Source organism: Nothobranchius furzeri, chromosome 18 (assembly GCF_043380555.1).
Source record: "Nothobranchius furzeri strain GRZ-AD chromosome 18, NfurGRZ-RIMD1, whole genome shotgun sequence".
NCBI lineage: Eukaryota > Metazoa > Chordata > Actinopteri > Cyprinodontiformes > Nothobranchiidae > Nothobranchius > Nothobranchius furzeri.
The window spans coordinates 16,405,774-16,653,303 of NC_091758.1; the positions used below are offsets into that span (position 1 = coordinate 16,405,774).

Genomic DNA, 247,530 nt, shown 5'->3' on the forward strand with positions numbered 1-247,530 from the left:
TATTCACTGGAGAAAACGTAACTTCTATGAGCAAAATTAAAACAAAGAGTTGATTAGCCAGGATCCTCTGGAAGTGTCTTCCTGTTAAAAGGGAGTTTTCCTCTCCACTGTCGCTGCATGCTATGAGGACTGCTGTAAAGACTCTGACACTAGTCAGTGACTTGATGCAATCTGCTGGGTTCCTTATATAGGAAACTTTTTTACTGATTGCCTTAATGAACTGACCTGTATTGGAATGTTTACTTTGTGAAGTGCCCGGGAACCGGTGATGGTGTACCCCTTGTGCAGCAATACCGGGACCAGAGTGAATAGGGTGTGTATGGGGAGCATGAGTGGGTGTCTAGCGCTCATTTTTGTAAGTCTTAGGTTGCATGTGTCTGTGTGAGCATAAGGGAGGGAGTGTGTGACTGTGTCAGTGTATGACTGTGTATGTGAGATGGGATCTTGGACTCCTCCCCTCTCCTGGGACTTCTAGTGCTGCTACACATCTTCGCCTCCCCTCCCCTGCCACATTTGGTGTGGAGTGTGGTGCCTTTAGTCTGCCTGAGTGTTCGTGGCTCCCGGGTCAGGGGGGTTTAAGATTTTTGGCGTCTGCCTGATCGATCCCGGTGGCTGCCTGGTGGGATCTGAGTCCCTGGGCTCTGCTGGGTCCCCGGCGGGGCTGCATTCAGACATCAATTCTGTTTTGTCTCTCTTGTTGTGATTTGGCGCTATATAAAAAAACTGAATGAAATAAATCAGGAAAGCAGTAAGAATTGTTATTTCTGTTTTCACATTTTTCAATTCCTTTCATGCCATTTATTTACAATTTTTTTCCAGTGAAAGGCAACTCTGTGCATACTCAACCTATTTAATCTGGATTCCTTGTGTATGCATACTCACGGCATGATTGGATCATTTCATTTAGTGTCCATGTAAACAGAGATTTGGGATTTCTGATCAACCAAGATTGGAATTGGATTGGGGAAATTTGGCGCATATAAACGTAGCTATTGATATTTTTAGGCAGAAAATTTATATTTTGAATAAGATGCACTAAAACGCCAAAATAATGACTACATGACACATGTCTACATCACTAATAGGCACTACTTTTTACATTTTATCAACAAAAAGTTGATTTGGGGTGACTTGCACTTGAATAAAAAAACTGATCAGAATCAGACGTTTTTATTGCCATATGTGTGCCAAGTCACAACATTAGGAAATTGCTGCGGTATTTTGGTGCAGAAGGTAAGATAGAATAAAAAATCAATTAAGAGATAAGCAAATATAAGAACTAATAAAACACTCATGATAAAATTATTTATGTAAAAAGTGGCAAGAATTAGAGAAGCAGCTATCTACTCTGTGTAGGTATTAATCTGAGTATTTGTTGAATGGTTCAAGCGCAGCATCAGGTCACGTGACTGGGACCAATCGATTTGAGTGAGCTGCCCTAGGATTTTCGTTCAAAAGTCCAACTGCAGAGGGGAAGAAACTGTTTTTGTGGCGAGAGGTTCTGGTCCGAATGGATCTGAGCCTTCTGCCAGATGGGAGCGAGTCGAAGAGACTGTGTCCAGGGTGAGACGAGTCAGCTATTATCCGACCTGCACGCCTCAATGTCCTAGAGGTGTACAGATCTTGAATGGAGGGGAGTTTGCAGCCAATGACCTTCTCTGCAGAGCGCACGGCACGCTGCAGCCTCTTCTTGTCCCTGGTGGTAGCTCCAGCGTACCACACGGTGATGGAGGAGGTGAGGGTGGACTCGATGATAGCGGTGTAGAACTGTCTCATCGACTGTGGTGATAGGTTGAATTTCTTCAACTGCCTCAGGAAGTACATCCTCTGCTGGGCCTTTTTTCTGATGGTGGTGATGGTGGGCTCCCATGTGAGGTCCTGGGTGATGGTGGTGCCCAGGAAGCGACATGAGTCCACCATCGTGATGGGAGTGTCAGACAGATTTAAGGGGGCGATGGGGGGTGTGTGTTTCCTAAAGTCCACAACAACCTCCGCTGTCTTCTGGGTGTTTAGCACCAGGTTGTTGTGGCTGCACCAGGACACCAGACGTTCAGCCTCCATCCCCATTAGAGATGAGTCCGATGCAAACTTAATTAGTTTGACAGACTCATGTTTGGAGGTGCATCTGTTGGTGTACAGGGAGAAGAGCAGAGGGGAAAGAACACAGCCCTGTGGTGAGCCGGTGCTGATGGTCCGTTGGTCCGAGACATTCTTCCCCAGCCTGACTTGTTGTTTCCTGTCTGTCAGGAAGTCAGTGATCCACCTGCAGATGGGGTCAGGCACGTTCATCTGGGACATTTTGTCTTGGAGGAGGTCTGGCAGGATTGTGTTGAATGCAGAGCTGAAGTCCACGAACAATATCCTGGCATAGGTACCTGGTACCTGATATTGTTAAAGGGACATTTTTTTCATATTTTAAAATCATTTTATTGAGCCAGTATCTGCTAATATCGCACTTGCAACTTCAGAGTGCCGGTTCGGTCTGTTGGACTTGGCACTCTCCTTCCAGCAGGTTTCTTGCATGTTTTAGGTCATGAACACAGCTGATTTGTTTTATTTGGTGATGAATCATCACCAACATCTACATCTACCGAAGACAAATTCCTTGTAAATGTACTTTTACTTGGCCAATAAATCTGAAATCTGAAATATGAAATCTGAATCGCTCCTGTAGACACTAATGAAGGCTGGGGAGACATTTCAACTGTTAGATTAAAGTGTTAAAAGACAAAAGCACAGCAAGGAGATAGGGTTTTGTTTTCAGTTTTACTAATCGGGCACTAGGGGGTGCTAAAAGCAAACCAAACTGCCTAGTATCCCTTTATTCATTTCTGGGATGTTTCTGCAGCCTAATCAAAGTCCACATGTGGTAAATTAAGTTAACTGGACATGGTTGGAAAAAGCACGCACCTGTCTAAATGCACACCACCACCAGCAACCGTGTCTCAGCCATAGACATATACATATTTCTGTGCCAGCAGGTATAAACAGCCACTTTAAAAATTGCAAACGGGAACAAATCCCTCTAAAACTTGATGTCCCCCAGTGCCCTCAGGACATGGCCAAAGCTCAGACTGAGGTAGGAGTCGAAGACCATTTAGACAGATTCTTCCACCAGGCATTTCCAGCAGACATGGTGTTTGTGACATCTTTCCCTGCTGTGTGCTGTAAAGCCGCTTGGGGGGTAGTACCCTAGAAGGCCCTATATCAAATACATGCCATTTACCATGCGCTTTATTTCACCTCCAGATGGTGATCGGTTGACAGTTTTCTCTTGTTTTCAGTCGAGTGTCCAAATCAGACGTTAGTACGTTGGATGATGCAACTGCAAGACCAGTCATCAACCTGCAACCTAGGCTTCCCTGGTACCCCCGTACGAATGCAATGGCATCAGTTTGTTATTAATGTTGCTGGGGACAATAACCATGAAATAGAGTGTGGCTTGAGGATTGCTGGGGACAATTATTAATAATTATTTATATATAAGTAATCATTACTTACCCTCCCTCCCCCTCCCCATAACTCTGTCTGACTCTCCCATCACGATGTCGCTACCTGGTCACCACCATCACCCAAAGCCTCAAGTGGGAGCCCACCATCACCTCCATCGTAACAAAGGCCCAGCAGAGGATGAACTTCCTGAGGCAGTCATCAAGTCCATCCTCACCTCTTCAATCACAGTATGGTATGCTGGAGCCACCATCAAGGACATGAAAAGACTGCAGTATGTCATGCATTCTGCTGAGAAGGTCATTGGCTGCAAACTCCCCTCCATACAATACCTGTACACCTCCAGGAGTTGAGGCGTGCAAGTCGCATCACAGCAGACCCGTCTCACCTTGGACACAGTCTTTTTAACTTGCTCCAATCTGGCAGGAGGATCCGATCCACTCAGACCAGAACCTCTCACCACAAAAACTGTTTCTTCCCCCCTGTGGTCGGAGTCCTGAATGACAATTGTAGACCTGTCCTCTCGAGCTGCTTTGGACCAGTCACATGACCCTGTGTTATGTTTGCACCTGAACTGATCCGCTCTGACCAGTATCTACACTGACTACGTTTACATGCAGCCAATATCCGGGTTATGATCGGGTTAAGGTCGGTATTCGGGCTTCTGAGTTGATCAGAATAACCCGTTTACAAGCATAAATAGACAGAGTTACCCCTAACTTGCATAACCCAATTTAAATGCGGACATTGGGGTAGCGTCAGGACGTATGGACTACGTCCAGACGCACAATGCGTCATTTCCGGTTCTTCTTGTTCTGGTATCCGTGAAAACAACAACATGTTTCCCAGTTCGGAAGAGATAGCGACCTCGTTACTCAAAGTGTGGTGCTGTGCCGCGACTCGCCATGTTGCTCCCAACTTGTTGTTTACTTCCGGTGTTCTGGCGCATACAAGACGTCTCGCTACTCAAAAGACCAAGATTCCTTGCGAACAGAGCATGCGCAGGACACATACTTTGATGGGGATATCCCGATATGCGTTTACACGTCCAAACATTCGGGTTAGAAGAGGGTTACCCCAGGTGTAGTAACCGGGTTTTTAAAAACCCGGTTATGAGCATATCCGGGTTTTTGGCGGTGTTTACATGGACCTGCGGAACCGGGTTATTGTGAATATTCAGGTTTTAAAAGGGTTACTGGCTGCATGTAAACACACTGACTGACTTATATGAAGTAGCTGCTTCTCTAATTATTGCCTCTGTATATTATTATTGTTTCATTATGTTTATTTCTTAATTCAAATTTTTGCTCATCATTTATTTTTTCTTGCACCAAGTCCTGCAGCAATTTCTTAATGATGTGATCCTCACACATATGACAATAAAACCCTTCTGATTCTGATTTGTTTGATATTTAATTACAATATGCACTGCAGCATGTTGACAGGTGTTTAAAATCCTAGAAATCTAGACAAGAGCCGAAGCAAAGCTATTTGGCCCTGCATGTCAGTCTAACCACGCTCCAGCAGCCTCGGCAGGTCCACCATTGGCCTGAGCAGTTTTGTGTTATGTCAATCACAGCATTTTATCGGTTTGGTGGGTAGGAAGATGCAACAGAGTTAACATCTAAGATGGTGTTGGCTTGTTTGAAACGACTTTAGCATCAACTTTGGACTGTTTAGGCACCCATAGAGCCTGCCCCATGACTGAGCTCTGGGTCATGACCAGGCTATAGCTGGACCCTATAACTGGAACCTTCTCGCTCCTCCTGCAGGTGTTGGCTCCACAGGTTGATGAGCCCATGTGAGATGTTCAGGTTGGGCCCCCTGAGTAAATGCCAGGCCAACAGACTCTCACACATGGTCCCCAACGTCAGGGCAGAACTCTGGTGACCCTTCATGCCAGGTTTTCTGCTACAAACTTGACTTATCCATCTTCTGAACTGCTCTTTGTCTGACTCCTCATCTAGGATCAGTAAGCCACGACGCCGGGAGAAAATTGCCTCTGACAACAGAGCTAGGGCATTCAACTCCTTCCTCGTGGAGAGGTGGTGGTTAGGGAGGAGGATTTCTGCTCTTTGTCTCACTAAAATCTGTTCATGCCTGAAGTTTTTAAAGAAATCAGCTCATTAAGCCCTTCATAAGACCTACATCTATACAAAAGTGCAGCTGGTTATATTATGAACTGAAAGAACTGTAATGACATGTGTTTGTGTATATCGGGACAAAGAAGAAGCAAACTCTTGTAAGGAGGGAAACTTTCCTGTTCCTATCGATTTTAATAAAACGTGAACATCTACACTTTTTTATGGAAAATTAATAAGTATTCTACTTTGAAGTAAGAAAACATGTACTAGCTCCCTAATAAATCACCAGTGAGCTAAATTTAGTCCAGCTTGATGTTTGATTGTGAAAAACATTTTAAATAAATAAGTAGGATTTTTTTAAAAAGACATGTCTTTTACCCTCCCACTGTCTTTATGGGTGTGACCCCGAAAGGAAAGTGTACCATTGAGCAGGGTTGATGGTTTATCCCTTGAGGTCCACGTGGCAGGGGGGAGGTGGTGCTCACTCCTCCCCCCTGCCATGTGGACCCAAGGGATAAACCATCAACCCTTCTCAGTGGTCAACTTTCCTCGCGGGGTCACACCCACTAGGACAGTGGGAGGGTAAATTCAAACATTATCAGGAAAACTTTTTTGGAATTTCTTGTTTCAAACTTATAATTGTGATATGTCATACGATTATGTTTGAAGGTCCCTGTGGTTAAAACATAAACAATTTTAAATGAAAAGTAAAGAAAAACTAGACAGAATGATTAAACTATTCTAATTAAACAATAAAAAACCAACTAATAAAATAATAATAAATAAATAGAGCTAAAGTATATCACTGACAAATATTTAAATGTTGCTTATATGAACCTGTCAGGTATGGAAAACGGCTCTTTGTTCCCTTTGGCATTTTAATACTTGTGGTTTATTTCAAAACTGGTCTGGAAGTTGGAATAATTTAGGTAAAATATTTTAGCAAACCGATCCATAGGCTTCTTGTTAGATGTTGAGGATTTATTTAGCAGATTTACAGAAAACTGCTAAAACATTTCTTATATTGTAGTTATTACAGGATTCTCGTAGGTTGTAGAACCCAGATCTAGAAGGCCTTCTAGAGTTCTACGACCCCCCCAAGGCACTTTACAACACATTGCACACATTCATACACTGCTCTGGTGTCAGATGGTCACATTAAAAGAAAACATGAACCAGAATGTGACAAACTCCTATTTGCAGTAAAGAAAGACGAGTTTGATCCGGGTGTTGGTGACGTTTGGCATCATTTGGTTGTTCTACTGTGACTAACACGTCCATCTAACAGTTTGCGGATAATCTGTTGCATCTTTTCCTTTTTAGGCCAGCGTGGCAAAGGGAATTCTTAACAGAAATCACATGATGGGAGGAAAGAAAAATGAAGCCTGAAATAGAGAAGCCCTTTAATGAAGACATTTCTGAGACATGGGGTATTTATCTGGGTGGATTGAAAAAGGGGGTCGCTGCCTCCCACCAAAGGCTGGTTTCCATGGTGATGGCGGAACACTTGTGGTCGACTTGGGTGTCCTTGTCTTAATCCTGCAGTGGTTAATCTCCTTGTTCTGAAGAAAGACTCAGTTTGTTGGGGCTCCAACTTCTGACGCCACCTGGGGGCGTTGGTGTGTGTGACCATGTGTCTGCATGAGGTTGATCTTTCTGATCTCTTGCTGGCTGTGAAATCATATTCAGATTCTGAATATAGGAAAATTAAATCCACCACCACAGGGAATCCTGCCACCTGATTGGTTGTCTCCTAACTGCACAACCTCTCGCTGCCTTAATGGTGTCAGTCCCAGACCACCAACAGTTTATTGGACCAGGACCAACTCTGGGTTAGCCTCGCAGGTTTCAGTGATGTCACAGCACCTCAACTCCAGCTAAAGTATATTTGCCCCAACATTAGCTAAGATCTGGTTCAAATGTAGCTCATGGTAACTTCTGGTGTATGCTCAGTCATTAGCTATAATATTAGGCAGCTATTGCTATCTTAGGGTGCAGGGTTGCTGTTGCAGTGGTTGGGTGGAGTTGCTTGAATAAAGAGTTTGTTTACTGAGAAATCAATCTTTACTTATTAATTTTGGAAAGGATCATTAACCTGAGTTTGTCAGGCTGAACATGAAAACATTTCCTTTTTTCTGCTTTAGCTTCTGATAGAAAATTGATGGGGAAGCGCTAGGATTTGAAAAGCCTGACAGACGTCACACTGTCACTTAACATTCATGGACTCACCCATCTTGACTCATGACAAGGAAGACTGATGTTGGTTTAGCATCCAGGAAACAGCAGATAATGTCTTAACTAATAAAAGCTAACCATTAGCACTAGCAACTCCACCACACAGCAGAACTCCTCCAGGCTTGTGTTATTTGTGGAGATAAAACATCATTGTTGCAAAGTAAACAGAGTCAGTGGTAGAGTTGTGTTGCTGTTAGCCAGTCAGAGGAGAGATGTCCAAACATCCGCAGCCTGTCTGGACATCTGAAGCTACTTTCACCTCCAGCTGACTTTAATGTTCTCACACAAGCTTATCGAAACTTTTCCCCCAGAGAACGACTTACATACATTCATTCCTACAAGAAACCACTGCTAATACATTCAAATATGAGTAAAGGACTTATTGAAGGACATACTGGGCTTCACTGCTGCCCTCATGACCTGAACTCAGATAAGAGTTAAAAACGAGAACGAATAAGAGGTTAGCTCTGAAGTTGGTTCTCTCTTCAGCAATTCACGTGTTGATGCAATTCAGACTGATTCATATAATTCTCTTACAAAGAATCCTTGAAGTTACGTTGGAGTGCACACTGCTCAGTGACGATGACTTTCACAGCGATGACCTCATTACTTCACAACAACGGTTGTTGTGCTTAAACAAGGAGCAGCAGCCCACCATGACCTAACTAGAACGTCTCCACAAATGGAGTCTGATTTGAGTTTAAACAAGTATGTTTGATTGTTTACACTGTTTATAAAGGAATAATGTGATTCCAGCATAAAGGACTTGGAATATTTTATGAGGAACTCTCTAGACCAATCCAGCCACATTGACATGCCCCTATTTAAATATTTAAATAGATGCAAACTTGTCCTGCAGGTGAGTTTCTCCACTCTGTATGAACATCAATCACATTTGTAGCTGCAGTTATAATGATAAATTCTACCGAACTGAAGTTGGAGATACTAAACGAGGTAGGGGTGATATATGATGCTGTTGGAGCAGCTAAATGAAGAAGAGTTTCGTGAAAATTCTGAGATTTTAAACTCAGCAAGTAATTCCATGTTATCAAACTCTCATCTGTTAATGATCTGTAACAATCATTCAACCACTTTGGTGTTATGAATCATTGTAGAAGACGAGGAACAGTACATGTTTATTTATGTAACTATGGTTAACACAGAGACACATCGCTAGAATGCCCTCCAACTGATAGCTCTGGAGCCACAATGGCTCCTGAAGGTGTGGTTGACTGGAAAAGCATTTTTTATTTTTGTTTCTCCCGATTATAATCCCTCATTCTGAGTTTTTCATGCAGGCTGAACATGAAAACAGTCTTCTATACCAATCTCCTGCATTAGCTTCTGTTTGTAAATAGACGGTGAAATGCTAGGATTTGAAAATCCTCACATATCTATGTCACACTGTGAATTTGCATTTATGGCCTCGCCCATCTTGGCTCGCGCCCACCCACAGAAAGGCTTTTATAATTTTTTTTTGCAGCAAGGAGAGAGAGCAGAGGGTGTGTTGGTGATAGTGACTTTGCAACTTGGCTGAACACTTTCTGTGAGCCAATCAGAAGCAAGGTATAGGCATATCATTAATAATAATGTGTAATCCTGCTGTTTTCAGCCCACCTCTGAAAACCATCATAGAATCATAGGGAGCCAATTGCAGGTTAAATTTTTTTCAAATTCATAGAAAACGCTGTCCAAAAAATACTATTTGAAATGCTTATTGTGGATATTTTGTTTAAAATACATAACGGCACAGTTTTTTCAGTAAAAAGTGGCCTTTCAGCTTTGTGCAATAGGAAACTGAGCATCGACCAGAACTAACCAATATGTTTATGTTTATTCACTTAGCAGACGCTTTTACCCAAAGCGACTTACAATTTCTAACAAGTAGAGCATGTTGTGATCTGTGGGGGAAACCGGAGTACCCGGAGGAAACCCACGTATGCATGGGGAGAACACCCAACTCCACGCAGAAAGGCCGCAGCCGAGTTTCGAACCTGTGACCTTCGTGCTGCGGGGCAACAGTGCTAACCACTGCGCCACCATGCAGCCCAATAGTGTAAGACAACCACTTACTTTTTCAAATTTAAGGAATACCTTGGCTGATGCAGAGTTGATTAACTTTTCACGGCCAAGTAACTCTTTAAAATATAAATATATGGAAACATAGCATGACATGAGAATAATACTTGTAAAACAACGTGTTTTGGCTGTTTGTCGGCTACAGAAGCACATTAATAAACGTGAAAGGTGAAGTCGCCATCTTAAAAAAAACGTGTCGACAGACATTTTGTGTGATATGCTTGTCAGCCACTAGATGGTGCCATCGAATAAGAGAAATACTCCGGAAAGAGACTTTAACCTCTGACGTAACCAAATGGATGTCGAAGCTAGGCGCTGCCTCAGCTCAGTGTAGAGAGTGGGTAGTTTTAGGGTAGAGAGGCCATGTTATCGAGTCAGTGTGTGTGTTTACTAGTTTTGGATTGCGTTCATTTTGATAAACTATAGTATGTGAAGGCTGTACCAACTCCAGCCTGTCTGGACATCGAGTTCACGAGGGGTCTGTGAAGGTGAAAAGACGGGACTTCTGTAGCCCACATTGGTCAGTACCGAGCAAGGGAGGTCCATGCTGGGCTCTGGAGACCCATGGTGGGGTTTAAAAAATTACTTGTGGATTTCTGGAGCTCAGATCACTGTCACAACCAGGTCTGAACCGACCACCAGAAGAGACACGCGGCTCAGCTGGCCAGTAGAGCTGGTGTCTGGGTCAGAACCGCCACCTGGACCACCAGGAGAGGATCATGCGCAGCTTTTAAAAATACCAGATCAACTGGCTCGCTGGTGCCTGGGTCGGATCCAGCTCACTGAAGCCCGCATGAGCTCCAGAACTGGATGGCAGGTATCTCTCTCCCTCTCTAAACACTAAACTACATTAGGTGAACGGATATTAACGAGTATGAGACAGCTGACAGATGCTCATTAGAATTAATATTAAATTAACTGACCGATAATATTTTAATGTTCTGGTACATGATAGTAATCTGTACAATACTGTGATGTTAGCACACGACTTTAAGCTAGCATCGTTAACTCACAAGACAACTGCTGCTCCCCCGCTGCTTCTCTACAATATTTCTGCTTTGGCCGATCGTTTCTCCATCTGGTTTGTCTCTGCTCTCTGGGACGTGCAGCAACCTCATAACTTTATGGTTCTGGTCCATCAGAAGTAGAATTATAAACATTTAAAGTTTCCTCTGTGTCAGAGCCTGCATTAGAATCCATAGTTTTCTCTGGATTAAGCTAACAGGACTCCCTCAGCTGACGTCACTTGGTTAGGCAAAAAAAAAAATATTTCAAAAAAATTTTTCTAAATAATTTATGTACCATAAATCCTCTAAAATTGGCCTGTATTCAATTAACGGCCAGGTATCACATTTTGGCCGGTGTCGGAGTCAGCGGAGGTGAATAATGGCCAGTTTTTTTATTGTGGCCGGGTGGAATGTGGTAACAGGCAAGTACCACAGGGGGGGCGGTTGTGTCATCCGTCTCACTTTTGATTTGCCAGTGATAGACCACGAGGGTAACTTTAACCATGGCAGGTGCGGAGCCGAAGAGGAGACTAGAATTTGATATCAAGTTCAAAGAGAACGTGCTGATATATGCTGCAGAACACTCTGGGGAGTAAGCTGCTAAACGTTTTAACATCGACCCATCAAACTGGATGAGAATTAAACTGAATTGGATTACCGGTATTTTATTTTTTTTACTTTAAACTGGACAAAGATTGAACTGAATTTGATGGTTTTTATTTTATTTTTTACTACAACCCAAACGAGACGAAACAATTCAACTTTGAAGCGATAAGGTGGCTGTTGCCTTTTCTAATACTGGTATTTAATAACGTTTAAAATGCAGTACATGTATGTTTGTTATTGTTTTGTTACAATACAGTATTTCCCTACTGTAATTTAGCCTTGTTTTTAATGTTTTATATGCAAACGTTATGGTAACTGTACATTTTCAATAAATGAACCTAGTATTTTATAGGTTCAAATAGACACACCCCTTTTTATTCATTCTACTGGTTGTTCATTTTGCTCAAACAGAAATTGAGGCCTGCCTCCAATTCTGGCCTTCCTTCCAATAAAGGCCTGGAGCTTGATGAGCATAAGTAAAATACAGGCCCGGGCCTGTATTAGAGGATTTACAGTATGTGTAAAAACATATTTTATGTTTCTCTAAACATTGATTCATGGGAGTATCTAACTTGCAATCTGCTTTAAAAGCATGGGTCACAAAAGACAGAGGCCCTGCACCGCATCACCCCCGCACCGTCATTTTGTTCAGAGTGGCTGCACGGGGAGCAAAATGCCACCTCCCAGAAACGCCAGTCCACACGGAGGCGCTGAAGATAGGCACCAGTTCTATTTCAAGTGTGATGGCACAGCTGTTTACAACCTTGTGGAGTACTTTACAACAAACATTATGACGTAGAATGGCTCTATGGCACAACCCTAATTGCCAAAACATGGACAAGGAGCTTATAAATGCTACTTGATTACAGTGTTGATATCTTTAAAGTACTATTGATCTTAAAATATCTCAATAAATAGGGTGCTTACCCATTTTTAATTAATTAAATTGCAGTACAACATATGTGCGATCCAGATTAAACAAAAGATCTTAATAAACAAAATTGGAAGGAGGTATATGTCAGTGATGTCAACGCTGCATGCACATCCTTCATGAAAATACTGTTGAGGTCATATAATGATAACTGCAAATTAATCAAAGCTACAGGTAAAAGGGAAAATCAACCTTGGATGACTAAGAGATTAAAGAATGCGTGTGAAAAAAAAGAATAATTTATATAGGAGTTTTTTTTATTGCAAACAAGGGAAGCAGAAGATATATATAAAAAATATAAAAATAAATTGGTAACAATAATTAGGAAGCAAAAAAAAGATTATTATGGTAATCTACCGAATCAGAATAAAAATAACGCTAAAGCTACTTGGGGAAGAGAGAAAACAAAATCCAGTATTCCAAATCACTTTGTCAAGGACGAAAAAGATATTTATGATGATAAAGAAATCACTGATGAGTTTAATGATTTTTTTTATAAATGTAGGTAAGAGTTTGGTGGAGAACAAACCAATAACAGAAGATAAATTGACCACAATGATTAGTACTGTCAACAGTACTGTCCTTGACCAAGTAGATAAAGAAGAAATACAAAACATTGTGAAAAACTGTGGAAACAAATGATCAACCGATTATCAGGACGTGGACATGATAGCTGTTAAAACCATTGAAGCATGGAACCATTCACTTACATTTGTAATCTATCACTTTCTTTTGGAAATTTTCCTGACGCAATGAAAACAGCGAAAGTCATTCCTTTGTACAAGAGTGGTGATAAACATAGTTTCAATAACTACAGGCCGGTGTCGCTGCTTCCACAGTTTTCTAAAATATTGGAAAAAGTATTTGTATCAAGGTTGGATAAATTTGTCAAAAAAAAATATTTTAAACAATGAACAATATGGATTTAGAACTAAGCATTCCACAGCAATGGCAATAATGGAATAACGGATAAATATCAACAGCAATTGACAATAAAAATGACTTTGTTAGTGTTTTCATTGATTTGAAAAAAGCATTTGACGTCATTGATCACTCAAGGTTACTTCAAAAATTAAGTCAGTATGGAATAAGAGGTGTGGCTTATCAATGGGTTAAAACTTATTTAGAGAAAAGGAAACAGTTTGTTCAGATAAAGGACCATAAATCAAAACTATGTGACATTAACTGTGGAGTGCCACAAGGGTCGGTCCTCGGACCAAAACTGTTCATTTTGTTTATTAACGACTTGGTAAATGTATCTAAGACACTCTGTACCATTCTATTTGCAGATGATACAACACTGTTTTACTCAGGATCAAATATTGAGGAGGTGGCTAAAGTGATAAATGATTAACTGATTAAAATTAAAAACTGGTTTGATATAAATAGATTGACACTGAATCTTAATAAAACAAATTTTATACTGTTTAAGGATAAAAAGAACAGTGATGTGTCATTGGAAATAGATGGGATTGCAATTCAAAGAGTAAAAGAAACTAAATTTCTTGGAGTTCTTTTTGATGAAGACTTGACATGGAAATCCCATATAAGTTACATAAAAGCTAAAATTGCCAAATCCTTAGAAGTATTACATAGAGTCAAGTTTTTACTGACTAATTCTGGTTTGTTGGCATTATACAATTCACTGATTGTTCCATACTTGACTTATTGTGTAGAAATCTGGGGAGCAACATACAAAAACTATACACAACCCTTATTTATTTTACAGAAAAGAGCTCTGAGAATCATCAATTATAGTGGCTGTACAGATCCATCGAACCCATTGTTTATTAAATATAAATTACTGAAATTTCATGATTTAAAAGACTGGAAAATAATACAAACCATGTATAATCAATTTCCCTCTGGGATTAATAAAGTATTTTTGAATTGAATTGAACTGAATTGAATAAAGCCAATTTAGGTGCTCTGCCAACTAACATTCAGGGGATATTTGAAAAAAGAACTAGTAATTACATGCTGAAAGAAACTGATGTGTTTACAAAACCTATAGATTAAGAACAAAAATTAAGGAATGGATTATATCTGTAAATGGTGTTAAATTATGGAATAACCTTAAAAGGGAAATAAAAAAACTGTCATTTAATATATTCAAAAAATCTACCAAATTGAGTGTACTAAATAATTATGAAAATGTAAATTAAATCAATGATCACGATCGCACTGGAATTAAGAACAGGAAAAGGTTTAAAATGTGTGTCTGACAAATGGAAATTTTATATAAATAAATTATTTCTGCTGGAAAAGGGGGCAGAAATTATAAGGTGTTTTTCTTCATTCTGCTCCTTTTCGTTCAAATTTGATTTTTGTTACGTATGTTTTATTTGTTTTTATTTTGAATGAAATAAACGAAAAAAATTTTTGCAGTACAACATGTGTGTGATCCAGTGCGTAAGGCAAAGCGGATTAGAAAATAGTTCTTTTAGCCCGTTGACTTGCATTCATTTTTCATTTTTTCCGGGGACCCATGAGCCGACCGGAAAGGGAGGAGACTTGGCTCCCTACTGGATAATCGAGGTAACCACACCTTTAATGCATCTAGGTAAAAACTAATTCGCGTTTAAAACATACGAATCACAAACGCAGGTTTAAGCAGGGGGTCACATCCATTTCCTGCAAATGTCAACATCAGAGAAAAAAAATCCATACTCCTTTTGCAAAAATTTTATTTTGTTTTCTTATTTTAAACCTAACAAAATAAATATAATTGTGATTTTTTAAAATGACAACAAATGTCAGAGAAAAGATGTTTACAGAAAAGAAAAAAAGATTTCTGAATGTAATCTTAAAAAAAAGTCAGAATATGGATTCAGACTTTTTGTTGGGATTCTTGAGTTAATTTCAGGGAAGATATTTTTCAGTGGCCCTAACCCTCTTCCATAGAAAGTGGTAAGATATCTTGTTTCAAAAGGTTCTGTAACAGTTGCAACTCTAAGTAAGGCTTACTTTGGTGGACCTCTGGGATAAACCACTCTTTAGGTTGTGACGTCTGCAGCTCTAAACTGCAGTTTAACAGGCTAAAAGCAGGAAGTCACTCACCTGAGTCCCTGACTAATGATGCTGGGACAACAGGATGATGGTTGGGGGTAAACTTTCATATTTAACCAACTGGATTGCTTTAATCTAAGTTTTCATCTTCATGCTTTAGTTTATTGAAGCTAACCCACAAGAACAGGAGGGACTTCCAGCCAGGTGAGTAGATGGGGCGTCCTGCCCCTTGTCCAGGCTTTTCACACTCTGTCCATGGTTTCAAAAGGAGCCTTTTGTCCATTTTTAGTTATGTTGATGGTTCAAAGTCGTCTGAATGGAACTGGTGTGTTAAAATGTGGTTATTGACCTGCTGAAGCACCTGCAGAAATCGTTGGTCCAGGTTCTGACTGAAAAACCAGGGATCAGACACAACCCAACCCTAAAACTCATGAGACAGGTGGTGAGTGAGGATAGAAACAGGGACAGATGAGGACATCTAGAGGTGGAGACTATTAGAAGGAGACATAACAGAACCTAATGACCTAACAGACATGGGTCCAACACATACCAAACCAGGATGGATTCAAAGCACCACAACAAGCCACAACCTCATCCGACTGACCTGAATGTCTCTGACACCCTCCCCATCCCTCCCCCCACCCACCCAGGACCACCAACCTCCTGGCTGATCCATATTACCGCCACACAAAGCTCTAATAAACTTCCTTCGAATCATTTTAATGGAAAAGCTGCAGCTTTCTTTCTTCTCTTCTCTCTGATTCTAGAGGGGATTTCTTTGCTCTTTTCGTTGACCAAGCACAATTGTATTATTGGAGATAATTAATTCCAATCCCTATCAAAAGGCCTTAGTGGCCCTGGGGCCCCTGTTCTTGGCTTTCTAGTGGGGATATGAAAGACGGGGGGAAGAAAGAGGCTGAAGGCCGCCGTATTGTGGCCAACATGTTCTTCCATAAGGCGTTAGTGGAGAGAAAAGGGGCTGAAGCCTTTAGTGAAGCGATGCTCGGGCCCCCAGGCTGCCCCTGACACCGCTGACATGGCGTCCTGAGCAGCCTGGCTCGTCTCCACCAGGAACATATGGCTCGTATTACATCAGCAGACTGGGTGGCACACAGTGAATAACCCAAAAACATTCCCAGAAGATCTAAAACTTGGAGCCACAGAACACTGAAAAGTTGACTAAAACGCCGCTGATGTAAGTAAATAATGAAGCTGTCAGTTTTCACCTGAACCTGCATCAGGAGTCACAGGTAGGTCACACCTGAGCGCAGTCGCTCCTCCTGCAGAATAATTCACCCCAGAAAGGTGAGGTCTGGAAAACAAGCCTCATGTTTTTATTCATGTTCCTGAGTGTGTGTGTGTGTGTGTGCGTGCGTGCGTGCGTGTGTGTGTGTGTGTGTGTGTGTGTGTGTGTGTGTGTGTGTGTGTGTGTGTGTGTGTGCGTCAGGCAGATGCTAGACTGGATTTTCTTTTCTCATCTTGGTTTCTAGGAGCTGTAATTCTTCTCCATCCAGATCCAGTTCATTCTCTTAGATCTTCAACCAGCAGCATCCCATAATATGTTCTATGGCAGGAAGCTGTTAGTGAGTTTATTGTGTTTGATAGTGTGACCCGTTCAGACAGTTCCGGTTCAGTCGTTATTTTTGGTTTATGTGTCTGACTTATGGATAAATCCATAATAACAACAATAATAATAATAATAAGTATTATTATTGTTATTATTGTTATTGTTATTATTGTAACTATTATTAATACTAACATAACAACAACAATAATAATTACTGTTATTATTATTGTTGTTGTTGTTGTTATGTTAATATTAATCATATCTATAATGAAAATAAAATAGAAAATAATATTAATAATAATTATTATTATTATTTATTATTATAATAATTATACTAACATAACAACAACAATTATAATAATTACTGTTATTGTTGTTGTTGTTATGTTAATATTAACAATACCTATATTGATGATGATGATAATAATAATAATAATAATAATAATAATAATAATAATAATAATAATAATAATAATAATAATATGAATTCTTTTTATTTTAATGCCTGGTTAAAATCCGGAGCATTTATTTAATTACAAATCAAAACCTTCAGATCGGCTGCTTCTTTGTTTGTTTGTTGTTATTTGAGTTGTTTGTTTTGCTGTTATTTTGGAGTTAATCATCATCATCGGGGTGTTTTGGACTCGGTTCCGTTCCTTTTGTTCCGGTTCTTTCAGCGCTCCGCTACAGTTTCTGCGCCTAATGAGCGGATAATTCCGGGATCACCGGAGCCAAAACGCCTTAAAGTGCGCGTTTTCCGGTTCAGGATCACTGCGAGCTTGGCCGAATTTGAGACGGAACCGGGTCTCGTGACTTGAAAACATTCTCTTTTATTTTGTCCGCTGATTAAGAGAATATATTAGCCTATTTCCATTTGACTTTTATTATTATTATCTATATTTTATTCTGTCTCATATGAGCTGATGTCTTTATTTCAAAACTATTTAAAATTAGCCTCTGATTTCCTAACAGGAATGTTTCAACAATTCGTTAAAAAAATTAAAAAAATGTTAGTTAATTTGAATTAAAACCGGTCCGCCTGCGGCTCTCGGACCCCATTTTGGACAAGCAATGTTTTATTTTAGCACTAAAACCAAAATGACCTCTTCTTCAAACGAAACTTGATATCAGCTATTTGGTTCTGATGTGCGAACACACACAAACTGTTTACGTTTAATTTGTTTTGATCTAAATCGGGTGGAGAATGGTCACGCGCATGTTCTAAAGTCTGAACTCAGAAGAAAAGAAACAAACTTTATTGTTTCCGGTTTGTTTTATTTAAAAGTGACACATTAAGTTAAGAACATGCATCAGAGTCCAAAAGCAACACAGACCCGACTCAGCGGGAAACCTCTCCCCTCATTCATGCACACAACCAATATAAGACTGAATCACACACCATCAGAGCCTGGTTCTGGTTCTGGTTCTGCTGCTCAGATCTGGGCTCATCAGCTGGTTCCTTATAAATTAAATTAAGACAGGTGGAACTGGGTCTGCGGAACCGGGTCGGAGGACATTAAACCAGAGGGACAGGATGTTTAGGCTGATTCTGGGTCAGCTGTTTGGGTCGGTCCGGATCTCATGCTCAGTAAAAACAGATCAGCTGCGGTGCTTCTGGGTTTGGTCTGTGATGCGCTGGTTCTGGTTCTGTAGGGGTTCTGAATGTGTTGGGCTGAGCCACTTCCTCGTGCAGTCAGCAGATTTTTTATTGACTAAATAAAATGTATTTTTTGTTTTTCTTTCACTTTTTTAGTTTTAGAATTTCTTTTTTATCAAAGCTGTTTTACTGATTTTGACTCATTTAAATAAATGTTCTGGGTTGATTAAATTAGGAATAATTGGTTAATTAGAACTTTCTCGGGGTTAAACAGAACCAACGTTATTATGTGTGTTTTATATTTTCTCTCCCAGCAGCTGAACTTTAACTTTGAAGACACGATCAGAGATTCAAAAGTGTGTGTGTGTGTGTGTGTGGGGGGGGGGGGGGGGGGTCCAGCGATGGGATTGTCAAACTGGGGGTCATGACCCTTCAAGAGGTCAGCTGGGAGACAGACGAGGTCGTGGGAGATTTAGATCCTCGTCTTCCTGATGATTCTGTGATCCATCCCTGTAAACGTTTCCAGGACAACATCATCAGGTAAACAAACCTGACCGGGACAGAACCAGTTCTGGGTCAGGGTCAGAGATCTATAGTTCAGCTGGTCCGTTAAAGGTCCGATCACAGGATGAACCGGTTCTGCTGCCACCGACACATCCTGGATCTGGACCTGAAGCACTGACAGCAGAGCTGAGGGGACCTCTGATCTGGTCTCTATGGTCCAGTTCCTGGACCAAGTTCAGGTTCAAGGTTTTTACTTCAGGATCCAGAACTCAGATCTGCTGACAGAATCAAAACGTTCATCTCTGAACCCGACTTCAGACTCAGACCCAGGTCCAGGACCCTGATGCCAAACTGTCCTGACCAGATCAAGAAGAGGACCACAGAGTCCAGGTCAGACTGGTTGGGTCATCTGGTCCTCGTAGAAGAATCCAGACAAGAACCGCAGCATCAGCAGAGTTCTAAAACCAGGATTTCACCCGGGCATGACTGTTGGAGACAGAAAGACTTTACAGAACATACGAAAATGTTCTCCAGGGTTTGCTCTCATGAGTCTCAGGGTCTCACTGTCAAGAGGCTGGAATTTTGAACATATTCAATAGAGAATTTTCATATTCAAGACAAATTTTCTCTCACTGGGTCCAGCTCTGGGACCCATCTAGAACCTGTCTGGATCTGTCTCAGTTTGGTTTCCAGGAGTCAGAAAGCGTAGAAATGTGAAACGACTTTTGGAGGAGCTGGAGGACAGATGCTGAAAGAAACCGGACAAAATTCAGACACTTTCGGACAAATTTTCTGCTGAAAAATAACCCGATCGTTCTGTAACGAGATGATCAACGGAACCTGAGTCCAACAGGGACGCGTCTCCCAACAGTCATGGACCATGAGGTCTTGGTTTTAGGGGGACTCTGCTGTCAGGAATCGAATGTGACCTTTGACATTCCTTAAGACTGTTTACTTTTCCAGGATTCTAAATCCATTTCAGCAGTTTCTGTGTGTGAGGAGACCGCAGACCTGGGATCAGTGTTTATTGGCTCAGACTGAAACGTCAGCATGATAAAATGGTCACAGTGCAGGAGTCCCGTTCAGCTGCATGCAGAAGGTCTGGGCCGGGCAGCTACGACGAGCTGTTCAGCAGGGGTCTGGGATACATCCCCTGGTAGTACGAGGCCTCCAGCGTCTCCATGGTCCTCCCTGAGAGACCAGACATGCCCCCACTGCTGTAAGAAGAGTTCTGAAGGGCCTCGTAGGCCTTCAGGTCCAGTTTGTGCTGCTGCTCTGAGGACGACATGAGGTTGTTGATAGAAAACGGGTGGTTGAAGGAATAGTGGGGGTCTCCTTTGATGTGCAAAGGGGTCTCGTGGGCCAGGGAATGAGGGGGCAGGGACAATGAAGACAGTAACTGAGAGCTGGACACCTTCAGGTCTGAGACCCCTCCAACCCCCTCCCTGAGGTCCAGACCAGGGTGGGAGGACACTTGGCTGGAGGAGGCCACAGGAGAATCCAGAAGTCCACTGGGTTTGGTGGACTCCCCTGCATGAGAGGATCCCTGACCTCCACCAGAAACCATCTGGTCCTTCCTGACGTCTCCCTTCACCGACATCTTTTTCTCACACTTGAACCTCTTCTGCCGCCGCAGGTAGCAGCCGTTCTCAAACATGTTCCCAGAGTCGGGGTGCAGGGTCCAGTAGGAACCCTTCCCTGGTTTGTCCGGCGAGCGAGACACTTTGACAAAACAGTCGTTGAAGGAGAGCGAGTGTCGGATGGAGTTCTGCCAGCGCTGCTGGTTCTGCCGGTAGTATGGGAACAGGTCCATGATCCACTGGTAGATCTCACTCAGAGTCAGCATCTTACTGGGCGCCTGCTGGATCGCCATGGTGATGAGAGAAATGTAGGAGTAGGGCGGCTTGGCATGCGGGTAGCTCCTTCTGAACGTTTTCTGGTCCCGGGTCCGGTTCAGCCCACCTCCACTGAAGGCCATGCTGGAGCTCATGGTGGGACTCATGCCCCCATAGGGGTTCAGGCCCATGGAGGCCTGCTGAGCCGACACTGAGCCCACACCGGATGGACTCAAAGCCCCACCCATGGAAGCCATCCCGCCCCCCAGACTCGACATGGGTGCCGGAGCTGAGCCTCCTACCCCCCCTACTGAGGAAGGATTCAGACCAGTACCATTGTAGGACATGTTGAAGGAGCCAGATGTGGTCCCGTTGCTGGACATGTAGCCTGACATGGAAGCCATCCCGAGACCAGAACCCATCCCACTGCCTGCCATTGGAGAGTACACCTGCAACAAGACACAGCAGAGCTGGTGGGACCCAAGGAACAGAATCTGTCAGGGCTTATCAAGACCAGTCAGACACAGTAGAGGGTTAAAATGGTCTAGAACACACAGAACCAGATCAATCAGACAATTAAAATCACTTTAACCAGATCTGACCCATTTAAATCAGAACCATCTGAACATCCAGCATCAATCAGACAAGACTTAGTCTGAAATAAGTCGGAAGGTCCAGTGAGACCATAGCAGATCAAAGGTTTGTAAAAGCTCAAACCTGTTTGTTTATGGAGCTTTAAACATAAACTGCATTAGAACTAATCAGAAAGCTGTTTTCTGACTTCTCTTCTGCAGTCTCATTTTATCAAACTCCTCATGGATAAAAATAAATTCAGAACATTTTCAAAACGTGTTTAGAGTTCTGTTGGAAAATAAATAAAGTTTCATGATTAATGAGAAATATGTTGTTTTGGCCCTAGCCTGTGTTAAAATTTAATATAAAATATGTATATATATTTTTTTAATCAAAAACTTCAAATTAAATAATAATAATAATAATAATAATAATAATAATAATAATAATTAATACATAAATATTGTTCCTTTTTAAGCAGGTCACTGTTTTAAACTGATTAAATTTTATGTTTAATATTTTAATTAATGCTTTTACATCAGATCCGTTTTGTAACTGAATAAAGACATTTTTATATAATAAAAGTTTATTTAATTAATGGTTCATTATTAGTTTATTTTGATCATTTCAGAGCTTAAAGTAAAGTACATTTTTAAATCTCATTCAGGCTGAGGGCAACAATCAGCAGCTAATAAAAATAAAATTTCCAGGTGAAAAAATAAAACATGGAATAAATCATCCGAACCATCAGCAACATTTACTTTTTTGAAACTTTATAATTTTTTTCTCGTTTTCAGATTAATTTTATTCTGAAAACCCGAACAGCAGTTACTTGAATATCATTAAAAACAAACAGATTACATTATCATCAATAATCATAAATACTTTAGTGTTGTATATTTTAGCCACAGCAAACCCTGAAAAAACAAAAACAAACAATGTGAAAACAGGCCGTTTTTTACCAACAGAAAACACGTTTTGTTCACTGGTTTGATTTGTTTTTAATTGTTTTTGTTCCTCATAAATTTAGAGACAATTAAGGTTTAACCAGAGAATGTTTTTGGTTTAATTCGTTTTTATTTACTCGTTTTATCTGCCATGCTTTTTACCGTAAACTTGATGAAGCTACATGCTTTCTTCACTTTCCTTCACAAATCTGATTTAATAATTAAATCTCTAACTGATCTAACAAAAATCTTGGTGTTCAAACTCCGAACTTGTGATCTGGTTCTGGAACCAGGTTCGGTTTCGTGTTAAATTTACTTTAGAGGAGCTTTAGAAAATTTAACAAACTATTTCTGATCCTAACTCACTAATTGTGCTCGCGCAGGCACTTTTATTTTTACATTGCCTATTGTAATAAACCGTTTGTGTCAGACCGAACCGAGCCGGAACCGACCTCTTCGCTGTAGTATCCGCTCCAGTCCGGAGCTTCATGACCTTCCATCTTCACCGAGCCCAGCATCACGGTAGTCCTGGCCCGGAGCACGGATCCTGCTGACCCGCTTCGGTCCGACCGGTCCAGATGCGTCCCTGTTCAGGTGGAGGCGCGCGGGCAAGTGAGGGAGGAAGGGTGAGGAGGAGGAGGAGGAGGAGGAGATGATGATGGTGACCTGCGGTCTGAGGGTCTGATGTGATCCCTTTCCTCCAGGTCCAGCCCTCTGGACCCTCCCCCCCATCCACCCAAAACACACACACACACACACACACACACACACTCGCACGCACGCACGCGCACACACGCACACACACACTCGTGTTGCTGCTGTGTTGAAATCGAACCGAACCGAGCGGGTTCTGGATGTTTTGGAGATCAAACGAATGTGTAGAAATTAAAGATGTAAATCTAAAATATTTTCACTAAATCACCAAATTTCTGGAAATTGAAATTTTAAATAATTAAACAATAAAACTCTGATCCTGTGAAAGATCACGTCTGGAGCGTTTTGATTAAACTGACTAAGCCATCCATTTCACATTAACAACAAAAAAATAATAATAAGTGTGATTTACGTTTTCTTACACAAAATGTGTCTGACTGTCATGTTTTATTTTGAAGGAATAAACTAAATAAACCATAAATAATAAACCCAGAATATTAAAATCACTTCACAGACCCGATGGTCTGATTAAGATTAATCCTCTTTGTGAATAAAATCATTTTACAAACACTTAAACGAATAAAACTGACTTCCCATTTCAAAATAAAAGTTTGATAAGGATCAGACAAAAGACAGACAAAATTGATTATATCAGTCTGAATCTTTTGCATCTGAACATCAATTTTCTGTGTTTTCGACACAACCAAAGAATAATCTGGACAATAATGATGTGCAGAATAAGTTTAATTTAAATAAAATTTTAAAACATCAGTTTGGCGATAATATTCTTTAGTCAAAAATCAGGAGATAATTCAAAATGTCTGTTCTTTATTTATTATTAATAATAATAATAATACATTGTTCTTATTAGTTACAATAATAAAGGAAATAAAGGTCATTAGTTTGTTCTCTGAACTTTACATTATCCATTCATAATCTTTATTTTGTTTGATTTTCACGTTTTGTGACCTTAATGGTGTAACTGATGAGTTTGTGATCTGGTTTTCTGAGGACTGGTCCCAGTCTGGTGGTTTAAATCTGTTAATGAGGAAGTAACAGACTGGAACAACTGCTCACTGTTCACCATTATCTGACTGGATTAACTGGATGAGGCGCTGGATTATAGGACACTCACTAACGAAAGACTAAGAGGACACAAAGACCGAGGAGGGGGTTCGGGGGTTGGGGGGCAAATGAAGACTAGATTCCTCGATTCCTATTATTGTCATAACCAGAACAAAAGTTTGACTAACAAGAACCACCTCTGGAGGAAAACATTCAGCGTTTGAAAGGGGATCCAATTGTTTTTGGTTCTGATGGGGTCCACTGGTACCACAGATATGAAAAAATCCCTTCTATGAACTCAAAAAAGTTCTATTTACAGATCATATCGGGTTTGAGTGTTTCAGAAGATGTACGGTAACTCATTTGAGTTCTGGTCCTGGACCTGTGTCTAGAGAATCTATCTTTTGTAAACCAAGTCCAGATGGGTTTAGATCAGTTCAGTTCAGAGCTTTCACCCATATTGGTTTTAAGTCCACCACGGAAAATCACAGATGTCCTGAAGGACTCAGGTGTCTGAGAACCAAACCTGGTTGGATCTGAATCTGATCATGGTAGTTTGGATCTGGACCAATGGGCTCATCCTCTGCAGCACTTGTAGTCTTTAGACCAGAACTTGTGTAAGAACAAAGATCTGGATCCTGTCTGAGATTGATGTTCAGGTCAGTGCTGACTCACCTGTAGTCATGTTCTTCACCTGTAGAGTTAACATGTTCTTCACACACACACACACACACACACACACACACACACACACACACACACACACACACACACACACACACACACACACACACACACACACACACACGCACGCACGCACGCGCACGCACACACACACACACACACACACACACACACGCACACACGCACACACACACGCACACACACACGCACGCACGCGCACGCACACACACACACACACACACACACACACACACACACACACACACACACACACACACACACAGGAAGCCTAAGTCAGGCCCATCTACTTCCAGACCATGGGTCCACAGAAATAAGAAAATGTATTGCAAGTCAATGGGGCTGTTGAAGGTATCTTCACATCGCGTTTGATACGTGCCGTGGATTTCACGTATGATGTTCATGAATTTAAAACACATTTAGATGCCAAGATTTCCAACGGCGGCAAAAGTTATTTCAGGTTTTGTGTGAAAAGACACATCGGACTACAAATGCATCTCACCATGCTGACATCATCGACCAGCACAGAGAAGAAAATAGCTGTGAGTTTAGCGAGCTTTGAATCCTTCTTCCAGGATGACAGAAGGAGCAATAAACGTGGAAAAAACTGCTATAAATCTGGTCATGTGGTAAGTAGCAGTTACGCTAGGGGAGAAGAGATTACGCTGTGATGTCGTGTATGTGAAATCTCATTTGTAGTCATTTTAATCAGGAATTTTTACAAGCTAGCATATTTCAAAACACGAGGCAGACATAGTCAAAACACACACAATTATTTTCAGTTAAACTGAAGTACAACATATGTGTGATCCAGGGTGTAAAGCAAAGTGGAGTAGAAAGCAACTTTAATGGGAGCGCTAAGGTTCTGTCCATTTCTCCTTCAGGGCAGGCGATGACGTCAATGGGAGCTCTGAGCCCCCAGTTCCCAGGGCAAAAAGGCACCAGCCATAACACCCCTTCCCTTAAAAGAAAGAAAAAAATTAATACAAGAATCAACTCAAGGAATTTTTTTTCAAGCTCCATCCCACCAAATCTCAGCATTGCTGCTTCAAAGTCCTTCTAGCTAATTTTTGACAGCTTTGACTGACCTAACCTTGTCTTCATGTGGAAGATTAAACACAAAACCAGCGGAGTCGAGGAGTGGCGTGTATCTGAAGCCCCCCACCCCCACCCCCGCGCCACGGAGTGTTCCTGAGATGGCCACTTGTTTCTGTTAAATAGTGCCTTAGAAGCCCACATGAGCTGGGAACGTGTTGTGCATGACACTTAAAAAAACATATTCATCCATCCATTTATTAGTAGCCCCATTCACTTCCATTCCTGTTGTTGTTCTTCCGGAGACCCGTGAGCCAACCAGAAGAGGAGGAGACTGAGGCTTCCTACGTGGAGTTACAATGTTCTCCTCATGCATGTGCGGGTTTTCTCCCACAGACGAAAACCAGATAGTTCAGGCAGGTTCATTGGCGACTCTAAAAAAAGGGAGACCCAAGTGACTGTGTGACTGGTTGTGTGATGGACTGGAGGCCTGTCCAGGGTGTCCTCCACCCCTCACTTGGTGACTGCTGGAGTTCGACAGCTCCCTAATGGACATCCTAGTGGAGAAAAGCCGTTCAGAAGATAAGTGAGTGGGAGAAACATTTTGAAACAAATTATGATTTCTGCACTTCTCATGTAGAATCAATCAACCTAAGGGATGAGAACTGAAACATCCTCTGAAGTCAAAGAAGTCCAGGTCTCTTCATTAGAACCTCCTCAGGTCACCAGGATAACCAAACCTTCACCAGCAGCTTCTTTCCAAATATCTCTCAGAACCAGGTTCAGGTACATAAATGTGCTGATGTCGTCAGAACCCAAAGGTCCAACCACATGACATAAACACCTCACACCTCATGACATACCATACCAAGTTCATTTATAGAGAACAATCAAAACGGCACGACAGTTGACCAAAGTGCTGCACAAAAGGAACAAGGACACACCAACATAAAAAATGGCGGTACAGCAGCCATCAACGTGGATAGTGAAATGACTAAAACAGTGAATGAAACATGAAAATGTGTGAGCATAAGCAACAAGGGCAACAGCTCTAAAAAAGAAGAAGAATCCACAGTTTTCAGACCTAGTTCTGTGCGTAAGCAGGCTTCTTATAAGAGGCCCCCGTTCAGCAGCTCATCAAGCTCTGCTAAAGCCTGTTAATCACCTGCTGGATAGATTCAGGTTTGTTGAAGCACACGGACCTCCAGGGCCTGGATTGTGCACCACAGATGGCTGGCACTGTTTCATGCAGCAAGGAGGTCCCGGGTTCGAATCCTGTACCTGCATGGAGTTTGCATGTTCTCCCTGTGCTTATTGCGGGTTCTCTCCGGGTGTTCCGGCTTTCTCCCACACTCCCAAATTGTGACTGTTAGGTAGATTGGAATCTCTGAATTGTCCTTAGGAGTGATGTTGTGTGAGCATGGCTGTCCTGTGTGTCTCTGCAGTGGACTGGCAACCTGTTCAGGGTGTAAACCCCCCCCCCTCCCCCCCCCTATATTTGCCTGAAGAGGGCTGGAGATAGGCACCGGCACCCCACGATCCTGCATGAATGAGCGGGTATAGATAATGGATGGATGGTCCAAATGATCCACATGGTCTGCTCTTCTGTTCTGATTTTAGTTTTGATTCTAAGTAGTTATAACCCTCCTGTTGTCCTATGAGGGGACCCCTCCAGGACAGGTGACGGTTTAGCTGTGAGGATGGCTGATTCCTGCTCGGGGTCAGGGGTGAGATGGTGCTCACTCCTCAAAAATTGATAAAAACAGACAAGGTCCAAGGCCCCCATTAAGAACGCGGAGGGGAAGTTATTAACCTATTTAGCAGTTTTCTGGGGCAGGGTGGAACCAGACCAGAGGATGCAGTCTTCCTTCCAAACCACCTGCAGTGTAACACAGAACTGCATCACCCATAATGCACCCTGAGTGTTGTGACAGTCAGGTGCTGCCACCAGATGGAGGCAGATCCTAGGGTCCAGATCAAAGATCTCTCTTCTGGGGAGTGGACCTGGAGCTCCACCAGAATCGAAAAGAACTGATTGTGGACTACAAGAACCACAAGAACTGACTGAAAACCTCCCTGAACATCACAAGAAGTTCTGATTAGTTTTTCTTCTAATAAGAGATTTTAATGAGTGACTCTGCCTTTTAGCAAACCTTTTCTCAGGATGTGGGCTCACCTAAACCTCTAACTTTGATTGGTGAACACAAACCATCTGATCTGCACCAGAATTCACATGTTAAATCCGATATCAGTTCTGAACATACCTTAGCCACGCCCACTGAGAACAGGAAGTGTCACAATCTGCCCCGCTCACTAATCAGCTCACATAATGCACAGCAGTTGTTTAAAGTTTGTGTTTCAGGTGGGCGTGTCGGAGAGCCAGCTGCTCCTGATCTCCCTGATCAGAGGACCAGGGGTACTTAAGGAGCGGTGGGACACAACTCCAGTACCGGTTGATACTCGCATCTTGGGTAACACTAGTCTGTCTCAAGTTTAGTTTTTGATATTCTGTGTGTATTCTAGTCAGTCTGTTCCTGTCAGCCCTGGTCTTGTGTTCTGAACTCTACTCATCTTTTACTCAGGATTACTCACCACCGCCTGGAGTTGTTTACATCACGTCGCTCACCGTCCCTTGGTCTCCTTGCTCTCCGCCGCTCGCCGGTCACCCTACCCGTTCCCAGTCTGCCTACCAACCTCCTCCGGATCTACAGCAGTACCTGCCTCGCTATCTGCCACACAACCTGTTCACTCATCCCAGCCTGGATCCTCAGCCTCTGTGTCCTGTCTGTCCCCGCTTGGCTTCAACCACCCAGCCCAGCCTCACCAAAGATTTAAACGTTCCCAGTAAGAGAAACTCTCCAAACCATTCCTGTTCTGGTTCTCTGGTTCCAGGGTTTGTTTGTTGTGATTTTAATCCCAGCCTGTTCTTTCGTTCCAGATCTCGCTCCCTCCTGTTCTCGTTTGGAGCAGCGCTTTATTTTACTATTCGTTCTTTAATATTATCTGTAATTTTACTCACCCTCGTCTCCGCTTGTGATTCTTTCATGTCCTGGGTTAAACATATTGCCAACATGACAGGAAGCAGTGGTGTTCAATACTATTTTATTTTGTAAAAATGTATTAGTAAAATTTTAATATGGTGCAATAGTTCAGTAAGTCATCTTGAGAGCCCATCTAAAGGCTCAGGAGCCCTCTTCAGGTGTTCTGGAGTCATCAGCTGATTAGAGTGTGACACTTTGAGTCTAGAATATTGAACCTTTTCACAATATTCTGATTGACTGAGATGTGGGTTTTCATCAGCTGTAAGCCCACAATCATCACCATTATAACAGTTATAGATACTGAAGGCTTGACCGATCTGGCTTTGCATCGTTGTGTTTGATCATCAAAGCTGCACCGATTCATGAGCTCAAAGTCATCCTTTTTATTTACATGTACAGTGATGTGAACAATTTGCCCCGTCCTGATTTCTTCTTTTGCATGTTTGTCACACAATGTTTCTGATCATCAAACACATTTAACCATTAGTCAAAGATAACACAAGCAAATACAAAATGCAGTTTTGAAATGATGGTTTTTATTATTTAGGGAGAGAACAAAATCCAAACCTACATTGTCCTGTGTGAAAAAAGTAATTGCCCCCTTTTAAATAATCCAACAGTGGTCTTTCACACTGGAGTTCAATTTCTGTAGCCACCCACAAGCCTGATTGCTGCCACACCTGTTTCAATCAAGAAATCGCTTAAATATGAGCTGCCTGACACAGAAGTAGACCAAAAGCTAGACATGTCAAGATCCAAAGAAATTCAAGAACAAATGAGAACTAAAGTAATTGAGATCTATCAGTCTGGTAAAGGTTATAAAGCCATTTCTGGAGCTTTGGGACTCCAGTGAACCACAGTGAGAGCGATCATCCACAAATGACAACAACATGGAACAGTGGTGAACCTTCCCAGGAGTGGGCGGCCGACCAAAATTACCCCAAGAGCGCAGAGACAACTCATCCGAGAGGTCACAAAAGACCCCAGGACAACTTCTAAAGCGTTCACAACTCCACCATAAGAAAGAGACTGGGCAAAGATGGCCTGCATGGCAGATTTCCAAGACGCAAACCACTGTTAAGCAAAAAGAACATAAAGAGCTCGTCTCAGTTTTGCTAAGAAACATCTCAATGATTGCCAAGACTTTTGGGAAAATACCTTGCAGACTGATGAGATAAAAGTTGACCTGTTTGGCAGGCAAATGTCCCGTTACATCTGGTGTAGAAGTAACACAGCATTTCAGACAAGAACATCATACCAACAGTAAAATATGGTGGTGGTAGTGTGATGGTCTGGGGTTGTTTTGCTGCTTCAGGAACTGGAAGGCTTGCTGTGATTAATGGAACCATGAATTCTACTGTCTACCAAAACCTCCTGAAGGAGAATGTCTGGCCATCTGTTCGTCAACTAAAGCTGAAGCCATCTTGGGCGCTGCAGCAGGACAATGACCCAAAACACACCAGCAAATCCACCTCTGAATGGCTGAAGAACAACAAAATGAAGACTTTGGAGTGGCCTAGTCAAAGTCCTGACCTGAACCCTATTGAGATGCTATGGCATGACCTTAAAAAGGCGGTTCATGCTAGAAAACCCTCAAATAAAGCTGAATTACAACAATTCTGCAAAGATGAGTGGGCCAAAATTCCTCCAGAGCGCTGTAAAAGACTAGTAGCAAGTTATCGCAAACGCTTGATTGCAGTTATTGCTGCTAAGGGAGGCCCAACCAGTTATTAGGTTCAGGGGACAATGACTTTTTCACACAGGGCAATGTAGGTTTGGATTTTGTTCTCTCCCTAAATAATAAAAACCATCATTTCAAAACTGCATTTTGTGTTTACTTGTGTTATCTTTGACTAATGGTTAAATGTGTTTGATGATCAGAAACATTTTGTGTGACAAACATGCAAAAGAATAAGAAATCAGGAAGAGGGCAAATAATTTTTCACTCCACTGTATTGAACATTTGATCAAATTAAACAAACTATTTCAACCAAAACCATCCAGGTGCTGTTGGTCTGGAAGCTCTCCGAACACCTCTGGTCTCTTGTTTTGCTTCCTTCTGATTGGTCTGATGAAGGAAAACTGTTAGTGTGATTTCAGGTCTTCTCGATCCAGATCAAGAGTCAGTTCAGCATTTATGAAGTCACAGTTGGCACCAGCAGGTCTGTAGCAACAGGAAGAGAACCAGGAGGAGGATCATGGAGCTCTTCTCTTCAGTGCTTGCTGTGTTTTTGCAGGATGGGTCTTCATCAGAGTCTTCCTCACAGACACACCTGAAGGAACCTTTGGTGTTCAGGCAGGTTCTCCTGCAGGGCTTCCTGCTGACACACTCATCAATGTCAATGCAGTGTCCTGAAGCGTTTCTCTGAAAACCTTCCTCACAGTGACAGATGCTGCTGAAGTCTGCCTGAGATCCGTCCACCTGTCTCCAAACGACAGGACGACCTGTACAGAACAAGTGCAGTTTGAAGTCCAACCAGCAGTGTACATGGACCCAGGTTTGGTTATCAGGGTCCAGAAACAGGGAACGAATCTTGAACCTGTTTGTCTCAATTCCATCAAGACTCTGACAGGAATCTAGTTTTGTTCTAGATCCAGGGCTGGCATCAGTGTTTGGCTTTGGTGAAGCTGGGCCTGGTTCTGCTGTAGTTAGTTCAGGTTTGAATGTTGCAGCTGTTTCTGGTCTCAGTTCTGGTTCTAATGCAACAGATTTTGTAGTAGCTGGTTCCCTTCCTGGTGGTTCACCCTTCACCTTGCAGACATAACGGTATCTGGTTTTACAGGAGACAGGAAGAAGACCCAACTCGACTCCGGACCGGACTCCCTTCCATTTTAGAGCCGCGCACAGTGTCTCTGTACAGGTGAGTTTCGGCTCCTCCACCCAGGTGTGGATCTCTGACTCCTGTGTGATGTTCTCCACCCACTCAAACCCTTTCAGCGGCAGTGATGGATTGATGCATCCATCGTTTGTCTTCTTCAGTCCGATCCAGACTGTCACATCCTCCTGATATGTTACAGAATTGTTTAGAAGTTCATGCAGTTTTTGAACTTCTTCCTTGCTGCTTGTGGTTGTGAGAACTCCAGGAAAACAGCTAGCCATGGCCTGATCAAAGCTAGCCTCCAAATGGCTGAGGGTGTAGTAGGTTTGTGAGGCTGAGACTGCCTTCAGCAGGAAGACAACTGCCCAAAGAGAGTAAGAACCCTTCATCTCCTCTAACTCCACCCACTGTTGCAACGATAAGCTCCGCCTCCTTGTTGATGTCTCTGTCAAAAGGATATACTCTGTCAGTGAATAAATATTATTTTGTTTATGCATTTATTGTTATTTTGCTGTCCCACACAAGGGTGTTTTACTTTATTTTCAATAATAAAACCTGTCTGGATCTTTGACCTTTGGCCTGGAGAAATTTCTCTGGTTCTTTTAAATGACAATGATATAACTTCAGTCTCTGAGAAAATGGGACCAAAATGGATGTTTATCAGAAACTGCTGAAGACTTATCGTGTCTAATCGGGCTGATAATCAGGCTCCATCATACATCAGTGAACTGATTGTTCCATATGTTCCTAACAGAGCACTTCACTCTAAAACTGCAGGTTTACAGGTGGTTCCTAGAATATGCAAAACAAGGATGGGAGGCAGATCTTTTAGTTTTCAGGCTCCTGTCCTATGGAACCAGCGCACAGCTTTAGTAAGTGAGGCAGACACCTTGTGTACTTTTAAGACTAGGCTTAAAACATTTTTATTTGATAGGGCCTATGGTTAAAATCTGATGTTAGCCCAGATCTGGACAAGTGGGGGAGTAGAGGGAGGTGGAGTGTACAGTCGGTAAAGACGGCTCTCCCTTGCCCTGCCTCCAACATGCCTCCATCTAAATAGGATAGATTATCCAGAGTTATCTCTGTAGTTATGCTGCTATAGGCTTAGACTGCTGGAAGAAACACTGACCACTTTCCACACTTGACTACTTTCTTCTACCACGACTCTATATTTGCATTATTTCCTGCTATTTCAGCTGTTAACTGTGCATGTTGGTGTGTGTGACTCTGCTCTGTCTTCTTGATCCCTAGTTGTGGCGGATGGCTGCTTGTGCTGAGCCAGGATCCTCTGGAGGTTTCTTCCTGTTAAAGGGGAGTTTTCCTCTCCACTGTTGCTATATGCTTGCTTAGTATGAGGATTGCTGTAAAGACTCTGACACTAGTCAGTGACTCGATGTCATCTGTTGGGTTCTTTATAAAGGAAACTTTTTACTGATTGGCTTAATGAACTGACCTGTATTGGAATGTTTACTTTGTGAATAGCCTTTAATAACTTTAATAGAATTGTGATTTGGCGCTGTTTAAATAAACTGAACTGAATTAAACCGTCTACATTTAAAGAATCATTAGCAGAAGACTTCAAACTGAAGGTGACATCTTGTTGATAACGAGTCAATTTTATCTTTATGGTCTGTTGCTCCTTTAACGATGACAGTGATCAGTCAGAAGAGGCTGATTTATCCTACAGAGGAATAGTTAATCAGACTCACAGGTCCTTCCTTGTAATGCTAACTTAATTTTTTATTCTCTTTGGCCTTTCTTGGATTTTTTAAGGATACAGATCTTGAGGTAATGGGACTCTGTTGGCTGGCTGATTAATTTTTACTATTTCCGTCTCAGATATATGTTTAATGCAGATCCTTTCTCTGTTATTCCTTGATTCTTCTCCTGATGATAAGAAGGTCTATGATCGTAAACTGGATGCTGCTTCAGACACAAAACTAAATCAATATAAATTAATGTAGTTGAGTATTACATCATCACTGCTTTAGAGGTTGTCACTGAAACTGATGGCAGCTTCATCAAATAAAATGTACTGGTTGGGAGTTGTTGTCTTACCTCTATCTAAGTTTTCCTGCTTTTCTGATCTTTATCTTCCTCTGCCTTCTTTGTTCTTCTCTTTCTTGACTCTGTTTCTGCTCCTCGTCTCTCAGCTTTTCCAGCTTTTAAGTCATATTTTCTCTTCATTTGGTCTGAGAAGCTTTCTCTCTTGACTCCTCCGTCCAGGCGTCCCCTTTAGAGCTCATTCAGCAGGTTGTTACCCTCCCACCCCTCACCCTCCAAGACAGGAAGTCTGCTGTGTCTTGATATGGTGAGCTGACCTCACCATACGCGTGCGCGCACACACACACACACACACACACACACACACACACACACACACACACACACACACACACACATACACACACACAGTCAGCAGAGAAAATCTCAGTGTGAAATTCATAAATCAGTTTGAAGAAATGAGCCAAAAAATGAGAATTTTCTGAATAAAGACTTAAAAAGCATATAAACACGTAGAAGGTGTGTTACCAGTTACATTTCAACACCACAGCACTACTAGTTAATTATTGTGTACATCATTTTGTTTACATTGAACTAAATAAAAATACATTTGGTCATAGAAACAAATAACAACAGTATTTTTCTACAAAACTAAAACACTTTCCCAAAAAAATCGATGTTCTGAGAGGTTTTCTGAGAAGTTTGTGCCCCTTCTATACCTGATATCAATTGCTCCAATCGTTGGGGATTTGGTATTACACTGAGAACAACTCATTCTGACAGTTTAGCTGAATTTACTATCCAACGGACCACCTGGACAGGTGAAGGAGACCAAACTATGGACCAGCTGTTAATCATGAGAGGTCAGAAATGTTCTACATGTCCTCTTTGGGTTTCAGCTATAGCCCCATGTTTAGTTTTATCAGTTAACCCCTCTAAGCCGATGGACTCTCGGAAACAATTCCAGGACCAGAATCAGTCCAAGCTCCTAGTCTGGGAACACTCTCTGTGTTCCTGAACAAATGGTGGAAACATGCAGCGCTCAGACTCAGGCTGATAGCGACCAAGGCTCAGATGCTTCCTGTCTCCTGGAGGAAATAGACAAAAATAACAGGAAGTGTGATAGGAGAGGGTGGCGCAAGCTCTAGTGGATTGTCGTTCCCGTGGTAACTAGTAATTTGTGTGTGGTAACTCTTCATGGAAAGCACATCTTGGATGTGAAATGAACATGAAAGAGTCTTTCAGAACCAAGCATAAAAACATTTGATCACCACTGATGGCTTTATTTGTTGACACCTGAACAGCTGGTGATTCTGAGAAATGGACTTCACCACACCTACAGCCGACTGGGGTTTCCAAATAAAATCACTGAGAACAGGAAATGCTCAAACTCTGACGTCCTGTGACAGATGCTTGACATCAAAACAGTCTACACTGCCATCTGCTGAAAGGCTTTGGTATAAACCCAGCAGAAGATGTTGGCAACCACCTCATGAGCTGAGCTCATCTCCATGGAAACAGACCTGGAGGCTAGTTTGGGGCCATTAGTTTAGCAACAACCTTCTTGTGTGTTGACAGGTGAGGCCAAAAGAGTACAGAGTGACTCAGATACTATTCACTACAAAAACTTTAGGATGTCATTTGTTAAAAAATGGTGAAAAGAAAAAGTTTTAATATTGATCGAACACTTTTACTCAAAAAAATCTGTAAACAAATGTTGAGACTCGCGTGAGCCTTCTTCTTGTCTGGCCTTTTGTTTGAAACACCGTCAGAAAAATCTAACAACATCTGAGAAACAAAAAACCTTTTATTTTTTAAAGACAACAGTGAACAAAATACCCAATTTTTGCAGGAACCCATGTGGCTGAGCATAAATGTGTGCGACACCCAGGACTATGTGATTGTATAAAAAACACATTTGAAAGTGTGTTACTTGTGCTGTAATTGTTTCTTACTCATTCACATTTCCGTTACTAATTAATGATAATTTATGATGAATTTATGGTGTTTTTAACCTTAATTTAACCAGATGAGTAGACGGAGAACTCATTCTCATTTACAAGAGGCAGCAGCAACAGTTAGCTTTACATCAAATAAAAACAGGTAAGATAAAAACATACAAGAAAAAAAATAAAACAGACATAAAGACAAAAGGACTGTTTTCATATATAATATTTCCAAGGATTCAAACAGACTTAAAACAGTCTTTAAGGACTCAAACAGGCACATTGATCAGAAACTATTGATTGTAATGAATTATTGAAGGTAGATAATGGGATGTGTGTAGTGAGCTTCAGTGATTTTTGCAGCTTATTCCAGCTGTTGGGAGCAGCAAACTGGAATGAGGAGTGGCTAAAGGAGCTTTAGGAATAACCAACCATCCATTTTCTGAACCTGCTTGTCCACGTAGGGTCGCGGGGGGAGCTGGTGCCTATTTCCAGCGGTCAGTGGGCAATCAGGCGGGGTACACCCTGGACAGAGCGCCAGCCCATCGCAGGCTTTAGGAATAACCATAGAGATTAAGTTACTATAGTAAATTGTGCTTCTTGTTGGAAGTGATGAGTTTGTCCAGAAGTAATTATAGTCCACCTTAGTGTGGATGATTCTACAAAGTAAGCTAGCTTTAAACACAGACATGTTCAAGGATCTCTCACCCATTCCGTAGACTATCATCCTTCGGACACACCACCCTAAAATGGGAACCCACACCACCAAATGGGAGAGGCCTAGTTACCGTTTTGTAGATATTTTGTTGTCCGTGACATCTAAATGTGTTTTTCTTTTGGGACTCAGTTTGTCCTCAAGTTGGCAGCAGCCAACTGTTCCTGCTTCTCAGATTTATTGAGCTGTGAACCTCTCACACCAGTGTTCTGCTGCAAAACGCGAGAGTGCATAATGAGCGGAGGACCCAGGTAAATGCTGAAGTGTGGCCGTCCGGTGAGACAGGACCGTAGTAGAGAGAAATGAACATTAATTTCACAAGCAACAGTTCTGGTAGACAATCCTGCATTCCTTCGGTTAGCTCAGTTAGCTCGTAGCTAGGTGGGTGTCCTGGGTGGCACACATCCTCAGAGCAACGCTCTCAGCTCCACCTCTTTGCCCATTTTTGGACTGTCTGGCCCTGAGGAACCACCCATTGGGCTTCAATACAGCTCTTCAGAAAGCTAGGAGTGATGTCATGGAGGGTTTGTCCAGTACGTTAATGGTCTATGGGCTAAACTGAACTGCAAAGCTAATTAATTTTGCTTCTGTGCAGATTTCTAGGCCACTTTTGCTTGAGATTTTATAAATAACCGTTTTTATAAATTGTTGTTTCAGCGATTCATGTAATAGCACACAACTTTAACATTTAAAACTTAGAGCAATCTACTTTAGTAAGCAACATCTAACAAAGATGTAAAATCTCTGCAGAACAAAACTGAAACCAACACTGGTTGGTCTCTAAACATCTGGCCACAGCTGTAGTAAAACACCAACATGCCTCATCCTTCCATCCATTTCTTAACATTAAAGAAACACAAACAGCCATGCTCTCACAGCTTTAATAGAATCATACAACAGACAAAATAATGTTTAGTGTTTGTCAACAAAATCAAACTAAAGAGAAACAGGAAACGGAGCAAAGGGTTTTTATATCAGTCAGATAATTAAAATGTTTCCGATCAAAATTCTTCCTGGAAAACAACACAAACTGTGATAGTTCACTGCATTTCTGACTTTGCTGCTCAGATCCTCTATGGTTCCCATCATGAGAAGATTTATCAAGATGGTTGAATTAACACCTTAAAAACAGAGACAGATGACACTAAAGCTCCGCCTCCTGTTAACTTTTCCATCAGACGTGGAGTGCTTCTCTGTGAACACTTGGTTGTGTGTGCTGTCTGCTGCAGGCAGACAGGTGACGACAGACAGAATGCTTGTTCATGGAGCCTCAGGCAGGTCAAACAGGTAGACAGTATAGGAGGAGAGGGAGTTAAGCAGCGCTGGAGACAGCGAGCTTCTTCAGGTGATCCATAAACACCTGTAGGCTGACGTCATCAGTGAGGATGGGAGCTCCAGACTCCTGCAAGTGACACGTCACACATCAACCTTCCACCAGACTCGTTAGACCGATGGGGAGCTAGAACCGGAGGAGAGGACTCACCTGACCCCAGGCATACATGTTGTTGTGGGTCTGCGATGGGTTGACTTTGGAGAGCAAGAAGCGAGCCTGAAACATCACACAGCCGTCAGTCTGGGGTGTGTGTGTGTGTGTGTGTGTGTGTGTGTGTGTGTGTGTGTGTGTGTGTGTGTGTGTGTGTGAGAGAGAGAGAGAGTGAGTGAGTGAGTGAGTGTGAGTGAGTGAGTGAGTGAGTGAGTGAGTGAGTGAGAGAGAGAGAGAGAGAGAGAGAGAGAGAGAGAGAGAGAGAGAGAGAGAGAGAGAGAGAGAGAGAGAGAGAGAGAGGAGGGAGGGAGGGAGAGAGAGAGAGCGCCCCCACCTGGCTGCCGCCATGCTCCGTGTCAATATATCTCGGCATGGGGAAGCGAGTGTGCAGCAGCTCCTGGGCATCGTCCACTGGAGCCTGAAGGAGGTGCTTGAAGTTTTCGTACTCTGGCATGTCCTGGTACCCCGCCTTCCTCCACTGGGCCACCGTCTGACACGAAACACAACAGGTTAGACAGGTAACCTCCAACACCTGAGGGCTGTTCCACAAAGTGAGCTAATCCCATAAACCAGGCTAACTCCAATCCTGGCTCAATTTTCCCAAAGTTGGTTCCAAGTTAAGTTACTTTAATATCATCAACAATTTTCATAACGACGATGCCAAATATTTCCTTTCTTCTCATTTCTTTGACTTTCTCCCTCAGAATTCTTTGTTGTTTATCATTTTTGTGTTGGTGGTGGTCAGAGGGGCCGACGGCACCAAATGGCAGCCTCAGCTCTGTCAGACCGCCCCAGGGCGGCTGTGGCTACAAAGTAGCTTACCATCACTAGCAGTGTGTGAATGTGAGAGTGCATGCAAGCGACTTTGAGTGTCCTGAACAAGCGCTATATAAGTTCGATGCATTATTATTATTATTTATTTATTTTTCCTGATCTTCTTTTTTACACTTTCACTTCCCTGCTTGAGAAATGATTTTGGAGTGATCAACCCAACATCAAGATTTTTGCTCAGTTCTCTTTTCACTTCAGTTTCTGCAGTCAGCATTCAAACAGCATTTCTGTCTTTGTCTGGGATGGACCCGCTTAATCAACGTAGCGTCTTCTTTATGAATGTTAAAATAGCCTTAAAGTAGCTAACAACTGCCAACAATACATATGTTAAACACAAGGACTCAGCAGAGCTTCCACATCCTTAAATCATCTTTATGTTCATTCTGAGCTTCTTTCATGTGTTTCAGCCATTTTTAGATAAGAATAAGTAAAAAAAAAAAAAAAAAGGAACAAGTTTAAAACTTTAGTGTCACTTGTTCCCAGTTAGTTCCAATGGAATCAAATCGGTCCAGGTCCATTAAGTTCAGAGCGTACCTCTCCGTGGTAGATGACAATCTGGAAGAAGGTGTCCATCAGCAGGATTCGGTCTGGAAGGATGCTGCTACTGTCCAACAGCACCGGCTGAAACACAAACATAGCTGCAGGTTACACGATCAACACTTTGGCACACCAGCTCTGACTGGGAGTAAATACATTTTGATGCCATCTGGTTTCCTGAATACTAAAATGGTGAATGCAGGGGCAGCAGACCTCTGGGGGTCCATTGAAGGAGTATGCGTAGAGCACAGGCTGGATCATGATGAGAGCCTGCGTCAGGTCCTGCCGGTTGAAGTGGTGTCTGTAGTACGAGCTCTCATCAGGGCTGTTGTTGAACACCTGCAGGAACGGAGAGCGCCGCAGGTGGAACATGAACTGGAATCAGAACACAGGACATCGGATCAGCTTTGGAGGGAGGTTTGGATGTGTGTGTGTTTGTGTGTGGGATGCTTCACCTGAGGGTAGAGGGAGAAGGTCTCAGAGAATCGGAAGGAGTTTGGATCATCTTTGTGGTAATCTCCAAACTTCTGACACTGCAAAGGAAAACAAGTCCTTAAAGATCCAGGTCTGGTTTAGGGTTTAAATCATCCACAGGTAGCTCACCAGTCTGATCAGCTGTCTGTCCAGCCACCTGAGGACATCCGGTCCCTCTTCCGTCTCTGCTCGGTACACGGCCAACCTTGCCATCAGAATGGCTGCTGCCTCCTGGTCAAAAGACGCTGCAATAGTCTGGATCTGGGTCTGGGCATCGGCCCAACTGAGAGAGAGAGGGAGGGAGGGAGAGGTATTTAGGATGGTGCTAGTAAACTATTCCTAAATCTTGACAAAACCTTTATGATATTTTGTAAAGAGGAGTAAATATTGACATTCCACTGGCTGTAGCAGGGATTATTATTGATAGCGTGAAGGAAATTAGGATTTTGGGGGGTCATTACTGATAAGAGATTTCCTGAAAGCCACAATTTAGTATAAAAATAAAAACAGCAAAAGCAATGTCTTTCCTACATGAAGGAATAGAGCCAAAGTGTTGGAGTGATGTGTGTGTGTGTGTGTGTGTGTGTGTGTGTGTGTGTGTGTGTGTGTGTGTGTGTGTGTGTGTGTGTGTGTGTGTGTGTGTGTGTGTGTGTGTGTAACAATCAGGACTCAGAAATGAAATAAGGTAAATCCATTACAGTGTTTACAAACAGTTAAAACACCACGATGAGCAAATCTAAGGAATAATGTTGATTTGGTTTATTGTCTTTGGTTTCATGACGTTTTGCTCTGCAACAATCGTAGATGTTAAAAAAAAAGTAAATGAAGTATCTGCTCATGAAAAAAACTGGCATGTTGATCTGCAGTTGTCTTCAAGTTAAACTTTATTAGTAAAACATATTATTTTTTATTCATTTAACTACTAGTGTGAGTGGGGCAGATTAAAGATCTGCATCTTTTCATTCAAGTATTTGTAGGTTATGTTGCATTTGTTTTGTTACGGTTACTTTTTTGTAAGAAATAAACAAATAGTTAATAAATAAATAGAGAAAGAGTTTAGTTTGGAGAGATATTTTTGTCAATTTACACAATATGGGAGATTTACAGGATAAATACTAATAGAGGAGGAAGGGGAAAGGAGGGATTAAACACGGGAATTTATCAGCCTAATTTGGAGACTTTGACAGGTGTAGCAGATGTGACAGGTGTAGCAGATGTGACAGGTGTAGCATGTGTGACAGGTGTAGCAGGTGTGACAGATGTAGCGGGTGTGACAGGTGTAGCAGATGTGACAGGTGTAGCAGATGTGACAGGTGTAGCATGTGTGACAGGTGTAGCAGATGTTACAGGTGTGACAGGTGTAGCAGATGTGACAAGTGTGACAGGTGTAGCAGGTGTGAAAGATGGAGCAGGAGCATCAGTTGTAGCAGATGTGACAGGTGTAGCAGGTGTGACAGGAGTAGCAGGTGTGACAGGTGTAGCAGGTGTGACAGGAGTAGCAGGTGTGACAGGTGTAGCAGATGTGACAGGTGTGACAGGTGTAGCATGTGTGACAGGAGTAGCAGGTGTGACAGGTGTAGCAGGTGTGGCGGGTGTAGCAGGTGTGACAGATGTAGCAGGAGCATCAGTTGTAGCAGATGTGACAGATGTGACAGTTGTAGCAGATGTGACAGGTGTAGCAGGTGTGACAGGTGTAGCAGGAGCATCAGTTGTAGCAGATGTGACAGGTGTGGCATGTGTGACAGGAGTAGCAGGTGTGACAGGTGTAGCATGTGACAGGTGTAGCAGGTGTGACAGGTGAGGCATGTGACAGGTGTAGCAGGTGTGACAGGAGTAGCAGGTGTGACAGGTGTAGCATGTGACAGGTGTAGCAGGTGTGACAGGTGTAGCATGTGACAGGTGTAGCAGGTGTGACAGGAGTAGCAGGTGTGACAGGTGTAGCAGATGTGACAGGTGTAGCAGATGTGACAAGTGTGAAAGGTGTAGCAGGTATGACAGTTGTAGCAGGTGTGACAGGAGTAGCAGGTGTGACAGATGTAGCAGGAGCATCAGTTGTAGCAGATGTGACAGGTGTGGCGGTTGTAGCAGGTGTGACAGATGTAGCAGGAGCATCAGTTGTAGCAGATGTGACAGATGTAGCAGGTGTGACAGGTGTAGCAGATGTGACAGGTGTAGCAGATGTGACAAGTGTGAAAGGTGTAGCAGGTATGACAGTTGTAGCATGTGTGACAGGAGTAGCAGGTGTGACAGGTGTAGCAGATGTGACAGGTGTAGCAGATGTGACAGGTGTAGCAGATGTGACAGGTGTGGCGGTTGTAGCAGGTGTGACAGATGTAGCAGGAGCATCAGTTGTAGCAGATGTGACAGGAGTAGCAGGTGTGACAGGTGTAGCAGATGTGACAGGTGTAGCAGATGTGACAGGCAGTGTTGCCAACTGTTTTTGACTGAAAGTAGCTGAAGTTCCCCCCAAAAGTCACTAGATGTCGCCAGATGACGTCACGTGCTTATTTACATATTGATGACGTCATCACGCCACATTAGCGTTCGTTTTCTCTATGGCATCTAATATATATATATATATATATATATATATATATATATATATATATATATATATATATATATATATATATATAGGACTAAAAGGGAGGAAAATAAATACTATGTTATATGTTAAAGTTATTAATTAGTATGATTAAAATGGCCCAAATTGCTTTGATATGTACAATAAATTCCAAAACTACCAATAAAGTGGCATTAAAACAGATATGGTGTGGTGATCCAAACAGTTCTGTTGTAGGATATAACTCAGACCTCCTGCTCTCCTCATTCTCACAGACATTTTCCTAAAAAGCTGTTTTTTTACACCTCATAGTTTCTCAACTTCTCTGTTGTGTATTCTCTCCATCGTGATAATAACGGCGCACTGAGCAAAAGGGAGCGGGTGTCTCATAGTATAACCATCCCTGTGTCACTGAAGGAAATTCAGATGAGCCACAGAGCTGCGTGTGTAAACGGGACGGTAGTTGAAACTCCCGATGACTTTATTTGCCAAATGCAGGAAAAACCAAAGTGTCTGACGGCTGCAGAACCAGAGATGGCAGGTTGACGCCCGCGCCGTCTCTAGTAGAAGCGTGAGCCTGCAGCAATATGAAAGCAGCAGACGTAAATCGGCGGTCTCCAGCTCTGCAGCTTCAGCGAATCAGACCGGCCGAAAACGGTTTATGATTGGTCAGTCCTCGTGCACATGCGCAGATTATCGTTCTCTTTCCTTACTCCCGGAAGAACGGTTCAGAGTGCAAACGGTTTCTTTGTTGCTTATCTGTAGGGAATATCTACATGAAAGTTCTACAGAAAGTAGCAACGGGTCCTGAGAAATGTCGTTAAGTTTGTCGCTAGGCGCTTTTTGGAAAAAAAGTCGTTGAGGGGGGTCAAAAAGTCGTTAGGAACAGTGACAAAGTCGCCGAGTTGGCAACACTGGTGACAGGTGTGGCGGGTGTAGCAGGTGTGACAGATGTAGCAGGAGCATCAGTTGTAGCAGATGTGACAGGAGTAGCAGGAGTGGCAGGTGTAGCAGATGTGACAGGTGAGGCAGGTGTGACCGGTGTGACAGATGTAGCAGGAGCATCAGTTGTTGCAGATGTGACAGATGTGACAGGTGTAGCAGATGTGACAGGTGTAGCAGATGTGACAGGTGTAGCAGGAGTGCTGTCGTACTTCCTGGCAGTGGTGGTGACCCGGATGCGTCTCTGTCCTGATGAATGCTGGTACTGAGTGACAAACTGAATGGCTCCGCGACCGCCCTGAGGGATGGGAGCGTTGTGCTGCAGAGAAAACAAACAGGGTTAGGGTTATTATGTAGGTTCACTTTTTCAAACTCTGCTCCTGTCCTCAACCACTACTCTCCGATTGAATTAATTCAACCGTTAACTTTGTGTCTTCTCAAACCCCCAGTGAGTGGTGGCACATGGCTGCTCACACTGATCCAAGGTCTGTTGGAGGTTTCTTTCTGTTAAGAGTTTTCCTCTCCACTGTTGCTGCATGCTTGTTGAATATGGGGAATGGGTTGCTGTAAAGTCTCTGACACATATCAGTGACTTGATGCAATCTGCTGGATTTCCTCAGAAAGTAAACTTTTAACTTATTAGAATAATGAACTAAACTCAATGCACGTGATAAGTAGGTTCTATTGGAACGTTTGCTTTGTAACATGCCTTGAGATGATTCTTGTTGTGAATTGGTGTTATTTAAATAAACGGAACCAAATTTCAGTCCTGTTTTACAGTGACGTGCTCAATCACAATGAAGTTGTGCTAAATATGATGTTTATCTCTGAAGTAGTTTACATATCAATAAAAACATGAGGTTGAGTATCCGGTGTCTAGAAAAAGCTGTGGAAGACGCTGGATCACTTGTGTGTGTTTATCTTTCTGGATGGTTTGGGTAAATGACCTCACTCCTCACCTTCAGGTAAACAGAGCTTCATTATCGTTGGTCTGCATGACTTATTCGGAAGCTTCAGACTGACCTTTGACCCTGTTCAGACCTGGTGTTGTGATCTCATGTTACAGGTGTCTAGTGATGCGTTCTGGACACCTTAGGAGCAGGTCTCAGGGCCTGAGACTCCTAATATCCAAGTTCAGTTACCTGGTTCACAACTTCAAAGTAAAGAGCCAGAGTGGTGCTTGGATCCAAACCACAGATCTTCCACTGGCAGGTTCCTCCTGTCCCAATTTCCTGAAATGCAAAGTTATACTTAATATAAGTTTGATTTGAGACAGTTTCAAATGATTTTTCAGATTCCAGCAGGAAAATCACTCTGCAAACACTGATTAGACTGTCTGTATGATTAGAGACTACACAGAACAGCTTTAGCACTTCCTCTAATCACAGACAGCAGCCAACTATTGCAGCTTTAGTGCACAACTAGCAAAAGTATTGTTCTGTTTCGTTCCCTCCAGACTGCCAGTGGCAGTAACCAGAGTGGATGTATCTCCTCGCGCTCTGCGCAGGTCGAGTACTAATGTAAACAAAGTCACGCATGTGACACGTAGCGCACCTGGTCGCGAGTCTATAAATTACGCGCCGATAGCTACGTTCGGGTCTCCCGGGATCTTCTCGCCCGAGAAGTTCCGAGTGACCCCTGTGACAATCAGTCATCCAGGAACTCACAGAACCATAGTTACACCGTAACTTCCGTTATAAAGATGGCTGCCCAGAGATGTGTCACATTTGTGAAGGTGATTCTATTAACTTTTACCGTTACATCCTCAACTTCCTGCTTTGAGTACAAGTTAGCTACATCTGCTTCAGATGCCTTTATTACAACAAATGTTCTCTAAATAAACAGAGAGAAAACAGAGGCTGTTCTCTTTGATCAAAAACCTAATTTTATGTCTTCACTGTGTATTCATCTCAAGACACCAGCCTGGGGGTTAAACTGGACTCAGACCTCTCTATATACCTCTGAATTGTGTGTACTGAAACTCTAATTTCCCTCTGGGATTAATAAAGTATCTTTGATTTGATTTGATCAACTCAAATAAATGCCAGTGTCAAATCATGCTTCAGCGCATCGTATGTCTAAAACAAATACTTAAAATACCTCATCTAGAATTAGCTTTCATTACATCCAAACTGGACTGTGCCAACTTTCTTTTTCTTGGGTGTAAATACGTGCTCTCTGGACTGTCTGCAGAAAGTCTCAAATGCAGCAGCTCGTTTTCTCATAAACACAAATAGACGCTCGCACATCACCCATTTTAACAGATTTACACTGACTTCCTGTTTTTATAGGATTAGGTTTAGCACCCTCCTTTATAAAGTTGTTTTTTTTTTTATATGTTTTACATCCTGGTTATCTCTGTGTTTACTGGATTGTAGTTTTGCGTTCTTAACTCCTTTGTTCAGCACCTTGGTCAGCTGCCATGCTGTTGTGTCACTATGGTGCTTTATAAATAAACCTGATTTCCGGAACTGTGCTGCTCTGGGTGGCTGCATGCTGGAGTAGCTCTGTTGACTATCTTTTAGAGGATTTTACTGCAATTTTTTCACTTTTTCACATTTTGAGCATTTGTTGTGATGTGTAACCATGGTAACAAGCTGGTTTACAATCAGGGGCAGCTGATTAACATTAGAAAGGTTGAAATAATACCTCAACTGAGGCCACAAATCCCAAATGAGCTAAAACCATCTCATCGATCATAATGGGCAATGATAAATCAGGTGCTGGTCAGCATAAGAAGCAGGGACCTGAAAAGGCTCAACAGCCTAATAAAACCGGCTGGTTCTGTTCTGGGGACGACTGTGGAACCGCTGGAGGAGATCATGCAAAGAAGGATTCTCCAGAGAATCAAGAAAATGATGGACAACCCTGAGCATTCTCTTCACAAGACTGTCCGACAACAGAAGAGTGTCTTTAGTCAGAGGCTTCTTCAGTTTCGCTGCAACACTGACCGCTACTGGAGATCCTTCCTGCCAACAGCCATTGTAATATACAATAACTCTTTGATGACTTGATTATTATTATTATTATTCTGAGCTACTACAGCAATCAATTTCCCTCTGGGATTAATAAAGTATTTTTGAATTTAATTGATTTAAAGGTGTGGGTGACTGAAAAATCATTTTTAATGATTATTTCTGAATATAATTGGTCCCTCTGAGTTTGTCATGCAGGCTGAACACGAAAATAGTCTCCTACACCCATCTCCTGCATTAGCTTCTGATAGAAAACTCTAGGACTAGAAAATCCTGACAGATCTACATCACACTTTCATCTGCTGACTAAAGCGTAATTATTCTCTGGAATCAGGTGTGTTGGAGCAGTTGTTCAACACCAACTCTGTCAGTCTAAAATCCCTCAGGTGTGTAGATGTTAGTGTGTTGCAGAGTGGATGTGACCCCTACGTTCTCTGATACACAGGGCCCTTTGGTGCTCAGGGACACACAGGGACCAATCGCTCCACAGACTTTGATTTCCCTGGACGTCTGGAAAAAAAAAAAACAACAACAAGCAGGCTTCCTTAACAGCTGAGATGAAAGCAAGGCGTCATTTCCTGTGTGTCTCTTATTCCCACCTTGACCTCCAGTGTGGCAGCAAACGCCATCTTGAAGGAACCTTGTACATCTTTGGTGAAAACTCTTTGGAAGGTTTGCTTAAACAGAGATGTGTTGAAGGAGTCGGCCATCACCATGTACCCTCTACCAGACAGAGACACAAAAGTCCCGTCAGACCACAACATTAATACATTACACACCAAACAGAGACTTTAGTTCTGAATTCAAGCTGTTCAAATGCAGAGACGTTTGCTTCTTGGAAGCCTCACATCACGCCAGAACCCAGAACGTGTGTGTATCTGTGTACCCTGTGTAATTGGGGCAGCATTTCATCTCCAGGAGGCCCGTCTGATCGAGAGCACAGGCGTATATGTCGATGATGTGACCGTTTGTGGATGCTCTGTTGGCGAGAGCCTCAAAATGCTGCAACACAGATCAACACAGACAGTTATTCACGCTAAATCAGATCCCGAGGCTGGTTTTAGCCACTGGAGATGCACCACACAACCACACCATCAATGTGAATGTTCTCTCAAACGCACACAAGTCAAAGGTGGATTCACTGAGCTTCAAAGTCAAGCAGTAGAACAAAAGATGGTTTAACGTTGGGTTTTATACATATCTGCTCACCAACAGGCCGGTTTTGCCCTGATGGGTACAAAAAATCCTTAAAATCCCCAAAAAGTGGAAATAAATGAAAAATCAAGTACCAAAGCTTCTACAACAAGAGCGTTTGTCTAAAGACATATAATCCTTCACTTCTGCTTCATCTTCCCTTTGAAGCTTAAGCAACAAGTTTTTATTGGTGTCGTTTGACTCTTGGACTAGACGTTACCCCCACCCCACAGAAACAGCTGCAAAAAGCTCCTAAAGGTTCCCGAATCTTTATTGTTCTCACTTACTTTGGTAGCTTTCTTCATGAACTTGGCATTGTCTTTCTCAATGTCATGCCAGGACCTGATGGGGGTCTTCAACTCGTCCCCCACCACCATGCCTGGCCCTTGAGTTGCTGGGCCCCCAATGAAGGTCATAATGCGGGCACCGGTGTTGGAGAAGGTGCACTGTGGGTAAAACGTTTCAGTCAGACTCCATTTAGCGTTCTCATGCCGGGCAGTGATGCTTAAACCCTCACCTCCAGAAGTCCCACTGCGATGGACATGGCTACCCCCAGAGAGCGTAACGGCCTCTTGCCCTGCGTGACGGGCCAGGGGTCTCGCTGAAGCTCACTCAGAAGATCTGTGAGGTTCATGTCGATCTTCTGCACAGGCTGGAGAAACCTGGAGGGAAATTCATGACGAGGAACGTCAACGCTACAGAACACACCTACAGGTGGAGCTAGAAAAATGAAAATATGGTGCAAAAGTTCATTTATTTCAGTCATTTAACTTAAAAGGTGAAGCTCATTTACGAGACAGACTCATTTTTTGCAAATCCAGATATTTCAGCCTTTTCTTGTTATAACTGATGATTGTGGCTCACAGCTGAGGAAAACCCCACATTCAGAACCTCAAAGTGTCACACTGTGATCAGCCAACAAACTCAGAACACCTGAAGAGGGTTCCCGACCCTTTAGATGGTTTCTCAGTCTAAGGTGGATTACTACATAAACTTTCACACCAGATTCTCATTTCTCCAGTTTCACCTGTAGAAAACAATGTGTCCTCCTGAGATTACCTGTTGGACAGAGGCTGCTGAGGAGTCTGAGGGCCTCGTCCCTGAGCACCAGAAGATTTAGTAAGGCCGAGCATCTCCTGCAAAAAAACAACCCACCAAACCCTGATTATTACTGCTCCTATCCTCTGTGGAGGACAGTTGCTGAGAGACAGGACAGGTAAGAGGGACTCTGATTATTAGACACTCATCTACCTGCAGCTGTTTGGCATTCAAATCTTTGGTCCCCCGAAAGACGTAGCTTTTCGAAATTCCCTCGCAGCCCAGCTCATGGACCTGAACCATGCGTCCAAAGGTAATGAGTCCAACCAGAGCAGTTGGGGGCAAGAGAGACAAGGACATCTGCAGGGACTCCTTTAGAGCCTGCAGGTCCTCATCCTCCATGCATGTGTCCACTAAATACAGAAAGACCAGTGGCATCTGAGGGCCCCGCTGGTTAGGAAGAGGAGAGTGGGTTAGACCTCTAGGAACAAGGGGTCAACGTTACGGTCTTACCGTGTCCTAGTCTCACCTGGACAACATACTCAATAGTAGAAAAATGAGGCAGCAGCTCAGCGGGCTGGTTCACCTCCGATATCCCAGCGTAGGATGGAGGGAACTGGACAAGACAGATGGAGTTAGTGTGTCTGCAACATGGTCTCCCATCCAGCCAGTGGAGGACACGCCACTCACCTGGTTTCTCTGGTAGCAGAAGTTACATGCCCACAGCTTGGCTCTGTAGTCCACCTGGCTGAACCACAGAGGCAGACAGAAATAAGACCAACAGCTAGTGAACTGGTGGGAGCTGGACAACAACGAGAGGAGTGACGCCTACCAGAGCGGATTGAGAACTGCACGGCACGTGGCTCGGCTGCAGAGAACTGGTTCATACTGAATTGGGGGGAGGTCGGTTCTCTCCTTCAGCGGTGTGAGGAGAGAAGCCACTGGTACCACCATTCGGGTGGCCTCCAACCGGCTGGAAGGCCACACGTTCCAGCTGAACCGAACACCATCACGCTCCTCATTTTGGGCAATGTATTCTGAGAAGGTGGCCATGACAGAACAGGTGGGTGCGCCACAGGTGTCACTCTGTCAGGTGAAAGCTTTATGAGAGAGAGAGAGAGAGAGAGAGAGAGGAGAGGGGACGTCAGAGAGCAACAGAACAATAGCAAACACTAATCGTCTGGTAATGCCTGGACCACACCGCGTGCTTTCGGCTATCCTAGACAAGTCCCTCATCTTGAACAGACTAGCCTCCAACTGTCTCCAAGCAGTGTCTGAAGATCTATGACCCTGCTCTGTAATCGACCAATGAAAATACCCCCAGGGGACGACGCGAACAGCTGGTGATGAGAGGACAACACGAGTGAAATTAGCACCAGTGGAGGCTACACTCAGGAGCACGTGGACTTTTCTGGAGATCAGTTTAGAGTCTAATAAAAAGTGTTAACAGTGGTTCTGTTTTCTCTTTTCGTCGTTGTCTTGGGTCTCCATCAGCTTTTAGTGACAGACGCTTTCCGGCGAAGACGCTCGTTAGCGTGTTCTGCTACAGCGGTCCACCTCTCTAGAGTCCTCACAGTGTGACAAGAACCAGTCCTGTGCTACAGCTGAAAACACAGTGTGGTCCAGGCTAAGAGTGGTGATTCTTTACAGAGGAGAACCCATAAAGTCAAAATGTTAAATCACTCAAATGTTTGCTACACATTCCGTCAATCAAACTGAAGCATGATGTTTTTTTAACAAATCTAATAGAGCTCTTCACCCATCTGGCCAATTGGGTGGGTTCTCATAGGTCAGACGCCCGCCCCCGAGGCGGACGGCACTTCACTTTGATGGTTAGCAAACACCTGAGTTAGCTTTGTTCTGCTCTTTCTGCCGATTCTGCTTTTCCCGGGATTCACAGATTGCTTTTTCTTGTTCATTTTTTTTCCTTTCCTCGCATCTTTAGCTTTTTTCATTTTTAGGAATTTTTTGCCATTTTTTGAGTTACGTTTTTATTTATTGCAAGTAATATCGTCATCGCAGTATCAATCATCGTTATCGCAGGTTTTCCTAATATGGTGCAGCCCTAATGCAAAGGTGAGTAGGACGGTGAAGGGCAAAAGAAAGGAACCGTTAGAAGTGTGTGTGTGTGTGTGTGTCACTTAAAATAGGTGAATTAAGATTTGGCTGGATGGGGTGGTGTAAGGGGAGCACCAGTATCTCCTGATGTGGCTGACAACAAATGGAGCAGTAGGATTCATGACCAAGTGGAAGATGCAACAGCTGGAACTGGATTCCCAGTTGTTTCCTGCACACCTCCTGGTTTTTTCTCACCTCGACTCTGAGCTGTTTTAGTAAATTCCTCAATAACGCCCTTTTACTTCAGGTCAGCGGTGATCCAGGGTTCCTTACTGGGGAAGCACCTCGCTGATGACGTACATATAATCAGTCACACACTCACTGATGTCATCTCCATGTGGCTCATGGAGAACATCCCTGCAGCTCAAGGTGACCACCTCCTCACAGTCCTTCTGGCCCATGTTGGGCCGCCTTGACTGCTGCTTTTAGAACACTTGGTGGTGCTGATTAGATTAATGACGGAATAAACAACATTTAAATGTCTAATAAACCCAGTTTGTAATGAAAAACTCTTGAAACACAAATGAACCCGTTTCTGGTTTTGATGTTTCGTAACTGAAGTATAAAAACGATCATTAATGTTGTGGTTATAACTAAACTACAGTAAACAAATAAACAGCTACACAAAACCCGCTAGTTTACAGGAAGGAAACTAATCGTTTAGAGTGGCTGGTTAATCCAGTTGTTAGCTGCAGTCCGAGTCTGGGTGGTCCGGGGGGCTCTGGACCTGGTGGCAGGGTCCAGGTCTCCTCAGAGTCCAGGTCCAGGTCTCTACTGGACAGATGCTCACAGACACCTGGTCCTGTCTGGTGTCCAGTCTTACCTGGACGTGACCACAAGACTTCTCCTAGTGAGCCCACAGCCTTTAACGTGAGATGCAGCCATGCTGCGTCATGAAGACAAACTGTTGAACTTCTTTACGAACTGTACCGTCGCCACGTTTGTCTGGCTCTGCTTGTTTATCGCTAACTGTTCGCTCATGTTCCACGAACTAAACGCAGCTTCGCTAATGTCACGCAGGTCGTGACTCCAGAGCACACACCTGACATAGTCCAGGTGGAGCTGCGGGTCCGGCGGACACACCTGAGGATCATACAGGTAAATACTCACAGCCACTCCGAAGCTCCGAGCAGGGCGCAGCTCTGGTGACAACGAAGCAAAACAACATGGCGTCCGCCGGCGCCACGTCAAGACGTGAAGCAGGAAAAAGGCAGAGGTCTCACTCTGAGCGATAAACGAGAGCTCTTTTTGATCAACACCATCTTTGAACTGTTCAGGCACCATTCAATTTATCAGTAAAAAAATGCACCAGGCATGCTGGGAAGAGGATCTTTAAAATATGAACGTTCATTTAACTCTGAAGGAAGCTTTATTTGGCAAGGGCAAACGTGAAAAGGTAACACTGAGAGATAATCATGATGCAAAATCCTTGTTTCTCAGTGCAGTGGGTCTCAGTCTTTAAACCAGGGGTGTCAAACTCATTTTAGCTCAGGGGCCACATTGAGGGAAATCTAGTCCCAAGTGGGCCGGACCGGTAAATTAAAAACAACTTCAGATTGTTTTCTTTGTTTTAATACAATCAATATAAAACAAGGATGAAGCCTGAGGACAGTGTATCCAAAATAGTACAAGTACAACACCTGAAGTGTACTTGAAATTTTGAAGAAAAAAAATCAATAAATTAAAAAAACATTCCTTAGTGATTCAAAGAGCTTACAGATCACATGGCTAGATCAGTTTTATGCAGCACTTAAAGTATATTTGACTCATTTTACATTACATCTTTTAGCTTTCACCAGCACATCAATATCAGAAGTCACATGGCTACCACTCAGGAGTGGCAGCCAACTTCAGGTTGTGATTCAAGTTCTTGTGTGAGCCTTGAGCGCAGCTTTGTTTTATTTATACTCATTACAGAGAAAACTTGCTCACAAAGATGAGTTTATTTTCACTCTACATTGTAACGTATGAAAATAAAGTTTACACAACCATCTCACGGGCCGGATTTAACCCACTTGCGGGCTGGATCCGGCCCGTGGGCCGCATCTTTGACACCCCTGCTTTAAAGTAACCTTCTTTACCATCACCTGCTACTGGATAGACTGAGAGACTAGGTAGGCCTATCAGGATCTGCTCTGGAGTGGTTGTCCTCTTAACTGTCTGAGCATTTCTTCTCTGTGGTTCTCTCCAAGTTTCGGTCCTCCACCACCTCCCTCACTCATGGTGTCCCACAAGGCTCTGTGCTGGGGCCTCTACTCTTCCTCCTCTATCTGCTTCCTCTTCAGCACATTCTGGGCTCCTTTTAAGGAGTCTCCTACCATCTTTATGCAGATGACATCCAACTGCACATCTCCTTTAAGCTCCATGAGAGGTGTAAGCTGCAGCTGTTACACACCTGCTTAGACTCTATTAAAACCTGGATGGCTGGGAGCTTTCTACAGCTGAATGAAGATAAGACTGAGATCCTCATCTGTGCCCCAGACAAGCTGGTTCCCAAAGTCAGTCTCTTGATCAGCTTGCTTCTCACACCAAACCCTCTGTCAGGAATCTTGGTGTGACCTTTGACCCAGCCCTCACCCTGGATTCTCATGTCAGTTCTTTGTTCACTCTTCCTTCTTCCATCTCAGGAATATCCTCACGCTTAGACTATTGCAACTGGCTTTTCACTTATCTGAGCAAAACCTCCCTGAACCGTCTGCAGGTGGTTCAGAATACCTGTGCTAGGCTTCAAATTGTCAAAGTACACCCACATCACCCTGCAGGGTTCATTTCAAGATCCTGGTTTCTAGGGCCTTTCACGGACAAGCACCATCATACATTGGTGATCTTCTCAGTCCCCGCACCCTCACCATGTCCCTGAGGTCCAGTGATCAAAGTCTGCAGGTAACAGATCATTTGCTGCTGTGGCTGCCAGACTCTGGAACTCTCTCCCCGAGCCTGATCTGTGGACTCAGTGGTCTCTTTTAAAAAGTAGCTGAAAACCATGGACTGTATATACCAAAACTCTGAAAACTCATCTGTTCAGGCTGGCTTTGGTGTGACCTATTGATTCATCACTACCTTCTCTTCATTCAGCTCCTTCAACCAATTCTGCCCTTCATTTTCTTTTTCTCTTTCCTCACATTTTTATCAGTTTTTACTTTTCTAATTTTAAGATTTTTTTTTTTTTTTTTTGGAACTTTTTATTTTGATTTTGACATTGTACAACTTGGATTAACAACCCTGGCGTTGAGCAGGACAATCACAAAAGCAAAAAGAAACAAATAAGTAAATTAATTATTTTTAAACAAATAAATAAATAAAGGAGAAAAAAAAAATTCTATAAAGAATAGAAATACAATCATTTAGTTTCATCGTTAAGATTAAGTTTTCCACGTTGACATCAGAGTAGACAACAGGCAAAACAACAACCCAATACGTCACATTGCTAAGTATTGCTCGACACACTCCCATCTATCCCGGAACCGATCCACCTTCATTTGCAGTATAGATGTCATCTTTTCCATTATGTATATTTGTTTAATTCTCTCTTTCCATTCCTTTATAGTTGGGGAGTTCACCTCCTTCCATTTTACTGTTATAATTTTCTTTGCAGCCAATAATAGAATATGGGCAATATAACTTTGGTCTAAGTTTAATATTTTGTTTGATGTAGCCCCCAACAGATAGAACAAAGGATGTGAAGGTAGATCCTTTCCCAGGATTTTTTCCAACTCTTCCTTTATGTCTTTCCAATATTTAAGAATAACTGGGCAGTTCCAGAATATATGAGAGTGGTCCCCCACCTCCCCACAGTTCCTCCAGCAAAGTGGGGACAGGTCATCTTTTGCAAACCCTGATACAACTAAGGGGGTAAAAAAGTACCTAGTTTTTATCTGCCAATCAAATTCCTTCCACATTTGGCTGTTGATCCCCCTATGAGTTTGTCTACATACATCTTCCCACTGTTCATCTTCAATTAGTATATTTAATTCTAGTTCCCATTTCTCCTTTATATATTTCGTATTATGTGTAGAGCTAAGTAAGAAGCTTCTATATAGATTAGTAACATAGCCTTTTACTTGGGATTTTTTTCCTATGCGTGAAATAAAATATTGTTCTATTGCATTTGGCTGTTTATAAAGTCTTTCTTTCTCTCTATGATTCATGATATAATGCCTTATCTGAAAATATTTATACATGTCGTTCATGGGGAGGTCGAATTGTTCCCTAATTTGCGAGAATGTTTTAAGCTCTGTTTCTCCAAACAACTGGTCCAGAATTATAAGACCCTTATTCGCCCATTTTTTAAACCCCGAGTCTAATTTGGATGGGGGGAACCCGATGCTATCCAGTATTGGCATGGCCCGGGAAATAGAACCCTTGTCATTCAGCATTTTCTTTACTTCCCTCCAGACCCTCAAAGTATGTTTTATGATTATGTTGTCCACTTTTAATTTCTGGATATCTTTTGGGTTAAGGAATGGTAAAACTGTCAGTTCCGTACCTTTAATTTCGCCTTGTTCTATCTGGTTCCATATTAGGTCCCTATCTCCCTCCAGCCAGTGAACTATCGCTGTTAATTGGGCTGCCCAGTAATAATATTTCAAGTTAGGCACTGCTAGTCCCCCTTTCTCTTTTGGCAGCTGAAGTGTCTTAAGCCTTACCCTTGGTTTTTTATGTTGCCATATAAATTGAGAGATCATTTTGTTCAGAGTCTTAAATATTGGAGCGGGGATTCTTATAGGAAGGGATTGGAACAAAAAGAGAAAGCGTGGTAGAACATTCATCTTAATTGTCTCAATCCTGCCAAATAGAGATAGAGGGAGAATCGTCCATCGGGTCAGGTCCGCCTTGACCTGTTTGATTAGTCTGGTGTAATTTGCTTCAAACAGAGCTGTAGGTTGGGGTGTCAGCACTATCCCTAGGTATCTAAGCCCTTTATTAGTCCTATGAAAGCATACCGTTTTATTTAGTTCTTTTGGCCAGTCCCCCATAACCATCATTACTTCTGATTTATTTTGATTAATTTTATATCCTGAGATTTCTGCATAAGTATCTAGATTGTTAAGCAATGCTGGTACTGATGTTTTTGGATTTTTTATAAAAAGTAAGATATCATCTGCAAACAAAGCAATTTTGTGGACTGTCCCTTCTCCATCTCTTATTCCCTGAATCAGTTTGTTCTGGCGGATTATCTCTGCCAGTGGTTCAATACTCAAGGCAAAAAGTACAGGTGATAACGAATCTCCCTGCCTCACCCCTCTTTCTACCTTAAAAAATTTTGAACAATATCCATTTATTCTTACTGTTGATTTTGGGTTTTTATATAAAACATTGAACCAATCTACAAACTTTTTCCCAAAGCCCATTTCCAAAAGAGTATATTTTAGAAAGGTCCAGTCTACTCGGTCGAAGGCTTTCTCTGCATCTAAGCTCAGGAGCATGGATGTCTGCTTATCTTTCTTCATTATTGACTGTAGGTTTAAAGCTCTCCTCACATTATTTGTGCCTTGACGTCCTAGAATAAAACCTGTCTGATCTGGTTTAATTAATTTCTTTATATGTATCTGTATTCTAGATGCTAGTATTGATGTCAGTATTTTATAGTCTACACAGAGCAGGCTTATAGGGCGATAGCTGGGGCATTGGAGAGGGTCTTTCCCTTCCTTGTGCAGAACTGTAATAATCGCTTCTTTCCATGAATCGGGGGGATTCCCTGAGTCTAATACATAATTATATAGTTTACATAATATAGGGGTAAGCTCGGTAATAAAGGTTTTATAGTATTCCCCTGCAAAGCCATCCGTGCCTGGCGAGCTATTATTTTTAAGTTTATTAATACCATTTCTAACTTCAGTCTCTTTTATTGGTTCTGTTAAACTGACACTTTCTTCTTCTGACAATCTATCCAACTTAAGAGTTTTATAGAAATCTTTTATCCCGTCTAATTTAAAGGCCGAAGCTTGGCCTGTATATAATTTATGATAATATTCTGCAAAGGCCTCTGAAATCCCTTTTGGGGTCATTTCTACCTTATTCATATTTATTGAATTAATTTTAGGTATTATACGGCTGGCTTGGGTTTTTCTCAGCTGAAAAGATAGAAGTTTACTTGCTTTATTCCCCATTTCATAATATTTTCTTTTTATAAATCTTAGGGCTCCTTCTGCCTTATACGTTAGTAGACCGTCAAGCTGAGCTCTTATATCTTTCAAGTTATCCAGTGTTTCCTGTTGTCCATTTTGTTTATGCTCCTTTTCCAACTTTTTTATTTCTGTCTCTAATTCTATCCGTTTTCTCTCCCTTTCTCTCTTGATTCCAGAACCTATAGAGATGAGTTTACCTCTTATTGTAGCCTTTCCTGCATCCCATAGCACTGTTGGTGAAACCTCCCCATTATCATTTATGTCAAAATATTCTATTAGGGCTGATCTCACTTCCTCTCTTACATGCTTATCTGTTAGTAGGGATACGTTAATTCTCCAGTATCTACTCTGAGTTTCTGATCCTATGTCCAGCCTCATAATAACTGGACTATGATCGGAGATTGTAATTGGTTCAATTTTGCATTCTTTAATTCTAAATGTGTCTTTCTTAACTGTAAAGAAGTAATCTAATCTTGAGTAGCTTCCATGTACCTGTGAGTTGAAAGTAAAATCTTTTTCATTTGGGTGGAGATGGCGCCAGCAATCTATTAGCCCCAGCTCTTCAATCATGCTTGTTAGACTTTTAGATTTTCTGTTTTGTGGTTTCGAAGAGGTAGGTAATTTGTCTAACTTATAATTGACTACGCAATTAAGGTCACCCCCAATAAGAATCAAACCTTTCCCTCTCTCCGCAATTAATTCAGCCATTTTTTCGAAAAATTTTGGGCAATCTTCATTTGGTGCATAAATATTTAGTACCGTTAACTTAACCCCTGCAACTGATCCAACCACCATAACATATCTACCTTTTTTGTCCTCGATTACCTCTTCATTAGAATAATAAACATTTTTATTAAATAATATAGCTACTCCTCTTTTTTTTCCGTTGCCATATGAGGCACTGTATACTTGATCTACCCACTTTCTTTTTAATTTTTGGTGGTCTGTCTCTGATAAATGCGTTTCCTGTAGCAGAGCTATGGAGCATTGCATTTTTTTTAACTGGCCCAGGATCTTCTGCCTTTTAATTGGATTGTTGATCCCCTTTATATTATATGTAACTACTTTTAAGTAGTTCATTGCTATTTTGTTTAAGAAATTTATTACCTTTTGATTGCATGTGTCATGTACTGATATTTGATTTGTGACTATGTCTTAAGGGGAGGACTTTTGAACCGGATGTAAATGAGACCGGAAGTGGGGCGGGGGCATAAAGTGGCCTGGGAGAAAGAACACATGAAGGTTGTGTAATAAAGGATCCAAGAAAGACCGTGCTTCATGTCCTGATTTAATTCAGAGTGCTCCATCTAATTAAGTAGTAAGGTGGACACACAACAATGGCGACGAGGATGACACGAACAAGATTTTGTTTTTGGGAGAAGTAGACCCGGCGGCGGCACGAGGTTAGCGAAAACTTGTGGGCTAACATGGAAAAGTCAGGTGTTCAACCGTTCTCCTGCTACACTGATCCAGCAACGCTCGGACCGAGATGGACGCGGTGGTTAACATCCTTCGAGTTGTTTGCTGATGGGAAAGGTCTTATTTTGGCTGATGATGCTACGGACGCTGTCAAACAGCGGAGACGCGCTCTTCTACTGCACTTGGCTGGACAGGACGTACAGGACGTCTTCTCCACTCTACCTCGGACGGGAGGAGCGGCGGATTACGCCGCTGCGGTGACTGCACTTAACACTTATTTTGTTCCTCAGGTGAATGCGGCATATGCACGCCAAACTTTTCACAAATTATCCCAAACACCAGGAGAAACTGTGCAACAATTTTGTACACGTTTGAGGCGAGCTGCAAAAGACTGCGACTTTCAAGGTGACAATGATAACCAGATAAGGGACGCTATCCTGAATAAATGCACTTCTGAATATGTACGGAGAAAGCTGCTGGAGGAAGGTCCAGGCTTAACGCTGACTCGCGCGTTGGAGGTGGCTTCTCACTGCGAACGAGTGGAGGAGCAAATGGCGGCGATGAGCGGTACCGGGGAAAGGAAAGGAGAGAACACGGTCAGCCGGATTTTTACAGCAAAGAAAGAGAAGAACCACAGACCAAGAGGACAAATGAAAGATGATGCCAAGACAGACAGGCAGTGTTACAGGTGTGGTTATACTGACCACAGGGGCAAAGATCCCAAATGCCCAGCACGAGGACAAACATGCCACAAGTGTAATGGTAAGGACCACTTTTCGAAGATGTGTCGTACAAAGAGACAAAGGAAACAAAATGTGAATGCTGTTGAACAGGATGATTATGCATTTGTTGTAAATGATGATAATTCACCGGAGAAACTTACCTTTTCTGTTGGGGGAATAGAGTTGGAAATGTTAGTCGACTCGGGAGCTACAAGTAATGTGATGGGAGAAAACATATGGGAAAAGCTAAAAGCTAAAAAGATAAAGTGTCATTCATATGTACCCAAAGAGCAGAGGAATTTATATGCATATTCATCAGCACAGGCACTCTCGGTTAAAGGTGCATTCAAATGTGAAATCAAGATTGGTGACAGAACTGAAGAGGCTGAATTCATTGTGATTAGAGGTAATGGTGAACCACTCTTGGGGAAAAAGACTGCCATAAAGTTAGGAGTGTTGAAAATAGGTGAAAATGTGGCGGCTGTCACAGATTTAAAACATACTCTTAAAGAAAAGTATCCAAAAGTGTTCAAAGGAGTAGGGAAACTAAACACCAAACAGATCAGCCTGTACATTGATCCAAACGTGAAACCAGTAGCACAGCCACTGAGACGCATACCTTATCATTTGAGGGATGCAGTGGAGAAAAAGATCAATGAACTGATTGACATGGACATCATAGAACGTGTGGAAGGACCTACACCTTGGGTAAACCCTGTAGTGGTGCTTCCAAAGAAAGGTGACAAAGATATCAGAATGTGCTTAGACATGAGAAAAGCAAATGAGGCAATAATCAGGGAAAGATACCCCATACCCACGGTGGATGAAATCTTGCAAGGACTAAACGGATCTGCAATCTTCAGCAAACTCGATCTCAAGTGGGGATATCATCAACTAGAGCTTACCCCGGAGTCAAGAGAGATAACTACATTTGCAGTGCATAACGGGGTATACCGATACAAAAGGCTGATATTTGGAGTCTCATCAGCTAGTGAGCAATATCAGCATGAGATCGCCAATGCACTAGCTGGTATTGAAGGAGTTGAGAACATTTCAGATGATGTAATCATACATGCACCAGACCAGGAAGCCCATGACAAGCGCCTGCATGCTGTGATGAAGAGACTCTCTGACTGTGGCCTGACACTAAACGCAGAGAAATGTCAGTTCAACATGGACAGACTTGTGTTCATGGGAATACTGCTTACGCAGAAAGGCATCGGCCCAACTGAAGAAAGAGTGAGAGCTGTGGTGGAAGCCCGAGAACCAAAGAATGCTACTGAGGTGAGAAGCTCTAGCACTGGTATGGGCATGTGAGAGACTACATCCGTATGTATATGGCAGGAAGTTTGACCTCATCACAGACCACAAGCCCTTAGAGGTCATATACAGTCCGAGATCTAAACCTTGTGCACGCATAGAAAGATGGGTTCTACGACTGCAGCCATATGATTATAAAGTAGTACACATTGCGGGAAAACAAAACATTGCGGATTCATTGTCAAGACTGCTCTCTGATACCACGTCAAAAGAGGTACACAAGCATGAATCTGAGGAATATGTGAGATTTGTGGCAGTTAATGCTACTCCAAAAGCACTCACAACAAGAGAGGTTGAAGAAGTCTCTGCTACAGACTCAGAATTAACAGAAGTGCGAAGAGCTATTGACAATGGACACTTTGAAAAATGCAAAGCATACGCGCCCATTGCAAATGAACTCTGTGTCATTGGCTACATAGTCTTGCGGGGAACTCGCATTATATTGCCAGAAAACCTCAGAGCTCAAGCGCTGTCACTAGCTCATGAAGGACATTTAGGAATCGTTGGAACCAAGCAGCATCTCAGAACAAAAGTTTGGTGGCCAGGGATGGACAAAGCTGTAGAAAAATTCTGTAAAGCTTGTCACGGATGTCAAATAGTAGCCAGACCGGATCCACCGGAGCCACTGAGAAATACACTTTTACCGGATGGGCCCTGGCGAGATGTGGCGGTAGACTTACTGGGACCGCTACCTTCAAACCACTCGATACTCGTACTGGTGGATTACTACAGTCGATATTATGAGTATGAGGTGATGTCATCTACAACTGCTGAAAAGGTCATTGACTCTATTGACTGTATATTTAGCAGACATGGGCTACCAGTTACCATCAAATCTGATAACGGCCCACAGTTCAAATCTGAGCTGTTCGGGAAATATTGTGAGACTAATGGAATTAAACATATAAGAACTACACCAAAATGGGCTCAAGCAAATGGGGAAGTGGAACGCCAAAATGCATCACTGATGAAAAGAATCAGGATCGCACAAGCGGCAGGTCTTGACTGGAAGCGAGAGTTAAGAAAATATGTAACAGTGTATCGCAGCATTGAACATCCAACCACGGGCAAAAGCCCAGCAGAACTCCTGTTCAACCGCAAAATGAGAGGAAAGTTACCGAACATCAGTGAGGCGAAAACAGCGGAGTTGGACGTGCGTGATAGAGATGCGGAACAGAAAGGAAAATCAAAGATTTATGCCGATGAACGACGAGGGGCAGAGTATTCAAACGTTGACACGGGAGACACCGTGCTGGTTCAACAAGACAAAGTGGACAAGTTTACAACACCATTCAATACAACACCACACAAAGTTGTAAGCAGAACTGGAAACCAAGTCACTATTGAATCACCAACCGGAGCTCGTTATCAACGGAATACGACACACGTGAAGAAATATGAGACAAATGGGACCCGAGAAGGACACCACGAACAAAACACTATACCTAAAAAGGAAGAAGGTGAGACACCCACAACAACTGACACCTTCACTCCAACACAAGAGGGCCCACAGGGACCAGAGAGATCAAGGAGATCGCAGAGGATTAAAAAGATACCTGAGAGGTTTCGTGATTTTGTGGTGAAATAAATCATAATAGGTTAAGTTGAAGAGGTAACTTCAAGAGGGTTAAGGTTCAAGTTGCCAGTTTATATGTGTATGTGGACATGTAAACGAGGGGCGAGACAGTTAGAAAATATAAGTGTTAGAAAGTAAGATAAGAAAGAATGTTCAAAAAAAAAAAAAAAAAAAAAAAAAAAAAAAAAAAGAAAGGTTATTAAGACCAAAGTTTGAATCTAAGAAAAAGGGGGATGTCATGTACTGATATTTGATTTGTGACTATGTCTTAAGGGGAGGACTTTTGAACCGGATGTAAATGAGACCGGAAGTGGGGCGGGGGCATAAAGTGGCCTGGGAGAAAGAACACATGAAGGTTGTGTAATAAAGGATCCAAGAAAGACCGTGCTTCATGTCCTGATTTAATTCAGAGTGCTCCATCTAATTAAGTAGTAAGGTGGACACACAACAGCATGCAAACACAAATAACAACAAATAAACAAAAATCTAACTTCACATACACATACATATTATAATAAAGTTTAAACCTACTTGTCAGTACAACATCTTCCTTATAAATCTGAGCTTCCAAATTACTAGCCTGTCGCAGTGTTGTATCTAGAACTGCGTCTGGCTCCCGTTGGTAAGGGACCAGGGAGTGGTGACTTGATCTCCCTGTAGAAAACTGCACATAGTGTGCAATGCCGACCAATAATACATATTTATGTAAAAAAAAAGGTCGTAGTTGCGCATTCTTCATGCGAAAAAAAAAAACCCCAAAAGAAAACCCAATAGGGGATCACGGTTCTTCCCGTCAGACTTTTAACCTAAGAATATATAACAATGTCCTTGACAAATTTCCTATTAATTCCACTTGAATAATCAGCGTTTATATTTTTTACTTTATATAATTTAATTTTTACACTATAATTTTTTGACCGATAATCTCGACTAAAGCTTCATCTAATCATGCTATTTCAATACCTCTTTCTGTGTTTTTGTCCTCCTGTGTGATGAATTCCAGGTCAAGAGACTTTATCTTCCCCTCTTTTTTTTTTTTACTTCTAGTTGTCCAGTCCGTTGTCGGTTCCTTCTCTGTGTGCTCTTCCTCCCCTTCGTATATCTGGACACCCAAGCTGCTCAGCATTTCGGCCGCACTCGTCAGTGTAGTATATATCTTCTCTCCAGAGTCCAACTTCAGTTTAAGCCGTGCCGGGTACAGGCATTTTGCCCCGATACCTTTCTGGCGTAGTTGTTTAATTACTGCGCGTACCCTCGCTCGCTTTTTCTGCAGCTCTGGCGAGTAGTCTTGGTCGAAAAAAATCCTCTTGCCCTGGAAAAGCACTTGTCTTTGGCTCCATGCCTGCTTCAAAATGAGATCCTTCACAGCTGCATCCAGGAATCTCACCACAATAGATCGGGGTGTTGCCAGATGGTCTCTTGGTCGTACTTGAAGCGCACGGTGCGCTCTTTCTATCCTAATGTCCAAGTCTGAGGGGAGTGTCAGAACTTTATTTAATAAATCTTTAGTAAAGTCTATCAGGTTTCCCCCCTCGCTCTCTTCTGGAACTTGGAAAATCCTCATGTTGTTCCTCCTCAGTCTATTTTGGAGATCTTCACAGGTATTTGTCAGCTCCGTCTCCCGACGGAGAAGGTGGTTAAGCTCCCTTTCATGCCGCGTCTCCCTTTCTTCCAATGACGCCACCCTCTCCTCCAAACCCGTTAATCTCTCCTCTTGTTCTCCTATTTGGCTCCTTATATCCGCCACCGCCTGTTCCAATCGATCCAAGGAGGATTTTGTGAGGCTGTGTCCTTCTTTGTTTTCATCCCGCATTTGTTTGATCTCCTCCAAAAGTTTGTTCTCACTCATTATCGTGCAGCTGGTGGGTTGGGTGCTGGCTTCTGAAGGGTTGCCCAACTTTTGCTGTTTATCCTCCATATCCTTCGTATTTGCTTGCTTGTTGAGCACTTTTTGTCTTGTGGAGGAACTCATATCATCAAAATGGATATTCGCTGGTCTTAAAGTCTTTAGATTATATATTATATCAAGGAGTTTCTCAGTTCTTCTGACGGAGCTCCGTGTTCACGCTGCTGCTCCTATCATGACGTCACCGGAAGTCAGTCCAACCTTTATTTCTTCTCTTTAAGATATTTTTAATACATTTTGAATCTTTTGTATTCATTTTTAATTTTTTGTTCTTGTGAAGTGCCTCATGATTTTTATCTTGAGAGGCACTATATAAAAGATTGTTTCTTCTGGAGAGGGAGCAGAAAAAGGAGGAACAGTAGATGCCCCAGGACAGAACCTTGTGGTACACCACATGTTGTACAACATTGCTGTGTGAAAATGTGTGAATGAACAAAGATGACCATCAAATTATGACTTCACATCCAAACAATGCCAAACTGGTTGGCTAAGATTCTAATTTACTGAAATAAACAAACAAGTTTACAATGGTGCATACAAATGTTTATTATGATAAAAATACTGTCACTAATTAATGTCATCCCCATTTTAATAACCAGCTCATGTAGAACTGATGCTGCTGTTAAATTTTACACAAATAATTTACACAACAAAATTAATGAGGCCCATAAATCTTCACTACTGATAGTTTCAAGGATCGTTTCAGGAGCTTCTCTGATAGAGAACAGCATCTGAAGTGTTGAACTACTCCTTTAAATCCACTCTGTTTTCCTGTCATCTGTCTAATAAGAGAGAGATCGTAATTCGTTTGTTGGTGCAAAGCAGCAAAAACAGGATGCCTCAACTCTTTCACCTGCTGGAGGCAAAACCTTTTATTCATATTAAGGCAGCTGGTTGGCGGAGGGTCACATGTTGTTAAATCCCATCATGCCTTTCATGTTTCCTGCAGCTCCCTGCTGAAACTGACGCATCATTGACTGCAGACCTGCCATTCCTCCTGAAAACACAAACACAGATGATTGGCTAGAGGTTACAGAATCCATCCAACCTAAATGATGTTTCCAGCGTCTTGTTTAAACTTTTGGCGTTAAAACCTGCAGGGTAACAATAGGTCCCTGTAAGAATGTGTTTTTTCTGGAGATGCACAGTCTATCTGGTGATATCTAAGATCATTCACCAGTGGCATCAGCTGTTACGCATCTAGAGTATCCTGGTGGAATGACTGACAATTACATTTTTGAACCTGGTGATCACGGAGATCAGATCATTTCCAATCCAATCCAATCCAATTTTATTTATAAAGCGCATTCACAAGGCATTACAACCAAACAAGGCGCTGTACACTAAAAATGTTAGTTAATTAAACCGGCGTTATACAAACATGTCGAACACAGATAAAAGATAAGGAAATACAACAAAATTCCCAAAAATAACAGCTAAAAATCAATAAGACACAGGGTGAATAAAAAATTAGAAAAACATTTAAAAAAAAGAACCTCAATAGTACGGAAGTCGATAATTGTGGAGTCCATTTTTAAACAGATGTAAGTGCAGATGTAAGTGAGGTCCATAATTATGTGGTATAAGCTAGGTTGAAGTAGTGAGTTTTCAGGCGTGATTTAAAAATGCTAGCTGTTGGTGCTAGCCTCACTAGCAGTGGTAATGTGTTCCACAGCTTCGGTGCACAGACAGAGAAAGCCCTTTCTCCACGGCTTTTTAAACGTGCATTGGGAACAGCTAGGAGGAGCTTATCTTCAGACCTGAGAGCACGCGGCGGGTTGTAGTAATGGACCAGTTCACACAGATATGGAGGAGCTTGATGGTTCAAGGATTTGTAAGTGAGAAGCATAATTTTGAAGTTTATCCTGAACTGCACGGGCAACCAGTGGAGAGATTTCAGAATTGGAGAAATGTGTTGTCTTCTGTCAGCTCCAGTCAGCAACCTAGCTGCTGAATTCTGGACCAGCTGAAGTCTAGAAAGAGCTGCTTTACTGATGCCGTATAAGCAGGAGTTAGAGTAATCCAGCCTTGAGGTGATAAAAGTGTGGACCACCGATTTCAGAAGACGGACACTCAGGATGTGCTTTAGTTTCGAGATGCGTCTTAGGTGGTAAAAACATGATTTAACTGTGTTATTGACCTGGGCATCCATCTTCAGAGCCTGGTCCATTTTTACTCCAAGGTTAGAGATTACAGAGGATACATTAGGTGAGAGATAGCTGAGGTCAGGTTGATGAGTAGCCGTGGTACTGTAAGGACCGAAAACGATTAAGTCAGTTTTGGAGTCACTGAGATGGAGGAAGTTGTCAGCTAGCCATTGCTTGACCTCAAGGATACAATCAGACAGAACTTTCGTTGATTGAGTTGGCTTAAATGAAAAGTAGATTTGACAGTCGTCAGCGTAAAGATGGTATGAGACAGCGTGCGTTCTGAAAATGGCTCCTAAGGGCAGTAAATAGAGGTTGAACAGTAACGGGCCGAGAATTGAACCTTGTGGGACACCCCAACGTAGAGGCTGTGACTCGGATGAACAGCCATCCAACATGACTCTAGCAGACCTGTTACAAAAGTATGACCTAAACCAATCCAGGGCTGTGCCTGAAATGCCAGCCCAAGTGTGAAGTCTTGTGATCAAAATGTCATGATCGATCGTGTCGAATGCTGCAGATAGATCCAAAAGTACCAGAACCACATGGAAACCTGAATTTAAAGCCAGAAAAATGTCATTAAACACCCGAACGTGAGCAGTTTCAGTGCTGTGCTGTTGTCTAAAACCAGACTGACAGATGTCCATTACCTGATATTCATTTAGATGTTTCATCAACTGTGTATAGTCTATTTTCTCAAGGACCTTAGATAAAAACGGTAATTTGGAAATTGGTCGTAGATTAGAGTAATCGGTGGGATCAAGGCCGGGTTTTTTTCAAGATTGGTTGTAGAACCGCGTGTTTAAAGGCACGAGGAACTTCAGCCAATGTCAAAACAATTTAACAAAGTCAAAACATTTTCTTCCACAAAATTAATCTTTATCTGAAGGGTTTGTTTAGGCTTTTATGGGCCATTCCTATCTGTATCGGGTCGGCCCGGGCCGGGCCGGGTAGCATAGGTTGTTTACATATCTGGGTGGCCTGGTATTTTTCCGGGCCAACCAAGGCTCATTCTCAGCCCTCTTCTCGAGGGGGTCTGCTTCAGGCCGACCAGGGCCAACACACCCACTGCTGACAGCAAATTCACACCTTCCATTAGAGCAAGCCTCTGATTGGTGGGTAGAATCAGCCCACATGGGCTTAAGACAAGGATGTGTGGAATCAACCGGGCCAGGTTGGGGCCGACTGGGGCTACCCGGCCCGGGCCGACCCGGTACAGATGGGAATGGCCCATAAGTGACCATATAATACACAACTAGAGTGACTATATAAGGTGACAAACATCTGGTGACTGATCCAGTTTTTAAAAAATCTTCAATCATCCAACAGTTAATGAGAATTTCATCCTCCTGATGAGTGGACGGAACCATCTGATCTGTGTTTGGTACCAGAACCTGTTGCTGTCATCAACAAGAGAGAAAATCATGAAGTCAAAGACACATGAGACACGATGTTGAGCTGCTGACCAGCCGCTGCCTCATGAGTTCATGAACGTTTAGTCAGCGATAGGGCTGGGAGACATGGCCTAAAATCAATATCATGATATGAGGATTTCACCTCGATAACGATAAAGGGATGACAACTGCGGGTATGCGCAGAAACAAAAGTTGTCCACTAGATGGGGCTGTCACATGTGTTATGTTGAGTCACATTTTTACTTGACTCGAGGTGGTAAAGCTTCTTAACCCTTTAAGACCTGCCATAAAACAAGTTCGCCAGAACTTATATTTACATTTTTACATGCTGTTGTGTGATGTGTGTAGGACGTGTTTGTCTAAACGTACTATTGCAAAAAAGCACAAGAAAAAGCCGAAAGACTGGGACTACAAAGAACTACAATTCGTGGGAAAATGACGTCAAAGCAAGTGATTGGGTGAGTGATAATCATGTCAAAGTTCATGTTGACGATGTGATGACATATATTCTAGCGTGTGAAGCCCTGTGAGCTGCAGATCAGAACGAAACAGCGTCTGTGTCCGAATGAAAAGGCTTTTCTAATTTGCGCATTTTGGTTGTTTTTTGCAAACTCATTGGCAGAAATACGCAGCGCTCTGGGATATGTTCAGTGTGTGAGAGATAAGAGCAACTCCTCCGGTTTAATATGCAAAAAGAATGTTTGTTCCATCTTATATACACTCAAAAAAATATATAAACGCAACACCTTTGTTTCTGCTCTGGTTTTTCATGAGATGGACTTAAAAGATCTAAAATTCATTCCAGATACACAATATTACTAGCCCGGCAAGCCAGACTAAATAAATGTATTATTTATTTACAAACTTTGCAAAGCAAGAATTTGGTCTAGTTCACTAGGCTACAATATTACCATTTCTCTCAAACATTATTCACAAATCAGTCTAAATGTGTGATAGGGAGCACCTGTGCTTTGCTGAGATAATCCATCCCACCTCACAGGTGTGCCACATCAAGATGCTGATCTGACATCATGAGTAGTGCACAGGTGTACCTTATACTGCCCACAATAAAAGGCCACCCTGGAATGTGTTTTTTTTTTTTTTTGCTGTATTGGGGGTCTGGGGACTCAGAACCAGTCAGTATCTGGTGTGATCACCATTTGCCTCATGCAGTGCAACACATCTTCTTCGCATAGTTTATCAGATTGTCAATTGTGGTCTGTGGAATGTTGGTCCACTCCTCTTCAATGGCTGTGCAAAGTTGTTGGATATTAGTGGGAACTGGTACACACTGTCGTATATGCCGGTCAAGCACATCCCAAACATGCTCAACGGGTGACATGTCCGGTGGGTATGCTGGCCATGCAAGAACTGGGACATTTTCAGCTTTCAAGAATTGTGTACAGATCCTTGCAACATGGGGCCGTGCATTATCTTGCTGAAACATGAGGTGATGTTCATGGATGTACGGCACAACAATGGGCCTCAGGATCTCATCACGGTATCTCTGTGCATTCAAAATGCCATCAATAAAATGCACCTGTGTTCTTCGTCCATAACAGATGCCTGCCCACACCATAACCCCACCACCACCATGGGCCACTCGATCCACAACATTGACATCAGCAAAGCGCTCACCCACACATCGCCACACAAGCTGTCTGCCATCTGCCCTGAACAATGTAAACAGAGATTCATCCGTGAAGAGAACACCTCTCCAACGTGCCAGACACCACCGAATGTGAGCATTTGCCCACTCAAGTCTGTTACGGCGACGAGCTGGAGTCAGGTCAAGACCCCGATGAGGACGACGAGCATGCAGTTGAGTTTCCCTGAGAAGGTTTATGACAGTTTGTGCAGAAATTGTTTGGTTATGCAAACCAGTTGTTTCAGCAGCTGTCCGAGTGGCTGGTCTCAGACGATCTTGGAGGTGAACCTGCTGGATGTGGAGGTCCTGGGTTGGTGTGGTTACACGTCGTCTGCGGTTGTGAGGCCGGTTGGATGTACTGCCATATACTCTGAAACACCTTTGGAGATGGCTTATGGTGGAGAAATGAACATTCAATGCACGAGCAACAGATCTATTTGACATTCCTGCTGTCAGCATGCCAATTGCACGCTCCTTCAATGCTTGTGGCATCTGTGGCATTTTGCTGTGAGACAAAACTGCACATTCCAGGGTGGCCTTTTATTGTGGGCAGTATAAGGTACACCTGTGCACTACTCATGATGTCAGATCAGCATCTTCATGTGGCCCACCTGTGAGGTGGGATGGATTATCTCAGCAAAGCAGAAGTGCTCACTATCACACATTTAGACTGATTTGTGAACAGTGTTTGAGAGAAATGGTAATAGTGTGTATCTGGAATGAATTTTAGATCTTTAAGTCCATCTCATGAAAAATCGGAGCACAAACAAAGGTGTTGCGTTTATATTTTTGTTGAGTGTAGTTTCAGTTCTACAAGCATTTGAACACAGATATGCAAATTAGGGCCCAACCGATATATCAGCCGGCTAATATTATCGGCCGATATTGGGGTCATTAACACTATTGGTCATCAGCCAAAAAGACAGCCGATATGGCAGATATTGCGCTACCTATCCAGCAGATGGCGCCAGCTTTATTAACTCGTGTGGCTCCACTCCTCAGGGGGTGGAGCCACCGTCACAGCACACATGCAGCAGAGCAGCACGAGCAATTCAGTCAAGCAGAGACAATGGTGATGACGAAGTAGGAGGTAAGTCTTCAGTTTTAAGCATATTTATTGTGTCAGTGGTAAGTTGAACAGTAAAATAAGCAATGACAAAAGTGTTTCCCCTCAACATTCTTCCTAAGTTTATCGTGTGCCACGTAGCCTTGTACTGAAAAGTTACCTGGGAAAAAAAAAAAAAAACCTGCCACAGCATTATGCTCTATGCAGAGCTCACGCTGCTTCCCCTTTAAGCCTGATTTATGCTTCTCCGTCTGCGTCAGTGCGGAGACACGCAACGCCATTATCCGTCCTTGCGTAGGGATCCGGCAGGCACGCAACTATGTACGGAGTCGAGCCCACTTTTTTAAACATCCGTCGAACGAGACGGATTACGCAAGCTTGTGATTGGTCAGGACGCCGCTGTTGTTTACAGCGCCGCCATTGCAAAGAGAGCCGAGTTTAACTAGCGGCAGACACGGAGAAGCTTGAAGAATGCCTCACGAAAAAATTCTAAAAACATGAACGTTTAATTCTCCCCTGACTGGAGGAGTGAAAAGATGCGCAGCAAGCGTTTTATTTGTGGACGGAAATGACAGGAAACGTGGGTTTAGAGGTGGGGAGCGCATGAAGCGGTGGGAGAATGAGAGACAAATATGTCCATGTTAAAAGTCTCTTATATACACAAAAAACAATATAAACACACGATCGTGGACCGATACGACAGGATACCACAGAACAGCGCTACGCCCTCTGTGGTCCTGCCGGGCAATTGCTTTGCAACACTCTCCAGGAGACGGAGAAGTATGAGAGCAAAACGCTTCCGTCAATCCGTGCGTGTCTGTCCCTCGCGGAGCTGACGGAGAAGCATAAACCAGGCTTTAGTCATGCAGGGCAGTAAGTAAGTAACGATGGCCTTTTTCTGGTAGACATTCTTTTTGCGGATGATGTGGTCCTCCTAGCTTTGTCCAGCTCTGACCTTCAGCTCTTGCTGGGTAGGTTCGCTGCAGAGTATGAAGAGGCTGGGATGAGGATCAGCACCTCCAAATCTGAGACCATGGTTCTCGACCGGAAAAGGGTGGCTTGCCAAATCCGGGTCGAGAGAGAGGTCCTACCTCAAGAGGAGGAATTTAAGTATCCCTGGGTCTTGCTCACGAGTGAGGATAGGAGGGATCAGGAGATCGACAGGCGGATTGGTTCGGCGTCTGCAGTGATGCGGACGCTGAGCCGATCTGTCGTGGTGAAGAGGGAGCTGAGCCAGAAAGCCAGGCTCTCGATTTACCGGTCGATCTACGTCCCAATCCTCACCTATGGTCATGAGCTTTGGGTAATGACCGAAAGAACGAGATCGCGGATACAAGCGGCCGAAATGAGTTTCCTCCGTAGGGTGGCTGGGCTCAGGCTTAGAGATAGGGTGAGGAGCTCGGACATTCGGGAGGGACTCGGAGTAGAACCGCTGCTCCTCCGGATCGAAAGGAGCCAGTTGAGGTGGTTTGGGCATCTGGTCAGGATGCCTCCTGGACGCCTCCCTGGGGAGGTGTTTCGGGCATGTCCTGCCGACAGGAGGCTCCCGGGTCGACCCAGGACACGTTTACATCTCCAATCTGGTCCGGGAACGCCTTGGGGTCCTGCCGGAGGAGCTGGTGGAGATGGCCGGGGAGAGGACGGTCTGGAGCTCCCTAGTTAAGATGCTGCCCCCACAACCCGGACCCGGATAAGTGGAGGAAGACGACAATGACATTCTGGAATATTCTCAGACAATTTCATCCGCCCTTCTTCAGCAGACTTTTCAAACTCACACGACCGCTGTCGCTGCTGAGGATGGAGGGGGGGGGGGGGGGGGGGGGGGGCAACAAGGCAATGAAGTGCTGTGATAGCAGGGAGTCCCTCCTCCTCTCCCTAGCTGGGACTGAGTTTGTGTGTTCTGTTGTTTTTGAGATCTGCTAAATAAATCTTATTTGCATTACTTGGAAACCCTAATGAGTTATTGAGACAGTTCTTTGGTGTGTAATAGAGAAATAAGTTTGCATCAAAAAGGCAGAGAATGAAGGGTTTAAGCTTAAGAAAATTTTTATTTTTATTTCTTTTTTTTGTGAGGGAGATTTATCAGCCATTATATCGGCAATCGGCCTTTGTTAAAAGTTTTATTTCGGTATTGGTCCCAAAAAAAGCACATCGGTCGGGCCCTAATGCAAATGGGAGCGCCAGCGCTTCCGCTGGTCTTAAAGGGACATGAACGTTGCCAACCTACACACATCCTTTCATTTTTTTTTATCATCCAATCTATTGACATGGAAAACATTATCTAGAAGAGTCAGAAATTTCAATTATGATACATTTTCAACTTATTGCCCAGCCCTAGTCAGAGGGTGTTGCGAGTACTGAGAGAGACCAGGTCTTACCCATGTGGTGCAAGACTCGAGGGTCCATCATTTTGGCCATCTGCTGGTTCAGTTTGGCCATCTGAGATGGGTTCACGTTCTTGGACATGTCTCCTCCTGAAAACAACAAATATCTGAAACATCACCAACCTTTGATGTGTCCTTCCTTATCCTAAACTGCAACATGAACACATGCAACATGTTACACCTGTATGCTACGTCCTAAGTATTAGGAGTGCTACTCTCAGTTCCACAAGGTCGGCAATAAAAGGCACAACTGGACTTCTTTGTTCTTGAAGATGTTTCACTTCTGCTCCAAGGAGCTGTCCAAGTTCAAAACATCGAAATAGGGTTGTCACGGTAACCGGTGAAGCGGTAAACCCAGATAAAAAAGTTGACAATAATAACCATCTTGTTTTTTAAAAAATATATTATCTCAGTGGATTACCATGGCTGCGGTGTAGGCGCGGTGACCCTTACCAGCCGCCGTATCATCTGCTGAAGTTGCTGGCAGCACATGCGCACTTTGTTGTTTACAACCAAAACTTTCTTGAAGCTAAAGCTGAAATAATGGCCAAAGGAGGAGACGGCAGCGCTCAGGACATTTATTATCCCTCAAAGAAGACAAAGTGGGAAGTACGGGCATGTTTTGGATATTTGAAGAATGCCGAGGGACAGTTTATAGAAGACGGCTATCCTGTTTGCAGCACATGCAGAAAAAGTGTCTGTGAAAGGCAGCAACGCTTCAAATCTCATGACACATCTGCGTGACCATCACCCACAACTCTACAGTCAACGCAAGGCAAGCTAACGTTAGATTAGATTAGATTAGATATCCTTTATTGTCATTAAATGATTGCACATTCAACGAAATTTCCTAGAGCTCCACATTAGGCATCCGCTAAAAATACTAAGAAAAATAGTTAAAACAAGTACAATATGCACCATGCAATAAAAAACAAAAACATTACAAAATACAATAAATAATATCAATAGGGTTGATTTTTCTGTCCATTCAGGGTTCTAATAGCCCAGGGAAAGAAACTCTTCCTCAGTCTGTCAGTCCTGCAGCTGAGGGATCTGAACCTTTTCCCAGATGGCAGCATGGCAAAAAGGTAGTGGTTTGGGTGGTAAATGTCCCTGGAGATGGTCCTTGCTCTAGTGAGACACCTCTGCAGGGCGATAGTGTCCAAGGAGGGAAGGGTGCATCCAATCACCTTTTCCGCCACTCTAATGACCCTCTGGTATCTGTTTTTATCAGCTACTGTGCACCCCGCGTACCACACAGGGATAGCGTAAGTCATCACGCTCTCAATGACTGCTCGATAAAAAGACACCAAGAGGTTGGTCTGCAGCCTATTCCACTTCAGGACTCTCAAGAAGTGCAGCCGCTGTTGTGCTTTTTTGACCAAGGCAGTGGTATTGATTGTCCATGACAGATCCTCAGAGATGTAAATCCCGAGAAACTTAAAGGAGGGAACTCTCTCCACCTCAGCTCCTTTAATGCAGAGAGGGCGGGGGGCATCCTTACTCCTTCGGAAGTCAATAACCATCTCCTTGGTCTTCTTGATGTTAAGAGAGAGGTTATGATCATCACACCATTCTGATAAATGGCAAACCTCATCTCTGTATGCTGCGTCATCGTTGTTATGGATAAGACCTACAAGAGTGGTGTCATCTGCAAACTTAATGATCTTATTAGAGCGATGAATAGGAATGCAGTCATGGGTGTAGATGGTGAACAGCAGGGGGCTTAGCACACAGCCCTGAGGGGAACCAGTGCTGAGCATCAGAGTGGATGACCGCTTGTCACCAAACCTGACAGCCTGTGGGCGATTGGTGAGGAAATCTTTGATCCAGCCACAGGTGGTAGGGGGGAGGTTCAGGTTAATCAACTTGGCTACAAGGATGTTCGGGATTATGGTATTAAAAGCAGAGCTAAAATCAATAAAAAGCATTCTAACGGAGGTGCCGGGGTTCTCCAGATGTTGCAAAGAGGAGTGGAGAGCATTAGATATGGCATCCTCAGTAGACCTGTTTGCTTTATATGCAAACTGGCAGGGATCCATGCTGGGTGGGAGGAAGTCCTTGATATGTTTTTGCACCAGCTTCTCAAAGCACTTGGTCACCACCGGTGTGAGTGCTATGGGTCTGTAATCATTGAGACTGTTGATTGTAGTAGACTTGGGAAGTGGGACTATTGTTGTTGATTTCAAACAATATGGAACCGTAGCTTCAGACAAGGAGCGATTGAATAATTTGGTGAATACCATGGACAGCTGATCTGCACAGAACTTCAGCACCTTGCCAGGAACACCATCAGGACCAGCCGCTTTCCTCTGATGAACAGCCCTGAACACGGTTCGAACCTGTTGTTCTTGGAGTTTGAGTATTTGTGTATCTGATCCAAACTCAGCGGGTGATGTTATAGGACTGATGTTAGTTGTGGGGAAGCTGGTATTCTCAAAACGAGCAAAGAAGTAGTTGAGTTCTTCGGCTAATGAAGCTCCTATTTCAGTGCTAGATCTGTTGTCCTTGTATTTGGTAATATGTCTCAGTCCTTCCCAGACCCTCCTTGGGTTGCTGGCAGACAGATGTTGCGACAGCTTTTTGGTGTAGCTCACTTTAGCCTCCTTGATTCCCCTTTTAAGATCAGTCCTTGCCCGCCAGTACTTTGCCTGGTCTCCCGACGCGTATGCAGCATTCCGTGCCTTTAACAGTACCCTGACCTTACTCGTCATCCAGGGTTTACAGTTAGGGTAGATCCGAACCTGCTTGTGAATGATAACAGTGTCCATGCAATGTTTGATATAGCAGAGCACAGTATCTGTGTAAATTTGTAGATCCTCATTTTCAAAAATGCTCCATTCTGTGTGAGCAAAACAGTCCTGCAGTTGAGCCAAGGCTTCATCTGTAAGAGTGTTAATGGTTTTAATAATTGGCCTTGTTCTTTTTTTCAGTGGTATGTATGCAGGTAGGAGGAGCAGAGAGAGATGGTCTGACTTTAGCGTTTTAGCTAAAATGCGTGATCCGAGGATTTGGGTTGAGGGAGAACGCAACGAGTCGCTATAAAGCAGCTGCAGCGCCGCTACCTGCATATAAACCGTGTCACGGACACCCCCATGTTGAAATGACGCGATGCATTACGGGACTCCCAGGGGCAGATAAGAGTTGGTCTCTCTCCGAGAATAATTATGAATTTAACAACGATTACTGCCTGATGACATTTTCCCACATCTGCAAAGCTCACAGGAAGGACACAAACCGAGGACAATATTTTCCTGATATAGGGTTTATTACTCAAGTAAGGGTAAAACAGTAACTGATTAGAAGGCTACTTGAGTACTGAGTATCATCTGATCTAATATTTTTAAAATGATGACATCAAACAGACATAAAATAAGTTATGGGCAAATATTGCTATTTTAAAGACTAAAGGGGGAAAATGTAAACAAATAAACAACATAATTACAAAATAACATATTTTAGGCAAAATTTAGACACTAACTGAGGACTGTTCTCCTGGTATACAGGGTTTATTTAGTTGTCTGAAAACGTAACACGTTTAAAAAAATACCGCGATAATACCGAAAACCGTGATAATTTTGGTCACAATAACCGTGAGTTTACATTTTCACACCGTGACAACCCTACATCGAAAACAGCTATGTGAAAATCCAACAGTAAACAGAAGAGCTTCAACTATAATAACCAGGAAATTCTATATGGTTTGAACACTTGAAACTTTGCTTTTTTTGTTATGAACTGAAAAAGCTCCTCGGAACGAGAAGCTATTTATTTTTTTAGACAAGCAAATTCCTGTTTTAACTCGAGCCTCAACTCTTATGACCAAATAACAACCCATGGCTACCCCAGAAGTAAGTCCCAGTTATACCTTTAAATAGTCCTTTGATGCCTCCCATCTTTTTGACCATCTGAGCAAACTTTGTGTACTGAGTGAGAAGCTCCTGAACATCTCTGGTGGCGACCCCTGATCCACGGGCCACCCTCTGGATCCGGTTGGGCTGCTTGCTGAAGAGTTTGGCTCCGTCTTTACTGTCCAGTTCTGTAGAGGAAAACCGTGTAGATCTGAACAACTAAAGTGAGCCAGAGTTGTTCTTTTACAGAAAGCTGAAGGTCTACACCTCCAGCAGAAAAATAAAAAGTGTGAGAATTAGAAAGTGTGTGTGTTACCCTGGTCATTCATGCTGTCCATTATGGTCATCAGTTTTTTCAGTCTGGCCATTGACTCTTGTTCGTTTCCTTTACTCATGAAGTCTGTGCCGAAACCTGGAATCATACCCTGAACACACACACACACACATGAAGTTAAAACACACACACACACACACACACACACACACACACACACACACACACACACACACACACACACACACACACACACACAGCGAGATTCTGACACAGCAAGGGAAACCACAGCTCTGTTTTTTTCATGTCCAGAACCAGTTCCACCCACTGGAGCAGCAGGGTGTTAAACGCTGTAGTCTAGGGCTGGGCGATATGGCAAAAATAGAATATCACGATTTTTCCAATATTTTATCACGATTTCGATTTTATCACGATTTTTTTATCCATGAATAGCATAACTTCAATTGCGTATTAAAGAAGAGAAACATTGAATAAACAAACATTTATTCATATTAGGGATAATCAACACAGTGCTAACACACTTATATTTTAAACTCACACCAGAGATGATAAAAGCCCTGAGAAACAATTACAAAAATCAGTTTTTCTCATTTTTCAAGTAACTTAACATAAATTAAAATCGTAAACATATTTAAAGTGCAAACATGTCAATTGCAAACGTATTGTGCAAACATTAACTTGTTCAAATACTATGTAGCTCCCAGTTGCTCATGTAGTGGATAGTTAAGCTCAAATACGGCTCTGATGTGCGGCTGGACCAGAAATCGCTTGTGGTAGCAAAAAACTGCGCATTCTGAATATTTTCTGCAACTCTCACTTTGCATTCACCGTACATGCGTGGAATGGCAGTGTTCGAAAAATACTTGCGGCTGGAAACCTCGTAGCGCGGATCCAATGTTTTTATCATGTTCCTACTGTTCGCACGGGACACAAATCTTTAACCAAGTGGTACGTCACTGCTTCTGTCACGCTGTTCCATCGTCTGCTGTCTCTGCCGTAGGGAGTGAGTTTTGTGTTTCTGTTAGCGTTTGCTGCCAGGAAGAAGCACTAGCCGCTGCTGCTGCAGCCGCAGGCTTTTTAGCTTTAGCTGCCAGCTGGCTCTCATTGTATTGTTTGGGATGCCTTCTTTTCAAGTGATTAAACAAGTTTGTGGTGTTGCCATCACTTGCCTTGACGCTCTCCTTGTAAATGACGTTTCGCTGCTCTTTGTCGTCTGGTGAAAAACCAAACCAGTTCCATATAATGGACGAGACGTTCCTCTTCGGAACGAAAACCTCGTTGTCGCTCTCAGCCGCGGCCGAAGCCATGTTTGTTCACACACAGGTGAAAACAAGCGGGGCACTAATATATTACTATGACTCACTCTGATTGGTTAAGGGTCAAACAAAGGCGTGTCATTCGCCGGAGGTAAGTTCCCTTTTCATTCAGAGGCAGAATTTCAACAGCACAGCTGTGAATGGTGATAAAAAGGTCTTTCAGAAATGACAGACCGTCAGATGTGTAGATCGTAAAACGGCCTAAAATCGTCATATCGCCCAGCCCTACTGCAGTCCCAGACGAGAGCGAGGATTAAGCGTTCTTTCACCTCATGTTTAAGTGAGATTCAGGTTACCATTATCTGTCCAAAGGGTCCCATCTTCATGATGTTCTGGAACTGCTCGTACATGTCCCTGAGGGTGAACTGACCTGCAGGTCAGAGGTCTAAGGTCAGTCATCATGCCTGCTGTATGTTCAGGGTAGTGGTGGTGGTGGGGTCGTTTTCTCACCGTGTTTCAGTTTATCGATCAGCTCCTCGTTGTCGTCCAGCTTCAGCTCATTCACTCTGTCAATCAGTCCTTCGATGTCTCCCATTCCTAAAGACAGGAGGAGTTCCGGTTAATCTGGTTTTGTAGTCCGTCCCTCAGACAGAACCAGGTCACCAACAGGTTACATTTTCGTACCCAGCAGTTTGCTGATGAACGGCTGAGTCTTGAATGGCTCAAAGTCGTCGATGTGCTCTCCGGTCCCGATGAAGATTATAGGGCTTCTGGTGGCGGCCACACTGTCGGGAAACAGTAGAGCAGCATAAACAAACAACTTCAAATCAGACATGCTTTGTGACATCATCCAACAGAAGGTTGACGGTCTTACGCGCTGAGAGCTCCGCCTCCTTTGGCGTGTCCATCCAGCTTTGTAACGATCACTGATGCTACATCCACTTTGTCTTTGAAGGCCTTTGCTTGAGACTCGCAGGCCTGACCGATTGATGCATCCATCACATACACAATATTATCTGGTTGCTGTGGAAACGGGAGCAAAAAAAACAATTTGGAGGATTTTAAATCCACCTGGAGAAGCTACCTCCACAGGTCTGATCACACTTGCCTTCAGGAACCAATCACAGACCACTTCCAACAGTTTCAATCACCTGATTTCATCCTCACATCTGTTTATTATCTCCAGACAGAAGCCAAAGATCCAGGGCAGTGCATGTACTCACCACAGCATTAGAGACCTGTAGCATCTCCTCAAAGAGCGAGTCCTCCTGTTTGTGTCGTCCACTTGTGTCCACAATGATGATCTCAAAATTCTCAGCTTTGAACTTCTCCACCCCCTCAGCAGCGATTACAACAGGATCCATCTCTGTATAGCTGATCATAACAAACAGCAGGTTAGTCAGGAAGGGCGCTTGAACACAACAAACTGGATCAGAACCAGGGCCCATCACTCACCTGCCGTAAAAGGGAATTCTGGCTTTGGTAGCATTTTGTTTCAGCTGATCAAAGGCACCTTAGACAGAGAAGAGAACAACTCTCATTCCAATACAGCTAAATGGAGGTGTGGCTTCAACAGAGGGATAGAAGCTCAAGAAACACATACCTGCTCTGAAGGTGTCAGCACAGATCAGACAAGTCTTCCAGCCTTTCCTCTGGTAATAATAAGCAAGCTGGAAGCAGAACGAGTCACACATCAGACAAATCAGTGCAGAGAACCCAGAGAGAAGGCCATGAAGGGATAGTTTATGATGGAGCTCCTTCATCCCCACAATCTTTAGACCACGTGTCAGACACAAGGCTCGCAGGCCACATCTGGTCCACGGAGCATTTTTATGTGGCCCGCAAGATAAATATCAAAAATGTATTAAAACTGACCCGCTGGCCGATTTTAACGCAAAGACTACAACTCCCATGATGCTTTGCAGCGCTAGCACGGAGTTGAAGCGCCCCCTCCTTTGTGTTTTTTTTTAGCGTCTGCTGCCGGTGTCTGCAGCTCCGCTCTCTCAGACAAACTAAACACTCCTCTCACTCAGCGCCGAGTTCACTCAGCTGTTTTCCGACATTGAAGGCCAGAAACGGAGATTTTAACCGCTCAGTAATGTGTTCATGACTGAAAGAGAAAGTTCTCCAACTAACGTCCAGACAGAGCTGATATAACTCCAGTGAGCAGCGACACGCTCAAACCAGCATGACTCTGTGGCTGCTGTCGTTTTTATTTTTCCTCCCCGACACACAACAACGTGGTCAAACTGCTCAGACGCTCTCCATGTTCATCAGCACAAACCTATGTGAGCACCTGTTGTCATCTAATGTTGTCATTATTATGATGAAGATGAACAAAACAACAGGAGTCTCCTCCTCAGCTCAGATCAACCCCATGATGCAGGTATCTGGCTGGAACAGGTGAGCATCTCAGTAAATCAGTGGAACAAACTGAGCTTTAAATATGTTGGTTTTATGCTCTTTTTCTGCTCCAAAACATGAAAGTTAACAGGCGAGATGTTGCATTTTCATTTAAGATAAAATTATATTTTTATTTTGTTGTTGGCCCGTGAGAAAATATTTAGCCTACAGTAAACAGGAAGTGGAAAGGCTGCAGATAGATGAATAGAACAGAAAATCCCTTTATTGTTCCTCAGTGGGGAAAGCTACTTATTACAGGAGAAAAAAAAAAGAAATAATGAATAAACAAGAAAACATAAATCCTGAATAGATTTTAAAAATGCTGATTATACCACAAGTAATGAATACCACTGATGCCTTTTATTTAAAACGGACTTGCTCGTGTGTAATATGGTTATTCCACATTCAGTGTTAATGCAGAAATAAGTTTGTTTCCAAACTAAAAGGTTCAAAATTGCATACATGTTGATAAAGAAAATGTACAAATTTGCCGTCACTTTTTCAAAAAATATTAAGTTTGGCCCTCGACTCCGTCCCAGAGTTTCATTTTGGCCCCTTGTGAGTTTGAGTTTGACACCCCTGCTTTAGACCATCACACAGAAACGCTAAAGTAACCTAACAGACAGAAATAGACCGTGAATTCAATTTAAGTTTATTTATAAAGCGCCAAATCACGACAAGAGTCGTCTCAAGGCACTTCACATAGTAAACATTCCAATTCAGGTCAGTTCATTAAGCCAATCACTAAAAATTTCCTCTATAAGGAACCCAGCAAATCGCATCGAGTCACTGACTAGTGTCAGAGTCTTTACAGCAATCCTCATACTAAGCAAGCACTTAGCGACAGTGGAGAGGAAAACTCCCTTTTGACAGGAAGAAACCTCCAGAGGATCCTGGCTCAGTATGAGCAGCCATCCTCCACGACTCACTGGGGATGGAGAAGACAGAGCAGACACACACACCTCACTTCCTGTAAGAACTGAATTCTGGGAATGCATACACGCACGCATGCACACCAAGTAGTGTTTGTATGGTTACATTGTGATTTCTTAGTAAATATTCTATTTAGTAAGAGATGAACTTTGGCACCAAAGCATCAATAGAGTCACATGACTCCTAGCTTTCAAATGAGGTGTAACAAGTTCAAGTACGTACAGCGAGTCATGTTAAAAAGACCGATTTGACATGGAGGTTTTAAATGTTCCATTTGCCGGACTAATTTACAAACAGGAAGTATTTATCACTTGTAAAACAAATAAATAAACGATGGGCAAAGTGCTTGGACTATCGCCAATGGTCGAAAAGTTCATTCAACCACCAAACCTTAGTCTAGAGCCCCTTCCATGTCTATAGATATAAACCGAGTAGAGTTCAGCAGCTGGTAGAAAACACGATAGTGGTCTCACCTTGGAACAGGTGGTGGTTTTCCCGCTGCCCTGGAGACCAACAAACATGATGACATTGTTCTTGCCTTTAGTGGGAGTCCAGGCCTTCACACCTGGGTCGACCAGCTGGAACAACATGTCAGACATGACATATGTGTCACAGGTGACTGACGCTGTAAACTTCAGCCTGCTGATCTCACCTTCACCAGCTCCTTGAAGACAGCATGTTGAATCATCCTTCTCTTGTTCAGGCCTGAAGCCATCTCCTCCAGGTCAATGGCAGACCTGGAAAAAAAAGCAACAATAGAGGGAACTGGTCTGTCTTTGGGTCCAAACAAGACCTGGGATGAGACAGATGTGCATCTGACTCACTTGACATTCTCCCTCAGCTGTTTGACCAGTTTGATGTTAACATCTGCCTCCAGAAGAGCAGCACATACCTCCTTCAGCATGGCATTCAACACCTGGAAACAAACCCGGGCCGTTCAGCTAACTAGTCCAGAACCTTCACTCCAGCCTGCAGTCTGAGATCAGCGCAGAGGTCTTGGTGGCATGTGGATTAAACTTTTGTGATCACTTACTTCTTCATTGATGATTGTGGCATTGCTGAGTGACCTCAGCGCCGACGTGATCTTCCTCCCCAAGTCAGCAAGCACCATTTTGGCACTCTGAAGTGATCCTGAAAAGAAGCGCATGTGAATAACCTGCTAACAGATAGATCAGCTCCTACCACGTCAGCAGTAAACCCTGTGAGGGCCTACTCCTGCCGGTGCGACTGCAGCTGTGTCAAGTCTCACTAAAGATCTAATTCACAGCCTCTGTGGGTCTATTCTTTAATTTTTACACCATACATTCAGCTGATTACGACGTAAAAATATGTCACTTACTTTGTTGACGACTGTGTTCGGTGGAGAGAAACCCTCCAAATAAATGTCTTCAGTGATTCAGCTGACTAGAACGGATCTGTGCCACAATCGTCCTGTAGGAGAGGAGAAGAGACAGATTCAGGTGACCTTTGTGTGCTAAACAAGAATCAAAACAAAGACACAAACAGAACAAGATAAGAGAATGACTAGAACATTCATCTTCTATCCGGATTATAACTATATTTTATGCATTTCTATTACTTCTCTTCAGATTCATGTTAAAACGGTTCAAATTTGGTTGATCCAAGGAGAACGATTGCGTGCGACACTATTGCTCCTAAAATGTTTTTGACTGTTATTTTTTATCTTAATACACTTTTTTCCACATATTTTCCCACAGAGTAAATCTAACCATTCAGTGGCCTGTGCTTTTATGGTGCTTAATCAAGTCCAAGGACCCCAAAGCTAATGATGATGAGATACAATGTAGCCACATCTATCAAACGTGATGACGTGTAAGGCTGCCATAGAAGCTGTACCATAGGTCCAACCAGCATCAACAGCCAAGTAGGGTGAAGTGTCCTGCCCAAGGACACAACGGTTATCATGGACAGAGTGGGGCAGTGAACCAGTGACCTAAGGTTATCAGAAAAACTCCCAATGAGAACTCTGAACTTCTGAGCCACCATCATCTCATAAACTTGACAAACAAACCTAGGAAAATTCAACTGGGCACCAGACATGAGTAATAATTAATTAATTATTAATTTTAACAAAAAAAAAACACAAACAAAAGCAAGAATGAGTTCAACAGGCAGTCATCAATCATCTACAAATAAAAATAAGACACTTTCTTCTGTCACTTAAATTGTTTCACGTGCTTCAAATGCGTAAGACTGGAGAATGGTTTCAGACCTCACGGGTGCACACAAGGGCTGAACGATCTATTGTTTTTGTAGAGATGTCCCGATTCAATATTGATATTGGAAGCCGATGTCATAAAGGATTGATATCAGTATCAGTCAATACTGAAGGCTGCAATATCTGTATCGTATCGGAAGTGAAAGGGTTGTATCGGGACATCTCTAGTTTTTGGACCTTCAGTTTTTCTCCTTGCATTAATAGAGTAGAACAAACATCGTGATTCAATATTTTCCTAAAAATTTTCAGCCATACAGAAGAACAGACTTGAACCAGACTTGGATTAAAGAGGTCTGGAAGCAGGTCTTCCCAAACCTTTGATTTGTTTACAACAGCCCTTCTAACACAGGCAACATATTTCTCAGGTCAGATCTTCCTGCAGTGGTTCTGTCTCAGTTAGTTCTGGTAACTCTCCTCCATCCATCCATTTTCGGACTCTTATCCGGGGTCGGGTGGCTGGGGCAGCAGCCTAAGCAGGGAGGCCCAGACTTCCCTTTCCCCAGCCACTTGGACCAGCTCCTCTGGGGGAATCCTACGGCGTTCCCTGGCCAACCGAGAGACATAGTCCCTCCAGCGTTCTCCCGGTTGGACGTGCCTGGAATACCTCATCAGGAAGGCATGCAGGAGGCGTCCTGACCAGATGCCTGAGCCAACTCAACTGGCTCCTCTCGATGTGGAGGAGCAGCGACTCTACTTTGAGCCCCTCCAGGATGACCAAGCTTCTCACCCTATCTCTAAGGGAGAGCCCAGCCACCCTGCGGAGAAAACTCATTTTGGCCGCTTGAATCCTTGATTTTATTCTTTTGGTTACTACTCAAAGCTTGTGACCATAGGTGAGGGTAGGAACATAGATCGACCGGTTAATCGAGAGCTTTGCCTTCTGGCTCAGCTATCTCCACCACGACAGAGCGGTAAAACGCCCACATCACTGCAGACTCCGCACCAATCCGCCTATCGATCTCACGTTCCAGCTTTCCCTCACTCGTGAACAAGACCCTGAAATACCTAAACTCCTCCACTTGGGGCAGGACCTCATCCCTGACCTGGAGAAGGCATTCTACCCTTTTCCGACTCAAAACCATGGTCTCGGATTTAGAGGAACTGATTCTCTTTCCAGCTGCTTCACACTCTGTTGCGAACCGCTCCAGCAAAAGCCCAAGATCACGCTCTGATGAAGCCAACAGGACCATATCATCTAGCCTGGCAAGCCAGACTAAATAAATGTATTATTTAGTCTGGCCATGCTCCATTGACGGCTCTCGGTTGTGGGGCGGGTTCTACCGTTGTCTTTCAAATGATCTCCGCATTCCACTGGACAAAGAATGTGACATACTCTTGTTTCACTCTGTTGCATCATCCCACCCACCAGGCATATAGAGTGCCCTGATTGGCCCACAAAGCGGATAAAGCTCTGTGATTTGTTCACTAAGCAGATAGAGCACTATGATTGGCCCATCACAGCTCTTTATGTGTTTGAAACCCCTCTAGAGAGCTGTGATTGGCTAGCCAGAGTCCTGGTAGGAGCTGCTGAGGTTCCAATGGAGCATGCCTAGACCATTCTTTGCAAAGCAAGAATTTGGTCTAGTTCACTAGGCTACATATCATCTGCAAAAACCAGAATCAATTCTTAGACCACCAAAACGGATCGCCTGAACAACACCTTGGCTGTGCCTAGAAATCCAGAATAGGTGACAAAGAGCAGCCTTGGCGGAGTCCAACTCTCACCAGAAACAAGCACAACTTACTGCCGGCAATGCGGAAAGCAACTCTGGGCAAATCTCATCCACCCCGGAGCCTTGCCACTGAGAAGTTTTTTGACCACCTCAGTGACCATCATCAGAGATTGGAAAGTCCAACCCAAAGTCCCCAGACCCTGCTTCCTCACTGGAAGACGTGCCGATGGGATTGAGGAGGTCTTCGAAGTACTCCACCACCCACCGATTCACAACATCCCGAGTCGATATCATCAGCACACCATCCCCACTATAAACAGTGTTGGTAGCGCACTAATTTCCCCTCCTTAGGCGCCGGATGATAGACCAGAATCTCCTCAAAGCCGCATGGAAGTCTTGCTCCATGGTCTCACCGAACTCCCCCCACGCCCGGGTTTTTGCCTTGGTGACCAGTGACACACAGGCCACATTCCGCTTGGACTGCCGGTTCAGCTGTGTCTGGAGTCCCACAGGCCAAAAAGATTTTCTTCAGCTTGATGGCATCCCTAATCGCCAGAAGGTTCTGGGATTGCTACCATGACAGGCACCTACGACCCTGCGACCACCACTCCGACAATGGAAGCCTGGCACATGGCCCACTCGAACTCAATATTGTCCCCCGCCTCGCCTCTCCTGTTTTGCTTAAACAGCTTACATCACACAGAAGGGCCTGCAGCAACGATAATACGAAAGAAATTACTAGAGAGTAAGTCAATACCTTTGATATCCAGGTGATTTTTTATTTGTCTCCAGTATTTTACTTTACTATTTTAGACTATTTTATTTTAAGTTTTAAATTATCTTTTAGTACCCTTTGAATACTATCAGATTTTAATTATGATTGCCTCCGTTGTTTTCAGATTACCTGAGTTTACTGAGAACTAAACTCTAATGTGAATACTTTTTTGTTTATAAAGTTCCTCAATTGATTTATTATAATAATTATTACTATTATTCATAAGACTATTATCACTGCTGGTTTCAGAGCTGGTAGATTTTCTTTTTGCTGCTTCCAACTGAATTCTTCCCACCTGTTACGTGTTTAATCACCGTGCTACACCAGTTTGTATAAAGCATTGTGCAAAAAAACAGTCTGGTTGCTTAATGAAACTAGTTATTATTGCAATGAAAACTGCAAACAAACATTGGTAAACAATACACATCTTTACCCAGAACAACACAACGTCAGACGCATCGAAAAGCATGCTGTCGGTTCGTTTTTTCAGACAGCTGCTTCAAACACTTCAGATGTTTACAGCTGCGCTAACATTAGCAGTTAGCTGCAAGCACTAGCAGACATTCAGCCGTTACTCGTGAATTTAGACAGAAATGGTTGAAGCAACACATTTAAATATTCAAGCGGCTAGATGAATAAGGATTGTAAAATACCGCAACGGAGAATCAGACAGATAAATATGAAGTTTGGGAGTCTTACCGAGTGTCAAAGATTAACCAGACTCCACCAGAAAAGCGTCATCTAAAAATCTACTCAACCGGAAACACAGTGCCACGTGATCAGAGCACGTCATGACTTAAAAACTTTATTGAACACACGGAAGGATACAATTTGAGTGATAAATGAAAAAATGCCACCTCTTCAGGTCAAAGCTCTGCAGTCCACTTTCACCTGAAGGACAAGGGACACACCTTTGAAGATGACAAAGTCCACATTCTGGACAGAGAAGATAGATGATTTGAGAGAGGAGTAAAAGAAGCTATCGATGTAAAACATGGAAAACCCCACTTTAAATAGGGGCGGGGCTTAGGTTTCACCTTTCCAGTACGCAGCTTTGGATCTCATTCAATTTCAGTCTAGGTCACACCTTCCTGCATCTAATCAACACGATGACTCACCATCAATAGAGGCTAACGACTCATCAGGAGATGGAGAGGCGGGGTACTCAGAGTAGTTTCTGCTCTTTAAATAACAACGGACAGCTACAGTTTATAAGCTTGGCTCTCCCATATTCCAGTTAGAACTGACAAAGCTCCTCAGAGGAGAAGTGAAACGTTTTAAAGAAACCAAAGAAGTCCAGTTGCCTTTATTTGAACCCTTTGGAGTAATTGTCAATAATAAAAAATACATAATAAAGTAATGAAATGTATATATTTATGCTCACATTCACTTTTACCATCTCTTTGTGGGAGGTGGAAAATTTATCATGTTTAACCCTCTTATGACCATAAATATAACAGTTTATTTTGTTTTATGGCTTTAAAATTGTAACAAAAAGTGTAAAATGTTTGTAACTCTGCTCCTTTTTTCAGAACAACCTCAGCTTTCAGTGTCTGTTTGTATTTAGTGTTTATGTTTATTAAAGTCTGTAAAACTGCAGCTTAAATGAAAAAAAAAACAGAATTGAATTTTCTTTACATTTATTACTAAACAGGAACTTCAAAATGACTTGAGCAAACTATGTCAAAAGAACTACCGGTATTTAAACTCAGAACTGTGTTGCAAACACTCAGAAAAAAGTGTGACCCCTGACCTCACAATTACCAGTTTAATGACTGTCTGTGACCACAGGTCTATACTCTGGTCCAGAGAACGGGATACAGTAACATAAATACTAGGTATCATAAAATAACACTCATGGGCTACTTCACAGCTGTAGCTACATTTCTACCAGCATTATGAAGATCAATAAGCAGATAAAAGGTTAAATCTAAACATTTCATTACAAAAAGTCAACTAATAAAATTCTGCACTGATAACATTATATTTTCAGCTAAATAAATATTTATTGTACGTATAAATAATGCTGGAATGAAGCTGAATCATTTAGTAAACAGTTGAGTGTTCAAATAAAAACCAGTGTGACAGTAATCTGTCCCTCCTCATGTCACCATCTACAGAAACAGCCTTCTGGGACACCTGACCAACCAGGTGGATTTTATTTGCATAACTTTATAAAAGCTGCTGATGAAGATGATCAGACTGTCTCCTCCCTTTGGTTCTCTGCTCTCCCGTCGCGGTTCGCTCCGTTTCTTTCTGTGACGCTGCAAAGCTGGTTTCCTTCTGATAGCGATTTTTGGAGTAACATGAATTACATCATGTACCTCGTTGGAAAGCTCATTTTATGTACTTTTAGAAACCGTTTGAATTATTTTTATTCAATAAGTAATTCAGAACTTTTGACCCGGAGAATCTAGAGTGAGAAATATTAACATCTGTGATTCTTTGTTGTGAGTTTATTCAACACTTCAGAAGTCTCTCATGTCCCATTTTCTGTCCCAGACATGCAGCTACCTGACTCTGCTCCACACACAGAGAAAGGGTCTGGGAACTCTATTCAAATAACCCCACCCTGTGAGAATTGTAACCGAACCAATCAGAGCCGAGTAGCGTTCGTCACACACCATAACGCCGAGTTTGTCGAACATGGCGACTGAAGCGGAGTTTGCTGCGTCTATTTCCTCTGGTCTAAATGACTTGGACACGTCTTTAAAACAAGTAGAAGCGCGAAAAGCCTTGTTTCTAAAGGAAGATGTTTGCGCTGTCGCCAGACTCCATTTTTGATTACAGCGTCATGGACATCACACACACACAGCAACGCTCAGTTTCTCATAAACAACGAAGACAGCGGCGGAGTTCGCGGTGGCTCTTTCCTCTGTTCTAAATGACTCAAATGTCTTTAAAACCACAAGTAGAAGCGCGAAAAGCATTTCTTCTACAAAAAAAAATAAAAGATGTTTACACCGTTGCCAGATGCCTTTTTTTTATTTTTTACTACAGCTAGAAAACTGCATTTTCATCTTTTTTCTGATTGGTCACTTTTGAGCTGCCTAGTCCCGCCCTCAAGTGCCTTTGCTCTCTGCCTGCGAGTTACCGGACTCTTTCTCTGTGCAGAATTAAACAGATGACGAGTTTGGCAGGCCAGGCTACTTACAAAAGGCCTAAAACAATTTTAACACCAAGAACTCCACAGAAGTTATTTCATAAATATGTCCCATTCCTTTACTGTATTCAGGGAAAACATAATCTCAGAATTCTCTGTGAAACAATATGTAACATCTACTTTATGGTTATGTACATTTTTATAAAATATCTCCCATTACATTTGAAATGTCTAAGAGTGGTTTTAAGAAGGCAGAAACACGTTGGAAGAAGACCACAGCTCATCTGTCCAGTCAGAACTAATCTGTTTCCTGTTCTTAGAAACACTAAAAGATCTGAAATGTTCTTCTAGTCAGTTAATACAGGGTTCAAGACTTCCTGTTCCTGAGTGTTTACAACCGTTCAACTGATCCATGTAGATTAATATTTCTGTAAACACTGGATTATAATTCAGGTTGAGCAAAAACAACCTAATAATCTCAAACCAAAAAGCTTGATCAGGTTTCTTCTTCCAGATTATAAAACCTCTAACCTCAGACCCAATTCTGCCCCAGAACCAACCCGATAAAATCTACAGGTATACATGAATGCTGAGAAGAGGATGGTCTGGGTTACCCTCCTGGACCTGGTGCCTTTGAGACAAAATGCTGAAGGCATAACAAAAAATATATATATCAGGAAGCCTCCACATGAACAACACATTTTATTACATTCCTTAAAAAAGTGCAATCTAATATTTGTGCAACTTGGTGACATCACAGCAAGTTGTGTAAAGGGAGCGCTGATGAGCCTCTGACGCCTCCTGCTGGCTGCTACTCTTCCTCTTCTGCAGAATCTGCATAAACGCAGCCTCCACGTCTGCTGCTAAGGTCAACATAAGGGAGTGTGACGTTTCCTGATGCAGAGAGAGATCAATTAAGAAGAGAGGAGATCAAAAACAGCTGTATGCAAATAAGGTTAACTTAAAATACACCAAAACCCCTTAGAATGCTCTAAATTACCTGCAGTGATTAAAGGCATCACAAGCTTTCCTATACAGGTGGCAGTACTGGACTCGGATCAGCATTAGAAAGATTTAGTCAATGACCTCAAACTGGAACTTACCTGGACAGGAACGGATGTAAAACATTAAGTTATCTTTTAATTAAATGAAAACAAGTGATTAAAGCTGCTTCTGCCAGACTAATGGTGACTTTTTGCCTTTAAATGACTTTATTTTTTATTAAAACTTTAACACAGATTGTAAAAAATATAAAGTTTTGAGGATGTCTTTCAGATTTGTGAATAAGTCAATACATTTCCAGTCGTTCTGCAGATAGTTCCAAGCAAAGAGGGGTGCATGAGAAGTGAATACTGGATATTAACAAAAGCTTTCTGCAGGGTTTTAATGGCCCGAGAAAGTTTCTTCTCAAACCGTGCAGACAAAAGGGACAGAGAGCAACAGCTGATCACTAGATCTTCAGGAGTCGGAGTGTGATGAAAATGCACATGTAAGGAGGCAGTAACCCAAGCCTAGCCTTGTAAATAAATACAGGTGAAACTAAATCAACCAGAATATGGTGCAAAAGTTCATTTATGTCAGTAATTTCACTTAAAACATTAAACTAACATATGAGATGGTCTGATATTTGAAGCCTTTAGAGTAGTGACGATTGCGGCTCACAGCTTATGAAAACATTCAAAATCTCAAATAGAAAATTATGAAAATGTTCCAAGTGGCACACTCTAATTGCAGCTGACGAATCAAGAACACAGAGGGTTCCTGAGCCTTTAGATGGTCTCTCAGTCTAAGATTAAACACTGACACAAATATACTTTTGCACCATATTCTAATTATTTAAGTTTCACCTGTACATCGTAGTCCCTGCCTTCCAGAGGCCAATGACAACCATTCCACTCATGAGTACCAACCCCAGTGATGCGTCACGTGTCACCGTTCTCTAGTCAGTGATACACTTTAAAGAAGCATCATAAACTGAGTCCAACATTTGAAGACAAGAGTCTCGGCTCAGGTCAGGACAGAACTGGAAATTCTCCACAGTTCACCGTCCTGTGCTGTTGTAGAGCAGCTGAGACCACCTCAAGGAGTTTTGTTATTATGAAGAACCAGAAAATGATGGAATGTGGCATCAGAGACTTTTGAACTCTCTCCTGCATGTAAAAAAGTGGATTATTTTTACTAGAACTCTGATTATTACCTTAAACCAGCAAAGGAAAGACTGAACTGATGCTTTTAGCTTTGCTGAATTTGCATATATTGATAAATATTGAGCATGTTTTTTTGGAACAAGTTTGCTGATACTGGACTGTCGGTGTGACATAAGAATGGTGATTTGGCGTTCCCTGGTGGTGAAATGTGGAAAGCACATCTAAAAGCAGCCCAGTCATCCCAAACACAAATTTCAGACTTAACTATTAGAATTATGAGCGATGAGGCGATTTTTAATACATTCATAATGTTAACACTTTTCTAATCAATGTGTCTCCTGAAAACATTTTGTTTTTGACTAGAAATATGATGTAATAATGAACATTTACGTTTTTGACACGTTTTATTTAAACACATTAGAGACTAATGTTTAGTGTGTATTTTCATATAATTTTTTCTGCCTGCCTGAATTTTGCAGTTGGTTTAAAGAAACAGGAATGTGATTCAAAAAGACAAATAAAAAAATTTTTTTCAAATAAACTGTCATTTTTTTAATTTATCTGCCCATAGAGCATCATTGTGTAAGGAAGCAAATGGATAAGAAGCATGTTAAAAACTCTCTACTGTCCACTCCTTGTTCCCTCCTCTCCATGATTCATCATGCTGCCTCACTGCCACCTACGACTGACTGGAAATTGTTTGTTGTTGTTATTGTTGTTGTTAGCCTCAAGGGCAACATGCCGATTATAACTTGTAAGCCGCTTTGGAAAAATGTGTCCGCTAAATACATAAACATAAACATATTTATTAAAAAAATCTCATTATTTATATGCACCTTCCCATAACAAGTCATGCAAATCTCAGCTGGCATGCTCTTTTTGGCACACCACTTGTTAATTTGAGCCCTACCAAAAAATAAATTCACCAGCCGCCACCGATTCACATGAAAAAGGACCACGATAATCTGGCACAGAAAAAAAAGTTGCCGTGTCAAGGCTTTTTTTTTACTCCAAAATAAAAACAAAAAAAAAACATCATGGAAGGAAAAGCCTAACTTAAGTTTAAATTTCTTCACAAGTTTTCCTGCGTGTGCTTTAAAAGTGAGGGAGTCATCAGTTCCAAGGTACTTGTATTCATGAACCACCTTTATCAAGAGTGGTCCCTACTGGAGTAACGCTCTTGTTAGAAAAGAATATTAGCTTAGCCTCGTCCCCACTGAGGACTAGTTTTAACTGAAGTGAGTTTTCTGCAGGGTTTCTATGACCTGAGAAAGTGATAGTCCAAAAATGTAAATAACCATCATCAGCATAGAAGTGCATATTAGTATCAGAAACATCTTGAACCCGGACACTGATGTACAAAATAACTAGGATGGGTCTCAATACTGAGCCCTGTGGCACCCCTTTTGAACAGCAACAAATTCAGAACAAAGGCCCTCACATTTAATGTACCTGTTATTCAGGTAATCTGAGAAAAGTCTGCTTATGTAACTGACCAGCAGGGTGAGGCTGTCGGCGGTGGTGGTCTGGATCTGGGCTGACCTCAGCTTCTCCTCCAGACACGCCACGAAGTCCATCATCAGCTCCACGGATCTCACCATAAAACTGTAACCCAAACCAGACAACTTCATGTCAACAACGCCTCAGAGACTGGTCTCAGGTCAAGCTGTTGTGGAACCATTCTGACCTCTGCATGTGGGCCGGGACAGGCAGGTTGGTCCGAGCCAGCGGTCGCATCAGTCTCTGTCTCAGAGTCCTTTGCTCCCTCAGCAGATCAAGGAGATGACAAGCGAACAGCTGCAGCCTCTTGTTCTTCTGATCTGGAATCAGACAAGCTGCTGACCCAAATACAACCGCCCACTCGTTTCTTCATGTTTGATGGAATAACTTTTTTTTAACCAAATGTTTATCAGCAATGAAAGTAAAGGTGGTTATGGATGTTTCTGGTCGTCTCCACAGGGAGGACAGAAACTCATCAGTTGTTTAACTAAAGCGTTGTTGTTGTTGTTATAGATGTCTCAAAGGTTAAATAAAGTCACAAACAGCTTTTCTGACTTCCTTCCTGTTATTTCATTTATCTCTCCACCATACAGACAGAAAATACTATGTGTGTGTGTGTGTCTCACTCAAGGTTTAACAATGCCCCAAGGAGTTTTACCCATCAAGTCACTAGAATAAATCTAAAACAAAATTTGATGCGATCTGCTGTCTTCTTTCACTTTAACATTTAGAATGATTGAATTGACTATTTTTACTTTTGCATTCAGAACTGACTTGTGTTGAGATCGCTGCTAAATAAACCAAACAGATTCTAATTACCTTCAAAAAGAAAAAACAACATAATTTCTTTTCTTCCTTTTCTCCACGTGTAAAGTATGTGCTGCAGCAACGAGTGAATTTCCCTGCGGTGGGATTAATTAAGTCTATTCTGTTCTACTGAGAATGGGAGAAAGCCAGTTGAGGTTTAAACTCACCAAGATGGAAATCATGAGAGACATCAGCGCTCCGTTCTTCCATCTTCAGCAGCTCCAACTCCAGCTGCAACTGAATCAGAACCAACAAAAATGGTCAGGTTTTTACAGGAAACCTTTGATCCTGGACCAGACCTGTCATGAAGCTCTGGGTCTTGACATCCATCCATCCATCCATTTTATGAACCCGCTTGTCCATGTAGGGTCGCGGGGGGGGGGGGGGGGGGCTGCTGGTGCCTATCTCCAGCGGTTAATGGGCAACTAGGTGGGGTACACCCTGGACAGAGAGCCAGTCCATCGCAGGGCAACACAGAGACACACAGGACGAACAATCATGCACACACTCACTCACACCTAAGGACATTTTAGACAGACCAGTTAACCTAACAGTCATGTTTTTGGACTGTGGGAGGAAGCCGGAGTACCCGGAGAGAACCCACGCATGCACAGGGAGAACATGCAAACTCCATGCAGAAAGATCCCAGGCCGGGAAGCGAACCCAGAACCTTCTCGCTGCAAGGCAATAGCTCTAACCACTGCACCACTGCGCAGCACGGGTCTTGACATCAACTAATTCAATAGCTCTTCTCATCCTCCACTGAGCTGCATGACAATTTAAAATGAGCTGAAGTGAAGTTTTATTTCAGAGAAAAGTATCAGATTCCAGGGATAACGGCTGCAGAGATGTGTTCGTTCTGCACGTGGCAGCAGAACTAAAAGCTTTACGGGAGGTAAACCCATCTCCTCCTTACCAAACAGTGTATGCTGTTGTTTCCGACTGTTGAATGACAACATCTGTAGCTCACCTCATCCAGCTGTTTCTGGTTCCTGATCATCTCTTCTGTCTCCTGCAGGCGCGTGGAGAACACAGGGTTTGGGCTGGAGAAGGCAGCGTCGATTTCATCCTGAAAACACATCCACGCATAAAATCATCTCCAGACTGGACCCAGGTCAGTACCTGGGTCGTACCGGTTCAGGACCTGACCAAAATCAGCTTAACTAGTGAAAATATAATAAGATTAACGTGACAAACAACTATTTTCCATATAATGGACAGGTTTTGATTCTTCACTTTGCTGAAAAACAGCAACTGTGATAAAAGCAGATGTTTGGAGTTGATTTGGAGGTCCTAAATGTTTTGTGACCCGACCCACGGTGGAGCAACATGGCAGAGGCCTGACTCTGCTGAGACCGGCAGTCTGTTTATTTTCTGTTTGTGTTTGACCGATTCAGAAACACGTAGATAGGAGCTTTTTGCAGGAAATGACACACGATCTTCATCATATCAAACAAATGTCAGCCCACTACTCAGCTAATTCCCACTGCCAGAAACCCGGCATGTGCACCCCTGGCCCGGTTTACAACGGCTTGATTCTGCACCGCGACAATAAATAGCTGTTGGTCCGATTAGGACTGGATGTGCTGTTGTATGCAAGACAATTAATGCACCAATTAGTAATTTGAAGACATTCACAAGAACGTATTGGTCAGAGACGGTGGTGGGGGCAGGTTGTTTTTGAGTGAGTGTGATCAGAAGGGTCTACAAGTCTGTAAATGTTTTTACCATCTCATCGGCTGAGCCGCCAGCCTCCTCATCTGCAAGATGTGTCATATTTCTTTCTGCAAATCTCAAAGTTTATTTTGTTTTTTAGAAAGGTGTCGATTATCTATCCTTAGATTGGGTCACTAGTGATGATCGAGGCAACAAGGACACAAGTTGAGCCAAATATGAGACAAGAACAGGATGCATGGACCATCTCCCTAAAATGCGTTCAGAACAGCATCTCCTTCAAACCCTCAGGGTGGTGTGACTGGATTAGCTGCCTGTGGAGTCCTGACCTGAGACACAGCTCCTACTGAGACACATCTGGACAGCAAGCTGGCAGCTGGAGTGACGGAGAACAGCGATGGCTCCCACATCTGGAAAATAAAACTGAATAATCAGATTAAACAGACCATCTGTAACCCTGAGTAAGTCCTAAGAGACTTCTGCAGCGGTAAAATGCAGTCTGACGTAGAAAATGCAGAGTAGGTTTCATCTGGTTTAATTTTCTGTCTGAATATTTAGTCGTTTCCGGCGGCCTGCACGTTTTTCAGAATAAATCTAGCTAGCACTGGTATGGGGCTGCAGACCACAACAGTAAACAAAACGCTTGGATTAATGTTTAAACAAACATTAATCCAAATCCGTAACCAAAATTCTGACCTACACTCGTTAGCCGAACAGTCCGTAAACTCCAGATCCTGTTTGTGTTAATCCGTTACTCGTCGATCCTAAACACCATTCCCATTTCACAGTCGATAATTATGAGTTATTTGCGGTTCAGAGCGACTAAAAACCATCAGATACCCGCCAGGATCGTCACTTCCGCTTACTGTTCCGCGTTAGCGCCTCCCAGACTCTTTCTAAGCCTTTGGCGCCTCCTACAGGGCTGGAGGACAGGGACATAATCGGACCTGCTGATGCCAACTTTCATCAAAGGACTTTTGACAAGTTACTTATTTGTTTATATTATATTTTGTTTTGTTATTTTGTTTAGTCGAACTTTTCTTCACACATAAAGTCAGAATTTATTGACTCACAACTAAAGATTCGGATCGGAGGTAAGAACTCAACAAACCGATATAGCATGTCATGCTAACGCCTCTTTCAGAACCCGATGCTGCAGAGCTGTTTGGGTCTGTGACTTCGATTTGGTTGTCGACTGATCAGTGGCCATTAAAATATTTATTTATTCTTCATGAAGTAGTTTGTTTATTTCCGATTTTTCGTTTCCTGGTAAATAACATACTAATGTGAGCTTTTAGCCTTTAGCTTTACGCCCCTAACCATAATCCTGTCCTGTCCTTCAGATCCAGTCATAACTTTGTTTGTCTTTGACTGGAAACGTTTTAAACACGAAACGTCTTTATTAGTCTTCTCCAGGTGAGAAACAACTAAAGCTGGATCATCTGGTCCAACTAAACAGATAAACAACAACCATATTTGTCAAATGATCAAAGGCAAATAGTAAAACTAAAAATAGTAATAGGTCACCCAATAGAATGAATGGCCACTGATGTTGTTCTCTTTATTATTTTTGCAGCATTTGTAAAGATCACACATTTCACTGGTTTGTTGTCTTTTCAAATCATTTACTTTTGTAGCTTGTGTGGTGGGAACACCGATCCTTAGATGGAAATTCGTAACATTTTGTATATTTTATGTAAACATCTGAATCCGGCCAGTGTTTCCTACTCTTTCTCTGTTGAAACTCAGATAGAATCCATAATGAAGCTGCATTAAGATCACAAACCCACCAGCATCAAAAACAACTGAAGTCTGCTGTGTCAGCTCTACATCAGTGGTCTTTAAGGTGGAATCTGATAAACACACCCACTCCCAGATCAGATGATGCTGGTGGAGATGCTGCAGAACGTGGTGGAGTGTTTTTAACAACACAATAACACAAGGATCAGCCTCATTGATCACATCTGAGGTTCTCAACATGATATGCAGCAGCATGTGTTTCTAATGTTGTGCAGCTTTTTTAGAACGCATGCTTGAGTTTTTATTTTGCTGGAGCTTGTTTTATTTACACCTAAACATAAAACTGAAGGTCAGAAGCAACTAAGGACGTTCTGACCCTACATCCTTAAAGACAACACAAGATTAAATTGAGTCCAAAACCCTGTAGGAGGTCAGCTCTTTGGACTAATATCTGAATTAAATCTTTTACACATTTGTTATGAAGGTGTCAGATTGTCAGTTTGTGTCTCGAATCATCATAACCGAAGTTTAATGCACTCTGGGGCTGGTGGAAGTCCATGACTCTTGTTTTGTATGACGTTTGTAATGCTGTTTTGTGTGTGTGATCTAACTGCTGAGCCTGTAGTGTTTCATAAAGTTGATCCATTCCCACACACTGTAAAGAGCAGCTTCATTGACAAACCTTTTTTTTTCTTATTATTTTTTTTAAAATGATTAGGCACTCTGAGTTTAGCATGTACGCTGAACGAGGAAATAGTCTCCTACACCCATCTCTTGCATAGCTTCTGATAGAAAATGGACAGAAAAACACTTCAGAAAAGCCTGACAGATCTCTCTCTCCTCTCTCTCTCTCTCTCTCTCTCTCTCTCTCTCTCTCTCTCTCTCTCTCTCTCTCTCTCTCTCTCTCTCTCATATATATACATGTATACAGAAGGTCTGATAATGTTTGTGGATTGTGTTCTAGCAGGATTTTCTCCAGCTGATCTCATTAACTCCCCTGAGGAAGAAGAGATTGTCAGCTGATTGACTCTCTGGATATGAGCTCCACCCCTCTGGTCTAGACTAGGCTCAGGTGTTCTGGTGGAGGATAGGTCAGGATGGGGAACAGTGTGCTGAAGTCTCACCTGGAAACCTCCCAGAAGACGGGGGTGTTTCAGCTAATGGGTAAAGGTCTCCAGGAGGTGAGAGGAGTTCCGTTGGAGCTTTGATGTTTCTCTCTCATGGTACCAGAACTTGTCTTACTGCTAGGTGTCTCTGTCTGGTTTCAGTTCCCAGAAGAGCTCCAGAGACTCACTGCTAACCTGAGGACCGTAGATCTGTCAGGGAATAAGATCGAAAGTCTTCCTGCATCAATCGGGAACTTCCTGCTGCTCAGGAGTTTGACCCTGAACAACAACAGACTCCGTTAGTCCTGAATCTTGGATCCTGGATGAATGTCTGACTTTGGATGTTTGAAGTGGTGGTTCTTTTGTCCACAGATGAACTTCCTGCTGAGATTGGGAAGCTGAAGAAGCTTGAGACCCTGAGTCTGAATGGGAATCAGATTCAACAGCTGCCCCCCTCTCTTGGCCAGCTCAAAGCCCTGCGGACCCTGTCCCTGGCTGGGAACCAGATCTCCAAGTTCCCCTTAGGACTGGGATCCCTGAGGCAGCTGGACTTGCTGGACCTGTCCCAGAACCAGATTCAGAGTGTCCCTGCAGAGGTTGCTGAGCTGCAGGCCATTGAGATCAACCTGAACCAGAACCAGGTCTCATTGTCCTAAATATTCACTCGTTTCCTCAGAGCTGCTCTTGTAGAACTCAGGCTGGAACCAGGTTCCTAATAAATGGAACCTTCCTCAAACTCAATCAGGTAACCCAGTTCTCTCATCCCTGTACAGATCTCAGTGGTGTCAGCAGAAGTCTCTCACTGTCCCCGTCTAAAGGTTCTGCGTTTGGAGGAAAACTGTCTTGAGTTGTCCTCCATCCCCCAGTCCATCCTGGCCGAATCCCAGGTGTCCCTGTTCTCCGTGGAAGGGAACCTGTTTGAAGTCAAGAAGCTTCGAGACCTGGAGGGATACGACAAGGTTAGACCCCCGTCTGAGATTCTTGCTGGTCTACTGGTCTCTTCTAGTCTTTACTGGTCTCCTCTAGTCTCTACGGGTCTCTTCTAGTTTCTACTGGTCTCTTCTTGTCTCTACTGGTCTCTTCTCATCTCTACTGGTCTCCTCTACTGGTCTCTTCTAGTCTTTAGTGGTCTCCTCTAGTCTCTACTGGTCTCCTCTAGTCTCTACTGGTCTCTTCTAGTTTCTACTGGTCTATACTAGCATCTACTGGTCTCTTCTAGTTTCTACTGGTCTATACTAGCATCTACTGGTCTCTTCTCATCTCTACTGGTCTCTTCTTGTCTCTACTGGTCTCTTCTCATCTCTACTGGTCTCCTCTACTGGTCTCTTCTAGTCTTTAGTGGTCTCCTCTAGTCTCTACTGGTCTCCTCTAGTCTCTACTGGTCTCTTCTAGTTTCTACTGGTCTATACTAGCATCTACTGGTCTCTTCTCATCTCTACTGGTCTCTTCTTGTCTCTACTGGTCTATACTAGCATCTACTGGTCTCTTCTAGTTTCTACTGGTCTATACTAGCATCTACTGGTCTCTTCTCATCTCTACTGGTCTCTTCTAGTTTCTACTGGTCTATACTAGCATCTACTGGTCTCTTCTCATCTCTACTGGTCTCTTCTTGTCTCTACTGGTCTCTTCTCATCTCTACTGGTCTCCTCTACTGGACTCTTCTAGTCTTTAGTGGTCTCCTCTAGTCTCTACTGGTCTCCTCTAGTCTCTACTGGTCTCTTCTAGTTTCTACTGGTCTATACTAGCATCTACTGGTCTCTTCTCATCTCTACTGGTCTCTTCTTGTCTCTACTGGTCTCTTCTCATCTCTACTGGTCTCCTCTACTGGACTCTTCTAGTCTTTAGTGGTCTCCTCTAGTCTCTACTGGTCTCTTCTAGTTTCTACTGGTCTATACTAGCATCTACTGGTCTCTTCTCATCTCTACTGGTCTCTTCTAGTCTCTACTGGTCTCTTCTCATCTCTACTGGTCTCCTCTACTGGTCTCTTCTCGTATCAACTGGTCTATACTAGTATCTACTGGTCTCTTCTCATCTCTACTGGTCTCTTCTAATCTCTACTGGTCTCTTCTCATCTCTACTGGTCTCTTCTCGTATCTACTGGTCTATACTAGTATCTACTGGTCTCTTCTCATCTCTACTGGTCTCTTCTAATCTCTGCTGGTCTCTGCTAGTCTCTACAGGTCTCTACTAGTATCCACTGGTCTCCATTAGTATCTACTGGTCTTGGCTAGTCTCTACTGGTCTCTACTTGTATCCAGTGGTTTCTTCTAGTATCCACTGGTCTCTATTAGTATCTACTCATCTTGGCTGGTCTCTACAGGTCTCTACTAGTATCTACTGGTCTTGGCTAGTCTCTACTGGTCTCTACTTGTATCCACTGGTTTCTACTAGTATCCACTGGTCTCTATTAGTATCTACTGGTCTTGGCTAGTCTCTACTGGTCTCTGCTAGTCTCTACTGGTCTCTTTTGGCCTCTAATCGTCTCTACTTGTCTCTACTACTCTTTACTGGTCTTTACTGGTATCTGCTGGTCTCTAATGGTGTATGATGATCTTTATTGATCTCTCTAATGGTCTTTTATGGTCTCTGTTCTCTCTCCAGTACATGGAGCGCTTCACAGCCACTAAGAAGAAGTTTGCCTGAAGCTCTGATGATGGTAAAACCTGGACCTCCACTAGGTACAGAGTCGTCTCAGCTTTGGCCCAAGCTGCCCCTGCACCCCCCACAGCTGCTTATTCTCCAGGAGCTAAACCAAACCTGAGGAGGTGACGTGGTCCTCAAAAAGACCTAACCCTGCTGCCAGATGGGTCCTAACACACAAACTGCTACAATAGTAGAAGTATTTTATTTTCAGATGTAAAGCTTTAAAGCTTCATTCTTCACGATGGACATCAACTTCTACCACCAGCAGGTAAGGTGGAGGTCATGGACCACCTCCAGATGTTACAGAAGAAACCTGATCCAGAATGAGGATCTCTCAGAGGCCTGCAGCCAGAACATTCTCTTCTTCTGCTTCAGATGATTGTTGTTAACTTAACCCACAACTTGTCCACGATCCAACCCCTAACCAGGAGATTGCTGTAACGGCAGGAGGAGTAAACCGTCAGAGGAGCTGGTCTCAGAGTTCACATTCTCAGTCTATTGTCCTAACATCAAACACATCAGGGTTCCTGTATGAAAGGCCGAGTTCTTCTGGTTCGTGTCGGGACTCGGTTCTGGTGCTTGGGTTTTCACCCTCACAGAGCTGGTGCTGGACCTTGATCCTGACGCGTCTAATCATTAGTTCATCATGCTCACAAATGAAGGAAGGGAACATCTGCGGGTTTGGAGATGTTTCCTTTTTCACAACATTGCTTCTGTTTCAATGTTTTACCTTCTCAGAGCTGCAAGTTGAGTCTGAGGAACCTGACCTCCAGCTTCTGCTTGTCCAGGCTGTTCTTGATCATCATGACCAACCGTGGCATTCTAACTGTAACGCACTGCTGTCAATGATGTCATTGATTTGATCTTTTTAGAATTTAATGTCTTCAGTCGGTTCTGACCCGATTCACCTGGACCTACCTGTGTCTGCTGTCCAGGTGTTTTAACCCTTTTATTGTGAAACATTAAAGCTTCATGCCAGACTGATTGTTCCTGTTCCTGCTAACACACTAAACATGACATTTATTATTCACATAGTTTTATTTTTTTGTAGATTTATTATTTATTAAAACTCCTTTAAAATCTGAAACTGGGATTTGAACCTGAGGAATGGCTGAAGACTTTTTTTCTGGCAATATTAGTAAGATTTCTGCTAACCAGTCTGACTCGTTCTGTGTTTGGAGCTTTAGATTGGCTGGTGGAATGAAGGAACTCTTCTTATTGGTGGATTTTTGTGGTCTTGAATCTTTCCTCCTGCGTTTAAATAAAGCTTGTGTCAGAAAGCCAGTTTGTTGTTTCTATTTGAGATTGTTGAACATGTTTTGGGTTCAGGTGGTCCACTGGGCTCCAGGTCTGGTGGGTTCAAGTAAACCTGGTAAAGCTCAACACCAGGAACTTACAGACCTGGTGCCATAGTGTCTTGTTCACTTTTGATGAGTCATAACTACATGATCCTTAGGTTGGTATAACAGTATTTACATCTTTTAAATAAACTGATGTAAATTAAACATCCTTTATTTGAGCACTGGAGCTATACAATTCCGTTATTGTTCACTGAGTAATAGTCCAAGGAGTCTGAAATGTATGGATAACAAACCATGGATAAATAATGGAATGTGGATTAATAACATCACGGTGCTGAATAATATTTATGGATCAATCAAAATAAACTCTCATAAAATCTTCCAGTAAACCAAATGTACTCTGATGCAGCCTCTTCGTGTTGTTTCTACTCACAAGAAAAATGGTCTGATCAGAGTTAGCTAGCTCCACTGCTAACAGAGTTCTATGCAAGAAACCTCCTTATGTCCAAATGTATGGTTAAAGAAAGGTTTCACTGCTGTAAGATTAGAGACATTTTAATTAGCAAGGAACCAACTTTGGTCTTGGTCCTTCTACAGCTATTCATTAGCTCATCAATCCAGTCAGTACTGGTATCTCTTTCTCCAAACAAAAGTCATAAAAATAGCTATATAGGTTATTGTTCATATCTTTTCTATAGGAAACCACTTGACCTATCACTTTAAAGAATGGACTGTTGTCTCCATACTAGCTAACATACTGTTCTCTTGCTGCTATAAATACTCATCTCTGTAAAAAAAAAAAAAAAAACCTGAAGGGCTGATTTGTGTTCAATTTGGTGATCTAGTTTTTTCATCAGCGTGAGGGACTGAACACACATCCCTGAGGAGCTCTTCTTTTGTCAGCCTACACTCATGACTGAGAACATTTCTGTAATGTTTTGCTGATGTGGTATCATTTCTACTTCTTGGGGTTCTGCTGGTCACCTATAAAACAGCATGTAGAAACACTCATGAACTTCTCAGAGACACTGAACTCTGATTACCTCTATTTTGCAGATTTAGAAATGACAGAACGGGGAAAAGTCCTGGTCTCTGGCATGCAAATCCCCTCTTCCATAAATTACATGCTTTGACGGATTTTAGTTGTAAATAGTTAACCCATCACTATGGAGGATCCCTATTTATCCTTTCCCAGATTCCAAGCAGGAAATTCTCTTCAGTCCAAAAGGACAGGAAAAAGGCTAGTTCAATTTTGTATGGCCCTCTATTTTGCAGATTTAGAAATGACAGAACGGGGAAAAGTCCTGGTCTCTGGCATGCAAATCCCCTCTTCCATAAATTACATGCTTTGACGGATTTTAGTTGTAAATAGTTAACCCATCACTATGGAGGATCCCTATTTATCCTTTCCCAGATTCCAAGCAGGAAATTCTCTTCAGTCCAAAAGGACAGGAAAAAGGCTAGTTCAATTTTGTATGGCACACATGTGATGTTCTGCAGCACGTCAAGATCCTACACAGGGCTGAATGCAGAAATAAATTTATCCTGATTTAAGAGTTCAAGAAAGTTTATAAAAAACAAGACTGGTTCACATCCTGCAATAAATGATAAATTAAGAAGGTAGGAAGGAAAATCTGTACATTTCATATTTCCTTTCACCCCAGCTTTAATGCACAATGTTTTTTCCTTTTGTTATTTTGAGGAAAAGTTTCTAAAAAGTTTGAATACGTGTGCTAAATATTTGAGCAAAGATCCGACCAACAATACACAAATGCAAGAAACAAAGTAAAATTAATAAAATGCTGAATTTTATAAGTTTATCAGGGGAAGGAGCTGTGCAACAGGCTGACAAGACCGCTTTAACAGATTTTGATGTGCGTTAGAACATGCAGCATTACGGTATTTGGCCTGGAGTTGCTTTCAAAACAAAAGTGGAAAACTAGCTAATTCAGATTTACACTACTACACTGTGCAGTCGAAGGAAAACAACAAATTGTTGATTGTGTGCTGTTTATCACATTTAAAAATTATTACGTTTCTTTTTGTGCCTATTTATAAATAGTCTTTCAAATTCAATAAACTTTATTAATCCCAGAGGGAAATTAGAGTTTCAGTACACACAATTCTGAGATCAGACATACATACATAGGCATAAACACATGACAAGAATTGGTGACTGTGGTCATTCGCAACCCGAGTCACGCTACCTTAATAGAGATCAGAGGGGTTTACATGAGGATAGGGTCAGGTGGAGGGGAAAAAAAGGCACTTCAGAGTTACCCTCCACAGGGAGGGCAGCTTTGCTATGCAAAAAACACTTCAGACAGAAATGCAACAGATTTCAGACATTACACAACATAAGTGTCCACTAGGTGGGGCGGTAGGGTTGGGGACTGTCCACACATCAGTGCATGCAGCCACGATAAGCAGCGCTCATCACCTCCGTTTGGACAGGGGGAGGAGGTCGTTGGGTTTTAGAGAGCACAGTGACTCCTGGAATGATTCAACGGCCTTCGGTCGCAGTCCCGCCTAGGCTGGGATAGGGAGACTGAGTTGCCATGGCGACGGCAGCATTCCACATTTCTTCTGAGGGGGGAGTATTCGCTTCAGCCTCACAGGCTCAAGGGCACCAGATTCAGATAAGAAATTGTTTTGGGGCCAGACAGAGATAATTTCCTCTCTGTCCGTTGGTCCTCAACCCCTCTAAATCCAATGATGGCGTAAGTCAATCTATCCCAATCCATGCTGATTCGTCAACTCGCTCCTTGATGGAATCCACCTTCTGTGCCAGAGCCTGAATCTCAGCCAAAGTTCCAAGCTTATGACTCATCTCAACAATTATATGAGTTTGTGCATTCACAGCGTGGTGTAATCCATCTCTGAGCTCAGGGATTGAGCCAATATTCCTCGACAGCTCATTAATTTTCCGGTAAGCCAGATAACCTCTCAGGCCAAAAAGCAGGAAACCTGACACCAACACCACGAATATCCAGACGTCTTCAGAATCCTCTACTGTCATGGTCTGCGTCTTCCTTCATGTGTCTCCCTCTTTAGATTCCCTTCTGTGTCTCATAGCGCCCTCATGTGTCCTTTGTCTGCATCTCATTTATGTGTCTTCTGTTTGTAGGCCTTCATATCACTCCCTCAGGTTTGGTGTTCATTTAGTCATCCTCAGCCCCCTCCAGTTGTAGCTCCAGCCTCTTGTTCCCCAGCTCAGTATATGTGTGTGTGTGTGTGTGTGTGTGTGTGTGTGTGTGTGTGTGTGTGTGTGTGTGTGTGTGTGTGTGTGAGCCCTTCCCTCTGTCTTTAGGTTTAGGTTTATTTGCCCTCCTCTGTTTCTGTTTTCCCATTTAGATAATTATATTCACCTGTCTTCCCTCCAGCCCTCACTCCACACACCTGCTGCCATTTTTCCTAATTACCTCCCTCTGTGTTTATAAGCCTTGTCTTGTCTCTCTGGTTGTTGGTTCATTCTCTTGGTCAGCGTTGTTTTGTCTCCAGTCTTAAGGTCTCTGCTCAGAAGGTGAGCTTTTGGATTTTGGTCTTAATTTAGTTATTGGGTTTTTGCCTTCGCCCCTTGGATTTTTGGTTCTCCTCCTAAATAAAGGATTTTTACTTTTCAATCGCTCCTGCCTGCGTTCTGGATTTCCTGCACCTTCGGTCCAAACCTCCTGCTCTCAGCATGACATCTACAGACAGTTGGAATAAGCAGATCAAGTTCCACGGTTTCCAGGAGTCCATGATATGCCCAACTGGATCTGTCCCAGAGGGGCACCCAGGAGCCCCTTCTCCCGTTCTCATCGTTGAAAAAATGTTGTCAATCGCGTTGAGAGACCAACTGACCAGGTCCATTTTTAATAATTTCCAGTTTCCAGAAAAATGCAGAAGTGCCTTACATCCAAAGATAGATAAAGAGCTTTGGGATAAGATAGGGAGGAGGGGAGGAAAAAAGCATCTGTACTCTCCAAGAAGTCCTGAGAAATTGATTAAAAAGGAGATTTGACTGATTCTCAAAGATGTTACACTCACCGGAGAAGCCTCCTACGGTCAAGCTACCATGGTAGATTATCTCAGCAGATGTTAAACTTACTAGCACATTCTTGCATTGCTCTTTAATTAAGGATGTTCGAGTCACACATGAAAAGCTGGTTCTGAGTCTGAAGAGCTGGCTCTATTGTGCTGTTTATATAGTTATTGTTAGGTCACCCGTTCATAAATTTCTGAACGCTCCTAACTCAGCCACATACACAACTCCACGTTTGGCTGCTCTATTGTGTGGATGAACCTGTTGAATTATTCACTCTGTAGCTGTTTCTTGACAGTTTGGGTTTGAGCAAATCACAGCTGTTAGTTTTCTCAACACTTCTTTTTTCTGAACACAACTTAAGCAAATGTTGGCACTGAGAGTGGAGTCCGAATGCCCAACTCTCCAACAACCCAACCCTCCGATTTCTGAAATGTCTTTCTTCACATAATTATGAGGTTTGGGTTTTATCTTAAATACCTTCTTTTTACCTTTTTTGTCAGGTTTAAACCCCTAGACACCATACACAAAGAAGAAAAGAGACACAAAAGTCAGAATTCTGTTTTATGCTCGAGGAGACTGGAAATAAGATCAGACCAGCACAGTCTCCATTGCACTGGCAGGTCCTCAAACCACTCTGCCTTTGAAATCCAAGCATCCTCTATTAATTACAAGCTGGGAGGGTCCCTAGATACCTGGCTGAGAGCTGACACTGAAGGATGGGTGAAAATCACAGCTCTCAGTTTTTAGTAATTGTTACAAGTTTCACACAAAGAGCATTCAGTATTACATAATGAACATTCAGTTTTTCTAATCAGTGTCTAATCACACGGTGAGCTACACATAGTTGCACGAGTCAGCAGTTGTCCAAGTCAGCAGATGTCCTTGGGTCACATTAGGCCAGGACCAAGGCCCAGCATTCTTAAAGTCTCCTCATGAGACGTCAAACAGTACAGCACTGTTCAGCATAAATGGTAGAATCTTTAAATGTAATAAAAGCATGATAAAAGAAAACACATCTAATTATCTTAACATTTTTGTTGGTGGAAAAACCCATGAGCTGCTGTTAATGACGACACTATATTTCCTGGCCAACAGACAACTATCTGCTAAAAAATCTGCACTAAATTAAGATGTTTTTGTGTGACATTTAGATTATGTGACATATATGTTTTTATTATGAAGCTTCTTTTCATAAACCTAATTTAGGTTGTTTGTTGAATTTTTGGGACTTGAATTCAAACTGAATGAGGATAACAACTTGTAAATAACATTTGGTAGTGCCTTTATTTTATTGTTTGGGCTGGGTTTGTGTTCCAAAATAGGAATTTTGTTTTGTTAACAAATCTGAAGATAAACTACCCCATGTGTGAACGTAATTTTGAAAAACAGAGAGAAATATTGATCTTTATTCAACTGTGCAAAACTCCCTTTTATTTTGAAAGCATCGAACAAGCAAGTATACCGTAATAACTCGTGTAGACGCGCACATTAAAAACTTGTGCTGTTTGACCGTCTGGTAGGAATTTGAGGCTGCTTCCACCTCGCTGGCGGTTCCAGCCCAAACAAGCACTTCGGTCCACTGGAAAACCTGTTTGTCCTCTCTGTAAAAATCGTTAACGGAGCCTGAGACCGAATAGAACCGACTGTCGTGTTGTTCTCCCGAGTACTGGTCAGGACAGCCCACCGAAGGACGGAACCACCATGAGAAGATGAAGCTGCTGTTGTGGATATTGGGTTGTTTTCTCCAGAGTTTGGTGGGAACCTGCGGAAAAGGTAAGCGTTAGCTGGGAGCTAAGCTTAACCTAGTATACGGACCGAACCCCAGAGCCTGGAACTGTTTTAGTTAGTTAGTACTAACTTGTGATAACATGAACAACAGGTCAGTTAAACCACAGCGAGTCTCTAGCGCTGTTGTGGGAATACTAGCAATACAGTTCTGGTACTGGCGGGTTCCAGGCGACCTGAACAAAGTTACAAACAAGTTAAAAACCCTGCAGTTTTAATCTGAATCCGCCTGGAAGTTTTACATCGATGGGGCAGCGATTATGCATTCAAACTTCTAGACACCTTAATCACCTAATTATAAAAAATGTGTTTAAAAGTAACCTTTTTCACAGATGGTTAGAAAATAATCTCTGTTTGATTGTTTTACATAAATAATAATGCCAAATATGTAGAAGTTAAAACTAAATATCTAAATTCAAATCTAAACTAATGAAAGTTGCATCTAAGTGTTGAAATGTAAATATTCGTGTGTGGGTTTCAAACGTTGCAAAGTAAATATGTCGCAAAAATTGAAATTCAGAACATAGCTGTGTATCATAAATGCAGGTTGAGGAAATCCCCTAACCAAAAAGTCTAAGAGCATCTTTTGGATTTTGGATGAAGACACATCAGCTGGAAGGGCCGATCGAGCCTGTATATTTTTCCTGTCACCTTCCCCCTTCCCAGAAACTTCCCAGAACATTTATAGTGGAAACACATTAATGAGATCCAATTTCAGGAGCCTGGCTGAAAGCTCCTCCTTTTCACCAGGACGAAAGCCCCGCCCACTCATCTGCACCAGTCATAACTGATGTGAACTACATGGATACACAGATGTCAACACCTGGAAAAAGCATTCTATTTTCTAAAATAGGACAATGTCCAATCGGGAGCCTCACCCCAGTTTCACACCGAAAGCATCGGAGGTGCGGAACAGTAGCGGAATGTCACTGCTTCAAATATAATGAATTATAGTCTATGGAGGGCAAGGGCGTCAGTTTGTTTTCAGAATTGCTGGGGACAATAGCCATACACTTGAGTGGGGCTTAAAAATTGCTGGGGACAATAAAGTAGGCTAGCACAGGGGTCGGTAACCCGCGGCTCTGGAGCCGCATGCGGCTCTCGGTGCTTGTAAAATAATGAATGGATATTTAAATAAAATGCTTTATATTTTACTGCATTAATTTTACATCTGTATGCCAATTCTAAATGTAAAGATTGTCTGCGTAAACCTGAACAGGTCCAACCCGGTCTGTGAGACCGGGTTGACGCGTCACGCTTGTGCGTAATCATGCGCTTCTGAGCTGCTTTCCGACCTTCCCCACCTACAAAGTTTAATTACAACAATCAAACGTGACAGAGCCTGGATTTGTATTCTGAACAGTCTAAACATGTTTTAAAAAGAAACGTATGACAAAAGTGGCACCTGCTCAGTAAAACCACCAATAGGGTGAATATTGAAGGCAGAGACGGGCTACAGCTTCTGGATCCACTTTATTTAATCGTTTTATTGATTATCTTTTTATGAAAGATAACTTTGACGTACACGAGCGACCAGGCGCGTTGCAAGCTTTTCAAAAGTGTGGGGGATGTTGTCTGTGCCTAAAATAATTTCATGTTATTCATCCTGTTAGTTTGATTTCCATAATAGCGGAGCAGGTACGAATTTTAGACGCGTCACGCACGTCTCCGTTTTAAACATGTTTAAACTGTTCAGAATACAAATCCAGGCTCTGTCTCGTTAGATTGGTGTAACTAAAGTTTGTACTGAATGAAACTTTACATTAAACCATGTTGAAAAGAAAAGGATCCAATTAAATCGTTTCCCCCTCATTTACAGTCACGGAGTACAGCGCAGTGCGCGTGGCTCTGGGGTTAATCAAGTTTAGTTGTTTCTCTTTGCAACAATCTTCACAAGAAGGCAAAACAGTTAAATGACAGGTTACAGATATTTCCATTTGACTGTTCATTTTGACGGATAAACTCAAGGATGTTGGTTGATTTCCTCCCACTGAAGCGGTCTGGAAACCCGGTCTCTCTGAGGGATGTGTCACTTGGAAAAATGTTATTTTTATGAAATTATGAAAGTTTGGCTGAATAGCGCTTGTTCCCGTCTCTAATATGGAGACGCATTACGCATCCAGTCGCCTCTTCAGCTCAGAAAGCACCTGTAGAGACATTTGATCACGCACAAAGTTTATGTGGAGCAGAAGCGGTCGGGCTACGGCAGGTGGAATGTTCCTAGCCTACATGAAGTGAAACTGTTTAATTGTAACATTAATATGTTACTGGACACACTGGTCTGGTTGGTTAGACCAGTGTTGGAAGTGGAAAACACACACACACACACACCAATTAACATAATGCTGATAGCGTGGACTAGAAGACAGGTGATGGTTTACGTATTTAGATGATGATCAGGCTGCTGTAAAATGTAATCTCCATCCACATCCAGACACAATTATCCTTTATTCTTTCTCTAGTTGCTCTGCTCTTGTCTGGGCTGACAGCTGACGGTGCGCGCAGTGCGCCTAGTGGCTGTGATGCACATTTTACGCATTTGGAGAGGTGGGCTGGATGCTTTTCTTTTACTGGAAGATGGTCCACTTAACGCACGGGTGTAGACTACATATTAATGACAAATCAATGAAAATTAAATTGTGAGTTTTTACTTCATATTTTAGAAATTAAAATGATGGGGGAAAACATTTATGACGTCTTTTTAAACGAAATTTTCTAGCGCGACCTGCCTGCTTCACTAAGTCACTGCTTATTAAGGTCCGTCCAAAATTACCGTGGCCCACCCAAAAATGAAAACCTGGCGCCGCGCCTGTTATAAACCTCTGCAAATTGTTGTTCTTCACTTCATCAAACTCAGACTTTGTACAGCTAATGTCAAGATGTAAAATTATGAATTCAGTCGAGCTCTAAGTCCCTCCCTCTCCTGCTCTCCTGGAAACCCGACATCGGCTGTCAGAAGCGGAGGTGAAGAAGGAGATGAGGCAAACAGAGTGAGTGCGACATAAAGAAACCAGACTGGTGTGGAGGTGAGCAAAACAGAAGGAAAAGTGTGGGTGTTGAATCCCCCACGGGTGCGACGCCCATGCGAGCGACCAGTACCGGCTGCTGTCACCTGGTTGTGAGCAGCTCTCTGCTGTCTGAGGGTAGGCCCCGCCCACAACGCCGCGGCTACTGTGGTGTTTTCTTTACTGTGGGAAACGGGTAATAATGGCTCTTTGATGGGAACAGGTTGCCGACCCCTGGTATAAGATCTGAGCTGGTAAAACAAAAATCCTCATCAGCAGGCATTTTTGAAAGTGGGGGGGACACAGCTGCCAATCACAAATTTTGCCGGGGACATGTCCCCGGCGTCCCCGGTTAAAATGACGCCTATGATGGAGGGTTTCAAACCAGCAGCGACGCATCCAGGCGCGTCCCAGAAGCAGCATGCCGCACCGCAAAGATAGGATCAGGTTTTATTTTTGCAGCGTGCAGCTTCTGGGATTCGTCGATTTCTGCAGTTAACATGGGGCTAGACAGGAAATCGCACACAATTTCAGTGTAAAATCACTGGTAAATTTCAAAATAAAAGTTCTGCAGCAATGCAATTTCATATATATTAAGCTTACGTGGGACCCAGCGGCTTATTTACTTGGCATCGTTCCAGAAGTGCAGCTGTGGTTTTTTTCATGGCTTTATTCCTGGCAGTGGAGAGGAACAACATCACATACGACATCAAACAGCAATATCAAACGTGATTTTTTTCGTTTTGGTTTAATGGTGGATTGCATAGACAAACTGTGACCTGAAGTCTCGAGGGATCGTGTGATCTTGTGAGTCCAGCGGAGAGCACAGCGAGGAAGCCGTGCAGCTGCCAAGACTCTCCCGGTGTGAAAAGGACCGCGTTAAAGTTAACGTTCCGCTGCCGTTTCGTGCCGCTGATGCTTCCAGTGTGAAACCCTCCCTCCCTTTCCAGTTGGCTCATGGGTCCCGGAAGAACAAAAAATAAATGCAAGTCAACGGGGTTAAAAGAGCTCATTTCTAATCCGTTTTGCCTTATGCCCTGGATCGCACATATGTTGTACTGCAATTTAAATGAAAACTAATGATATGTTTCGACCACGCCAGAGATTTTTCAGCTTGTAAATGTTTGTAATTAGTATGACTACAAATTAGATATCGGCACCTCACATGTATGATGTCACCACAGAATCGCCTCTCCTCTAGCGTAGCTGCTAGTTACCACACGGCCAGATTTATGGTGTTTTGTTCCTCCTGAAGGACGGATTTGAAGTTCACAGAATTCACAGCCATTTTTCCTCATTTTTCTCTGTCTGGTTTGATGACGTCACTTTGGTGATGCGCATTTGTAGTCCTGGACTTATTTTCACACAAAACGTAAAATAACATTTCCGCCGGTTTGAAAATAGACGCGTTCTTGGTATCAAAATACGTCTTTAAAATTCACGGATATCATATGTGAAATCCACGGCACATTAACAGAATCAGAAAATAGCATTTTAGCCAATTGACTTGTATTCATTTTCCCGTTCTTCCGGGCGTAACTGAGCTCTCTATTTTTTTTTTAAAGTGAGGGGGCGGGACTTAACATATGTACTGGAACTAGTGTACAGTGTGGGCCATTTATATGGATACACTTTAATAAAATGGGAATGGTTGGTGATATTAATGTCCTGCTTGTGGCACATTAGTTATGTGAGGGGGCAAAATTTTCAAGATGGTGGTAATGCACATCTCGTATCTTCACACCATACACAATTGCCTTCAGATGACCCTAATCGGGAGACCTTGGGTGCCATTCAACTGGCCCATGATGACCACTCCACTTTCCAGGAAACTGTTCATCTAGGAATGCTTAGACCTGACACCCATAATGTGGTGGTCTACCATCTTGCTGGAAAAACTCAGGGAATGTGCCAGCTTCAGTGCATAAAGAGGGAAACACATCATCATGTAGCAATTTCAAATATCCAGTGGCCTTGATGTTTCCATTCATGAAGAATGGCCCCACTATCTTTGTACCCCATATACCACACCATACCATCACTTTTTTGTTCCAACAGTCTTGGAGGGATCTATCCAATGTGGGTTAGTGTCAGAGCAATAGCGGTAGTTTTGTTTGTTAACTTCACCATTCACATAAAAGTTTGCCTCATCCCTGAACAAAATCTTCTGCGTGAACTGAGGGCCCTGTTCCAATTTTTGTTTTGCCCATTCTGCAAATTCTGTGCGCCGATCTGGCTCATCCACATTGAGATGCTGCAGTAGCTGGAGTTTGTAAGGTTGCCATTTGTGATTAGCTAATATCCACCAAAGGGAAGTTTGACTAATGCCACTCTCCAGTGACATGCGGCAAGTGCTACGCTGTGGGCTCTTGCTGAATGAAGCTAGGACAGCCACTGATGTTTTTTCATTAGTTACAGTTTTCATGCGTCCACATTTTGGCAAATTCAACACTGAACCAGTTTCACAAAACTTAGCAAGCAGTTTGCTAACTGTAGCATGGGAGATGGGTGTTCTTATAGGGTGTCTTGCATTGAAATCTACTGCAAGGACCCGGTTACTGCATTCACCAGATATCAACACAATTTCGATCCGCTCCTCACGTGTTAACCTCTTCGACATGTCAATGGCTGTGAATAAAGAGAAACTTGTAAATAACTAATGAAAGAATAAAGTTATGTGCAAACCAAGCACACCATTGTTTTTCTTGTGAAATTACCAATAAGTTTGATGTGTCACATGACCCTCTTCCTATTGAAAAAAAAAAACAAAAGTTGGATCCAAGATGGCCAACTTCAAAATGGCCTCCATGCTCACCACCCATCTTGAAAAGTTTGGACCCTCACATATACTAATGAGCCGCAAACAGGACGTTTTTATCACCAACCATTCCCATTTTATTAAGGTGTATCTATATAAATGGCCCACCCTGTACTGTCATCACAACATTAAAACAGATCAGTGTTTTAGCGCTCCAGCCTTTATTGTAACCAGGTGTGGTCATGGAAGACCTTTTATGATGAATTATATAAATGGAAACCGTGTTCCCTCACCCGGACGTGGGTCACTGGGGCACCCCTCTGGAGCCAGGCCTGGAGGTGGGGCACGTTGGCGAGCACCTGGTGGCCAGGCTTTCACCCATGGAGCCCGGCCAGGCACAGCCCAAAGAGGGAACGTGGGTCCCCCTTCCCATGGACTCACCACTCGTGGGAGGGGCCAAAGGGGTCGGGTGCAGTGTGTGACGGGTGGTAGTCGAGGGCAGGGACCTTGGTGGTCTGATCCTCGGCTACAGAAGCCGGCCCTTGGCACATGGAATGTCATCTCTCTGGTGGGGAAGGAGCCTGAGTTGGTGTGTGAGGTTGAGAGGTTCCGACTAGATATAGTCGGACTCACCTCAACGCATGGCTCTGGCTCTGGAACCAGTTTCCTTGAGAGGGGTTGGACTTTCTACCACTCTGGAGTTGCTCCCACTGCTGGGAATGTCTGGCAGAGTCAATTCCCACCTCCAACAGAACTTCCAAAATGTTTCGGGGGAGGCGGGGGACATTGAGTCTGAATGGACCGTGTTCCATGCCTCCATTGTTGAGGCGGCTGACTGGAGCTGTGGACGCAGGATCGTCGCTGCCTGTCGTGGAGGCAACCTCCGAACCCGCTGGTGGACACCGGCGGCTAGGGAGGCTGTCAAGCTGAAGAAAGAGTCCTATCAGGTCTTTTTGGCCTGTGGCACTCCAGAGGCAGCTGAAGGGTACCGGCAGTCCAAGCGGAACGCGGCTCGGGTGGTCGCCATGGCAAAAACCCAGGCATGGGAGGAGTTTGGTGAGACCATGGAGCAAGACTTCCATACGGCTTCGAGGAGATTCTGGTTCACCATCCGACGCCTCATGGGGGAAAGCAGTGTGCTACCAACACTATCTATAGTGGGGACGGTGTGCTGCTGACCTCTACTCAAGACCTTGTGGATCGTTGGGCAGAATACTTCGAAGACCCCCTCAATCCCACCGACACGTCTTCCAGTGGGGAAGCAGAGTCTGGGGACTTTGGTTTGGCCACTCAAATCTCTGGTGCTGAGGTCACTGAGGTGGTTAAAAAGCTCTTCTGTGGCAAGGCTCCAGGGGTGGATGAGATCCGCCTGGAGTTCCTTAAGGCTCTGGATGTTGTGGGGCTGTGTTGGCTGAATCAGCTCTGCAATATCGCATGGACATCGGGGGCAGTCCCACTGGACTGGCAGACCGGGGTGGTGGTCCCCTTATTTAAAAAGGGGGACCGCAGGGGGATCCCACTCCTGAGCCTTCCTGGTAAGGTCTATTTAGGGGTTCTGGAGAGGAAGGTCCGTCAGATTGTTGAACCTCAGATTCAGGAGGAGCAATGTGGTTTTCGTCCTGGCCGTGGAACACTGGACCAGCTCTATGCCCTTAGGGGAATCCTGGAGGGTGCGTGGGAATTTGCCCAACCAGTCCACATATATTTTGGGGATTTGGAGAAGGCGTTTGACCACGTCCCTCGGGGGGTCCTGTGGGGGGTACTCCGGGAGTATGGGGTACCAGGCCCTCTAGTATGGGCTGTTAGGTCCCTGTATGACCGGTGTCAGAGCTTGGTCCGCATTGCCAGCAGTAAGTCAGGCTCGTTCCCAGTGAGAGTTGGACTCCGCCAAGGCTGCCCTTTGTCACCGATTCTGTTCATAACCTTTATGGACAGGATTTCTAGGTGCAGCCAAGGTGTGGAGGGCATCCGTTTTGGTGGCCTGAGGATCAGGTCTCTGCTTTTTGCAGATGATGTGGTCCTGTTGGCTTCATCAGAACGTGATCTTCAGCTTTCGCTGGAGTGGTTCGCAGCCGAGTGTGAAGCAGCTGGGATGAGAATCAGCTCCTCTAAATCTGAGACCATGGTCGTGATTCGAAAAAGGGTAGAATGCCTTCTCCGGGTCAGGGATGAGGTCCTACTCCAAGTGGAGGAGTTTAAGGATCTCGGGGTCTTGTTCACGAGTGAGGGAAAACTGGATTGTGAGATCGATAGGCGGATTGGTGCTGCATCTGCAGTAATGCAGGCGTTGTACCGGTCTGTCATGGTGAAGAGAGAGCTGAGTCAGAAGGCAAAGCTCTCGATTTACCGGTCGATCTACGTTCCTACCCTCACCTATGGTCATGAACTTTGGGTAGTGACCGAAAGAACGAGATTGCGGATACAAGCGGCCAAAATGAGTTTTCTTCGAAGAGTGGCTGGGTCATTTGGAAGGGGCTCAGAGTAGACCCGCTGCTCCTCCACATCGAGAGGAGCCAGTTGAGGTGGCTCGGGCATCTGGTCAGGACGCCTCCCTGGTGAGGTTTTCTGGGCACGTCCAACTGGGAGGAGACCTAAAGGTAGACCCAGGACCCAGGTGGAGGGACTATGGCTGTCACCTGGCCAGGGAACGCCTTGGGATTTCCCCGTAGGAGCTGGCCCAAGTGGCTTGGGAGAGGGAAGTCTGGGCCTCTCGCCTTAGGCTACTGCCTCCGCGACCCCACTCTGGATAAGCGGATGAAAATGGATGGATGGATGGATGGATGGGTGTGGTCATGGAGAGGGATAAGTAGCTTTTTACAGCACTTTGAGCTGACTTGATTCATACACAGTTAATTTCTAAATTAAATAAATTTAACTGAATCAGCTGAGGAGGACAGTAAACTACTCCTAACAACAAAATGACTTAAGTCCATTATTAATGTAAATACTTAATACTCTGGATGAAATTTGGGAAATCTTGAGCAAAAGAACACAGCCAAAATGAAATAAACAAGTATCAGATATATGCTCATAAAAATTTTGAGAGGATCAACCAGCTGGAGGGTTGGTAGTTCAATTCCAGCATCTTCCTAGTCACTCTGTTGTTGTGTCCTTGGGTAACACACATAACCTGCCATGCCTTTGGGTGACTGTTGGTGGTAGTCAGAGGGAGTGATGGTGCAGAATGACAGCCTGGCTTCTGTCAGACTGGCTCAGGATGGCTGTGGCTATGATGTAGTTCTCCATAACCAGAGAGTGAATGAATAATGAATCTCTGTAAAGTGCATGGGTCTTTGAGAAGCACTATTGAAATCTAATTCATTATCATTGTTGTTGAGCATCTGACTTGGGCCAGTGCCACTGTTGGTAGCATGAAGAGACACCTGGACTCTACAGCTAATGCACAGGCAGTCCTACTCCACCAAGATGATGCGTCTAAGAACTGCGGCCATCAGGATTTATATCCTAAACCCATTATTAGGCCCTTCTCTGGTCCACTGGGTCCTGAAGTTCTCCTGGTGCGTGGAGGACAGCTGTGGCTATAGCTCATCAACTGGTGTGTGAATGACTGATGTCTTGTAAAGTGCCTCAGGGGGTTGTAGGACTCTGGAAGGCACTATATAAATACAGAGGTTGATTCATCTAATCTCCATTACCTTTTCCATATCAGGATGGACATCCAACAGGAGGGTTTTCACTGTTGAAATCTCACTTGTTCTCAAAATGCTCTTTTAATTTTATACAGTGTGTGTTCACAACATAAAGGTATAAACTGGTTTAAAACAGCAGTACATTAATAGAGAAAATTTAAGGAGCATTTCCACTTTTCAACATGGCTTCCCTCAACTTGGCTTTGCGTTAACTCTGGCACTCTAACTCTGGACAGCTTGCTTCTCCGTTACGGGGGGTGGGGTGGGTTGTGTGTGTTAAATGTTCTGATCCAGATCAGCTGTTATGGTAAAATATGAGCACACACATTGCCTTATAACTAACTAACATAATGAGAACTTGTAAAAAAGAATACTTCATCAAAAAGTTAGAAGATAATAAAGATAGCATGAAAGGGATATGGAATGTATTGAATAGTATAATAAAAATGCACCAAGGACTAATGACTACCCTGGGTATTTTATGGAAGGGACAAATACTATTAGTAAAATGAACGAAGTAGTAGATGGATTTAATGATTTTTTTGTACATATAGGGCCAAAACTAGCCGCAGAAATAAAGGTTGATATGATAGAAAAGGAGACTGGAGGACACATTGAAAGGAATGCAAGTTCAATGTTTTTAAGAGCAGTGGAAGAGAAGGAGATATATGATATTGTCAGTGGACTTAAGAACAAAACAAGTACTGACTTCCATGATATTGATATGTTAACAGTAAAGAGAGTAATTGATGGTATTGTAAAACCGCTACAATATATTTTTAATTTGTCTTTCCAGGAAGGGGTTTTTCCACAAAAAATGAAAGTAGCAAAAATTATTCCCATTTATAAATCAGGTGAAAAGCATTGTTTTACAAATTATAGACCAGTGTCGGTACTCTGCCAGTTTTCTAAAATACTGGAAAAACTATTTCTAAAAAGACTTGATAACTTTGTGGAAAAGCATGATCTGTTGGCAAATTGCCAGTATGGGTTTAGAAATAACAGATCAACAGTTTTGGCACTGATGGATTTAATGGAAGAAATAACTGAATGTATGGATAACAAGAAGTATGCACTTGGAGTTTGTCTAGATCTAAAAAAAGCATTTGATACTGATGACCACAAAATTTTAATAATCAAACTGGAGAAATATGGGTTTAGGGGTGTGGTATTGGATTGGATAAAAAGCTATGTGATGAATCGACAGCAATATGTACAAATAAATGAGTTTAAATCTAAACTGATGGATATTGAATGTGGAGTACCTCAAGGATCAGTATTGAGACCAAAATTGTTTATAATGTATATAAATGATATTTGTAAAGTATCGAAGATCCTAAAGTTTGTAATTTTTGCAGATGATACCAATATACTTTGTTCAAGTGGGGAATTTCAACAGGTTGTGGAGGTGATCACACAGGAGTTAAAGATATTAAAGACGTGGTTTGATAGAAACAAATTGTCCTTAAATTTAAATAAAACAAAATTTATGTTATTCGGAAACCATAAGAAAGATATTAACATTGAAATTTGTGTTGATAATGTATATCTAGAAAGGGTTAATACCATAAAATTTCTTGGTGTGATCATTGATCATAAGGCCTGTTGGAAATCACACATCACTTATGTGAGGGGAAAGTTAGCACGGGGCATTGCTGTCTTGGGGAAAGTGAAATATTTTCTGGATAGGAAAACATTATATATGTTATATTGTGCTTTCATATTACCATACATGAGTTATTGTGTAGAAGTTTGGGGAAACACATATAAAAGTAATATTCAGACTATAATCATAATGCAGAAAAGGGCTATTAGACTAATAAATCAGGAGGGGTATAGGGCTCACACAAACGCACTCTTTATAAAGACGCAAGCTTTAAAATTCCAGGACCTGGTCAAGTTTAAAACTGTGCAAATAATATATAAGGTAAGGAAAGGGATGCTCCCAATTCAAATAAGTAAATGGTTCTTAGAAAGAGAAGGGAGGTATAATTTTAGAGGGAAGTGGAATTTAAAAGTACAAAGAGTAAGAACAACATTGAAAAGGATGTCTATTTCAATAGCGGGCGTTAAACTCTGGAATGAGTTAACAGAAGAAATAAAGGATAGTAGTAATGTAAACCAGTTTAAAATAAAACTCAAAAAAGAAATGTTAAATAAGTATAAGACTGAAGAAAATGCAATTAACCCAGGACGGCATGCAAACTGATGTTTAATCTCTTCTACAAATTAGAAAATCTAAATATAGTTCTAGTTGAACATGAGAATTTAATTTATTTATTATTATTGCTTTTTTTTTTTTTTTTTTTGAAGGCATTGTAACTGTTTTGTTGTTTACATTTTGATGATGAGGATGTAAACCTGAGGGGGTAGGGCTAAATAAGTATACACTTCTCCCTACTCCTTTTCAAACAATTGCGTGGAATGATTTTTATGAAATGTTGGTGAATGTATATGTTTGAAATAAAGTGAACTGTACTGAACTGAACTGAACTGAACTTATCAGAACATGCTGTACTGTACATGGTGTTGAAGTTTAGAACACGTCTGGAACATGTTTAGATTGTGTTAAGTCCTCTTGCAGGCGTGGTGTTCACCAAACAACCAGTGAACCAGACAGCGTCTCAGGGGAACAAAGTGAGGCTGGGCTGTGCCGTGGAGGGGATGAGTGAGCCGGACATCATCTGGATTAAAGATGGAGAGAAGCTCTACAGCACCGACCAGCTCTTCCTCACTCTGGGAGAACAGCACTGGGAGACCTCCTACAGGTACAACAACACCCACACTAAACCACCAGATCTTCAGCCAGGGTTTCACAACAGTTGGGTTCATGATCCAGGTTCCATCATATTCCACTCACAGCCATTACTGAGGCACGTTTTCCCACTGTAAATACTGAGGAGTTTTAAGGCTTCAAGATGAAGTAAACAAAAATAAAGGCTGTACAAGAATCCTCTTCTAGACCTGCAGAAAGAGACAAAAATACAATAGAACCAAGATATCACATAAGGATATATGACTGTAACATTTTTTTATTGAAAAGCACACAGTAATAATTCATGGTGTGTTTAGTGCCAACCACAGCCCAAGGTTGTGTCAAAAACACTCGAGTCACCATGTGAGCACCTGCGTGGGTACACACACTTGTATATGAAAGGTTTCTCTTTAGGAGTGTCCCATAGTTCGTGTGAGGGGCCACAGACCCCCTGGAAGAAGGAGGTGATCTAAACCCCAGGGAGACTGCTGCAGGAGCAGCCCGACCTTGGTCTGAGGCTCCTTCATCACATTTCTGATTTATTACATTTAGTGACAACCAAACATCACACCTGAACACCTCCCAGGAGGACAAGAGTGAGCTACAAGTGCGTTTTTGTTTATTTTTAAATAGTGAAGTTATCTGCACTGGTACTGATACCAGCACAGGGTATTGGTTCGATACCATGTCTGTGTACTCGTACTGGTGAATGTTTTCTGATGTCACTGAACTGATACCACTTTGTAGCAGAATATTCAGGAAACAACAACCAGCTCTGTAGCAGAGTTGCAGCAGTGTAGCGTGTAGTGTTGGTGAACCCTCACGGCGTCAGCATTGTGCTCGGGTAAAGCATACAGCAGGTAAATTAGTCAAAGCTGAAGCGTTAGCATGTTTAGCTGCATTTAGCTAACCGCTAGAATAAAAGACAACCAGAGGAACTGAACTCAGTATAATGAACAGCTGCTTTAGAACAAAATGGAGATGGTCCAACAACTTGGTTATAAATAGTTGTTAGCTTTCTGATGATCTGCTGCTGCACTGAGAAGCAACATGTTGTCATGGTTCACGAGCCGAAGTGAGTGCTCTTCCTCAATAAACCATCTTTGAGGTTCTTTTCCACAGGTGAGGAGCGGAGGGGACACCAGCTGAGCTGGATTCGCAATCAGAAGCTCTGGTATAAAAGGAGGATGGAGACACCACTTGACGCCAGATGATTGCTACAGTTTTGGTTAGCCCCTGCCACTCGTATTGGCCTGTTTGCTCGCTTGTGTATTCGTGATTGGATTATTTGGATCTCTGACCTTGGATTGTTTTTGGATTATGACTTTGGACTCGCCTCTGAACCCGTCTGCTTTGCCCTGTTTGGGAACCCACTGCCTTCGCTGCTAGAACCCCGGATCTTCAGGGCTATGTCCCATCCTCCTCCATGACTCCTGCCCTTTCCCTCTCTGCTTCCTCACCCACCTCACTCAACTGGACCCCCGTCCTTGCTCACCTCGGCTCACCACCTTTCCAGCTGTTTACGGAACTTGAACTCTAATAATTAAATACTTTATTTTTACTTACCCTGAGTTGTCATGTTGATTCTGCATGTCTTGGGTTTAGACACCTCCCGCAAGTCATGACAGAATCATCCGGCCAAAACACTAGCCCAGCAGAATCACTACTGGCCGACCTGGCTACCCGGATGTCCCAGCAGGAACAGACACTTCCCGTACTCATGGAACAGCTGGCAGTCGCCAATCAGCGTTAACAGCAATTGGAGGCGTTGGCCCAACAACTCCACGATCGATTATTGCCTCCAGCTCAGGTCCCGGAACCTACCTCGGAACCAACGCCACTCGCCCCTGGAATAATGGGTCAGCCCGGACCGGAAGTTCCGGGTCCTACGGAAGTCACCCACTTCCGCCTAGCTTTTCCTCCGCTATGTCCTATCTTCTCTGGTGAGTTCAAGGGCTGTTATGGATTTTTGTTACAGTGTCGCCTGGCTTTTGAGCACTCCCCAAGCGCCTTTGTTACAGACTCTAAGATTTCTTTTATTGTTGGACTGTTGAGAGGTAAAGCTCTTAGATGGGCTGAGGCTAAGAGTCGCAATGCCGAGTTTTTATCAGGTCCCTATGCAGAATTTTTGGACGATTTTAAACTGACCTTCTGCAGTTCTGAGATCACCACGGACATTCGTAAGAAACTGTTACACCTCTGCCAGTTACGGAGAACGGTGGCAGATATGTCACTAGAATTCAGGACTTTGGCAGCCATGACAACATGGAATAATGACGCCTTAAAAGCAGCTTTTATTGAAGCCCTGAACGACAAGGTGAAGAATCAGTTGGCTCTGTGTCCCGAGCCATCTACCCTGGAGGGTTTAATAACACTCTCCATCTCCATTGACAAGAGACATCGGGAGCTTCTGTGGACTTCGATGGATCCTTCTTCACCCCCATACACCGACAGCCCATCCCAAGATCTCCTCCTCCTTCAGAGCCTTCAGAGGAACCTTTGCAGCTGGGAAGGACTCACCTCACCCAGGAGGAACGACGTCATCGCATCAGTAAGGGTCTTTGCCTATACTGTGGACAACCAGGACACTATGTCCAGACGTGCCCAGTGTTGTTAAAAGGCAGAGCCCACCAGTAGAAACGGGAGTTCTGGTGGGTAGTAACACAGGAGGTACAACCTCCCAGTTCATCCTCTCCTGTTCAGTTATGTGGGACGGTCAACGCCACCAGGTCACAACTCTTGTGGACTCGGGATGTGAACTATCACTTATTGATCCCCGATTAGTCTGTGACTGGGGAGTCTCTACCGTTTCTCTCCCTGAACTCATGCTTGTTTCCTCACTCGACGGGAGAACGTTATCCACCATCACCCACAGGACTACGCCGCTCCAGCTCCAAGCCTCAGGTAACCACAATGAGACGATCTCACTCATTGTGTTCCCATCTCCTCAGAATCCGGTGGTACTAGGACATTCATGGCTTACACAACATAACCTGCACCTGGATTGGCGAGCCAACAGAGTCGAGGCCTGGAGCCCGGAGTGCTACCAGAAGTGCCTCAGCTCAGCACTTCCTGTTTCTAAAGAATTCGACATGGCTCCTGTTGAGCCTCCCGATCTCATTAAGGTACCCCAATCTACCATGATCTACAACAGGTTTTCAGCAAGGACCGAGCAGCCACGCTGCCCCCTCACCGCCCCTTCGACTGTGGTATCAACCTGCTACCCGGTACCTCGCTTCCGTCCAGCTGCCTCTACAGTCTCTCTAAACCGGAGAGGGACAGCATGGAGACCTACATCACAGAGGCCTTGGCCAACGGAACCATCAGACCCTCAACGTCTCCCTTGGGCGCCGGTTTCTTCTTTGTCGTCAAGAAGGACGGGTCTCTCCGCCCCTGCATCGATTATCCGGGTCTTAACCAGATCACCGTTAAAGACAAGTACCCTCTCCCACCACTGTCTTCCACGTTCGAGCCCATCCAGGATGCAACTGTCTTCACCCGATTGGGTCTTCGGAACGCCTACTATTTGGTTAGGGTCTGCCAAGGGGACGAATGGAAGACAGCCTTCAAGACACCGCTGGGGCATTTTGAATATTTAGTGATGCCTTTTGGACTGTGTTCCAAAGGCTGGTCAACTCTGTACTTGGTGACTATATCAATGACTTTGTAACTGTCTACCTAGACGACATTTAGATTTTTTCCAGGTCAGACCCAACACCAGAAGCACGTCAGAGCCGTTCTCCACCGCCTTTTGGAGAACAGACTGTATGTAAAGGCTGAGAAATGTGAGTTCCATGTTCCTGTTGTCAAGTTTTTAGCTTTCGTTCTGGAGAGTGGGCGGTTAAAGGCAGACCCTGACAAAGTTCAGGCCGTTACAGATTGGCCCACACCTACAACCCAGAAGCAGTTGCAACGATTCCTGGTTTTTGCCAATTTTTATCGGCGGTTCATCCGCAACTATAGCCAGACGGCCGCTCCACTAACATGTCTCACGTCTGTCGCTAAACCTTTTTCTTAGTCTCCAGAAGCTGAGGCTGTGTTCCGAGCCCTCAAGAGGAGTTTTACTGAGGCTCCAGTTCTCACCAGACCAGACCCAAAGCAGCAGTTCACCCTGGAAGTGGATGCTTCCGACACTGGGGTTGGAGCCGTTCTATCACAGGTATCCTCCTTGCACCATAAACTCCATTCCTGCGCCTTCTTTTCGCGACGGTTGACACCAACAGAGAGCAGGTACGATGTGGGGGATCGGGAGTTACTGGCAGTAAAGCTGGCCCTCGAAGGATGGAAGCACTGGCTGGAGGGGGCGGAACACCCATTTGTTATCTGGACTGACCATAAGAACTTGATTTACCTCAAAGAAGCCAAAAGATTAAACCCACGCCAATACCGCTGATCACTGTTTTTCTCTCGGTTTAACTTTGTAATCTCTTATCGGCCAGGATCCAAGAATACAAAGCCTGACGTGCAGTTCCACCAACTCTCTCCAGAGGACGAACCCGGCCCAACCACCATCCTGCGTAGTGGCAGGACTTACCTTGAAGATCAGAGACCAGGTTCTGGAGGCCCTCAAGGCCGACCCCGGTCCAGGTAACGGTCCTCCAAATAGACTTTTTGTTTCCCAGACTCTACGAGGAAAGGTCATTCATTGGGTTCATTCTGGGAGGTTCGCCATTCGCCCCGTTGTCGGATGGACTCTGAAGTTAATAAAGCACTCCTTCTGGTGGCCTTCAATCTACAGAGACATAAAAGAGTATGTCTCGGCATGCCATGTGTGTGCCCAACAAAAAGGTAGCAACCAATCACCTGCCGGATAACTATGTCCCCTTCCCGTTCCGTCTTGCCCTTGGTCACACATCGCCTTATACTTTGTTTGTGGTTTGCCTGTTTCTCCTGGGTTCAACACTATGCTAACCATAGTCGACAGGTTCTCCAAGGCTTGCCACCTACTTCCCCTAGAGGCTCTTCCTTTGCTATCACAGTCCAGCTCCTGATAAAGCTTGTGTTCCATCTTCATATTATTTCCCAGGGAGATCATCTCGGACTGCAGTCCCCAGTTAGTTTCCAGGGTCTGGAAGGAATTTGCCGCCGCTCTGGGGGCCCGTGTGTCGTTGACCTCAAGTTTCCACCTGCAGACGAACGGTCAATGCGAGCGCATGAATCAGGAGCTGGGTGCCATGCTACGCTGTGTGTGCACTACCAATCCCGCCTCCTAGAGTGACCACCTTGCCTGGGTGGAGTACGCCCACAACAGCCTCGTGTCCTCAGGTACAGGTCAGTCCCCCTTCGAGGCCTCCCTTGGTTACCAGCCCTCTTTGTTTCCTCTCCAGTCTGACCCAACCACCACCACTCCACAGTTTCTCCGCCGGGCCCGTCGTGCCTGGGCCGCCACTAGGGCCGCTCATCAGCATATTGCTGAGAAGAACCAGTGGTTGGTGGACCGGCATCATCGCCCAGCACCTGTCTGCACTCCTGGACATATGGTCTGGCTGTCGTCCAATGATGTGTCCCTCAAGGCCACATCTAGGAAGTTCATTCCTAGGTTCCTTGGCCCTTTTAAGGTTGCGGCCATCCCCAGTCCTGTGACCGTCCACCTGGACTTCCCGCGGTCCCTCAGGATCCATCCCACGTTCCATGCGTCCTTGGTCAAGCTCGTGGTCACCAGCTCTCTGTATCCGACCCTGGCCCTATAAAGGGGGCCTGGTCTACAAGGTTCAGCGGATTCTTGACTCACGTCCCCGGGGACGTGGGGTGCAATATCTGGTGGACTGGGAGGGGTAAGTTCTGGAGGAACGTTTGTGGATTCCTTGGTCATTCGTTGAAGACCCCTCCCTCGTCACTGACTTCGAGGCCTCCAGGTCCGCTGCTGGGACGCCGTGTGGCGTCCGTTGGGGGGGGGTCATGATTCACGGGCCGAGGTGAGAGCTCTTCCTCCATAAACCATCTTTGAGGTTCTTTTCCACAGGTGAGGAGCGGAGGGGACACCAGCTGAGCTGGATTCGCAATCAGAGGCTCTGGTATAAAGGGAGGATGGAGACACTACTCGATGCCGGATGATTGCTACAGTTTTGGTTAGCCCCTGCCACTCGTATTCGCCTGTTTGCTCGCTTGTGTATTCGTGATTGGATTATTTGGATCTCTGACCTTGGATTGTTGTAGGATTATGACTTTGGACTCGCCTCTGAACCCCTGTCTGCTTTGCCCTGTTTAGGAACCCACTACCGTGCCCACTACATTCGCCGCTAGAACCCCGGATCTTCAGGACTACGTCCCATCCTCCTCCACGGCTCCTGCCCTTCCCCTCTCCGCTTCCTCACCCACCTCACTCAACTGGACCCCTGTTCTTACTCACCTTGGCTCGCCACCTTCCCCGCTGTCTGCGGAATTTGAACTCTGGACTAACGCCTTATGGCACACTACTCACTGGTTTTACTAGTGCATCTTTAGTTCCTGTTTTCATAATAAAATACTTTATTTTTACTTACCCCGAGTTGTCGTGTTTATTCTGCATGTCTTGGGTTAGACACCTCCCGCAAGTCATGACACTTGTTTTGGTAAACTCTGTGACCCTTGACCTTCATACACAGGTGAACCCAGTTATGAGAGAGTATTTAAGGGGACCAATTGGCCTTAATAATCAGCTTTAGATATCGGCCATCTGCAACAAAATTTGTTAATCGGCATCTGCCTTAAAAAAACATATTGGTCGGCCTGTAGATTCCCCTCAATATCAGCAAATTCTGGAGACCAATGTCCAGGAATCGGTGACAAAGCTGAAGCTGCGCCGGGGGAGGATCTAAAAATTGAGTTCATTTCTATTTTTGTGGTGTCCAAATGTATGCAATGAAATATTTTATCATAACAACCAACGATTTAAACAGGAAAATCATGAAGATTAACACTGTAAATATGCAATAATTTTTCTGTCCACCCTGTCCGTGTGGTTTAGTCTGTCCCGGTTTTCTGAGGTTTTGTGTTGGGGTTCTAGTGTGAGGTCGGTCCAGCAGCAGGATGCGGGTCAGTACTGGTGCGAGGTAGAACTTCACAATCAGACTTTCTCCTCTGAACGAGCCTGGATCACAGTTGAAGGTGAGACCATGAATACGCCTGTTATTGTGGGTTTGCTGGGACCTTTGTCCTTGTTGGTCTCACTTGATCCTCCTCATTCCTGTTTTCTGTCTGTCGCTCTCTCAGGAGTCCCTCACTTCCTAGAGGAACCTCAGGATGTAGCAACATTCCCTAATGTTCCCTTCAACCTATCCTGCTCTGCTGTTGGTCCCCCAGAACCTGTGGAGGTATTGTGGTGGCTGGGAGGAGTCCAGGAGGGAGAACCCCAGGCCTCCCCCTCTGTCCTCTATGTCCCAGGTCAGTTAGAAGGCTGAGTTTAGGACCCAAATAGTTCATGGGCGTTTCTCAATGCCAAGGAACCTTGCCTAGATGTCTTGGCCCTGTCCTGGTTGCCTAGGAGATACGTCATCGGGAGCCCCAAGACGTGTTCCAATCGGTTCCACTGTTCATGTTCTACCGAGGCGTGTGTTCTCCTTTTGTTAGCGCTTAACTAGCTGAGCAAGGAAACACGGGAGGTGTCTTGTAGCCTAGCCTTGGTCAAAAATTACCCACAATACACAGCGGTATTTTCAAAAGGACGGCAGATCAGAAGCCGGCAGCTACTTCGGGGACAATTTTCAACTTTAAAAGTAAGTCAGCTAATTTAAAATGTTTTTTTTTAGATCCAAAGAAGTTATCTATTGTTGGTTAGTTGCTTAGTAGTTGCAGCTTCGATGGCTAGCGGGTAGTAACTCGCTTATGTTTTTAATTTAATAAACATTTACACGATTTAAAAAGTAAAAGGCTCTTTATATATTTATATTGAAACTAATACATATAAAATATAACGTCTCCCGTGTCCTGTGATGATATGTGACCGCCATGGAAGCCGTGGCCACATGATGCAAGTCTGTTCCATTTAACCATTTCCTTTGACCAAGGAAGGGCAGTGTCCTTGCAAGCAAGGCGTCTGGCCTCGCAATATATCGCCTCGCAAGGCCAGGTGCCTTGACATTGAGAAACAATCCATGTCTCATTGTGTTGCTTAGAATTGAAAGGTTTTTCAAAGTAAAAGAAACCCATTTGAAATTGAATTTTGCTCTTCAAAATGTTCAAAATGACGTTAATCAGGTCCAATCACAACCATTATGATTGATAACTGCTGCTCAGCACCACTCGTCACTCAGCTGGTTTCATAAACCCATAAACCTATACAACTGTATACTCGTGCTACTGTATACTTGCATACCTGTGGACCTGTGTACCTGCACAGAAAACAGATAAGGAAACATTGTATGAAAAGCAGACTGACAACCCGAGACAGAAACAGAGTGACTGACTGGTTTCTTCTTCACAAATATTTTTATTCCTTTAGGACTGTTTTAGTTTGAAGTAATGATGTCATCATTCAAACCAGATTTTTAGCCACACACTAATTTTCATCTGTTTTCTCTGAGAGGTTGGTGGTAAAAAATTAAAAATAACTGATAGAAGATTTTAGACCTTTCTGATGATTGTTGCACAGTTTTTATGTCAAAAACCAAGTCAGACGTGGTTCAGTTTCTGTGCTTGTTCCAGTATCGCTTTTTTTACTACATGCTGACACAAGTTCTAGCTCTGACTCAGACCCATGAGCACTGGATTTAATCCAAAGGTCACTTCTGCTTAGCAGAGTGTAGTGGGCAGGTCTCTGGGTGAAGGCTAAAATACCAATTATGGGACACACATGCACGGCGCACGCGCACGCACGCACGCACGCACACACACACACGCACACACACACACACACACACCAGTGTTAGTTGAAGTTGAAGAATATTGTTATACATCACCTAAAGCAAGTATGGCAGTATATTATTAGTCGTTACAGCTCCAGTAGCATGAGTTATAAGTAGAGGCTGACTGATATGGTTTTTTAAGGCCAATACCGGTAACAAATTTAGTTGCTGATGGCCGAAATCTAAAGCCAATTATCAATCAATCAAAGATACTTTATTAATCCCAGAGGGAAATTAGAGTTTCAGTACACACAATTCAGAGATCAGACATGCATGGGCAAGACACATGACAAGAATTGGTGACTGTGGTCATTCGCAGCCATGAGTCGCGCTACCTTAATAGAGATAAGAGGGGTTTACATGAGGATTGGTTCAGGTGGAGGGAAAAAAGCACTTTAGAGCTACCTTCCATAGGGAGGGCAGCTTTGCTCTGCAAAAAAAAAAAAAAAAAAACACCTCAAACATATATGCAACAGACTTCAGACATTCCACAACATAAGTGTCCACTAGGTGGGGTGGTGGGTTGGGACTATCCCCACTTCAGTTCCTGCAGCCACAAGTAGCGCATGTCACCTCAGTGTGGATAGGGGGAGGAGCATTGAGGGTTGGAGGGTTGCAGTGACCCTGGAACGTTTCAGCGGCCTTCCCGCAATCCCGCCCAGGCTGGGATAGGAGACAGAGTTGAGTTGCCATAGCGACGGCACATTCCACATATCTTCTGAGGGGGGAGTTTTCATTGTAGCCTTGCAGGCTCAAGGATGCTAGATTCCAATTAGAAATTGTTTTGGGGCCAGACAGAGATAATTTCCTCTCTGTCTTGCAGTTTGTTGGTCCTCAACCTCTCAAAATCCCAATAATGGACATGAAACTATCTCAATCCGTGCTGATTCGTCCACTCTATCCTTGATGGCATCCATCTTTGTGCCAATGCGTGAATCTCCGCCAAAGTCCCAAGCTTACGATTCATCTCGACACTTATGTGAGTCTGTGAATTCACAGCTCGGTGCAATCCATCTCTGAGCTCTGGGATCCGGCCAATATTCCTCGACACCTCGTTAATTTTCCGGTAAGCCAGGTAGCCTCCAATGCCGATCAGCAGGAAACCCAACACCAACACCACGAATCTCCACACATCTTCAGAGTCCTCCACAGACAGCTGGTCTGTCCCGGAGGGGCATCCGGGAGCCCCTTCTCCCGTTCTCATTGTTGAAAAAATTTTATCAACCGCGTTGAGTGACCAACTGACGAGATCCATTTTAGTGAATTTCAGTTTCCAGTTTCCAGAAAAAATGCAGAAGCAGCCGTGCACCAGCACACACAGACAGACAAAGGCCTTGAGCATAAGATATGGAGGAGAGAAGAGAAGCGTCAGCACCCTCCAAGAGCCAGAAGAAGAAGAATTATTAAGCCGATTATTAAGGCCTATATATATAATATACACATTTTAGCAGCACATTGATTGTGAAAGACAACAGAACATTCACTGTGTGCAATATAAAATAAGTCATTAAATCTCTTAACTCATTCACTGCCAGCCGTTTCCTGGTCAGAAAAGCCCTTCCCTGCTAGCGTTTTTCAGCGTTTTCACTGTTTTTTTAAAGAGTCACAGAACGTTGCGCTCTACGATGATGTCAACGCCAAAACTAACAAAACAAAGAGTAGACTCACGTCTTACATAAGGAAGAATCCGCGCGTTTCGAGCTTTATCCGTTCTTTTATAATCTGTTGTCGAATCATGATCAGCAGAAGCTTTTCCGGTTCGCACCTCACTTTTTTTTTTACAGCAGCGGCCCAAAACGGTCTCCTAACACATGGATTTACTGCTTCCTGATCATGTGATGTGTGACGATGCAGATGAAGATTGGCTTTAAACAGAGCTGAGATGTTTTTTCTCACGGTGCCGGGGCTCGTTCCGACGCCCACACAGTAAAAAAATGCAAATGATGACTTTAGTCATTTGCATTTTAGTCGTCATTGGCAGTGAACGGTTGGATTTAAAATGATGACTTTGGCAGTTAATGAGTTAATATTTATTTAACTTCAAACTCAAAACATTAAAAAAAACTGTGTGTTGGGGCCCTGCGGGTCCTTTCTTCAGTCTAGTAGTGGTGTCAGTTGGCCACACAGGTGCTTGATTAATTTATTTTTAATCAGCTAATAAAAATCATATGGCCGATATTGAAAAAATATGGAAGATATCGGCCCGATATATCGGTTGGCCTCTAGTTATAAGTGTATTTAAAGTAGTTTTCATATACAGTCTTGCAAACGTAATCACACCCTTTCAACTTTTACTCATTTTGACACCTTAAAGCCACAAACCTAAATGTTTTACTGAGATTTTCTGTGATAGACCAACACAAAGTAGCACATAATGGTGAAGATAAACTAAACTGATACGTGGTTTTCAACATTTTTAGCAAAAAATAAAAAATAAATTCAGAAAAGTGTGGCATGCATTTGCTAAATAAAATCCAGTGCAACCAATTGCCTTCAGAAGCCACCTAAATAGACAAAAGAGTTCACCTGCATGTAATTTAGTCTTATAAGTACACCTGTTCTGTGAAGGCCTCTGTGGTTTGTTAGAAAACATTATTGAACCATCAGGAAGTCCCCAGACAGGTCAGTGATAAAGTGGTGGATACATTTCAAAACATGGATAGGTTATAAAAATGGTATCCCAAGCTTTGAACATCTCAGGGAGCTTTCTGTTCAACTCATCATCCAAAAATGGAAAAAGTTTGCTACAACTGCAAGCTAGGCATGGATGATGTGGCCCAAAAATAATATCATGACATTTCTGAGTATTCTGATATAACAAAGTACAAAACATTTGTTATTCATTCATTATTTCTTTGGTGGCAATACTAGGGCCTGTGAAGTTTATTCCAATTTTTCCCAAATTCCACTTTTTCCACTTTCAGTTTTCTCAGTGCCACTTTTCCATTCTTTCCATATTTACTAACCTCAAAAGTGTGTAATTTCTTGTATTCGTTAAGTGAAGGAATATAAGAAGAAACTTTTTTATACAGCATCTCAAGAAAAAAATCATGAGGCGCTTCACAAAAAATAAAAGAATTCAAAATATATCATAATAAAAAATAGAAAAAAATGGTAGTTTTTATTATTATTAAAAAAATGTAAAGGAAGAAAAGGTAATACAGGATCCCGAGAAAGAAAGAATTGTAATAACTGCAGCATGAAGAGAAGCTAGTGAGGTGGGGATGAAGGTCACACCAAAGCCAGCCTTTCTGCTGCTTTTTAAAGGAGACCACTGAGTCCACTGATCTCAGGCTCAGGGGGAGAGAGTTCCAGAGTCTGGGGGCCACAGCAGCAGATGATCTGTCACCTTTGGTCTTAAGCCTGGTGCTGCACAACCAGTAGGCTTTGATCACTGGACCTCAGGGACCTGCTGGGGGTGTAGGGACTGAGAAGATCACCAATGTATGATGGTGCTTGTCCATGTTGGCACCAGAAGCACAGCACAGGCCTTCTGAACCACCTGTAGACAGTTCAGGGAGGTTTTGCTTTTTTGAAAGCTGTGGATGGGCTCCCTCATGAGTGGATCACCACTGCAGTGGGCAGTCAGTCTCACTGATGGTAGGCTCTGCCCTGTAGCCTTCCAGAGCTCTGTTGGGCCCCTCATCTTCCTCTGATTCAGAGTCTGATTTAAACAGCAGGAGGCTCCTCTTCCTTGCTGGCTCCTCTGTAGGTTCTGGAGTGGCTCTGTTTGGTTCTATTCGAAGCAGTGCCTCAATGCTGGTCCACACCCCTTCTCACTCTCCTCTTGGTAGACACTTCAGGTCCTTAGAAACAGAATCAGAGTTATTGTCATATCACAGATTTACAGAATAAAAAGATCTGTGAAATAAATTTTCATACATGGTTTCCATATAAAGAAAGAAGGGGGAGGGGGTCAAAATTAAGACAAAAGAAAATCCAAGAAGGCATTACACGTTACCTTAAAGCGTGGGTCGAGTGCTGTAGCTATGCTGAGCCATCCATGGTTAAGTGCTTCTATGTGTTGGGACAGGTCCTTTTTAAAGTCACCCTTGAACCTTGCCACATAGGTTGGGTCATCATCTGAGACCTCCGGAGAGTGGGACAGGTGACGGAGAGCAGGTTACACAAAAGAGCAGGAGACATAAGTCTCACCCCCAAGGAGTTCAGTCACATATCTGCAGAGGATAGTTTAGGAAAGTGATTATTATTGTGCCAATTAACAGATGATTAAAAATAGTACCAACTTTATACTATAGTCATAGTGATATTGATATTCAGTACAATAAAAAAAGGTGGGTATTTACCTGCATGGTTTCAGGAGAGTCTCGAGCCTCTGCAATCTGTCCCACTCAACTGTAGTTAGCATGTTGAGCTTGTGCTTCTGTTTGGCCAGAGTAACATTCACAGCCTCTTTGTTTGTCAGCAGTCGAGAGATCATAAACAGAGTTGAATTCCACCTTGTGGAAACGTCCTGCACGAGTGGCTCTCGGTCTTGTCCTAGTTGTGTTGCTCCTTGTGCAGTTCCTCTGTGTTTGAGGGGCTATGTTTAAAATGCCCCACTATTTTACGACATTTTGCCAATGTGGCTGTGAACCGACTGTTACCAAGGCAAACTGTGATGGTCCTCTGCATTATATGAGCAACACAAGGCATGTGCTGGAATGCGAGCTGTCTCATTGCAGCGATCATGGTTCGGGCACTGTCTGTTCCAATTGTGGTGACTTTTTGTGTGATTTCCCAGGCCTCTGCCACAGACTCAAAATCTTCTGCCACGTTTTCAGCAAACTGCCTTGTGGTGGTCTTCTGCATAGTTAAGGCAAGTGAGTGAAGACGCCACTTGACGTCAGTTAAGTGTCCCGTCACACCGAGGTAATTTGAATAGCTTACCGACGTCCAATGATCTCCAGTCAAGGCAACATACTCTGCTTTCTTCAATACATTCTCTTTATCTTGCCTTTCATTGTCATAAAGCTGCTGGACTCTTTTTGTCACTGTCTTTTTGCATGGCAGCTCAAATGTTGTGTCGGACGACGCAATCTGTAGCACATTTTGCAGGCCCGTATCTTCTACAACTTCAAGTGGTCGACAGTCGAGTGCAATCCAGTGAGCCAGGCCGTAGGTTATTTTTTCAGACGTGGACTTATTACCTTGGTCCTTAAACCAGTCACCTGGTGGAATGTGGGTTGGGTGAGGGTACTTGTATTCGGAGTCGGGAGAACGTCCACGCTAGCTGCTATATGTTTAGCATTGAGGTGATACTTCAGGCTCGATGTGCTGCGGTGATATACAAATTCCTTGCTGCATAGCTTGCACACAACTGTGCTCTTATCGACGCTTCCATCCAGTCGTTTTTATAACAAAAGTTCCCATCCAAAGGGCCAACCAAAGTGGTCGCATCTTCATTCATGTTCACTGTGGTTTGTTGTCTGAAATGAACAATGAACGCTGGTTGGTGCTCCAGTATAATCGGTCCGCTGAAACTCGTGAGAGACGTTCCCCAGTGCTTAAATAAGTGCGATGAAATGCGTAAATTTTTTAACGCATCATTTTTTTTCTAATTAATCAATTAACGCAATAAAGTCACAACCCTAATTAATATTAGTCATTTGTTAGGCTAAAGCAGTGGTCCTCAATAGGCAGCCACATGGCCCTCGGGCCCCCTCTATGTGACCCCCGAACCATGTGTGCACCCCCCACCCCGGTGGGACAACGGGCGAATGGGAGGTGTGCCGTCACATTGAGGGCTGGTGTCATGAACAGCCAGCAGCAAAGCAGAACAAACAGACTTGAAATCTGCTGCTTACCGACTCTCCATCTAACCTGGGTGAGCTTGAGCTGCTTTGCTGTGAGGAACAGGCAAACATTTCTGACACTGTGTGGGTGAAGCTGGTTGAGACGTACCCCAACGACTTGCAGATGTAATTACAGTGAAAGGTGGCTCTACAGTATTGATGTAAAAAAAAAAACATGCCCACATTTCAGAGTTTTATGTGATTAAAATGTTGAAAATCATGTATCCATTTCATTTCACTTCCCAACTATGTGCTACTTTGTGTTGGTCCGTCACAGAAAGTCTCAATCAAAACATTTAGGTTTATGGTTACAAGGTCTCACAATGTGTAAACATTTGAGAGATAATATTACTTTAGCAAGACACTGTATGTGTACATGAATTAATGCTCATAAATAATGTGTGTGTGTGTGTGTGTGTGTGTGGTGTGTGTGTGTGTGTGTGGTGTGTGTGTGTGTGTGTGTGTGTGTGTGTGTGTGTGTGTGTGTGTGTGTGTGTGTGTGTGTGTGTGTGTGTGTGCATACACCCAGGTGTGAACAGCAGCATTAAGTTCTACTGTGAGGCAAAGAACACCAGAGGAATCTCTGTATCTAGAACTGGAACAGCTCACATAAAAGGTGAGTCCTCCAATTGGATCCTGCAGATCCTTGAGGCTCCTGGGCTCTGATTGGCCCATCTATGTGCCCAGTGCTGCCAGCAGCTCCAGTCAGCCTGCAGATTCTCAGGATGTCTGACAACATCACGTTGTCATGGATACCAGGATTCACAGGTCACTCTGAGCTTTCCACCTGCATCATTCAGGTAACACACACACACACACACACACACACACACACACACACACACACACACACACACACACACACACACACACCACACACACACACACACACACCACACACACACACACACACACACACACACACACACACGTTTTTTGAGCAATACTGCACCTCTTTAGGTGGTGAGGCTCCGGAAGGGACCTCTCTCTAAACACGAAGTGCAGGTACCTCCTCACCTCCACGTTCTCACTGGTCTGAGCAGCTACTCCAACTACAGTGTGAGGGTTTCCTGTTCCAACGAGGTGGGACCGTCACCTTTCTCCTCATTGCTGCACTTCGTCACACCTGAGTCAGGTGAGGAGGTTTGTGGTGTTTATTTAGATGTTCTCTGATGACAGAAGTGGTTCTGTTGGACTCCTGCTCTGCTTCCATTGAGAGTAGTTTGTCAGGTTGGAGCAGGCGAATGGGTCATCAGCTGATTTCAGTGTTTCATCAGTAAACAGAAGAGCTGCTGGACCCTGCCTCCCGCTGAGCTTTAATAGTGTGAGTGTGTGAGAGTGCCAGTCAAGTTGGACCAGGTCCAGTAGATTCCAGGCCCCTCTGTACAATGAGCTTTTGTTAGTGGCTTCAATCCATCTGGCAGGAAGTCAGCCATATCTTCAGCACCACCTGCAGGAACCCTGAACTACGACTGTTAGCTGGTTCTGACCCACTTTCAGTTCTAGCTGACATAAAAGATGGTCCGAAGCTGAAAGTGGGTCAGAACCATTCAGCATGTCAGCAGAACCCCTGAAAAAAATAAAATACTAATTCCAATACTAAAATCAACTAAATAAAATAACTAGAGATGTTTTTTTTTACTGATGATGTAATTATGTGATCTAATCCTGATTACAGTGCCCTCTGTTGCCCCCAAGAACCTGACCTTTGACCTCTCAGAGCAACAGCTGTCTGTGCAGTGGGCACAGCTTCAGGAGGAGGAACTTCAGGGAAAACTTCTGGCCTACAAACTGCAGTGGACTCTGGGAGGTGAAACACAGGTGAAGCTGTGTTACGGTTCTGTACACACTCAGGTTATGGTCACATGACAGAATCAGCTGACCTTTTATGCTTGAACTTTTACCTGAAGCAGCTCTAAATGATGAATGATGATAAACATTCCCTTCCCTCCCACATAAAAGCTAGCTGTTAGCTTTTCCAGTTTGTCAGCAGTAAAGAAAAAGCCCAAGAAGAAGAAATTAGCTTTTTTTTAATTGGCATCAGGTGGAGCCTGGAAGTCAAAGTAAGAAAATAATGCCTTTGGAGGCGAAGAAAAGAGTTAAAACCAGAGGGAACATCGTCGGGGCCTACACTCATTTGAGGGAGCTGAAGGAGGCTATTAGCCTGGAAAGCCATCTTATATATGTGGACATATAGCCTGGCCATGGTCCATTGACGGCTCTGTCGAGGGGCAGTCTTTCAAACTCTCCGCATGGTTTTGGATAACAAACAGCATGTGGTTCTCACCGCAATGGACGTCATTCAACAAGGCAGCCCACCATACTTAGTCAAAGAAGATGCAAATACATACTTTTTCTAAATATACTGAAGTACCTCTATCTGCACTTGACTAAAAAAAAAGTTATTACCAAAGCAATTTCTAACGAGCAGTCACCATCTTTGTTTTTTCAGTAACATCCCACCCACCAACAAAGTGCTGTGATTGACCCACCAAACAATTAGAGGGCAGTGGTTTTTTTCTGCTATGGATGTCGGCCAATGGGGCAGTCCGTCATTACATTGTGGAAGAACTACATAAAACATTAAAAAACACAGTTTTTCTAAATAAATGTACTGTGATTGACCAGCCACAATACTGGCTGGGGCTGTGAGGTTCTAATGGAGCATTGCTAGACCATCAATTTTGCTTTGGCAAATGATGGTCTAAATTTAAAGCTCAGAGGCTATGAAATCTCAGACTGATGGTGACCTGGCTTTGTTGCTCCAGGACTTAAAGGGATATCCCACCCAAAATTGAAATTTTGTCTGTTGACATATTTCCCAGAGTTAGATAAGTGGGAAAAAACAATTTTTAACCAGCACAGTCATTTTCCTGACCTGGCTTTAGTCCTTTAGCTTTAGCTTAGCATAAAGCACAGTAAGTGAACGGATCCAACTAGCATTGTGAGTAAAAGAAGTCCTTAAAAATCACTCAATAGTGATCCCAATTCTGCTTGGTGGCCTAAATAATCATGCAGACTGCAAGTGAAAATATTACGTAACATAAAGGAATCACAGGCGTCGTTTTAGACTAGGGTCGACTTTGACAAAGGATAGCTTTAAGCTTCCTCTAAAAGGTGGAAAGGCAACCCCAAAAACACCTGCTTTTGCAACCACAGATGTACATGTTTGATTGTTTTCATAATGTCTCTTATCACCTATATGCAGATGACATTCAGCTGTACTATTCCTTTAAGGAGTTCTATAAACTGTCTGAATTACTGCAGTGTCTATCAGCTATCACCAGATGGCTAGAAGATAACTTCCTTCAGTTAAACTCTGAAAAGACTGAATGTCTGATAATTTCCCCTGAGAGCATGTTTTCTCTGATTAGTCAACAACTTGGTCATTTATCTTCTGCCTTCAAGTCAAACTTGAGAAATTTGGGTGTTGTTTTTGACCAATCAATGTCTCTTTAAGGTCACTCAAAAACAATGGTCCAAAACTGCTTTCATCATTTAAGAAATATCTCCAAACTGCAAAGGTTGGTGTCAAAACATGGACTTGAAATGGTTATCCATGCCTTTATCTCCTCCCGTCTAGATTACTGTAACACACCTTTCACGTTTTAACAAAAAAGTCATTGACCACCTTCAGTTGGTCCAGAACTCTGCAGTGAGGCTCCTAACTGGAGCAAACAGAAGAGCACACATCACTCCTATTCTAATGTCTCTGCACTGGTTACCCATTAACTTTAGAGTTCATTTTAGAATCCTGACTATAACCTTCAGGGCCCTATATGGTCAAGCTCCTCTCTATATTACTGAACTGTTAAAGCCTTATGCACCAAACTGAGCCCTCAGGTCCACACACCAGAACCTTCTAGAAATTCCAAAGACCAGATATAAAAGTTGAGGTGATCGCTCCTTCCAGACTGCTGCAACCCAAGTTTTGAATGAACTTCCTTTATCCTTATGTAGCATTGACAGTCTGGATGCTTTTTAAAAAACAGCTGAAGACCCTTTTATTTAAAGCTGCTTTTACTTAAATATTTTATCTTCTTATTTTTTACCTCAAATTTGTAATCATCTTTCATTTGCTTTATGGTATTTCATAATTTAATTACTGAATGTTTCTGATTTTAATCTATTTCTGTTTTAAGATCATTATGATTTGTTTTGCTTTGATCTATGTGAAGCACTTTGTGATTTTCTCTTTGTGATAAGTGCTATATTAATAAAATTTACTTACTACTTTCTTACTTAAGTTTGCGAACCAGCATGAAATCCACCGAATGCCCGTACTTCCCTGGGTCCTCCATTGTGTTAAAGAACACCACTGGTGTGAGGTTCTCCTCTCAGTGTTGTCATCCATCCATCCATTCATTCATTTTGGCTTCTTATCCATTGTCGGTCGGTGGGGCAGTAGCCTAGGAGGCCCAGACTTCCCTTTCCCCAGCCACTTGGGCTAGCTCCTCTGGCAGAATCCCAAGGCGTTCCCTGGCCAGCCGAGAGATATAGTCCCTCCAGCGTGTCTGGGTCTTCCTTTAGGCCTTCTCCTGGTTGGATGTGCTTGGAAAACCTCACGAGGGAGGCATCCAGGAGGCATCCTAATTAGATACCAGAGCCACCTCAACTGGCTCCCCTCGATGGGAAGGAGCAGCGGGTCTACTTCGAGCCCCTCCCAGATGACTGAGCTTCTCACCCTGTCTCTAAGGGAGAGCCCAGCCACCCTGCGGAGAAAACACATTTCGGCCGCTTGTATCTTCTTTCGTTCACTACCCAAAGCTCGTGAACATAGGTGGGGGTAGGAACGTAGCGATCTATGTTCCTTCCCTGGCCAGCTACGAGACATTGTCCCTCCAGCGGGTCTTCCTTTAGGTCTTCTCCCGGTTGGACGTGCCCAGAAAACCTCACCAGGGATACTTGTAGGAGGCCCGAAGCTCATGACCATAGGTGAGAGTAGGTACGTAGATCGACCGGTAAATCGAGAGCTTTGCCTTCTGGCTCAGTTTTCTCTTGACCACGACAGCTTGGTACAATGCCCACATTATTGCAGACACAGCACAAATCCGCCTATCAATCTCGTGCTTTATTCAATTCAATTCAATTCAATTTTATTTATATAGCGCCAAATCACGACGAGTAATCTCAAGGCACTTCACATAGTAAACATTCCAATCCAGGTCAGTTCATTAAGCCAATCAGAAAAAATGTTTCCTATATAAGGAACCCAGCAAATTGCATCAACAATTTACAGCAATCCTCATACTAAGCAAGCATTTAGCGACAGTGGAGAGGAAAACTCCCTTTTAACAGGAAGAAACCTCCAGAGGATCCTGGCAGAGTATAAGCAGCCATCCGCCACGACTCACTGGGGATCAAGAAGACAGAGCACGCACGCACGCACGCACGCACGCACACACACACACACACACACACACACACACACACCAAGCAATGTGTCTATGGTAACATTGTGATTTCTTAGTAATATTCTATTTGGCGAGAGATAAACTTTATTGTATTTATCCCAGTGAATCTATAATTAAACTGGTAAACTAGCAGTAGCACATCCAACATCAAGGAAAGCAAAAAGTTATTATCAGGAAAGGGAGAATGTTTGTGATTAGCAGCAGTGTGCTAGACGATGGCCCCCTCCGTGAGGCCACCACAGCTCAGCAGAACATCATTGTAGCTTCTTCTGGGGAGAAAAACACAGAGAAAAAATAAAGTTAACAGCTGAAATTGCAGAAAATAATGCAGTTAAAGAGCAGATTGTAGAAGAAAGTAGTCGAGTGTGAAAAGTGGTCAGTGTATCCTCCAGCAGTCTAAGCCTATAGCAGCATAACTAAAGAGATAATTCTGGATAACCTAGCCTTTTTAGATGGAGGCATGTTGGAGGCAGGGCAAGTGAGAGCCGTCTTTACAGACTACACTTCACCTCCCTCTACTCTCCCACTTGTCTAGATCTAGGCTAACATCAGATTGTCAAAATTATCAAATAAAAAGGTTTTAAGCCTATTCTTAAAAGTAGACAAGGTGTCTGCCTCACGGACTAAATCTGGGAGCTGGTTCCACAGGAGAGGAGCCTGATAGCTAAAAGATCTGCCTCCCATCCGATTTTTAGATATTCTGGGAACCACCAGTAAACCTGCAGTTTGAGAGCGAAGTGCTCGGTTAGGAACGTATGGAACAATCAGATCACTGATGTATGATGGAGCTTGATTATTAAGAGCTTTATATGTGAGAAGGAGGATCTTAAAATCTATTCTGAATTTAACAGGTAGCCAATGTAGGGAAGCTAAGACTAGAGAGATATGATTTCTCTTTTTAATTCTCATCAGAACTCTATCTGCAGCATTTTGGACAAGCTGAAGACTTTTAACTACATTCTGTGGAGAGAAATGAATTACAGTAATCCAGTCTTGATGTAATAAATGCATGAACTAGTTTTTCAGCATCACTCCTGGAAAGGATGCTTCTTATCTTAGCAATATTGCGAAGGTGGAAAAAGGAAATCCTACAAACCTGTTTAACTTGGGATTTGAATGACATGTCCTGGTCGAAGATAACACCAAGGTTCCTTACTTTGTTCTCGGAGATTAATGTAATGCGATTCAGGTCAGGTGACTGGCTAAACAATTTCATTTTCTGTATTTCTGGTCCAAAAATGAGAGCTTCAGCCTTGTCTTGATTTAAAAGCAAAAAGTTTAGAGTCATCCAATTTTTTATGTCCTCAAGACAAGCCTGTAATCTACCCAACCGATTAGGTTCATCAGGGTTAATGGATAAATAAAACTGAGTATTGTAAGCATAACAGTGGAAGTTTATCCCATGCTGTCTAATGATTTTACCAATTGGGAGCATACAGTATATATAGTAAAAAGAATTGGTCCAAGCACTGAACCCTGTGGTACCCCACAAGTAACCCTGGAGTATGAAGATTTGTCATGTACATTTACAAAATTAAGTCTATCCGACAGGTAGGATTTAAACCAGCCTAGCGCTGTTCCTTTGATCCCTAGAACATGTTCAAGTCTTTCTAAAAGAACATTGTGATCAACTGTGTCAAAGGCAGCACTGAGATCTAACAAGACTAGAACAGACACAAGATTCTTATCTGAGGCCATGAGAATATCATTTGTAACTCTCACTAATGCAGTTTCAGTGCTGTGATACTCTCTAAAACCAGACTGAAATTCCTCAAACAGAGCATTAGTGTTTAAATGCTCACATACTTGGATGGCCACTATTTTCTCCAGGACTTTGGATAAAAATGGAAGGCTAGATATTGGTCTATAATTCAGTGGGTCATCTGGATCCAGAGAAGGCTTCTTAAGTGAAGGTTTGATTACAGCAACCATAAAATCCTGTGGTACATATCCATTTAATAAGGATAGATTGATTATATCTAGAATGGGGGCAGCAACCAAAGGAAATGCATCTTTAAATAATTTGGTTGGGATTGGATCTGAAATGCAAGTTGAAGGTTTAGATGAAGCTAATATTTTTGATAACTCTGAAAGCTCAACTGGATCAAAACGGTTCAAACACAGATGAGGTTCTACAGTTACCTCTGATGCTGCCTCACTTACTGAGGAAGAAGAAATCGCATTGGGGAGGATGCAAATAATTTTGTTTCTATTAGAATTAATTGTACTTGTGAAAAATCCCATAAAGTAGTTGCTGCTGAGGGCTAAGGGAATAGATAGTTCAGAGCTATGATTCTGTGTAAGTTTGGCAACCCATGTTTCCTCCTCGGGCAGTGGGCGGCCGGGCTCCATGGGTGAAAGCCCAGCCATCAGGTGCTCGTCGATATGCCCTACCTCCAGGCCTGGCTCCAGAGGGGGGCCCCTGTGACCCACGTCCGGGCGAGGGAACACTGTTTTTATTTGAGGTAATCATCATAAGGGGTGTTTGGCCTGTACTTTGTCTGATCCCTCACCTAGGACCTGTTTGCCATGGGTCACCAGAGACTTGAAGCCTCAGACAACTTAGCTTCTAGGATCATTGCGACACACAAACCCCTCCACCACGGTAAGGTGGTAGCCCAGGGAAGGGTAATAATATCAGAGAAAGAAAAACTGCTGGCTGTTACCACTTCAACTTTAGGACAAACTACCCAAGTCTCAAACAGAAAAACACAGTTGGACCTAGAAAACAATGACTGATGTTTAGCATTATCTTGTTTCCTCTTGAAATGCGGGTGTTCGTCTCTGTCAGAAGTGTCTCAGGGAAGATACCCAAGAGGAGGTAGGGGGGGGAAGGGGGTGACTGCTGTGATGCAGTCTGAAGGAGTACGAGAAAAAAAAAATAGCTAAATGTTCAATATTGAATAAACATTAATAACAAGACACTGATAAAAAAATAAGATCAAATAAATAAACTAAATTAGATGGAAATGAATAAAAATTCGCTTTTAAATTTTACTGTGGACAGCTGAAATTTCCTAGTTCTACGACTTTACCTGAGTCCTCAGCGTACTGATAATCATTCCTCAAACTGTTCTGATAATCAGGGGTTTAGTCAGTGTGACTTGTCCCTGGTAACCATAGTGATGTTTCCTGGGTTTTTAGGAACCGCTGCTGTTTAAAGAGAACTGGGCTCGTCTCTCAGGCGGAGGCCGTTTCTTTAACGCCTCCTTCCAGGTATCCGCCTGCACCTCAGTGGGTTGTGGACCCTGGAGCCCCCCCGTTCTGGTGCTGCCCGCCTCAGGTAAGCTCCGAGTGTCTTTTTGGTTCAGTTGAACAGAAGTCACCTGTCCACTGTCTCCAGTCAGACAGTGGGAGCTGCTGGACTCCTTGATGAATGACGGTGGAGCAGCTGGAACTTTTTTTCTGTTGTTTTAACATGGAAGCAATGTTTCGAGCAGTTCAGCCTAAAACAGACTGATCCAAGAAGAGTTCTCATCTGATTTCTGGCTGTTTTAGATGGATGCTAATGTTCTCTGACTGATGATTGCCTGTCTGCTGGTCCCTCAGCACAGATCCAGGTGGGCCGGAGCCACATGTGGGTCGGCCTCCTGCTTGGCCTTCTGGTGGCCACTGTGGTCGGCTTGTTGCTGACATTTGTGGCACAGCGCCGAGGGAAGGAGACACAGTTTGGGTAGGAAGACCTAGAATACGTATAAAGGTAAACACCTTAAGATACATGTAGGGCAAGAGACTAAACCTGTAAAATTCTTTGTATTTTCAGTTCAGCCTTTAAAAGTCCTGGTGCTGAAAGTTCAGTCTTCTTCACAGCAGCTCAGTCGTTCAGCAGAAACATGACAGACCTGCAGGAATCTACCTGTGAGTGTGAGACCTCCTATGTCAGCAGCAAATGCTGACAGTTACCTCCACATGGAGGATGTGGGTGCTTCAGGTTAAGAGGAGAAACAGTCTTACTTACATTCTGGCTCGGCTTCTTCCTGCTGGTGCATCAGTAATGTTTTCATTGGTTTTACTTCATATGGTCTGATACAGATTAAACAGCTTGTTTCTGCATCATACAAACTAGTTTCTACCTGTAGTTCTAGACCTCGACAGCTGGTTTTCGTGGATCATTTAGATTTAACACCGGGTTCTTGGTAACTCAGTTTCAGTTCAGCTGTAGTTCCTCACCGTGGCTGTAGAATAGAACAGAAAGCAGCGATCACATTTAAAACAAGAGAAAAGAAGAATAAGGAATAAAAAGTTGTACGTGAGAAAGTAAACATAATAGCAGGAAATCCTTTAAAAAGCTTAAATAGAATTTTCCACGTTTCAAAAGATTATTTTATTTCAGGGTGAAGGACTAACAAACCTGCATGCTGCTGAGGCCTCAGAGCTACACAGAGCTGCAAAATATTTTAGATATATTTACTTTCCCAGTTTGATCATTTTAAATTTCAACTCGGGGAAACTTGCATCGGTTCTGTGGTGTTTTAATGCTTCTCTTCTGCTGAAGAAGAGGAAGCTGATGAAGATGTTTTCAGAACAGTTTTAGCCAGAAGAGAGATGATCTTTGTTTATTGTTTCCAGGGAAAGTTTTTGAACGTGACCAGCTTTCCTGGTTCAGGTCATTCACAGTCACTGTCACAGATGGAAGAACTTGAAGATGTATTTGGTTTTTGCTGTTAGTGTATAAAACACACACATCTGCTCACAGACACATACACAGAGGAGAAAAGAGAGAAATAACAGAACGTCTTAACTGTGTGTGGGTTCAGGCCTGTGTGGGTAATCATCAACAATCTGTAGAAACATGTATTGATCCTGAAACACCACGAGAAGCTGAAAGACTCTCCTCCTGACTCACCTTCTAGTGGACGCTCTCTGCATCAACAACGAGCTGAAGGACAAGCTGCAGGACGTCCTGATCCCAGAACGTCTTCTGACCCTGGGACGCACGCTGGGGAAAGGTAACACAACAGCTTTTGCCTTGTTATCCATGTTATTATTATTATTATTTTTTCAAACATGCACTTTAATGTTAACATTTTATTTTGAAAGGACCTTGACAAATGAGCAGCATGTGATAACACTTCTAACTTCCTGCAAGACATGTGGCTCGGCATTATTATTCATAATTGAATCATAAAGGAGTTTTATCTGTTGTCAACAACAAAGATTCACAGGATTCACTTTTTGCATCAAATTAGGAACAATACTGCTAACAATATAGAACAATGATATAGGATGTGCTCATGAACACAGACCTTCAAAAGGTCAGTCTTGACTTCTGAGGCCTAGTAACACAATATCCCACTCCAAAGTAGCTACATAAAGCAAGAAGCAACTAAATGAAGAAAGACTAACACACACACATGCACACAAACTATCGTTGGATACTATTTCATGATTTATCTAGAATGTCTAATAAACATGTTAAAATGTTTTATAGGTCAGAAACAAACCTCTTAATGTTCAGAATTTTTCTTTCATGAGCTCCCAGCATGTGTTAAACAGTCAGAGTTTAGAAATATAAACAAATGACCCAGAAATGAAGGCATTACAGTCTGCTGCTGTGTGTTTACCTGGACAGGTGAGTTTGGCTCAGTGCGTGAGGCTATCCTGAAGACGGAGGACTCTTCTCTACAGAAGGTGGCTGTCAAAGTTCTAAAATGTGAGTCAAAGGATCTGAAAATTCTCCTTATCAGGTTCCAGAAGACTGCTCTTGCTGCCAGAACCCTGGAGGTCTAAATATCACATGATATACACCTTTCTGAACTCATGAACACATCGTGGAGGTTACACAACAAGGGTCTCCAACTTATTTACAATTTACAATCCACAGAGACATTTTCCCCCTCAGTCAACTGAAATAAAACATGATCACAGCTGCAGCTCTCATGGGACCTCATGTAAAGGATCAATTTATCTTTTTTATTATACGTTTAAAAACACGAGTACGTTTTTAAAACAATCATTTTTAGTCAAAGCTCTTTAGAGCCATTATGGACGGTCCAAAGAACCACTTGAGTCAACAGCCACAGGTTGTACACCTATACAACATCTCATTCATTCATTAATTCCTTCAATCATCCTGTGTTAATCGTTCATCCCACACCTACAAAGCACCAACTGAAAATTGTTCAAGTTTGATAAACATTTAAAGTTAAAATATGTAGGAATTCTTCAGTAAAATGATCACAAAACATTCTAGTGTCTCAGTCATGTTGGAAGGAAAGTTACTTTGAAACAGATTTCCTTCTCAGTCAACTGGGTTGTCAGTTTTTCTCCTACAAAGAGGGACATAGTCACTGGGTGTTTCTCAATGTCAAGGTGCCTTGCCTTGCGAGGCGATGTCTTGCAAGGCCAGGCACCTTACTTACGAGTATCCTGTCCTTTCTTGGTCAAAGAAAACGGTTAAATGGAACAGACTTGCATCACATGACCACGGCTTCCACGGCGGTCACGTAACGTCACGTGACACGGGAGATGATGTTATATTTTATATGTATTAGTTTCATTATAAATATATAACAAGACTTTTACTTTTTACATTGTGTATATGTTTATTAAATTAAAAATATAAGCAAGTTACTACCTGCTAGCCACCAAAGCTGCAACTACTAAGCAACTAACCAACAATAGATAACTTCTTTGGATCTAAAAAAAAAACATTTTAAATTAGCTGACTTTAAACTTGAAAATTGTACCCAAAGTAGCTGCTGGCTTCTGATCCGCAGTCTTTTTGAAAATACCACAGTGTATTGTGGTTAATTTTTGACCAAGGCTAGGCTACAAGACACCTCCCGTGTATCCTTGCTCAGCTAGCTAAACGGCTAACAAACGGAGAACACATGCCTCGGTAGAACATGAACATTGGAACCGATTGGAACACGTCTTGGTGGCTCCCAATGACGTATCTCCTAGGCAACCGGGGCGGGGCCAAGACATCAAGGCAAGGTTCCTTGGCATTGAGAAACACCCACAGTTTACAATCTGTGAGTCTGCAGGGTTGCAGAGTCTGCGCCAAGCTAATGCTGCAGCATGCTACATTTGTAATTTGACACCAGCAAGTAGCAGTATTTTATTAAGATTCTAAGCTAGTAAACAGGAGTGACCCAGAAGTTATTTCTTGTAATCCAAGGAAGCCATGGCCTTTTTTAATTTTACTCTAATATCGAAGGCTAGAGGCTAATATTAAGCTAACAATTCTAACTGTGAGTTAGGAACAAATAGCCTGCTCTAAAAATATCTCAACCTACGATGAAATGTATTTAACTACTTATCAACTTACTGTGTATGACTCGTCTTATGTATAGAATTGTTGTCTAAGTATTCTAACCCCAGAATTTATGAGTATAGCATAGCCTTTTAAACTAATGCCTATTGGATTAATCTCCATTCCCTTATCCTATTGTGAAGAGCTTTTTGTGAATGCACCCACTAGGCAGGTCCTGGCCCTATAAAGGGGCCAGTGGGGCCAGGATGCCTAAAAGGCTACTCTATACTCAGAATCTGGGGTTAAAAGACATAACCAACGTTCTGTCACATAGTTCTGCCCTTTAAGTTAACACTTATTGGATTAAAGGTGGAGCCCGATGTAAACGCCACACTGGTTCGGAACCAACCCAGAACGGACTACAAAGCTTCCACCTTACCGGGTCTTAAAACAGCTGTCGGCGTGCGTAAGACATGTTTGTGCAGCTGGAAAAACTTGATGACAAGCATATGAATCTGCAGCATATAGCGGGTGAGAAATAGCCCCAGAGGTTGCTTAAAAACAGACAAAAGTGGGGAAGGTTGTCATTGTGAGGAAAAACACCACATCATGATGAAATGGCAAAAGCATGACCAATGCAGGTGCTTTGTGTACATTTAAGGATTAAACTGAGAATGAAAACTTTAAGTTACTGTCGTAACCCCAGTTCTCTGAGTAACACGAGAGATGTCTCACTATGGGATACGTCCCTCTGCGGATACGTCTTGGATTGCTGAGGACCCTACAATCAGAATTGTGTGGGTCATAGGAGGAGCTGAGACGTCAAACTTATAAAAACATGCAAATACAAGTGGAGAAGCCCAACTTGCTGCAGCACAGATCTCTTGGACAGACAGCCCTCAAAAAAGTACCCAAGATGCAGACAGGCCCCTAGTAGAATGGGCCCTGAGCCCTACAGGTGCCTGAATGCACTGGCAGGAGTAAGCCAGAGAAATGGCCTCCACAATACAGTAGGAAAGCCACTGCTTCGTGATAGTTTCCCCTTACAAGGTCCTCCCCATGACATAAAGAGCTGGTTGCTCCTGCAAAAGCTCACCGTCTGATTAACGTACTCCTTGAGTGTGTGAACTGGACACAGTTTTTGCAACCACTCCTCAGGAGAAGGTGGCGGTAGAATGCTGTGAGGAGAATAGGAGAAAAGGAGCCCACTACCTCAGGCACAAAGGCAGGGTGGGGCTTCTGCGATGCCCTCTAATCACTTGGTGCAAACTGAGTGCAGGCCAGTGTTCCCCAGAGCTCTCTGCTCCACACACCCCTCACAGGAGGCCCCTAACCTGACAGGCTCGCATCTGTTGTGACTACTTTTCATACGAGAACAATGCCCAAAGGCACCCCCTGTGTCAAGAGTGAGGGAGGATGCCAGCAGCGAAGCGCCATGATGCACGCTGCGGAAAGCATCACCCAGTGCGCTCTGTGGCGCACTGGAGAAAGTCCCAGAACAGCCACCCAGCACTGAAAATCTGTTTATTCTGAAACCCAGACCACACAAGTGATGGATCACGATCAGCATGTGACGTGGCCTCCTCCCTGGACCGTGCCAGCAGGAGCCAGTCCTCCAAATAAGTGGCCAGTCGAATGCCCCTCTCTCTCAGTGGGGCGATCGCCACCTTCATGCACCTGACAAATACCCTCGGACTTCGAGAGAGACCAAAGGGAAGCACAGTGATTTCATAACACACTCCCTAAAAAGCAGAGGTGGAAAGATTACTAAAATTTCCTACTTAACTCATTCACTGCCAATGACGACTAAAGTCGTCATTTGCATTTTTTTACTGTTTGAGCATCGGAACGAGCCACCGCGCTGAGAGAACAAACATCTCAGCCCTGAAGCCGATCTTCATCCGCATACGTCACAGATCACATGATCAGGAAGCAGACCATCCATGTGTTTGGAGATCGTTTTGGGCCGTTCCTGTAAAAAAAAGTGAGGCGCGAACCGGAGAAGCGTCTGCCGATCACAATTCGACAACGGATTATGAAAGAACGGATAACGCTCGAAACACACGGCTTCTTCCTGATGTAAGAGGTGAGTCTCCTCTTTGTTTAGGTTGTTTTGGCATTGACATCATGCTAGCGGGCAACGTTCTGTGACTCTTAAAAAAACAGTAAAAACGGTGAGAAACGCTGGCAGCGAAGGCCTTTAGTGATCAGGAAACAGCTGGCAGTGAATGAGTTAATTACGAGTACCAATACTTTGATAATTTTTTACTCAAGTACAAGTACTTGGCTAAATTTTTACTCAAGTAAAAGTAAAAAGTATCGTAAATAAAATGTACTCAAAGTAAAACTTACTTAGTTACATTTTTGACGGCATAAAGATGGCTACATCAGTGCAAAATCACAACACCATTTCACAACACGCTCGGCGCGCACACACACACACACACACACACACACTCACACACACGCACACGCACACAGTTTGATGGAGGGATTTCTATCCAGTCTGAGAACAGGACGTGCACATTGATTGGACGAGGTTTTCTAGGCTTGTATGCTTCAATTGGGATTAAAATTATTATTTATTTTGACAAAAGAAAAGTTCATTTTTAGATGCCATCAGTGTGTGAGGTATCTCAATATTTTCATGAAAAACTTTAACATGAGTCTGTGCTCTAACCTGTCACATAACAAGCTAAATGAAAGTCAAACATTTCAGATGGACCGTATGACAGCTGCTAACGTTGGCCCTGCCCTACTTTACCTCTACATTACAGTTCCTTTATCCATGTCCATCCTAGAGCTCCTCTCTGACCTTCATGCTTATTTTGAGCAGCTGATTTTTAAAGTTGGCAGAGTTCATCCTTGGTAGTGGGTTCACTCACTCATTTAACCCTTCACCACTGAAATCAGTTTGTTCATTCCAATCCTCCTAAATAATCCTCCAATCATCCAACTGGAATCCTTAAGGGTCCCGTAACATCCATCCTGTCAAAACAGGCCTTGGGAGCCCAGGTGTTACTAGAACTAACGGTGTCTCCTCACCAGCGTGAGCCTCCAAACTGTGAAGGTTGGTCTCCAAACATGAACTTTAAATTCATGCATTTATCTCCTCTTGTAACACTTTAACATGTTTTAAAAGGCTTGTATCATGATAAGTTACACCTCCCAGACCAAAGATAAGATAAAATATTATCATAAACACTGCAGAGACGTCATTATTTATGAAATATAAGTTATTTTCCTGAACCGTTACTTCAGCCAAGATATAGGATGCATGGATTTGATGAAACCATGCAGTCCTATATGTGTAACACACACACACACGCACGCACACACACACACACACACACATCATGACTAATTTAACTACACTGAACTGCTTTAGTAATAATTGAATCTCTTATTCTGGAGTAAAATAAAGAAACGAGCTAAACCATCACATATCTGTGGCATCAAGAAGCATCTTCTGAGTTCAAACACAGGGATGGAGCACAATGTTTACAACTGAACAGTATCAGGATGTTTTAACTCACAGAGGCCTGCAGGTCTTCTGTTTTATGAGCAAAGCGCTGATATTCTGCTTGTTATGAGCGCTAAACGTTATTTAGCTGCTTCCGTGCAGAGCAGTAGGGAAACGCATTTCAAACATGGAACCGAGTCTGGTCTGGTCTCTACGTTGCAGTCTGTTTGCCTCGGGTTTCGGTTTCAAGCAGCAGCAGGAGAGGGAGGGAGGGAAGAGTCCAAGGGCTTCCAGGGGCTCTTCCCTCCCTCCCTCTCCTGCTGCTCTGACACAACCGGCTTTCAACCAATCGATTTGCTTCCCGCCTGTTTGGTCATTGTCCAGCATTCAGCTTGTTGTGGTGAAAATACACCGGGTATGCACCTACAGAGAAAGGGCTTACACATATTTTATCTTAATATTTTAGCAGATATTACACCCCCCCACCCCCCCACCCCAAAAGAAAAAAACATTTCCTCAGTCATATTATGATCCATGTCAAAATCAACCTTTTATTTACCTATTTCTCACTCAGTATAACAAAGATGCAGAAAATGAAAAGGCAGGAGAGGATTGAGCGTCACACCCGTGGGGGATGTGTGGGATTCAACACCCACACTTTTCTTATTGAGATCGTTCAACACCCACACTTTTCCAGCTGTTTTGCTCACCTCCACACCAGTCTGGTTTCTTTACGTCGCACTCCCTCTGTTTGCCTCATCTCCTTCTTCACCTCCCGCTTCTGACAGCCGATGTCGGGTTTCCAGGAGAGCAGGAGAGGGAGGGATGGAAGAGCTCGACTGAATTCATAATTTTACATCTTGACATTAGCTGTACAAACTCTTGAGTTTGATAACGTGAAGAACAACAATTTGCAGAGGTTTATAACAGGCGCGGCGCTAGGTTTTCATTTTTGGGTGGGCCACGGTAATTTTGGACAGACCTTAATAAGCAGTGACTTAAGTGAAGCAGGCAGGTCGCGCTAGAAAATTTAGTTTAAAAAGACGTCATAAATGTGTTCCCCCGTCATTTTAATTTCTAAAATATGAAGTAAAAACTCCCAGTTTAATTTTCATTCATTTGTCATTATAATGTAGTCTACACCCGTGCGTTAAGTGGACCATCTTCCAGTAAAAGCAAAGCATCCAGCCCACCTCTCCAAATGCGTAAAATGTGCATCAGCCGCTAGTTAGGCGCGCCGCTCGCACCGTCAGCTACGTCAGCCCAGACAAGAGCAGAGCAAATAGAGAAAAAATAGAGGATAATTGTGTCTGGATGTGGATGGAGATTACATTTTACAGCAGCCTGATCATCATTTAAATACGTAAACCATCACCTGTCTTCTAGTCCATGCTATCAGCATTATTTTAATTGGTGTGTGTGTGTGTGTGTGTGTGTTTTCCACTTTAAACACTGGTCTAACCAACCAGACCAGCGTGTCCAGTAACATATTAATGTTACAATTAAACAGTTTCACTTCATGTAGGCTAGGAACATTCCACCTGCCGTGGCCCGACTGCTTCTGCTCCAAATAAACTTTGTGCGTGATCAAATGTCTCTAGAGGTGCTTTCTGAGCTGAAGAGGCGACTGGATGCATCATGCGTCTCCATATTAGAGACGGGAACAAGCACTGTTCACCCAAAGTTTCATAACCAGAGAACATTTTTCCGAGTGACACATCCCTCAGAGAGACCGGCTTTCCAGACTGCTTCAGTGGGAGGAAATCTTATCGCATGCGCTGTGGTTCTGCACTGCAAACCCCTCTACAGATCTTCAGCCCACTGTCCACCGTGTGCGCTCCGATCCACGCTGAACACAGTGTCCAGTATAAAGCTCTGATGTTCTGATGGGAATCATTTCTTGATTGATTTAGTTACCTCCGCGATGTGCGTAACGATTAAAATGTCAGCTCATCTGTGTGCGCATCAGTGTGCGTCGGGGTAATTCTTTCAAAACAACCAACATCCTTGAGTTTATCCGTCAAAAGAAACAGTCAAATGGAAATATCTGTAACCTGCCATTTAACTGTTTTGCCTTCTTGTGAAGATTGTTGCAAGGAGAAACAACTAAACTTGATTAACCCCAGAGCCATGCACACTGCACTGTACTGACTGTAAATGAGGGGGAAACGATTTCATCGGATCCATTTCTTTTCAACATGGTTTAATGTAAAGTTTCATTCAGTACAAACTTTAGTTGCACTAATCTAACGAGACAGAGCCTGGATTTGTATTCTGAACAGTTTAAACATGTTTAAAACGGAGACATGCGTGACACGTCTAAAATTCCCACCTGCTCCGCTATTATGGAAATTAAACTAACAAGATGAATAACATGAAATTATTTTAGGCACAGAAAACATCTCCCACACTTTTGAAAAGCTTGCAACGCGCCTGAGCAGCGAGACCCAAAAAAGTAAAAACATCTGAAGTTTGGGAGCATTTTCAGTTAAATCAGGCGAAGACATTCGTTACCTGCAACGTTTGTAGGTCAGACTTAGCATGGCACGGGAGTACTACGGTGATGATGCAGCATCTTAAACGCAAGCATGTCAGAATCATCAGCGAGGAGGGAGAGAGCTCGGTGTCCGGGTAAGTTAAAAACTTTTCAAAAGTGATTCACACAAGCCCCAGATTATTACACAGGCTAGACATGCGCTAAGCTAATAAAAAAAAAAGTCTACAAAATCGTAAGTGCGACGCTTATTAGATAAACGGGGTTGGGGGTGGGGGGTGTCTTCCCGTAGACTTGTGCTGCTGCAAACCGGTTCCGCCATCACATTCCTGCAGAAACTGGTTGATCACACCAGGGCCAGACTACTAACATGTGGCTTTACAACCACAATGTCTTCGGAAGCTAAAACACTTTTAAAAGGGAGGGGGTGAGGGAGGGGGGTGTCCTAACTGTTGCTGCAGGCGTGTTGTGTGAGAGTGCAGTTATATACTGGTTAATGTATTTTTGGGTTCAGTTGCTTTCATGTGGCCTAATGTGAGTCCTTTTAAAATGTTAAGTTGTTTGGTGATGTTTTGGAAATGGAATTTGGGATCATTGGAATGATCAGCAGCATTTCTTGATGTGACTTTATGGCGATTTCCCAAGGCATCATCACAAGGAGGGCGGCATCCATTTATTTATTTTTTTGTTTTATTTGGTATTTTTTCAGTCATTTTTGGAAATAGTGATTAATCTTCATTAATTCACAGCCTATGTTTAATTACATTTAAAAATTAGTCGTTTGACACCCCCAATTATAATAAATGTCTACAGATGAGATCAAACAAGACAGATGAGAATTGCCTGAAGCTGTTTATTTTAATCAGTCAATTTCCCTCTGGGATTAATAAAGTATTTTTGAATTGAATTGAATAACTTGGACCAAGCATTTTAGGTCACAGATAGGTGTAGCTTAGGGTCTCTGTCTATACACCTTATCCTCCCTTGCCCACCCCCTTCTTAAGTATTCTGAAGGCTTCATTTCTGGATTTTCAGTTTTTGGAAAATGAGGCAGAAAGAGGTGTTGTCTGGCGAACCGCATGGTACACATGGAAGGGGCTGGGTGGAGTCAGCACTTTCTTACTTGCTATGCTAAAAGTTCATGTTGTGTCATAATAGGCTGACTTTATTCTTTATGATCTCCAGGGCAAAACAACAAACACTGAGCAGCTTATTATTGTCAAGCAAATCATGCACACCTCAACAAGCAGCAGTCATCACAAAAAGCAGCTGTAAGACATTTTAGGTGATAGCATGTTGTTTTTCTGCTATTGAACTATTTTCTAATAACGTTGTCTTTAATAAAGTGAAGGAAGGAGAGAAAAATCGTTTCCCTAGCATTTTTTAAACATTTCCCCATGTAATCCGATTAATCGTGTCGAGACCCCATCCGATTCATCGATTATCCAAATAATCATTTGTTGCAGCCCCTACGTTCAACACGTCTTAAGGCTATAGTGGGCACTTAATGCACTGTGATTTATTATCGTGTGATTGTTCAGTTGAACAATGCTGATTATATATTTCTTCATCAAGTTGACGCAGTGATAATTGGATCTTGTTGTATTGTTATTGTGTCCCATTTTTTTGTATTTTTTTCTTCTCTCTTTCTGCAGGTCTAGAAGCAGACTCTTGTTCATTAGTTTATTTTTGTGCCCCCCCCCCCCCCCCCCCCCCGCCCCCTCTTCCCCCCACCTTTTGTCTCTTCCTTTCTCTTTCACCTCTGTCTCCATGTCTGGTCGTAATTACAAAGCATTGAAAAACAATAACAATAAAGTTTTAAGTATCAGGCATGACATTAAAAGCAGACGCTTTGATGCTCCACCTGAGAGTAAATCTGTAAGGCTTGTTACCAGCATTCAGATATTAATTCTGTTTGCTTCACAGCCAGACAGGACACACACACACACACAAAAAAAGGAACATATGAAACAATCAGGTCACTGATGTATGATGGAGCAGAAAGCTCTTCACGATTGGATAAGGTAATTGAAATTAATCCAATAGGCATTAGCTTAAAGGGCGGAGCTATACGACATATAACTTCTGGTGCTGATCTATAGCTGGCAACAATCATGAAACTCAAAAAATGGCAGTGAGAGAGTCACTTGTGTGTTTAGAAAATGGGCTGCAGTACCCAAGTTTGACCACAGAGTGTCATTCTTACTTCATTCTTACATAATGCACCTTTAACCACATCTGGCCTAAAATAATGATGTTGAAAATAAACTCCTTGAGTCAAATCTAAATACATAGCGTTTGATCTGATTGATGACATCTGTATATAAATGTGGTAGTTTTAACTACATATTTTGCAAACAGACAAATGTGATACAAAATTAATCAGGGGCTAAGAAATCTTTGGCTCAAGGTGTCTGATGCATCTTTTCTACCAAGCAGGTTTCAGTTCTGCCTTAGGGCCAGAGCCTGACCAAGCACAGGTTCTCTGGCTTTCCGCCTCGAAAGCACACTCATTTCTTGATTCCAAACCAGTGCTTAACCTTAGCACCTAGCCGGAGCTTGCGAAGAATTGTCTTCTCCCCCACCTGCATGACAACTCAACTAAGGTAAAGGGTCAGGATTACAAAGCTAAATCATTATTCAACAAAGTTTCATATTTACCTTTCTCTGCAAATGTACCATAATTTCCGGACTATAGAGCGCACCTCAATATAAGCCGCGCCGTGCTAAAAGCCGCAGATATCTACTGAATTGAAAGCGTAGTTCAACTGAACGTAACTGAACTGATCAGTATCAAACAAAACAGAAAAGTTATTGATTAGATTATTCATCGTCCTCCTGCGCACTGAAACCACTGAAGTCCTCTTCTTCAGTGTTGGAGTTGAACAGCCTCAGAAGAGCTTCGTCACATACCTTTTCTGTGGCGATGTCAGTGTCGCTCTCCGTGTTGCTGTCATCATCCCGGGGTGAAGCTGGGAAAACAAGCAGCGCCGTTTTACTGTGAAAAAAATCCTCCTGGGCACTTTCCGTAGCGCTCCTTTAACCATTCCTTCATTAGACTTTCCAGCATCCATCCTTTCTGGTTGACTAAAGCCGCACCTCATTATAAGCCGCGTGGCTCAAAGCGTGGGAAAAAGTAGCGACTTATAGTCTGGAAAATACGGTAGTTGCTGATCTCTGAATCTGCTGATGATGTACCAAAAACGTAATGCATAAGAACATGTACACATCCTTTCTAATGCACAAAAGCGAGTATGATGAACCCTCTTGTCCACATGTGGGCTTTTACAGTTGTATTGCAATCCTTTGGATGACGTGAAGACCCAACAAAGCCTCACGTCAGCGGCAAAGCAATGGGTTCTGTGAAAGAACCATTTAAGAGCCATTTCAGCACTGATTCTGGGACCTGCCTTGATTGTTTTTTTAGTGAAAGAGAGTCCCTTTGATGGTATGATTATGTGAACCTCTTTAAACATGGATCATTTATCAACTGCAGAGGAAACCCAGAAAGGAACACTGATACATAATCAGACTTTCATTTTCTTACCATGAAAAACACTCTGAGACCTTAGATAGGGGATCTTTTCACCCCACTTTTAAGTTGTTAGGATACTTTATCTTAAGGCAGTATTTTAACATGCTAAATGTTCTTGTCCAGCTGACATCACATCGTCAGGTGATATTGAACAGTGTTTGAAGGAGGCAGCGTACATGAAGGACTTCAACCATCCCAATGTCATAAAGCTAATTGGTAACAAATACACATAAACACAAAAACTAAACATGAGAAGAGTCCTTCTTCACTCATTTTCCTTTCCAATAGGAGTGAGTCTTCACAAGCGTCCTGGCCAAAGGCTGCCCATCCCGATGGTCGTTCTGCCGTTTATGAAACATGGAGATTTGCATACCTTCCTGCTGCTGTCTCGTCTGGGAGAGCAGCCCTTTGTAAGATCCAGATAGAGCTTCAGCCTCAGAGCTGAGGACCAATAATCTAATGAGAAATGCCGTCTCCCTTCCAGGACCTCTCTCTAAAGACCCTGGTCCAGTTCATGTTTGACATTGCTCGTGGAATGGAGTATCTGAGCAGCAAAAACATCATCCACCGAGACTTGGCTGCCAGAAACTGCATGTTGGTTTCCCCATTAGCTCTGATAGCATTAGCACTGACACTAATAGCTCCCATGCAGTTAGCTCACTGCGTGTGTGTGTGTGTGTGTGTGTGTGTGTGTGTGTGTGTGTGTGTGCGCGCGCGCCTGCACCTGGGTGCATATGTCTGTTTCAGGTTAAATGAAAACATGTCAGTGTGTGTGGCGGACTTCGGTCTCTCTAAGAAGATCTACAGTGGAGATTATTACCGTCAAGGCTCTGTCTCTAAACTGCCAGTCAAGTGGATTGCTCTGGAGAGTTTGGCCGACAACATCTACACTGCTCAGAGCGATGTGGTACACACACACACACACACACACACACACACACACGGTGCATTCGACTTAGAGATAAAAATGGGTTACAGAATGTTTCCGTGTGGATTTCCTGTGTTTGTGTGTCTTAGTGGGCGTTTGGTGTCACAATGTGGGAGATCATGACTCGTGGTCAGACTCCCTATCCTGGTGTGGAGAACTCTGAGATCTACGAGTTTCTGATTAAGGGAGAGCGCCTGAAGAAACCTGCAGATTGTAGAGATGACATGTGAGTCTTTTACAAATGTTCATACAGAGAAAAATCTGAGATGACTCTCGTCTCTGAGCTTGCAGTCACATCAAAGGTTTCTACTAGGGATGTAAGAAAATATTGATATGGCATTATATCAAGATGTTTTTTCTTGCAATATATTGATATTCAAAAGTCGTGTATCAATTTTTTTTGGAAGAATTCACACGCAAACATTTGTGTATTTTCTTTTCTTTTGGTGCAATTCAAATGCCGACTGCTAGTTCGCAGCAGTGTACAATGGGATTTGTTTCCACCGTTTAAATGTAAATCCCTCTATTCTGGTTCAGGTACCTCATGTTAAACATGTTACATTATTGAATTTTCCTACAATAAATTCAGTCTAAAAAATGTGCTAATAATGTCTGACTGAATGAACCGCAATATATCGTATTGTTTCCCCGTATCGTGATATGTATCGCATCGCCAGAATTTCACTAATACACATCCCTAGTTTCTACACATCTAGAACTCATGAATCTTCATTATTTTTAACATCAAGTAAATGACCTCCTCAGCCTGGCGTTGCTGATCAGATTTATTAAATCATCATCAGCTGCTAGGAGTTCATCCTGTTTGTTGCTCTGGAGCATAAAGGTGTGTGTTAACACACCTTATCATTGAACTTATTTGATAACTGCCTATCAGTCTGGGAAGGACCAAAGGTCATTTTACCCCCATATGGACTTGTTCTGACTGGTGTCGACTCATATTTACCCTTTTGACTTGTACTGTTTGTAATTTTTATATATTTCACGTAGAAGAAGCATTAAGCAACACAATAGATGATCCCAGACCTAGACTTTAGACTGACTGTAGTCATAACTCTAATATTGTCACATCACTATCATCTATCAAACAATCTATTACATTTCCGTGTTTAGACCGTGTCTTGAGCTGTGCTTACATGTGTTGGCCCAGATTGTATGCCACTGACCTATGTTCATCCTAACTGACTCATGCTGAACGTGCCAGTGATGCATGGAAATCTAAATCCTATTTCATTTGTTTCTCAGCTATGAACTCATGCATGGTTGCTGGAGTCCAGTCCCAAAGTGTCGACCCAGTTTCCAGCAGCTGGTTGTCCAACTAGAAGCGCTGCATCTTGGCCTGTCGCACACCTGTCCTCCAAAGCAACCTCTACTCTACGTCAACCTGGAAGGAGATGAAGGAGAGCTGGACAGAGGAGGAGAAGCTGCTGGGCCTAAAGCTCCAGCCTGGTCATTCGAAGCTGAAACCACAGCTGAAGCCTCCAGCTGGAGCGTTCCCTGGCAACGACAGGCAGAGGATGAGGAGAAGGACTGGCTGATGACGGGTTCCAGGGCTGCATTGGCGATCGGTGGGGACTACAGGTACATTGTTGGTCCTTGTGGAACCACTGAGGAGGAGGAGACATGGAGAGGAAGGGGGGAGGCAGAGAACACAACACAGGAGGAAGTCAGGGAAGACGAGGATGACATTATTAACTTTTGACCGACTGACCAGTCACAGTGCTGCTCTGCTCCTTGCTTTTATACAAACGCCTGAACAGATTTTCTACTAAAAGATGGCATACGCTCAAAATAAGATACCCATGTTTGCACAAACAAATCCAGATGCATCAAAGTGTGTCCTCATGGATCCAAGCACATTTCCTGTTCATCCTGATCAAAATATGACTGGGCCACATGAGGGATCACCAAACTCCTCAATTTAAATATGCTAATGGATGCTAATATGTCCAGCAGGTGTGACTGTTTTACTATCCACTCATGTCGCTGAAATACATGGGTGTATCGTTCACCATGTTTTGGGTGAGAACAAGAACTACCTTTACGTTATTAAAAGTTACCCAGCATTCGGTTGCATAGTGGGCCGATGACTGTAGAAATGGGCACATTTCCACGCTCACTTCATTACTGATAAATCTGATGAGGCACAAACAGAACCGGTTCTTGTCAGTTCTTCTGTGAGCTGCACTCGATGAGCGACATCAGTCGTGTGAGGAGTCCAGAACCATCCAGAGAGCTTCTAGCCACCTGTCTTAACAGGAAATCTTCTATTGGAACGATTCACCATTTAACTGATTGATTAGTCAGCTGTGTAGTTCAGCAGATACTAATGTTTTCTGTAAAACTGTTTATGTTCATCTGATCACCAGACCTAAACGTGGTGACTCGAGCTGACAGCTCTTCTTTTTCAGAACTGTGACTTTATTTTGAAGGACTGTGAAACTGAGCAGAACTGTGATGTGGCTCTGGTCTGGGATGTCTCGAAATATCTCACATCAGACACAAACCTACTGAGACTCACCCTGGGGCTACAAGCTAACATCAGGCTTCAGGTGACTTTCTTTTACTCAACTCCTCATCAGAATGAGCCTGTCCCACTACATCGTCCATCAGCTGTGAGGAGGAAATGGGAGAAGCCTCACAACACAAACACCAACCAGCAAAAACCACCGGAGTTTGTTGCCTACGCCTCAAGCTCTGGTCAGAAGCTGCGCCTGCAGGGTTAGAACGGGTAATCTGTTTTTTTTAATTAATAAAACTTTAAACTTTTACTGATTACTTTGATTAAGTTTCAGTTACCTTGTAAAGGATTACAAATCTGGTTCCTGACGTTAACTGGTTTAGAACATCACCAGGATGAGGTGTTTGTAGCGATACAGCTGCAGGAATCTGAATTGAAATAATAATTAGCTGATTTGTTATAGGAAGCTGAAAACTGGGTTTGCACTTTGCACAATTGTTACCAGAATAATGAATTGATCAAACCTTTCAATAATTTATTAAACACACTGGTTACTTGTTACCTGTAAACTCAGCGGCACCGAACCTGAACACTATCACTGAAAGGCTCCTGGTCGCCGGAACAAACTGTGACCTCAGGTGGACCACATCTGCTTTTACATTTGGTATGAAATGATGACTAATCTACCAATTATACCCTTGTCTGAAGTAGTAGTCAAATAGCTTTGAACTGTGGCCACCAGTTTTTTTATTTTATTTAATAAACTTGAAAATGTCTTAATTTTAAACTGGATATTCACTGTTATAGATTTTTATATTTTGTTAAGATGCTGTATTGTTTGGGGTGCTGATTGTAAAATACATTCAAAAGTTAACATCTACCCTACCACATTTAACTTTAATAACATTAAGATTTTGGAATGAAAACTAGATAATTAGTTAAATTTAGGTATTTGGAAGTAACTCTAGAACCTTAAATATAAATATCAAACATCAGAACTAAATATAAAAAAATTTCTAAATGTTGAAATTTAAAAAAACAAATGGGAAGTTTGAAACTAAATATTTAGCTAACATGCAAACACAGCCTGCCACAAAATGAATTCAGGCTACTAAAATTACAGCGGTCAGACCTCTGATCCCTCTGATGTGAGATCGCTCAGATTTCCAGTCCGGGTTTATCCTGGATATCTCCTCACCAAACTTATTTTTCACTAAATCTGGACATTAGTTATATATAAGTGTAAACAGCAATATTTAAATTTCAACATTTACATGAATTTTTTTATTTCTCATTGACTATTATTTGCATTGAAAAATTTATCCATAGCACTGTAATTTTTTAAATAAATGTGACTAAATTCAGATTATTTTTCAATGTAAGACTTTACAATTGGTGCTCCCAAGTATTGTTCATGAAATATACTTTTTCATTTCTACTGATCTTGTACAGAAGGCTCATGTGCGACACTGTATAATAAAATTAAATAAGTATTACTGTTGTTTGTGTTTTTTTTACTGAAACTACTGAACTGTGGTCAGTGATAACACACACATCAAACTACTGCTCAAATTAGCCATACAATCTATTCAATTAAAAGCTCAATTTTCTATCAGTGACACCATCATTTTGAGGTTTGTGTCAGGTTCATTGTGAAAACACCCCTAGAGAATATTCCATACAATTATTTATTCAACACAGATGAGGCAAAATTGTAGCAAAAAGCTTCATAATTAGCAATTATAGGTGCTAAGGCGCTAACCTAACAGTCAATGTGAGTGGCAAAGCACTGTAGGTGCAATGCTTTTACTCTAGATGGAATGGGACGCCCACCTTCTAGAAACATCTGCTTTGATCTCATCAGTCCTAAGAATATTTACCCAGATGTCTTTCAGCTCAAGATGCCTTCAGTTAACATAAGACAGGTTTTATTTTGTTGTTGTCCAAAAAGGTTTGGGACTTGGAACGGTTTTTCATTGTAGTCATGACCTTTGACCTCCATATTAGTCCTGAATGAATTTAGATCTAAACTTTTTTAACACCATGCCTGATGTGTTGCCGTTAGATTTTTTTTGTGTATTTCATGGTAGACAGGTTCTGTTGAAATGATTTATTACACCTACACGTATTACACCTTCATGTCTGGGTGTGGCTGGTGGAACTGGACTCAGCTACTGAGGTGGCTCAGGGGTTAAGATTTCCCTGTAACTGGTGGGTTGCAAGTTTGGACCCAGGCTCTCGCACTCTTGTGTCAGTTGTGTCCTTGGGCAAGATACTTAATTTTCCTTGCCTACTGGTGGTGCTTAGAGGGACCGGTGGTGCCTGTGCTTGACAGCCTCACCTCTGTCACTGTGTCCCAGGGTAAATGTGGTCACAATGTAGTTTATCATGACCAGTGTGTGAATGGATGATTGACTAGCGTAAAGCGCTTTGGAGTCCTCTGAAAAGCCTCGTAGTGTGGATGAAACGACTGGCTCCACTCAAGGATGTTTTGACAATACTGACCTTTATCATTGTGCATAGACATCCTTCTGCAGACGCCGTTCTGTTGAAATTACCGGAAGTTAGAAATTCCAAGTATCGAATAAAAACGGAATACGACACAATACGACAGAAACATTAAATCGGGAAATACTAGTCAGTCGCACAGGTGTTTTCAAATCATTTGGGCTGATTGTAGTTCTATAACTTTTTTCTTTGGGCAAAGAATTCAAAAAATTTATTCACAAAATTTGAAGAGAATTCTTTGGTATGTTCTTGCTGTGTCTGGTTTTTAATGGCATTTTTGGTCATTTTTAAAACACAGAAAAGGTTGTTTTTTTTAACCTTGCTCACAGTTTTGTTTACCGACTGCAAAACTTGCTCAGAGTGTGAGCTCAGGAATTTTTGAAGAGACTTAATTAAAAGACAATTAAATGTTTTGAACTTTGAGGCACATGCTTTTTTCCTACCTCAGCATGGTTCTTACCTGTTTGTTTATTTATTTATTTAAAAAAAAAGCGATTCAAACATTTTTGGAACTGTGAACTTAAAAAAAATGGAATTATGAAAATGAGCCGAACTCATTCCTTTTTTTAAATGTGTGAGCTGAACTTTAAACTAGTTCATATTTAAAACCAACTTTCCCAACCCTACTTGAGGGCTTTGTGTAAGTTATTTACTAATTTACGAATGATTATAAAAAATTATAAATAACCAGTCACAAAAATGCTTTAATAATCCCAAACAGAAATCAAGTCATTTCACCACAATCATTTGGACATCGAACGTGTCCCACTATAATACCCAAGGCTCCACTATTGGCTGCAATGGCACGGGCAAAAAAATGCACGGAGAAGTTCGTGGTGTTCTCCTTAAATTAGTAAAAGTGGCTATGAGTGTTGTTGCTTTTGGATACTGATATGAAGCACACAGCTTCCTACTGTCTTACTGAGACTGCTGTGTGCTTCTCACAGCAGTCTGTCTTCTCGCTGCTGTGGCTGGAGCAGTTTCCGAGCTGCAGTCAAAGATGTTTACTCCACCGCATTCAGACTGATAAACTGCGAATGCGGGAAGACTCCACTGGCTGATTTCTACCAATCATAGGCTCCCTCTAGTAAGTTGGCCGGCTGAAGTAATGTAATGGGTGTGTTGGGTCGGCTCTGCACGAAGCTTGACTGCCGGGGAGCAGCTGAGAACAGAAAACGCAGATTACCCAGATGTAAACATAATTAACCCACCAGGACTATGCTGGAGCCAAACCAAAAACCCAGCGTCAAAGATTGTCAGTTAAGCCTAAATTATACCTCTGCGTTGGGACGGACGCACGCATCCGTCCTTGCGAGTCTGCCGGAGAGCCCTTGCAAGGACGGACGGAGTCGAGCTCTCTTTTCTAAACATTCGTCCATCGAGACAGAGAACGCAAGCTTGTGATTGGTCAGGACACCGCTGTCGTCTGCACCGCCTCCATTGCGTCTTCAAAAACAAAGAGAGCAGAGGATATCTAGCGGCAGACATGGAGCAGCTTGAAGAATACCTCGTGGAAAAACTCTAAAATATGAACGTTTTATTCCCCCGTGAGTGGAGGAGAGAAAAGCAAGCAAGAATTTTATTCGTGGACACAATGAGAAACCTGTGTTTAGAGGTGGCGAGTGTTTGAAGAGGTGGAGGAGAATGAGGGACAAATTTGTCCATGTTAAAAAGTCTCTTAAATACAAAAAAACCAACCCACAGTATAAACACACTATCTTGGACCGGATACATGACAGGATACCACAGAACAGCGCTACGCCCTCTGCTGTCCTGGCGGGGAATTGCTTTGCAACACTCCCCAGGAGACGAAGTTATGAAGGCAAAATGTCTCCATCCGTGTCTTTCCCTCGTGGAGCTGGAGGAGAAGTATAAATTAGGCTTAACTGATCAGCTAGGGAATAGTCACTGGTCTCTCCAGAGTGTTTTGCCTCAAACTGCAGCCTATTCTTTGTCTCTTTAGCCCTTTTTACAAGACACACTGTGTTGTCAAATCAGCATAATATTAACGCAATGGTGTGTCGTATAATCGCGCCATACTGGCATGGCATTGCACAAATTTTGTAGCATTTGATCCACCTTGCTTGGTTGTAATATTGTCTGGTTCATAAATGGCGAATGTGCCTTGGTGCAACACAGCGAGATGTCATGATGACGCGGGGAGTTAACGCCAAGCTATGGCAGGAAACTGTATTGAAAAACACGGGCCGTATCTTTTGCTTTTTGAACAAAATCAGCTGAGACTGCAAATTGGAGCACTGCAGCGCTCCTGGGCTTCTCTCTGTTAGAGCTGGAACTCAGATCACCAGAAACTGCACAAGTACGACAGACACCTTTAGGAGCAGCTTGCTAAAAACAATTTGTGGATTCAATCTTAACAAAAATTAAGTTATGTCCAAGATAAGCGGAAGTCCACGGCAGCGCAGAGACCATACCCCCTTTATGCCGCTATCACCTAATCTTTCATAAAAAGGAGACGATTGTGCCACATTACCGCCACGGTCTGACCACTTAACGACCTAAGGCTCCCTGATGCCACTACAGCATTGCAGCAAATTGATGGCATTATTTTATATAAATGTCAATTTAAAGACGGTCTTAATAAAGGCAGGTGTGCCAAGTCCAAATCTAGCAGGGTTTTAGTTTTAATCCCATTTCAGCACACCTAATTTCAATCAGCAGGTGATTGACAGGCTTCTGCAGAGTTTGATGACCAGAAGCACAGGTGTGTCAACCACTGAATCAAGCATGTTGAAGCAGAGAAACCATTAAAATGTGCTGGATACCAGTGTAGGTACCGGATCTGCTTAAGTTCCAAATTGGCTCAGAGTCCGCTCAGCGTCTGCTGATGACATCACTAGATGGTTGGCTGAACGTAGGACTTACGGAACTTACGGTACCACGTTCGTAAAAGTTTCGTTAGCACATTGACATTGAAGATTTTGATTGGTCTTGACAAATTTGCGGTTGTAGTCCTTTAGTCTCAAAAAAACAAATTTTTTTGGAGAAAATTATTTTACATTGCCAAAGGCAAAGCAAATTAAAAGGAAATACAACAAATGATAAATGGACTCTCAGCAACTCTGATTTTGATGAAATTGGGCAAAATAAAAATAACTTTATTGAACAAAAAGAAAAAAACATTTTGAATTAATGAATGTATTTATTTACATAAAAACTAATGAAATATACAGAAAAATTCCACGTTTATACAAATGGAAATGCCTGCTAATTATGCAAATACACTTAAAGATGTCATATATATGAAGTGTCGTGCTTTTTTGCAGTCAGATGTTGGTTTAATGTGGTTTCACATTCTTAATAAAACACCATATCGTCATGGTTTTGTTAACAAATTAGTTATAAAAAAACATTAAGGTGGTAAGAAACAATTAACAAAACTGCTAAACTCTTTCTAAAACCTACATATGGAAAAATATTGATAAAGAGAATCAATATATTTTGGTCAGGTGGATATGCCATAGTATGACATCATGGACACGCGCAGGACCCCAAGCCGATCTGGCATCCAGAGCAGATTAGGTACCTAAACTAGCCCTTCGGGACCAGGATTGGACACCCCTTCATTATGCCCCTTCCACATCTGGCCCGGTCCGGTCTGGGTCCCACACTGGTGGGTTTTGTTCCCACACACTTCTCAGGAACATGGAAATCTCCGAGCACGTGCACGAGGGAAAATACACGCAGAAAACTCTATGGTGTCTCCCTCTCTTGGTCAGCTTGCTTCTCGCACCAAACCTTCCGTCAGGAATCTTGGCGTGACCTTTGACCCAGCTCTCACCCTGGATTCTCATGTCAGTTCTCTTGTTCGCTCTTCCTTCTTCCATCTCAGGAACATTGCTGAGTCCCATTCTGTCCCGCTCTGAACTTGAGACAGTTCTCCACTCCTTCATCTCCTCACGCTTAGACTACTCTAACTCTCTTTTCACGTGTCTGAGCAGAACCTCCCTGAACCGTCTACAGGTGGTTCAGAATGCCTGTGCTCGGCTTCTGACCAGGTCCTCCAAACACACCCACATCACCCCGCTTCTCCTCCAGCTTCACTGGCTGCCAGTCAACTTCAGGGTTCATTTCAAGATCCTGGTTCTGGTCTATAGGGCCTTACATGGACAAGCACCATCTTACATTAGTGATCTTCTTAGTCCCTACACCCCCAGCAGGTCCCTGAGGTCCAGTGATCAAAGCCTACTGGTTGTGCAGCACACCAGGCTAAAGACCAAAGGTGACAGATCATTTGCTGCTGTGGCCCCCAGACTCTGGAATTCTCTCCCCCTGAGCCTGAGATCAGTGGACTTGGTGGTCTCCTTTAAAAAGCAGCTGAAGACTCACTTGTTCAAGCTGGCTTTTGTATGACCTTCTTCACCACTCTCTCTTTATTCTGCTCTCCCCACCTATTCCACCTTCCTCAGGATCCACTGACTTCCCTCTTTCCTATTCACTCTCTCTCTTTCTTAACATTTTTTTAAATCACAATTGCCTATTTTTGCTCATTTTAAATATATTTTTAAACATTTTCTAAATGCTTTTTTATATTTTTACATTTTTTTGTTTTTGTGAAGGGCCTCGTGATTTTTATCTTGAGAGGCGCTATAGAAATGATATTTTCTCTTCTTCTTAAATCAAACAAAGGCGACCGTGAGCAGCGTTGCTATTGACTCTGATATCTGGATGGCTTTGGTCCCGCACCAGAAGAATTTGTTTACAGGCGTCTCGGGAACGGGGAAATCTCCAAGCATGTGGGTGGGACAACGCGGAAAGGTCCGTGGTGTCTCCCTTCAACAAAGGTGGCCATGAGCAGCGTTACTTTTGGAGACTCTGACTCTGATATTGCATCCAGACTGCAGTCTGTCCTCGCGCTGTGCTCCTCACAGCAGTGAGGAGAGACAGAAGAGCTGCTGCAGCCTCAGTCAAAGCCGGTGTTTACTTCTCAGTATCCAGAATGATAATGACCAATTAATCGCACATGTGGGATGCCCTCGCTGGTTGATTCATTCTGCTAATTGGTGGCTCGCCCTAACGGTAGAAGCGAATTTGAGCCGGCCAATCGGTTGGCAGTGGGTGTGTTGGAAGAGTTCAGCCCGAGGAGACAGCCTTGGTATGAGGGCTGAAAAACCGACCGGTTGAGCACGGAAAAACACAAGGCTACCTAGATGTGAACACTTTAAAAACTACCCAGTCCAGTCTTGCCTCCTCCAAAAAGCATTCTCCCCTTTCCTCTGGTGAAAGAGGTGGAGAGAAATACTCATGTCTAGAAAGCATGCCCATTACTCTGTCAGGGGGCGCTCAATTGTCATCAAATGAAGAATCTCTGAACAGGGGTAGATGCAATATGTGTAACTGCAGAAGCACGACCCTCTCGTCCGCTTCTTGTGGTGCATTTTTCAAACCGGAAATTTGAGTGGAGTAAGACTCTGGTAGGGAGATGACTTGCTCTTTAGTCTTTTTGAATTTGAATCTGGAGGATTTAAAATTCAAAAACCAGCAGGAGACAATCTATGTCAAGGTCCTGATGTCTTTTCTCCTGCTTTAAAAAGATGGTTGACAAATCAGTTGACTATCTTGACCTGTTAAATCTGGGGTGCATAGTTGAATAATCACTTAAAAATGCATACATTTGATTATCTGACCCTGTTCTATTCTTTCAGAATTTATACTTCCTTCAAGGTCCCCCAACAAATTAACGTAATCACACAAGTCTAGTGTTGACCGCTAGATTTGCATATCCAAAAGAGAGCAGTCAATCAACAATGGGAGAGAAGGCATTTAAGCATAAATCTTATGTGAGGTAATGGAGTAAGGCTGCCACAAATTATTTTAATAATTGACTAATCACCAGTTTTTGCGATTTGTCGACTTATTTTGTCATGCATAAAGTATAGCCTTTGCACCAGGATGCAACTGCTCTAATATTATCACCAATAGCTTCTAGTTGGAATTGTGATCATTTATGTGCCATATAAAATTAAAAACATGATTGCTTATCAAACAACTTGGGTGTCATGTCCATCACCAACATGTTCAAAATTTCCTCGGTCAGGACATTTGCTTGTCGAGGTGTACATGTTCGCTTGGTAACACACTCGTCCACTGAAGAGGAGCGCTTTATTTCAACACTGTAACGTAGCAGTATACAATAAATCATACCTGTGCTAAAGGTAATGAAATTGCCATGTTGTTGCTACAGCTATAAATACAAGTAACTCTCCATTGATGTAGAAGTTAACAATAGGCGACAGTCCCTTTTTTTCCTCCACCATGATATGCTTTGATTGTGCATCACTGCTGTGCTCCCGTGAAAGGAGATTTCTGCTTTGCAGATTTTACACTGTACGTGCTTTTCGTATGTGCTTGTACAAGGCTTCCAAACTTTTGAGCTATGTTGTTTCATGAACGCGCCGTGGTGGCATGACGTGGGAATTTTGCAGCATTTGTGCAGCCACACTTGGTAGTAATATTGCTGCAACGTCGGATTTTTGAATGCTAGGGCTGGGGGTAAACGATTATTTTTAAAACGATTATTCTGACGATTATTTTATCGAATAGTCGACTATTCTAATGACTATTTAGAAAATTAATCTAATGATTATTTTTCTATTGCACAATTAACAAAAACCAGAAAATCTCAAATAAATTCATCAAAAAAATTGATAAATTCTTACTGAGAGGATAAACACTACGGGCCTTCCATTTTGTATAACACTGCTTTTATTGTGTTGCGGTTGGTTATGTTCTGATGATGTGTAGAACTTGGGAGAGCAGGCTGCTGCCTGAGAGGTGGTTGGAGACGGAGTGTCTCCATGCTGCTTTGTTTTGGTCACTTATGTGCGGGAGGGGAGTGGTCTTACGACTCTTCCTGGGGAGTTTGGCTCGTGTGCAAAAAGGAAGGGACAATAACGGGATTTAAAAGTTAAAATGATGATCAGGTTTATTTACAACAACAAAAATCATAAATCTTTCCATCCACAGGTTGGGAGTAATAAAACTAATTCTGCCTGTGGGGAATTAAAACAAAGTACAAATAAGTAGGGATCCAAACTCTAAACTGGGCGGTTAAACCAAACTCAAGGTGATATTTTAAACTAAACCAAAAACCCACGACACTCTAAATGTAATAAAAGGGAGATCTGCACCACAAAAAAGATGAACTCTAAACCAAAACATAACAGCTGATCCAAAAGCAAGAAGCTGTTAGCGAAAATGCTAACAGTAGCTTTACCAACATTAAGTTCAAGTTACCAAGTTTAAATAAACCAAAAACACCCAGCAGCAAACAGACCAGCACGGAGGAGAGACTGCTACCACCAAAACAGCTCTCCTAATGTCTGAAAGAAGCTCCTTTATGAAGGGAGAAACGCTCCCGGTGATTTTCTACATCTGCGGTAGAGACGAAGCAGCGCATCTGACCCCGGAAGTTGTTGTCCGTTGCCGGGAGACGAAGGCGGGCAAAACAGGAAAATAATCTAGTAGTGGACGGACATTGTTCCGGGTCTTCGGTATTTGGCGGAGATGTTAGTGAAGGCGGAGAAGAGGGCGAACTAGAGGAAAAACAGGCAGATTCCTCCTCTATTTACAAACTCCTGGGGATGCAACAAGTGGGCGCGGTGCGTCGACTTCCGGATCTGACGTCGACAAATTTTTAGAATCGAGCCGTCGACGTCATCGATGCATCGCTACAGCCCTAGTGAATGCATATTACACCTTGGCGAAACAAAGGGTGGTGTCATGATCACGTGTAGAATTACTGCCAAGCTCCAGCAAGCAACTGTATTAAAAATGAAAGTACACATGGGCAAAAAAAACTTTGAGCGCGGCTTTGATCACAACAAAAATCATGTCCAAGATAAACGGAAGTTTGCGGCAGTGCAGAGACTGCCCACATACCCCCTTTATGATGCCATTGTGCAATCTTTTGTAAAAAAAAAAAAAAAAAAAAGCCACATTATCACCACAGTCTGTCCACTTACAAAGAATCTAACCCCTTCTTTCCACTGGAGCCGTCAGCAGCACGTTACTGCAGCAGCATGTCATAGTTGCTGATAGGAACCGCTGTGGTCAACAGAACCTTTTCCACTGGAGTCGTCAGCAGCCATCAGCAGCATGAGTCGGCCGCGTTTCAGGAGCAGCATGTCGTGGCCCTTACGCGCCGGTTCTATTTTCTACGCGCGACGCCTCTGAAACGGATCAAAATTGACATTTTTGGGGAAGGAAAGTCAGGAAATCGGACGCGGAAACGGAGCGAAGCGAATAAAGAAACGTACTGCCTTCTGGTTGCTTTACTTTAAAAAAGTTACTAACTGTGCGGCCCCGTGAGAAGTTATCATCTAGCTAGCGGTCTCCTTTGATTTTCAGGTCCGTATTGGCGATTATAAAACGGACAGAACATAAAACGCAAACCTTTTGGAGCCATCTTGTAGTTTTCTCCTGCTTGTTGTTGTGTTTACTGACAAAGTCACTCGTGTGACTTTGTGCTCGGTCGGTGACAGCTGCTCCCCTGCTGCTTTGCATCTCGTGGGAAGGGCCAAGCAGCAGCTTACGCGAGCAAGACGCGCTGCTGCAGTAACATGCTGCTGACGGCTCCGGTAGAAAGAAGGGGTAAGGCTCCCTGATGCTGGCTCAGTGTTGCGACAAATTGGTGGCATTGTTTTCTAAAGATGGTTTTCCAGGAACATACTCAGAGCAACTTGGACTGATGCAGCTCAGCCCAACCAGTTCTTAAGGGCACCCACTACTTTCTTCCCTATTCAGTCCCTGCTCCGTTGAGGTACTGGCAAAGCTGAGTCGGGCCGGCACTGTGATAGGGAGCCTAAGTCACTTCTGGATCATGGATCCCCAGAAGAATGGAAAAAAAAGGATGGGGGGCAGATCTTTTAGCTATCAGGCTCCTCTCTTGTGGAACCAACTCCCAGCTTTAGTCTGTGAGGCAGACACCTTGTCTACTTTTAAGACTAGGCTTAAAACATTTTTATTTGATAGGGCCTATGGTTAAAATCTGATGTTAGCCCAGATCTGTACAAGTGGGGGAGTAGAGGAGGTGGAGTTGGTAAAGATGGCTCTTCATTGCCCTGCCTCCAACATGCCTCCATCTAAAAGGCTAGGTTATCCAGAGTTATCTCTGTAGTTATGCTGCTATAGGCTTAGACTCCTGGAGGACATACTGACCACTTTCCACACTCGACTACTTTCTTCTACAATTTGGTCTTTAACTGTATTATTTCCTGCTATTTCAGCTGTTAATTTTTATTTTTTTCTCAAAGTGTTTTTCTCCCCAGAAGAAACTACTCTAGGGAGAGGAGATTATGTGGTGACGTCACATATGCGATGTGCCAATTTCTAGTTTGTAGTCATGCTAATTACGTACATTTACAAGCTAATAAATCTCAAAGTGCGTGACTGGCATGGTCGAAACACCCATCATTACTTTTCATTTAAATTGCAGTATATGTGTGATACAGGGCATAAGGCAAAGCGGATTAGAAAATAGTGTTTTTAGCCGTTGACTTGCATTCGTTTTTTTTGTTCTTCCGGCGACCCATGATGCAGAAGTGACTTAGGCTCCCTATTCTGGCCGCTGATTGGATTGACTAGAGGCCCAGTCACTGGTTGCTCCAGAGTTTTTTGCTTTCCGTTTCACTGCCTGCAGCCATTTTCTGGTTCGGAGTCTGACAAAAAGCCATAAAACTGAGCCAAATGTCCATCAACATTTTTCAGATGAACTGGGTTTCTGTGGAGCATACAAGTTACCTTACACTGTTTACTGATCACTTCCATGTTTTTTGTCATGAATAAAAATAGGACGCGTGGTTTTGATTCTGTAAAGCTGTGAGGCAGACACCTTGTCTACTTTTAAGACTAGGGTTAAAACATTTTTATTTGATAGGGTCTATGGTTAAAATCTGATGTTAGCCTAAATCTGGACAAGTGGGGGAGTAGAGGGAGGTGGAGTGTACAGTCGGTAAAGACGGCTCTCCCTTGCCCTGCCTCCAACATGTCTCCATCTAAATAGGATAGATTATCCAGAGTTATCTCTGTAGTTATGCTGCTATAGGCTTAGACTGCTGGAGGATACACAGACCACTTTCCACACTCTACTGCTTTATTCTACAGTCTGCTCTTTAACTGTATTATTTTCTGCAATTTCAGCTGTTAACTTTATTTTCTCTCTAAGTGTTTTTCTCCCCAGAAGAAGCTACAATTATGTTGTGCTGAGCTGTGGTGGCCTCATGGAGGGGGCCATCGTCTAGCACACTGCTGCTAACCACTTAAACATTCTCCCTCTCCTGATAATAACTTTTTGCTTTCCTTGACGTTGGACGTGTTACTGCTAGTTTACCCGTTTAATTATAGATCCATTAGGATAAATACAATAAAGTTTATCTCTCACCAAATAGAATATTTACTAAGAAATTACAATATAACTATAGACACATTGTGTGTGTGTGTGTGTGTGTGTGTGTGTGCGTGCGTGCGTGCGTGCGTGCGTGCACCTGCTCTGTCTTCTTGATCCCCAGTGAGTCGTGGAGGATGGCTGCTTATACTGAGCCAGGATTCTCTGGAGGTTTCTTCCTATTAAAAGGGAGTTTTCCTCTCCACTGTCGCTGCATGCTTGCTTAGTATGAGGATTGCATCAAGTCACTGACACTAGTCAGTGACTCGATGCAATTTGCTGGGTTCCTTATATAGGAAACATTATTTCTGATTGGCTTAATGAACTGACCTGAATTGGAATGTTTATTATGTGAAATGCCTTGAGACGACTCTTGTCGTGATTTGGCGCTATATAAATAAAATTGAAGTATTCCGAGTTTGCATTTTAAAAGATACAAAGGCAAACCTGCAGAACATGCTAGCTTAAAACATTTCTTCATACCTCTTAATGTGTTAACATATTATAGCTATAAATATATTGCACAGATTCAAAGAAATAAATAATGAGGTGGTTCTCTTGCATTTTTCTAAAAACCTCAGTCAATAACATGGCTCAGCCCAAACTAACGACTGGACCATTCGTTCTCTCGTCGGACTACTGCACTTCCAGGTGTACCTGGATCCTCTGCTCATTACACTCTTGTGCATTTTGCAATTAAACACCACTGGTGAGAGGTTTTCTGCTCAATAATGTCAGAAAAACTGCCAGCTGCTACCATTTCAACTTTTAAGACAAACGACAAAAAGAAATTTGCCATTTGAAATCACGAAAATCAAGGTGTTTGGAACTAGAAAATGACAACTGGTGTTTTGTGCGCTCTCATTCTGTAGCAGCGTGCGTTGTGATATCAGGCGGACGTGGCCTAGGAATGAAAGGTGACGGGAGGGGTGAGAGTTCCGTGACTGCGTTTGTATTTAAAAGCTAGCTTGTTTTGCAGATTTGCCATTGATGTTGAAGGAGACTGCAATTACAGATCTACATCAGCAGATAGCTGAGTTGTGCTGTTCAGCAGTGATCTTAAATTTAACAGAGAACAGTTATTAAAGAAGCTCAGATGTTCAAGCAGATGGTATACTTAAATGCTTTTTGAGAGTGTTAACGCTTTGTGCATTGGGGTAATAACATAAACTGAGAGGGAAATAAATCTGTGTAACCTTTTTTTTTTCAAAAAATCTATTGAAAATCAAAATGCAAACAACAAAAATTGTCTTGCTTTCATGTTTTCTATTTTAGTTGATCAAAAATACAAAAATAAGCCGCAGGACCAAATTTGATTTTTAAAATATGATTGTGTTTATGTTGACAGGTGAGTCGTGGAGGATGGCTGCTTATACTGAGCCAGGATCCTCTGAAGTTTTCTTCCCGTTAAAAGGGAGTTTTCCTCTCCTCTGTCGCTGCATGCTTGCTTAGTATGAGGACTGCTGTAAAGACACTAACACTAGTCAGTGACTAAATGCAGTCTGCTGAGTTCCTTATATAGGAAACTTTTTATTGATTGGTTTAATGAACAAAACTGTATTGGAATGTTTACAAGTGCCTTGATAGGCTCTTGTAATTTAGCGCTATATAAAATGAACTAAAGAAATAAAAACATAGCTAGAAAGCTCAATTTGATTAAGTAAGTTTAATAACCTCTGCTGCTTTCTGGAGTTTTCCTCTTTCAGAAATTATGTATGATTTGTCAGAAATCCGTAAAAGTGATTATCTTATCATGTACTGTTAATAGTGATGTGTCGGTCGCGAATGAACCGGCTCTCTTTGAAGTGAACGATGGGAGCCAGCTCGTCGTTGGGAGCCGTCCCCTCCCCTCTTGCTTTGGTGAAAGCTACAGGCAATTGGTCAACTAACTGCGTGTCCAGACTGTCCACACACAAAGCAGTAGGGGCGGGGAAGAGGGAGGATCAGACGCAGACACAGCAGAGCACATGCGGGTGGAGGGAGACGAGAGGGAAAGAGGAGGAAAAAGGCGAGCGAGAGAGAGGAGAGTGCGACGAAGACGGTGAGAAAACGAGCGCCAGCAGTCGGAAAGTGGAGATTTGTCAAAGTTTTCAGTTATTAAATCCATAGAAATGATAAATATTTGATATATAGCATTTTTTTACATGAGTAAATCATTTTACATATAGTTTTGCATTATTTTGGTTATAAATGTACTCTACGCAACAGAAAATCTGAGGAGCCACTTGGGAGTCGAAAGAGCTGACTCTTATTGGTGAGCTGACCCAAAAGAACCGGCTCTCTAAAAAGAGCTGGAATTCCCATCACTAACTGTGATATAATATAAGCAATACGTCTTTTTATTTATTTTTTGCTAAGCACGCCCCCTGCCCAGCAGAGCTCCGTGCAGTAGGCAACTGAGCGCCGACCAGAACTAACCAATAGCCTTACCCCAAAATTCCACTATCTCCGCTCCACTCCGCTGCCGCTCGCTTCCGAACTCAAATTATACTATACCCGCTCTACAATGGCTCCGCTCCGATGTGGAGACCTGAGGTGTGCAAACAGGCGTGCGCAGGATTTTTGAGATCTTGCGATACAGTCCGAGCAATAAACGCGGAAGTTAGATCCAAACACCCGTTGTGTGGGAGAAGCATCGAAATGAACTGTTTAATCTGCCCATCATTCGTGTTGAGAGATCAGCAGTGTTTGGATCAACAAAGTGTGACTACTTTGATAGTGGAAACTGTATTTATGGCTTATTTTTGTGCATTTAAAGTTCAACCGCCATTGATAGTTGTTAAAAGTTGTTAAACCTGTGCATATGAAACAGAAAACGCTTTTTGTTTATCAATTTATTGTGAAATAACGTAATTTGTGCTTGCTCTCTTTCCTGTTGGGCAGTTGTGGTTTCTGTCCATTGACTGCGGAGGTGCTCCGGCGTCCGGCAAAAATAGAATCGATCCTATTTTTGCCAGATGGCGGAACGGCGGGTGGCACACTGCGCCGCACGGCCGCAGTAGTGGAACAGCTCTGATTGACTACAACGGGACCGTTTTTGCTGAGGAGTTCGTGCCGGAGCGCAGTGGAGCGGAGATAGTGGAATTTTGGGGTTAGACTACCGCTTAGACGCTTCAAATTTAAGGAATACCTCGGCTGATGCAAAGTTGATGAACTTTCCACGGACAAGAAAGCCTCTAAAATATAAATACATGAAAACACAGCATGACATGAGAATAATATTCGTAAAACAACGTGTTTTAGCTCTGTTTGCACATTTATAAACAGAAATGTGAAGTCGCCATCTTAAACAAAGGAACAGCGTTTTTGTGTGATATGCTTGTCAGCCACTAGATGGTGCCATCGAACAAGAGAAATACTCCAGAAAGCAGCTTTAATTACATGGTTTTTAAGAATAGGCACCTACATTGAGATTGGTAAACTAATTTTAACTTTTGGTGAGAACATGCAAACTGTGCAGATGACCATACCTGCAATCTTACTGCAAATCAAAATGTATACCATGTTTACCACAATGACTGCTGAAGACCAGCACCATCTCCCTGTGACCCTGAAGGCATAAGCAAGTTAGGAGAGAGAACACGTGAAAATACCAAAAATCATAACTTTCATACAAAGGACATCTGGATGAGGTCATCCACAAAAATTTAACTGCATTTGTCTAATTTATTCTAGGAAAGATGTAACTAGTTCATTTTGGAGCTTTGCATTTTGTTTGGAAAGTCTACACAGTATCCCTTGAACATAAATGATTCAGTTAGAATTCTTGAACTGCAGACTGAGCCGGTTTCTGGTCCATCGGAACTGGTAAAAGTACCGGTGTTGAATTTTATCCTCATAGTTTGTATCGTAGCCAAAGATTTAAGTCCGGTTAAAAATAATCAAGTTTCACTTAAGTCACTCAAGAGGTTCCATACAGGAACAGGCGGATCATGAAGGCTAAATTCAGCTTCCAGCTCTCCGTTATGACGTTATTTGAATGCTGTCGACGCGATCCACCCGGATGCGTCAACTCCCGCGGGGTTAACGATAGCCCCGTACTAACTCCATCACTACTCTCTGGCTGCATCCGCCATCACGCAGCAACCTTCCACTCGTACGATCAACATGGCGGCAGCTCACGGACCGGACTAGACCGAGTTCACCGGCGGCTGCACCACAAGGACTCGCCTGTCCTATTAATCAGTCACGAATCACGCGTCTGTAGGACGGCAAACAACATAAGCAGCTAAATGAACACTACATTGGGTCCATCTATAACCATCGCGTTCCGGTTTAACCCGGACAAGGACATAGTCTCATTCGATTCTATGTTTTCGTCTTGTGCTCTGCACGCGTAGAGAAAACGAATACATCAGCCTTTTCGGTGTCCATGAAAATCCCTGGCCACTGCGGATCTACCGACACCCCGTAACCGGAACCTGCAGAGTAGAATCTTCCAGACCTGAATCTCATCCGACCTCCCGATTGTCAAGGAGCTGCAACACTCGGCCAGGTGGGGAGTCTGGCGACGGTAAGATGGTGTCTGAGTCTGCGCAGTACCAGAGGAAGACGACGGATGACGTGTTGTGGAAAAAAATGATACTTTCCCCCCGACAGTTGTTTAAGATGGCCAACACGTGGGCACCAGTTCGACGGAATAACTGACTATAGGACGGATTTATGTCGCACCGGGTTCACACTCAGTGTTTTCCAATTGGCAGAAGGTAATGTGCGTGCAGATACGGGAGCACGTGCTGCTAAACGTTCGGTGTTTAAAGGGCAGCCATTACTGGGCCCAGTGTATGGCCTGCTGCTAGCTAGCTGCTAGTGTTTACTAGCATAATAATCTTAACATGTTTCCCGTCGAACTTACTGGGAACGGCATGCAGACTTATCACTGATAGTCACAACTTTCTGTGCTGGTTTTACTAACACCATTTTACAACTAGTGGTGTTTGCAGCTTCAAGCTAACTGCAGCCCGAAGCTGTAATAAAATAGTAATCACTCGAGAACTACCACAGTATGGTGAAACACCTAATGTATGGAAAGTGGGAACACATTTCATTGTGTCTGCATATCTCCGCTCGAGTTGTGCTGAAGGTGACTTGCTTTAAACCATCGCAGCTAGCTAAACGCCATGCCTTCAAATAAGAACCATGATCTTGTTGAAACCGCTAACTTGTTTCTGAATTCTTTATCAATAGATGAAACAAATACTACTATTGATTAGAGCCTAAAGTCCAGCCTGGCTACTCATCTCCATGTAAAACTCAAACCTTAGTTGAATTGATAGCAGTCATTGATGCATAGTGGTAGCCTAGAAATCTAGACCCACAGTAGCAGAAGTAAAAGGATTTAGCTATGCCTGTTGGTGTAGCCATGCTCCATTGTGGCCTTCGAAGCCCTGGCCAGTCTGGTAGCGTGCCAGTAACAGCAGTCCATCTGTTTGGTGAGCCAATCACAGAGCTTTATCGGTTTGGTGGATCAATTCCTGCTGTCTATCTAGACAGAATTTTACTGCGACTGAGCAAAATAAAGCCCTTCTTTCCACTGGACGTGAAAGCGGTGCCAAACATACTAGGCTGCAATTAGCCATTGTTATAGTGGTCAGGTTCATTTCCACTGCCAGCCAAGTGTGACGTTGTGGACCCAGAAGCGAAGGGACGCCATCATTACGTTTAGAGTCTGTAACTTGCTACGCTTTCAAAACACGTCAAACTCCTGGCCAGACAGGAAGACAAACACAAATTCAGTGTAAAGCATCCAGAAATTTTCAAAATAAAAGTTGTGAAGAATGCCATGTCCTGTGCAAATTCTGTAACCGTTGTAAACAGAACAGAAAATCAGTTAGAGCACTTTTTGGAGACACGCAGCTGTCTTCCTCCTTGCTTTTTGTTGTGTTGACCCCTGAAATCATGTGTGGTGTTGCAATTCTGTGATTTTGTGACCTCACAGGATCTGATTTGTGGAAAGCTTTCGCTCATGGTTTGCATCCAAATCGCTGCTGTTGTGGAATGAGCTTGCGGTAAAACGCCACTATTATGCTACATATCGCTTTCACGTCTGGTGGAATAAAGGGGTAAGATGGCGGTGGCTTGTTTGAAACTGCTTTGGTATCAACTTTGGACTATTTAGAATTGGGCTTTTCAAGTCAAGTGTAGATTTAGGTACTTAAGTTCTTTATTTAGAGAATGAATCTATCTGCGTCTTCTTCGACTGTCACATTGACTGACATTCATAGCAGTGAGTTTATCACATTTGTTGTCCAATAGCATGCTGAGACAGTTTGAAAGACAGCTGTATATCACACCCCTAAACTGAGATTTGTGAATGGGTTGTGGCTAGACTATATATTCACATATATAAGATGGCTTACCAGGCCAGCATAGTGGTGTCAATATACGATATGTATCACAATGCATTGCAAAATATTTAATTCAACAGAAATGTGTGAACAGCTAAGACTTATTCAGTATGATACTTTTCACCAGTTAGTCATAATATGGTAGGGTTTAATACAGGCTCGATTCAACACATTGAGATTAAAAGGAAACCAGTATCACTAAGCAAATGATGCATTGATTAGACCAGTGGTTTTCCTTGATGAAGCCATTGCCTGTGTCTAAGACAAGCCAGGACTCCAATCCCAGGTCCTACCAGCATAAACACATTAAAAGTGATTATTTACAAACTTTATACAGACATACAGAGTTTTGATTCGGACTGTTATTGGGATTTTATAATGTATATTTTACAAATATGATCTTGGTAACCTCACAATCTCAGCACAGACAAAATTGTGGGTACCCCCTGCAATCTTGAGGGGACCCCCTTGGAGTGTCATGGACCCCAGGTTAGGAATCACTGGATTAGTCTAATATTTACTACCTAATGCTAAATCTTATCAAAACTGAAAACACTTATTACAAATCCAGACTCGCATTTAAAAACACAGAATATGGTTTAGTACAAAATTAACAAACATTTACTAAGCAGAGAACAGCAACATTTTTATATGATGACTACTAAACATAAGTGATCATTTTTTGTGGAACATTTGATCAACATGATCATAATGTTTTAGTCAGTGCTGCTGCAGTTTTTCACAATGGATAACAAACTTCTAAACAAATGAAATGACAGCAGAAGACGAGTTGGACATGGAGTCCAAAGTTTTTACACAAACATAACCTTCGTTAGTTCTCTAGTTTCTGAATATAAAGTGTGAAGAAACAACTGCTTGTAGAATTTACACCCATTTGAAAAAGACCGAAAGGTACAGGGCAGTTCCACGGGTTTAACTGTGTCATTCATGTTTGTGAAATTGGTACAAATCAGTTCATTTTCACATCCCTAGAGAATAGTTACGTGGTAGTAAATGCTGCTTCTTGAATATATTGCAGATTGGTCCCTGAAACAATAAAAATGACCCAGAATCAGGTCAGTTTGGACAAGCATGTGTACACATGGAACTTGTGCTCTTTAACTTATTTGATATTTTATTACCTAGTTACTAATTAATGTATAGGTGAAGAAGTAAACATAAACCAATATCAATACAGTCCACATGGCTCCATGTAAACATAGTAAATAATATAACAGTGCTACAGTAATGCAGCAGCAAAGGCATTAATCTGATTAAATATGAAAAATATCTGTTGAAAAAAAAATGCTACATTGAAGAGTGCCTTTGATAGAAAGAGCAGAATAACTACACGCAAACAGCTGCACGAAAATGTTTTTGTACAAAGTTGCGCATTTGTTATGCCATTGTGCATGATAGAAATTAAAATATTTAATGTTGTGGTCTAGTTTCTGTATAGGTTAACATAATTTAGAATAATGGTAGTTTTAAAGAGCAAGTCACCCCCTACCAGAGTATTACTCCACTCCCACTTCCTGTTTGAAAAATGCAACAAATGCTGCTGCCTAGCAGACCGAGAGGGCGGAGCCACTAACACACACACACACACACACACACACACACACACACACACACACACACACACACACACACACACACACACACACACACACACACAGGCTCACAACAACATTGTGACATCATATGGTACCAGCTAACGTTCTAGGGTACCTTTTAGCCAATAGAGCTCCGGACGTCACGTGACTCTCGGAGAGTAGACGCTATGTTGGCAGGCAACAAATGTAAACAAATTGAATGGGATCGGCTTGGATTTTACTTCGTCGGAGTTTACTTCACACTTTAAAACCGAAGAAATCATTTTATATAGTCAGTAATTAAATAGACTAAACATCTCCGACCCTTACCGTGCTCCTGGGATACTTTTTAAAAACGCCAGATGCTGTCGGAGCGGACTTCTTACCGGACCTGGCCGGGGAATCCCAAGGGATTCCCCTGGAGGAGCTGGCCCAAGTGGCTGGGGAGAGGGAAGTCTGGGCCTCTCGACGCTACTGCCCCCGTAACCCGACTTCAGATAAGCGGATGAAAATGGATGGATGGACAAATAACAGATTTACACATAAGTAGTTTAAATAGAGCGCTGTGCTGTTTGAATGTATAAACTGAACGCCAAGAGAAATCACTAGTCTGATTTTTTTCTGTGAATAAAATAAAAATGTCAGGCAGGAGCATCTCAGGATCTGTCTGAGATCTGTCTTGGTGAGACAGATAATAGCAATCCAAAGTGCTTTTTATGTGTGATCTGACAATTGATCAACCATTGCTTAAAAATGAAATACAGCTTAGCCGGTTAATAGCTGTGATCATAAAACACGTAAACGGCAGCACGCAGAACTCACGAGGCAACGTTTTACGTGTTGTTTACTTGCTGCTATGAGTAATAAGACAGAAAAAGCCACGCCAAAATAAGTTTAGGAAGCCCACTAAGAATCGTAATAAAAGCATTTAAAATAAATACCACACACAGTTGAGGAAACGTTGGTTTAAGTACCTGATATGAAGTGGTCGCTGCGTAAGAGAAAACCTTTACTCTCGGGATCCCACAGTTTAATTTTAGCCCGGTCACCATCGCGTTTTATTACAATCATCCAACATTTGCGGCGCTCCGGATCTTGGGGAATCCTGTAGATGGCTCATCCCTTATGTCGTCCGCATCTGTTCTGCATCCTGGGGCACAACAGGAATCTACCATATTTCCCGTTTGAGTTTTCTGACAATAACAAATAGTCCAGCTGCGGGCTTCTGCCAATATGGTGCTGTTTCGATTTGAACTGTTGCATGCCGGGAGAAGTGACGTCAACTCCCGGAGCTCTATAGCGGTGGAAGATTTAAATTCAAATGCAGGGCAAAGTTTTTACCTGACAACGGCACAACACCGACAGTTTCAGGCAGAAAATTTAAATTTGAACTAAAATGCAATAAAGTGCAAAACTATTGACTACACGTGTCTGCAGCACAATTAGACATGCATTTACATAGTTTATCAGCAAAAAAGCTGATTTGGTGGTGACTTGCTCTTTAAGTTTCATTTTAATTCAGGAAAAAAAATCTCTAATATTTCAATCCATTGATAAATATTGATTCTGACACAACAGAAAACTAGACAAATTAGATATCTGCTTCATCAACACACAAACATCTGCATCACAGTTCTTAACATCAGTAGTTTGATGAGCAGAACTTACCTTCTTATATTAAAGATGAATATCTTGCTACCAGCCAAATGTCTCAGTGCGACAGCATGAAAGAAATTATCCAGAGAACTGATGATTACTGATTTTTATAAGGGAATGTACACCCAAGTTGTATTTCAGACTATTTACATGAAGCAGTCCTAGTTGGAACCTAAAGTTATATTCCAACATCCCTGTGTGGAGTCTGTTCCCGGGATCTGGCTATGCACCAGATGCTTTTATGGGTTTAGAAACTGGAGAGTTAACCCCCCCACCCCCCCACCCCCTCTCCCCAAAAAAAGGTGTGGAGCACTTGTTTAATCAATACATTTGTCATGCTCAAGGGGGAAAAGCTCAGGTGTACCAGTTTCAGGAACAAGATACTTGCCACATCAGAGGAGAGCTTTAGAGGGCAGGATTTGGGGTTTTATTTCCTCAGGGATGGGGGGTGTAACAGCAATGCGGCTCTGCCACTGACTCGGTTTGCTTTGCAATGTTGATACTTATTCTACACAAATAACACAAGCCTGGGTGATTTCTGTCATGTGGTAGAGGTGCTACTGCTATCAGTTAGCTTCTAGCTGAGGCGTTCTCTGCTGTTTCTTTGATGCTAAACCAATAACAGACTTCCCCATAAAGGTGGGTGAGTCATGAACATTAAGTGACTGTGATGTAGATCTGTCAGGGTCAGGTCACGGGGCCAGCAGTCTGAGCAGGGAGACCCAGACTGCCAGCTTCTCTGGTGGAATCAGATGCTAACCACCTTCAGACCAAAATATGTGGGAAACTGACCTGTTACTAATTTAACCAAACGAGATAGTTCAATTGGACCTGCTACAAAGCTAAGCTACGTGCTACTTTGTTGCCGCAGTGGATGAAGCTCAGAGGCACTTTTCTCTCATTCATCCTAATGAGCAAAGGTGGGTGAAAAAAACATTGTTCCTTATTAAACGTGACTTACAATAAAATTTCTTGTGAATTTTCATTCAATTCTATGTTACATATTATTTTACATTATTTTCTCAGGTCCATTTGATTGTAATGTGCCTGTGCCTCAAACTTGCAAACCTCTGGACATCAACAGAGCTGCTTGAGCTGGACTTCTAACAAGACTTCACAGAATTACATGACCATGATTGATCCCAAGACTAGTTGATAATATTGCTGGGCAAAAAAAAAAAAACATTTTTCTTAATACCTGTCCTGAAGTGCTTGATAATCCAGTTACAAATTATCTTTTTCCGTTTACCCATCTGTTTTTAACTGTGTGTAACCTACTCTTGAAATTTTGTTATTCGTTGTATCAGTTTTATTGTTTGTTTTTGTCTGTGAAACACTTTGTGACTTTTATCTGCAAAAAGTAATAAAAATAAATAAACTTCTACTACACATTCAGACGTGGACAAATTTGTTGGCACCCTTCGTTCAATGAAAGAAAAACACACAATGGTCACAGAAATAACTTGAATCTGACAAAAGTAATAATAAATAAAAGTGTATGAAATGTAACCATTGAATGTCAGACTTTGTTTTCAACCACGATTCAATGAAATAATTTAAAAAAATTAACTCATGGAACAGGCCTGGGAAAAAGTTATGGTACCTGTAGAAAAGACTAAACATAATGTGACCAAAGGGACGTGTTAGTTCCAGGTGGGACTACTAATTAGCACCACAGGTATCTACAATCTTGTAATGAGTCAGTGGGCCTATATATAGGATTCCATGTAGTCACTGTGTTGTTGTTGACATGGTGTGTACCACTCAACATGGAGGAAGCAAAGGAAAGAGCTGTCTCAGGAGATTAGAAAGAAAATTATAGACAAGGATATTAAAAGCAAATGCTATAAAACACTTTCCAGGCAGCTAGATGTTCCTGACTACAGTTTCACATAATATTCATAAATTTAAGATCCACGGGACTGTAGCCAACCTCCCTAGATGTGGCCGTAGGAAGAAACATGACAAATCAGAGAGACATAATCCGATTGGTAACAAAAAGAGCCCCGAAAAACTTCTGAAGAGATCCGAGGTGAACTTCAAGCTCAAGGAACCAGTGTCAGATCGCACCATCCATCGTTGTTTGAGCCAAAGTGGACTACATGGGAGATGACCAAGGAGGACACCATTGTTGAAAACAAATCATAAAAAGCCAGACTGGAATATGCCAAACTTCATGTTGACAAGCCACATAGCTTCTTGGAGAATGTTCTATGGACAGATGGGACAAAATTGGAACTTTTTGCCAAGGCTCATCAGATCTATGTTCACTGATGGAAAAATGAAGCTAATTAAGTAACAAACACTGTCCCTACTGTGAAACATGGAGGTGGCTCTGTTATGTTCTGGGGCTGCTTTGCTGCACAGGTGTTTTGAATTTGTGCTGGGTACAGTGCAATCTCAAGACTATCAAGGAATTCTAGAGAGAAATGTGCTGGCCAGTGTCAGAAAGCTTGGTCTAAGTTGAATGTCATGGGTCTTGCAACAGGACAATGACCCAAAACAGCTAAAAACACCCAAGAGTGGCTGAGAGGAAAACATTGGACTATTATAAAGTGGCTTCTATGAGCCCTGACCTGAATCCTATCGAGCTGGAAGGAAGGAGCTGAAACATACTGTCTGAAAAAGGCGCCCTTCATACAGGAGACAACAGGAGCTGTTTGCTCATGAGGAGTGGGCCAAAATACCTGCTGAGATGTGCAAGAATCTCTTTCACAGTTACAGGAATCGTTTGATTGCCTCAAAAGGTTGTGCAACAAAATATGAACTTATGGGTGTTCAGTTCTGTTCCATGAGCTTTTTTTTAATAATTCCATTGAGGCATGGTTGAAAAGCAATGTATGACTTTCACTGGATACATTTCATAGAATTTTATTTATTATTACTTTAGTCAGATTCAAGTTGTTTCTGTGACCACTGTGGGTATTTCTTTCATTGACCAAAGGGTACCAACAATTTCGTCCATGCCTGTACCTGATAAGCAGCTGAGAACAAGGACAGACAGTTGACCTTCTGTTTTGTTTTATTGAAGACAATAACCAAACATATTTTATAAGTAAGAACACAAAGTCTTCATTTGTTCATAGCATTCTTTTTATCGATCAGTTTTTTTACTTCTGTGTACAATGAAAGACTTTTGTTGTTCATGTCCTCTGAAAAACTGAGCTGAAAATAAACTGTAGCTTACAGTGAAAACCTGAAAGTTTTTTTAATTGCTGAAATGCTTTGTTACCCATAACATGGTAGTTTATTGCAGTAGTTTGTCTATAGTGCAGTAGAATTTGGTTGTGCAACATGAAAAGATTCACTATAAGTGTAAGTCTTTTGGTAATTTATCAGTTTCTCTCATCAAAGCCGTTTTCATAATCCAACATTTGTTATTTTTTCCCCATTATCTGCTGTTAGTTTTCTGATAATTGTGTCTTACTTGATGTTTGACAGCAATGGCCCGCAAACTATTTCACTGAAATAACTGATAATTAAAACTTAATTAAAATCAACTAAAGGGGGAGCAATCAGATCCCAAATGTTACCAAATGGTTTTAAAGGATTTTTGTAGGAACAAGTATTTTCTAGACTAAATTTACCACCACCACTGCTCCCCCAAACTGTCACTGTTCGGGTAGTTGTCCTAATTGAAAATGTATTGTTATATTGATTTGACACCTTATCGCTCAGCCCCAACATAGCATGTTTTGTGAATAGGTGAACACTCTACTGGTGATCCAACAGGTTCTGCTGCATGGCTCAGTTCTGTGGAAGCTTCAGCATTTCTGTGGTTCTGTCAAAGCAATGTCCAGTAGAACGGAAAGATGCTTGTCAGTTTTTCTCACACAGAATGTCTCGCCTAAGGCTAGTTAGTGACACGGTTTGATCTTTTTCAGAATGCGTTCCTGAACTGTTGTGCAATGAAGAGGGATCCTACTGGGACTTGTTCATGGCCTCTACAAGAACTCACCAGAGTATGGGTTTCCTAAAAGAAGGGGGCACTGCAGCCAACCATTTGCCTGCACGCCATGTGCCTCTGAAACCAGAGAAGATTCATAAAGGCGGAAGTGTTCAAAGCAGCCGTGAGTTCTGTGATGAAATGGATTTTAGTGGTAGATGCGCTACAACTAAAACCAAGGAGGCCATCATGAAGATGAGTGAAAAGCATTCCAACAGTTTAAACGCTCAGTCTGAAAACATGCCACCTGACAGCATTTGTAAAGGAGTCAAAGTGACACTAGACAATAACAGCATGTGGAACGAGTACTTCAGATGCAGGACAGAAATGATTCTGACTAAACAAGGCTGCAGAATGTTTCCATACTGCCGCTTTCGCATCTCTGGTCTGCAGCCACACAGGAAGTACAGTCTGATCATGGACATCCAGCCTTTAGACAACAACCAATACATATGGACTGGTGAGGGTTGGCAGACTTCTAGAAAAGCAGAATGTCACATAAAAAGTAAGCCATTCATACATCCGGAGTCTCCAGCAACAGGCCAACACTGGATGCAAAGTCCTGTGTCCTTCTACAAACTAAAGCTTACTAACAACCTCTCATACCAAGAGGAGAATATTATCCTCCATCCGCTGCACCGCTATTTGCCACGACTGCATTTAGTAGAGATGGACAAAGCTACAGACATTATCAGACTAAATGATCCCAATGTCCTGACTTTCTCGTTTCGTCAGACTGAGTTTATAACTGTTACTACATACCAAAACCCTCAGTTTGCTCAGCTGAAAGTAAACTACAATCCATTTGCTAAAGGACTGAAGGAGGGTGGACTAAATTCATGGGGCCTTAAACTGAAAGCCAACATAGGCAAAGACGTGAACAAAGATGGGAGTGATTCTGTCTCTGAGCAACATCCTGTGAAGAAAAGCTTGAAGATTTTGCTTGAAAACCATAAACCTAAATGTTCAAAAGAAGGGGTCTCAAGATTTTCTATCGACCATCAGAAAAATTCCACAAAGAACAATGATCCGTGTTCAGCTGCTGTTCCAAAGGAAACTCCAAGGTAAGAGTTACACTTTAATCGTGAAAAATCTCTTAACTATTCTTAATTTTATTTATTTTTACCACATGTTTTATTTAAAGTCCTATTTTAAGTCTCAGTTCAAGGTCCTTTAACTCTTAAGAAACTAAAGTTGTGTGTGTGTGTGTGTGCGTGCGTGTGTGTGCGCGCGTGCGTGTGTGCATGCATGAGTGTTAAATAGCTAGTCTGATAGTCACTCCAATTATAAAGTTGAAACTACTGAAATAATGCACTTTTGCACACTTGTCTAATTTTTAGAGTTTCAACTGTTTGATCGTATTTAAAAGAGTGGGTCCTCCTTAAGTAAGCCTTTCACAGTCTGTGTTCTGCATTTCTATTACACTTATGTTTCACAAGTCCCTTAAATTCAGTTAAGTTTACAAAGGACCAATTCACAACAAAGGTCGTAGTAAGCCAGCTGATGAGCCCCTCCAGGTAGGCATCAGTCGAACAGAACCTCAGACCAGGTGTAGCTTCTCTAGAGAGAAAAACACAAAGAAAACATAAAGTTAGCTGTTAAAATAACTGGAAATAATGCAATTAGAAAACAGTGGAAGAAGAAAGTAGCAGAGAGTAGAAAAGCGGTCAGTATGTCCTCCAGCAGTTTAAGCCTTTAGCAGCACAACTACAGTCGGTGTGGTGCACATCTAAGTTGAGCAATAGCAATAATTGAGCTAATACCGTTATCAGAGTGGGAGCCTTTGTCCGAGTTTACCGGTCAGTTAGAAAACCCAATTATTGAATAAAGTGCTTTCGATTCCACGGTGGTAGGTAGCGACTTGCTCCCTTTCATGTCTGTATTATTCTGGTTAGCCTATAGGAACGCACAAATAGTAAACAAATGCCGGCAGGACTGATTTGAACAAATAACTTTCTCAGGAACCTAGTGGTAGTGTCCTCCCTGGGACTGTGATCGGCGTTGAAATCCCGATCAGATCATACCTAAGATTTAAAAAATGGGACCCAATGCCTTCCTGCTTGATGCTCAGCTTTAAGGGGTTGGATTAGGGGGTTAAACCACCAAATAGTTCCCAAGAGAGGCCACTGCTGCAGCTCACCGCTTCCCACGGGCATGGGTCAAATGCGATGATGAATTTTACAAGTGCGATGATGACTAATGAGACTTTAACAACAATGTTGCAGCACAGTACATTCGTAATTACTCTTCTGTTTGATGGTGTTGCATGGTGTTATGAAAAGTGTTCACACATGGTGAGCCAGATTCCCATTACCCCATGGCCATCATTTCCATGACCCAGACAATCGCCACACTGCTTTGGTCCGAGCCTGTCTTTCAGGCACCGGGCCTTGCTGGTAGTCCGTTCATGGTAGGTTCCTGCTCCTTCAACCTCAAATGTGGAGTTAAGGTTTTCTGTTTAGGAATGATATTAAAGTATGAGGTGGATTTTTTTTTAGTCAAACATAAAAATATTAGAACATTAAAACTAGGGCTGCATGATATTAGGAAAACCTGCAATTCTCTATAACAGTGAGTAATGTTGCGATGACGATATGACCTGCAATACATAAAAACTCAACTTCGTAACATAAAAAAAAATCAAAAACAAAGAAATAAACAATTTTAAAATGACTAAACAATAAATCATGAGAAATGGGAAAAGCAAAAAATTGTCATCAAGAGATGTGAGGGAAGGGAAAAAGATCAATCAGTGGATTCATAAAAAAGCACAATCAGCAGAAAGAAGCTAACTCAGGTGTTTGCTAACCATCCAAATTACACGCCGCCGGCTTCAGGGGCGGGCGTTTAACCTATGAGAACCCACCCAATTGGCCACATGGGTGAAGAGCTTTATTTGATTTGTCAAAAACTTCATGCTTCTGTTTGAAAATACATTGTATGTAGCAAACATTTGAGCTGACCATTCATTGCAAATTTTTTCTGTTCTTTGCTATATGCATATTGCGCATGCTGATATTGCCATGACGATACATTTGCAATATATTGTGCAGCCCTAATTAAAACATTAGACTAAAACATTAGACTACTTAGCTCATTTATTTTAAAAGTGAGCCAATAAAAATCTGTTGTAAACTTAATATTGTAGGGTTTTTCATTTCCCAATGTGTAGCAACAGCAAATGTATTATGATTTGATATTGGATAATTCTGTCCTGATCATGTGCTGAGACCAAAAATTATACTGCAACTCGGTGAATGAGAATATTCTCAAACTTGGCTTCAACCTGGGTACAGGAAGACATTTGGCTCAGTCCTTCAGCATTCATATGGTAATTTTGTCCGATCATATTTCAAAACCGTTCTCGAGTTGGTTCAGTGTAGTACAGGGGCTGCCTTCTTCAAAGGGTCTGTTTAGTTTTTTGAGTCCACATCAAAGTGTGATTACTGTGTTCATACCTTCAAAAACATAACCAGGGTATGAGTTAAAAGGACCAAATACCACACTTGTGAAATTTCCCTCAAAATCAGTATTGGAGGTTTGTTGTGCATAGAAAAGTAACCATAGATGGTAAGTGATGCTGTCTTTGTTTTCTTCATCAGCAATTCACATCCAGCTCAGAAGCTGATTTCTGAGCTGATTCGTGAGGCTCATGTTTCGCTTCGGAGGTGCCCCGTGGAGCAGCTTGACAGCGACCAGAGCAGCTCTCTCAGTGCACCACAGAGTAACACTAAAGCCACAAGTTCGACTGAAGGCAAAAAACTAGGTGTTGGTGAAAGGGACAGTACATCTCCCTCCACACCTCGAAAGCAAAGTCCAACTGGGGAAAGACATCGGAAACTAAAAGATGGAAAGCATCATCTGAACATGGAGCCTAACTGTTGTAGTGCTGCTCCCTCAGAAGTGGGTCAGGTTTCCTCAGAATACTCAGACCACCAACATGTCTCAGCCGCTGCATCAGATACTGTGAAGCAACAAAAGCGTCCGGCTCGGTTGCCCTTGCCAGCACTTGCTCTGTTTTTAAAACAGCACTCAACAAAATATAAAAAGACCAATGGCAAAATGACCTCTCCTACCCAAGCACCTCCAACTGAATCTCCCCCTAAATCCAAGGATGCTATTGCAGCTCCCCATCTAGAGGCCATAGTCAGGAACACCACAGAATGCAGCAGTGCTCATCCGGATCAAATAGATTTGGATGGAACTGAACAAGCAGGGGAGGCAGCAGAACAGTCCTCCAGTCAGTTAAGTCATAACTCTATCATGGCTTCATATTCAGTGGACACAAAAACTGATGACCCCTTAGCCTTTGCTCCTGAAGGTCTGGGTTCAGAGCTAAAAGTCCCTGATGATAAACCAGTGACGACTAACTTCCATGATTCCTTTAGTCCCCCCTCCCTCTCAACATGTTCTACCTCATTTCCCGTTTCCCATTCGCTCCCACATACAGTGTTATCTGCCCCAAACTCTCCTAAAACTGCAGTAGAGTCTTCTGACCCCTTGAAGTCTGAGCCTTTGCTCTTTTACTCAGAGTGTTCTTTTGACTTTGGTCCTCTGTCTCTTGCAAGTTCTCCAGAACCATTACCTTCCTTACCAGCATGTTTAGGTTTAGATACTGAGTCCTCCTCTGCAGCAGCTGCTACAAATGAATCTGTTAAGGACCCAGAACACAGCAAAAGTACATCAGTCCTTAAATGGCACACAGTGTTACCTCCCCCTGAGACAAATGTACAGTCTTTGTTTACATTTCATTCCCCCCATCAGGTTTCTCCTTTAATGTCTGTTACACCACCTTTGTTTCCTCGCCACCTTCAACCACCAAGTCTTAATTCAACACCCACCTCCCCAAATGGCTCCACTCAATCATTTCAAGAGACTGAACCACCTCTGCCTTTCCCTGGAGAGTTGTCCCCCCTCACCCTCCAGCTATCCTTGTCCCCCACATTCTCTTCACTAGATGAAAATGGATTGTCCCCAACACCTTCCCTGTCAGATCTTGTGCACCTTTTCACCACTGATGTCGATATTGGGATGGGGGTGGAATTTGCAAACACAGAGCCCACATCTGCTCCTTGTCCATCCCCAACTGTGGCAGAAATACAAGAAGCTTCTTCGCAGATGCTACAAGTTCCAGTCGGCAAGCCCTGCACGAAAAAGAAGGCTTCCAAGTCTACAAAGCTAGCCCGGTTGGACATGGACCAGAGTTTGGATGACTACAGAAGTAAGCAGCCTAACCTGGATGAAGTGGAGGAGCAGCTTTTTATCTCATTCACGTCTAAGGTAAACCTAGAGAAACTACTTTCAGGAGATGTAAGGACACACAACACAAGTAAAACCCTTAACTATGTGCCAGAATTCTTGTATTACAACTTTAATTCCACTTCTTTAAAAGTCATTAGGTTAAACAGGTAGAAAGTTATGCAGGGCATGGTGGATTGTTTTTAAGTGCACTTAATTTAGTCTGATTCAGAAGTTCTTTGCCTTAGTTGACCTTTACTAAGTCTTAGTAGATTTAGTTGGTCCTCTACAAAGTTTTTCATGATTTAAATTATTTTTTTGACTTAGGTTTTTGGTTTTAGCAGTAATTATTTAACTCCATTAACCACAGCATGTTAGCCCCCTCTTCTGACATGGAGTTCCCTGTGGTTGTATTTTTGGTCCACACTTATTCTCCATTCATTTGCTTCTCCATACGGACATATAACATCCTTTGTAATATTTTGTAGACGACACTTACATTTACCGTTAAATACATAGATCTTTGTGGGATAATGGTACTTTTGGCAAAAGCTGCTGAAAACGTACTACTTTAGATTTGCTCATACTTTAATAATAATAAAATTTATTTGTAAAGCAATTTTCATTGAAGTCCTGTACATTCACAACAGATATAAAATCCTCTCTATTTGTAATTAGAAACATTGTAAATCTGTAGTTTATTTATTTATTAACTTATATTTTAGGAGGATTAAACCACTTGAGATGAAACATCTCGTTTACGAGTGGGTCCTCCTACCGCAGAGAAATGAAACACAAGAAGACAGAGGCAGTACACTATAGAATGAAACACAGTCAATTCAAAAATAATTAACAAATGACAACTTTGTTTATGTTCCGGATTCTAAAAAAAACAACAAATCCACACACCAGTCACCCACTATTGTGAGCTTGGTGTGGTGTGTGTGTGTGTGTGTGTGTGTGTGTGTGTGTGTGTGTGTGTGTGTGTGTGTGTGTGTGTGTGTGTGTGTGTGTGTGTGTGCGTGCGTGCGTGCGTGTGCGTGTTTTCATGCTGTAAACCTCAATCCCTCGCCCACTCCAGGTGGATCTTTTTGGGATGTTTGTTTTTAAGTCCAAGAAACACCAAATGTTTCATGCAATGTGGAAAAAACACCATTATTTCAAAACGTATGTGGTAAGTTTTTTTATCTGATCATTTCATATATGATATGATATATATGACTTCTAAAACAATCACATCAACAAATTTTCATGTTGCATCTAGTCTCAAATTGCCTTGAATATGTCTCAGTTTGAGTCTCCTACTCGTCTGAAAGTGGTCTCACATTTATCTACTTTGACAGGTTCTAGATGGGGGCAATGACCCTGGTACTATCAGAGAAAATATGTTACACAAATGTCTTTAACCCTTTATAGAGCCAGTGTCTATATTTAGACACTTCCACTCACATAATAAATTATGTCAAGTGTGCCTTTTCACGGACTCGTAGAATTACAGGATTTCACCCAACCAATCATCAGAGATCAAGATAGTCACAGTTTGAGCCATGCTGCCATTCGACCAATCAGCGCAGGGCTGTGACGTGCTAAATATTGGTGTGCTGGAAAACTGCCTTCCTGCAGCTCGGTCTCTCCTCATGATCTAAAAAAAGCTAACAATGGTAGTTTTATTAAACTCTCACATCACAAGGTTCACCAGTTTTGCTAAATAAGGATATATGTATATCAAATCGCAGCTGCCATATTTGATAATATGCCCAGAACAAGTAAAAGAAATGTACATTTTTGGTAAAAATCTATAGTTTTTTTTTTTCAATATAATATTCACAATGTTGTTAACAGTAATAATAACAAATATAATATGAAATCTATTTTTCATTTTTAAGATAATATTTCTATGTAAATTGGAGGAGGACTGTAATTCTGAGCTACTACAGCAATCAATTTCCCTCTGGGATTAATAAAGTATTTTTGAATTGAATTGAATTGTGCCAGCCAATCCTGCGATCAGTGACGATGATAAAGAGGACATTGAGGCAGATCCTTAAATAAAAGCATTGTCAAATATTCTAATATTATTGACAGGGCCAGTGTCCATATTTGATCACTTTGTTTTCTATGAAAATAAACACTTTTGAAAATTGTAATAACAAAAGAAAACTTTAGTTATATAGCACAATTACACCCTGGTGTTAAAATTCCATCCATCCATTTGCGGGGGCAGTAGCCTAAGCAGAGAGGCCCACACTTCCCTCTCCCCATCCACTTGGGCCAGCTCCTCCAGGGGAATCCTAAGGTGTTCCCTGGCCAACCGCGAGACATCGTCCCTCCAGCGGGTCTTCCTTTAGGTCTTCTCCCGGTTGGACGTTCCCGGGAAACCTCACCAGCGATGCAAGCCGGAGGCCCAATGCTCATGACCATAGGTGAGGTTAGGAATGTAGATCGGCCGGTAAATCTAGAGCTTAGCCTCCTGGCTCAGCTCTCTCTTCACCACGACAGATCGGTACAACGCCCGCATCACTGCAGATGCAGCACCAATCCACCTGTTGATCTCTCGTTCCATCTTTGCCTCACTCGTGAACAAGACCCCGAGATACTTCAACTCCTCCACTTGGGCAGGACCTCATCCCTGACCCAGACAAGGCATTCTACCCTTTTCTGACTTAAAGTTTTAAATTATTTCAGTGTGTGTCCTTTAAAGGTTTATGGTCAGAATGCTGTTTGTCTAAAGCAGGCCTACTCAGATACTGGGTTCATTTAAAGGGTTGTATGTTGTTGTTGTTTTGCTGTTAACCAGAGCAGTTATTAATGTTCTCCAATGTGATTCTTAGCTTAATGATTAAATAGTTGCTGATAGGATATTCCATGAACATGGAAGATAAAATCCATTTTAATGTTTCAGGAGGCGCTCAGAATCCACATTGCAGATTCTTGTGGAGATCTTAACTCTCAACCTCGGATACTTCCTGAAGAAAAACAAACAGACGAGAAACCCAAACTCAGCAACGATGGTATGATCTGACCTATCGTTTAAAAACATCTTCTGTGTAAATGTTAAATATGCTACAGACTTTAGTCAGGTGTAAGGTACTCAAAAAGTTCAGCTCTGGAATACAACTTTACTGTATTTCAGCAGATTGTGTGAAGGAAACCATTGCTGCCTTCCAGAAAAATCTTTTGAAAGACCTGGACCTGATGAAATACAGACAGGTCATCCATCCAGTGCTACAGGAAGGTAAGCATCTCCCGCGCTAAAGGAGTCATATCATTGTACAGGTGGCTCGGCTAAGCCAACGTTTGTTTGTGTTGGCTGCTCTTTGTGAGCTCAGTTGGACTTAAGATGACTCTTCTGGATCCGGCCCTGTCCATTGACCTACAGTACTTAGGAGTCTGTCTTCCCATCCCTCCACCTGGAACCGATGTGGAGCCACAAACTCGGACTCTGCCACCATCTCAAGGTGAGGTGTCTAAAGTGAAACTCAAGAACAGAGAGCCAGAGTCTTAACCCAAACTGCAAAAGAAGGTTTCACTAAGTTATTCGTTGTCCTTTACCTTCAGGTGGTTCTTCTACGTTTCTATCCAGAACGGGAAAAACTACAGATGTGACTCAGATTAAAGGCTGGAGAGAGAAGTTCACATCATCAATGACCTTACCCATCTCAGAGTCTGGCCCAGAAGCTCCCACAGGTCCTCAGCTGTCTGGTTCAACACCACAGCTTGGTAGGGTCTAGTAAAATATATCTCTCAAAATATAAGATCACAAGTTAAGCAGTGATCAAAGAATGCTTAAAACCATCTTGGATCTTAACAATGAGCTGAAGACATCAGACAGTCAGGATCCTGGACCAGGTCTCAGATTTAATCTGCGTTGCATCCTACAGGTGTTCCCAGTTCCGAACCGCAGAAGAAGAACCTGTCAGCATTCTGCAGCGACATGCTGGATGAGTATCTGGAGAATGAAGGCAAGCTGATCGATGAGCGAGCTGCAAGTTTCTCCCAACCTCCGGTGGAGACGCCAGTCTATAAGCTCCCCAAGATCAGCTCCAGTTACGTTCGGACGTTGGACCACATTCAGACGAACAAGACAACTGTCTCACCTGCCTCAGACCTCATTTCAGGTTTCATCCCACCATCTAAGAGACCTCGTCTCAGTGAAACAAAAATCGACAGAAGGACGGAGAAGAAACTCAGGGGTCCCAAACGGAACAAATCCAAGCCGGCTCTGTCTGAATCCAGTCCATGTGTCCTGCAACAGCCTGTAGTCCTGACACCTGGTGGGCTGTCTCAGCCCATCAAATCTGTAAAACAACCCCCTGTTGCTAGGAGAAGAAAGCTCAAACACATTACCTCATCCCATATCCTCAGCCATTCCGGGTCCATTGCCGTGGTTTCAGATATGCACCGGGATCTGGCCCCAGTGGAGTCAGATTCTGAGCTCGAGCAGACTTCTGGTCCAAGTGTGAATGCTGGCAAGAGGGAAAGCCAACCCACGGTGACTCGGGCCCTGCTGAGACAGAAGGAACTGGAGAACGGTGTGGTGTGGGAGGGCTGTGACCCGACCAGCATCACAAAGGAGAGGGCCGCCATTGCGCTGACTTCTCTCTTTACTCAGACTGTGAGAACACACACGTCACACCACAAAATGATTTGTTGTTCTCTAGTTGACTCATCAGGAACAAAACTTATCAGTCACCTACGAGAAAAAAACCAAATACGTAGCCATAATGTCATTGTTTCAATGGTTAGTCAGACCGCTCAGTAAAGTGATGATCTTCTCTTCCTGTCATTCCTCCTCTTCTTCTCAGGGTTTTGTGAGTGAGGATCCGACCGCCCCGGTCCAGCTGCCTCAGAAACGAGCACTCCCCTGTCAGAACGACTTCTGCAGGCTTGGCTGTGTCTGTTCCAGCTTGTCCTACAACCCCAGGATCAGCCACTGTGGTCGTCCCCCCTGCATGTTTGGCTGCAGCTGCCTGAAGCAGAAGGTGGTCCTTCTCAAGAACCTCGACAGCTCTGACTCCAGCACACCCTCCCACCATGACAAAGCCAAGAAGAGGAAGAAGAAGAAGAAAAAGAAGAAGAAAAGGAGGATGAAGATGGCATACGGTATGACTCTTAAGTTATCATCAATACAGAAGTGCCAAAAACGGGGGTCAGCAGCCCCAGTCCTCAAGGTTTAGCTATTTCCTTCTCCTACACACCTGATTTAAATGAAGGAGTGATCAACAGTAATAGACTATATGACTGTAGGCTATATCTTTGGCAGGTTCCGCAGCGGTCGCTTACAAAAACACAAGAGAGAATACAAACAGTACTGCTATGCAGAAGTGATTCAACTGGCTAAAAAGTCAAGAAGCATCAAACCAGGGGTCCGTGGTATAAACCTTATTAATTCGTTCAAATCAGGTGTGTTAGAGCAGGAAGATGGTAAAAAGCAGCAGAGTGGTAGCAATGAGCCCTGAGCTATCCTGTCCTCGGGACAAACGGTCTCATTCAGCAGGATCACCAGCTTGTTGTCTTTATTGTGCAACTGCTTATTAAGAAGACCCTTCACGTTTGTTTTTAAATATTACATCAGAACTCAACAGTTGCATGAATGCCAGGGTTCTGTATGTGCCTTGTAGGGTCTGTTGTGGTTTCAAGATTGAGGCAGAGTAGAGGAAGGTTTCAGACTTAACCGAACTTAACTTTGAACACGTTCTTGTGAAGATGAACTTGTTTGAAATGATTAAAAATGTATTTGTGTAAAGCTCATCATTATCGTTCACCGTGTAGTACTGAAGGAGGCAGACAGTGTTACCCAGTCTGTTAAGCGGGTTCGCACTCTGTGGAGGAGGAACGTAGAGGACACTGATCCAGAGCCAACGTACAACCCGATCATTGCCCTGCCTTCCTCCAGCCCAGCTGTAAGCTCACTCTGCAATAAATACAACAGGACAGCAGATGGATACTTCACCAGCTTCAGTGGTTTCTGCTTCTGTCTGTAGGTCAAGTCCAAATGCAGAAGTCTTCACAGCAGCTGTGCTAGAGTGCAGTGCTTCAGAGGAAAGACCTTGAAACAGAAGGTAAATCACAGATTTTAAAGTCAAGAAACAAATTTAGATATGTAAAAAATGTTAGCCGTTTGCTGTAATTAGTTCTAACTTGGTTTGTTTCTGTGATTATAGATCACCTAATGTTAAACTGATCTTATCTGTTAGCTAACCACATTATCATTACTTTTTATTTTGTTATTTTTCTACAGGAGGCATCAAACGATGCAAGGCTGACCAGACAGAAAACTCTCAAACAGCAAGAGCTGACCTCCAAGGGGACAGAAACAAAAACATCCGATTCTCCTTCTTGTAGGTTGAGGACAAACCCACCTGCTCCCGCAAACATCAGTTTATACTTCCCGTAGTATTTTCTGTGGTATTTTCTAATTCTGGTCTTTGCCTGATGGAGGTTTTTCTTTCTTCTTCAGCAACTAAAAAGGCCCAGCAGGACCAGGGATCCCTCGTTAAGTCTACTCAAAATCCTCCTGCAGAGCGCACACCTAAGCCAGCCAGGCGTCTCTTCATCATGGCCGACTGTAAATGGGATTGTAATGAAGACCGAAGCTTAGTTTTGAAGAAGCTGTGTCGGCTGATGGCTCGGGAACAACTGGACAAATGGTTCTGGTTCAAAAAATACCTTATCAGTCCCATCAATAAGACTCTAGTGAAGACTGGATTCAGGCCGTACATCCAGTACACGGTCCAGGTCTCCGCTCCCAGCCTGAAGAAGAAACAAGATGCAGTACCAGAAAAAGAGGCAACCAAAGGAAACCAGAAAAACGTCAAATCGTCCACACTACATGAGCAGGTGAGCAGAAACCTGAGTCTCATGTCTGACATGACTGCTATGATAATCACAGGCACCTTATTAGTGGATAAAATGCATCCCTGGGTTTTAAAAGTTGGGGACCAAACCTGTGGTTTGGCTCCCAACTTTTTTAACTCAACCGAACATTAATTCTGGCACAAGATCAAAAGCTTTGGTCCCTTACGGCTGCAGGGGCCGGGACCTCAGTCAGTTGTACCTTTTTGGGCCATTCCCATCTGTATCGGGTCGGCCCGGGCCGGGTAGCGTAGGTTGTTTACATATCTGGATGGCCTGGTATTTTTCCGGGCCAACCAAGGCTCATTCTCAGCCCTCTTCTCGAGGGGGTCTGCTTCAGGCCGACCAGGGCCAACACACCCACTGCTGACAGCAAATTCACACCTTCCATTAGAGCAAGCCTCTGATTGGTGGGTAGAATCAGCCCACATGGGCTTAAGACAAAGATGTGTGGAATCAACCGGGCCAGGCTGGGGCCGACTGGGGCTAGCCGGCCCGGGCCGACCCGGTACAGATGGGAATGGCCCATTTGACTGTACCCTGACCCAGAACCAGTTGGTTGTGGGAGACTGTATCAAGGGCTAACTGCCCCAAACAGCATAAGAACCTTGAGGCACTTGCCTTTTTCATAACACAATGGCTCCGCTTTGCAGCAAAGTGAAAGTGGCATCAGGGAGCCTTTGGTCATTCATAAGTGGTCAGCATTTGAAGGTACTGTGGCGACATCATGTGTTTTTCACAAAAGATTATGCAATGACGGTATAATAGTGGTATGGGGCCGGTCTCCGAGCTGTTGACGTGCTGTCACAGAGATCTTCTTGGCTTGAATCTAACTTGTTTTTATCCAGTTTAAAGCCACGCTCCTTGAGTTTTTTTCACAAGCTGCTCTAAAAGGTGGCTGTCCTTTACAGTCCCCATGTTTTGTCTGATGACCTGTGCTTCAGCTCTAAAATTTCTATTCAATTCAAGTTTATTTATAAAGCACCAAATCACAACAAGAGTCGTCTCAAGGCACCTCACATAGTAAACATTCCAATACAAGTCAGTTCATTAAGCCAATCAGACAAAAGTTTCCTATATAAGGAACCCAGCAAATTGCACTGAGTCACTGACTTGTGTCAGAGTCTTCACAGCAATCCTCATACTAAACAAGCATAAAAACCAGAAGGTCCCAGATCTCTCAAAAACCAAAACCGACTGCCCGTGTTCACTTGCCTTTTGACAGTTGTTGCCTCCCAGGGCTCGACTCAAGTCTAACACATGATCATGACATCACCCTCTTCCACAAAGGCTTGGTCTTCATTCAGAAGTGCACCATTGCGTTAATATTGCTATCAAGCTTAAAGATTAAAGTCCCATTTAGTCGTCACACACACACTCAGGTGTGTGGTGAAATTTATTCTCCGCATTTGACCCATCCCCTGGGGGAGCGGTGAGCTGCAGACACAGCCGCGCTCGGGAACTATTTGGTGGTTTAACCCCCCAATCCAACCCCTTAATGCTGAGTGTCAAGCAGGGAGGCATTGGGTCCCATTTTTTCAAATTCTTTGGTATGACCCGACCAGGAGTCGAACCCCTGATCTCCCGATCTCAGGGCGGACACTCTACCACTAGGTCACTGAGTCGGTCTTTCAATGAATGCATGAATGCCGCAATATTACGTCATCGTTGTGCCACCACAGCGATTCCATGCGACACGCTGTGACACATTACCCCAATTTGCTGCCAGGGTGAAAGAGGCTACTGAAACTCGCCCAACGAAATATTGTAGTGATTCATGGGTGGGGACCACAGATATCAGTGTCTTTCTCATACTTTGCATCTTATTTGAAGTAAACAATAATTAGCCTTCCCTATTATTTCACACACTGGTAGTGATGAGCTACAATGTAGCCACAGCTGCCCCGTGGCACACTACAGTTGGGTTCAGCGAGGTTTGAAGTGTCTTGACCAAGGACATGATTGATATGAATAGAGAGACTGGCGTCAAACTAGAAACTCACCAATGACAGGGCAATCATCTAAGCCCTGAACCACTATCCCTTTATACCAGCTCAGTGGCCTAGTGGTAGAGTGTCCGCCCTGAGACTGGGAGATCAGGGTTCGACTCCTGGTCGGGTCATACCAAAGACTTTGAAAAAATGGGACCCAATGCCTCCCTGCTTGACACTCAGCATTAAGGGGTTGGATTGGGGGGTTAAACCACCAAATGGTTCCCGAGCGCGGCTGTGTCTGCAGCTCACCGCTCCCCCAGGGGATGGGTCAAATGCGGAGAACAAATTTTGCACACACATCAGTGTGTGTGACGACTAATGGGACTTTAACTTTAACTTTAACTTTGACTTGGTCTTGTTAGAAGTTGAGTCGCAGAAGATTAGGTCTGATCAAAATTCTTGTTTTTCAGGACTACCCATCAAAACCGACTCCTGGTGATGAGCGATCTCCTAAAGACTGCCGAAAGAAGGTGCAGAAGCCAGAGTATATAGAGGACTGGCAGATTGAGGTGACTGAGGATACACAGCCCGTGGAGGACTGGCAGAAGGAGGTGACTGAGGAGACACAGGTCATAGAGGACTGGCAGAAGGAGGTGACTGAGGAGACACAGCCCGTGCAGGACTGGCAGAAGGAGGCGACTGTGGAGACACAACCCCTGCAGGACTGGCAGAAGGAGGCGACTGTGGAGATACAACCCCTGCAGGACTGGCAGAAGGAGGCGACTGTGGAGATACAACCCCTGCAGGACTGGCAGAAGGAGGCGACTGTGGAGACACAACCCCTGCAGGACTGGCAGAAGGAGGTGACTGAGGCGACACAACCCCTGCAGGACTGGCAGAAGGAGGCGACTGTGGAGACACAACCCCTGCAGGACTGGCAGAAGGAGGCGACTGTGGAGATACAACCCCTGCAGGACTGGCAGAAGGAGGCGACTGTGGAGACACAACCCCTGCAGGACTGGCAGAAGGAGGCGACTGTGGAGACACAACCCCTGCAGGACTGGCAGAAGGAGGTGACTGAGGCGACACAACCCCTGCAGGACTGGCAGAAGGAGGTGACTGAGGCGACACAACCCCTGCAGGACTGGCAGAAGGAGGTGACTGAGGCAACACAGGTCATAAAGGACTGGCAGAAGGAGGTGACTGTGGAGACACAGCCCCTGCAGGACTGGCAGAAGGAGGTGACTGTGGAGACACAGCCCGTGGAGGATTGGGAGAAGGAGGTACTCGAAGAGGAACAGCTTGTAGAGGACTGGCAGAAAGAGGTGATAGAGGAGACAGATGTTTTAGAGGACTGGCAGAAAGAAGTAAAGAAAAGTGAAATGAAGGAGGAGAGTCAGTGCCACTCAAAATACAAGGATGAAAGACAGGAGAGAAGTGCAAAAATGAAATCAAATAAAAAAAAGATTGAAGGGATAGCTCTGCCTTCTCTGAAAAAAGTGTCTCCTGCTGGATACCTCCCAGCCAATAGGAAACACCCTGGGGGAACTGATCACCTGATTCAGGTAAGCTCCCCATCTACTGATGGTTTTCAGTTCTTTGTTATAGAAATTTTCAGCCTTGATTTTCCTAGATTATTTTGCTGAGCAGAAACCGGTCCATTGGGATTTCTTCAGAGATGGCAGAAATTCTTCTGGCCTAAATCTGAGGGTAGTTTTTGACCTCAGTGTTCCAGATATATCAGAGGAGGTTCTCAGACTGATTAGCTCAGACAAACTGATTCAGATGGTTTAAACAGGACCACAAAAATTGCTCTACTGGTGGAACTGATGGATCCGTTGGTTTTTAGTCCCATGAGTTCACCACTCATGGGAGAGGTCAAAGGGGTCAGGTGTGTTGTGTGCCGAGTGGTAGCCAAAGGCAGAAACCATGGCAGTCTGATCCTCAGCTCCTGAACAAGTTTCCTCAAGACTGGTTGGACTTTCTACCACTCTGGAGTTGCTCCCATTAAGGGGTGCCAAGCAGGGGTGGGCATACTTTTTGCCGCCCATCTTGGTGCTTGTACATTGGGGTTTACCCCGGTAATTGAGAGGGTAGCCTCATGCGAATGTGTGAGGGGATGGGTCCTGACTGTGGTTTGTGCTTATGCACCAAACTGCAGCTCAGACTACCCAACCTTTTTTGGAGTCCCCCAAGGAGTGCTGGAGAGCACTCCTTTTAATGACTCCCTCATTGTCCTAGGAGATTTCATTGCTCATGTGGGCAACAACAGTGAGACCTGGAAAGGTGTTGTTGGGAGGAACGGCCCCCCGATCGGATTTCAAGCAGTGTTTTTTAATTGGACTTCTTTGCTTGTCACATGGATTGTCCATAATGAGCACCATGTTCCAGCATAGTTGTGTCCATTTGCTCTTGGCACCAGGAGACCTTAGGCTGTAGTTTGGTGATAGACTTAGTTGTCTTCTCTTCTGATCTGCAGCCACTTGTCTTGGACACTCGGGTGAAGAGAGGGGTGGAGCTGTAAACTAACCACTATGTGGTGGTGAGTTGGCTTCGATGGTGGAAGAGGATGCTGGTCAGACCTGGCAGGCCTAAACATATTGTGAGGGTCTGCTGGGAATGTCTGGCAGAGTTTACTGTCCGAAGGAGCTTCAATTCCCTCTGAGTCTGAGTGGGCCATGTTCCATGCTTCAATTGAGGCCACAGGGTCATCTATGCCTGTCTTGGTAGCAACCCCTGAACCCACTGGTGGACACCGGCGGTTAGGGATGCTGTCAAGCTGTGGAAAGAGTCCCGTCTGGTCATTTTGGCTTGTGGGACTCCGGAGGCAGCTGATGTGTACCGGTAGTCCAAGCGGAATGCAGCTCGGTTAGCTGCAACGGCAGAAACCCGGTATTGAAAGGAGTTTGGTGAGACCGTGGAGCAAGACTTCCGTATGGCTTCAAGCAGATTCTGGTCCACCATTCAGCATCTCAGGAGGGGAAAGCAGTGCTCTACCAACACCGTTTACAGTGGTGGTGATGTGCTGCTGACCTTGACTTGGGACGTTGTGAATCAGTGCGAGGAGTACTTCGAAGATCTCCTCTGTCTCACAAGTATGTCTTCCAGTGAGGAAGCGGACTCTGGGGACTTTGGGTTCGACTCTCCGATCTCTGGGGCTGGGGTCACTGAGATTGTCAACAAACTTCTCAGTGGCAATGTCCTGGGGGTGGATGAGATTCGCCCGGAGGTCCTTGAAGTCTCTGGATGTTGTGCGGCTGTGGTGGTTGATGCGACTCTGCAATATCACGTGGACATCGGGAGCAGTTCCACTGGATTGGCCGACTGGGGTGGTGGTCCCCCTATTTAAGAAGGGGGACTGCAGAGTGTGTTCCAACTACAGGAGGATCCCACTCCTGAGCCTCCCCGGAAGGTCCATTCAGAAGTTCTGGAGAAAAATGTGATTTCCGTCTTGGCCATGGAACACTGGACCAGTTCTATACCCTTAGAGGGTGAGTGGGAGTTTGCCCAACCAATCTACATGTGTTTTGTGGATTTGGAGACATTGTTCCACCGCGTCCCCTGGCAGCCCTTTGGGGGGTACTTCAGGAGTATGGGGTACTCGCCTCCAACTGGAAAACGCATATCTGACCCATGTGTGAAACCAAATTCCAGTTCTGTATCAGTCCCATACCCGGCCGTGCTGAAGCTAATGTGTAAGCGCCATATGTTTGTCGGCTGGCCTTGGGATTCCCTGGAGGAGCTGGCCCATGTAGCTGGAGATAGGGAAGTCTGGGCCTCTCTGCTTAGGCTGCTATCCCCTTGACCCGACTCTGGATAAGCGTATGAAAGTGGATGGATGGTTTTTGTCCGTGATCTGGTCCGCCACTGGCTGTAGCTCAGTCGTAACTGGTCCGGCCCGAACCTTCCTGGTACTTTCCTCACAGGGGAGAGACACTCTGAGCTTTTGAACTATTTAAACTATGGCAACTCACTTTTACTTTAATACAGCAACACCTAAATAAAAACGTTAAGGCAGTGATTCAGTTTTATCTTAGTTTGTATAGAAAAAAAAGCTGAGAAAATAGTACAAGCACCAATACAGGAACTTCTGGCTCTTTGGAGGTTTCCAAAAGTGTCCTTCCACACGGCTGACATCATCTCTGTGGAGACAATTCACCACCTGCTGTCGTGGTAATCCCTTATGGGATTAGAAACCAGAAGACCGTGTGTCCAACATGACTGCGACATGCTGATGCTAACTGAACAAATAGTGTGTTATGTGGTCTCTGTGTCTGATATAAGTAACTGTGCAATGAAATCAAGACAGTTCCAGCAAGTTTGAACAAATTTCTCAAAGGTAAGATAAAACCCTGGAGCATAGCGACCCAGGTCAGTTAACTCATTCACTGCCAGCCGTTTCCTGACCGCTAAAGCCCTTCGCTGCCAGTGTTTCTCAACATTGCCCGCTAGGATGATGTCGACGCCAAAACAACCAAAACAAAGCAGAGACTCACCTCTTACATCAGGAAGAATCCGCGTTCCGAGCGTTTTCCGTTCTTTCATAATCCGTTCTTGAATTGTGATCGGCAGACGCTTTTCCGGTTCGCGCCTCACTTTTTTTTTACAGGAACGGCCCAAAACTATCTCCTAACACATGGATGTTTTGCTTCCTGATCATGTGACGTGTGACGTATGCAGATGAAGATCGGCTTCAGAGCTGAGATGTTTGTTCTCTCAGTGCGGGGTCTTGTTCCGATGCCCAAACAGTAAAAAACATGCAAATGACGACTTTAGTCGTCATTGGCAGTGAATGAGTTAATACACAAATAATTCAACATCTGGCAGCCTGGAGCTTTGATGAAAACAGCACAAAACAAATATAAACAGAAGCTAGTTCCTTTCTTTTACTTTTGTTTTCGGTTTATTTCATCTGACAGAGCGCTAAGAGTCTACTGAACTCAGGTCTCACTGAGAGGACTTCACCATACCTGGTTGAAATTATTTATGAGACTAATCACAACATATGTCTTAAGGCATCCCAGACCAACAATTAGAATCTGTTCTTTGAGCCTTTATATAACGTATTTTTGTTGTGGCTCACGAACACGATGAACCAGGGGCCCTGATAAATAACCCAACACAAAACCATAGTAAAGCCCTGTCAGTAACTGAATGGCTAAGGGTGGAGCCACTGGTTCTTCCAGAGATTTCTACCTGATATCTCGCTGGTTGCAGCCTTTTCCTGGTTCAAACTCGGACAAAAAGCCAGAATGTAAGCAGGATCTTCAACATCATCACTGTGTCTGCCATTGTTAGGCGGAGTTTTGACGTACAGATCACCTTGCTCTACCTTTGTGTTGGGTATAGATCACCTCATTATCATGATCAGAAGGATTGATTCATAATGCATCTGGCTCAGGAGCAAACTTCTAACAGGAAAACAACCTCCCTCTTCCGAAAGGAGAAATAACTACTGAATCACTCCAACTCAAGGTAGTGATTCACCAGGGAATCAGTTCTGTGTTTTGACTCAAACAAGGGAGTGACGAGAGTCTGCAGCTACTATCCTCCTACAAGCCTCTGCTATAGCTCAGATGTTGGGATCTTCAGTGCTTATTAGGAGTTTTTCATATGTCTGCAGGTGAACGGAAAGCTCTATCCTCTGGCAAACATCCACGTCGATGGGATGGGGGCTAGTCATCCAGCCAATCATCTGGTGACTTTTCTGACAGGTCATGTGGGCTCTCAGAGCCAGTCCTATGTGTCCAGTAAAGCTCCAAACTCAGGACCAGCCCCCATCACAGCCCTCTCAGCTTCATCTGACCCTGCTGCTTCTACCCCCACTATTACAACAACCTCAACCCCACCTTCTGTCACACAGCACACCTTTACTACTTCCCCTACAGGTGAGCAGGCCGACAGTCCTCTCCACTTTGTGTGTTTAAAGACAACATATTCATTTAAAATAAGCACCAATGTGTAAAAGAACTCCATAGTTTTGAAAATAATAAAGAAAAAATGTTTTTTTAATTTTCAAAGCATCCCTTTTTTTTTTTCTTTTAGCTTTGCAGGCCAAGAACCTGGTGTTTCAGACGTCAGCTTTGTCTGTGGGTGCAGGACCTGCTAAAGACGCTCCGGTGATGTTGGTGCGTGTTGCACCTTCACAAATTCCCCAGGAGGTTCCAGCTCGTCTCCTCTCCAGTCAGCAAATGGTCCTGCAGCCGGTCCAGACAGCACCTAGTGCTCAGTATTATCGGCAAGCAGATGGAAAGTTAGTCCAGCTGATTGCCATCAACCAGTTGAGACCCATTAAATCCAAGTTTGTCGTTGAAGGAGGTGAGTTCAGGTGGTTTAAACTCAAGTTTGACAAAAACTAAAGTAATGTAGAAAACTTTAAAAGATCGTCAATGCTGATGATTGCAGGTTCAGCTGCAAGTCGCTACGACTATTTTCTTTTCTTTTGAACGTGTCGGTTGAAGGTGATGGATTTCCATTTTCAGTCCTGGACAATCAGTATGTTAGATTTGCTTCTTCAGGCTTTTTCCTTCCTGGTCAGTGTTTGTTTTATGCAACACCACCTGACCCAACCTTCTCAGTGTCCTAGTGGTACCAGTGTCCGCACTGAGAGTGGGAGATCGTGGGTTCAAATCCACAGTCGAGTCATACCAAAGACTTGGGCGGCGGTGCCACAGGAGTTAAGTGTTTGCCCTGTAATCAGAAGGTTGCAGGTTTGAACCCCGCTCAGTTTGTTTCTGTTGTTGTGTCCTTGGGCAAGACACTAAACCCCCATCACTTGTTGGTGGTGGTTGGAGGGACCAGTGGTGCCAGTGCTCAGCAGCCTCACCTCTGTCAGTGCTCCCAGGGCAGCTGTAGCTACATCGTAGCTCATCCTCACCAGCGTGTGAATGGGTGAATGCCTGATTGTGTTGTAAAACACCCTGGGGGGGGGGGGGGGGTTGGGGGGTTGGGGGGGGTCCAGGACTCTAGAAGGCGCTATATCAAATACAGGCCATGTACTTATAAAATGAGACCCAATGCTTCCCAGCTTGACGTTCCACATTAAGGGGTTGGATTCCTGAGTTCTGGACCGTGCCACTCACCGCTCCCCCAGGAGTGGTCAAATACGGAGAACACGTTTCACACATCAGTGTGTGTGACGACTAATGGCACTTTAATCTGAACAAGCAGGTTTGGTCCTTTCCAAAGTCTACCACAGGTGCAGACTGAGCCTGTGTTCAAACCGGTGACCCACGGATTACAGGGCGAACTAATCCCTGAGCCACTGTGACTCCTGTTGCTTACCACAGCTCACGGTCATCTTTGTAAAGAGACGAAGTCTTTTCGATTCTATCGTAAAAATATGTTCTCGTCTCTGTTTTAGGTACCTCCTCCTCTTCAGCCCTTTCTACTTTGTGCTTGAAGACTCCAGCTGTAACGACCACAAGGAAAAGTCCAACTGGGACCACAGGAACCCTCTCTTCCTCCTCCTCATCATCAGTTCCCTACTCTTCCTGCCCCTATTCCTTCTACTCACCCTCTTCGTTGTCCTCCATACCATCCTCAAACACGTCATCATCAACCTCCCTCCCCTCTACATTTGTTTCTGTGGCCAAACAGGGCAGCTGTACCTTTAAACTCCAAACATCCAGCTCTAGTAAGGACTCCCCCCAGGTCACTGTGCCTCTCGCTCAGATGGGGAAAGTTCCAGACAGACGCCCACCACCTCAAGACCTCACCAAGGAGGTCAAACTTCCAGGTCATGCAGTAGTCCAGCACACACCTGCATCCCCACAGACACAGCCCCCTGCAGAGTCTCCCATCCCTGAAGAGCTCCCTGCTCCAACATTGTCACCCTCACCCGAAAGACCCAACCAAAATGAGGACCTGGCTGTCAACCTCGTGGATTTGGACATCATCTGTGTGGACGATGATACGGAGGGTTTTGTCACAATCCCACGCCCAGTTGAAGTGGTGAACTTGGTGTCGAGCAGCGAGACAGAAAACTCATCAGACACAGAGACAGAAGAGGAGGAGAAAAGTCCAGACTGCAACGTAAGATCAGAGTGTTTAATTAAACCTTTAAACTAGTTTTGTTGTTTAACGCTCCCACTGTCGTCATGGGTGACCCCGTCCGGAACGTTGACCACTGAGCAGGGTTGATGGGTTACCCCCAAATTCCACTACCTCCGCTCCGCTCCGACACAAACGCCGGAGCAAAATCGGTCCCGTTGTAGTCAATCAGAGCAATTCCACTACTGCGGCCGTGCTCCGGCAGTGCGGCGCCGTCCTCTGCTCCGGCATCCGGCAAAAATAGAATCGATCCTATTTTCGCCGGACGCCGGAGCACCTCCGCAGTAAATGGACAGAAATCACAACCGCCCAACAGGAAAAGGAGCAAGCACAACTTCAGTTTTTCACAATAAATCGATAAACAAAAGGCGTTTTTTGTTTCATATGCACAGGTTTAACAACTTTTAACAACTATCAATGGCGGCTGAAGTTTAAATGCACAAAAATAAGCCATAAATACAGTTGCCACTATCAAAGTAGTCACACTTTGTTGATCCAAACACTGCTGATCTCTCAGCACAAATGATGAGCAGATTAAACAGTTCATGTCGATCCTTCTCCCACACAACGGGTGTTTGGATCTAACTTCCGCGTTTATTGCTCGGACTGTATCGCAAGATCTCGAAAATCCCGCGCATGCTTGTTTGCTCACCTCAGGTCTCCGCACCGGAGCGGAGCCGTTGTAGAGCGGGTAGCAGTAAAATTGAGTTCGGAAGCGAGCGGCTGTGGAAGGCGGGGGCGGACCGGAGCGGAGGTAGTGGAATTTGGGGGTTATCCTTTGAGGTCCACGTGGCAAGGTTGAGGTGGTGCTCACTCCGCACTCCTGCCACACGGACCTCAAGAAACTGAAGTTATGACTGATTTAGGCGTGGGGTTCAGAGCTGGCGAACTACAGACTTTCAAAAACATGAAGTTAAATAGCGCATTGATGAACAGTACATTTGTTTTTCAATCTTAAATGCAACATGTGCAAATGTTTAGAGCAAAAATACAAAACTTTTTTTCCAATAATAAATTTAAATGTGTAAAATTTGTTCAATAGAAATACACTGTTCAAAAAAATTAAAGGGAACTCAAAAATAAGACATCCTAGATCTGAGCGAATGAAATATTCTTATTCAATATTGTGTTCTTTACTTGTGCTGATAACAAAATCACACAAAAATTATCTATGGAAATGAAACTGATCAACCCATGGAGGTCTGGATTTGGAGTCACACTCAAAGTTAAAGTGGAGTAACACACTACAGGCCGATCCGACTGATGTACAGTGGTCCCTCGTTATAACGCGGTTCACCTTCAGCCATCTCGCAGTTTTGCAGAAATTTTTTGGGCAATTTAGCTGGCTTTTTTTTTTAACAGAGCACTGGGTTCTACATCCAAAAGGTACAACGTTTTTAACTTTCAGAAGAGAGAAAAGCGTAAAAAATGTAATGCCTGTCTGGAAAAGTGCACGAAGTGTGTAGTGAGTGTTTTTCCAGCCTTAAAACTTTGTGGAGGTGCGCTGGGACGAGCACGCGTGTCTGCGGAGGGGAGAGGCGTGCCACAGCTGGAGGCTGGATCGCAGTAGTAATCAGTCCGCCTGCGTCTCTATGCACAGGAGGAGGAGACGCAAGTCCCTGTGACGAGAGCCTGAAGCGATGGGAGTGAGTGTGTGCAACCCGTGCACACATGCTGGGAAAAAAAGCTGTTGAGAAACTGTGTGTGTGTGCGTGCGTGCGTGTGTGTGTGTGTAAAAACAGTAAAAAATGAAGCTTTGTGGCTTTCACCCATTGCAGGGTATTTTTAGACCATCACTCACACGACAAACGAGGGACCACTGCTTGAAACAAGTCAAAATGAGGTTCAGTAGTGTGTATGTGGCCTTCACGTGCCTGAATGACCTCCCTACAACACCTGGACATGCTCCTGATGAGGTACCAGATAGTCTCCCGAGTGATCTCCCAGACCTGGACTAAAGCATCCTGGACAGCCTGTGGTGCAACGTGGCTTTGGTGGATGGAGAGAGGCATGATGTGCTCAATTTGATTCAGGCCTGGGGGACAGGCGGGCCAGTCTATAGCATCAATGCCTTTCTCATGCAGGAGCTGCTGTCACACTCCAGCCACTTGAGGTCTAGCGTTGTCTTGCATTAGGAGGAACCCGGGGCCAACCGCACCAGCATATACTCTCAAAAGGGGTCTGAGGATCTCATTTTGGTACCTCTGGTGAGCACCTGGAGGGCTGTGCGGCCCCCAAAGAAATGCCACCCCACATCATTACTGACCCACTGCCAAACTGGTCATGCTGGAGGATTTTGCAGGCAGCAGAACGTTCTCCGTGGTGTCTCCAGACTCTGTCACGTCTGTCACATGTACTCAGTGTGAACCTGCTTTCATCTGTGAAGAGCACAGAGCACCAGTGGTGAATTTGCCAATCTTGGCGTTTACTGGCAAAAGTCAAATGTCATGCACAATGTTGGGCTGTGAGCACAACCCCCACCTGTGGACATCGGGCCCTCATACCACCCTCATGGAGTCTGCTTCTTACCGTTTTAGCAGACGCACGCTGGAGGTCATTTTGCAGGGTTCTGGCGGTCCTCATGTTTCCCTCTCACAGAGGTGGAGGTAGTGGTCCTGGTGCTAGGTTGTTGCCCTCCTTCGTTCTCCTCCACGTCTCCTGGTAGCGCCTCCATGCTCTGGACACTACGCTGACAGACAGCAAACCTTCATGCCACATCTTGCATTTATCCTCTTCCTGAATGGGCTGCACTACCTGAGCCACTTGTGTGGGTTGTTAAGAGTTTATTTTTGGAGCAGTGTACATAAATTTTAATCTTTATAAAACAGAAGTATTCTACCAAAATAAAAGCAGAGTGAAGATTTGGTCTGGAAAAAAAAATAACAGGATCAACACCTGGAATCTCATCAAACCTCTTCAAAAACACTTTGCTTGCTTGTTGTTATTTAGTGTTTTCTTCTCTGTGGTTCTGCAGCGCCACCATCACAACATGATGGAGAAGATGAGGCGGTGGCAGCTCCGATCTCACTTCAGTGATCTGCAGAAAGAAGTGGGGCAGTCCCCGAAGATGTCCAAAGTCTTCACTCTGACGAAGGTTAGAAACCAACTGACTGACCAGCTGTCTCGTGAGTAGTATGGAGACACAGTTTTTATTATTTATTTTGAAGGCGGTCAGTCTGATCCAGAAGCTGAGGCGCACCGAGAGAACCCTGAAGAGGAAGAAGGGGTATCTGAAGAAGAGGAGAGATACATTTCTATCAATTCTCGCTTCCTCAGAAGGTCTGATCACAAACTCTGTCACACCCAGTTTAATCCATCAGATGTTTTAATAGACTACACCAGGAGTATAACGTTTCTCCTAAAACCTCACCTCATCCATCTGTTTACTGATCAGCTCTGCTTGGCTGCTGAATGAGATTATTAATGAAACCCTAAAGAGACTGGGGCTGAAACCGTTATCCAATTATTCTAATAATTTGATTCCACAGAATCCTGGAAGCAAAATAGGATTTGGGACGCAGTTCTGGTGCTCAGGACGGTTCTGGTGCTGCTGGATCAGTCGTGGTCCACTAAAACGTTTTTCACAAATGCAGTCAGAATTATTTTGTATTAAGTGAATTTATCAGATCTCTTCAGAACATGAAATGGTTCGTAAACATTAAAACAGAAACCCTAAAATCATTGTGGTGACTAGTGTTCTGGTCCTCGTGGTGCTGGTTGCTCCAGACGTTCTCTAAACCTCTGACTGCAGCTGGAATGATGCAGTTTGTGTTTGTGGTTAAAAACAGTTTAACTTCTGAGTTTTAACAAAATGCACACACATCTGTGTCTTCATGTGAACCAGACTGACTCATGATCTTAGTGAACACATTTTGTTTTTCCTTTAGAGAACCTGAAAGTAGGCGTATGACTTAGATGCCCCTCCACAGTTAGACGTCCTCCTCTGGAGCCAGATTGGACTGAAGCTGTTCTTTGTTTGTGTACCTGACCACAGAGCAGACCGGTCCTGTCCTGGAGAACTCGGATCCGTCACACTGCACCAACATAATCTCCTCTGATGAGGAGAAAAGCACCAATGCAGAACCAACGCAGACCTCTTTCACTGAAGTAAGACTAAAACAGTCGGTGTCAAAGGGTCATTTAGAAGGTCCTCTTGCCTCACTGGCTCTTGTGCACACACACTCACACACACCTATGCGCACTCTTAAAAAATTAAGGATCTTGTCAGATGTTTTCACACCAAACAACAATGAAGGAATGGAGGATCTGAGGTTTATGTCTTGTTACGACACTACAGCACAGGAAGAACAAGACTTTAGAAACGAAAACAACCTGTTAGTATTCATTTCTTTCCTAAATAAAACCAACTACTTGATGGAACCAGTATCAACACCTTTACCTTAATTAATTTAACAAAACTCTGTTTCACATTATTTGTATTTATGAGTTTAAATGAACAGTAAAAAAGTCTAAAAGAAATGAAACCTCTGACGTACAACTAAAGAACCTTTGGAGCAGAAACCGGCCAATAGCATAGAGCTGCTCCTCTACACCTTAAACAGATGAAGTGGTTAAATGTTCTTGTGTGCTTTAGGTTCCTCAGGAGATCCAAGTTCTGCAGAGGGACGGGAGTCCCACACAGCTGTCCCCTAAAAGACATGTCCAAATGGAACCATCAGGTGAGATTTGTTGAGGTCTTAAAAACGACTCTGTTTGTATTTGAGTGTTTGAGTTTCAGGTTTTTTCAGCTGGTTTTCCACTTCCTGTGTTCACCGGTAATTACAAACGGAAGCAACAACAAGTCCGTTTCTTCTGACAGCCAAACACAAACCGAGAATCACTGCAACTTTAAATCTATTCTAGATTTACCAGCAGCCTCACAGTTACCACCAATCCCACCAGCAGACCTAAAAATCAGCCACTGTAAAGCTAAAAGGCAGGAACAGAGTGACTGCTAAGGCCTAGTCCACACGTAGCTGGGTTTTTTTTTAACGAATATCCGCCCCTCCAAAAACTTTCATCCACACCACCTCGTTTTAAAAAAAAAACTCTGTCCACACGTACCCGGATAAATACGTTGTTAAGGACATGCCAGACCTGTAGGCGGCAGTATTTCCCCCGTTCTTAACCTCGTCCTTCGTCTGTGGTCTTCCGCAAGGAGCAGTAATTCCGCTTGCAAAAACAAACAAGCAAAAAGCGCTTGGACAATTGATAAAGCGAGCGCAGCTCTGAAGGCATCCATGCTGCCGGCTAGTGTAAACACAGGTCGCACATGTGATGTCAGCATTTTTTGTCGCGGAAAGTGACGTTGCGGACCTTAAAACTCCAGTTATGTCTGTCCACACGCAGACACCCAAAACGGAGAAAACGCAGATCTTCACTTTGGCCGGAGTTTTTAAAAAGATCCGTTTTCGTGTGAAAAAACTCCATTTTCGTGTGGATGACAGGCCAAAACATAGAAAAATATCTACGTTTTGGCAGATCCCCGGCTACGTGTGGACAGGGCCTAAATCCAGGTACTGATGTGTAATGAAAGGGAAAGCAAAGATGTACATCTGATCCTAATTTAGCTCCGTTTGTTTCTGCTGAACCACATTTGAATCACACCGGGCCCAGCAGCGGGCCATGCGACAGCACTGGGTCTAAAACTAAGACATTTACCAAGGAAGGATCTGCAGACAAAGTTAATACTCCATTTGTTGGGCTGGTGCTGGTGGGGGAACTCTTTATCTCCTTTCCTGTTTCAGGAGCTGTGAGGTGACTTAAATGAGTCTCACTCAGAAAAATCTTGACTGCTTATAGAAAAAGTTTTACTTTAAATCTTAAACTTTGTGGACAGCATGGTCCAAATACCGTTGTAGCTGCATGATGAGACCAGTCTAAAATCCCATGATGGGGCCAGTAAACCTTTAAAGTGAGTGTGGAGCTCCAGGGGTCCAGGTTTTCTGTAACCTGCCATGTTCTTCATTGCAGGTCTGGAGAACATGCAGCTGTCACTCACTAAACCAGAGCTGGAGGACAGGCCAGCTGCCAGTGAATCAGCAGAGGGCGGGGCCTGTGCTGACTCACCTGTAGCATCACCTGACCAAGTCTGTGTAACTCTAGCTCCTCCCTCTCAAGCCATGGGACTGTCCAACTCTGGAGAAGAGAAAACACCTGTCAGTGTGCAGCTTGAGCCTCATCACGTTCCACATGTCGTAAACACAGTCACGGCCCTAAACACCATTACCCACAATGCACTTCAGGTGATAAAGAGGCATCGGACCATACCTATTATCCTGTCTCGAGCCAAGAAAGCATCTCAACAGGTGCCTCTGAACAGGAAGGATCCAGAGGGTGAGAGAGCTCTAACTGATGGTTAGTTTAACTAGGCCACTAACAAGTTCATCCACTGACCAGCTACTAGACCAGACCTGGTTCTCCAGAACTTGCTGTTTGTGTTTATCAGATAGATCTTTGAGTGATAAAACAAATCAGAACCTGTTTCTGTGTGGTTCCAGGTGATAGTCAGGCGCCAGCTGAGGTTCCATCTCTTCCTGCAAAGGCATTACCAGAGAAGCCGGTGCTGCACCTGAGCCCGGTGGCTGCTGAAACTATGTATCTGCGGGCAGCTCCTCCTCCTCCTCCTCCTCCTCCTCCAGGTTCTGTATGATGATTAATGTACTGTTTCCTGGTTGATGTCAGAATGTAACGGTTCATCAAAAATCCTGGTTCTGGCCATGATGGCACTGGTTGGTAAAAAAAAAAACCGGAGTGCCATTAGCCTGTTGGAGGATGACAGAGCAGCGGTGGGTGGGTTTGTTTGTTAGCTGATGGGTTAGAGAGCTGCACTTCTGTTTGGATTCTTTTAGATCTTGTGCAACCTGTTTGGTGATGAGAAACAAAATCCTGACATGACCCTAACTATGGATTTTGTGAACATCACACCACTTTTTAATATGCTTTTATATTGAAGTGCTTTCTTGATGGCTTTTGTTGATTTAACAGGTGCAAACACCCCTTGTCTAACCAGACTGGAGATTCCAGACACCTCACTGGTCCATCAATCCAAAAGTGGACACCACAGAAAAACCGCACTCCTCAGCATCACCGATGTCACAGGTAATGCACCTCACAAGCCCACATTGCAAAAAATGAGTACACCCCAATTAGTCTTAGTAGAAAAGCCACATTTAAGACTACAGCATTCAAATTAACAGGCATTAAACCACAGGTGAGTCTAATGGTTCATTTAAGAGGTGTCCAGCACCCTAAAAGGGTGTTACCTAACAAAGAAAAGCCCCTCCTGTTTCATACTGTCGGCAACGGCTCCACATGGAAGAGAAACATCACAAAATCTGAGGAAGGAAATCATTTCTTTACACAAAAAGGTGAGGGCTATAAGAAGATCAGCAAAGCTTTAGATATCAGTCAGAATACTGTAGCAACAGTGATCCAAAAATGTAAGAAAGATGCCAGGCCGTCCACGGAAGTTAACATCTCCACAGGAGCGTCTCCATGCAAGTTCACTGCAGTTAGCTAAAGCAGTAGAAAGCCAAACTGGAGTGACCGTTTCCCGTGACACCATACGGCACACACTGCAGAGAAATGGCATGCTTGGGTATCGTCCATGAAAGAAGCCTTTCCTAAAGCCCATGGACAAAAACGCATGCCTAGGATTTGCTAGGGCCCATGCTGACCTAAATGGGACTACTGGGACTCTAGACTCTGGAGTGATGAGACAAAGATCACCGTTTTTGGAACTAATGGTTTCAAAACTGTTTGGTGTCGTAAAGGTGAGGATTTCAAAGAGAAATACACGGTGCCTACAGTGAAACATGGTGGTGGCGGTGTTATTAACTGGGGCTGCATGAGTAGGGATGGGTACCGAATTCGGTAACTTTTAAGGTACCGACCGAATTCCATAGTACCGACCGAGCACCGATTCACGTCATTTCAAACGGTGCCTCGTTTCGGTACCCGTCCTTCATAACGAGAACTTGCCTAGACAGCTGCGCATGCGAAAGAGCGCTATGTCGTCGCTCGCTGTGAGCCAGTTGTAAACAGAGCAACATGGTAGAGAGAACGCACGCTAAAGCTTGGGTCCACTTCACTAAATGTGATGGGTAACTGGGTGATGATGAAACCAGCGACAACGATCTAAATGAGACATCCTCATCTTAATCTGCTCCGGTAGGTAAATATAATTAGCTTGATATGTTAGCTTCCGTTTCGCTAATGGTGCGTTCGCTTTCTCCTCGGAACTCCGAATTCCCGACTAGAAGAACATGAACGCGCTCTAAAGTTTGGCTTCACTTTACTAAATGTGACGGGTGAAGACGAAACCAGTGACAACGACCTAAGTGTGAGGCATCATCGTTTGAATCTGCTCCAGCAGTTAAATAAACTTTAAGATAATGTTAGCTTGGTATGTTAGCTTCCATTGCTACCATTGTTATCAGCTAATGGTGCGTTCGCTTTCTCCTCGGAAATTCTAGCTTCCCAGTAGGAAAAATCAAATGTAAAAGGACGGTAAAAGGAATGAAGATACACAGTAAATTTAGTTCACAGTAAAGATGTTTGCTTCAGTATAATTATCAGCTTATAAAACTAAAAGGACGATGTTAAAATACAAACAGTTGAATGTTATTTATCGTGATATTTATCAATGACTGGACAGGAATTCGAGAAACGTGATTGGTAGCTAAGACTCGTGCTCTCATTGGTTCCACCCAAGTTCCTCCCACTGACGCTAGAATCGAGACAAAAAGATTCGTAACACTGTAGATTTGAGGTTTGTACCTGTAGAATGAAATGTGTGTTTTGAGAGTTTTGATTTCAAACTTATACCTTGATTTTTTTCAATTTGGAAGTCTGCCAGTTACAAAATGAAAGTTTCATGTTTCTGAATGAATGTTTGATGTTACAAAATGAGTAGTAAATGTACAAAATAAAAGTTTGATTTTACAAAATAAAAAATACATGTACAAAATACAATGTTCCTGTTACAAAACAAGAAATACAAGTACGAATTGAGAATTACAAGTTAGAAAACTAAAGTTACAAGTTACGAATCCAAAGTTACATGTGATGAAACATGTTCGAAGTTACAAAACTTGGTACAAGTTACGCTGAATATTGTCCCAATCCTAGTTCCATAATAAAGCCTTTGTTAAAGTGCAAATTTCAGAATCATGGTCTATGTAGTTTACTTAGCTATGCGCCGGTGGAGCAGACTGAAAAGTGTTATTTTTACCTCAAGACATTTTATACAGTACAAGACCACAACGATATCGTGGTCATTCAATTACGACAATATTGCAATTAAGCCAATATTTTTATGCCCTTACTAATGAAATGAGATGCTAAATTCCTACTAATGCATTTGCTATTATGAATGTCCTTAAATAAATATAATTTCTACACGTTCATGTATTTGTTTTCAATATTGATTACCGGTAGTAAGAATATTATTTAGACAAGGATAAAATATATTATTTCTATGTAAAATAAGAATTATAAAGAGGTGTTGATTAGATGTTAAAATGGCTTGCTGTACTGAAATACAGAAGAATCGTAGAACAACATTACTAAATTAACCCTTGTTCAGTGGATTGTTCTAATATTACTGACAATTAAGTTCAGTAATTAAGTTAATCTGACTCCGTTGTAGTTTGTCTGAATGATGATCTCAGAGATGGTGAAACAAGTTGGGGGTTTAGCAACGTTTTTTTCTGCCACTTTGGGAGATGAACGAACCGGAAACAGAGCAGTCCTGGTGGTTCTGCGTGTGCCGCGTGCGTCCGTTCCATTTTCGCTGTTGTTCGTGTCCATGCGGGTTGTGCGCTATTGCCTCTTTTGTTTTCTTGGCGGTGTGGGAGAAGTCTTAACGGTGGGTTGAATACCAGATAATCTCTGCAACCCTACTCATAGGGAACTGACTGTTTTCGTTTACACTTCCAGGCTCAACCCACCCGCCAAACCCCTTTTGTCCAGGATCTGCACTGCACCAAACACAGCCAACAGTACAACTGACCCAGAACCTCATCCTCAGACCTGCATCCTCACAGGCTCCAGGATCAGGTCCCCAACAAGACCCCAACAGCAGGACAAATTCGTCTTCCCTCAGCAGTAATGGTTCTAACCAGCAGTCTGATGTCCTAATGGTACCAGCACCAGTAGAACTTTCTGCACAGACCTTCTCAGTTTTGGGCAAAGTCACTGAACTAAGACATGCCCCCCAGTCCCAGGCTGCTAATATAAAAAGTGTTTCAGACACCAGTAATTGGGGGGTGAAGTCAGGACCTGCTGTCGAGTGCACTAATGGAGGTGTTCTAGCCCCGCCCCCTCTGTTGCATATGAAGGCGGGCCAGGCCAAAGTGGTGGACCTCCCCAGCAGTGAAGGAACAGCAGTGGAGGGGGGAGAAAGCGGGGTGGGCAATGGGGGAGTGACTTGGAGGCCAATGCCCAGGCTGGTTCCTCTGGGTCTGAGAGGAAACTCCCCCAGCTGACTTTAGGACATTAATCTGAAGAAGAACGTTCTCCTGCTAGTTCCATTGGTTGATGTCCTCTGACTGATTCTTTTAACAGTGTATTAGAAAACCCAAACTGATGAATGGTTGTGTTCAGAGACAAAGAAACAATGGTCGTCTTCAGTCTGAACCACCACCTCCTGGGTGCCCTTTCTGTAAAGTTCAGTTTGTGTTTGGATTTTATTCCAAGGTTTAAAGCATCTGCTGTAGATTTCAGTTTGAATGTTTTTAAGTAAAACTAACGTCAATTAAAGTTTTCTATAACTTTCTGTTTCTACTTCTGGTCTCATGAAAAAGATCCCAATTTTTTTTTACAAGCTTTATGAGAATTTTTAATAAATAACCTTGTTGTTCCACAGTATTCCTGTGTGTAATGTTTTCCAGTCTGGGCGTGATTGGATGTTTGAGTAATGGTTGGAGAGAAATTCAGGATTTCAGCAAACATGAAAAGAGTGTTTCCAATTGGTCCTGACCTACAGAGAAGGTTTCTAGGAAACCCAATAAGTGTTAGTTAAAGTTCCCCGAAGGTCACATCTTTTTAAAGAAATGCAAAGGAATCATTTAGGTAACATTCCTAATTTAGGAATACTGACCTTTATAACTTAACGGAGGGCTTTCTTATCTGTTCATCACACCTTTTATCTGTTTGTTAAATTTTTCTTCATTTAATCATTTTGTTATTCTTCACAATGTTTTCGAACATTTTGATGTTTCGGCCAACCGTGCTTATTTTCCTGCTTTGTTGATATTTACATACCGTTTGCCTTTAAGTGTAGTGACAGCTTCACGTTAAAATACCTTTGTTTTGACTCTGAAGCATGTTTTAAGTCTGGAAAATCATTTGTTATTTGAAATGTGTAAATGTGAGTTTATTTGGAATACCACAAAAAGATGCTGAGTACCAAACCACTTTATCCTCAACTAACAGCCACACGGCCATGTACCACTGCTGTATTATTATTATCATTATTAATATTATCATTAATTTGACAACTTTACACCTGGATTTGTGTTTACAGGTGAACCTCAAATCTAATCAAAACGTACTCTACAGAAAATAAAAAACAAGATTTAAGTAACATTAAGTCCATCCATCCGTTTTCACCCAGCCCAGCCATCCTGCAGAGAAAATTCATTTTGGCCACTTGTATCCGCGATCTCGTTTCTTCAGTCACTACCCAGAGCTCATGACCATAGGTGAGGATAGGAACGTAGATCGATCAGTAAATTGAGAGCATTGCTTTCCAGCTCTCTTCACCATGACAGACCGGCACAATGCCTGCATCACTGCAAACGCAGCACCAATCCGCCTATCAATCTCACACTCCAATTTTCCCTCACTTGTGAACAAGACCCCTCACCTCACCGTCCTCTGCTTATCTGGGGTCCAGGTCACGGGGGCAACATCCAAAGTAGGGCCTCCCAGGCAATCCTCTCCCTGGCCAAGTTCGCCAGCTCCTCAGCTGGGACACCCAGGCATTCCGTGATCAACCTAGAGATGTATTTCCTCCTGGTAGTCCTGGGTCGACCCGGGGAACTCCTGCCGGCAGAACATTCCCAAAACACCTCCCGGGGAAGGCGTCCAGGAGGCATCCTGACCAATTCAAGTTTATTTATATAGCACGACAAGAGTTGTCTCAAGGCACTTCACATGGTAAACATTCCAATACAGTTCAGGAGCGTCATTTATCAAGCGTGCTTACGCACAAAATGGGGTCAGAAAACTGCGTAAGCATTGGGATTTATGAAAGAAAACTTAGCGGAAAAATGTGCACAACTTTAAGTTGCCTAAGGACATGGCTTACGCACATTTTGGACATGGAGAGCACCTGCAGTGCTGCTGCTGAGAAGGATACAATTATGAAATCCTGCAGCATTATCACTCGTACTGCTTCATTTTCACACAGAACAAGACCCCCCCACATTCACACACACATGTGCGCGCACACACACATACACATGAGCGCGTGCACACACAGCCTGAAGCGCAGAATATCAGCAGGGGGACAGGTTGAGACAATGTCATGCGTCTGTGACAGTGTGAGCATCCTGTCACTGTGACCCAATTGATCATGCCCCCTGGCTACTTGGTCAAGGGAGATCTCTGTTTGGGTGACTGGTTAGCACATGTGACTTTCACCTGGGAGTCTGAGGATTGAATCCTGATTGGACCATTTTTTTTATATCCGCCACAGATCTCTCTGAAGAATTCACAACATTGATGGCTTCAGCAACGCTGTGCCACTCCGTGGATTTTCTTATTTGTTTTGCAAAAGCACTTCCTTTCATTTCTCCACATCACCAGCAAGTACCTCAATTTTTGCTTCTGTGAAATTGCGCTTGCTTGATCTGTCTTGATCTACGGTCGCCATTGTCATTGGCGGAGCGCCGCAACAGCCGGCTTAAGTATATGCATGAGATCCACAAGGCACATTGCATTGACTATTTATGGCAGTAAGTGGGTGTGGTGAGGGCGGGATGTGACTAAAAAGCAGCTGAGAACCTTTCTAGATAGTTTCTGATTTATGAAGCGGAGACTGCGTGCAGCTGTGCATACTCCATGTTTGATAGATCACAAACCTACTTGGCGTAAGTACATATTTTTTTGCTGAGCTAAAGTACGGTTTTAGTAAGGATTCTATGAAATGTTTGATACATGAGACCCCAGTTCATTAAGCCAATCAGTAAAAAGTGTCCTATATAAGGAACCCAGCAAATTGCATCAAGTCAGTGACTTAACAGCAATCCTCATCCTAAACAAGCATTTAGCGACAGTAACAAGCATTTAGCACCAGTGCAGAGGAAAACTCCCTTTTAACAGGAATAAACCTCCAGAGGATCCTGGATCAATTTGAGCAGCCATCCGCCACAACTCACTGGGGATCGAGAAGACAGAGCAGAAACACGCCAACACCAACCCACCCACACACACACACACACACACACACACACAACATTTATACCAAATAGTGTTTCTATGGTTACATTGTGATTTCTTCGTAAATATTCTATTTGGTGAGAGATAAACTTTATTCTATTCATCCTAGTGAATCTGAAGACTTTTAACTACATTCTGTGGACTTCCTGAGAGTACTGAATTACAGTCATCAAAATCTTGATGTAATAAATGCATGAACCAGTTTTTCGGCATAACTCATTGGAAAGGATGCTTCTAATCTTAGCAATATTCCGCAGGTAAAAAGGAAATCCTACAAACCTGTTTAATGTGGGATTTGAATGACGTGTCCCTGTCAAAAACAACACCAAGGTTCCTTACTTTGTTCTCGGAGACTAATTTAATGCCATTCAGATCAGGTGATTGACTAAGCAATTTCCTTTTCTGGATTTCAGGTCCAAAGATAAGAACTACAGTCTTGTCTTGATTTAAAAGCAGAAAGTTTTGAGTCATTCAATTTTTTATGTCTTCCAATTCTACCTATCTGATCAGGTTCATCAGGGTTAATGGATAAATATAACTGAGTATTGTCAGTATAGCAGTGGAAGTTTATCCCATGCTGCCTAATGATTTTACCAACTGGAATCATAGATATAGTAAAAAGAATTGGTCCAAGCACTGAACCCTGTGGTACTCCACTAGTAACCCTGGAGTATGAAGAAGATTTGTCATGTATATTTACAAAATGAAATCTATCAGACAGGTAGACCAGGTGCCCGAACCACCTCAACTGGCTGCTTTCGATGTGGAGGAGCAGCAGCTCCACTCAGAGTCTCTCCCAGATGTCCAAGTTACTTACTCTGTCCCTAAGGCTGAGCCCGGCCACCCTGTGAAGGAAACTCATTTCAGCTGCTTGTATCCACAATCTCGTTCTTTCGGTCATCACCCAAAGCTCATGACCATAGGGGAGGACTGAGACGTAGATCGACCGGTAAATTGAGAGCCTTGCTTTCTGGCTCAGCTCCATCTTCATCACAACAAATTGGTTCAGCGTCAGCATCAATGCAGACACTGCCCCAATCATCCTGTAGATAACCTGTTCCCTTCTTCCCTCACTTGTGAACAAGACCCCGAGATACTTAAACTCCTCCGCTTGAGGGAGGACCTCTCTCCTGACCAGGAGTTGGTAAACCACTCTTTTCCGGTCGAGAACCATGGTCTCAGATTTGGAGGTGCTGATCCTCATCCCAGGATGAACAAGACCTCAAAATACTTAGACTCCTCCACTTGAGGCAGGACCTCGTACCTGACCTGGAGAGGGTATTCTACCCTTTTCTGATACAAGACCATGGTCTCAGATTTAGAGGAGCTGGTTCTCATCCCAGCCGCTTCACACTCGGCTGTGAACCGCTCCAGCGAAAGCTAAAGATCGCTGTCTGATAAAGCCAACAGGACCACATCATCTGCAAGCAGAGACCTGATCCTTTGGCCACCCAAAATGGATCCCCTCAACACCTTGGTTGCGCATAGAAAACCTGTCCATAAAAGTTATGAACATAATCTGGCTCAAATTATCGCTGGCAATGCAGACCAAGCTCTGACATTGGTCATACAGGGAAGTAACAGCCCGAATAAAAAGGACTGGTACCCCATACTCCTGGAAAACAGGGCCCCCCAGGGGACGCAGTTGAATCCCTTCTCCAAATCCATAAAACACATGTAGATTGGTTGGGCTAACTCCCAATCACCCCCCAGAATCCCATTAATCAGTGTGTTTACATGCAGCCAGTAACCCTTTTAAAACCCGAATATTCACAATAACCCGGTTCCGCAGGTCCTTGTAAACACCGCCAAAAACCCGGTTACTACACCTGGGGTAACCCTTTTCTAACCCGAATGTTTGGTCGTGTAAACGCATATCAGGATATCCCCATCAAAGTATGTGTTCTGCGCGTGCTCTGTTCGCAAGGAATCTTGGTCTTTTGAGTAGCGAGACGTCTTGTATGCGCCAGAACACCGGAAGTAAACAACAAGTTGGGGGCAAAATGGCGAGTCGTGGCACAGCACCACACTTTGAGTGACGAGGAAAATAAAGCGCAAACAAACGCGGTCACTATCTCTTCCGAACTGGGAAACATGTTGTTTTCACGGATACCAGAACAAGAAGAACCGGAAATGACGCATATTGCGTCTGGACGTAGTCCATACGTCCTGACGCTACCCCAACGTCCGCATTTAAATCGGGTTATGCAAGTTAGGGGTAACTCTTTCTATTTATGCTTGTAAACGGGTTATTCTGATCAACTCAGAAACCCGAATCCCGACCTTAACCCGATCATAACCCGGATATTGGCTGCATGTTAACGTGTAGAATGGCATAGAGCTGGTCCAGTGTTCCACGGCCAGGATGAAAACTGCATTGTTCCTCCTGAATCTGAGGTTCGACAATGGACCCTCCTCTCCAGAACCCCTGAATAGAGGGGACCATCACTTCAGTCTGCCAATCCAGTGGAACTGCCCCTGATGTCCACGCGGTACTGCAGAGCCGCACCAACCAACACAGCCCCACAACATCCAGGACCGTAAGGAACTCGGGGCAGGTCTAATCCACCCCCGGAGCCTTTCCACCAATGAGTTTTTTGACCACCTCAGTGACCTTCGCCCCAGAAATTCAAAAGTCCAACCCAAAGTCCCCAGACTCTTCTTTCTCACTGGCGTGCCAGTGGAATTGACGAGGTCTTCAAAGTATGCTGCCCACCGATTCACAATGTCTTGAGTAAATGTCAGCAGCGCATCATCACCATTGTAAACAGTGTTTGTAGGGCATTGCTTTTCCCTCCTGAGATGCTGGATGGTGGACCAGAATCTCCTCAAAGCCATACGGAAGTCTTGCTCCATGGTCTCACCGAACTCCTCCCATGCCTCTTTTGCTTCCATGACCACCCAAGCCACATTCAGCTTGAACTGCCAGTGCCCATCAGCTGCCTCTGGAGTCCCACAGGCTATAAAAGACCTGATAGGACTCTTTCTTCAGCTTGACAGCATCATTAACCTCCTGTGTTGTTCACCAGAGAATTCGGGGGTTGCCACCGCGACATGCAACCCTGCAGCCACAGTTCCTGTCAGCCGCCTCAAAAATGGAAGCATGGACTATGGCCCACTCAGACTCAATGTCCCCCGCTTCACTCGGAACATGTTCGGAATTCTGTTAGAGGTGGGAATTGAAGCTCCTTTTGATAGGAGACTCCACCAGACGTTCCCAGCAGACCCTCACAATGTGTTCAGGCCTGCCAGGTCTGACTGGCTTCCTCCCCCACCATCTAATCCAACTTACCACCAGGTAGTGGTTATTTGACAGCTCCGCCCCTCTTTACCCGAGTGATCAAGGCATGCGGCTGCAGATGAGATGAAACGACAAAAAATTCAATCATCAAACTGCGGCCTAAGTTATCCTTGTGTCAAAGAGTGCATAGACACCTTTATGCTTGTATATGGTGTTTGTTATGGACAATCCATGACGTGCAAAGAAGTCCAGTAACAAAACATTGCTCAGATTCAGATCAGGGGGGCCATTCCTCCCAACCACACCTCTCCAGGTCTCACTGTTGTTGCCCACATGAGCTTTAAAGTCTCCCAGCAGAACGAGGCAGTCACTGGAAGTAGCGCTTTCTAGCATCCCCTCCAAGGACTCCAAAAAAGGTGGGTAGTCTGAGCTGCAGTTTGGTGCATAAGAACTAATCACAGTCAGTACCCGTCACCCCACACGTAGATGGAGGGAAGTTAACCTCATGCAGGCACCAAGATGGGGGGGGGGAGAAGTATGCCCACCGCTGCTTGGCGCCTTTCAGCGAGAGCAACTCCAGAGTGGTAGAAAATGTAACCCCTCTAGGGGGAACTGGTACCGGAGCCAGAGCCATGTGATGAGGTGAGTCCAACTACATCTAGCTGGAACCACTCAACCTCACACATCCACTCCAGCTCTTCCCCACCAGAGAGGTAACATTCAACGTACCGAGAGCTAGGTTTTGTAGCCGAGGATCAGACCGCCAAGGACCCTGCCTTCAGCTGCCCCCCAACACACAATTCACCCGATCCCTTTGGCCCCTCCCACGAGTGGTGAGCCCATAGAAAGGGGGACCCACATCTCCTCTTCGGGTTGTACCCGGCTGGGCTCCATGGGTTAACGCAGCCACCAAGGTGCTCGCCAACGTGCTTCTGGAGCAAGGCCTGGAGAATAACAAAGTAAAACAACAAAACTGTTGATAGCTCTTGTAGAAAAACAAAACAACTATCCATCCATCCATCCATTTTCTTCCACCTCTCTAAGGTTGATTTAAGGGTGAGTAGCTCCATGATTGAAACCCTGACCGCTTCCTCCCAAAGACACTCTCTAGCCCATTTTAGAGAATTCCAGGGCATTCTCTTGCCAGATAGAGTATATTTTCCTTCCAGAGACTTGTGGGTCTGTCCCAGGTTCTCCCTGTGTGACATGCCTGGAAAACCTCTGGTATGACCCATTGAGAGGAGACTACGATTAGGGTGTGAAAAGTGGCAGTGCTAGTGTGAAAGCCCTGCTAGGATACATCCTTATCAGAGACACTTCGGTTGGCTCCCTTCTGTGAGGAGCAACAGTTCTCTCTGGATCAACGGTGCACAATACGTTGGATTGCCCAAAGAGCTAGAAGCACCCCATCTCGTCGCAAGTAAACCTTCAGTCTGAGAGCCATGGTCTCTGTTGGAAACATCTGGAATGAGAAGATGTGTAATAGCAGAATGAGCTTTAACTTTCAGAGCTTTAGACATAAAATGTTTAATTCAGTCCTGGATTTAACGTGGAGCTGATGAAGTGATGCTGAACCCGGAGACTCTGATCTCATCAGAACTCTGACTACAGCGTTCAGGATCAGCTGGACCCTCTAAGAGAACCTTTAGAACATCATGGTCTTGTAGAAATACAAAATTCAAATCTGAAAGTAATCATGGACTAGTTTGTCTGCATCGCTTTGCATCAGGATGGTTCTGATTTTAGCAACATTTCACAGAGCGAAGAAGGCAGTCCTGGTAACATTTTTGTATGAGAAATAAGAGGACAGAACCTGGTTCAGAAGAATATGTTTCCTTCATTAAAACTGGAGATCCAGCTAATGGCTTCCAAAGGAGGGGAATGAACACTATTTGTTCCTAAGGAGCTCATGGCTTTGATGTTCACTTGCATCATGACCTGTCATCTACAGAAATACTCAGATGACTCTGCAGTTGTCGGGTGTATCAGAGATGGACAGGAAACTGAGTACAGAGAGCTGGTGGAGCACTTTGTGGCATGGTGTGGAAACAATCGTCTGACCTTGAACATGAACAAAACAAAGGAGATGATTTTAGACTTCAGAAGAAACAGGGTGGAGTCAAACACTTTTTCCATCATGGGAGAAGAAGTGGAGGTGGTTAAGGAACACAAATACCTTGGAGTTCACCTGGACAACAGACTGGACTGGAGAAACAACAGTGAAGCTGTTTACAAGAAGGGACACAGCAGACTGCACTTCCTGAGGACGCTTAGGTCCTTCAGTGTCTGTAGCAAGATGCTGCACATCTTCTACAAGTCTGTTGTTGAGGGTGTAATCTCTTCAGCCATCGTCTGTTGGGGTAGTAGCATGAGAAGCAGGGACCTGAAAAGGCTCAACAGCCTAATAAAAAAGGCTGGTTCTGTTCTGGGGACAACTGTGGAACCACTGGAGGAGATAATGCAAAGAAGGATTCTCCAGAGAATCAAGAAAATGATGGACAACCCTGAGCATTCTCTTCACAAGACTGTCCGACAACAGAAGAGTGTCTTCAGTCAGAGGCTTCTTCAGTTTCGCTGCAACACTGACCGCTACTGGAGATCCTTCCTGCCAACAGCCATTGTAATATACAATAACTCTTTGATGACTTGATTATTATTATTATTCTGAGCTACTACAGCAATCAATTTCCCTCTGGGATTAATAAAGTATTTTTGAATTTGAATTGAATTTGAATGATAAGCGAGTCAATGAACAGTGCATTTTCTGTAAAGCACTTAGAGTTCCTGAAATTTTCAATAGAAGTCTAATTCATGTTTATTATAATTTAAGTATTTTATAAATCATTAATGAGCAGTTACAATAAATTCAAATAGCTATTGACCTGTTTGTTGCCAAACAGTTTATTATGAACACATTAATACTTGATCAACCCTTTACTAAGATGGCCTTGGTCTTTAATGGTTTCCCATAAATGTTTAGTGTAAATGTGAGCTGTAGGCTCTAATCAGTCAGATATATTAGTATTAGCGTAACTCTATACCCACTGGTTCAGTTTCTGGTTCAGGACCAGTTTATCTGGGTTTGTAAACTTGGATCCTAGTCTTTAAGGCCATCATTCTGGTGTTACGCCACCTCCCTGCATCCTCATTGGTTTGTTGTGTAACTCTCACCCTACTTACAGCACTTATTAAAAACTGAAAACAAAGTCCATGTTATACCCTGTTCTGTTCTACCTTTGCAGCTCTCACAGTTTTCACTGAGAAGAGATTTTCAGTTCTATTTAACTAGTAATCTGCATCTTTCACAGGTTTATTTCTATTATTAATCATCACATAAGCCTCAATTATCACCCTCACCTAAAACACGTTTCTGACCCTGTCTGGTTGACAGCAGGTTGAATCTGCATGGTTCTTTATAGATATGATTTATTGATCTACAAAGTTTGAAATAATTTCTTATATGAGGTTATTTTCTAATGTGAAACTGTCTCTAGTGTCTGTTTGACCATTCAGATCTTAAACAGAATTTAACAAAGAACAAATCAAACAAACCCCTAAAGTAAAGAGTTGGCTTTTATTTTGAAGCATAACCGGAAATAGGAATGATGTTGCCGCATGAGGTTTTTGTCTCGAGCGGAGTCGCTCCTCCTGGATTTATTACTGCTGCCTGCCGCTGCGAAATGAACTAATATGCAAAGCAACATGGACCTGGACCGGTCCTTTCGGAACCAGATCCGCATCCGGGTAAACTGAAGGCTCCAGTCCGGTCCGGTCGGAAGACAACATGACAGCACCGGCGGCCGCGGAGCCGAACCAGGACAAGGCAATTAGAGCTTGAACGTTTATCCACGAAGCACGGGTCTGGTTCTCAGCCGCAGCTAGCCGGCAGCTAACGGCGCAATGTCCGCAGACGTTAGCGGAACCATCCGCTGCCGCATTAAGAACCTGCTGCGCTCCCCTTCCATCAAACTGAGGCGAAGCGGCACCGCGAGGCGCAAACACGATGTCAGCGGAAAGGTGCGTAATCACGCAGAAACAACGCACCTCCACGCAGACATACAGCAGGACATAACGGTGTCCCCCGAGTCCAGCTAGAAGACTGCTGACACAGAGCTAGTCAGGGCTATGCTGGTTTAATTGTGCTGCTGCTGTGTGTGTGTGTGTATGTATGTATATATATATATATATATATATATATATATATATATATATATATATATATATATATATATATATATATATATATATATATATATATATACATAGATATAGATATACACTCACACAGTATTGTGATAAAATCAGGTGTGAAGTATTTCATCACATTCATTTGGAAAATTACCATTATTTCATAAATCCAAATAACTGCACTAATTGATTGTTGTAACCTAATTATTTGAAGCTAAATATGACTAGATATCGCACGAGACTGCTCCGTGCAGATGTATGACCAAGTCACTGCTTTGCAAGTCACAAGTAAGTCACAAGTCTTTCCAGTCAAGTCTTGAGTCAAGTCCAAGTCGAGTCCAAAGTCAATTACGTGGAAGTGCAAGTCAAGTCCAAGTTCTTAACTTTGCATTTTCAAGTCATAATCAAGTCACCTGTCCAACAAGTGCTGCTGCATTTAGCAGAACAAGATCAAACCCAGAACCAAGAATGATTCATGATTGTTGTCCATGTCGTGCCACTTTTGTGTTAAATATCAAAAAGGCTTAAGTCATCATCAAGTCAACAGATGCAAGTCGATTCAAGTCACAAGTCAAGTCCTAAGTCTTCATAGATTTTATCAACTCAAGTCAGAAGCCAAAATAAGTAATGACTTGAGTCCAAGTCATGTGACTCGAGTCCACACCTCTGGCTCCTTGTGTGTGAGTGTGTTCTCACACACAGTCTCTGCTTATCCTTTCATCAGATGCACTTTGACAAAAATGAGTAGGATTAAAAGCTACTAGAAGTTTCCTCATGGACAGAAATGACACGGATGGCTCACGGAGGGTTCCCACTAAACCTTTTCATCTTTGCATCTATTTTACCTTAAATGTGAAAGAAGTTTGTCCATCACTCAGCAGGATACAGGAGCAGCCAACTGGACTGGACGGGGATTGTTCTGACACAGTCCTGTCAGTCTGGCTCTTATCGGTCTTGCTCGCTCATCTGAGACTCACCGGGCCAGTTTTACTCGTCACGGCTCAAACACCTGTTCAAACATCCCTATTTGGGACTTGGTTTTCTGAGAGGAAAACAAGAACAAAAAGCTCCACGCTGATGAACAGCAATACACTTTTTCTGGTGATGCCTTTAAACAGACCCGTTCAGACGTTAGCCCTGAGAGACCCACCTGAGTGGGAGGATAACCGCTAATACACCCAAATAAATGTGTGTGTTTCTTCTCCATGGACAAATCTGAGAAGCACTGATTTACCAAAACTTGTTATGTGTCGATGTCCAGGTGAAATCTAGTTTAGAGCCCGTTTGATGCATCCCGACAGTGCGATGGAGCAGGTTACGTGCTTCAGACTCATCAAACCATCGATTAACTCATTTAGACACAAACTGTCCACAGAAATGTCTCAGGTTAGCCTGTGAGAACAGCATTAAGAAGCATCAACTGAAAGGAGCCGGTCTTTTGGGTTTGGGGTCTAAAGCTTCAAATAACTGCATTGAAATAAAATAAAATATGGTAAAAAAAAATACATATAGATTCATATAATTCTACATTAAAATCTGGTGTGCGGAATCCCACCTCATCAGTGTCAGTGCTCTTAGAATAAATAATCTCTCTGTACTGTAATCCAATCTAATGCTCACAAACAAATTATAATGGCTTAAATACAAGGCTATAGCAGGGGTGTGGTTAGGATGTGTAAACACCTGGGGTTAAGCTTCGCCCACAGGTATCAGAAACTGCTCTCATCTCCAGTCACAGGAGTTCATGTGTAGGTTGCTTTAGACTTGTTAAATGTCGCTACTTGTAGCACAACCGGTTCAGTCAGTAACACTACTGGTCTAAACATTTTAATGTTCCTAAGTAGTGTAAAAGTTTAAAGTACATTAAGTTAGAGCTTTAACATCGATCTCGGTGGTTGTTGAGTTAGAAACTTGACCAGTTTCATATTTGATTCCACTCTGCAGCACTCTAATGGCCGGATACAGCAGTTAACAGTTTTTGGGAGTGGGCAGGTGCTCTAGGAGGTGCTGTTATACATGCATTACGGCTGCTGGCTAATTTCTGTTTCGGTTAGCTTGGTCAGTTTGCTGAATGTCAATAAAAAGCACAAAAAGAAAAAGAAGAAGTTTGCTTCTCTGTTGGCATCATGGCAGAGCCTGGAAGTAAGAGAGTATGCTAACTGTTGTAATGCATGTATAAGAGCACCCCCTAGAACACCTACCCCCTCAACAAAACTGTTTAAGAACAAATTGCAGGTATAATTTTATTTCTGTTTCATATAAAACACAGTCCAAAAAATACAGTTTGAAATGCTTATTGTGGGTATTTAGTTTTATAATACATAACAGCCCCTTATTTTGAGTAAAAAGTGGCTGATTTCAGCAAAGCTTCTAAAAACGCTAAGTTGACACCACTGCTAAGTCTCTCTCCTTTGGCCATCGTTTCTCCCCCTGGCTTGTCTCTGCTGTCTAGGGCGTGCAGCAGGCTCATAACTGTATGGTTGTGGTCCACCATAAGTATAATTATAATCATTAAAAGTTTCCTCTGTGTCCGAACCAGCATTAGAATCCATATACAGTATTCCTCTGGATCAAGCTAACAGGTCTCCCTTGGCCTGCGTCACTTCTGGTTTGACAAAAAAAAAAAGAAAAAAATTTCTCACAAAAATTTCTTCCAAAGCCTAAATAATTTATGTGTGTATACTTTTTTATTTAGAACGAGTTCCTATTGTGTTTCTCTAAACATTTGTTCAAAGGAGGCTCAAACCTGCAATATGCTCTTTAAGTGCAGCATCTGACCGGTAGAGGTCTGCAGAGTGGTGTTAAATATGAGACTGGTCAAGTTTCTAACCCAATAATCACTGAGATCAATGTTATAGCTCTAGCTTAAAGTTTAAAAAATTTTTACATCTGAGGAGTCAGGAAGTTCCTCTCAGGTAGTTATCAATAACACACACACACACACACACACACACACACACACACACACACACACACACACGCACACACACACACACACACACACACACACACACACACACACACACACACACACACACACACACGCGTTTGTTATAATTACGTACATAATAAGTTTTGTGATAGGCGACGTATTTCTCCTCAGGTCTTGAATACTTATGGTAAATGTTAGTCATCTCATCTGTTGATGCGTGGAACTGAACCAACTTTGGATCTTTTCTTTGTTGAAAACTTGTTTCTTAATTTATCACTAAACTAACAACAGAACAAGAGCAATCTGGGATCAGAACATAAATGAAGCTGCAGCAGTTTCAGACACACAATCAGTCTAACATTAAATGAGACATCTGAACCAATCCAGAAGGACTTTTTAGCTAACGCTAACCCTAAAAGCCTGTTCAGAGGTTTGTTCACACAACTGAACTGAAAGCAGGCTCAACGTGAAATGTACTTATGGGAGGACTTTCAGGTTTGGGCCGCTGACAAACACATACGGTGGTTTGTTTCAAGGCTGAACACATAACGGGTCAGGAGGGTTAGACAGGAAGTGTTTTTCCTTCAAATTATCTGAAAGATTCCTGAATGTGAATCAACAAGCTGATCTGGCTTTTCCCCTCTGTGACTGAGCTAAGTGGAAGTCAGCCAGTGAGTCACTGAGACCGGGTCCAAATATAAATAGTTGGATGTTTAAGGATCACAAGAGAATTAGTGCTGTTTGTTTCATGAAGAGTTTCATGAAACAAACACGACAGACTTCAGTCAGGTAAACATCTGGATGTGAAACACTGGTCTGATAACACGTGCATCAGGACACTGAATGAGAATAAAACAGGAAATGTTTAGGTTTAAGGAAGTCCCTGAGCAGTTCTCTGGTAACTCAGATGATTGATAAGGACCAAGACTCTTTGTCTCAGAGCCAAAACGCAGTCAGACTACAACTTATGGGCCATTCCCATCTGTACCGGGTCGGCCCGGGCCGGGTAGCCCCAGTCGGCCCCAGCCTGGCCCGGTTGATTCCACACATCCTTGTCTTAAGCCCATGTGGGCTGATTCTACCCACCAATCAGAGGCTTGCTCTAATGGAAGGTGTGAATTTGCTGTCAGCAGTGGGTGTGTTGGCCCTGGTTGGCCTGAAGCAGACCCCCTCGAGAAGAGGGCTGAGAATGAGCCTTGGTTGGCCCGGAAAAATACCAGGCCACTCAGATACGTAAACAACCTACGCTACCCGGCCCGGGCCGACCCGGTACGGATGGGAATGGCCCATTAGAAGAAATTTATTCCAGAGAAATTCACATTCATTAATGTCCACTCAGAATTAAAGTCCATAAAACCATCAATAACTCCTAAAGAGACATGTACCTCCTAGAACTGGTCTCTCCTGGGCAGAGAGAGGTCTCTTATGGGCCATTCCCATCTGTACCGGGTCTGTAGTGGTTCTAAACTCACTAGTCCTCAGCCTCCTCCTGGACTTTGAGGTTTCTTGTCTTGATTCCAGTGGCTTATATCTCATCCTTTGACCAGGTTTTATACCAGCTGGGGGTCTGATGACTAGCAGAACATATGTGTCGATGGACTGGACCTTCTTCTGACCATACAGCTGGGTCTTCAGAACATGCCTTATTGTTTAGAAGTACTTGGTTGTGGGCCTTTTTCCTTGTAGCTACATCATGGTTACAATTTGCCTGTGAGAGCACACAGGTCTTGTAAATGTCCTAAACATCTTGTTGCCTTTTTCCACTCTGAATTGCATTCTGGAGTGTTTGCTGGGTTTCCTGGTGAGGTGGGTCAGTGAATCCATTTTTTTTTCCTACAGCTTGATATCATCCATGCAGAGGAGGTGTCTCGCCACTCTGTTGTTGCTGTCGTAACCACCCTAAGCAATGAACTGGCCTAGAGCTTCAGGTTGATGCACAGCCTTGGTGGGCTGTGGCCACAGTTCCATTTGAGTTCTTGATGAAGGTTCCCAGAGTTCTGTCAATGTGGGACATTTCCAAGTCCTCCAGGATCTACTCATCAAGACAGAGTGATTATTATCAGATTTGTTGATGGTAATTTTCAGGCCTCCCTGAAAATGGAAGGGCTTCAAAGGCCAGATGTTTCTGTTAAATGTAGATCCAGAACCCCTCTGTGGAGGATCTGAGACCTCTGACTTTAGTTTGACACTGGAGAAAACCTGAGTGGTTGTTCAGAGACATATCCCATAATGACTTCCAGTCTTTTCCCTCCAGGTGACATTGGAGAAGGTGATGGGGATCACATCTTCAGGAAACCGAGCGCTGGCCTGTGACCCCCGAACTGGACTCCTGGCCTACCCTGCAGGGTGAGTGTCCCCTGCTCTGTGGGCTGACCTGCTGTGATGGTGGTTCAAGTATGAACCATTAGCAGTCAAACATCAGCTCAGAATCAAAAGCGCTAGAAGCGTCTGCTAACAAAAAACTTCTATTTAAAAGAGCTACATGAAGAAAACGTAGGATTTTTTTTATTTATCACAATTACTGTGAAGTACTTATGTCTGGTTTTATCTCAGAAATAAAATTTCACCTCCATAATCCATCCATTTTCTGAACCCGCTTGTCCACGTAGGGTTGCGCGCGGGGGGGGGGGGCTAGTGCCTATTCCAGCGGTCAATGGGCAATCAGGCGGGGTACACCCTGGACAGAGTGCCAGTCCATCTCAGGGCAACACAGAGACACCCAGGACAAACATTCATGCACACACACACACACTCACACCTAAGGACAATTTGGACAGACCAATCAACCTAACCCCAAAATTCCACTACCTACGCTCCGCTCCGGCACGAACTCTGCAGCAAAAACGGTCCCGTTGTAGTCGATCAGAGCTGTTCCACTACTGCGGCCGTGCGGCGCAGTGCGCCGCCCTCCGTTCTGCCATCCGGCAAAAATAGGATCGATCCTATTTTTGCCGGACGCCGGAGCACCTCCGCAGTCAATGGACAGAAATCACAACCGCCCAACAGGAAAGGGAGCAATCACAACTTCTGTTATTTCACAATAAATCGATAAACAAAAGGCGTTTTTTGTTTCATATGCACAGGTTTAACAACTTTTAACAACTATCAATGGCGGCTGAACTTTAAATGCACAAAAATAAGCCATAAATACAGTTTCCACTATCAAAGTAGTCACACTTTGTTGATCCAAACACTGCTGATCTCTCAACACAAATGATGGGCAGATTAAACAGTTCATTTCGATGCTTCTCCCACACAACGGGTGTTTGGATCTAACTTCCGTGTTTATTGCTCGGACTGTATCGCAAGATCTCGAAAATCCCGCGCATGCTTGTTTGCGCACCTCAGGTCTCCGCACCGGAGCGGAGCCATTGTAGAGCGGGTACCAGTAAAAATTGAGTTCGGAAGCGAGCGGCTGCGGAAGTCGGGGGCGGAGCGGAGCGGAGATGGTGGAATTTTGGGGTAACAGTCATGTTTTTGGATTGTGGGAGGAAGCCGGAGTACCCGGAGAGAACCTACACATGCACAGGGAGAACATGCAAACTCCATGCAGAAAGATCCCAGGCCGGGAAGCGAACCCAGGACCTTCTTGCTGCAAGGCAACAGCTCTAACCACTGTGCCACTGCGCAGCCCACCTCCATAATACTCTATGAAAATATTTCATTTAAATTTTGATCTCCAGTTTCTCTCATCTCAATGAGTTTCAGGAATTCCCTGGATTATTTAGACCACACAAAAAGGAATGTTCTATCATTTCCAGCAGCAACAGATTCTTATTGCAGATAGGAGTGATGTAAAGGAAAAAGCACTGGGCCGAGCCTCGGTCCCTGAGGTACTCTGGTTGGAAACATGCTAAAAACCCTGCATCAGAGTTTCTATGGTTCCTGTGAGAACCAGGTACAGTTGGTGTTCCACACAGTTGTCTTTTCTCGCTCGCTCTCTCTCTCTCTCTCTCTCTCTCTAGTAAATATTCAATCCTGAAGGTTAAGCTCAACCCCTAATGAACATGAATCGTAACCGTATCCCTCAGCAGCTGCTGGTTCTGGAGTGAACCTCAGAGTAGCTCCTGAAATGCAAGGAACACAACATTTTGTGTTTTATAAAGCATCTGACACAAAAAGAAAATGTGTAAAACGGCAGATTTTTGGGTTTCTGTTGAGAGAAACCAACATACTCAAACAGCTGATGAGGATTGTTGTGGTGAGAAATTAATAGAAACACATTACTCTGCAAACCAGAGTCCTGGTTCTGATTGTCTCAAGTCTGAGGCTTCTCCACCACCTCTCTGCTTCCTGAAAGTTTCTGATCCCTAAAAAATGATGGGAATGTCCGAAGGCGGCGATGGAAGCTGTCCAGCCATGCCAAACCGAGTCCACCAATCAGCTGCGGGTGCAGGAGGAACGGGAGCTTCTGATTGGTCGGTTTTTGATCAGATTCCACTTCATTTGTGAGGCAAAAACTTGAGTTTAATGAAGTAAACTCAAGCAAAGTGGGTCAGTGGGATGATGCGGGGGTGGGGTGAATGTGGGTCAACATGGAGGAAAATAGAGACATTCATTTAACACGCTGACTGGGAAGTGCGGACATGTGACTGCTAGTGTCTCGCTCTGCATGATTTTATGCTAAAATGTCTTTAAATCTGAATAGTTTCATTCATTCTTGAGCTGATTCTGATTTGTGACTCAGCGTCTAAATGTTTTACTGTCTTGTCAGAGAAATGTTTGAGGGACTGAGACTTAAAAACACCACAGGGAAAAAGTCCTATTACTATATTGTTCATTAATGTTATTATCATTATCAGACATAGGTCTCATGCAAATGCAGTTGATGACTTAAAAGTACACAGTGAGTCCAAAAGAACCAGTCCAGCAGCTAAAGAAGAGAAACAGCAGGCGGAGCAGCAGCCCCCCCCCCCCCCCCCCCCCCCCCCCGCGCGCTGCATTGCAGATGTGCTGCAGGATTGTTGCCCATCTTACACGTGTGCTTGTGAACTGTAGAGAGGTTTTTTTCATCATGGATCAGATCCTGTGGTTTCAGCCTGATCTTTCTTTTATGTCATAAATATAATTAAAATGTTTATTTCCATATTTTCATTGAAGATCCAAAATCTCATATAAGCATCTTAAAACCCTGCAGGCACATCCAACCTCCTGCTGCCGTTTTTAATCTTTCCTTCTGAGCTCATTCTGCTGGTCGAAGCCCAGGCTAACAATCATCATTCTGTTTCTGAACAACGTGTAGCTAAGCCACAGTTCCGGAGAAACCAGTCAGCCATCCTCTGAAGGAGTTTCTGAGCTTTAATAATATCAGTCTGGACCAGTGTTGGGAGTGTTACTTTGAAAAAGTAATTAGTTACAGTTACTGATTACTTTGTCAGAAAGTAACTCAGTTACTTACTGAGTTACAAAATTATAAAAGTAACTAATTACCAAGAAAAATAACTATTTTGTTACTTTTTTTCATTAAAGAATGCAAGAAAAATGGGTTCCCCTCTTAAACTTACTTTATTTACTATAAATTACTACAATACTGAAATATAAATGACCAATGACTGGAACATAATAAAATGTACATCCAAATGTTTTTTATAAAACTGAATAATTGAAATAAATGAGCACTTAACAGGAGGAACTACAAACAGGAACATTGCACTAATCTAGACTATTAAAATGTGACTGTGTGATATTTAACAAATAGAAACACTTGTAAAGGTTCCAGAGCCTTTAAATGGTCTCTCGGTCTAGGTAAATTACTGAAATTAATGTGATTTTACACAGTTTTCTAGTTTTTCCAGCTTCACATAATTGTGTGTTTTTAGTAGCATTTCTGTTGCTGGTAATCTAGTAACGGTTAAATAAATGAATAAAATCCTTTAAAATGACACTAGAAGAGGCACAAATCTGATGGAGAACTCACATTTACTAACTTGGGTCAGACCCAACCACAGAAGAGCTGAAGCTGGGTGGTAAACACACACAGGTAGTTCTAATAACACCTGAGCTCCATGACGTCTGAGACTGATGCATCAGTGTTACAGCGGGACTAAAGACATGATCAGAAACAGGTTACAGCTGGATGATGAAGAGTTGAGCGGACCTTCGGGACGTCCCGCTGTCACGTCAAGAAGGGCACGGCTGCAGATTCACGGCTGCAGCAGCGAATCTGCAGGTCTGCAGCAGCAGAGTATTCGTCACGTCTTCTTCATTCTTTACGGGCCGTGATGCACTTTGATGAAAACATCCGTGTCATGATCTTCAGTCATCCTGCATCTCTACATTGCTGTGCCCCACCTAACTATGCTCACATGTTGCTTGTCTACTCATGATTGTCTGTCTAATCATCTCCACCTGTGTCCTTCAGGATATAAGCTTCCTCCAGCCACTACTCTGTGCCAGATTATCTGAAGCTCTTGCAGACGAAATCCAGCCTTTACCAAGCCAAGCCCTTCTACTTTTTTGACCCTGTTTCTGCTCCCAGGACTCCTGCCCTTGCCTGCTAAACCTCACAGACCTGGATCTCCCGGCTATCGACCCCTGCCTCCTCTCTGATTCCTCTGTGCCTGCTGCTTGGTGCGCCTTCCTGATATCTGACCCCATGTACTCACCTGGACTGTACTCATGACCACGCCCCTGGGTTGCCCCATCCCCCCCCCACCCCATGGATTGCTAACCATCCGCTCTGTTTATGTTCCAGTGCTGCTCGTCTGGAAACTCTCAGCAGTCCAGCAAACAGTTCCTTGCTCAGCATCTGGGACAGAGCAATAAATCCTCACCAATAAAAAAAACTATTACTGCTTCATTCTGGTGTTGGCTGAATTCTTGGATCCGATTCTCTCCAGGTTCTGGTTCTGACAGTATAATCTGGCCAGACATGGACCCATCAGCTGCACAGGAATGGCGCTCCACAGTGGAAAAGTCTATCAACAGCCAAGATGCACGAATTGAAGTCTTTACTGCAGGGTCTGTCTAATCCTCCTCCGTTGGCAAAAGCCCCTGGACCTAAACACCAGATCTCCCCCTTGCATGAACCCAAGCTATCCCCGCCTGAAGTTTTTAAAGGTGAGCCCACCCAATGCCGTCCTTTGACGCAGTGTTCTATTCAGTTCGAGCTTCAGCCTTCCTCATTTCCCACCAAAAGAGCCAAGGTGGCATATGTCATTTCACTCCTCTCCGGCAAAGCTAAATTATGGGGCACCTCATAATGGCAAAGGGACTCTGACACTGTAACTCATACGAACAGTTCTCCAAGGAGTTGACCAGGGTTTTTGATCCTGTCCTTCCTGGGCGTGAGGCAGCAAGGGGTCTTTTGAAATTAAAACAAGGATGGAGACGAGTGGCAAAGTATATTGTTGATTTTCGTACATGTGCTGCTGACAGTATTTGGAATGATGATGCTTTGTGTGACGTCTTTTATCAAGGTCTGCGCGAGGAGATTAAGGATGAACTCTCCTCTAGGTATGCCCCCAAAATCCTGGAAGAACTTGAGGCTCTTGCCAGCCGAATTGACCTACGGCTCCATGAAAGGAGTGAACGGTCCAAGACATTGTCACTACCCCGCAGAGATGGTGGGTACAGACCATTAACATCTTGATTTCCTGCTGCCCCAATCTCCCCACCAATGCCAGAGGGATCTGAGCCAATGCAGATCGGCAGGAGCAGGCTGTCAGAGAAGGAACGTGAGAGGAGGTTAAAGGACGACCTCTGTTTTTATTTTGGCAAAGAAGGACACCAAGCCCGAGCATGCCCATTAAAAGACCAGGCTCATTAGGAGGTAAGAGGCTTCTTCTGAGCCATCAATGCACTACTAAACCCTCTTCTGCCACCACTACAGGCCATCCTCCACCTTCAAGGACAGGAACACAAACTGCTGGTTTTTGTGGGTTCAGCGGCTGATGCAGACTTTATTGACATGGATTTTGTTTCTGCTCTCAAGATAATTCTTGCACCCCTTGGACGTGTTCAGGAGGTCCGAGCCATCGATGGTCACCTGCTCCACAAAGTTACTCACACCACAGAACCCATTAAAGTCACGGTTGGGGGTAACCATCATGAAAGTATCAAGTTTCTGGTTATCAGAACACCTGAGTTACCACTGATTCTTGGCGCACCGTGGCTAAGGCTTCACAACCCTCATCTGGTCTGGACCACGGGGGAGATTCTTGGGTGGGGCAAAGACTGTCCTGCTATGTGTCTGTCCCATGCTGAGGCCCCTCACCCCTTTTCTAATGGGATCCAAGACTTATCCTGATTTGAGCAAAGTGCCCCCTGAATACCATGATCTCAAGGAAGCTTTCAACAAACACAAAGCCACGGCTCTCCCACCTTACAGGCTGTGTTGCAGACCTTCCTGGCACCTCTCCACCACGGAGACGTCTGTACTCCCTCTCAGGGCCTGAGTGCAAAGCCATGCAGGGTACATCAGTGACTCTCTTAAAGCTGGTCGTATTTGCCCTTCTTCCTCACCTGCTGGTGCAGGTTTTTTTTTTTTTTTTGTGGGGAAGAAGTATGGCTCTCTACGCCTCTGTATTTATTACGGGGGCTTAATGACCTCACTGTAAAGAATCGGTACCCTCTTCCCCTTATGAAAACTGCATTTGAGTTGCTGCAAGGGGTCAAGGTGTTACTAAGTTGGACTTACGTAATGCTTACTGCTTAGTTAGGATCAGAGAGGGGGATGAGTGGAAAACTGCCTTTAACACACCCACAGGCCATTACAAATATTTGGTCATCAAATCAAATCAAATCAAAATTCATTTATGAAGCGCTTTTCATACAAATGCAGCTCAAAGCGCTTTACAATATTAAAAACAACCAGACAGCAGTTGGTTTTCCCACCCCTCCCACACAGATGCACATAAGAGATCCCCTTTGTATCTCCCTCCTCCCACCCCTCAATCCCGTCCCAAGCAGACACACACACACACACACACACACACACACACACACGCGCGCGCGCGCACAGCATGAACTAATATAATATTCATTTATATTTGTTACTAGCATTAATACCCCCCCCCCCCCCCCCCCCCCCCCCCCGCTCTTATAATAATTCACACACACACTGCACCGGGATCACCAAGATTGGCAGCAATAGCCTTGGCAAGAGTAGACATGGGAAGCACCCCGGCTGCCACAGCCCACCGCTACCCCCGGGGCAGCCGGCCCCCACAGAGGAAACACTAGTTTACTAATGAGACTAAGATAACAAGTTAAGAAACAAATTAAACATAAACAGCTGATAAATAAAAATCGTAACTTTCCATGCTCTATCCCGGATGCATGAGCACACAGTGATAAAAGATAACCAAGTAGAAAACATATAATTACATTTATAAAATATTGTACAACAAAGTATTAAGACTGGTTAAAACTAATAATTATTTCAAGTTAAAATAAATATGTAAGAAAATATGTGTTATTTAATTAAAAGAGTAAGTAATAAAACACTGATAAAATATATAAAAGATGGTAAAAACAGGCTAAAATAGATCAAAATAACTTAAAAGCTGTACTAAAAAGGTGAGTCTTGAGCCTGGCCTTAAAAACAAGAACACTCTCTACGGCCCTGAGGTCCTCTGGCAGACTGATCCAGAGGCGAGGGCCATAAAACTGGAAGGATGCCTCACCTTGGTAGTGCGTCCTGACCTTTGGAATGAAGAGGAGATGGCTGCCAGAGGAGCACAGGGACAGCGAAGGCTCATATTTATGAAGCAGTTCTGAGAGATAAGAAGGTCCAAGACCACTAACGCATTTAAAAACCATTAAAAGAACCTTTAAATCGATCCTGAAACGTACAGGAAGCCAACGCAGCTTGTTTAAGAGGTGTAATGTGCTCCTGCCTCCTGGTCTTAGACAGGACACGAACTGCTGAATTTTGTAGGAGTTGTAAACCTGAGGTACTCTTTTTGGGAAGACCAGAAAGCAGGGCATTACAGTAATCAATTCTACTCGTGATAAAAGCATGCATCAGCGTCTCTGTATCGGCCAGAGAGAGAAAGGGGTGGACTCTGGCGATGTTTTTCAGGTGATAAAAACAAATGTTGTTATATTCTTAATGTAGGGATTAAAAGTTAGCTCAGAGTCAAAAATAACACCCAGGTTCTTCACTTGAGAAGACGAATTAATAGTTAGTGACTGTAGCTTTGGAAAAGTTTCTCTCTCTGGGTCTCAGGACCAATGACTAAAACTTCGGTTTTGTCCCGGTTAAGCTGGAGAAAGTTTTCTGACATCCACGATTCAATATCGGAAATACAATTAAAAGGGCATCCAATGGTCTTGCGTCATCGGGAGACACAGAGATGTACAACTGTGTATCATCTGCATAACTGTGAAATTGCACTCTGTGTCGCCCGATGACGCCACCAAGTGGAAGCATATACAGATTAAAAAGCACTGGGCCTAAAATCGAACCTTGGGGCACACCACGGTGCCTTTTGGCCTCACCAATGCTCCCGCTGTCTTTCAAGCTCTGCTCAATGATGTGCTCAGAGACATGGTCGGGCACTATGTATTTGTGTACCTTGATGATATTCTTGTTTTCTCCAAGGACCTAACCTGTCACGTGGAACATGTACGTTCTGTCATCCTCAGGCTCCTGCAGAACAACCTTTGCATCAAGGCAGAGAAGAGTGAATTTCACAAGACCACAGTCTCCTTCCTCTGATTTATCATAGCCCCTAATCAAGTTTCCATGGACCCTGCCAAGGTGTCTACAGTCCAAGATTGGCCCAAACCCAAGAACCGAAAACACTTGCAGAGGTTTTTGGGTTTTGCCAACTTTTACCGCCGCTTCATAAAAAACTACAGCTCTGTTGCAGCACCCTTCCATGCCCTCACATCTTCCAAGGTATCGTTCATGTGGTCTGGTAAAGCCGACCTCTCATTCACCCACCTCAAAACACTATTCACATCTGCTCCAGTTCTCTGCTCCCCTGATCCGGCTCTCCATTTCATGGTTGAGGTTGATGCCTCCAACATAGGGGTAGGTGCTGTGTTAAGTCAACGTAATCCCTCTGATAATAAGGTCCACCCCTGTGCTTATTTCTCCAAGCGTCTGTCTTCATCTGAGCAACACTATGACGTGGGTGACCGAGAATTGCTGGCGGTTAAACTGGCACTGGAGGAGTGGCGTCATCGGCTGAAGGGAGCAGAGCTCCCGTTCATTGTCTGGACGGACCATAGAAACCTTGAATACATTAAAACAGCCAAGAGGCTAAATCCCAGACAGGCAAGGTGGGCCCTCTTCAGTCATTTTGCCTTCTCCCTCTCCTATCAACCAGGGCCCAAGAACATTAAGCCTGATGCTCTATCCCGGATGCATGAGCAAATAGGGTCAATCCAAGCCTGTGGTGATGAAGATTACATTCTCCCTCAGTCTGTGAGGTTGGCAGTTTCTTGTCTGAGTCTGGAGAAGAAGATTGAGGAGGCACATCGTGACAATCCTGTTCCCAGAGAATGCCCAGCCAACTGCCTTTTCGTTCCAGACCACCTAATCACTGAGGTACTGCTTTTCTGTCATTCCTCTCGACTGCTCTGTCACCCGGGTATTACTAGGACCCTGTCAACGGTTCGGAGATGTCTCTGGTGGTGTACCCTAACTCGCGATGTCAAGGAGTTTGTCACTGCTTGCCACGTTTGTGCCCAATCCAAAACCTCCAGTAGACCTCCAGCTGGGTTACTCAGATCACTGCCTGTACCCCACAGACCATGGTCCCATGTCGCAATGGATTTTGTCACAGGTTTGCCAGAGACCAACTCATTTTCTGTTTTGTTCACTATTGTCGACCATTTTTCAAAAATGACTCACCTTGTTCCCCTCAAAAAGCTCCCCACTGCCAAGCAATTGAGTACTGTCATAGCTCGGGAGGTTTTCCGTCTGCACGGTCTGCCATGTGACATTGTTTCAGATTGAGGCCCGCAGTTCATTTAAAAGTTTTGGGGTCAGTTCTGCTTGGCATCAATCGCAGTCTGTCTTCTGGTTTTCATCCCCAGACGGACGGACAGGTTGAAAGGGCGAATCAGGAGATTGAAACCAAACTCAGAGGCCTCAGTCAACGGGATCCATCAAAGTGGTCTGAGAACCTGCCATGGATTGAATATGCCCTTAACTGTTTGCCTTCTAGCGCCACCAATCTCTCTCCCTTTTATGTTGTTTATGGCTACCAGCCTCCTGTTTTTTCCCTTCAGGAGAAGGAGGCCACCATCCCCTCTGCCCATGCGGCAGCCCAGCAGTGCCAACGGGTGTGGAGAACGGCCCGGAGGGCTCTACTACCTTCCACTGCAGTGTACTCCCGTGGTGCAAACCGTCGCCGCAACCCGGCGCCAGCCTACCAGGAGGGGCAGAGGGTGTGGCTCTCTACCGAGGACCTCCCTCTCAAGGTGGAGAGTCGTAAGCTTGCCCCGAGATTTATTGGCCCCTTCCCCATTTCCAAAGTCATTAATTCTGTTGCTGTTTGACTCCACCTCCCGCGCACCCTGCACGTGCATCCCACGTTCCATGTGTCACGGATCAAGCCATTTCATTCCTGTCGTTTTGGGCCCCAGGCCGTGTCTCCCCCTCCCGCCCGGCTTGTTGGTGGGGGCTTGGTCTACACTGTGTGCCGCCTCCTTCAGTCCCGCCGCTGGGGTCGGGGTCTCCAGTATCTTGTTGATTGGGAGGGTTAAGGCCCTGAGGAGCTCTCCTGGGTTCCCGCCCGGCGCATTCTGGACAAGTCCCTCATCTGTGCCTTCCATGCTGCGCACCCTGGTCTACCTGGGGGTCTGTCGGGTGTCAGACCTTAGGTGGGGGGCACTGTCATGATCTTCAGTCATCCTGCCTTTCTTCATTGCTCACCTGTTGCTTGTCTACTCATGATTGTCTGTCTAATCATCTCCACCTGTGTCCTTCAGGATATAAGCTTCCTCCAGCCACTACTCTGTGCCAGATTATCTGAAGCTCTTGCAGACAAAATCCAGCCTTTACCAAGCCAAGCCCTTCTACTTTTTTTGACCCTGTTTCTGCTCCCAGGACTCCTGCCCTTGCCTGCTAAACCTCACAGACCTGGATCTCCCGGCTATCGACCCCTGCCTCCTCTCTGATTCCTCTCTGCCTGCTGCTTGGTGCGCCTTCCTGATATCTGACCCCCGTGTACCCACCTGGACTGTACTCATGACCACGCCCCCTGGTCCCCCCCCATGGTGAGAGACTGCTAACCATCCGCTCTGTTTATGTTCCAGTGCTGCTCGTCAGGAAACTCTCAGCAGTCCAGCAAACAGTTCCTTGCTCAGCATCTGGGACAGAGCAATAAATCCTCACCAATAAAAAAAACTATTACTGCTTCATTCTGGTGTTGGCTGTATTCTTGGGTCCGATTCACTCCAGGTTCTGGTTCTGACAATCCACCTCTTTAGCTCCCGATCAGCTGATGATGGCTTCAACACACGCGCTGCTGATTTAGTAAGGCACGCATTTTCTCGTCAGTAACGGAAATGGCATTATGATAAAGAAGATGGTAATTAATTAGATTACTCATTACTGAAATAAACTATTTTATTTTAAACTGCGTTATTCCCATCACTCGTCTGGACCCAGGAAACACCACAGCTCTGACTGTTTCAACCAGGGTTTAACTGATCCTGTAGGAGTCTGGATTGGTACCACCTTCATCAGGGTGTCCGCGGAGTCTTGAAAAGTATTAAAAAGTGATAAATGAATTTTGGTAAAAGTAAGACCCTTAAAAGGTATTAAAAAGTATTATTACGGCTTTCTAAAGTCTTAAATTTTGAAATTATTTTTTCCGAATTAAACGTCCAACAGTTTGAATCCCTAAAACATCATAAAAGTGTGTGCAATTGGTCATTTTTATTTAAAAAACAAACAGGGTATTGTGGGTGCTTTAGTAATTTTCCTCTCAGAGCACTAGGGTGGGCGGGGCGAAAGTTCAAAACCGCAATGTACACGCTTGTGTTCCCGATACGTATTACGAATGCACCGAAATATTAAAAGTATCGCTGTTCACTGTAAATGGATACAGATTGAGATGGCGGGTGAGGTATTAAAACATATTGAGAAAGTCTTCAAAAAGTCTTGAAAATGTATTAAATTTAACTTCAAGATTCCTGCATATACCCTGTACATGTAAAGACTAAATTATTAGTGTTGATGCCAACTCTCACGCTACTATCAGATCTGCAACAGGAACGTGACATCCCTGCAGCACAACTGGATAGCTGCAGTGCCAGTCCTGTTCCCAGACCCTGTTTGTTTCTGTGTCTTGTAATTCAGACCTGATCTGTGCTCTACAGATGCGTCGTTGTCCTGCTGAATCCTCTGAAGAACAAACAGCATCACATCTTCAACAGTTCCAGGTGAATTCCTGTGTGGCAGAAATATGGAGCTAATCCCTAGAGTTAAGGATTACATCAGGTGTTTATCACTTCTGTCCCTAAACCACCCCGACACAGTATAAAGATTAGTACCTTCATCCCACACCTGCCATATCCTCTCTTATACATGTCTGCTGCTCTCTGGTGGAGGATCTGCAGGTGGCGAGGGCCCGTTTGTTACAAAAACCACATAAAATTATATTATTTTTAGATAAGATATAGATTATAAACATTGAAAGATTATTGTTTCATATTTCAGGCCCATTCTAAAATAACACAATTTAAACAAAAGTGCTGCTACGTTAAGGTGAGTCTGTGTGTCTGTGTTATGAATTTAGCGCCAGACTCAGAGCACAGCCAGAGTGAACGCGAGTCCAACTCTGGGTCAGGGCTGCAGGTAAGGTCCCTAAAGGTGGAGGAGGGGTCACAGATCAGCCAACCCCCGGGGTGGTACTGATGAGAATTCTAGCTAACTAACAAACAGCACATAATGTATAAAAGGTTTATTATAAGTAGGACCTGTTATACTCATGTGGTCACATGACTGATGTGGTAGCTGGAAGTCCTCAGCTGATTGTGTGTTTTTAGGAAGGCGATCACTACGTTGGCCTTCTCTCCAGACGGGAAGTACATTGTGACGGGAGAGGTGAGTGTTGGAATCCAGCCGACGTTCCCTCAGACGGATGCTGAGATGAGCAAAGTTTTGTTCCTGCTTGCCCCTCAGTGCGGCCACATGCCGGCGGTTCGGGTCTGGGAGGCGTCGGAGCGTCTCCAGGTCTCTGAGCTACAGGAACACAAATACGGAGTCTCCTGTGTCACCTTTTCACCAAACGGGAAATATATAGTGAGCGTGGGCTACCAGCATGACATGATGGTGAACGTGTGGAACTGGAAGGTACCAGAGTGAGTTTGTGGGAGGTCCGAGGTGACTTTGATGTTCAGACTGATGAACATGTTCTGTGTTGGTCAGAAAAA

At 43.4% G+C, this 247,530-nt stretch overlaps 9 protein-coding genes across 28 annotated transcripts in view; 4 read left to right on the forward strand and 5 right to left on the reverse strand.

The window, feature by feature from the left end:
• Positions 1–18,197: 18,197 nt before the first annotated feature.
• foxa1 (forkhead box A1) lies at positions 18,198–23,090 on the reverse strand. Its single transcript, XM_015969297.3, has 2 exons — positions 22,877–23,090; positions 18,198–21,353 (listed from the first exon to the last, which is right to left on the reverse strand). The coding sequence occupies exons 1-2, from the start codon at positions 22,940–22,942 to the stop codon at positions 20,184–20,186; spliced, it is 1,236 nt and encodes a 411-aa protein (XP_015824783.1). The 5' UTR covers positions 22,943–23,090; the 3' UTR covers positions 18,198–20,183.
• A 5,875-nt stretch (positions 23,091–28,965) lies between these two features.
• clec14a (C-type lectin domain containing 14A) lies at positions 28,966–34,001 on the reverse strand. Its single transcript, XM_015969298.3, has 2 exons — positions 33,799–34,001; positions 28,966–32,185 (listed from the first exon to the last, which is right to left on the reverse strand). The coding sequence occupies exon 2, from the start codon at positions 32,127–32,129 to the stop codon at positions 31,065–31,067; it is 1,065 nt and encodes a 354-aa protein (XP_015824784.3). The 5' UTR covers positions 32,130–32,185; positions 33,799–34,001; the 3' UTR covers positions 28,966–31,064.
• A 3,269-nt stretch (positions 34,002–37,270) lies between these two features.
• sec23a (Sec23 homolog A, coat complex II component) lies at positions 37,271–62,820 on the reverse strand. Of its 4 annotated transcripts, none has more exons than XM_070547009.1 (20): positions 62,689–62,820; positions 49,275–49,542; positions 49,133–49,190; positions 48,972–49,058; positions 48,656–48,892; positions 48,464–48,540; positions 47,922–48,066; positions 47,692–47,850; positions 47,097–47,212; positions 46,810–46,933; positions 46,640–46,720; positions 44,378–44,467; positions 43,448–43,554; positions 39,860–40,013; positions 39,712–39,789; positions 39,470–39,631; positions 39,254–39,340; positions 38,223–38,378; positions 37,889–37,954; positions 37,271–37,807 (listed from the first exon to the last, which is right to left on the reverse strand). In XM_070547009.1, exons 2-20 carry the CDS (start codon positions 49,493–49,495, stop codon positions 37,718–37,720), a joined length of 2,295 nt encoding a protein of 764 aa, XP_070403110.1. In that variant the 5' UTR covers positions 49,496–49,542; positions 62,689–62,820; the 3' UTR covers positions 37,271–37,717. The 4 variants fall into 4 exon arrangements, with proteins under 4 accessions (XP_070403110.1, XP_015824786.1, XP_054597877.1 ...); XM_015969300.3 differs by lacking the exon at positions 62,689–62,820 and adding an exon at positions 51,671–51,761; XM_054741902.2 differs by lacking the exon at positions 62,689–62,820 and adding an exon at positions 51,603–51,716.
• A 1,332-nt stretch (positions 62,821–64,152) lies between these two features.
• srp54 (signal recognition particle 54) lies at positions 64,153–86,514 on the reverse strand. Of its 2 annotated transcripts, none has more exons than XM_054741900.2 (17): positions 86,416–86,514; positions 82,369–82,460; positions 82,063–82,160; positions 81,854–81,945; positions 81,682–81,766; positions 81,503–81,607; positions 79,297–79,363; positions 79,149–79,206; positions 78,917–79,067; positions 78,568–78,716; positions 78,378–78,478; positions 78,204–78,290; positions 78,050–78,123; positions 76,459–76,567; positions 76,160–76,330; positions 72,286–72,381; positions 64,153–64,628 (listed from the first exon to the last, which is right to left on the reverse strand). In XM_054741900.2, the coding sequence occupies exons 3-17, from the start codon at positions 82,138–82,140 to the stop codon at positions 64,537–64,539; spliced, it is 1,515 nt and encodes a 504-aa protein (XP_054597875.1). In that variant the 5' UTR covers positions 82,141–82,160; positions 82,369–82,460; positions 86,416–86,514; the 3' UTR covers positions 64,153–64,536. The 2 variants fall into 2 exon arrangements, with proteins under 2 accessions (XP_054597875.1, XP_070403111.1); XM_070547010.1 differs by lacking the exon at positions 86,416–86,514 and adding an exon at positions 85,014–85,055.
• A 2,988-nt stretch (positions 86,515–89,502) lies between these two features.
• Positions 89,503–95,814, reverse strand: haus2 (HAUS augmin like complex subunit 2). 4 transcript variants are annotated; one of them, XR_001573714.3, is made up of 8 exons: positions 95,648–95,799; positions 95,277–95,357; positions 94,244–94,342; positions 93,441–93,510; positions 92,654–92,801; positions 92,463–92,571; positions 89,820–89,922; positions 89,503–89,713 (listed from the first exon to the last, which is right to left on the reverse strand). XR_001573714.3 is itself a non-coding variant. In XM_015969307.3 (7 exons), exons 2-7 carry the CDS (start codon positions 95,355–95,357, stop codon positions 89,549–89,551), a joined length of 657 nt encoding a protein of 218 aa, XP_015824793.1. In that variant the 5' UTR covers positions 95,648–95,814; the 3' UTR covers positions 89,503–89,548. The 4 variants fall into 4 exon arrangements, 3 of the variants coding, with proteins under 3 accessions (XP_015824793.1, XP_015824791.1, XP_015824792.1); XM_015969307.3 differs by lacking the exon at positions 89,820–89,922 and having other exon boundaries at positions 92,654–92,786; positions 95,648–95,814; XM_015969305.3 differs by lacking the exon at positions 89,820–89,922.
• A 41-nt stretch (positions 95,815–95,855) lies between these two features.
• lrrc57 (leucine rich repeat containing 57) lies at positions 95,856–100,654 on the forward strand. Of its 2 annotated transcripts, none has more exons than XM_070547011.1 (6): positions 95,856–96,041; positions 97,652–97,868; positions 97,956–98,091; positions 98,166–98,434; positions 98,567–98,752; positions 100,395–100,654. In XM_070547011.1, exons 2-6 carry the CDS (start codon positions 97,785–97,787, stop codon positions 100,434–100,436), a joined length of 717 nt encoding a protein of 238 aa, XP_070403112.1. In that variant the 5' UTR covers positions 95,856–96,041; positions 97,652–97,784; the 3' UTR covers positions 100,437–100,654. The 2 variants fall into 2 exon arrangements, with proteins under 2 accessions (XP_070403112.1, XP_070403113.1); XM_070547012.1 differs by having other exon boundaries at positions 95,868–96,041; positions 97,655–97,868.
• Positions 100,655–107,251: 6,597 nt separating this feature from the next.
• Positions 107,252–159,297, forward strand: tyro3 (TYRO3 protein tyrosine kinase). Its single transcript, XM_015969311.3, has 19 exons — positions 107,252–107,537; positions 119,547–119,730; positions 126,703–126,803; positions 126,909–127,079; positions 134,864–134,950; positions 135,022–135,134; positions 135,295–135,469; positions 136,013–136,155; positions 142,893–143,031; positions 143,298–143,421; positions 143,512–143,606; positions 144,602–144,697; positions 145,321–145,401; positions 156,562–156,654; positions 156,727–156,848; positions 156,923–157,032; positions 157,186–157,345; positions 157,456–157,592; positions 158,630–159,297. The coding sequence occupies exons 1-19, from the start codon at positions 107,474–107,476 to the stop codon at positions 159,084–159,086; spliced, it is 2,652 nt and encodes an 883-aa protein (XP_015824797.3). The 5' UTR covers positions 107,252–107,473; the 3' UTR covers positions 159,087–159,297.
• Positions 159,298–177,158: 17,861 nt separating this feature from the next.
• Positions 177,159–219,161, forward strand: mgaa (MAX dimerization protein MGA a). 6 transcript variants are annotated; one of them, XM_054741898.2, is made up of 26 exons: positions 177,341–177,464; positions 186,241–187,366; positions 189,905–191,582; positions 194,443–194,551; positions 194,674–194,775; positions 194,870–194,998; positions 195,099–195,260; positions 195,422–196,155; positions 196,346–196,643; positions 197,313–197,443; positions 197,525–197,602; positions 197,782–197,881; positions 198,001–198,380; positions 200,800–201,894; positions 205,953–206,217; positions 206,375–206,647; positions 207,693–208,363; positions 211,356–211,475; positions 211,549–211,660; positions 212,376–212,488; positions 212,976–213,060; positions 214,355–214,539; positions 214,627–214,738; positions 214,882–215,022; positions 215,369–215,482; positions 218,324–219,161. In XM_054741898.2, exons 2-26 carry the CDS (start codon positions 186,294–186,296, stop codon positions 218,869–218,871), a joined length of 8,808 nt encoding a protein of 2,935 aa, XP_054597873.2. In that variant the 5' UTR covers positions 177,341–177,464; positions 186,241–186,293; the 3' UTR covers positions 218,872–219,161. The 6 variants fall into 6 exon arrangements, with proteins under 6 accessions (XP_054597869.2, XP_054597873.2, XP_054597874.2 ...); XM_054741899.2 differs by having other exon boundaries at positions 214,627–214,717; XM_054741894.2 differs by lacking the exon at positions 177,341–177,464 and adding an exon at positions 177,159–177,271 and having other exon boundaries at positions 214,355–214,738.
• A 9,601-nt stretch (positions 219,162–228,762) lies between these two features.
• mapkbp1 (mitogen-activated protein kinase binding protein 1) overlaps positions 228,763–247,530 on the forward strand; it is a 36,012-nt gene continuing 17,244 nt past the window's right edge. For all 7 annotated transcript variants that reach the window (XR_011517231.1, XR_011517232.1, XM_054741888.2 and 4 more), the window contains exons 1-6: positions 228,763–229,088; positions 234,446–234,537; positions 246,475–246,537; positions 247,144–247,201; positions 247,280–247,450; positions 247,526–247,530. The exon at positions 247,526–247,530 is cut by the window's right edge and continues 133 nt beyond it. Coding sequence is in view for 5 of the 7 variants with exons in the window: in XM_054741888.2 (XP_054597863.2) it covers positions 228,972–229,088; positions 234,446–234,537; positions 246,475–246,537; positions 247,144–247,201; positions 247,280–247,450; positions 247,526–247,530 (506 nt within the window). In the remaining 2 variants the exon portion in view is untranslated. The remainder of the gene's footprint in view (positions 229,089–234,445; positions 234,538–246,474; positions 246,538–247,143; positions 247,202–247,279; positions 247,451–247,525) is intronic.

Excerpts from the sequence above, each read along its gene's own strand:
- clec14a (XM_015969298.3), bottom strand. The coding sequence starts at position 32,129 with ATGAAGGGTTCTTACTCTCTTTGGGCAGTTGTCTTCCTGCTGAAGGCA.
- srp54 (XM_054741900.2), bottom strand. The coding sequence starts at position 82,140 with ATGGTGCTTGCTGACTTGGGGAGGAAGATCACGTCGGCGCTGAGGTCA. Across the intron at positions 79,364-81,502 it reads AAACCACCACCTGTTCCAAG|CTTGCTTATTATTACCAGAG; the intron begins GTGAGACCACTA and ends TTCTGCTTCCAG. Across the intron at positions 72,382-76,159 it reads CATCAAAGGACTATTTAAAG|GAGGAGACATGTCCAAGAAC; the intron begins GTATAACTGGGA and ends TGTTGTTTTCAG.
- haus2 (XM_015969305.3), bottom strand. The coding sequence starts at position 95,357 with ATGTGGGAGCCATCGCTGTTCTCCGTCACTCCAGCTGCCAGCTTGCTG. Across the intron at positions 94,343-95,276 it reads CAGTAGGAGCTGTGTCTCAG|GATGAAATCGACGCTGCCTT; the intron begins GTCAGGACTCCA and ends ATGTGTTTTCAG. Across the intron at positions 92,572-92,653 it reads GTCCCGGCCCACATGCAGAG|TTTTATGGTGAGATCCGTGG; the intron begins GTCAGAATGGTT and ends TTTGGGTTACAG.
- tyro3 (XM_015969311.3), top strand. The coding sequence starts at position 107,474 with ATGAAGCTGCTGTTGTGGATATTGGGTTGTTTTCTCCAGAGTTTGGTG. Across the intron at positions 135,135-135,294 it reads TTTCCACCTGCATCATTCAG|GTGGTGAGGCTCCGGAAGGG; the intron begins GTAACACACACA and ends GCACCTCTTTAG. Across the intron at positions 136,156-142,892 it reads CTCTGGGAGGTGAAACACAG|GAACCGCTGCTGTTTAAAGA; the intron begins GTGAAGCTGTGT and ends CTGGGTTTTTAG.
- lrrc57 (XM_070547011.1), top strand. The coding sequence starts at position 97,785 with ATGGGGAACAGTGTGCTGAAGTCTCACCTGGAAACCTCCCAGAAGACG. Across the intron at positions 97,869-97,955 it reads TGGGTAAAGGTCTCCAGGAG|TTCCCAGAAGAGCTCCAGAG; the intron begins GTGAGAGGAGTT and ends GTCTGGTTTCAG. Across the intron at positions 98,435-98,566 it reads TCAACCTGAACCAGAACCAG|ATCTCAGTGGTGTCAGCAGA; the intron begins GTCTCATTGTCC and ends ATCCCTGTACAG.
- sec23a (XM_070547009.1), bottom strand. The coding sequence starts at position 49,495 with ATGGCCACCTTCTCAGAATACATTGCCCAAAATGAGGAGCGTGATGGT. Across the intron at positions 48,893-48,971 it reads CTATTGAGTATGTTGTCCAG|CGGGGCCCTCAGATGCCACT; the intron begins GTGAGACTAGGA and ends CTTCCTAACCAG. Across the intron at positions 39,341-39,469 it reads CCTTCAATGGACCCCCAGAG|CCGGTGCTGTTGGACAGTAG; the intron begins GTCTGCTGCCCC and ends TTTGTGTTTCAG.
- foxa1 (XM_015969297.3), bottom strand. The coding sequence starts at position 22,942 with ATGCTGGGCTCGGTGAAGATGGAAGGTCATGAAGCTCCGGACTGGAGC. Across the intron at positions 21,354-22,876 it reads GCGGATACTACAGCGAAGAG|GTGTACTCTCCAATGGCAGG; the intron begins GTCGGTTCCGGC and ends GTCTTGTTGCAG.
- mgaa (XM_054741894.2), top strand. The coding sequence starts at position 186,294 with ATGGCCTCTACAAGAACTCACCAGAGTATGGGTTTCCTAAAAGAAGGG. Across the intron at positions 198,381-200,799 it reads CGTCCACACTACATGAGCAG|GACTACCCATCAAAACCGAC; the intron begins GTGAGCAGAAAC and ends CTTGTTTTTCAG. Across the intron at positions 212,489-212,975 it reads CGCAGACCTCTTTCACTGAA|GTTCCTCAGGAGATCCAAGT; the intron begins GTAAGACTAAAA and ends TGTGTGCTTTAG.